We start from the raw sequence: 288,358 nt of genomic DNA, 5'->3' as shown, positions 1-288,358 counted from the left end.
GAATCAGCCTAACTAAAGAGGTCAAGGATCTCTACAAAGAAAACTACGAAACACTATCAATGAAATAAAAAAGAACACGAGGAAATGGAAACATATTCCCTGCTCATGGATAGGAAGAATGAACATTGTCAAAATGGCAATACTCCCCAAAGCACTGTACAGATTCAATGCAATCCCTATAAGGATACCCATGAAAAACTTCAAAAAAATGGAACAAACACCCCTGAAATTCATATGGAACAATAAACAATAAACAATAAAATAGCTAAAGCAATTCTTGGGAAAAGGACAATGGGAGGCATCACCCTCCCCAACCTCAAACTCTACTATAAAGCGGTAACAATTAAAACAGCATGGTACTTGTCCAAAGGCAGATCTGCAGACCATTGGAACAGGGTGGAATATCCCTACACACAACCCCAATTGTACAAACTTATAATCTTTGATAAGGGAGCAATAAATGTGAAGTGGAGCAAAGAAAGCCTCTTCAACAAATGGTGCTGGTATAACTGGACAACCACTTGCAAAAAATGGGTTTAGATCTCGACCTATCACCATGCACAAAATTCAGATCAAAATGGATTAAAGACCTCAACATCAGACCAGAATCCATAAGGTACATTGAAGACAAGGTTGGCAAAACTCTCCACGACATTGAAGCTAACGGTATATTCAAAGATGACATGCCACTGACCAACCAAATGAAAACAGAGATAAACAAATGGGACTATATTAAACTAAGAAACTTCTGCACCACAAAAGATACAGTTACCAAAATACAAAGACAATCTATGGGCCCTACTAGTTTTTATCCAGGAGAAGAATTACTTAGTAGAACCATTACTAAATTCTTGGCTCTGAATAATAAGAATAAATCATATGATTTTTACACTGGCACTGTATTTTGGAATGAATTATTATACTGTAACAAATGACCATAACATTCAATGCTTTCTTTTTTGCTGACTGCTAAGAGATACAAGAAAAGGAACAAATTTTCCCAACCCTGCTATGTTCTAGGGAGAACTTGGCAGTAGTCAAGATTTGGAGCTGGGGTGCGAAAATGTGTGCTTCAAGTCCCGAGTCTAGCTAAGAACTTATTTCTTTTAACAACAATTGCCTTTTCAATATGGTTTTTAATATCAGCCCCTAAAAATTAATGAAACATATACATTTCTAAGAATGATTTTATTTTAAGTAAGTATTTGAAACATGATTTATTTGGAAATTTGAAAGTGACTGGATAGAGGAGGGCTCCACTCTTTTTGTTTGCTTGAGGTCATACCCTATGGTGTTCAGGGCTTACTCCTGGCTCTGCACTCAAAGATCACTCCTGGCTGAGCTTGAGGGGCCATATGGGGTGTTGCGCATTGAACTGGATTAGCTATGTACAAGATAATTGCTGTACCCACTGTACTTATGTTCTGGCTCTCCACTCTTGAGCAGTAGCAAAACATCATACTTAAAATAAGATCTGCAAAAATGAGATTGACAGCTAAAGAGGCTGTGGGAAGGATAATGGGGGAAGCTATAGATTATCTGCTTCTGTAACTTGATCCATCCAATACTTAGGTAGATTGAGAGCAGTCCATTCATTTAGGTGAAGCAATCCTTAGGTGGACTGAGTATAATGGTAAAGGAATCTATATAATTTGGTCTTTTGCTTGGGTCTCCTAGGATTCTGGGATACTCATGGTTTAGCTCCTTGTGGCTTATTTTGGGGTACCTAGTAGACCAAGACAAACAGATCATTTAGAACTAAACCCTCAACTACCCCAAAATCAAATATGTAGCATCTGTTGCTACTCATCTCTTATTGTATCAGATTGGCACCCAATTCAAAGACAGAGAAAATTGGTTCTCACCTTTCCTTGGGAGGGATGTCAAAAAATGTTCCAGCCATTCCTGATCCATCTGTGTTTATCCAGGAAAAGCTGCACCTTCATCGTGTCCACAACTCTGGGATCTAGCTTGGGGCTTCTGTAGTTCCACCATTTGTGAGACTTGTTGTTACTGTGGGCTGGGGCGATAACACAGCAGGTAGGGTGTTTGCCTTGCATGCAGCCCAACCCAGGTTCGATTCCTCCGCCCCTCTTGGAGAGCCCAGCAAGCTACTGAGAGTATCCCGCCTGCACGGCAGAGCCTGGCAAGCTCCCCGTGGTTTATTTGATATGCCAAAAACAGTAACAACAAGAGAGCAATGATAAAGTGGTGAAAATTTAACATGGGAGATTGGAAAATTGGTCAGTGGCCTGAGTTCAGAACAAATGGGCAAAGAGCAAAGAGGTCTAGATTCTGGCCAACTGGATATTTAGAGATTTGTTGAGAATGAAAAATCAACAACAGACATTTGAGGACTAAGAGAAACATCGCAGTGAACTATTACTGATATCAGCACTCTTACTTTATATAGAAGGTTTTGTTTTTATATGAATTACACTTGTTTGCTTGTGTACTATACTCCACAGATAATTGAGTTCATTTGAACTGCTAGCACTCTCAAGAAGGAGGTCCTGATACAAAATAGAATATGATTGAAGAGGAATGTACTTTCTGACAGTAGCTGTAGTGATTAGAAATTATTTTAAACTAACTGAAATAACAAAGGCAAATAAATTTGAAACATCTTTTTAAAATAAGGATATGAATATTTGAAATTTCAATGTATAGCCTGAATGTCACTGTCACTGTAACTGTCACCTCATTGCTCATCGACTTGCTCAAGTGGACACCAGTAATGTCTCCATTGTGAGGCTTGTTGTTACTGTTTTTGGCATATTGAATATGCCACGAGTAGTTTGCCAGGCTCTGCCATGCGGGCAGGATACTCTAGGTAGCTTGCCGGGCTCTCTGAGAGGGATGGAGGAATTGAACTTGGGTCAGCTGCGTGCAAGGTAAATGCCCTACCCGAGGTGCTATCACTCCAGCCCATAGCCTAAATGATCTTATTTAAATTATTTAATTGAAAAATGAGATGAACATATTTAAATAAATTATTAACTAAACATTTGCAAAGATGGCTGAAGAATAATAACAGGATCCAGGGACTATAAAGGGTAGAACACATGTCTTGCACAAGTGAGACTCTGGGTTCCATCTCTGGCACTATGTTATTCCTGCACACCACCAGGTATGATTTTATTGGCCCCAATCGAGTCTAAGTAGCACTGCACTGCAGGACCTGAGCACTGAGTTGTCAAACCCACACAGCTTGGCCAAGCTTGCCCTCACAGCTTAGGGACTCCCCGACACCCCTGAACACAGCTCAGGTGCTTTTCTCCCAAATGAATAAATAAATAAACGTGGTGTATATTTAATTGATTAGAAAACTTCTATTCTGTTGACTAATCTATATATTTCTTTCATTATTAAATTGTCAGAGTATCCTTGAGATTTTCTCAACTAAAGCCTAAGCACCTCTATAGGCCTTCATTAACAAGATGATTGATTTTGGAAATCACCTACCAAATCTGTGAATAGCAATATTTGTACATATTAAGCCAAACATTCAATTTGCACAGAGAAGACAAACTTTGCTATCAGCTCCATTGTAAAACTGGAGTGCCTTCCCTGTCTTACAGTTTAATTGTGATTCTTGGTTGGGCAACCGGAAGTTTGAGAACTTACCCGAGAGAAATGTTCTTTGTGGGAGCATTTTTGTTTCCACAGAAGGCGAGTGCACTATAGTTAGATGTTTTTCACCAAACCTAGCTTAGGATTTATTCAATGCTCCTGTACTTAAGGCAGAAGCTTGGATTTCAGACACGTCGTGACAGTGAGTCTGTTCCTCCAGGTTCCTGCGTGTGTCTGCGCTCAGTGTTCCCAAACCAGGGACACGACACTCAGACAGCAAGAGTGACGCAGATTTTACCAAAGAACCAATTTTCACTTGGAAAGCTCTGTCTAAATTGGCTGAAATGGGAAAACTGTCACACAGTGAAAGAATACCAGGAGTATGTTTAAAATGGACGCAGAAGCTCCAACTTCAGCCACATCTAGAATTCAGTTTATTAGGATGCAGATTGGACTAGAGGAGAATCATTGTAAACAGCAATTCTCAATGGGCGAGAAACTCACAAATCATGCACCCCAAAGAGATGAATTGAGAGGTAATTTAAAGTACCTGCGACTGTGCTGGGTAGTATGGGCATCTCAAAAATAGACTCAGGGAAGTAGATGATGAAAGTCAGTCAGGATGCAAAGGGCTTGAGCAGCATTTATGAAGGCAGCCCGGTGTCAGGATAACAACGTGGCGCTGTGTGATCACCCCTGCTTGGGCGGGGTGAGCTTAGTCAAGTGAAAAATATCATTATATGCAACTACATTAAAAGTTTTGCATGTGTCTGGGGAGTGGAATATGAGCAAATATTAATATGCAAATTGTATATCAATTCTCTGGATGGGACCTGTCACACAAGTAAATTTTGGGGAAGAATTTTAAAAATATTGGCTATGTCTGATCACTGGAGTATATATCCAACTTTGGGGTCTCACTGTACAAACCTGAGATAGCAGAGGTTTTCACAAACCAGTAACTCTAAAAGTAAAGTAAAGAAATCACTGTATCACTGTCATCCAGTTTCTCATCGATTTGCTCGAGCATGCACCAGTAAGATTTGTTGTTACTGTTTTTGGCATATCGAATACACCATGGGGAGCTCTGCCATGCGGGGGGGGGGCACTCTCGGTAGCTTGCCAGGCTCTCGAGAGGGGCAGAGGAATCGAACCCGAGTCGGCCTCGTGCAAGGCAAATGTCCTACCCACTGTGCTATCGCTCCAGCCCTAAAGTAAAGAAAGTCAATAAGAATGTTCAGAAATACTCGTAAAGCATTTAACAAAAGGTCTGAGCTATGATTAATGTGACAAATGTTTAATAAATGTAAATTTCCACCCTGATCTTATTCCCAGCATTGCTGAGATGTGGAAGAATGAATCAACACTACAGAGTGAGATATTTTATGTATGAAATGCTTTAAGAATTATGTTCTATCTAACTTAGTGTCACATATTTAAACACAGCAAGTCCCAACAGAGATTCTAATCTTTGCTAGTCTTTCAGTCTCAGTGAAGATGGTACAAATACACATTTTACAGCAACTGTTTAAAATGTTCCATCTGCTTCTATTCCTTCTGCTCCTAAACTTGAAGTATCTTATTCTTCACCCTGAGAACTTTGCCATCTATGCTATCTAGCTTCTCTCAGCTCAGTTTTTTTTAATTATTTAAAAATTTTGTTTTATTGAATCACCATGAGATAGCCCATTACAAAGCTGTTCATGATTGGATTTCAGCCATACAGTAGTGTTCCAACACCTGTCCTCTACCAGTGTACATTTCCCAGCATCAATGTTCCCAGTTTCCGTGCCAACCCACCAACTGCCCACCCCAGGCCCTCTCTCTCTCTCCCTGTCTGTCTCTCTGTCTCTCTGTCTCTGTCTCTGTTTCTCTGTCTCTCTCTTTCTTACTCTCTCCTTTGGGGCATTGTGGTTTGCTTTGCAGATAGTGAAAGGTTTGTTATGTATATCCCTATGTCTACTTTCAATACTCAAATTTTTATCCAACGTAATCTTTTCCAGCTATTACACTGGACCCTTCTCTTTGAGCTCAGTTTTTAAAATTTTTTTAAAAAATTTATTTTCATAAGTTTGTTCACATTGATTACATTCAATATTTCAAAACCAATCCCACCACCATTACACCTTACCTCCACCATTATTTTGAATTTTCCCACCACCATTCAAGCCTGCCTGCCAGGGGCAGATGCTAGATAATTTATTTTCTATTGCTTATTATGACGATCATGAGAGGGCATGCAAAAGTGGCCATGCACTTCTGGAATTCTAGAATAGTAAATAGTCTGGGGGCCAGAGACATCTCTGTAGGAAGCTAATCCATTTTGAGATTCATTTGGGAGTTGCTGGATCAAGGTTGTGGATGCACTGAGATGGTGCCCGGAGGCAGTTCATGGGCGTGACAGCCAGGACCCCAAATGGGCAGGGAGACAGGAAGTGAAGGCCCATCTCCGCTGCTGCTATGTGGCCTGGAGTCTTAGTCCCTGAAGCCGCATACCTAGGTTTTTCTTCTGGAAGCTCATGGCCACCGGGGTTTCATCTGGAGTAGATGGAGAGGGTACACTCGCTCCATCTGAGGTACCCAGGTGGAATTGGCTTGGTACAGGGTCCGGACAGATCTCCTGTGAGCTGCTGTCTTCTGGGATTCACTGCTGTGTCTCTGGATCAAGGCCATTGATGTGCTGAGATCAGCTCAGTTTTAAGACTTACCTCCTTCATTCAACCCATCTGTGGCCACATGAGCTGTTTCTAATATTTTGAGTTTTCTAAATATGATCAAGTCTCTAGATTTTCTCTCTGCATGACTTTCCCAAGAAAATACACATGGGGAAATTTCATCCTCTCCTTGGCAAAGAGAAGGAAAACTAAATAACCATTGAAAAGGGAATAATCAGGAAAATAACCCTCTTGTTAGAGGATTTTATTCAATCATGTGTAATTTAACAAAATAATATTTTGTATTCTCAAGAATCTCATGTCATGAAAATAAATAGAGTTCTTATTTTCAACCCTTTAGCCTAAATTACCTGTTGCTATGTGACAGATGGCATGTGCTATGGGGGAAAAATAAGAGCAAGAAGAAAACTCACCTAAGAAAAAACACCAATAAACAACAGATCTGTTGTTATGTTTCTTTCTGCCCTTAACATACCATTGCTCTTGCTATGTCTAATCAACTCCTACTGATTTTTTTTTAAAAATATTTTTTTAATTGAATCACTGTGAGATACATAGTTACAAAGCTGTTCACAATCAGGTTTCAGTTATACAATGATCCAACACCCATCCCTCAACCGGTGTCCGTTACCCACCATGAATGACCCTAGTTTCCCCGCCCCCCCACCTACCCCCTAGCCTGCCTTTAGCTCTAGGGCAGGCACTTTCTCTCTCTCTGTTTCTGTCTCTCTCTGTCTTTGTCTCTGTTTCTCTGTCTCTGTCTCTGTCTCTGTCTCTGTCTCTCTCTCTCTCTCTCTCTGTGTTTCTTTCTCCTTCTGGGCACTATGGTCTGCAACATAGACTCTGAGAGGTTGTCATGTTTGTTCCATGACCTACTTTCAGCTGCATTTCCTACCCAGAGTGATCATTTCCAATTATCTTTGTCCTACAGATTTTTTTCAAAGCCAGCTTTCATAGTGTAAATCTGCTGTGAATTCTGTTTTTGGCTTCTTTCTAGTATTTATTTTCCCCTATTCTCCCCCTTGTTGTTCTTGTTATTCTGATGTCTAGGGCCACTCCGTTGACTGTGGTGCTCCCTGAAGGTCACATACTTGTGGGGCGAGAGATATCAATGGCGGTGCTGCCTGGATGGCGCTAGATGCTGTGCAGATCAAACTCAGGCTAATGCCTGCAAGGAAGGATGATACCTCAGAACCACATCTTGCATCCTCTGTCAAATCTTTTATGTCTTCCCCAGTAACAATCACCTTAGTATTGCTACCTCACATTATTGCATGGTATTTATGTATGAGTATTCTGTGAATTATTGATATGATTCTGTGAATTAACTCCCCTCAACTCTATTGACTTTTCGTGGCTGAGGACCTTTATCCTTAGAATCCAATATGTTATTCTGTTGTCTAGGGCCACTCCCTTGACTCGGGTGCTCTCTGGAGGTCACATACTTGTGGGGCAAGAGATCTCAATGGCGGTGCCCTGACAGAGAGTCTCCACAGAGTCTCCTGTCCTCGCGCCTGGCTGTCTTCACCTGGGTCCTCAGAGGGGGGCGAGTTGAGTTTCCCTCCCTGCCCCAAGCAGAACTTCGGCAGCTGAAGACCGCTGGAACCCAGCCACAGCCATGCTCAAGGCCACTCTCCACATGCTCCAACGAGCTTCATGCATGAAGGAACCGGCAGAGGAACCCAGGTATGTGAGACCCGGGGCTGAGATCTCCAAGCCTGCTTGGATCAGGACTGGGCCTCTTCCTCCCAGATCCCCCATTTTCCAGTAGCTAGGTGGTCACACCCACAAACGGCCCCCGACGCTGTGTAATCCCAACAACGGCTAAGATCCAGAGACTATAAAACAAAGCTCACGGAATGTGAATGCGGCTGCGAGACCTCTTATTTTCTAGTTCTCTCTCTTGGAGAACCCGGCAAGCTACCGGGAGTATCCTGCTCACATGGCAGAACCTGGCAAGCTCCCTGTGGCATATTCTATATGCCAAAAACAGTAACAATGATGGGTCTCATTACCCTGACCCTGAAAGAGCCTCCAATGAGGCACTGCTTGGAAGAACGAATAGAGAGGCTGCTAAAATCTCAGGGCTAGGATGAATGGAGATGTTACTGGTGCCCGCTAGAGCAATTTGATAAACAATGGGATAACAGTGATACAGTAATACAGTGATACATTTGCCCTCTGCACTTTCATCCATTTATTAAGAAGGTAGATGGATCAGCTTATTCCAATAAAAGTTATTGCTTAAGTCACTAAGTAAAGGCTTGGTCCTCACTGATTTTGATATGTGGAACTTTGGCGGCATAGTGTGACAGAAGAATTATCCCTGGTGTGGCTATTTAACTCTATGGTTCAAATGGCCAGACCTTCATTGTTTTAGGAAGGGATATCCAGTATCTATAGCTTTAAATGAATGGCTTCTACCCAGGAGAAAAGATGAGCTCAGAGGTGATGAGGAGCTGATCAAGAATGTGGATTCAGGGACTGGAGGTGTGGGTCAGAAGGTAGAACTCTTGCCTTGCACTCAGCTGACCTAGTGGGGTTTGTTCCCCAGCACCAAATATTGTCCCCTGAGCACCACCTGGAGTGATCTCTAAGCAGACAATGAGGAGTAAGTCCTGAGCATAGCCAGGTGTGACCCCCAAAATTAAAAAAGGAAAAACAAACCGTGGATTCAATAAGAGACAATGACAATAAATGTGAAGTGTGGTTATTGGAAAAGCCAACAGTTTCTGGGTCCTTTACTCTTAACCTACATCAGTCATGGTGGACACATAACTATAGGGCAGGTCCACCGGACAACTGCAGGACTTAACCACCACCTGTTGAGTGGTGGCAGAATGTGGCTTCCTAATGTGGCTAACAGGTTTCTCAGAAGAAGAGGAGCAAAATGTTCCTTGAACCATTAAGCCCCAGCTAAATGTGAATGTGCAGTTGAGGCAAGATACTCCTTCCCTCCTTTCTTCTTGCAACTTAAGTTCTGTGTAATGAGACCGCCAGCTTCTCCTGCATCATTCTTTTCTTTACTCTAGAGGTGTCCTCCCTACGGCATTTTCCTTTCAATAAAGCATTACTAACTTACAGGAGGATGGAGTCCGGCCTGGCTCCTGGCAGCGGAGCCTAACCACAACTCATTTCAGAAGGCTTTCCAAGGTTCTGTTTTGCCCCAGGGAAGATCTGTTGTGATGAAAATAGGCTGAGCTATTTGCCCTGGAAGGCCCTGGAGAGCTGTACTGAAGAGGAGGGACAGGACCAAGAAGCTCTCTTTTGGCAAACCTGACAGAAGGGAAAGGCAACCGACTCAAGGACACATGGGGATTTAGGAAACTGTGAGAAATGCACAATATTCTGCTTACTGCTGATAAAAATACTGATTTTTTTGTAGTGTTCATAGCATGGATAGGACAATGTCTTACTGGAAAAGACATAAATTTTCTGCAAACTTAAGAAATACTTCACTCGTCTACCACACCCTTTGTTCACTTACAGCCACACCCTTATTCAGTTAGATGAGGCTGCAAATTGGCATGCAGGACTGAGGGGTCCAAAGTACCAACCTCAGAGACACTCTGACTATAACTAACCAGTGACTCTAAAGTGTGTTCTCTCACCTAAAATTATAATAATAGGTCGTTAAGTTTGATGTTCTCCAGGTGGCAGGGGAAAAATTGCAGTTGCAGTAGCATAGCAACTGCAGATGCTACAGTTATCATCATCATCATCATCATCATCATCATCATCATCATCATCATCATCATCATCATCATTTCTGTTCCTAGCAAGAGAATCAAAAGCTAGAAGAACTTGAACAGTAAAATTTAGTGAAAGCTAAAATTGTTGGAAGAAAATTAAACACATTATAGTTTTTCTCCCATTTCATCCTCCTCCAGAAGCAGAGGGGCAGAAATTTCTGGTCAGACCTTTTAATTAATAATGGTTACACTACAGTTCATTAAATGATTTCCCTTTCTTTCTCTTGAACTAGAAAGTAGGATGAAATGGTTTTGGACATACCACCCCTTTAAAGAACCAGACCTTTATTGTCTACTACAAACCTTTGGAATCCACAGCTTTGTAAAAGAGATTAGTTTTTTTTAAAACATTATTAAATGAAAGTTTCCTGCCCGCATAGGAGAGCCTCACACACTCCCCATGTCATATTCATATGCCAAAACCAGTAATAATCTTTGGTCTCATTCCCCTGACTCTGAAAGAGCCTCCAATGCTCCACCATTGGAAAGGACAAATAAAGAGAGGCTTCTAAAATCCCAGGGCTAGGACGAACGGAGACATTACTGAGACTGCTCAAGAAATTCAACGATCAACGGGATGATGATGATGATGATGATGATGATGATGATGATGATGATGAAACATTATTATCAGCCTTTACAGAGACTTCTAGCTTTGCTTTAAGTCATATGGGTTTTCTCTCCATAACACACACACACACACACACACACACACACACATACACACACACACGTGTGTGTGTGTGCACGGAAGAAAAGCAGACTTTAGAAGGTTAAAGGTATTACCATTAGAGGGAGATATATGAAATTTTTGCTTAACTTTCTTTTTTTTATTTTATTGAATCACTGTGAGATAGTTGCACGCTTTCATGTTTGGGTTACAATGATCAAACACCCATTCCTCCACCAGTGCACATTCCCCACCCTAAAGTAGAGAGAGAGTATGGGGAATATAGGCTTAACTTTTATATATCCCCTAGGATCTTTCATTAGCTCGTGATACGGATGATGTGTATGATTGAAATTGGATAGGAGTTGTGCTGATGTTGAAGGTCCAGGTCTGGAGTAGAATGGGAGCACCATGTGGAGGAAGTTATTCTGTTCTGAGAGGTTCAGAATTTAAAAAAATCTTTGATAAAATAGTTTGTAAGAAGAAAGTTAAGTGATGAGAAAAAGTTAATGCTGCAAGTGGGGTAATGTTTGAAGTGCACGTGGGGAGAATTCAAAGGGCTCGAAGAATAGGTGCCTGGGTTCAACCCCAACAGGAGTCCTCAGGGAGTGATACCTAAGTACAGAGCTGAGAGTCGTTCTAAGCATCACCAGGTATAGTACAAACAACAATACCGCCCCACCCCACCCCCACTATTTAAAATGTATGAAATATCTAGAGAGAGAAATTGAAAGAAATACAATCTGGATAGAATGTGTAGAATCAGGAAAAGCAGAGTGAGCGAGCAGGTTGGAGGGGTAAAAAGACCTTGAAGGACTCAGAATGCTTTTGAAAGATTTTGATCTTTGTCTGTAGAAATCGAAAATGACTAACGAGAAATGATAACTAGATTTACAGGTTGAAAGCACCAACCCACCTTAGTACCCGATGCAGTCCTTAGTCGCTAGTTGAAGAACAGCATTGACACAATGCCAGGGAAACCATCTTCTAACCAAAATGGGTTATAATATAGGATTATAGTGAAGAGAACAGAGAACTACCAATTAGTATCTTAACCAACTATTAGAATTTAGCGTTTTGGGCAGGAGAGATAGTTCAAAGGGCTATAGCACCTGCTTTACATGCAGGAGAACCAGGTTTAATCCCACAGTACCACATGTTCCCTGAGAACTGCCAAGAATGATTCATGTCAGAAGTGACCCAAAACCTCCTTCTTCATGAAAATTTAGCATCTCTAAATAATAAGGATATAAAACAAAACCCATTCAAGATGTGGAATATATTTTTGACCTTAACAAAAAGTAAATGTTTTTAAAAATGGAGGTATAATAACTTGGCACACCAAAAACATTAACATTATTATAAATATGTATCAATCTCAATGTTAATATTAATATCAATAAAAATTTAAGAACACATTTTTTTTCAAATAATGGCATAATTCCAAAGTAAGGCAGTGACGACATATAACAATGGAGTGTAATCAGTTAACACACATAAGATCCTGATTGAGGATAGTGAGAGTGACACATACATTGCTGTTATATCTCAGGGATTATATATTGCAGGTTGATATGTAATTATTGTTTTCTTAGATATGGTATAGTGGGTGTGTAAGACATTTTCCATATTCTTAAATATGTGTATGGAAGTCTTAGATATGATATGTCGTGTTATAAAAAATTTTCAATAGCATAAGCAGTAATATGAACAATTTTATGTTCTTAGAGGTACATACTGAAAGAATAAAATAAAATATTATAATGTTTGACTGATTGTGGAATATAAGTGGAGAGAATAGGAGTGTTCATTATACAATTTCTTTGAATATTTACTAAGAGAAAAATAGACTTCTTTCCACTCTAAAAAAACTTTCTGTTTTCTCTCCCCACACATCTCTCTAAATTTCTATCAATAGAAACTATTTTGCTTTTTAAAAAACAGAGAAAAATACAGGCAAGAGAGAGAAAAGTAACAAAAGTGAATGTGGTATAGTCAGGAAGTCATCGCAGTAATTCAGGTAAGACCTGGAGCATAAGTAAGGAGCTTATTTGTCAAATTAGATTACTATGAGGTAATAGATTAAATTAAACAGAATGACTTCCCAGAGATGATTATTTCAAATAGTCCCTGACACCAAGTAGACAATTGTAACGCATGAAAGAATGAATGCATCAGAGGGCATTTAAAAAAGGAAGGACTAAGGATACTTTAATTTTACAACAGGGTTCATAATCTGACCACTAATTAAAATAAAAATAAAAGAATAAATAAAGTTTGGAAAGAAAATTTTATGAGCATGTTGAATTTAAGACTTCTTACAGATTATTAAAATGGATATATCATATGGATTCAGGAACGAATTATTTCAGAAACAGTGTCAAGTAAAGCAATTGAAAGAGAAAAAACTTAGGGTGAGGGCAGAGAGAGATACTACAGTGGATAGGACACTTGCCTTGCACCTGACCAATCTGGGTTCGATCCTTGGCATCCCATATGGCCCCCTGAGCCCTGCCAGGAATAATCCCTGAAATGTAGAGTCATGAGTAAGCCCTGAACATCACCTGGTGAGGTTCAAAAACAAAGAAGGAGGGTATTTTTTTATTGGACAGTGAATGTAGATAGACAGCTAAAAAAAAAGAGGAGATCGCAGAGAGCAGATAGCAGAGAGCCCATAGACATTCTAACACAATGTATGGGTAGAGATTGGCCCAGCTAACCCAAATACAGGTATCAGTGCTCAGAAAAGTTGGGGAAAAGCAGAAGGGGCAGCAAATAAGTCAAGGAGAAAGTATTTTGACAGGTAAATAGTAGCCAAGAGTGTCAAATGCTATGAAAAATCAAGCAAGACTGGATTGAAATGTAAATATGAATGCCTAGACATCTTCAGTTGTTGGCCTGGAAAAACAATTTTAGAAGTGTAGAAAGGATAGACAGTATACAATATTGGGTTTTGAAATTGAGTGAGAAGTGATATGATAACAAAGAGTTCCACACACTCTAGGGGGAAGTTGGAATGTGAGAGGAGAGAGAAACCGGCTTCAAGGAATTTATTGAGAAAGAAATTTTCTTCTTAGGTGGGACACAGTTGAGGATATATAAATGCAAAAGGGAAAGAAAAGTCATGGTACAAAATTGTACTTTACAGAAGAGAAAAGGAATAGTTGATGGTATACGATTTGGGAAAAGACTGGAGTTAACAGAGTCCAAAGCAGAGAAATGGAAGGTAGGTTTCATTATCTAATCTTTTAGGCTTCAAGTTTTCACTGGAGAAGTGAGTTTTGACCTGAAAGCTTTCCAAGGTGTGTTCTAACTTTAACCAATGTGTTTTGGGGATGGCTGGAAGAAGGGCAAGGATTTGAGAGACTGAGACTACTATGTCTGAAATGTTTAATTTGAAGTGAATATGTATTTCCAGGCAGAATTGCCGGTTCTTGACTAGAGTTCCTGGATCCACCAAAATAAGAATAAAAGTCTGCGTTATAGAACCGGAGAACTTTTGAGTATAGTTTGTGTATTGCTTTTGAATTCTGGCTAATGAGTTTACTACTCCATCATCTTTCTTATTGATGCTTTAGATTGCACTAATTTTATTCTGCTTGCCAAGGAATTAGGCTTTCTTTTGAGGGGTGGGAGGAGATAGATCACACTTAGCAGTACTCAGGGCTTATTCCTAGTTCTGTCCTTAGAGATCACTCCTGGAAGTGCTGGGGGACCATATGTGTTGCTGGGTATCAAATCCAGGTTGGTGCCATGCAAGATAAGGGCCCTACATGCTGTACTATTTCTCCAGCTCCGTGAAATTTTTGAATTACTTTTCAGGCTGGAGGGAAAAAGTACAAGAATAACAATAATATATATTACTTACTCCAAAATATAAATTCCTCAGGAGTTATTTAGTAAATAATAGTCTGACTACTTTTTGTTTATTTATAGATTTATTAGAGAAATATTTTTCACTCCTGAAAAATAATACTAATTTTCCTTGAGATTTTGTTTTGCTTTTGGTTTCATACCTTTCTTTTTTTCCCCTTCTCTCTTCACCTCTTTCTTTAAAGTCAAGTTTATCTACAAATTATTCCTAACATCAATTGACAGCACACCATTTTAATATGTTGCTTGGATACAGATGTTTGGAAATATAGGAGCACAATTTATGCCTGATTCTGTTACTAGGGAAACCTGGGCTATCTTGGAATTTTCCTTTGGGAATCAGGACCACAAACTGGAAAGAAATCTATTATCTATTAAGAAGTTAAGGCAAAAAATTACAGTAGTGTTTGATTGCATTTCTATACTAGCAAGTTAGTATTTCTTTTTCTATAATGTTTTAATTTTCTGGCTGTGGGATAAATATTACCACTAAAATCTCTTAGTAACTTTGATCACAGTACATGGTACAGGAGGTCATTAGGTATTTAAGTACAAACAATTTTATTGAACAGGCTATTAAAAATTATTGCTTTAAAAGGAACATCACTTACAGAATTTTATTTCTATTTTTTTTTGGTTAATTTTGGGGCCATTCCTGGCAATGTTCAGAGGTTGCTCCTGGTTCTGTGCTTAGGAATTGTTCTGGCAGTGCTTGGGGGACTATATGGATATTAGGGATTGAACCTGGGGTTGGCCTCATGCAAGGCACATGCATTACCTACTGTACTATCATTCTGGCCCTAGATGATCATGGAAATTACAGAAGAAATTCTTCATATACGGCAATTGCATTGGAAAATCATCTCTAGGAAAAATACATGAGTTGATTTGCAAGATTTATTTTGTTTTCCATTTGCAAGCCCTTTCTGAGATTTCCTTCCATCTAAAACCTGACAGGCTTTCTTAATATTATGGAGGGCAAGAGTGTAAGTTTATCTATAGCAAGAAAAATGATCTTCCCAGGATAGCCAGCAGCGCTTAGAACATATATGTAATTATGTGCTAAAACACAGACACTCAAGAAAGTAAGAATGTGCTCCTTCAGACGTGTCTTTAACAAAGTTCTGCGTTCTTGTTATAGCTCTAGTCATCTTCTGAAAACTGCAACAGCCCGGCAGGAGGAAGTACTTTGTCTCTGAACACAGAGACCAAACAGGGCTAAAAAGGGAAACGGAACATATGGTAATAAACTCTCTGAAGCTTTGATGTCGGTTTGTAATCAGCAACCAGGGTGAGAGAGGCAAAAAGAACCATGAACTCACCCCCAAGGGCCTCATTAACAAGACCAACCTGGCTGCTATGGAGGAAAACAGGATCACAAACTTGAAGGAGCTTGCAGTCTTTCAGGGCAAACCCTCCACTTACCTTGGGCTGGTAGGAAAGGAATCTTCACCAAGATGGAAGAAAGCCATTGCCCCAGTTACCCCTTTAGTGTGTCTATTTATTTGGAAACAGTATTGATAAGCTTTGGAATATTGACTTAGGGAAATTATTTCACAGAGAACACAGGCTGCAATGGATCTGAAGACTTACTCTCAGCCTACTCCTAGATCTGCCCACAAAGTTGGTGGGCAGTCATTCTTTGCTCCAGTTTTTCCATGGGTGGAATTGTAGTTTAAGTGTTGGAAACAGGGAGGGGTGTAATTTCTCTGGTCTGAACATTCTCTAAGGTTCTTCTAAACACCTTTATAATTTTCCTTAGGAAAATAATTTTCCTAAGATCACACACAGCAGGGCAGTTACTTCTGTGAGAATGAGAATACCAAAGGGACATTTTATAGACACTTTTTAGACTGTGTCTGCATTTCTGTTTCAAACTCAAATGGCATCCATAGGTACAAGTAGTTCTGCAGTGGGGTGTGCGTTTCTGTTTACTGTGGCCATTTCACCAACTCCTGTGTTCCTTTTCCTCATTAATTCTTATTAATGATAGCATTGTAGCACTGTCGTCCCATTGCTCATCAATTTGCTCGAGCGGGCACCAGTAACATCTCCATTGTGAGACTTGTTATTGTTTTTGGCATATTGAGTACCCCACAGATAGCTTGCCAGGCTCTGCCATGCAGGCAGGATACTCTCGATAGCTTGCCAGGCTCTCTGAGAGGGACGGAGGAATCAAATCCTGGTAGGCCATGTGCAAGGCAAACGCCCTACCCGCTGTGCTATGGCTCTAGTCCTTATTAATGATAAATTTAAAAAATTCTTAACACTATATGCAAAAGATACTCTATCAAAATAAGATATAAAAAGGCTCTAATGTAGATAATTTTCCTGTTCTGGAATATTTTCGTCATTGGAACAGATTTGCTTTAATCACAATATCCTTCAGTTACCAACTCACAATGACAATTATGTGCTTGTATCCAGATATATTGTTTGTTTTTTTTGTGGGCACCCTGGTTCCCAAGCAATGATCAGATGACCTCAGACCTCCTGATAATTTGCCATGCATGCTAGTGGCTCAATGTGAGAGCTTGAGGATATGGTGCTTCTCAGATCCTGGTACCAAGGATTACCTGGGGAACCCTGGCAGTACTCAAGGCCAAGTTTTTGAGCGTTGCCATTCATAACTACTATTAACCTTTGTCAACACAAGTGTACTTTTTGGTTTGATTTCTTTGAAAATAATCACTTGTCATCCCATTGTTCATCGATTTGTTCGAGCGGGTGCCAGTAATGTCTCCATTTGTCCCTGTCATGTGCTAGTGTAGCCCAATGGCGTCTGCTCGCTCCAGGAACACGAAGAGCCTCAAACCATTCATTCAGGGTCTTGAAGAAGTCTGACTATCTCGTAGGTGAGTGGCCACGCTGTCTTTTGAAGTCCCGTGGAATCCAGTTCGTAATAGCTCTAGTCCAGCGGTCGTCTCTAAATCACATTACGTATCTGGCCCATCTGATTTTCAGCACCTTGGCAAATGAGACGGTGTCCCTGATTCTTGATCGTCGACGGAGGTCAGAACTCCAGATTCCTTCTCTCACTTGAGTGAAGCATGATACTCCAAGCATAGCTCTTTTGATTCCTCTTTGGGAGACCCAAATAGTGTTCTCATCTTGTTTTTGTAGGTCCCAGGTATCTGAGGCATATGTTAGTGCAGGAAGAACAGTGGAGTAGAAAAGATGTGTCCAGAGCCAGAGGTTCTTCATCCTCTTAAACACTTCTTCGACGCTCTTGAAGGTGTTCCATGCCGCTCTCTTCTTCCTGTGCAGCTCAGGTACCAGGTCATTTGTCATGTTGATTTCTTGACCTAGGTATACATAACTACTGTATTCGGAGATGTTAGTTCTGTTGAGGGAAAATGGAACATCAGGAACTAGTCCATTTGTCATGAACATTGTCTTTGTGAGATTCAGCTGCAGTCTGACCTTTCCACACTGATGGTTGAAGTCAGCCAGCATTCGTGCTGCTTGGCTGATATTTGGTGTTATTAGAACGATGTCATCAGCGTAGTGGAGGTGGTGTAGTTGTTGACCATTTATCTTCACTCCCATTCCTTCCCATTCCAGTCGTCGCATGACATTCTCGAGGGTGACACTGAAGAGTTTCGGTGAAATGGGGTCGCCCTACCGAACCCCTCTCTTTACGTCAATGATCACTTCTTTGTTGAATGGTGAGATCCTGGTGGTGAATCTGTAAACAGCTCACAGAGGATCCTGATGTACTGAGTTTGAACACCCTGTTTGGCTAGGGCTTCAATGACTGCTTCAGTCTCAACAGAATCAAAGGCCTTCTTTAAATCAATGAATGTTAGACAGAGCAGCATCTTGAACTCTTGCAAAACCTCAATGAGCTTGGTCACTGTGTGGATATTGTCGATCATGGAACCCGTCTTGCTCTCATGGTTGTCCTTCATCTAGTGTTCTGCCAAACCTATTCAGGATGACTTGAGTGAATAACTTGTACATGACGGACAACAGGCAGATCAGGTGATAGTTGCCCATGTTGTGGATGTCTCCCTTCTTGCACAATAGGACGATCCTGCTGGTTTTCCACTGGGATCCAACCTTGCATTCAGACAGGTAGCATGTGAAGAGCCGAGCCAGTATATTGATGAGTACTGATGGCAGATTCTTCAGGTGTTCGGGTCTGACCTTGTCTGGACCAGGTGCGATGCGGTTCTTTTTTTTTATTTTATTGAATCACTGTGAGATAGTTACAAGATCTATAAGGTGATGCTCAAGTGTGTCTTACACTGTGATACTGGCATGAAGAACTTCCTGGCACCTCTGGACAAGCACAAATGTATTCTGAAGGATGGGTATGGTCACAATGAATGGCTTTCCTGTGGCCTTAGTAAGGGACTAGAGGTTAATGGTGAGAAACAGAATTAGTGTTTAAAATACGTCCTGAGATAAGTACCAGGAGGTTTGCTCCACAGCTTGGAAGCCGGCCTCACATGCTGGGGGATAAGACAGCTCAGATAGAGAAAGGACCACCAAGTAAAGGGTGTTTAGAGGGTCCGCTCAGGATGGGATATGCGTGCCGAAAGTAGACTGTAGACTGAACATGATGGCCACTCAATACTTGAATTGCAGAGCACAAAACCCCAAAGGAAAGAGAGAGTAAAAGGAAATGTGCCTGTCACAGAGGCAGGGATGGGTGGGTGGGGGAGAGCAGGGGAGAATGGGGAGGGTGGGAGGGATAATGGGAACATTGGTGGTGGAGAATGGGCACTGGTGGAGGGATGGGCATTAGATCCACTATATGACTGAAATGTAAGCACAAAAATTTGTAAGTCTGTAACTGTACCCCACAGTGATTCATTAAAAAAAATAATAGTACCTCCTGATCCCAGAGAACTTCCCCATGGCTTCACAGCCAATCTCATGTACTAGGGGAAAAGGTAACTTGGATGGAGAGAGGAGCACTAAATAAATGATGACTGAAGGAATCGCTCAGAATAGTAGATGCATGTTGAAAGTAGACTATGGACCAAGCCTGATAGCTGCTTGTTACCTGTATTGCAAACCATAACCCCCCAAAGGACAGAGAGAGTAACAGGGATTGTGCCTGCCTCGGAGGTAGGTGGTGGGAAGGGATGGGGGTATGGAAAGGGATACTGAGAACATTGAGGGTGGAGAATGGGCACTAGTGGAGTGGTGGGTACTTGAACATTGATTGAAATGCAATCATGAAAGTCTGTAAGTCTGTAAATGTATCTCATGATGATTCATTAAAATGAACGTAGAATGATGCAAATAAAATAAAATAAAATAAAAAAATAAAATAAAATACCTTCTGACCCCAAGCTTAGATCCCAAGGCCGTGATGACTTTCCCTGGTGGTGTTGGGGATCAACTTTAAGACCATGAAGGTAGGGGGGAGCCCACAAAGCTTTTCTCTGAGGTAAGAGCTTGAATTTTAGTTCTACCTCAGAGACTTACACACATGTGCTACTAGCCCTATATCCTGGCAAAATAAAGCAGGTGATTATTACTGCTCTCTATGGGGGTCTGGAGAACATAAGTTGATAGGTACATCTCCTCAGATCAGGAGATTTGCTCCTAAGGTACTGGAGATGTTGAAGAAAATGTCTACACTCTATCTCAAAATGAGGAGAGTTTCTGCATGTGGTCTATAGTGGGGATTTTGCAGATCCTTTTCTTCCTTTTCCTTGGAAGGAATTAGGCGAGCCTTCTGCCATCAGCTATTAAGGAGTTATACTTCCTCTGTTTTCCGTGAATATTTCAATCAGTCTCCCATCTTCCATCTTAATCACTTCTGTTATCTATGTCATCTTATTCCAATGAAATAGCAGTTTCTTTTATGTAGACATGTAAATTTGGTCTCTTATGCACTGGAAATTCTTGTAATGCATAATTCTAAAAATTGCCAAATCATATAATAAAGACCTATTTTTTTTAGAAATGAGTTAAATAATCTCTGAATTTAGATAATGAGAAGACACTATAATTACTCTATTTTCTCTGAGATAATTCCTCTGGGATATTTCCCCCCATAAACCATTTAGCCTTTTGTACAGAGATTATAACTCACACTAAAATCTTGACTAATTTTGAGGTAGCACCTGCAAAGATGAGCCATGGAGGAAAAATAAGGGTCTCACATGTACAGATTCAAGAATCAGTTTTTTGTGGATCTTTCTTCTTGGGTCTCTTTGGTATCCAACTGCTGGAGGATGCGACTCCCATCAGCAGAACAGAGTTATCTCTACTTATGTGAAGTGGGGAGGGGATGGGTGAAAGCCTGGAGAAAGGAACCTGCCCCTACCCTCTTGATGAACCTAGATCACTAGGATCTCTATCTTGGCCGGGAAATCTTGGACTGATGAGAGTCTGCTCTGAGCTTCCTGTAGGGCACGTACCTCACATCTCATCTGCCTCACAGAGGCCATTGTCAAAACACAGCTCGGCTCTACTCTTCTGCCCATCGCAGGAGATGACGCCACCGCCTGATTTCTGTGGATCCATGCTGGAGCAAGGAATTGCTTTTGGCAGGAAAGGAAAATCAGTCCTAAATACTACCCAGACTCTTTTTAGGTCTATGGCCTTTCCATCACAAGAAAGAATGTCAGGAGACAAGTAGTGAAGTAAAACAAGATTATTCCGGAAATAAAAGGAGGGAAGGAAAGAAATAGATAAAGGCAGGTTGCTCAAGAGAGAACATGTGCTTCGTTGGAGTGCAACAATGGGCAAATGACCTATTTCAAGTAGGATTTTCTCCAGAATGGCAAAATGCTCCCTAAAGTAAGAAAGGCAACACACACAGAGGCAGGCCAAAGATGCAAGGCTAAGAAAGCATGGACCTCAAGAGGAGATGTGGGCAAGTATGTCTCTTTCTCTGCCAAGTTAGTTTATATCGTTTCAGTTTTCCCAAACTCTACCCCTTCCCCTCAGCCCCCCCCCCAGACTGTTGTTAGTATGGTTACCAAGGGGAAAGACTTTTAGCAGTTGATGACCTTCTTCTGATACTATTTTTTGTGGGGGAGGGACACACCTGGCTATGCTCAGGGTTACTTCTGGTTCTGGACTCAGAAATTAATCCAGGCAGTGCTGGGGGACCATGCAGGATGCTGGGGATTGTACCTGTTCAGCCTTGTGCAAGATGAGTGTAATCCACGATGCTATCTCTCCAGCCTGCTTCTTTTGATGTTCTTCCTGTGGCTTTTGCTCTTGTGGTGGAGTCTCTCTTCCCCCAGGTTCCAGCCAACTCTTCTCTGGGAATCTATTTCTGCCTGAATCTATCTTCCACCTGACCAAGAATTCTGCATCTCAGTTCTTTTCAGGCTCCTGAGATGGGTCTTTTGTCTCAAAGAACTTTGTGCCTATGGGCTTGTTTAGGTTTCATAGAGCATTTTCTTCAATATGCATTGCCACCTCTGTCCCCATTTTCCCCCATTAACACAACGGCCAAGATAGAGAGACTATAAAACAAAGCTCCTGGAAGAGAGCAGTGCAGAATCTCGCATGGCAGAGCCTGGCAAGCTACCCTGGCATATTCAATATGCCAAAAACAGTAACAATGATGGGTTTTATTCCCCTGACCCTGAACACAATAGGGACAAATTAGATGTTACTGGTACTTGTAAAAAACTAAGCACGCCGATGGGCTTGTGCACTCGCGGGCTTTCCAAGTGGCTCTGTCTCACCACCCGTGGTCAGTGCTCTGGAACCGCTGTGTGTGGCTGTTGGTCAAGGACAGGCGACGGAAGGAAGGCCAAACTGGTTGCTTGATCAGTTTATTTCATTTTCTTTCTCTGCTTCTCTCCTGGCTCTGGATGTCTCCCTGGATCTCCCCCCAACCCACTCTTACAGCCTAGTTAAATCCCCCCAGCATGAGGGGGTTGGGGCGTATACATAGGTGTGGTCACAATCAATAGGGATAAGGTTCCTTTCTCTCAGTGGATGCTTCTCCTAGGACTGATTCTCTTTCAGCAGGAGGATCCACCCAAGGGCAGAGTCCCATGAGTGTGTTTCTCCTCTCCTCATCCAGTAAACATATAAGCATTCATAATATTAATCATTTTGTATGGACACAATAAGAAATGCATTAAAGCTTATAGAATTGCTCTCCTGGGGCCATCTTGATCTCAAACTACAGTGCTCAGGTCAGATTAGTCTTTCCTATCCCTAGCAGGGTCCTAGTCTCGTCGTTACTTTTTGGATCATGACAGCATTTGTCCGTGATCAAGCTCTTAACTTATAGTTAAGAATTAGGCACTTTGGCCAGGCCCATCTTCATGCCAGGGTAGCACATAACTCACTGCTTGCCCTGGGTCTATCCTGTCCCTCATTGGAACCCTGCTTTTGGGGTGCTACGAACTGAGGGCAAATGAGGCTTAAGTGGAGAAAGCAGATGCCTGGGAATGAATAATATTCGAAGCCAATTAAGTCCTCAGTTACAAAAGCATAATATTGTCTTCTTGTGTCTATACAAAAAGGACATTGCTTTAAAGTAAATTATTCAAAAGGCATAAGGAGAGGAGAAAGGCAATATTAACTTATAATATAAGTTCAGTGTCCTAGGAAGGTCTGACCTTACAAATTAACAGAGTCAGATTAGGGGGAAAAGCTGATTAACTATTTTGGGGAAGAGAGCATAGAGAAGTGGTTACAGATAAACAAAGAAATGGGAGTGACTCGGGAGCACCTTGATGGGTGTGACTGAGATTAATCTAAGCTCCTTATGGCAAGGGGGGGAAAGGACAAAGCAATGTCATCCTACACGGACCCGCTCGAGCAAATAATGAGCAACCTGATGACAGTGACACAGTGAATACGATAGTTTTATTTATTTTAAACTTAGTTTGTTGAGTGATTTTCTCAACAAACTATGCCACTTTTCTCAACATTTATGCCACTGATTTTGACATTCTGCATATCTGTTATTGGTAACTACATTAATTTAGCTTTTCTAATGAAAAAAACCTGTCATTCTTTAATCATCTCTTTATTTTCTACCAGTAAACCTTGTTAAGTTTATCTTCAAAACAATATAGAAATTGACCGGTATCACTACTGTCATTTGGATTCCTGCTTTCACCTACTTCTCAATATTTTATTTTCAACAATTACCAGGTGTTTATTCTTAAACTATAAAGGAGATCATATTACTTACTGTTAAAACATTCATTCAAACTTCTTGTATCACCTGGAGTAAAAACCAGTCTTTATAATCTGACTCTCCTGGTATTTTTCCAAAACTCATTTTGCACTATCTGTTCATCCTTAATTCCTTTTGTTTCAACTGAGTTTGCCCCCTTGCTATTCTTGGAACATGTCTGGTACCTTCCACAGAACCTTTACATTAGCTGTTGTCAACTATTACTAGCCCATTACTTCATCTTCACATCTTTGTACAACTAGCTTTGTTTAATATTTCTTGAGGCCACCCTATGTGAAACTGTTTTCAATCACTACTCCCCACCTATAAATCATACTGACTCTCTCTACTTAAATTTTTTCATAGCTCTGTTAAGGGTTGAATCATGTCCCCAAAATGAATGTTAAAAGTCTAAACCATGGAAGTTGTGGGTTTGATTTTCCTTGGAATCAATGTCTAATTCTAAATCAGACACTAATTTCGAATTTTTGTCACTGTCATCCTGTTGCTCATCGATTTGTTTGAGTGGGCACCAGTAACGTCTCTCATTGTGAGACTTGTTACTGTTTTTTTTTTTTATTTGGCATATCCAATATGCCAGGCTCTGCTGTGCAGGCACGATACTCTCGGTAGCTTGCTGGGCTCTTCGAGAGGGGCGGAGGAATTGAACACCGAACGCCCTACCACTGTGCTGTTGCTCCAGCCCAGTTTAGAATTTAGTTAATTTAATTCTAGTTCTAGCTGCCTCTCCAGCACTGTAAATTCTGGCTCTCTGTTCCACACTGTCTGATCTCTGCCTTGTTCTACCCAGTATGACACCTGCCTAATGATTGGATGGCCCTAGTGCTTCATAGGTGAACCTACAAAGGAATTTCTTGAAAATGATCACTGAAATGTGGAAAATAAAAGCGCATTCCATTATTCCAGCTCCTTTCTAAGGAGAGAAGAGTAAATTTATATTATTTAGAACTTGCTTTCTATAAGAGTTGTGGTAATATCTTGTGGAAAGTTATCCATTTAGAGTCCTTTCAGTTGTTTGAGTGGTAAAATGCCTGAGACAAGTACGTGCATAATAGTTGCAGAAAATACTAATAGGTGGAACACAGAAGGACACGCACCAAGGAATTCTTCACAGGGAATTACCTTGTTAAATATTTACTTGTCTTTATTTTTATATTGTTAATTTTAATAGCTCCCTTCCTCCATCCCCATAGCTGTCAGAGTATCTCAATAACACTATGCCCCCAAGGAAATGCATTATCATTGTAACATAACAACATATGCATTATTGAATTCTGAAGTTAAATATGATAGAAAACCAAAGCCTAATGTACAAAGCACTTTCTAGAAGCACTTTGGGACATTTAGAGTAGCACTTGAAAAAAAAAAGTTCTCCAGGATTCGGGAGGTGCCTTTACTTTGTCCTTGCTATGTAAATATAAATAGAAAATGCTGGGAAAAGAACAAAATTAAGAACCGAAAGGGAAAATAAAGAGTTACGGAAGACAACTGAAGCATCAGGGCACATAACTAGCACATGAAAGGCGCTGAGTTTAATGCTTGGTACCAAATGATCCCTCAATACTAACAGATAAAGCCTAGTGAACCCTACAACTGATGGCTGTGGTTCAGATGACCCGCAAGCACCAATAATCTGAGCATCACTGCCTGAGTGTGCTGGGCTGAGCTCTTCTAGGAGGAAGTGATCCTATTTATAAAAAAAAAAAAAAACTAAGAAAGCAAATGAAAACTATATAGTGCACTATTTGAAGGAGTAGATGATGGATTTAGAATGAACTGGATTTGAGTTCTGTTTCTAAAACTCAATAACTGTAGGAGGAAACTGACTAATAATACTTTTTTTCAACAATAATACGTCTCAAAATGTTGTTGTGGGTTGTAAATGAAATACGCCTGGGAAATACTTAGCTTAGTTCTCTGAAAATGGTGCCTATTATTCCTATGTCTTCGAGTGCAATTGCTATTTGTGTAGGTGAGATTTAAGATAGTTTAAAGATGGGAAGGGGGTGGAGGGGGAGAGAGAGAGAGAGAGAGAGAGAGAGAGAGAGAGAGAGAGAGAGAGGGAGGGAGAGAGAGAGACTGGATAACTGCTCAGTGCTGTAGAGCTTTTCAAAATCTCTTTTCAGGCAATGGTGTGAAAGTGCTTGTTGTCAGTAACTATTTTATAAAAAGGAATTATTCACAATCTTTGTTAACCACTGTTTCACTTCCTATCATTGTCCTTTTCATCTTACTTGCCTATAAATATATAATCTAATGATCCTTTTACTTTAAGAGTTCCATTGATAATGGGATTTTCAAAATGTTTTCCAGATATGCATTTGGCATATTTACTAATTTATCTAGAGCTTATCATTGATACACAGAGAGTTTGGGTTATTGGAAATTCCCCATTTATTTTAAAGTGGAGTCAGAGAGATAGCCTCAGAAATCTCAAAGCAGTATACAGAGAAGGAGAAAGGTTATTCCAGGAATTATCCTCATTGTTATTGTCTTATTACTGTTGTTTCTCTGTAAATTCTTTTAAAACTCCTTTTTTTTTAATAATGTAGGAGTACTGCTATTTATTCAGCCAGTGATAAAGCTGATTGAATTGGACATGAACTCCACACTACTTTTTTAAATTATATTCTGAATGTTAACTTTATTTTATTATTATTTCCCCTCCTTTTTTTTGATTCACCGTGAGATATGGCTACAAAGCTTTCATGTTTGAGCTTCGGTCATATAATCATCAAACACCCATTCCTTCAACAGTACACATTTTCCACGACCAAAATCCCCAGTTTCCCACCCGCAGACCCCGCTCCCCGTTTCAACCTTTCCCCTGCTTGTGTGAAGGTGGTGAATATACCACAGGCGGATAATTTCCCCCATATTCTATCTCTACTTTGCTTACATTCGATATTTCAACACCAGTCTCACCACCACTCAAGCCTACTGAAAAGGCAATGCTAGACGATTTGTTTTATATTGCTTGTTATGGATAGAATATAATATCCAGGAAATTCTATGTCATTCTCTTCTGGGAGCTTTAGTTTATAGTCTCTGGGTCTTGGCCATTGATCAGATTATATGGCGCCAGGAGCAGTTTGTGGGTGTGACTGCCAATTTTCTGGAAAACTGGGGACCTGGGAAGAGGAGGCCCAGTCCTGATCCAAGTGGGCGTGGAGATCTCAGATCACGGGTTCCTGCATATCTGGGTTTTCCTGCCAGGCCGCTCTCTGGTGAGGTCCATCCCATTTTGGGTGAGACTTGTGTCCTTTTGGGTGAGACTTATCCGAGCATATGGAAAGTGGCCTTGGACATGTGGTGGTTGGGTTCTGGATATTTTTGGCTGCTGGGGTTCTGCTTGGGTCAGGGAGGGAAACTCAACCAGTCCACCCCCCCCCCACACACACCCTCAGAGGTGCCCTGGTGAAGACAGTCTGGAACCAGGTCAGGGCATTCTGTGGCATTCTCTTCTGGGAGCTTTAGTTTATAATCTCTGGATTTTGGCCGTTGATGAGATTATATGGCACCAGGGGCAGTTTGTGGTGTGACTGCCAAGCTACTGGAAAATTGGGGACCTGGGGGAGGAGGCCAAGTCCTGATCCAAGCGAGCCTGGGGTTCTCAGTCATGAGTTCCCACCTACCTCTGCGCTACAGGTCCTAACTACATCTTTTGATCTCTTTCGAGATTTATGGGTCTCTGAAATAGCACTGTAACATTGTTGTCCTGTTGTTCGTTGATTTGCTCCAGCAGGCACCAGTAATGTCTCCATTGTGAGACTTATTGTTACTGTTTTTGGCATATTGAATATACCACAGGCAGATTGCCAGGCTCTGCCTTGTGGGTGGGATACTCTCGGTAGCTTGCTGGGCTCTCCAAGAGGGACAGTCTCTGAAATAAGGCCAATAAATGAGCTTATGAAGCTGAGCCGGAGGTGGTTTGTAGGTGTGTCTCCCACATACCTAACTTTTGGCTCCTTAATTCTCTGTAAATTTGGCCCCAAGTTTTTGGGGTCTGGCCAAAGGCACAGAAACAATTTGGGGTTATCTGAAGGCATCATCAAGCTGCTGATGCATTTACCCCACAGGTACAGGTTTACCTGCTGGTGGCACCATACGCCCTTCTTTTGAAACTCTTACCATATGCATAAATTGACCAGAATAAGAAACATGATAATTAGGTCCCCTTAAAACTTTGCCTACTTATTTTAAAGATCTTATTATTTATTTAAAGCCTGATATCTTGAATGTTTCCTTAGCATTACCTTCACCATTCTCTTTCATGCCATTTTACATAGTTAACTAGCTGGATGTGCAATTTTCCCTTTAAGTAGGTGAGACTGACTGTTAGATAACTGTGAATTTAAAACTACCTGACTAAAGGTAATCCAACTTGTAAATGAATTGGAAACTTCACTGGATATGACCAGTGGCTGGGGATCTGAGCAGAGTTTGACTCTCCGCAAATGAGGCATGTTGGAGTTAAAACACTTCTTTGTGTCATTACAGTGAGTAATGAAAGTGTGGTTCTTCAAGTTATATACAAAAAATGAGAAAGAGAGTGTGTTACCTTTTTTTTTACTTGCATAGTGGACAAAGGAAAAACAAAAACATATTCTGCAACTGCTGAAAAAATGTCCCTCTTCAGATAGTACAGTGGGTAGGGCTCTTGCCTTGCATGCCACCCACCTGGGTTCTATCCTCACCAACCCCACACACTCCCCTGGAGCAATTTCAGAGTGCAGAGCCAGGAGTTTCCCCTGAGAATCACCAGTATGGCCCCCAAACAAAAACAAAAATGTGGTGACTTTCAGAAATATTTTTATCTTTTTGAGAAGGAGTGTGAGATCCGTCCTGTGCTTTCGTGGGAGTCTACAGTCTGTGGATGTGCAGCATACTGCTCTCTTTGCTTACGTCTTTCTATTCAAATGCTCTCTCCTTTGTCTTTCTTTGCTGCACATAGAACAGCCTTCTTAGGGCCTTATATTTTTTTCATCACTGTATTTGTTGTCCGTGTTCTCTATTCGAATGTGAATTTTATGAGAGCAGGAGCCTGAAATGGTTATGGCTCCGTTCCTAGTCCAACTGTTAAGTGAAAGTTGAATGATTTTTGAAGGAGATGATGGGGAAATAAAGATATGTGTAAAATAATAAAATGGGCACAAATAGCTTGTCTAGGGGTTTTAGAGATAAGTTTCAAAGAATGCTCATGAAAATCTGACTCATTGTAAGAGTCCCAGTTTTGTCATTGTAGTAATGAGAGGCACAAAAATGACAAACCAGAAGAAATCCCCAATACCTGAATTTCTGTCAATAGTTTGACCTCACTACCAGCATGGCCTGTCTCCTATTCTCTGCATCCTTTCCATACACACTAGAAGGAGAGACAAGGACTGAGACAGTTGCTCATCAGAGAGGAAGGAAGGACAGGCACAATGGTAATGGGCCTGCCAGGCATCAAGGCTGTCTTGCTGGTGACAGGGGAAAATAATTTGAATTTCTTTCTTACTTTTTTGTTACTCCTGCCTCCCTTTCTTATTCCTAAACTACACTGGAACTTCCTCTTTTGCTTCCTTTCACAGTCAGTACTTTTCTTACCATCCTGCCTGGAAAAGCAGGTGATGAGCTTTCCTCTGGTAGAAGGCAGAATGAATATAAGGGTTAGGGCTAAGAAACTGGCCACTAAATTACTGTCCTTGTAGTTACTAACTGAGCTTCTCATAATCTGCGGTAAGGGGTTGGGTAAAAATCACTTTTTATTTTCTAGCTTGACTTTTTTTTGCAGGGGAATATTAAGGATGGAGAAAAATTAGAATAAATTTTTATAAAAAGAATACTTGCTAGTGTGTTTTTCTTGTTAAGCTGATTTCAGGTAGTTGATATTTTCCCCCTGAAGCACATTGAGATGTCACTTCACAACAGTCAGATTGGCACACATGAAAAAGAACAAAAACAGTTAGTGTTGATGTGGTGATGGGGAAAAAGGAACACTTACTTACTGCGGATGTCAACCGGTTCAACCTCTTTGGAAAACAATATGGACAGTTCTCAACAAAACCTAATTGAGCTTTCACACAACTCAGTTGTTTTCATACAACTCAGCAAGGCATACATATTTTAGATTCTATTTGTAACTATTGACATTATAGTATAATTTTTTTTTGTTTTATAGCAGTTTGGGGGGTTACAATGATGAAGTCATTTTAAAATAGTAAATGCTTGTATATTAATAGTGAACTTTAAATCTAATGTGATAATTCATAAATACAGTTTATGAGTAAGATGTGGTGCTATTTCTACATTATATTCAAAAGTTGAGCTTATATTCATGAGAGAAAATAGAATGTAATTTTCTCCTTATCATTTCCTTACCATAGTGTAGTATCAAGGTTATACTGAGCTCTCAAAGTGAATTGATTGTTTGTTTATTTCCTGAAAGAATCTGTAAACATAGCATTATTTTCTCCTTGAAGTTTTAAGAAATTAACCTGTAAAACCATTTAGACCTAAAGATTTTTAAATTTTTTTTCTCTCTCTCCCTCCTTCCTTCTTTCCTTCCTTCCTTCCTTCCTTCCTTCCTTCCTTCCTTCCTTCCTTCCTTCCTTCCTTCCTTCCTTCCTTCCTTCCTTCCTTCCTTCCTTCCTTCCTCCCTTCCTTCCTCCCTGCCTCCCTCCCTCCCTTCCTCCCTTCCTTCTCTTCCTCCCTTCCTTTCTTGTAGGAAGAATTTTACTTATGGTTCATTTTACTGAGAGTTGAAAAAAAGCACCACTTAAAAGAATGTAATTGAACGTGATAGAATGAAAAACAAATGAACGAACAAATTATAAGCCACCAGTTGGAAAAACAGGAGTCCTATATTCTAATACCTTCCTCAGAGATGGATAGCCCTATGCTCTGACACCCTGTGGAGAAACAACAGCCATGGATATTGAGATATGTGCAGGATTTCATTTTACTAAAGGTCAGTTCATCCATCAGCAGCAGGGTTCACAGCTAACAGCCCTCCAGTGCCTGGGGAGGCTCACCTGAAACAGGCATTAATGCTCCAAAGAGAACAGAGAACTAAGCAATCTCAGGTACGCCTCTGAGCTCTCATGAGTCCAGAAGTGTTTAGCAATCATAGGGAGCTTTTGACTTTATTTTCTCACTAGCAGACCTGGGAAGATGCCTCTGGCTTGAGTGGCATGGTACTCTGCCTTTTGTCCATTAGCCACACACACACAAAAATACCCCAACCCCAACCATATGTAGACCTTTTTTTTTTTCTGACTATGCTTTTATGGAAATATGAGCTTTACGTACTAACACTAGGTATTTTAGTATGTTGGTCCTAACCATATCATTGTAATTCGTTCTGATGAAATAACTTATTCAATAATTGATGGAACCTTTTACACCTAGTGTTTGCATTTTATATCACACTCTCAAACTTTCTTGTATAAAATGTATGAAAATATTAAAGTTTACAAGTAAATTGTTGATCTCTATAACCCCCAAATTTGCTTAGTGGGGATGTTGAACCAAAATGTCCAGTTGAACTGAGGAAATCACGAAACACTTTCAGTTTTCGGTGTCACAGGTTATTTTGGCTCAATAATATCCATGTTTAGTAGTCATTTATTCATTTTAAGGCAGACTTTAATGCTTAGATCACATATTGATCAGTTGAAATCTCACAGATTGCACTTAAGTGCAAACATGATTTTTTTAGGGGTGAAGTATTGCAAAGATCTGTAAAGTATTTAATTGCCAATTGTTTGCCCAGCACACATACATACTTAAGTGACACATGAAACATTACTATTTTGACATGCTCTATTGCATATACTGTCTCATTTGATCCTCATGAATTTCCATTAAACAGATACCATATTTGTTAGAGGTCAATCCAAGGTTACTCATTAAAGTATATATTGCAGCTAGAATGCATATATTATAGTCATTACAATTCAGTTTCTGTGATTTCACCTGTTTTTGATCTTAAGTGAAATCTGTTGCAATTGAACTCTCAAATTTAAAAAGCTGAAATAGCAAGAGTCTTTTCCTTTTTTTTAAATTAACACAAAATCTTGCAATTCTAGACAGTTATACTGGAAGTGTTTGTCATACCATTCTATGAGGTGATCATAACAAGAAATGTGGGCCACACAAAGGTCCTGTTATATTTTCCAAAATTAAAAGACACTTGTGACAAAAGTAGGGTACCTCTTAACAATTAAATAGCCAAAGATTCAGATTTTTCTTTAGATTTAAAAAAAAAGTCAGACAAACTTTTATTAGGTAATTAGAAAAAAAAACAAAACATAAATCTCATCTTAAACACCTAAGAAATGACCATTATTTTGGAAAATGTAGAGTACACAACACATTCTGAAATTTATTAAAAATTATTTGTAAATTTTAATATTGAGCATCTGAAGTGATTAAAAGATAATTCATAACTTATATTTTTCCTTACATATTTGTATTGTTTACCTCCATTGTTTTATTATTTATATGTATAGTCAGAAAAATTATCCTTTATATCCAGTTTTTCACAATTTGACTAACATACAGGTGTGTAATTACCAGCAAAATCCAAGATAGAAAAGAGTCCTATTATTCACTCACTATAAATCATATCTAAGCTATTTTCTAAATTTTTATAATTGCATAAAATGAATTGACAAATCACCATACCCAAACACATAAAAGTTAAGATATTAACTGTTTTAACTATATTTACTATTTAACTATATTAACTATACTATTAAGTATAGTATGCCAACTATCTATATATTTGGACATTAATTGTTTTAAGTCTGCAGATTTGGAAATAAGGTGAAGGGGAAGAGATAACTAACTTCCTCCCTCCCTCCTTTCCTTCCTCCTTCCCTTCCTCCTTCCCTTTCTCCCTCCCTCCCTCCCTCCTTCCCTCCCTCCCTCCTCCCTCCCTCCCTCCCTCCCTCCTTCACTCCTTCCCTCCCTCCCTCCCTCCCTCCCTCCCTCCCTCCCCCCTCCCTCCCTCCCTCCCTCCCTCCCTCCCTCCCTCCCTCCCTCCCTCCCTCCCTTCCTTCCTTCCTTCCTTCCTTCCTTCCTTCCTTCCTTCCTTCCTTCCTTCCTTCCTTCCTTCCTTCCTTCCTTCCTCCCTTCCTTCCTTCCTTCCCTCTCCTTCCTCCCTTCTCTGCTTTCTCACCTGACTTTTCTCAAGACTTTCTCTTCCCTCTGTGCTCAGGGATCACTCTTGCTGGGCTTCAGGGTAGCATATGCAGGACCTATGGTTAAACCCGGCCTGACCACATGTAAACTAAGCACCTTAATCCCTGTACTATCTCCTGACCCCAGGAGATAAATAATTTCCCCAAATGGCCGAGTTGAGATTGAAACCACCCAAATACATGGTTTCACCAGATTCTACAACTGTACCACTGCACAGCTGCTCTTAACAGAGCACATATTCTGTGAGGAGCATATATTTCTTTTAAGAATTTGAGATAAAAAGCTAAGTAATGTGTTATCTTGGGACAAATGGACCAAAGACGCTAGAAGGGAAGTGGAAACACTTGGAGGGAAAATTCGGCTGTGTAGTTAAATAAATTTTGTTTCTTTTTCATAGCAAAGCAAACTTCTTGGTCAGTATTTTAAAACTGAAACTCATGTGATAATTTTCTTTCATGTTTGATGCTGTCCTAATTTTAGGTTGATATTTGTTGGAGAGCAAAATTTACAAAACTGTGCTGTATTTGTAGAAATGCTTTATTTTATAATTCTATGTTCTGAATGGCAACTTGATCATAAAGTAAGAGTTGTCTAGCTTTATCAGTGGATAAGTTATCTTGGACAAAAGTTATACAGAAGAAAGTATGATTGATCAAAAAAAAAAAACCACCAAAAGCGTGCCTCTTATAGAATCATCTAACTGTGCATATAGGGAGCACCATTAAGCTGTTACATGCTGGGAACATTAGTCTTGATGGAATATTAGTCAATAATAAAAATCCTCTTTTAAAGGATTGCTTATGCAGAATCAAATTTTATTTCCCGAAGTTGCAGAAACGCAGTGGGAATGCAAAGAAAAGCAGAGTGTACAGTTCTTTATAAAGTGCTATAAGTACCAGAGGCACAGTCTCTTGTGCATTCAATCCAGTAAATTTTATAGAAAATTACATTTAATACCATGTATTTATTTTCTTCTCATAATCATGGATCACTTAAATACTTTCGTTAGTTTCAATATAAGGTTATATTAAAAAAGGAAAGAAAATTTATCATTATCCATTTGTTATAAAAAAAAAGAAAACAGGAAGATTTATAATAAAGTAAAACTCAAAGGATCCCAATCTTATTCCACTTGCAATTATAGAATACATTTAAGTCATGAGGTTACACAGCCTTGGCAGATGAGCTGAGCTAATTTATAGGTATTTAATTAACTCCACGGGGTAGAGTCCCCTGTTGTTGCTTTGTGATTGTAATATTTATATTGATAATTATAAAACTAATTTAAAATATTAAAGGAAACCTAAGTGAATTCAGGAAAAGCGCATTCTCTCTCAGACTCCAAGTGTTTTCTATCAGATTGTGAAAACTGACCCAATGTTCATCAAAGAGTATTACTTGGAGCTGCTGTGGTATAAGAAGAAAAGAAGGAGGAAAGAGGAATTTTTTTTTTCCTTGGGGGGTGGGAGAATCTGAAGAGTGTTTTATTATCTTTTTGCAGTCTTCATTAAAAGTAATGTAGGACTCAAAGCAGGAAATGCTGTTTCCTTTAAAAGATACAGGTTATTGGAGATGGAAAGAGAGTACAATAGGTAGGGTACTTGCATGTGACTGATCCTGACTTGATTGCTAACATCTCTGATGGTCCTCAAACCCTGCCAGGCCAGACCCCTGGCAAATAAGTCTATCTCTCAGTTACTATTTATTATTTTTTTAAACTTCTGTTGCATTCTTTTTTCTTCGTACATAGGAGCAATGATACCTTTTTAAGAAAATTTTTTTTTTCTTTTTGGGTCACACCCAGCAGTGCACAGGGGTTACTCTGGATTCTGCACTCAGGAATTACTCTTGGTGGTGATTGGGAGACCACATGGGATGCTGGGAATTGAACCCAGGTCGGCCGCATGCAAGGCAAACGCGTTACCGGCTGTGCTATCACTCCAGCCGCCTTTGTAAGAAAATTTTAAAGTTAAAACCCTGCTTTAGAGTCTGGAGTATTGCTCAGCAGTAGAGGTAGAGCACTTGCTTTACATGTCTGAGGTCGTGGGTTTTGTCCTCAGCATCACACACAGTGCATTTGGAAGGAACGGTGGACTAGAGTGACATAAGGAGAGTAGTGGAAGGTCTTAGGCACTGTCATAGTGGTAAAAGTGCAGTAACTTTGTATATCAGAATGATCATGTTTCTTAAACCATAAAAAAGTTAAAAATTGGTACAAAGTAAGCAAACAGAGTCACCTTTTACTACATGTCTGTTTCTTACTTTCTCTTTAAAAACTGGATAATTTATTTTATTTTATTTTATTTTATTTTTTATTTATTTTTTTTAAAATTTTTTATTGAGTCACCATGTGGAAAGTTACAAAGTTTCAGGTTTAAATCTCAGTTATACAATGCTCGAATACCCATCCCTTCACCAGTGCTCATATTCCACCACCAAGAATCCCAGTATAGCTCCACCCCGCCCCCTCACACCCCTAACCCCCCCACGCCCCTAGCCCCCCCCCGCCTGTGTAACTAATAAATTTCACTTTACTTTCACTTTGATTGCATACAATATTTCAACAAAACTCACTATTATTGTTTGGAGAGTCTCTCCCCTAAAGTCAGACCTGCTGAAAAGGAAGCATTAGATAATTTGTTTTCCATTGCTGAGGATGAAGAGGTATGAGGTCGAGTGACCACACTTAGCGGCCTCTCAGTTTTGGGTTTCTGTAATTTAGTATTTTAGTAACTAAGTCCAGAGAGATATCTGCCAGAAGTTGCATTGTTGCCAACTTGTACTTCTCAGAAAAACTGGATAATTTTGTAATTTTCTTAAGAATCAGTTCATGCAATCTACTAAACTCAGAAGTTACGGGTAAAGTTAGGAACAATGTCATTGAGTTGAGTGGATAGATCTTTTTTGAAAACAAACACAAAGAACAAAGTTTTTCCCTGTTAATTTAACAAAGCATTAAATAAAACTTTGTTAGAGGAAGTAAAGGAAATGTATGAAATTAGTTGACAATGCTTCTCATGCACTTAATGAACAGAGCACTGCATCTGTATATTTTCTCCTAAGCTCCTTCCTGCTTGTCTTTGGAGAAAAAAGTGACTGGTCTGTGTTTTCAATTTGGGTTAACAGTCTGATTGATTATAAAAATATTGGAGAAATCATTAGTAAATATGTTTAAAAACAAAACAAAACCTTGTTTGCAACCCAGAAATGTATCTTTAGCTACTACAGTAATCAAATCACAAGACAATTACAGAGATACTTTCAGTAATTAATAGTACTTTAACTAAAATTAAATTTCTTAGTCTAGGATTAAATTGAATCTCAGCAAAAATTTTCAGTCTCATCTTTTTCTTCCTTCTGTGAAAATTGATAGAAAGCAACAAACTTAGGATGCTACTGAGGAAGGAAATCAGTTTTGTTTACTGGAAAATTCTGAAGCAACTACTTCATTTTTTTCTTATCTATGTGCAATATAATACATTTTCAATGTATTGATGGAGGTGAAAACCTATCAGGCAGATTTATCAGGTCAATCAGGTCAAGTGTTTCAAACAAGATCATATTTTTTTCCTATACTTTGTTCTTTTTTCCCATTAAGTGCAAGCTTTATTTTTTGACATCTGAAAATCAAGGTAAAGTTATTTTGTTTTTGTAAAAAAAAAGAAAGTTAATATGACAGTTAATATAAGCATTCAACAAATTATCTCATTTAGTATAAACTTGGAACATGTAGTAGATTTAGCTCATATTATAAAGCTAGTCAAAAAGCATTGCTATCCCAAGTAAGTTGATATCTACCTTAAGTTCCACTTGAGCTATTGTTTTAGCTTTTTAAAATGAATCAATTGTGTCCCCTCTAATATAAGTGAGAAATATTTTTGCTTATGCATTTCTTTTTTTAAATATTTCTATTTAATTAAAAAAATTAACTGTCTAAGATGAAACTCAGGTAATTCACACATGCAAGCTAAATATTATACCTTTGAGTTATATCCCTGACCTATTATTATAAGTTTCTTAAAAAGTAACATTGGTAACATAATACCATGTTCCAGTTGACAGTTGGTAATTTCATAAAGCATGTTTTCATATCTAGGAATCTAAGAAGCTTTTTTTTTCATTTCAAGGTCTGAGCACAGTGGACAAAGAGGTGGTGGTGGTAGTGATGGTGGTGGTGATGGTGGTGGTGATGGTGATGTGGTGGTAGAAGTGGTGATAGTGGTGGTGGTGATGGTGGTGATGGTGGTTATGGTGGTGATGGTGCTGGTGGTAGAAGTGGTGATAGTGGTGGTGGTGATGGTGGTGATGGTGGTTATGGTGGTGATGGTGCTGGTGGTGGTGCTGGTGATGATGGTGGTGGTAGTGGTGATAGTGGTGGTTGGTGGTGATGGTGGTGTTGTAGTGGTGGTGGTGATGGTGGTGGTGATGGTGATGTGGTGATAGAAGTGGTGATAGTGGTGGTGGTGATGGTGCTTATGGTGGTGCTGGTGCTGGTGGTGGTGCTGGTGATGATGGTGGTGGTAGTGGTGATAGTGGTGGTTGGTGGTGATGGTGGTATTGTTGTTGTTGTGGTGGTGGTGGTGATGGTGGTGATGGTGGTGGTGATTGTGATGTGGTGATAGAAGTGGTGATAGTGGTGGTGGTGATGGTGGTGATGGTGCTGGTGGTGGTGTTGGTGATGATGGTGGTGGTAGTGGTGATAGTGGTGGTGGTGATAGTGGTTGTGGTGGTGGTGGTGATTGTGGTGGTGGTGGTGGTGATGGTGGTAGTGGTAGTGATGGTGGTTGTGGGGGTGATAGTGGTAGTGGTGATGGAGGTGGTGGTGATGGTGGTGATGGTAGTATGCAGCTATTGAGGGCAACTCTGCTGGGCTGGCACTGGTGCTACATAAATTACTTTTCTTGTTTCTCCAAGAGTCTATTCTCATCTTTTCCCTTTGTCAGGTTATTTTGTGACAGCAAAAGAGCTTTTGATGCAGGAACAAAGATGATGTGGGATGAGAGTCTGAAATTCTCTTCTCCTTGAAATCAGAACTTGGTACTAGGTACTAAGGAAATCAGTGGCTGATGAAACCTGTGCTCTGAGGCCACAGATACAGGAAGTGAACATATTTCATAATCACTTTATATTATATGCAAAGAAATTTTTTGTATATTCACTCATTTCATCCTTACAACCACATAGTCATTTTTATTCAACTGCTTGTGATCTATTTTATAGAGACCGAAGAAAAGAAGATAAGAAAAGTTAAACATATTGCCACATTTGTAGATCTCAAATTTCTGGTTTGATTCTGGCTCTAGGGCTTGAATGCTTCAGCATCACCCTAATATAAGGGTGGGGGTGCATTCTAAACTCTAAGAAATTGGAGCTTGTTGTTTATAAGTGTAGTGTTAACCTGTTTTTTTTAAAGAAATCTGAATTGAGTAGTCTTGCAGAACTATTTTAGTGGAGATGAATTCTTTAGCTTCTATTTGTCTGAAAGGCTTTTATCAATCCTTCAAATATGAGTGAAAACTTAGCTGCATAGAATAGTCTTGATTAAAGGTTTTTTCCCCCCACTTTTTAACTTTGAATATCATATGTCCTGCTTCAGGTTTGTTAACTTTTTTTTTTTAAGAGTTCATGCCTTTTATTAACCCATACAGGTAAATTATTTGTCTTCTGGTTTGTTGAAACAGTATGTCAGACAACATTTGCCACAATAATGTCTGTCAAAGTGGCTGGCCATAAAAACTCCAGCACCACATTCATCTGAAGGGCATTCCCGGCGAAGGCGGCTGATTTTGCCATTCTCATCCACCTTGTAGTATTTCAGGACAGCCAGTTTAACCTCCTTTCTCTTATGCTTATTCTTCTTGGGAGAGGTGTAAGACTTCTTCTTCCTTTTCTTTGCACCACCCCGAAGCCTCAAAACGAGATGAAGAGTGAACTCCTTTTGGATGTTGTAGTCAGACAAAGTACGTCCATCTTCAAGTTGTTTACCAGCAAAGATCAATCTCTGTTGATCAGGTGGAATTCCTTCCTTATCCTGGATCTTGGCCTTGACATTTTCTATCGTATCCGAGGGTTTGACCTCGAGAGTGATAGTCTTCCCCGTAAGGGTTTTCACGAAAATCTGCATCTTGGAGGTGGGCCCACCGCAGATGGCGGATCGGAAAGCAACTTTTTTTGGTCAGAAAATATGATAGTCTTTTGGGAGTTTCCTTAAAAATAATTTTTAGTTTTTTGTTTCTTGACATTAGAATTTTGTCTTTATCTTGATTTTTTGCCATTATTTAAATTATAGTCTGTTGGTTCAGATCTTTTGGACTTACTTCCTTTGAACTATTTTGGGCTTTGCACTCAGGAATTACTTCTGACGGTGCTGTGTGTGTGTAGAGGAACCATATGGGATGCTGGGAATCGAACCTGGGTCAACTGCATCAAGGCAAATGCCTTACCCACTGTATTATCGCTCCAGCCCCTTCATTGGAACTTTTGAACTTCCTAGATCTGTGTTTCTGATCCCTTCTTTATACTGGGGAAGTTCTTTCCTTATGATGCAAATTTTATTCCTCTTGGTGCTCTCCCATAAATCACTTGTATTATCCTCACCTTAAAAATTATTTCTTTACATATGCTAGTTTTTTTAATGCTTTTTTCTACATTCTCAAATTCACTGACTTAATCTTTGGATTCTGCTATTTTATACTACTGTCGTGTTCTCTTAGTGCCATGTTCTCATAAAATCTTCATTGTGTGCATTTTTCTCTTGTCCAAATTCCGACTTTTTATGAAGAATTCAGTCATATTATTTGAAAGACTCATCTTTTTAACTATGTAATAAAGCCTATTACATAGTGGAGGCATTATGAAGACACATAGGGAAAGTACAATCATATGATAGAATAATGATAAAGTCATAAACCAAGGAATAGAAAAGATTATTTGAAAACACAAGAAGCAAAATGAGACAAGGAGTTAAAACGCTCTCAAACTCAAAGGTCAGCTGCCACTGGGCACTAATAACTTTCTACTCTAGTGGAACTGTGGAATTAGATTTCAACATGTCATTTCTGGGGCCACAATTCAACCTAAGCAGGAATCCAATGAGTAAACTTACTAAAAAAAAAGTTTTCTTTTGGGGCAATATGTTTGTTTATTTGGGGGTATATGTTAATATGAGTGATACAAGGAAATACATATTTAATTAACAGCTTTAGACAAAGGTTTTTACTAAACATTTATTAGAAATGAATGACATTGGGCACTATTTGGTAAAAAGATTATAGCAAAACCACAAATGCTAATGCTATTGTAGCCATGTTACCTAAACTTTGATAAAAAAAAAATTAAAGGCAAAAACCAGCATTGAAAGAGTTTTGATAATTCTACAGCATCTTGAGGAGTTGATGTTATCATTATTTTGGCTTTACACTGTAGTTCTGTGAAGAAGAATGATAAACACCTATTTCTTTTTGTTCTTTCAATTAGATATGTTCTTTTGGGAAGTATATGCTCAATTTATCCCTTTCATCTTAGAGGTTGTCTTAAATTCTCCACCTTCAAGATGTTGCAATTCAATACCATGTTACATTATTAGTTTCCTATTGATGCTGTATAAATTACCACAAACTCAATGCTTTGAAAATAAGAGATTGGAAGTCTGAAATGTGTGTTAAAGGACTAAAATTAAGCTGTTAACAGAGCTTCCTGTTTTCAGAGGCTCTAGAAGACACCAAGTTTCTTGTCTTTTCTGGTATTCAGAGGTCACCTGCTTTTGTTGTTTTTTGATGACCTCTGTACTTTCAAAGTCAGCATTATAACATCATCAAATCAATCTGTTTCTCTCCTTTTCTTTTTCATTTTCTCCTCTGCATCTACCTCCCCAACCTCTCTTAATATTTAATAGTAGTTGTTTAGCAGGCTGTCTCAGTGAGGATCTTAACAAAATATCACCTGTATACAAGTGCTTGTGCTTTTCTGCCTCTCATAATGATTTTGTTAATCCTATTGTGCCTACCCAGGTAATTCAGGATAATCTTGTCATCTTAATATTGTTAACATATTTCTTCTGCAAAGTCCCTTTTTCTTGATAGGTAATGTGTAAGTAGTTTTTAGGGATTATGATTACATTTGCTGGTGCCAATAGCCTTTCTACTACATATGTTAGTTGCTAAGATTCTTTTCCCCTTTTCTGTATCTCCAATTTGAGATCATGGAACTTTGCAAACTGTATTTCTGCTTTAGTCGCTGTTTCTTTGTTAGATTGTGCCAACAGGGGGTATTAAAGGATATTGAAATGCAGTAATGATCGAAAGGGGATTTAATTCTTTTTCTGGTTTGATGCATTTATTGGCATTACCCAAACAATGATCCTTATGCATCAGAGGATGCTGCAAACCTCAGTTTTTTCTACATTCTCAAAACAGTCATGCTTTAGAGTCAGTCTCATTACCCTCAGTTGTAAAAGGGGTACATAGGTACTATACAATTGTGGAATGAACCTCTCAGGAATTCCAAGCCTCCCTTTATCAAAACCAGTGTTTCAAGTCTCTGGGTTATGATAATCTCAAATTATTGTCTTTGTTTTTCCAACCTAAAATGTAGATAGAAGTTTCTAATAGTTATTACTACATCGTTTGTGTTTGCATTTTTCAATTCTCTAGAGTCTGTTCAGTAACTTAATTATATTAAAACCTACTGGTTGAAATCCCTAATATGCATTAGTTTTCCTGATACTTTTGCGCAGTCATCTACAAGTAGGTATAGACTAAGCAGTGAGGATAGCATACATGAAATGGATGGCATTGACTGTGAGGGAAGAGAAATTACCCTAGGCCTCTCTGGTGCCAGTTCTTTTGCAGAAAACATTAAAAATTATTCTAATTTCCAAGATTACAAGATAATTTTCTTCTTAGTGTAGAAAAATTAAATCCCAAAATATATTTACACTGGTTTTGAGCTTTTATTGAAACAGAGAAAAATCATTTAAAAGCATATAAAACAAAATTATTAAAGAGTCTAAATACATCTTAAGGTTGAAATTATGCAGAAAATTTTAGTTTGAAAAACTGAATCCAGCATTTACCTAATTTTTAATAGTAACAGTTTATCAGTGCATCTAAGTGAAGAACTTGTGAAAATGACATGTGACCAGGTGTGTATGTATATTTGCGTGCAAATAAACTGCTAAATAACTTTCCATTTGTCTTGCTAGGCAAATGCTATATGCCACACACAATTTATGACTTCATTCACTACATATTTGAACATCCTTTAGATTAAATTCTTGTGAGATAAATGCACTCAACATAAAATAATAATGTTTCAATTATGTCAATGTCATCTTAATCATGTCTGAATCTACTTTTTATGCTATGACATTAATTAGCAGCCCAGAGCCCTTTCTTAAGTTTCACATCCAGCCTTTGAGAGATTATCCATCAGAAAGGAATGATGTTTGTCTAGGAGAATACTTATCTTAATGGACTGAATATAATTATTTTTGAAATGTTCAGATCTTCACTCTTCCATTTTCCTCTATCTTCTGCTAAGCTTTAATGGACCATATAGCTCTTTAAGCGTATTGACACACCATACTGATAGGAAGTGATATGATATAATTCTACCAGAAGTAAAAACAATCAGGTATGTATATATTAGAACACAAACAAGTCCACATTCATACATAACCCACAGAAGTTTCTGGGAAAGTTGGGCACATAGAGCAAGTCATCCAGAAGATTCCCATTGATTTAAAATTGGGTTGCAAGACATAGGGAAAATAGTTTACAAAAGGAAAATTTGTAGTATGTGTGTGTATTAAGCTTGTGTGAGCATGTTTGGGAACACATGGATGAGTAGAGAGTAGAAGGTGAATAATATTGTATTCTAGTCTAAGATAAAGTCTTAAGGTTGAAACTACTAATATAAGGGGCTGGAGCAATAGCAGAGGCGGTAGGGCATTTGTCTTGCAAGCGGCTGACCCGGGTTAATTCCTAGCATCCCATATGGTCCCCCAAGCACCACCAGGAATAATTCTTCTTTTTTTAATTTTTATTTTATCACCATGTGGAAAGTTACAAAGTTTCTAGGTTTATGTCTCAGTTATATAATATTCAAACACCATCCCTTCACCAGTGCCCATATTCCAACACCAAAATCCTCAGTATACCCCCTGCCACCACCCCCCACCCCCAACTATATAACTGATGAATTTCACTTTATTTTCTCTTTACCTTGATTACGTTCCATATTGCAAAACAAAACTCACTATTGTTGTTGGAGTTTCCCTCCAAGAAAGACAGCCCTACTAAGGAAGCATTTGATAATTGATTTTCCATTAAAAGATTGTATGTTTTCAGTTTTTAGAAAAGGCCGCACGGTTCGGATGTGTCCCAGTTCCACAAGCCGGAGCCGTGTTAGTTGCTGCTCAGTGTCGCCAGGGCTCCATCTGGAGAAGGTGTGCTGGCTGTACCTTCTCTGTCCGGATCCCCAGTGTTGCTGGCCCGGTTTCAGGTCCGGAGCATTTCTCCAGCCGCCTTGCTCACCAGAATGCCTGGCCTCTTCTCTGTTGAATCCCACCAGGAATAATTCTTGAGGGCATGACCCAGACGTAATCCCTGAGTATTGCCGAATGTGACCCAAAAAGCAGAAAAATAAAGTCTAATATAAAGGAGCCGGAGCGATAGCACAGTGGTTGGGCGTTCGCCTTTCACGAGGCTGACCCGAGTTTGATTCCTCCACTCCTCTCAGAGAGCCCGGCAAGCTACCGAGAGTATCAAGCCAACGCGGCAGAGCCTGGCAAGCTACCGTGCGTATTGGATATGCCAAAAACAGTAACAGTAAGTCTCTCAGTGAGAGATGTTACTGGTGCCCGCTCGAACAAATTGATGAAATAATATAAAACTTAAATATGTCTGGAGCCAGAGGATCACTGAGGGAGAAATCGAATAGAATACTAGAGTCATTTATAAATTAATTTTGAGTTTCTAAACCAGATTTGTGACTCGAAACCATGTCCAGAGATCCGATTGGCAAACTGTGTATTATGCTCAGTCTCCTGTAGACTTTGTCCAGCAATATCACAGGATAGTGGGTATGGGACAGGTAAAGCTGCTGCATAAAGACAGTAGAGGATTAATTATAGAATATATGATTTTTAAAACCATTAGAGATCATAAGTGGCTTCTATTGTCTCTCTATATATTCAGGTACACCAACTCAACATTTCAGTTTCTTCTTTAGTGTTATTTTTCCTTTTAACTTTGTTGCTCATGTAACTTAACTTCACATGATTAGTAACCATGAATGTGATTTGCTGTATGTTCCCAACTCTTTTACTAAACTCTACTAACTACCAGGATGTTATTTTTTTTTAATGAATATATACTTGTTTTGACTTTTTGGCAGAATTTTGTAACATTCTTAATGCAGCAACAAAAGTAGAATATAAAATATGGCTAAAAGTGAGCTCAATGGCAAGTACATTTGATCTGAATATGTAATTAATTATTAGAACCTTTACATTTCTCTGATGGCTTAATTGAAAAGTCTAGCCTAGAGAGAAGCCTTGGGTACTGATGAGTTAATGTTTTTCAATTTCTATGTGAGGATATAAAAGAATAATGAATAAATAAATTATGTTGCCTGTTCTAGTGCCTAAAATATGTACAAAATACTCAGTGATGTTTCTACTACTAGTAGTATGTCTGTTTTCTTCCCTGGCAATAATTGTTGGGTTCATATATTATGGACTACAAGGTAATATATGACTAATTTGTTTTCTGTTAATTACTGTTATATCAGAGTGCATCTTCTGACACTAAAATATTTAAAATAATTTATGAAATGTTAAATTTATATCTTTTTTTTTTAAATCTGCATCCTTAGCAGATGAACAAAGATTTACCACGTGGATCTGACTTTTGTTAATATGATATTAAGTGTCTAAATATCACAGGAAATAAAAACAAATATAGGTCTTATTGATATATACAAAACATCTGAATAAGTGAATGATTCACTTTTTTTACATCACATATTTAGAGAATGACTTTAGTTATAGCTACACATTAGGAAGTGAAATAAAGAGAAACTGGCTAATTAGTGTTGTCAAATAAACAAAATTCTAGAGATTCCAATTCAGTATCTTGAGCCAAATAAATTAATCAATTTTCTACAACAATTGTATTAACTGAAATATGGCTATAAGTGAGCCCAATGGTAAATACATTTGATTGAATATATAAAAATTTTTAAACTATGCTCTATTATTTATGAGCAGGGAATCAGCATTTGGGAATCGTCTGCTTAAATAAAAACTGAATCCAAGGCCTGTGAGATAAGTACAGGGTTTAAAGTACTTGCCCTGCATCTTGCAACAGATGTTCGAATCCCGGGCACCCCATATGGTCCCCCCTAGCATCACCAGGAGTCACTTCTATGCATAGACCAGTTGAGGCCAAACACTTTCTTGTCCCCCCAAAAGATTAAATGGACACAAAATGCAACTGATTTTCAACAAAAGCTTTCTAAGCTTCTACTTTTGAAGCATGTGTCTATAAAATTTGACAGATTTGATTTTGCTTAGGAATAAAACGTTTACATCACAAGATGTAAACATTTTATTTGGAGGTGGGGGGAAGGGATGGTGAGCACAGCAAGCAGTGCTAAAGAGTCACTTCCTTGTAGGCTTGGGGGGCCATGTGGGATGCTGGGGATTAAACAAAAGTTGGCAATGTGCAAGGCAAGCACCCCCTACCTACTGTACTATCACTTGGGCTCTGTGGTATTTTCTTTTCCTTTAATTCGTGCACTATAAGTCATAAGGCCCTCCAATAATGCTGCTGCTAAAAAAAAAGTCTCCTTTTCCATGTAGGACAATAGGTATAATCAAATGACAATGGGACTACTATGTTTTACTTTCAGAGGGTGTCTATCACAGATAAGAGAGCATAGTTTAAAATTTTCTTTTATTTAAATTTTTTTTTTAATTTTTGATCCACACCCAGTGATGCTCAGTGGTTCCTCCTGACTCTGCTTAGAAACTACTCCAGGCACTGTTCTTGGGGACCATATGGGATGCCAGGGATCTGAACCAGGTTTGGTCACATGCAGGGCAAATGCCCTATCTGCTATACTGTCTTTCCAGCTCCCATTGAGCAGAGTTTTAAAGTTACAGACTTTATAGACTTTGGGACCTGCCTGTGTCTGAAGATTAGTTCCTTTTTTTTTCTTTTTAAATTTTGCTAACTTCTTTTTAAATCTTCACTTCAGTTTCCACAAGCTTCTCAGATGTTTGTGTCATACGAACTTAAAGTGTTTAATGACTTAGCTTTTACTTTATGATCATCATCATTATTACTAAACTTAATTAGCCAATGATTATGGGATATATGATCCCATGCTGTTATCTTTTAAAATATCTAACTGCACTATTCTTTTTTTTTTTTTTTTTGCTTTTTGGGCCATACACAGGGGTTACTCCTGGCTCTGCACTCAGGAATTACTCCTGGCAGTGCTCAGGGGACCATATGGGATGCTGGGATTTGAACCCGGGTCGGCCGTGTGCAAGGCAAACTCCCTACCCACTGTGCTATCGCTCCAGCCCCAAACTGCACTATTCTTGACTTTAAAATACAACCAAGGATGTCTCTAGACTGTGAACTAAGCCATAGCCCCACACCGGCCGAGGAGGGGAAATATCCTTCTTTCTCGGTTTTTTCCCTTTTCAGGGAGAAGCGGCATGGCGTCCGCCATATTATGAGGACTATTAAGCAGGTATGAACTTGGTGGCGCGAGAAGGAGGGAAAAAAAGCATTATGAACTTGAAACAGGGGGATGCTTGGGCAGTCTCTGGCTGGGGGCAATATGGGTGCGAGTTCCGCCAAGATTCAATCTGGGTGGCCACACTTTTGTGTGGCCGCTTTGCTGCTGATCGACCACAATCCAGAGACCAGCTAGACTACTTTTGGTCCCAGCAACTGCTTACAGCCATGTCTGTGAACTAAGCCATTGTCCCATTCTGCCCCAGGAAGGGAAAGGATGCAATTTCTAACATAAATCTCCCTGGACTTAATTACTAAAATACTAAAATACAGAAATCTAAATCCTAAAGATATAGACTTCATCTCTCTTCACTTAGCGATGGAAAACTAATTATCAAATGCTTCCTTGTCAATAGGGCATTTTTAGGGGGGGAAACTCCAACAACAATAGTGAATTTTGTGTTGAAATATGGAATGTAATCAAGGTAAAGAGAAAATGAAGTGAAATTTATCAGCTATGCAGGTGGGAGGTATACTGGGGTTTTTGGTGGTGGAATATGGGCACTGGTGAAGGGACAAGTGTTCGAGCATTGTATAACTGAGACAAGCCTGAGAACTTTGTAACTTTCCACATGGTGATTCAATAAAATAAATAATTTTAGAAAATTTAAAAATAAATAAAATAAAATACAACCAGGGACACATTATAAGACATTTCCTACCCATTTTCCATAATTACCACACCATATTTGATAGAGTTCAATCAGTAGGCAACAAATCATAGAGAGTAATATATATATTACATTGCGCTTATATATATTAATATATATATAATATATATATTATCGCATATTGAGGGTTGCATTTCCCTCCCCGCCCCCCCCGAGCAGAGCCTTGACAGTTGAGGACCTCCAGAACCTAGCAACAGCCATGCTCAGGGCCACTCTCCACATGTTTGGATGAGCCTCACACATAGGGGAGCCGGTGGAGGAACCCATGTGTTTGGAACCCAGGACCAAGATCTCTAAGGCTGCTCGGATTGAAAAAGGGCCTCTTCCACCCAGATCCCCCATTTTACAGTAGGTGGACTGCCCCCAGTGCCATGTAATCCCATCAATAGCTAACACCCAGAGACTATAAAACCAAGCTCCCAGAAGCATGTCACCACAATGCAGCGGCAAGACATCTAATAGCCTAGTTTTCCCTCTTGGAGAACCTGACAAGCTACCGAGAGTCTATTGCCCACTTGGGAGAGCCTGACAAGCTCCCCATGGCGTATTCATATTCAAAATACAGTAACAGACATATACATATCTCTGGGAGAGCCCAGCAAGCTACCGAGAGTATCCTGCCTGCACAGCAGAGCCTGGCAAGCTACCCGTGGCGTATTCAAAATATGCCCAAAACAGTAATGATATGTCTCATTCCCCTGACCCTGAAAGAGCCTCCAATCGTTGGGAAGGACAGGCTGCTAAACTCTCAGTGCTAAGTGTAATAGAGATGTTACTAGTGCCCGCTCAAGTAAATTGACGAACAACAGGATGACAGTGATACAGTGATGCCAGTGGTACTACATACCTCTTGGAGAGCGTGACAAGCTACTGAGAATATCCAGCCTGCACAGGCAGAGCCTGGCAAGCTACCCGTGGCGTATTCAATATGCCCAAAACAGTAAGGATGGGTCTCATTCCCCTGACCCTGAAAGAGCCTACAGTTGGGAAAGACAAGTAAGGAGAAGCTGCAAAAATCTCAAGGCTGGGAGGAATAGAGACGTTACTGGTGCCCACTTGAGTAAGTCAACGAACAATGGGATGACAGTGATGCAGTGACAGTGATATAAAACTTAAAACTTAAAAACTGAAGTTTTCTAAGTTCAATTTTTATTGTTATTAGACAAATGGTATAAAACATTTCCTTAGCTTTTTCATTTTATAATACTCATTTCAGCCTCCATTATGTTTATCACCTAGTCTTTGGTTTCTTTTCTTGCCTTCTCTTACTTTTAGTTTGTTTTTTTTTTCTTTTGCTCTTTGGGTCACACCTGGCGATGTGCAGGGGTTACTCCTGGCTCTGCACTAAGGAATTACTTCTGACTGTGCTCATGGGATGCTGGGAATAGAACCTGGGTCGGCTGCGCGAAAGGAAAACGCCCTACCCGCTGTGCTATTGTTCCAGTTCCTGTTAAGTTTTTTTATGTTCATTACTTATAGTCTAAATTATATAGAAGTGTCTATAGGCTAATCTTGAAGTGGTTAATACTAGGTGTTTTAAAATTTTTTAAAATATTTTTATTTTTATGAAGTAGTTTACAATATTTGATTATATCTAATGTTCAAACACCAATTCCACCACTATAACACCTTCCCATCAGCATATTTGTGATGTTCCCAACCCCTGCCCCAAAGCAGAACTAAAATAATTCATTTTGTGTAAATACTAGTTAAAGGAACCTAAAATAATCCTTTGCTGGTCTGAAGTTATGGCATCATGTTACAAATTAACTTACCTGCCAGTATTTACTTCACATGGAATCTGTCTACATAATTTCTAAATTACTTATAATATACTTTAATTGCTCCTATAGCTATTTTTGGCAAACACTCTACCATTAAATCACATATTTAAATTCTCTGTATGTGGAAATGTGCTCACTTGACATTGCATTATTATTTCAGCAGTGATTTTTTTTAATGGTTTCCTTTAAAATATTTTCTTGACTGAGTAAAGGTCTCCCAATTTCTTTCTGAAGAGATTGGAAATATCTTCACTGACTGTTATGAACTGCAGCCAATTCAAACACATTCTGCTCAAACACTGATTTTTCTAGGCCTTGTCTTTCTTAGGTGTAAGCTAAGAGCCACATCATAGCTTGCTCTGTGCTTGCATATTAAGAGAGTGGCATAATAACCATAGTAGACACAATCTCTTTCAGTTTCACTCACTGAAGTGAATAATAAGCACAATAATTAGTATTACTAGAGAAAACACACCAATAATTGTCAAATACAAATAATTCAAGTTTTATAATTAAACAAAGTATTTGATATTTCTGGGATATGCTCTTCTAACTTAAATAACTTTGATAGAAAATAATTTTTCTGCTTTTATCCAATGCATAATAGACATTCTGTTACTTAATGGCCTGCTGATGGCCACATCACTTAGGCATAATTTTTTAAGTACGGCATTTTGAATTTCCATGCAAAGTCAAGATTAGTCTTGTGGTCCATTGTGTGTGCATACCAGAATAATTTTCTTTGAGAATAGTGTTATTTTTCAGTGTCCTGACAACAGGGATTTCCCAACAAATCCTTAATGTGGAGGTTGCATGTATGCTTATTTTGTATTTTAGGAAAGTTCTCAGATTTCCTCATCTTACAAAGTTGTGTGTGTTTGGGTTTTTCTTGGATTATATTTTCTCATCTATTGTTGTCTTTTTTATGTTTCATAAATTAGAATAACTCAGTCAGGGAAATCGGTATCAAGGCATTTTCTTTCTTAAAAAAACTTTTTTAAATTGAATCACTGTCAGAGAGACCCCTACAAAGCTGTTCATGATTGGATTTCAGTCTTACAGTGTTCCAACACCCATCCCTCCACCAGTGTGCATTTTCAAGTACCACTATCTCCCACCCCCAACCCCTGCCTGCCTCTATGGCAGGAACTTTTCTTCTCTCCTTTTCTCTCTCTCTCTCTCTCTCTCTCTCTCTCTCTCTCTCTCTCTGTCTATCTATCTATCTATCTATCTATCTATCTATCTATCTATCTATCTCTCCTTTTGGACATTGTGGTTTGCAATATTGATACTAAAAGGTTATTAAGAATATCCTTTTACCTACTTTTAACACTCAGTTCTTGTCCAGCGTGATCATTCCCAGCTATTATTGTCATACAGGTCACTTCTCTATCTTATCTTCCTTCAGCTCCCCCATCCCATACTTGTGGTTGGTCATAACCATTGACCAGTCCTCATAACCCTTGTTTTCCCTGGCCATGAATATTAGTCTCTACTTTATATATTTTCATATACCACATATGAATGCAATTATTCTATACCTGTCCCTCTCCTTCTGACTCATTTCATTCAGCTTGATACTCTCCATGTCCATCCACTTATAAATAAATTTCATGACTTCATTTTTCCTAACAGCTGGATAGTATTCCATTGTGTATAAGTGCCATAGTTTTTTTTATCCATTTGTCTGTTCTTGGGCACTCAGGTTGTTTCCAGATTCTGGCTATGGTAAACAGTGCTGCAATGAACATAGGAGTGCAGATGGTGTTTCTGCTGTGTATTTTTTATTAAGGCATTTTCAGTTTCCTTTTGTAACTCTTGTCAGTTGCCATGTGATTTATTTTTGATCTTAGCATTTAGCTCTTTTAGGTTCACAATTGTCTATAGCATGTCACTGTATCACTTATTGTTATCCTGTTGTTCATCGACTTGCTCTAGTGGGCACCAGTAACATCTCCATTTGTCCCTGTCGCATGCTAGTGTAGTCCACGTGCTAGTGGCTTATTGGGGGCTCTTTCAGGATCAGGGGAATGAGAACCATCGTTGTTACCGTTTTCAGCATATTGAGTACACCATGGGTAGCTTGCCAGGCTATGCCATGTGGTAGCTTGCCGGACTCTTTGAGAGGGATGGAGGCTTTTGGGCTGTCCTCTAATCACCTTTATAGGTGTTCTCAGTCTACCAAATATAAGCTTTTTGTTGACTGGCATGTTGTAACGATCTGCACACTGACAAACACGCACCTGCCCATTTCTGGGCAACGCCAGGGAGATCTGCAGTCTCAGGTTGATCTCCTTAAGGTTGGTGGAGTGCTCCTGGAGGTTGTTGAGCAACTGGCAGAGCAGGACACAATCGCGGAAGGTCTGTGCCAGGTTGATCATCTGCACCGAGTACCAGGTCACCCAGTTGTTGACTGGCAGCACCCCGAAGTAGATGAGCCACTGCGTGCACTGCCGCAATGGCTCTATGTCTGATGGTGCTGTGACTCAGCCTGGCCGGGGCAGACGGCGACGCTAAGGCCACCACCACAGTTTCTTTGTGCCCCGCCAACACCATTCTGCCCAAATCTTACAGAACAGCCAGCGATGTCCATCAGGAATCATGCGTAGAGTTCCAGCAGTGATCATGCGTAAAGTTTCATGCCTGGCGTGCTGAGCCGAGTATTGTCTTAGGCGAGATGGTGAGCCGGGTTCAGGAGAGAGCGAGGGGTTCGGGTGGCGTCGGTGCCATCTTGTCTCCAATATACAGCTGAGCTGGAGGTGGTTTGTTGGTGTGTCTCCCACATACCTAACTTTTGACTGTTTAATTTCTTGGTAAACTTGGCCCCAAGTTGTTGGGGTCTGGCCAAAGGCACAGCTGCCAATTTTGAGGTGTCTGGAAGTCTGAAAGCATCATCAGGCTGCTGATACACTCACCCCACAGGTACAGGCTGACCTGCTGGCGGCACCATACCCCACTCTGTAGTGTGTATAAAGGCAAATTTATTCTCAAGGTCTATAGATCTGGTTTAAATTAGCCATTTATCATTCCCAAAATATATTAGCTATACATTTCAATGGTTTAGAAGTATTTAATTCCTCTATAACTCTAAAAATGGCTTTATTAATCTTTTGAGACAACTGGAAATATTTTCTTAGTTTGTCAAATAATATTTTCAAGTTTTACACAGTACTTAAGTAAAATTCTATTATCACCTATATGGAAAGTAAAAAAAAAAGCCTTACATAAATGTTACATATACAGTCCTCTGCTCTACCAACTGAGCTATCAAAGGAAGCAGATAAATGTTACATATAATAAAATAATTTAATATTCATGTGTTCTACTTGGTATATAAGGCAACAAAATACAGGTTTCTGGTTTGATGCTATTATTAGAAATACTAGTTTTATTCTGATTTTTAAAAGCACATTAATATTTTGATAATGCCCAGACTCATTTTAATTATTCTAAAGTAGAAAATATTTGGTTACAATGAATAAGTTCAAGTATTATGAAACACATAGATTCAGAATATTTAGCTCATCTTAAGTGTATGCCTATAATAATTTTACACTTAGAAATTGTGATTGCTATGAATTTAAGTTTATAGTTTTAGTCTTAATTTTACTTCTTCAAAGTTTCCCTGAAATATAAATTATATGTAGAGAAACACAAAATTCTCAAATTGCATATATTTCCCTGTGTATGATAAGTTAAATTTGAGAAGTTAAAGAATCAGTTTTGTTTGTATCTAAATTGGTTATCAGTGGATAGAGCAAATATTAGTGAATTTGTTTAATCACTGGTGCTTTGCAAAATAGAAAATAAGAGTACTGTGGAAAAAGATAAATGAGGAGGCAGAGATGTTTAGTACTTCTGTCATGAAGGCAATATCTACACAAAAACTAAAGCAAATGTAGCGTCCTTTTAGAGTTCTAGCAGAAAACATGACTGAATCCATGTATTTATGCTTAAGTTAAAGAATCCCACTGTGGAATTTTGAGTAGCTATGGCAGCAGAGGTACAGGATTGGTAAGGATGGAAGAGAATGTGGAACTCAAAGGACCAGGAACAGACTTTATCTGCAAAGTTCCAAAATACTGGGAAACAGCATGGTGGTATGCTGAGCACCCAGGTTCTTCAGGCAACCAACTGTGTTTTCATATCCACTGAAGTGGAAACAAGTGACTGAAAATTGGAAGCTTGGGGTGGAGCCAGTGTTTTCAAACAACGACACTACTGATGTTGTGAATGAAAGAAAAAAAATTGGTAAAGACCATGAGTAATAGTGGGGAAAGTATGAAAAAAAGAATATAAAATTCTGAACTTAAATGTATGAACTAAACGGTACAGTAGCTAAACTAAAAGACTCAATGTTGGAATTAGTAACAGAACAGAAGGACCAAAATAGCGAAGTTGGCCCATTGCCTCAAGATGACAATGACTACCCCCTCCCCCCGTAACCCCTATCAAAGGCATAAAGTAATTGGATAACTTAAGAAATAAATTCAACTTTCAGTTGCATACAAGAGATACACTTGAACTTTAATGACAAACATAGACTCAGAGTTAAAAGCTGGAAAATAATCATAGGCAAATAGCCAAACTCAGTGAGGGATGACTATGCTGTATTAGACAAAATTTAAACTAAAGAAGGTGATTTTTTAAAAAAAATTATCAGATCATTAAAGAAGAAATTACAGCCTATTTGTATTTTAAAAAGTAAAAAGCTTTATTTGGTAAAATCTATCATCAGAATAATATAAGAAGAATATTTATAGTTTTTTGGATATAACAATTATGAATGTTTGCTATAAGAAATAAGCTAAAAAAGAATAAATATTATGAAATAATTATATATTTCACCCTTAGCAACATCATTCTATACCCTCCTGAGTATTGCTCATTGTCATTAAGTTTTTGTAAGTTTCATGGGTGAGAATGATAACCTGTTTTCTATAATTTCAAAAGTCTATTTTAATAAACCCAATTATATTTTCACTACCAAAAAGAAAGAGAAGGTGATTTAATCCTTTTTAAAAAAATGTATTTATCAATTTATTTAAAAATTTTTTATTAGATAATCACCGTGATGTACAGTTACAAACTTATGAACTTTTGCGTTTGCATCTCACTCATACAGTTATTGTTTACCCATCCCTCCACCAGTGCCCATAAACTCTTATTAACTATATGTAACAAGTGAAGGGACACCAGAGTTCTTAAGGAACTACTAATAGATTTGAGGAGAGATTTTAACACCAACACAACAGTAGTTAGTGTTGGACTGATCAACCATATGGAAACACAGCAAGGAAACAACAGCTTTAATTGTGTAGTTGGAAGCCAGGATAAATAGATGTGGACAGGGCTAGCCACCCCCAAATCAAGTGTACATTGTTCTTCAGTGCACATGGGATATTCTCCAGAATAAGCCACATGCTGGGACACAAAACATGTGTTTACCTAGTCGTGAGAATACAAATCTATATAATGAAGGTAGAAATCAACCTTAAAAATAAAGAATAAAGGGTTGGAATAATAGTACAGTGGGTAGAGCACTTGTCTTACACACAGTCAGCTTTGGTCCCTAGAGGACTGCTAGGAATGATGCCTGAGCACAGAGCCAGGAGTAAGACCTGAAACTGCCAGGTATGAACTAAAAACCACAAACAAACAAACATGCACACAAAAATCGCCAAAACAATAAACGGAATACTTGGATACTAAACAATATACTATTGAATGATGAATGAGGCAAAAAGAAAATCAAAGAAGAAATTAAAAATTCCTGGAAATTAATGAGAATGAAGACTTTAGCTACCAGACTTAGTGAGATAAAGAAAAAGCAGATCTAAGAGAGAAGTTTATAGCTATCCATAGTTACATCAGAAGATGAAGTTCAATTCAAACTCATGTTAAAAATTAAGAATTACAAATGAAATCCAAAGGAAGAAGGAAGTAGACAACAAAAATTACAGTGAAAAAAACTGATACATAGGTCAAGAAAGCAATGCAAAAGATCAATGCAACCATTAGCTCTGTTTCTCAAAGGAAGAAAAATGAGATTGACAATCCTTTAGCTGACCAATGTATCACAAATTGAATGGAAAGGGTTACAACAGATACTACAGAAATGCAAATAATCATAAGAAATTATTATGTATATTGTGTCATTAAGCTGAAAAAACTAGAGAGAATGAAATTTTAGAATCATGCAACCTCCTATAAATCAAGAGGAAGTAGAAAATATTTACAGACTAATTACCAGTAAGAAAATTGAAACAGTAGGAAAGAATCTCTACCCAAACACAAGGCCAACTCCAGACAGCTTCATTAGTAAATTCAACCAAATCTTCAAGGTACTATTGCCTTTTCTTCACTCCAAGTACTTGCAGAAAATCTAAGAACTAAGAATTCTTCCAAATAATTTCTGAGGTCAATATTACTCTAATACCGAGATGAGAGAGACATCACTAAAAATGAATATTTCCAATCAATATTCTGATGACCATAGATGCAATGATTCTCAGCAAAACCTTAGTGAATCAAATTCAACAATGTGTCCAGAGGATCATATACTACAATCAGATGGCATTTATTCCAAGAATATAATTCCAGTTTTAGATACACAAATCAATTAATATGACACATTATGTCAACAAAAGACAAGATAAAAATGATATAACTGGCAGAGAAATTTTTTGACAAGATTCAAACTCATTTAAAATAAAAACTGTTAACAAAACAGGAATATAGATAACTTACATTGACAGTAAAGGTCATTTCCAGCAAACCAGAAGCTAACATGATACTCAATAGTGAAAAACTAAAGGCCTCTTTTCTAAGATCAGACACAAGATAGCTATTTCATGGCCACAGCAATTAAACAAGAGAAATTAATCAAGTGGGAAAAGAAATTAAATATTAAAACTGTAGACAAGTTAATGTACATAGAAAATCCTAAAGGTCCTACTAAAAATGTTTTAGAAATAATAAGCTAATATAGAAAGTTTCTGGTCACAAAATCAACACAAAAGAATGTCTTGCAAGCAAGCAATGAAACAGAAGAAAGACAACAAATATTTTTACAATTGGGACCCAAAACATCAAGTACTTCACTTTATATCAACCATTAAAGTTAAAATTTCATGCATCAAAAACTAAAGACACTGTTTATTAAAATAAACATTAAAAGATACAAAGAAATGGAAAAATATTTAAAGTTCAGGACTTGGAAGAATGAATACTGTTAAAATCCATACTCTCAAAAGCATTATACAGATTCAGTGCATTTTCTTTCCAAATTCCAATGACATCCTTCAATGACATAGAACAAAGAGTACTAAAATATATGTGTAACCACAAAACTCCCTAGATAGCCCAAACAATTCTGAGAAAAAAGATTGAAAGCATTTTAGTCCCTGACTTTAAATTACAGTACGAAGCTAGAGTAATCAGAACTGTGATATAGAATAAAAACCAGTCTCTTAGAGTAATGGGATGGAATTGAGAGTACAGAAGTAAATATTGAGATCTGAAGGTAATTAATTTTTGGCACGAGAACTAAGTGGATTAAGTGGGGAAAGAAGGTCTTTACATAGAGTATTGAGAAAACCTATTAGTCACATGCAAAATTAAAAGAAGAAGTAAGTCCCTATGTCATCCCATACATAAAAGTTATTTTTATATGGATTTATAGCCTTGATACTAGACTAAATCCATAAGGTACATTGAATGAAGAAAGCATGGACAGAATTAGTCATGAATGACCTCAAGATGTCTTCAGTGATTTGCTCCCATTGGCAAAGCAAACTACACCAAATCTTAAAAACAAAAATGAGACTGCTTCAAACTAAAAAAGATTCTGCAGGCAATAATACAGTAGATAGTGTACTTGCCTGGCAAGTAACCAGCTTGGATTTGATTCTGGCACCTCATATTGTCCCTGGAGCCCTACTAGGAGTGATTCCTGAGCACAGAATCATGAATAAGCCTTGAGCCCAGCAGGAATGGGCCTCAAAACACAAAACCAAAAATTTAAAACATCTACAGTGTAAAAGAAATTTGGACTAAAATACAAAGATATCCCACTAAATGAGAAAAAAATATTTGCACAGCATGAATCTCTCAAAGGGTAATATCAAAGATATATAAAGAACCTACAAAATTTGATCAAAAAGGTCAAGCAATCCCTTCAAAAAAATAGGAAGGGAGACTGTGTATTCACAAAATAAATAAGTGAGCTGTGGCGATGGTGTCTCCTTCACCTGCCATGGGCGTTTGGTGGCCAAGAGCTTCTTCTCCCACCCCGGCCTGCCCCTCATTACCATCTCCTCCTGTCCCCATGCTACTCTCTCTACACTTTGTCTGGAAGCCTTGGTCTAGCCCCAAGCATTGGGGGTGGCAACTCCACCTAGGTCAGGTAGCACAGTGAAAGCCCTTCCTTCCAGGGAAGTATTTCTAAGATAGGACAAAGACCTCCTGTGTAAAAAACTAAAGAATGCCGAGGGGCGAGTGCACTCGAGGGCTCTCCGGGTGGCTCTGTCTCACCACCCGCGTTCGGTGCTCTGGAACCAGTGTGTGGACTGGATCCGGAAGGCCGGTGGTCAAGGACAGGCGAAGGAAGAACGAGGACCAAGCTGGTTGCTGATTAGTTACCGTTTATTCAATCTTCCATCTTTCTCATCTCCCGCACTCCCAGCTCCGGCCTCTCTCTGGATCTACTGCTCAACTGCTGCCTCTCTCTGGCTTCTCTCTCTCCTCCTCCTTGTCTCTCCCGGTGGATCTGGCCCCGTGGATCTGCCCCGTGGATCTGGCCCCCAGAAAGAAGCTACAAAACCAAAACCGAAGCCCTCTTTGGGCTGAAAGCACTCGGATTTACATCCCAAAGACTAGGCTGGGCTGCAGCAAGAAATCTACATATCAATTACAAACTAGACAGCACCTGAAATTTACATCCCAAAGACTAGGCTGGGCCAGAGCCTGGAATCTACAATGTCAAGTCAAGCCTTAGATCTGTGGGTCAAAGATCAGTTAGGTTTCTGTGACAAAAGGTTTCTGTGACAAAACTCCAGAAGGCAGCTGGAAAAGGGGAAATATTCCAACACTCCTGCAGCCAGGAGATCAGCTTAAAGGTGAAATACCACCTAGGGGGTGTGTTTTGTCTTTTATTAGTGCAACAGCCATTTAAATATTCATCTTAATTCTACTTCTTAATAATATTAGTCCGGGCTGGAGTGACAGCACAGGATAGCACAGGGGGTAGGGCGTTCTCCTTGCATGCGGCCGACCTGGGTTCGATTCCTCTGCCCCTCTTGGAGAGCCTGGCAAGCTACCGAGAGTATCTCACCCGCATGGCAGAGCCTGGCAAGTTATCCGTGGTGTATTTAATATGCGAAAAACAGCAACAACAAATCTCACATAGAGATGTTACTGGTGCCCACTCGAGCAAATCGATGAGCAATGGGATAACAGTCACAGTGACAGTGACAATAATATTAGTCATTTTGTATAGACACAGAAAGAGATACATTAAGCTTGTAGGGTGGCTTTCCTGGGGACAACTCACTATAGATCCCAGACTACAGTGCTCAGGCCAGATTAGTCTTTTCTAACTCTAGCAGGGTCCAAATCTACTTGTTACTCTTTGTTTTTTTTTTTAATTTATTTTATTGAATCACCAAGTGGAAAGTTACAAAGTTCTCAGGCTTATATCTCCGTTATACAATGCTCAAACACCCATCCCTTCACCAGTGCCCATATTCCACCACCAATAAAAACAAAAACAAAACAAAAACAAAAGCAAAAACAAAACAAAAAAAAGTATACATCCACCCCTCACCCCCCAACCCCCCCCCCCGCCCCCGTGCGTGAGTGATAATTTCACTTCCTTTTCTCTTTACCTTGATTACATTCCAGATTTCAACACAGATTTCACTTGTTACTCTTTGGACTATGACAGAATTTGTCCATGACCGTGCTCTTAACTTATATTTAAGTATTATGGCGCTTGGCCTGGCCCATTTCAATGCTAGGGAATCTCACAGCTTGCCCTGGGTCCATCCAGCCCCTCATAAGGACCCTGCTTTGGGATGGTAGGAACTAAGGGCAACTGAAGCTAAGTCGAGAAAATAGATGCCCAGGAGTTTTTGGAGTCAATGAACTCCCAAGTTACAAAAGCATAGCATTAACAGTCTTCCTGTGTCTATACATACAGGATATTGTTCTGAAGTAAACTATACAAATAACGTAAGGGGAGGAGAAAAGCAATATTTCTCTAATAAGTACAAATCCAGAGATTTCTGAAGAATTTGACTTTACAAGTCACAGGTACTGCTTAGGGGATAAATGTGACTGATTGGGGAAGCAGAGCACAGAGGAATGGAAGGGCCTTGGGAGCACTGTGAATGGTATAACCCCAATAAACCTAAGCTCCCCGAATCCAGGGAGAAATGACAAACCAGTGTTATCCTATAGGAGATGAACTGATACTTTCTTGAAGAAGATGATATGCTGATGGGTAACAAACATAGAAAAAAGTGTTTATCATCATTGATTATCAAGGACATGCAAACCAAAGTGACTATGACTTGTGACCTCAGGTCAGTTAAAATTGTCTATATCAAATGCCCAGTTACAAGAGCCGGCAAGAGCAGGATAGGAAAAGGGTAGAGAAGTCAGGACATGATTGGTAAGAACCCAGGATCAGTGGTGGAGGGCTGCTCATGAGCTGATATTAATTTGGTTTGGATAAGAAATATGTGAATTTTTTTGTTAGCTATTTTGTTTCTTTTGCTAGTGTGTAAAAAATATTGTTATCTTTTTCATTACAAAAATGTTTTTATTTATTTTTATTTTTTATTTTTATTATCATTTTTTTTGCTTTTTGGGTCACACCCGGCGATGCTCAGGGGTTACTCCTGGCTCTGCACTCAGGAATCACCCCTGGCAGTGCTCAGAGAACCATATGGGATGCTGGGAATCGAACCCGGGTCGGCCGCGTGCAAGGCAAATGCCCTACCCGCTGTACTATTGCTCCAGCCCCAAAGATGTTTTTAAAGACATCAAATTAGAAGGGGAAAAATTATTTAAAAGCTTGATATTTCTTTGACCAGGATATCAATATAGTCATGCATTTACAACAACTAACTGCATGCCTAGAGCTAATTATGAATCTGTTTGTGGTCAGTTCTAGGATTGTGAACAACTTCTGTAGTTTATTGCTTAGATATAAAATTCCTTAAATTTAGGCTCTTACTGAGAACACCACAGGATTTTCACATTTTACAAGATCTTTATTTATTTATTCCAAAAATTTTGAAAATAACATAATTTACAGATAACTTTCTTAATGGAATAATTTTTAAAAATCAAAGAATTACCCTTTATTTTGATCCCCTGCTCTCAGCCTCACCTTTGTTGTGTCTTTGACAAGAGTATTATGAAAAAATACTATGTTGTTATGAAAAATCAAGGTTCAATATTTGACGTGGGCTTAATTTTTCACACAAAGTAGGTAGGATAAAATTTTCTTTAGTTCATAGTTATATTTGAGTCACTGAACTCAAAATAATGAAAAAGCTTTAATAATTATATTGTTCACACATGACTATGAAAAGAAAAATCCAGACAGAGATTAGGGGTTGCATAAATTAACAGAGGTGAACAAAGATGAAGTACTAAAGGAAGGCTTACTATTGACTGTCCTCCAATCTTGGAGTAAACCTTTATTAAGAAATAGGATTGTAGTAACAATAATAAGAATAAGTACTCATGTCTCCTAATTATTTTTTATTTTATAATACTGAATGTTTTTCAGAGTTCTCTGAAAAAAAAAAAAACAGATTCTTCAGCTTTTCATATTGTGGCCAGGTTTATTATACAGCCCTCAATAACTTATCTGCAATTTTGGAACTAGGGTTAGAGTGAGAGCTCATTAACTGACTTTTCTTCTCAGAATCTATATCTCTAAGTGGCTGGTGGTGTCCCACAGTATTACCTGGGGGCTTGTCAAAGAGCCATAAAAATAGATAATTCCCCTTTGGGGTTTGCAAGACTTCAGTGGAAAGAAATGCAAATTTGGTGATTTACCCTGAAGCAGAGATTATCTTTACTCCAATACCTGATGAACTATTTGAGAATGACAGGCAGATACAAAAGGTTTTGTAGAGCATACTTGAGTAAGAATACTCATGAGCTTACACACGCTGGCATATAATTTGTTTTATTTCTCTGCTCATGCTATGAAGTATAAGTAAAAATTTTATTGATGGCCTGTATATATCAAATTTAACAATGACACCTATTATTGACAAGTTGTACTACATGAGGACTCATGAAACACTAGATAAATTAGATTAAGATGTGTCCTTCTATTTAATGGAAAAAAGAAATTTGCTCCGGAACATCTAGGTATTCTCCTAGTATTATGAGATAGGCCCCATGTTCACCTGTTGGGCATATAAATATTCACAGAACACCAACACTGAGCAAGTCACTCTGATGTCACTGAAAATTTAAAAAAAAAACTTGATCCCTGTAATTATTCCTGAAAATGGAAAGAACATTGACTGTCCACAACACCAAGGATTTACTCTCAGCTTAATAAATAGCTCCTATTCCTTTACTAATTATAGTTCTAGCTTTGATAAATTTTATCAAGATTTTCACACCTTTTCTGCTCCTCTGTAATGACCACTATCTATTTCACAGATTATAAGTTATTTTTGTTGTGTTTTGTCAATTCACTTGCTTTCAACCCTAACGTTGAGTAGTACCTGACTAGATAATGAAATTTGGCGATGCAAATTGTATTGTTTCCAAGTGTCATCATTAATTTTGCTAAGATAGTAACAGGGGTGGAGAGAATTAAGAGAAACATTATATAAAGGAAAAACAATTCTGAACCAGTTTTTCATATGGACAATGGGGAAGAATTATGGGCATTTTGGTGGTGATGATGCATAATAACATTGTGCATCAATTTATAAATTTATACATTGTTGTAACTATATTACCTATCTGACTGGCACATGGCACATCATGCTCAAATTACAGGTATTAGAGGAAGAAGATGAAAATTTCACCCTTCATCTGGTCATGTAGATTTATCCTGGAACTAGAAATATTTTTTAATGGAGTGTGTATGTGTGTGTCGAAGCGCATGTGTCAGTTTTCACTATTTTCCTGCAGCCTGCCCTCTTCTCAGAAATGTTTGGCAAATATTTCCATTGATTATTGTATAACTTACTCAAAGAATAGATGGTGCAGATATGCTTCTTATATAAGTTCCCACAGTGTTCCTTCACCTAGTTGTTTCTGTGTTGCCTGCTCCCAGGTTCTTGCCATCTTTAACGTCTACTGGCCGAATGCCCAAACATATGTCAAAGAAGGAAGCTTTGTCTACATAGAATGAAAGAAATACACAATGTCTACTTGATGCTTAGGGTATATTATGATTGTTAAGGCCTGAAAAGCGATATTCTAGTCTATTTATTTTACTCATTATTTTTCAGGACTGGAGCAATAGCACAGTGGGTAGGGCATTTGCCTTGCATGTGGCCGACCCGGGTTCCATTCGTCTGTTCCCTCTCGGAGAGCTCGGCAAGCTGCAGAGAGTATCCCACCCGCATGGCAGATCCTGGCAAGCTACCCGTGGCATATTTGATATGCCAAAAACAGTAACAAGTCTCACAATGGAGACTTACTGGTGCCCGCTCGAGCAAATGGATGAACAAGGGGATGACAGTGCTATAGTGATAATAAAGTTTTAAAAATAAATTGAAAGTGTATCTTTAAAACTATTATAAATATCTTGCTCTTTAATGGAGTGCCAGTAATTTTTCATGTGAAAGAAGGGTTTTTGACATTGAGGTGAGAAATCCAACCGTGTCATTCAACCATTAAGAAATCATTTTCTGGGGGCTGGAGTGATAGCACAGCGGGTAGGGAGTTTGCCTTGCACACGGCCGACCCGGGTTCAAATCCCAGCATCCCATATGGTCCCCTGAGCACCGCCAGGAGTAATTCCTGAGTGCAGAGCCAGGAGTAACCCCTGTGCATCGCCGGGTGTGACCCAAAAAGCAAAAAAAAAAAAAACAAAACAAAAAAAAAAGAAATCATTTTCCTTTTCCTACCTGGAATATAAACTCAGTGAGCATAGACACTTCTTCCTCTATCTTCTCTCTAGAACAGAAAGCACAACACACAATAAGTATTTATGAAAAAAGTCAGTAAGTGAATAGTACAATAAGCATATTTTGTATTTAGACATATTGAGATGTAATATAAGATAGCAAATAACATTATCCCAGTTCATATAATGCTATAAGTTTAGCTTTGGAATTAGAACTATATTATGTTACAGCTATAAACAAACTACAATGGTGTGCAGAAAAGTAGAGATGGATTGCAATGAAAGTTGCAAAGATGAGTTAGGTAGAACATGAAGAATCTCAACACATGAAAGCATGGATTTATTCATGTGAAGTTAGCAGCATGAATAAAGTTTCATAATTCAAAGGCAAAATAATGAACTGAGCTATCACTTACTGAGCAACCATTCTATTCCATAAATACTAGACTATTTAACTCATGTAAGTCCTGTCGCAAGAGGAAATTATTCCCCACACAAAAATGAATGAAACCAAGAAACACACAGTTATTAACTGGGCAAACCTGGATTTAAATCCAAGTCTAAAGATCTTGGTGGTCTAAGATTTCAAACATTGGATAGTATTTTCAAGTTCTAACTTATTTGCACTTGCATCTAAAATGTAGGTATTGGGAAGAAAAGAAAACAGGATATTAAAAACTGTAAGGTTAGAATAGTGGAGAGAAGTATTTTTCCTATCCTGAATTGTGGTATAAAAATAATTTTGTGGGGCCAGAGAGACAGTAAAGGCAGGTGAAGGGCTTACCTTATAAGTGACCAATCCAGGTCCGATCCCTGGCACCCCACAATTTCCACCAAGCTCACCAAGACTGATCTTTTAGTGCAGAGCCAGGATTAAGCTCTGAATACCACTGGTGGCCTGTAAACAAAAAATTTAAAATAAAAAAAATTGTACCTAAAATATACTAATGCTTTAAAAATGCAATATCTAAGCAGGAAGTGGTAGTAGAAAGCATTTATTATTATTTTCAAATATTATGTGTATATTTTTTCTATAAATGCATATTTACAATTATTATTTTTTTCTCTTTATTTTTTGATCACACCTAGTGGTATTCAGGGTTTACTCCTGGCTTTGTACTCAGATTTCACTCTTTACAGGGCTTGGTGGACCATATGTGGTGTTGGGAACGGAATATGGGTTGGCCACATGCAAGCAAGAGCTTTAACCACTGCTTTATCACTCCAGACTCTGAATCGCTTTAATCATTCAGTTATTTAAAAGTATTATTCAGAAGAAATGCACTATATTTTATGACCTGTGAGAATCCTTGAATTTTAGATAATACTTCAAAATCATTGCAATATAAATATCTCCAAAAATTAAGAAATATTTTGAACTAGTAAAAGAAAATATAGAGCTACCTGAAAAATTTCAGGTGTGGAGCTGGATCAATAGCACAGCGGGTAGGGCATTTGCCTTGCACAAGCAGACCTGGGTTCGCTTCCTCTGTCCCACCCATCTCAGAGAGCCTGGCAAGCTATCGAGAGTATCTCGCCTACACAGCAGAGCCTGGCAAGCTACCTGTGGCGTATTCGATATGCCAAAAACAGTAACAAGTCTCTCAATGAAGACGTTACTGGTGCCCACTCGAGCAAATCGATGAGCAATGGGATGACAGTGACAGTGATACAGTGATAGAGCTACCTGGAGGTTCCTGGGGGACATTCCCATCTCTGCTCAGGACTCACTCCTGGCTGCACTGTAGGGGATCAGACCATAAGGAGTAGCTGCATTCAAAGCAATTTTCATTCAAAGAAAGAAAATCCTGACATTTCTTTCCAGCTTGAGTCATGCATTTAAAAAACTCGAGGAGAGTTCAGAGAAAGAAAATGTTTCAAATGAGTAATAATGTTTATAAACTAAGCATAGTATGATTTAGATGGACAACTGATAATGACAACTGAAAATTGTGTAAATAAGTTTTGATAGTTGAATGAAATAACTGCAATGATTCATTTTCCTCTTTTCATTTATGTTTAAGATTTTTTTTTAAAGTTTGCTAGTATGAATACCTTAACTGAGTTAATAGCATTTGCACCTCTGTATGGAGATTAAAATGTTGACCCAGGTACTGGGGAGATACTTCAGGGGTTTGGGGTGTATTTCTGGTCTACTGTCAGGTGTAATACTGGAACCCCAGAGCACTGTTGGGTGTGGCCTGATTTCCCCGGAGCACCACTGGGGTGGCCCTGGTGGTCCCCAGCACTGTAAGACCTGAGAAGTACCACAAACTCAAACCCTAGCATTGCACTGTCTTGTTTGGTTAGCTGAGTATGGTGAAGGAGGATCCTATTACTGCTTATAATATAAAATAAGAGAAAATTAAACAAAAAAATAAAGGTTAATTCATGTTTCAATGGAATTAGAACACGAAAGCATATATTTTATTCTTCTTGCTACTTCCAAAGGATATATGCCAGAACAATAGGGTCAAGGAAGCTTAGAAGTTAGTAATAATTTATGGATTAGTTGGCCAGAAAGCAATGATTAGTTTCATGTGTCTACTTGGCTAAGCTGTAATACCCACAAGGTTGGTCAAACATGAGTCTTTGTGCTGTTGTGAAGGAATTGTGAATATGGCTATCATATACAATTTTTTGGCTTTGAAGGAAGTAAAATACTTTCTACAATGTGGGCTAGTCTTGTTTAACCAGTTGAAGATTTAAAAGTAAATAATGGTTTCTTTGAGAATTCCATTTCAACACTGCAACACAGACCATTTTACCATAATTCCCAGGCTATCTTTCAGATTGATCAGATCTCACAATCACTTAGCCATTCCTTAAAATTAATCTTTCATAGTTTTCAGTTGTAAAAGTATATATCCATATATATTTATATCTACATTTGTCTAATTTGTCTATATCCATACTTGTATCACTTGTATCACTTGTTGTCCCGTTGACCTTCAATTTGCTCGAGCAGGCGCCAGTAACGTCTCCATTTGTCCTTGTCACGAGCTAGTGTAGCCCAATGTTACCTGCTCGTTCCAGGAATAGGAAGAGCCTCAAATCGTTCATTCAGAGATTTGACAAAGAAATCTGACCATCTAGTTGGTGGGTGGCCACGAGGTCTTCTGACGTCCTGTGGAATCCAGTCGGTAACAGCTCTTGTCCAATGGTCGTCTCTGACCGGCCCATCTGATTTTTGACGCTTTGGCAAATGAGACAGCATCCCTTATTTTTGACCGTCGACAGAGGTCAGAACTCTGGACTCCCTCTCTCACTTGAGTGAGACATGATATTCCCAGCATAGCTCTTTCGATTCCATACAATATCATTTATAACTATATCTGGTTCTGTTTTTCTAGAAAACCATAATTAACACAGTAGAAAAATTAAAGTCCAGGAATATAATGGCTTTTATATTTTTACTGATATTTAAGTAGTGAAGCAGAGATGGCAATAAAAAGATGAGGAAATGAATCATAAAATTCCCTAAAATATTGCTTATAAGGTCAGGAAAGAAATTCAGAACTATTAACTTTCTATTTGACTTTTCTAGTGCATTACGTGCAAAAAAAGTCAAAGTTTTATGTGAAACTAATGCATTAAAATTTCTGAAATCAGAGCACATAAAAGGGGGATAAATTTTTTATTTGATCTAAGGGATGCCATATACGGTTCTTTATAGAAGCAACTTTCCTCAACTCTTAAGATTGTTTTATTTAAAACAGCTTCTTTGGGGCCAGAGTGATAATACAGTGAGTAATGTGGTTGCCTTGCATGAGGCCAACCCGGGTTTAACCCCCAGCATTCCATATGATCCCAAAGCATTGCCAGGAGTAATTCCTAAATTTAGAACCAGAAGTAACTCCTGAGCATCGTTGTGTGACTGCCATACATAAGTATTTTTTTAATAAACAGCTGCTTTGTAAAAGAGAATGAACTACACACATAATCTATAATAAACTCAAGTCTATCTTATATAATGCTTTATTGATGGAGCTCTTTCATATACACTCCTTTCTAAAAGTTTTGCACCTAGTATGAGTTGTTATCACATTTTACAGTGGAGACAACTTGAACACTAGAGATCTTGCCAAAAGTACTCTGAATTGGAGCAACGAACTTTCAGATTTGCACTCTCTTTTCTTTTCATGCTGTCCAGTGATACCAGCAGACATCATTTAACTGGGCTGGATTCTTTTGACCAAGAAGTCTCTACTAGTGAATTTAATTCTTACTCTAATCAAAGATCTTTTGGTTACAGCTTACAGAGTTAGCAAGAGCATCGAGGTTTGTCTTGGAGGAAAACAATCTCCAGAATATTTTTTTCTCATACTTAAGGCTGTGAACTAATCTGTAGGGGGGGATGGAAAATTGATCACAAGAGTACATTGTTGTTTCTATTCTCTCCACATCCCCACAGTGCTCCCTATTTCTAATGAATACCACTTGGGATGTTCATCCTTGGACAATAGACAGAATTAGAGTTTTTTTAAAATTTTTAATGCTATATGACTAATGAAATAAAATGAACATTATTGCTTTATTCTGAGCTTTCCCACCTTAGTTTTCATTTCCTCAACCCAATAGCATTTGCTTTGGGGAAAGGCATTCTACACCATTACATCCAAGAGCAGAGTTGTCCAAAGCCAATTGGATTGGTGCTTTGGACCTCCATCCAGCAAGGATCTGTCACAGAGAATGAGACAAACAGACACAAAGGGACATCACCTGAGCAGCCATAAGAGGGTGTACAGACTGGTTGTTTATTTAACACAATATTGCTCCTCCACCTTGACTCTCAATGTGAACTATTGTTTTAAGCTGACAGGGACATTAAAGGCAGTAAGCACAAGTAAAGTCAATGGGTACATTAAGAACATTCTAGAATATTTCACACAGCCAATGAACTGGCACCCCTAAAATATAGAGTAAGGTCTGGACACTTTCCTAGTCTCTTTTTACCTTTGTTGCCCTCTATATCTGAATGACCCTAAGCTGTTATTTAATCTTTCCTGAGTACTTTTTTGTCTGTGGGTAACCTTTTCTACTCTTTCCTGGGTGCATTAGTTTACATTCTAAGACCTGTTTTTTTTTTTTTTTTTTTTGCACAGGGGACTATCTTGACCTTGGTGTTGGGGCTTGGAATTTGTTAGGAGAAGGATTTCCCACCCAGAGTTTACCTTTATTATGTCTGCAGCTTTTGAGTTGCAAAGATCCAATTCATTTTCAGTCTATTTCTTATACATTCATAGTGAAATTACCCCTAGACTCACCATATTTGTAAGACTTGACTTCTCCCAGCTTGTCTGAGATTCCATGGACCAAGACAGGTTTTTCTTTCTTTCTTTCTTTCTTTCTTTCTTTCTTTCTTTCTTTCTTTCTTTCTTTCTTTCTTTCTTTCTTTCTTTCTTTCTTTCTTTCTTTCTTTCTTTCTTTCTTTCTTTCTTTTTTTTTTTTTTTTGAGACTCAAGGAGTGATTTCTCTCTCTCGAGGCACATCTCTCAAGTCTGCCAAGGAATAAAAATTCAGACAACCAGATAGATCATTTTGATTGGTGCCAAATAAATTTCACCGAGAGCTACGGGCAATAATTACAGCATGTCACTGAGAAATGTGGTGATTTTCTTCTAGCCTCAGACTTCAGGCTTTCCTGAATGCTACCAAAGGGGAGGGGGGGGGGAGAGGAGACAGGCAGCTCTCTCCATAGAAATAGCATAGATGGCTCATAAGCAGGGACGTGACAGGGATAGAGTGCTGCGTTATCCTGAAATGTCTAGACCAGGACACCGGAATTTGGTGGTAACCACTTAGAACCTGCTGCCTTGGTCTGACCTCACAGTGAACTTGTGAACTCCGCCAAACCTTAGGCAAGAGTGGAGAGTAAAGACCCACCATTTTGCTCCAAGTAGGGATGTGGGCTCCTGCTACGGAATAAATAACCTGCTATTGCTTACCAAAAAAAAAGAAGAAAAAAAAAAAAGACTAGCTTTTTGGTTCGGAGTGGAAAGTCCAGAAAGTCTATATGAAAGTCTGCTCCCAGGAGCAGATGGCATGCCCAAATCGATTAGGATTTTGGATCCAAGCATCAGACGCTTTTACACGCAGATAGGGGGAAGTCACATCCAAGGGTCGGGCAGGACCGCTGGGCGAACCAAGTTTAAAGGCAGGAGACATCAGGAAGCTGCAGAAAAGGGTTGGAGAAGCCAGAGACGCAGAAAGGGATGTGAGGGAGGAGGGAGCGGGCGCGGGAGGGGGCAGAGCCGAGAGCTGCGCGCGGACGCGGGGAACAAAAGCTCGGGCAGAGTCTGGCAGCGGCGCTCGGGGAGCACGGGGTGTTTTGAATAATTATTAAAATTAGCATGTGTCTGCGCCATCCTGTGGGTGTGGCGCAGCGCGGCGTGTAAACTCGGGGCGGCGGGAGCGAACGTTGGATTAGCGGCAGCAGCCTGCCAGCTTGCCCGAGGAGAGGGGGACCAGCGCGCGGCACGCCGAGCGGCACGATGGCCTCGTCTCAGGGGAAGAACGAGCTGAAACTAGCCGACTGGATGGCCACGCTGCCCGAGAGCATCCACAGCATCCCCCTGACCAATTTGGCCATCCCAGGTAGGCGCGCAGAGGGCAGCCGACGGGGCGCCCGGCGCCCGCGGCACCCGCCCCGCCCTGCTGTCCCCGCCGCCGCCGACTGGGAACTTGTCGCGCCGCGAAACTCGCCTCCAGGGCTGGGGCTCGGGCCCTGGGGTGGGTGGGTGGGTGGGTGGGGGGAGGGTGGGGGTCCCTCCGGTCTCCTGCATTTGCCATGCTCATCACCACCACCCCAACCTCGGGGACCGTGGCGCGGGGTGTCAAGGTGACTGCTCCCCATCATGTGCGCGAAGAGGGTTGGGGCGGGGAGCAGGTGCGACTCCTGCAGGCGCCCCCGGCCCCCCTCGAAAGGTCCCTACGGCAGAGCCGAAGGATGGGGGCGCTGGCCGGGGTCTCTGAGAAGGAGCGTGCGTCCTAAGGGCTTGACGCGGGCTCCATCGCTGTCACGGAATCCAGCCGATCCTGTCGATTTCCTAGTTTGCACCTACCCGAGTCATTAATATTCGTCTCCAGTCTCCTTTAAAGGGACAAAGCGCTGCCCCAAGAGGGCTGAAAGTTAGGGACCAGTGGCCGCGCGATCGCTGTCCTTGATTGAGCGCCCCAGGCGGGCGAGGAGCGGAGGGCGCCGTTGCCCAAGTCTGCGTGGACCAGGAGGGCCCGGCCCGGGTGGGCAAGCTCTGTGGCGTCTGGTGCACGGGGCTGGTTGCAGCGTGGAGCTCCCCGCGCAGGACGGCACAGACCCTTTCGGGTCTGCATTTGTTGCTCCAGACAGAAGCCAGGCAGGCAAAGCTGCGAGGGCCCCAGAGGCGGAGGGTGGGCTTAACGGGCAGATCCGATGGGAAGAGTGATCGCCCCTGGTCTTGACTGCACTGAAGGCAGGAAACCTAGCAAAGCAGGGACGTGACTGAAGTGGCCCAGGGGAAAGGGCAAATTTCTGGAGTGAGCGCGTGCTGCAGCCCTTCTGCAGGAGGAAGGGTCCTTTCAAAGCAATTTGCCAGGGTGACAGCAGATGACAGATCTATACTTCCTTGCCCCTTCGACCTGATGGTTGGGCTGAGGTGCAAATCCCTGTCACCCTTTCAGGGCCAGACTACAGGACAAGTGACCAACAGGTCTGGAACTGAGTCCTTAGTGGTATCTTTCTTTGGTCTCCACCAGTCCAGGAACCTTTCTCAGTCACTGGGCAGGAAACCCTGTGTGTGTGGGGGGGGGGGGGGGGAGATGGTCAAGGACACTATTAAAGAATAGGGGGGAAATCCCAGGAGCAGCTCTGATACTGACCAATAATTTAGATTCACTGTTCATTTGTCAAGCAAGTGTTGGTGACTAACAGTTACTGTCTAGGATTTGCCTCCTTCCAAGGGAAAGAGAGAACCAACTTCTCCACCCGTCTGCTTGCTACCTAGGGGAACCTGCCCGTTGCTTTCTCCAAGGAGACAGATGAAAGAGAACTTTGTTGGCCAAACATCACTTTCACTTCCCCAGACATCCCTCCCCTCTTCTTTTCCTTTGTTTTTGTTTTTTACAATACCTGGTCCCACCTGGATATTTCCACACATATGATAAGATCAAGTCTGTCTTCTTATAGGTGACTCTAGAGACAGAGGGAGGAGAAAGACTGGTCACTAGACTAGTTCTGACAGACAGAGTGATGCCATGTGTGAATCTCATGTTTCTGCAGTGCACCACTCTTCAAATCCCCAGGAATGTACTTCAGAAACTTTCCCCAAACCCTGTGAGGTGGGCCATGCTGGCACTATTAATAGTTCTATTTCATAGGTGGAAAAATTGACCCTCAGCAGAGCAAGTGACCTGCTAAATGTTCAATGATTTGATGGTTAAATTAGTCTTTAGGGGATATCTAAGAATTTTGGGATTTGTATCTGAATGTTTCAACAGCAACAAGTACTAATTGAGGGGAAAGGGAGTAGGTATTAATAGGAACAGGGCAAGTTCCCTTCTCATCCTGTGGGAGAAAGTGAAACCTCAGTTCAGAGACTTTGATATTCTGATGGTTTTAGAGTAGAGACATGAAATGTTGCTATTGGGGGTTGTAGTGATAGTATAGCAGTTAGGGTACTTGTCATGCGTCGGCCAACCTAGGTGTTATCCCTTATGGTTCCTCAAGCTTGCCAGGAGTGTTTTCTAAATGCAGAACCAGAAACAACCCCTGAGCACCTCTGGGTGTGGCCCTCAAGCAAACAAAATTGGTATTGGACACAGTGGAATTTCCACTGCTTCCCAATAGAATTTTTAGTTTCCCCAACTCTTCTTACTAGTATAATCAAACTGGATACCCTGCGGAGTCTCCCACTCTCACCCTCAGTGCTTTATTAAAATATCACTATATCAGCACACCTGAATTCTCCATCATTCTGTAAAGTTAATTTGGTAGGTACAATGGGGGAGGTGGAGGGGGAGGGAGAAAAGGGGAGATGAGACACCTCTGGACTTGGAGAATGAGAGCCAAGTCCCCGTGCTTCTCATCTTCAGAGACTGATGCCTGTTGATGCTCTGAATGTGAGCCTCTGTGGGGATTTCTGGCTTATAAATATATGCATGTGTATATTTAAACATAAATATACTCCACCATAAATATATTTAAATATAAATATACCCATGCATCTGAAATGAGCGCAGTACCTTCATGCATCACTTGACTGAGAATTTCTGAAGGGAAAAAGATATTCAAACTTCTATAGAGAAGTCTAATTGAACACTATTAAACACTAATGGAATAATTGCCTTAAAATCATGCTAATAGCTTCCTGGCTGCTACATGTTTACTTGACCAGTTGCTTTAGCTTGAATTAAGTAATTATCTCCATCATTTGAAACCACTCCTGATGGTTTTAAAGTGTTTCTGTGGAAGGGAACTGCTGCTGGGTTATCCAGAATACTTCCAATTTTCTTAGGTAAACTGAGAGGAGAATGGAAAGCTAGCTAATTATGAGGCCACCAACCTGGAGCGATGACCCAGGTTACCCAGGGGTAGGGCAAAGGATAATCTGCAGGTGTATTATATTCCCACCAGGAGTGCAGTTGTCATTTCTAAGCATTTATCAAGCATCTGCTTCTTGGTTGCTTTCAAAAATAAGTCTGAGTGGCTATTTAGCATTTTAATGACCCTGGATTTGGTATTGATTGGCCTAAAAACCTATAGCCAATAACTGGTATTAGTGGTTTTCTCTCAATTTATATCTCAGAGGAATAGTAGTGTCAGATATAATGACAGTCATGCAGATTTCAAATAGCATTATCACTCTTGCCTCTTACTGATGATCCCAAACTCAGTCTTCATTCAGACGTGTTTATCAAAATAACCTTGCATTTTTGTATCAGGAATCATGCCTTCTCTCACCAGAAGCAGGTAAAGGAGGAATTACAAGAATAGAGGCAGGAAGATGAAATATGAGCTCAGGTGAAGTGGATCTGAAAATCTTGTGGGTCTGATGCATTTCTGGCATCTTGGAAGCAGAATTCTAACTGTAGTTACTCTAGAACCATAGCGAAGAGATCTATCACAATAGTATAAGCAAATCATTGCTTGGTCTGGGTAAGATGCCAGTGATCTGAGTCTGTCACTGGTAGTCATTCATTTCAAAATCTTGAAGATCAGGAAGGGACTTTTATTGCACAGAAAAGATCAGCATGCATTTACTGATATGTGATAAAAATTTTCACACTGTGCAACAAATTAATCATGTGATAATGAAAAGTCAGTCAAACTATGTAGTCTAGGGCCCTCCGAATACATGATTTATTGAACAGGCATTGTTGATTCTGCTTTATGTAAGGAATATTGAAGGGCCCTCGAGATAACTATAACTTATTAATTTTGTTCATTTCTTCCAGAAAACATGAATACCTTTGAAAAAAGAGTCTTAGGGAAATTAGATGCTTATACAGCTTATTGATGTGTGTTTTTATGTCTGATTTTATTAGTTTTTACATTTCTTTTCCTAAAGTGATATTCCCTTGTTATTGTCAGTGGTCTTCCTTTTTACTTATGATTTACTACTTCTATTTTGATTGGGATAAGACAATCTACAGAAAAAATCTGGAAATGGTTATAATTTTATAGAAAATAATTTTGAAAACATTTTTCATATTTTTGTCAAGACAATTATATAAAATTTACTTTTTAAGATGTATATATAAAATACACCCTTCATGATGAATATTTCTTGTGCTGTTTCCAAATTCCAATTTTTCTAAATTTTGCTAAAAATAAAAACTTTTGGATAGTATCTGAAACATAATTTAATCTACTATGGATCTTTTAAAGAGCTATATTCTTATAGAATTAATAAATTATATCTGCTTAGTTTTAATTTTTTTAAATTGAGTCACCATGATACTTTGGCTGTTCATTTATTTATTTTTGGGGACACCCAGCAGTTTTCAGAGATAATTCCTGGCTCAGGGATCCCTCCTGACAAGGCTCAGGAGACAATATAGGATGCCAGGGATGAAACCTTGGTTGGCACATGTAAGACAAATGTCGGTAAGACATTTGTCTTACATTACCCACTGTACCAGTTCTCTGGTCCCTACTCTGGTTGTTTCTTGATGAGTTGAACCTAATTATCAAGTTCTATTAATCAATATAAAGGGATCCGTATGCTTTGTTTGAGGTGGGGGAATGCCACCAAAAGTGCTTAGGGAGCATGGAGACCACTATAGGCTATATACTTGACCAACTAGGTGAGATAGTTTAGTGTTAGGATTCAGACATACTGGTCAGTGGTTCTGGGGACCTCTGCAGCTATACCCAGCAATCCTTGGGCATCAGGGGGTGACATATTCTTTGTGCCTAAGGGTATGTACCATTGACATTTGAGCTATTTCCCTAGTCCACTGAAAACTTTCTTACATATGCACATAACTTCCACACACCCTGTCAGTAATCTTATGAGACTTAAACGGTTCCATTTGAACAGGTCTGACTTGGGGGGAAAACTCCAAATAATAATAGTAAGTTTTTGTTGAAATATTGAAGGTTTTTAATGTAGCAGCCACCTCTGGACTGTGAACTAAGCAAAAGCCCCACGCTGGCCGACGCGGCGTGGCGTACACCATACTATGAGGCGCAGGAAGGGGGATGAGGGGGAAAAAGAAAAAAAAAGAGGGAAAGGGAAAAAGGAAAAAAAAAAGAAAGAGAGAGAGAGTTATGTACTTGTAGCAGTGGGGCTACATATCTCTTCATTTCCAGCAATGAAAAACTAATTATCAAATGTAGTAGGCCTGTCTCTCTTGGTTGGAAACTCCAACAACTATAGTGAGTTTTGTATTGAATTATGGAATGTAATCAAGGTAAAGAAAAACTGAAGTGAAATTCATTAGTTATACAGTAGGGGGTAGGGGGTGGGGGCGGGGGGTATACTGGGGTTTCTGGTGGTGGAATATGGGCACTGGTGAAGGGATGGGTGTTTGAATATTGTATAACTGACATATAAACCTGAGAACTTTGTAACTTTCCACATGGTAATTTAATAAAAATTAAAAAAATAATAAAATAAAAGAATACCTGCCAAAAAAAATAAAAATAAAAGTTGGGCTAGGGACTAACTTTAGACTCTGGGAGTGATTTCAGTGTCCATGGGAGTTTGGAAGAAAGCCCTATCCCTGGACCTATTTAATCACAATCTGCCTTCTAGCAATATTCCCAGGTGATTTATATAAACACTGAACGTCTTAGAAACACCACCTTAGAGAATCTTCAAGAGAATCATTTTCTGTAAATGTCAGAGTCAAGTTTAGGCATATGATTTTGAGTTTGAGAGACAACTCAAAGGGCTGAAGTCATGCTCAGCATGTGGGAGGTCTGGGTTTGATCTCTGACACCATCTGGTTGTCCAAGAATTGAGTGGAGTGACCTCCAAGCACCAACTTGAGCATCACTAAATATGGCCCAAAACAAACAACAAAATACATCTGTGACTAAGCTCTTTCTTCTATTTGACCACACAATCTGGTTATGAGAGTTCAAATTTGCATTCATTCTTAGAGCCAGAACCTTTCTTTGACTCTACATTAATGGCACAGGTTGATAATAATTCTGATAACTGAGAATATTTTCATTATGTATCTTGAACAGTAAACATCATTTAATTGCTACTTAACCTTTCAAATAAGGTCACAATGATAAGCAAAATCTCTCACCTTATTTCATTAAAGCCCAACTGTTCATTAATACTAGCCATCAATAGCACTTAAAATTAGCTGGTCTGGTGATTCTTGTGGTCATTAATGACTGCTTGGAAAATATCTCTGAATTAGTTCTTTATTTGCTTGGTTTCATTCTTTGTTATGTTATATAGGCCACATTATTTTCATTCTATTTATGCATTTCATATTCTTCGACTTATTTACATTAGATATTTTAATTAAGTTATTTTACAGAGATTGTTGGATTATTAGATAGTTTCATTCAGAAAGACCAGAAGTAAATGATAATTGATTTTTGATGAAAAATAATTATTAATTTTGTTTGAATTTGCAAACCATGCCTCATTTAGTTGAAGCATGGTTTACCTAAAACAGGAATAAACTCACTTGATTTAATTTGAGTCATTTGGCATAGAGAATGTTCAAAAATAATTAAAATGAAATACCAAAACTAAAACCCAAATGTTTAAATTATTAAAATGGTTGCCATAATGCTTATGGATTAAGGCTTATGTTTTTCATTTGTAAATTTATATCTTTACTAAGAGTTAGTTTTTTCTCATTTAATTTTCATCTCATCCAATCAGAATAGAATGAATATTCTAAAAAGGAAGAATAAGATTTTTCAGTGCCTTATGTTAACAATAACACTAAGAAATATTTGTGAGGGAAAACTAACCAATGGAGAATCAGAGATCTAAGGTACCTTTCCCTTGACCCTTCGAATCCAGAAGTAAAATTAGAGTCATGTTAACTATATACATTTAAACTCCTCCACTGTGCTTCCTTATGTATTTGTAAATAGCTTTAGAAACTTCTGGAAAAATTCTTTCTCACCTAATTTTGGAGGCTGTCATTTTTCTTCTTTCTTGTTTTAAGAGTGTTTTGAGGAGGTGTTGCTTTTGCTTATCGGTAAAGGAACTCTGTTTTCATATTGTCATACCCAAAGAGTGTACAAAAGCCCAGCAGTAAAGCTATTAGTGTGGATTATGACAACTGGAATCAGACTCCAAGAACTGAATCTTCATGGCTAAGCTGCTATTGCCAACATCTACACTGCTGATCCTGTCAGCTGGCACCTGTGAAGTCATGGCAACCAATACAGCCAGAATCTTTTCATCTTTGTTTCATTGTTTGTATTTGGGCCCCACCCACTGGTGCTCAAGGAAAATACCTGGCTCTGTATTTAGGAATCGTTCCTGGCAGGCAGGGGACCATGCAGGATGCCAGGGATCAAATCTTGGTAGGCTTTGTGCAAGACAAGCATCTGGCGCCATTTCTCCATTATTTTTTCCCCCTGAGGGTGTGTGTTGGCTGGGAAACCCAGGTCAACTGCTTAGAACGCAGTGGGTAGGACGTTTGCCTTGAATGCGGCCAACCTGGGTTTGATACCTCTTGGAGAGCCCGGAAAGCTACTGAAACTATCCTACCCACCCAGCAGAGCCTGGCAACCTATCCTTGGCATATTTGATATGCCCAAAACAGCAACAACAAGTCTTACAATGGAGATGTTACTGGTGCCTGCTTGAGCAAATTGATGAACAATGGGATGGCAGTGCTACAGTGCTGCAGTGCTTTCCCCCCTGAGATAGGGTGTGCAAAAATTTTTTTTAACTTTTTACTTTTTATATTCGATGTCCTTTGCTGCTTCCCACTTGTCCTAAGACTCAGGTATGAGTTTGTGAAAGCTGAGCAGAGGACATTATCAGTGTTAATGTACTCTGGGAATGTGTGGGTGTGTAAGTGTATGCATTGGCTTTGTCTTCAGGTAACTTTTCGTCCAAGAAACTTCTTGATTTCTCATGTAAGGAGAGCCCTGGTGAATGCCACCTCATTAACCATTCCTCTTGACAGAGGCAAAATGGTACCATAGTTGGGTTCCATATTATTTCCAGTGAGCAGCCTAAGACAGTATAAAAAGTGTAAAATAATCTGATATCAAAGTAACTCATTACAGATCTATTAAACATTTGTCAAGTAATTGATCCTTTCAGTCTCCCAGAGGAGATTAATTCTCACACGTGTGTACACAGGTATGCTCAGATTTTAATTACATTTGGTTAAAAAAAAATCCGCTCTGTCCATCTGGAAATTTTGCCTCTTTCCACCAATCACATTGCCTCTTACCCACAAGCATTAGTTTTAGAAACTAGTGAACATGCCACATTGATGGGCACTCAAGGAACATCTAGCCACAATCACGGTACTTAATAGCTTTATGGAGTTTATGTATTATTTTATCTCTCCTGCTCTGTGGTGGGTTAGGGTTTGTCTAAGAAGGTTGGGAACTAGCAGAATACTAATCAGTGACTTTTATGTCCCTGCTCCACCTCCCTTGCCCCTGTCCCCAACACTCACAGACTGGTATAGGTACAAAGAAATTTCCCAAGAGTCCTGGAAAAAGTTATTGCTTCTTATAACATATTGTGGCTGCATTAACCTTTTTCTCACACTGCCAGGAAATTTTTGTGAACTGGCTCTTGAGAAACCACTGATATGAATCACATATTCTAGTAGGTAGGGAAAAGTGAGAGAAAATATATCACGGTTCAGTGGGAATTCTGGCACTAGAAGCTTTTTAGAGCAACATATGCTTTTATTATGCTCTATTAAGAGAGGAAGATAGGTCAGAAAGAGGGGCAGGAGGAGATGGTTAAACATTGTTGAGAAGCAGCCAGAATTAGTCACCTCCGGAGATCAGGTACTGAAACAGATGGCCCATTGATTTGTTAGATGTGCTCTTGTTATGTTCCTATATTTCATTACAGATCCTGGTAGCAAACAGCTCTTGCAGTGAATTTCATCTTAAAGGCCAGCTAGCATGATATTTCACATAGAAGAATTCTTACTGTAAATTAAATTTTATGAAGCACGCATGTTTACTTTTAGTCAATCATAAATAATTGTTGTATGTCCAAATTTATTTGAAAAAGAATTTTATTTCATGAAGCAATTGGAGTATGCGCAATTGCAATCTTGCTTGTCTGCTAAGCTTTCTGAAGGCCCCAGCTGGCTTGCCGGGTGGTGAAGAGGAAGATGCAATTGAAGAATTACTGATGGACAAATGGGAATTAATCTCCATGTATATATCAGGCATCCATTTCTATGTAAGAGGAGATGGAAGATGAAGGATGTCTCAGTACAAAGTTAGCTCTGCACACTCCTGCCATGATCAGCCTTAGGCCATTCTCAGGGGAAAAGGAGGTCAAGGGGATGTAAAGAATCTGCCTTGAATGTTGTAGCAAGAAGAGAAGTGTAGAAGAGGGTCTCTCACCTGTTCCTGTCTTTGTTTCTTTTCAGATGACCTCAAATTCATAGGATTCAGCACTGGTCTCACTCTTGTCTTTCTCTTTCCTGTTCTGTTTACCTCAAGAAGCTCCAAAGTTAAACTCCACTTTCCACCTCTTCTAATTCCAATAAACTTTAGTGGCTAAACATTGCTGGAGCAAAACGACAAAGTCAAGATGCCTGGATTCACTTAAATTCCCGACCATGAATCTTATATTAGCATTCAATAGCTCCTCGACATTTTTTTGCTTAATGTCCCTAGTGAATTTATATAACTATTTCTTGAAATAATAGTCTCATGTCTCATTGATTCTGACTTTAGCACCTTCTCTCCACATTTTAAAACAGTGTCATACAGCGAGTGTCTAGAACGTCTTCGTTTTGAATGACTGAAACTTTATACTTATTAAATAACAATTTCTTCAGTTCCCCCTTCTACAAACTTCTGGCAAACATCATTCTACTTTCTGATTGACATTTTACTACCTTAAATACATTATGTAAGTGCAGTCATGCATTATTTCTCATTTTAAAGTAGGTTTATTTTACTTATTTTATAATGTCCTCAGAGTTTACTTGTTGAGAAGCCTATGCATTGTTTTCTATAGCATGCACAGCATTTTACGTCTCCACCAACATGAACCAGTGTTCAAATTTCTCCATAGGTTTATCAACACTTATATTCTGAGTTTGATTTCTTTTTTGATTATGACTGTCACCGCACAGTGATATCACTGTGAAATTGATGAGAATATTCCTGATGGTTAGTAATATTAACCATCTTCTCACTCCCTGTTGGCTAACTGTATGTCTCTCCAAGACTTATCTGTTCAAGTCTTTTGGCCACTTTTGAATTTTGTATCCTATGTTGGCTATATTTTATATTTTGGAAACTAATGGCTAATAAATATGTCATCCTGTTTCATAGATTGCCTTTTACTCTTTAAACTGATTGCTTCGTTTGCCTTGCATGCAGCTGACTTGGGTTCGATCCCCAGCACCACTTATGGTTCCCCAGCCCCACCAGGAGAGATCCCTGAGTGCAGAGTTCCAAACAAAAAACTGATTATTCCTTTGTTATGCAGACTTTTCAGTTTAATATAGTCCTGCTTATTTACTTTTTCTTTGTTGTCTAAGGTTTTGGTCTCATATCTGAGAAAATATTACTAAGACCGATGTCCAGAGGTTTTATTCCTATGTCTTTGTTATGAAGTTTACAGTTACAAATTTTACCTTAAAATCTGTTCTGTAAGAAAAGGGTCCCATCCTATTTTTTATTGTATTGGTCTTTGGGTTACACACCCAGTGGTGTTCAGCACTACTCCTGACTCTGTGCTCAGAGATCACTTTGGTGTTGCTTGAGGGGAAGGACATATGCAGTGACAGGGATCCATCACATGCGTGACAAGCTCCTTATCTTCTGTACTATCTTTCCGGTTCACCAATTTTATCCTTATGGATGTAGATATTCAGTTTTCCCAACATATTTGTTGAAGAGACTCTCATCATAGATTCTTAGTCCTCTTGTTGAAGATTATTTGATTATACACCTATGGACTTACTTCTAGGATTTTTCATTTTGTTCCATTGGTTCTAATATCTGTTTTCACAGTACTATTCTGCTTTTATTACCATAACTTTGAAATGTATTTAAGACATGAAGTTTCAATTTTGTAACTTCATATTTCTCAAAACTTTTGCTTTTCAAATTCACTGTGGTTTCATCTGAATTTTAGAATCGTCTTTTTATTTCTGTAAAAATGTGCATTTGAGAATTTCTATGCATTTTAGGATAGTAAGGGTAGTTTGAACATTTTAATAATATTAACTATGAAATAGGATGCACTTTTTGTCATTCCTTTTTTCAGCAAATGTTTTGTAGTTTTGTGAGCACATGTCTTTCACATTTGTGTTTTATTCCTGAGAATTTTATTATTTGTTTGATACTGCTATGTTTATGATTGTTTTCTTACTTTTATTTTCAGATTACTTATTTTTAGTGTCTATAAAGGGACTGATTTTTCACTGAGTTTTATATCTCGCAGCATTACTAAACATATTTATCTTTAAAGAGTTTTTTTTTGTTTGTGTGCATGTATATATGTGTATTTGTATGATCATTAGGATTTTGTACATAGAAGATTTTGTCTTCAGAAATAGTATTACTTCCCCTCACCCCTTTCTTGGATATCTTTTATTTCTTTATCTTGTTTAATTGCCCTGGCTAGATTTATGGTATTGTAATAAATAAAAATGGTAGCAGTTTTGTTTAAAACAATAGCAGGAACTATTGTTTTGTTCCTGATCCTAGGAGGAAAGAAATTATCTTTGCACATTATTTTAGTTGTGGATATTACATATATGGCTTTTTGTGATAAAGTAGTTTCTTCTATTCATAGTTTGTTATATGTCAACCATGTCAAATTTGTGCCTGTTAAAGCGATCAAGGGATTTTTTCCCCCTTTACTATGTTAATATGATGTAATATATTAATATTTGTATGGGGAACCATCACTGCATTTTTTGGTTCACTTGGTGATGGTCCTTATACAGTGTTAATTGAATTAGGTTTGGCTAGTGTTTTTGTTGAGGGGAGTTTAATCTATTCCCATGGGTTTTTGTCCTGCATCTATTTTTTTGTATAGCAACTTTTTCTGGTTTTAGGACCAGAGAAATGATAGCCTCACATACACACAAAAAAAGAGTTTATAACTGTTTTCTTTTCTTTAATTCTTCAGAGAATTTTAGAAATATTGGCATTAATTCTTTAAATATTTGGTGAATTCAGTAGTAAAGCCATCTGCTCCTGGTTTTTTTTAATGTTCAGAGTTTTTAATGACGGATTTAGTTTTCTTTATAGTTGTAGGTCTACCCATATTTTCTATTTCTTTGTGATTCAGTTTTGGTAAGTTGTATATTTCTAGAAATTTACTCATTTGTTCTGAATTATTAAGATTGTTTTTGCATATTATTGTTCATAGTAGCCTTTTAAAATCCTTTTTTATTTTTATGGTCTTGTAAATCCTTTTTATTTTTGTGCACTTATTGAGGGTAGGATCTTATTAGAATTTCTTCCTGTGCCCAGATTATGTCAGTGTGCACATAATAGATTTTGGTTTTGTTTTTATTTGGGGGGCCACAACTGCCTGACTGTGCTCAGGGCTTACTCCCGGCTTCATGCTTAGGGATCACTATGGGATAGTGATATGGGGATAGCTATGTTCAAGGGACCATTTATGGTGCTGGGGATTAAATCTGAGTCTGTCACTTATAAGGCAAGCACCTTACCTGTTGTTCTATCTTGCCAGCACTGCAATAAATATTTATTAACAAATTAAGATATTTATAAACAAATTATAAAACCACTTAGAAAGTCTATGATCTTGTAAAAGACTTTTCTGTTCTGCAGACTTAATAAAAGAGCAACACAACGTATTCAAGTTAGTTCATTATGAAAATTCTTTAACATTACTAACCCAAGTAGTTTAATTCCAGCAATATGTTGATCTAATGAACTTTAATAAAGACTGTATATTTTGTTCGGGGGATACACCCCGTGGTCCTCAGAATTACTTTTGGCTCTGCACTCAAGGATCACTCCTGGCAGGCTCAAGGGACCACATGAAGTACTAAGGATCACACCCAGGTCAGCTGCATGCAAGGTAATTGTCCTGCCCACTATCCATCGCTCTGGCTCCAGAGGGATGAGTATATTTTGAACGAGGCATATGGCAATTGAACAAAGTAAAACAGAAATTTCTTTATTTATGAACTTCATGCTTGACTATAATTCAGACTTTAAAGAAATATCATATTGAACAGTGTCTTCACAAAAACATATGCTTTTTGGGGAGGAGGGGGTAGTGGCGGTGGGGGGTTCATATCAGGCAGCACTCAGGGCTTACTCAGGGCTCTGTGCTCAGGCATCACTCTTGCACTTTTCTTGTCTCTCTCACTCTTGTCTTTGTCTCTGTCTCTGTCCCTCTGTCTCTCTGTCTCTGTCTGTCTATCTGTCTGTCTGTCTGTCTGTCTGTCTCTCTCCTTTCGGACATTATATAGCAAAATCAACAACATTATTCCAAAAAGGAAGACCTATCTAAAAAGTAAATACAATAAATTTTAATAAATTTTAATTTTTTAAAGTTTAATTTAATTTTAGTTTTCGGGCCATATCTGTTGGTGTTCTGGAGTCACTCTTGGTGGTGCTTGAGGAACCCTAAGTAGTGCTGATCAAACTGGGGTTGACTGCTTGCAAGGCAAGTGCCTTAATACAATTATTATCTCTCTACCTACAAATATATGATGGATTTTTAAATGTCATTCATAACCAATATGATACTTCAAAGGGCTGGAGTGCCCACAGCTCAATCCTTGTCACCATGGTCTCTTGAATATTACTGATAGTGACTAAAAAAAAACACAAGCAAAAAATGTAAGAGATGGCATTTAGTCATATAAAAGTGTCAGTGCAGATACAATCAAAAAAGGACTGAAACAAAACCAGTGAAGACAGGACCAGATCTTTACACTCTGCTTGTAGCTAGAATTAATATAGGAAGGACTAGTGGACATGACTTGGGACAGATAGTGTGACCTTAGCAGATGGTATCTAGCACTACTTCATTCGGGCAGAAGAGATGAGTTTTCAAATGTAGGTTCTGGGGCCAGAGAGTACAATGGACAGGGTGCTTGCCTTGTGTGTGGCCATCCTGGGCTTGCTCTCCTCTGGCAAACCACACAGACATCCGAGTCCCACCAGGACTGATCCCTGAGAACAGAGCCAAAAATAAGTCCTGAAAACCCTTGGTGTGGTTCAAAAAACTAGGGGAGAAAAGTACATTCTAGTTTCAAATGCCTGCATTTGGAGCCTGGCTTTTTCATTTATTAACCCTGTGATTTAGGGAAAATTATTTAATATTTCTGTGTTTTAGTTTCCTTAGTAAAAATGTATGAATTACACTAATAATTTCATAGGCTTTTATGACCACTTGGTAGACTATTATAAGTACTTCGTAGGAAGTGTGTCTTATTGGTTGTTGTAAGGACTAAATTAGAGTATACATAAAGTTTCTAGCAGTATCTGGTATCCTATGCATGATGCTACTTATTTATAATAGCAGTATCCTATGTATGATTCTACTCATTTATATTTCATTTCTTATTCTCAAGTAGGGAGAGTAATATGCAGAAGAAAATTAATAAAATAAGAACAAAACAATTTTTCATATGTGTTTCTGCCAAACTGATATATGTCCACAGGCTCTAAGGACTAAAGCTTATAAAATATTACAGCACCAGTCATTTCTAGATATTGTGAAAACTGAGTATAATGATATGTTAAGTACCACAGTTTGCCAGAGGAAAAATTGACTTCAACAAGTTTATAGAGTAATACATGCATGGTTTATAAGGAGTTAAAGAAGGAAGCTGAGCTGGAGCGATAGCACAGCAGGTAGGGTGTTTGCCTTGCACGCGGTTGACCCAGGTTTGATCCCTCTGCCCCTCTCGGAGATACTGTCGGCAAGCTACTGACAGTATCTCGGCCACATGGCAGAGCCTGGCAAGCTTCCCGTGGCATATTCTATATGCCAAAAACAGGAACAACAAGTCTCACAATGGAGATGTTACTGGTGTTTGCTTGAGCAAATCGATGAGCAAGGTAAGACAGTGATACAGTGAAAGAAGGAATCTATCTATGGTCATTTATATCTTGGGTAAGGGGTAACTGTATATTGTAAAAAGTAAACTTTCTGGGAGAGGTAAGATCCCATTTTACTACTGGGTCTGCAATCAAACCTTTGCCAAATCATTTAACTCCTTTGGGTCTCTGGAATTGCTTATCAGCTGATGTAGTGGACACCCTTTGTTCAACTCATGGCTCTTATTTTCCAGCTGACTCATGGAACCATTAAAAACCTTGAAGTTATAATTTTCTCAGCTCCAAAATAGAGATAATGACAGTACTAACCTCATACCCTTTGCTATGAAGCTTCAATAGGATAATATGTGTAATAAATCTGTCACCGACTGAGTGGTTAATGAAGATAGCCCTTTTATCACTCAATCGTATCTAATTGACCTCATTTACTTTGCCAACAGGGTCCCTGAGAGGGTTCACTTGGTTCTGTGCTTCTCTAAGTTCCTTTTTCACTTGTTTCCCTTGTGTTAAAGCTTCTTGACTTTTCTCACCTTTTCTGGTTTAGCTTAGACTCGAAGAACCAGATCAGCCATAAAAAAGGAAATGTGAAGAGGTTTATCTCAACACCTACTGAGATTAGCCTTCAGCTTCATGGATGTGGTAGTGTAGAGAAAGAGGAACTTGTCTGTGCTATGTTACTTAGTTTCGTGGAACACCAATTTTTTAAATGAAAAATGAGGTAAGAATAAGATCCCTTATCATATGATTGTTGTTCAAATTAAATGAGATAATTGGTGTGAAACTTAGTAAGGCGCTGATTCTTCCTAAGATCGCAATAAATAAATAACCCGTTAGTTTAAAAAGATAGTGAATTTTTGACAAATCGAATAACATAAATCTTCCCTTACTGAATCAGTGTTTCTAACTAACCTGTTTTCCATACCTAGTATGACTTTGGTATTTTTCAACTATGCTCTTAAAACATAAAAATTTAGAGTCATAAGGAGAGTACAGTGATCTAAGCACTTTCCTTGCATGCAACCACTCTAAATTCAGTCTCTGGAATCATGTGGGCCCTCTGACCACTGTGGGAGCAACCTCTGAGCATGGAATTAGGAGTAGCTCCTGAGTGCTGCCAGGTGTGGCTTAGTCATTCCTTCCACACCCCATCTGCCACATCCTCAAGTAAAATTTTGCTTCCTGTTTAATTGCCTGGAAAGATTTAGAAATGTCCTCTAGTAAGCAGGATATGAACTGAAAATTGAATACAGCAGGAACAAGGCGGATTTTAATTTAGGCCCTGAGTATTACATCCAAGGCTATTAGATTAAGTGGCATATGTTGGCATATTAGTATATGGAAATTACTTTTCTCGTTTGCAAATATATTTATTGAGACTGACCTCCTGCAGTAGAAGATTTGCAGGCTCCTGGCTGTGATCATTCCTTCACCTATTCATAGATTGGGGTCCCAGTGCTTTTCCTGAAGTCAAGATGCCAGAACAACCTGAAGTGTCAAAGTCTGTTTTGTGGCTTGTTTTGTGGTGGTGCTCAGGCCTTACTCCTGGCTCTGCACTCAGGGATAACTCCTGGCAGGCTCAGGGGTCTAGAGGGGATGTTGGGAATCAAATCTGGGTTGACTACATGCAAGACAAACTCCCTACATGTTATACTATCAAATTTTGAGTTATATTCTTGAAGGAGGCAACAATATCCCAAATTAAAAAATTTTAAAGATATTTTTCTTTCATAAGAACAGCTTACTTAAGAATTTTCATTTTATTAATGGAAAATTCATCTATGAGCAATTTAAACAATTTAGTGGGGTGCATTATAATATTTGTCAACATTATTTGCTCATAAATATTGATTAAAAGAAAGATTTCATAGAAGAGTAAAAGTTCTAGACTCAAGGCTTAGAAATGCAAAAGTGTCTCAAATAAATATGTCTGACTGATCAAGAAGACTGATTATAGTTTCTATTGCTCAATGAAGATATACACAAGATGTTTTAGAATATGTGTGTGTTCGAATTTTAGATCACACACTTTATTCATTTCAAAAAATTTTTTTTCATTTTTTGGCAACACCTGGCAGTGCTCAGGGTTTATTTCTCTCTCTGCACTGAAGGGGCACTCCTGATGGGACTTTGGGAACCACATGGGGTGCCAGTACTTGAATCAGGGTCAGCCACATGCAAGGCAAGCACCCTATCTACTGTACTATCTCTTCAGCCCCTAGTATCAACATTTTACCTTATCAAATAAACTTGATTGAACATTATAACCATATGTACAGAAAAAAACATGCTATCCCTTGAATATGTATGTTGTAGTGGGAGTTACATAAGTTTGGTCATTAATAGCAATCTGGGCCTTGAGGGGTACATTAACCATCTCTTTATTGCTGTTTTCTCATTCATTAGATTGTGATATAAACAATTTATTTCTCAAAATGAAAGGGATTATATGATACTGTATTTGGAACACTTATAAAATATTTTAGAAGTAGTAAAATTTGATTTTGTTATTTTGTCTATATCTATGCTGCTGGTAAGATTTTGGATAGAGAGGGCAAAAATGGCAGTTGGGAACCAGAGACATAGTGGGTCAAATCATTTGTCTTGTATGTAGCTGACTGGTCCAATAGTTATTTCAAAGTAAAGCTTATTCATTCCTTTGAGCACTGCCTAAGACTCCTGAGCATAAAGCAGGGAGTGATCCTTGAGAACATGTGTGAGTATGGCTTCCAAATAACCCTCTTAAATCAATTTAAAGAATCCACAATGCATGCCTCATTCAAATGGGAAAATAGAATTACATTCATTCTGCTTTCAAAATAAGTGAGATAATTGAGCAACATTTTTCAGTTCGTGAGCACTATTATACATTAATATTTTATTAACTTATTAAAATTCTGCTATGTATGTGTGACTTGAGGCTTGCATTTTAACCTTTGATCAGTGACTCTCAGGGCATTCGCATTGTTAGGGAACCTTTGTCACCATCTCTTAGCCTTGTATCCTGTTAAACAACTGTATCTGTACAATACTTTAAAAATGTTAACTTCCACTTGTAAAACACCTTAATATTACAAGGTAGAGTATGCATTTTCTTTGCACGTCAGTCTTTTGTGAACAATAGGTGATTCATTGCTCAGTTTCTGGATAATTTGCTACTTTTCAATCCTCCAGTTAATTGGCTATCTGTAGCTGAAACTCAGAGAATAGAGGAATTTGGCCCCAGTCCTATTCAATCCCATTGATAATTCACCTGGCTTTTATCCCATTGACAAATCCCAGGTGACTGGGATTACTTTTCTTTGAGTGCATTAACATTTTGTACACATTGTACTTTCCTTTTTCTCTTTTTAGCCCCTGAATCTTTTGAGATTTGAGTTTGTTTGTTTTTCCTGATAGGATATTATTAGCTTGACTTAAATTGAAATTGTTTATGCTTGAAAAAAGGGAAAAGGGTGGTGGGAGGGATCATGGGATCATTGGTGGTAGAGAATGGGCACGGGCAGAAGGATGGGTACTCAATCATTGTATGACTGAAACGCAAACATCAAAATTTATAAGTTTGTAACTGTACCTCACAGTGATTCACTAATAAAAAAAGGAAAAAAATATATGTATATTGATCTCTCTCTCTCTCTCCTCTCTTATATACATATTAGTCTTGCCCAATGGATAAATCTTGAGAATACTATGCTTAGTAAAATTAAAGTCAGTCAGTCAAGCAGAAAAACTTAATTTTTATACCTGAGTTCAAAATGCAAAACAAACTCTCCGGAGACAGTTGGGGTACCAGGTCATTGTTTGATGTGAATAGGCTTTCAATTTGCAACATAAAAAGTCTAGAAATCCATTGCATAGTAATACACATTGCACTGTTAAATGGTACACTCATAGGTAGGACAGGAGTTTCATACTGTTTTCACAACAAATCATATTCTATGTTTTTTTCATGTGAGCACCTGGAGTTTGATCCCCACTTTTATTTTGTACTGTTTATAAACCTTTGAAGATCTTATAAGAAAAGGCATTTTTCCAAGTTTCAAGACAAATAAAATTCTGTTCTCTTTTTGTTTTATTCATGCTTTTACTGATTGAAGATGTCCAAATTTCATGAACTTTTCAGGTTTTTGTCTTCCTAAGATGAAATCAGACCAATGTATTTACTTCTGAAGGCCAAGTATGAAGGGTTAATAAAATAATATGTGGAACGGTCCCAATTCCAATGATGAAAACATTTTGTGGTTGTAAATTTGTTAGGATTCACATTTGCCATAGTTACATCCTAAGAATTTCTCTTCTTGGATTAAAGTCATGGTGCCATATCATACTAGGGCAAGACCAGAATTTAGTAGTTCAAAAGTTACATACTAAATGCTACATATGGAGGTTAACAGGACTATAAATGGAGGTTAACAAAATGTATTAGACGATTTCATTTTAGTACTAGAAGAATACTGTAAAAATATCACAGAGAAAAAAGATCACTTAAAAAATTATATAAATTCGAAAAAACCCATTGATTTTCATAGAATGTCTGAACTTGAGGTTGTAGCACTAGAGAAGCTCACCTGTTGTTTTTTTTACTAAAATTTGGGCAAAATGCTGCCATAAGCATTCTTAGGTCATTTGTTTGGAGCCCTGAATAGAGAAGCAGTGAAAATTTTGGTCTGTATTTTATTTATTTATTTTATTTATATTTTAAAAATCCCAAATCATCATGAGATACACTTTTGCAAAGCTGTTCAAGATTAGTTTTCAGTCATACAATCTTCCAACACCCATTCTTCCTTTTAGAGGATCCCAATTATCCCAGGAGGGAACAACTTCAGAACTTTTACTTGCTCCATTCCTGGTTGTGCTTTCTCACCGTGATATTCATGGCAGAAGGAGGAGGTAGGAGGTCACCGAAGAACTGCATATTCTAGAAGATGCTGTCCTTTTTTTCTTCAGCCTGTCCCACGTAAAAACTCATCTTCTTTTACAGTCTCCATCATGGCCTGAGGACAGTTGCTTACCGTTCTATTACACTCTCTATTTACTTGCATTCTTAGTTTTAGGTCCTGACAAGGAGACTATTGGAGGAAAGTATTCTTCTTTTGTATGACTTGTTGAGAAATTGTCAGTTTGATTGGAGAGTATTTGCTGACTTGTAGGGTCACTGTGCACTTTTGAAAGCTGAAGAAGTGGTTTCAGAGGCAATGGAGAAAATGGCATATTCTCTCTGTGTGATTCCAAAAGAATAACCTGACTCATTATCAGTGGGTTAGAAAACTGTCATGCAGGCAGAAATGCAGTTCTGAAAACCACAACTAAAAGTACTATTGCACACTCTTCATAGGAAAAGATATAGTAATATCAGATATAATACCTCCCATTGAGTGCTGCCTCGAGAACACATATACTTTAACAATAATCCTCACTAATAGCCCCGTGCGGTCAATATTAACCCCACTGAATGCTGTGTGCACAGAGAGGTTGAATACACTCGCACTCAGTGTTAGTAGGTGGTGAAGACAGGGTTGTCAAACTTCCAAGTCTAAAACTTAAAACATATTTGGGGCTGAGGAGAGAGATCAGTGGGCTAGAATGCATACTTTTCATGCAGGAGACCTGGGTCAACCCCAGCAATGCATGGTCCCCAAGCACTTTAGGGAATGGTCCCTGAGCACTGGGATGGGAGTAGCAACTGAGCACTAGGGGTATGATTTAAAAGCCAAAACAAAGCTTAAGACAAATTAGATATATTTTCTTTTAAACAAACCCTTTCAATCAATAATATTTCCATTTGACAGGTATGCAGGGAGATTAAATATTTAGGTCAACAAAGGTATTAGGTGGTGGATGCAAAATTGTGATTCCAACTCTAAGATATTTTTCCTTTTAAATTACATCTTGTCACTAGAATAAAATTCCCCTTATACTGTAACTAGAAGTCTTTTTAATTTTTCCATAAATCTCTTCACTGAAAATTATCAATTTTTTTGTGTTGTGATTTGAGTAGGCAAGTGCATATTTAAGTCTTTTTAAGAAATAGTGAGCATTCATAAATTATTCTTTAACTCAAATTGTACCTAGGTATTTTCTAAAATCTTACAAGCACCTAAATGTCCTAATAGTATTAAATTCAATTAGAGTGAATTTACTTTATGATCTAACCTCCCACACTCCCATTGTATTATTTTTGCATATTTCCATTTGTTACAAAATGTTACCATATTATTTTCTGTCAAATGAGAATAAAGTAAATGTCATAAATGGGAAGAATGATCAGTGAAGCTACATCAACCTCACAAGTGCCTAAGTAGAACTTTAAATCCCAATGTTGTAGTCAAAAATACATTGCTGTGTGCTGAAGCCTCTCAACGGTGATGCATTGGTCCTTGACCTTAGGACATGGCATTTTGATTTTGATTGTTTTTTTTATTCGTCAAAATTTTAGAACATTTCTCAGAATATTGCTTTCAGGAGATATTTTTCCTCATCTAATGTTTGAGAAAAAAATCATTTTCATTCCTGTTTAGTCTTTTTTACTAGAATTTGAACAGAATATGAAAAGCTTCAGTTTCTATCTCTGTAAAATAGTTTGATGTGATATTTGCTGACATGAAAGTGCAATTTCCCAAACTTTAAGTAAGTGTTTGAATAGAAAATTAAATTAAAGAAATACATTTTATTAGACATTTTCTTCATTTTAAAAGATTACAAATGGAATCAATGATTATTTTTGTTATATTCTAGGTAATGTGTTACTCTGTCAAATATTGCTTAACATTTGTACAGAACTTATAAATGTACTTAACTATAAAATTATTATTAGAATGACAGTATATACATACCTCTCGCAGAGCCCAGCAAGCTACCAAGAGTATCCCACCTACACGGGCAGAGCCTGGCAAGCTACCCGTGGTGTATTCGATATGCCCAAAACAGTAACGATAGGTTTCATTCCCCTGACCCTGAAAGAACCTCAAATTATTGGCAAAGACAACTAAGGAGAAGCTGCTAAAATCTCAGGGCTGGAAAGAATAGAGATGTTACTGGTGCCCACTCAAGTAAATCATCCTAGCTCTGAGATTTTAGCAGCCTCTCTCTTTTTGTAAAAAAAAATTTATTAGTGAATCACCGTGAGACAAAGTTACAGACTTACAGGTTTTCATGCTTACATTTCAGTCATACAATGATCGAGTACCCATCCCTCCACCAGTGCCCATTTTCCACCACCAATGGTTACCTTGGTGATCCCTTCTCTATCAGAGCTGCTTCTTCACCAAGCATGTGAGGTCAGCTTCCAAGCTGTGGAGTACTCCTCTTGGTACTTATCTCTACTATTCTTGGGTGTTAGTCTCCTATTCTGTTACTTTATATTCCACAAATGAGTGCAATCTTTCTATGTCTGTCCCTCTCTTTCTGACTCATTTCACTTAACATGATACTTTCCATGTTGATCCACCTATATGCAAATTTCATGACTTCATCTTTTCTAACAGCTTTAGCAGCCTCTCTTTACTCGTCCTTCCCAATAGTGCCACATTAGAGGCTCTTCAGGGTCAGGGGAATGCGACCCATCATCGGTACTGTATTTGACATATGAATATGCCACGGGGAGCTTGCCAGGCTTTCCTGTGTGGGCAGTAAACTCTCGGTGGCTTGCCAGTTTCTCCAAGAGAAAGAACGAGGCTATCAGATGTCAAGCTTCTGGGAGCTTGGTTTTATAGTTTCTGGATGTTGGCCATTGATGGGATTACATGGCACCCGGGGCAGTTTCTGGGTGTGACTGCCTAGCTACTGGAAAATGGGTAATCTGGGTGGAAGCAGCCCAGTCCCGATCCAAGCAGCCTTGGAGATATTGGCCCGGATCCTGCACACCTGGGTTCCTCTGCTGGTTCCTTCATGTGTGAGGCTCCTTCGAACATGTGGAGAGTGGCCTTGAGCATGGCTGTAGCTGGGTTCTAGAGGTCTACAACTGCCAGGGCTTTGCTCAGGGCAGTCATACACGCACACATATATACATATATGTATTATGTATATTATATGTATATATGTGTGTACATATATATATTACTCTCTATGATTTGTTGCCTACTGTCTGAACTCCATCAAATATGGTGTGGTAATTATGGAAAATAATTAGGAAGTGTCTTATAATGTGTCAGTCCGGAAAGCAGCCTGGAGCGTGGCAGCGGTTGGATAGTGGAGGTTGGCTGCTGGGGCTGGGTCCCTTGAGGCAGGGAGCGTTCTCACCCACCCCCCTTTGGAGTGCCTTGAGTGAAAATAGCCTGGTGTGGAGTCCGGTGGCATGGCTATGGGGGCCTCATTTTATACTCCTGTCTAAGAGGAGTAACCATTGAGATCTGGAGGGTGGCCGCTGAGATCATCTGGGACAGGCAGGGTGTGGCTTATGGGTGTGAGCACTGGGTCACAGAGATTGGGGGATAGCAGACAGAGGATCTGTGCTTCCAGGTCCCACTGAGTCCAGAGTCCAAGGTCACACAGTTCCTCACTATCTGGGTTCTCTGGGTTCCATGGGACTTCATTTATGCGTGAGGCTCTGCCGGGGCATCTGGAAAGTGGCCTGGAGCGTGGCAGCGGTTGAGTAGTGGAGGTCGGCTGTCCAGACTGGGTCCCTTGGGGTGGGGAGGGCTCTCGCCCTCCCCCCCCCCATAGTGTAAACAGCCTGGTGCAGAGTTCAAAGATATTTGAGATATTTGGAAGAAATTGCTGGCATGTGCCCAGCTACATGTGTATGCACTCACTGGATCATCACTTTCATTTTAAGTTCTTATGTTTGGTTATGGTAAATACATATAAAACATAAAATCGTTAAACCTGAAAACTTTGTAACTTTCCACATGGTGACTCAATAAAAAATTAAAAAAAAAACATAAAATCGGTCACTTTAGCCACTTTAAAGTACCAAGTTATATAGAATCATGCACAGTCATATTGTGCAATCATCACACTATTCATTTTCCAAACTATTTCATCTTCCTTAAGTAAAATTCTTCCCCCTTTTAAACACGAATGGCATAGTTTCCCCACTCTCAATCCCTGGAAACCATCATTCATCCAGGTCTATAAATCAAACTACCCTTAGTCATCATTTATTTGTTCTTATTTAAGTCGAATGTCACTTAATATGACTTTAAAAAGTTATTTAGTGTCTGGACAGATAGTACAGTGGGTAGGATGCTTGCCATGCATCCTGACTGGCCCAAGTTTGATCCCCGTCTGTTCCCCTGAGCCTACTGGAAGCGATCTCTGAGCAAAGATCCCAGGTATAAGCTCTGGGTTCTGTTGGGTCTGGCCCCCCAAAACAACTCAAAATATTTATTTAACATTGGCCACAGCTGTGATGCCTAGAGGATGCCTCTCGCAGTACTTGGGGGACTGTGTTATGCTGGGGATGTAACCTGGGTTTCCACATACAAGGCATTCACTAGACCCTTAACATAATAGTTATTTGGGAAGTGAAGTTTGGGTTTTTAGAATGCAGTCAACTGTGTTGGCAGCTTACTCCTGGCACTGTGCTCAGGAATCACTCCGGTAGTGTTTAGGGAACTATTGTGATTCTGAGTATTAAACGTGGGTCAGCCATATTCAAGGCAAACACCTTAACTTCTGAACTATATCTCTGACTCAATATGTAATTAATTTATTTATTTGGAATTTGGGGCCACCACACCAGTGGTGTTCAGGGCTGACTCCTGGCTCTGTGCTTAGGGATCATCCTGATGGTGCTCAGGGAGCCATGTGGGGTGCAAACCTGGGATCAAACCTGGGTTGACTGCACGACAGAGCAAGAGCCTGCTTTCTGTATTAAATCTCCAGCCCCCTCAATAATGTTTTAAGGTTCATCCAACGTTGTAGCATGTGTCAGTTTCTATTCCAATTAAGGTTGAATGATACTGCCACATATATATTGCCACGTTCGTTTACAGACACTTGCATTGCTCCCATCTTTTGACTGTTGTGAATAATTCTATTGGCTTGCTTGTAAATATAACTGTTCAAGTCCATGCTTTCGCCTTCATTTTAGGTATATTCCCAGAAATGATATTTCTAGATGATATGGCCTTCCTTCCTTCCTTCCTTCCTTCCTTCCTTCCTTCCTTCCTTCCTTCCTTCCTTCCTTCCTTCCTTCCTTCCTTCCTTCCTTCCTTCCTTCCTTCCTTCCTTCCTCCCTCCCTCCCTCCCTCCCTCCTTTCTTCCTCCCTCCCTCCCTCCTTCCTTCCTTCCTTCCTTCCTCCCTCCCTCCCTCCCTCTCTTCCTCCCTCCCTCCCTTCCTTCCTTCCTTCCTTCCTTCCTTCCTTCCTTCCTTCCTTCCTTCCTTCCTTCCTTCCTTCCTTCCTTCCTTTCTTCCTTCCTCCCTCTCTTCCTTCCTTCCTTCCTTCCGTCCTTCCTTCCTTCCTTCCTTCCTCCCTCCCTCCCTTCCTTCCTTCCTTCCTTCCTTCCTTCCTTCCTTCCTTCCTTCCTTCCTTCCTTCCTTCCTTCCTTCCTTCCTTCCTTCCTCCCTCTCTTCCTTCCTTCCTTCCTTCCTTCCTTCCTTCCTTCCTTCTTTCCTTCCTTCCTTCCTTCTTTCTTCCTTCCCTATTGTCCTTCCCTCCCTCCTTCCTTCCTTCCTTCCTTCCTTCCTTCCTTCCTTCCTTCCTTCCTTCCTTCCTTCCTTCCTTCCTTCCTTCCTTCCTTCCTCCCTCTCTTCCTCCCTCCCTTCCTCCCTCCCTCCCTCCCTCCCTCTCTTCCTCCCTCCCTCCCTTCCTCCCTCCCTCCCTCCCTTCCTCCCTCCCTCCTTCCTTCCTTCCTTCCTTCCTTCCTTCCTTCCTTCCTTCCTTCCTTCCTTCCTTCCTTCCTTCCTTCCTTCCTTCCTCCCTCTCTTCCTCCCTCCCTTCCTCCCTCCCTCCCTCCCTCCCTCTCTTCCTCCCTCCCTTCCTTCCTCCCTCCCTTCCTTCCTCCCTTCCTCCCTCCCTCCCTCTCTTCCTTCCTTCCTTCCTTCCTCCCTCCCTCCCTTCCTTCCTTCTTTCCTTCCTTCATTCCTTCCTTCCTTCCTTCCTTCCTTCCTTCCTTCCTTCCTCCCTCCCTCCCTCTCTTCCTTCCTTCCTTCCTTCCTTCCCTATTGTCCCTCCTTCCTTCCTTCCTTCCTTCCTTCCTTCCTTCCTTCCTTCCTTCCTTCCTTCCTTCCTTCCTTCCTTCCTTCCTTCCTTCCTTCCTTCTTTCCTTCCTTCCTTCCCTATTGTCCTTCCTTCCTTCCTTCCTTTCTTCCTTTCTTCCTTCCTTCCTTCCTTCCTTCCTTCCTTCCTGTTATTTCTTTCCATTTTAAAACTATTTTGATTTATCTCTCTTCTCTTGTTGCCATTTCTTTGTACCATTCATGCTACTGCCTTCAGAAACACTACCTAGTTATACCTCTGTATCCTTTTCTATTTTCTCTTAGTTTAAGAAGGATTTAGATAAATGAGTTGTAGCTAAATGAATCGAAATTGTACTTAAAATAGCAATAAGTAGATTCAGGATTGGTTAATGAAGTAAAGTATATCCTCTTTAGTAAATAAATTTTATCACATCTATTTTTATTACTGAAAATAATTTTTATCTGATGTACTTTCAATATATATAACTGAAAGTGCTATTGATGTCTTAGATAATATCATTAAGAGTGGTGGATTCTGAAAAGATATATAACTCTTTGAATTAAGTTTCTTTAATATTATGATCTGTGTTATCATATTCTGGAAATGGACAAAATATTTGATTATGTCAGAATAGACTTTTTGGAAATTAATCATTATGGATGCTTATTACAAATCTGAACTCTTTCCTAAGCACAGTTTTAGGTTAGTATGTGAAAAAATTGAGCAAGTCTAGATCTTAACTATAAATTAAGATGCACATTTTTGTGTACTTGCCCAAAACAAATTGTTAGTAATACAGTTGGCTTTAATTATAACCAAATATGTAACTCAAGATAAGTACACTGATAAATCAACAGACCATATGGAAAATAAATGCAATAATAAGTTTGTTGTGATTATTAAATATTAGTTACCATCTGTGATATATGAAAATATTTCTGATATAATTTTTCCATATTCTGTCTTTCTCCTTAGATTTTTGGGACTATATCATTATCACAATTTTCAGCATTTTCGTGATGTCTTTCCCTAACTCCTTGCCTTTTTTTTTTCTTTTTGGGTCACACTGGCAATGCACAGAGGTTATTCCTGGCTCTGCATTCAGGAGTTACACCTGGCGGTGCTCAGGGGACCATATGGGATGCTGGGAGTTGAACCTGGGTTGGCCTCGGGCAAGGCAAATGCCCTACCTGCTGTGCTATTGCTCCAGCCCACTCCTTGCCTTTTTTAGGTGAACTAAACTACCGAGTCAATACTAGGTCTCATACACTGCAGTTCTCACCAGAACATTTATTCCAGTTCATTTGCATCACTTTCACTTATACTCTGGGTCCTTATTTTTGTCCCAAATAGGTTTAAATTATGACCTATTTGGCTTAAGCTCCTATTGCTACTTGTTTCTCATATTTGATGACACAGAGAAAAGCAGACCTCTATAAAATAAATCAAAAGAGTTAGCTACATTCGAAACATCACAAACACCAAAACCAAAGTGGAAAAGATTTCCTTATCTTGAAATTGAGAAGATACTTTATTAAGGATTAGTAATAGGAAATTAATTTATCCTCAGTCTCTCCTTTACCTGATCCCTCTATTTCCTGTCATCTCTTTAATTCATTCAATGACTACATTGTAGGACTTATTAAACACATCATATACACAAAATTATTTCTACACTCATGCAAATGCAAAAGTTAATCAGTAGCTCACAGTTTCCTAGGGCAAGTCCAGATACTGGAAAATAATACTAATGCAGTGTGATCAGAAAGGTGGAGCGATTTCTCTGTGATATGTAAGCAGAGGGGAAAGTGAAAAGGGAAGGTTTATCATGCAGGTAATGCTATAAATGAGTCTCAAATACTTAATTTTCTTGGCAGAAAAAAATGGCTGGGGGAAATTACAGTCAGACGGGCAAAAATCAGCTTCAATGTATCATGTAAATGGCACATTTAAGGGATAGTTCGATGCTTTTCACAAGGCATCATGTGTAGAGAAGAGAGAATGATGAATCAAAGCTTGGTGAAGACGAGAGATCTTCTAGGGGATCTGAGAAAAAAACATCCCTGTGTTTAGTATAAAAGTCTGGTATGTTAAATACCACCTGTAAGAACTGCAAAATAAATTCCATGTGAGAATAGCAAGAGGAATCCCATATCACTGCATTCCTTGGTCTTTGGAACTGGGACCAATTAGACTTACTGTATAGGGTACTCAGTGCAAAATTCAAGCCTGTCTCTGGCCAGAAATTACTATTTTGATTACTTGGATAGAAATATCTCTTCCAATGACTCGGTTACTTAACATTAGCTTCACTTTCCCAAGCATTAATTTCACAATGTAAAAAGAGGTTTGGATTTGTTTCTCAAACCAATTTGTGATCTTATTCCCTTTTTTTTAACTGTAAGATCCAGATAAGTGTCTTTATACTGAATCCAACTTTAGATCTGCTAAACTTAGGGACTCTCATCATCGTTACCTGGAAGAGACAAAACAATAGCACATCATCTGGTAGGGCAGAATGTTTGCCAATGAAGAGTGAGATGCTGAAGATAGTCACTCTTGTATTCTTAATGAAAAGGACTGCAGAAGTAGACACCATAGACATTAGAAGTAAGGTAGAAATTTTCTACCCTCCAATACTCTCTCTGTGCATAAGTTTCTATAGAACTTGATAATTGTCTTACTGTATAATCCTCCAAAAGGCTTAGGTTATGTCTTAACTTTCCTACTATTCAGTTGGAAATAGAATATTGTTTTTATATTGATTTACTTTTATTGATTGCTACTGAAGTCCCTGTAAGTTACCTGTTAGACGTGTTTCATCTCTAGTCTGTCTCCTGTATGATGGATAATTATCACTCAGTCTGTTTAAATCACAGATTTTTTTGAAACAAATTTATTAAAAACAGAAAAGAAAAAGTTCTCTCTTGCCAATTTTCATTAAACTTTCTGAAAGTCAGAATGGAACCTGTATGATTTTTTGATCAGAATATTTTTTTTGTTTGTTTGATTTTTGGATTTTATTTATTTTTTAAAATTTATTTATTTTTTAATTAGTGAATCACTGTGAGGGTACAGCTACAGATTTACCCATCTTCGTGCTTCTGTTTCCCTGATATAATGTTCGAGAACCCATCCCTCCACCAGTGCCCATTCTCCACCACCAATAAACCCAGTATCCCTCCCACCCCCCAATCCCATCTCCCCCACTCCACCCTGCCTCTGTGGCAGGGTATTCCCTTTTGTTCTCTCTCTCCAATTGGGTGTTATGATTTGTAATAGGGGTACTGAGTGGCCTTTGTTTTCAGTCTCTAGTCTACTTTCAGCACACATCTCCCTTCCCAGTCTCTAGTCTACTTTCAGCACGCATCTCCCTTCCCGTGCGTGCTCTTCAACGGCATTTTACTTGGTGTTCCATTCTCTATCTGAGCTGCCTTTTCCCCAGCATGTAAGACCAGCTTCAAAGCCATGGAGCCAATCTCCTGGTACTTATTTCTTCTATTCTTGGGTATTAGTCTCCTACTCTGTTATTTTATATTCCACAGATGTGTGCAATCTTTCTATGTCTGTCTCTCTCTTTCTGACTCATTTCACTTAGCATGATATTTTCCATGTTGATCCACTTATATGCAAATTTCATGACTTCATTTTTTTCTAACAGCTGCATAGTATTCCATTGTGTAAATGTACCAAAGTTTCTTTTACCAGTCATCTGTTCTAGGGCACTTGGATTTTTTCCATATTCTGGCTATTCTAAACAGTGCTGCGATGAACATATAAGTGCAGATGTCATTTCGACTATACTGTTTTGCTTCTCCAGGATATATTCCAAGCAGTGGTATTGCTGGGTCAAATGGGAGCTCAATTTTTAATTTTTGAGAATCATTTATATTGTGTTCCAAAAGGGCTGAACCAGATGGCATTCCCACCAGCAGTTTAGAAGGGTCCCTTTCTCCCCACATTCTCTCCAACAGCAGTTGCTTTTGTTCTTTTGGATATGTGCCAGTCTCTGTGGTGTGAGGTGGTATCTCATGGTTGTTTTGATCTGCATCTCTCTGATGATTAGTGATGTAGAGCACTTTTCATGTGCATTTTGGCCATTCATATCTCTTCCTTGGGAAAGTTCCTGTTCATTTCTTTGCCCCATTTTCTGATGGGGTTGGATGTTTTAAGGGGAAAATTTATAGCTCTGCAAGCATTTCTTAGGAAGGAAGAAAGGGCCTACATAGGTAACTTGACTTCACATCTCAAGGCCTTAGAAAAGGACCAGAAAAAGGAACCCAAAACAGACCGGAGGAAAGAAATAATAAAAATTAGAGCAGAAATTAACGACATGGAAACCCAGAAAACAATCCCAAAGGTCAATGAAACCAAGAGCTGGTTCTTTGAGAAAATAAACAAGATTGATCAGAATATTGACCCCAAATTTTCACTCCTCTATTACTCTACTTGGCTTAGCCTCATTAAGAAATATATATGACTTTCTTACTCCTTTACTTTGAATTTAGTGGATTCTTGGACTTTGAACTTTGTATTTCTGAGAACAGGAGTTACAGTATGACAGTTCTGAACCTAAGCCTTAAAGTGGGTCCTTCTTGCATTTGTGCCAATATTGTGAAAGGAGCTTTTCTAGGTAGCCTTCCATCTCAAGAAGAGGTTCTGAGATTGTTAAATAGAACCAGGTGAGCAATCTCTGGGCTGAAATGGGACTGCTAACACATTTTAATTTGTGGTCTAAAAGTAAATGTTTATCAACACTAAGATTTTGAAGGTTTTAGTTATGCATCATTATAATGGAACTACATCATTGATTTGACAATTAGCCTTCATGGTTATAATATTTTATATATGGAAGACTTGAGAAATAGTGATTACATTATCTGATAACTAAGAAATATTTTCTTGTATCAATTTTTGCATGACGCATGTAATAACCCCCAAATTAAGGATATTACCAAATCGTGGGGCTGGAGCTATAGCACAGTAGGTAGGGCATTTGCCTTGCACGTGGCTGACCCAGGTTGATTCTTCCTTCCCTCTTGGAGAGCCCAGCAAGCTACCAGGAATACCCCGCCCACATGGCAGAGCCTGGCAAGGTACCCGTGGCATATTCAATATGCCAAAAGCACTAACAACAAGTCTCACAATAGAGGCATTACTGGTTCCCGCTCAAGCAAATTGATGAGCAATGGGGTGACAGTGACAGTGACAGTGACAGTGACCAAATAGTGACTAAGGAATTTTATTGCCATATATTTTTTAAAATATATTTACCCTTGCAACTCTGTATCCCCTCATCTTTAACAGCGCTATCTATCTGCACTAACCTGTAGAGATCATCCTTGCTGGCTACTTTCTGAAATTTCTTGAGTTACTTTGTAATTTTTCTCAGCTCTTTGTATTGGGGTCATTCTGACCTAGATCATTCTGTGGAAGAAAAGAGAAACTGCTAAAGAGATGAAGCCTTTTAATGAAACTCTTTTCATTGAAGTCTATAAATTAGGTCAGTTACAATCTGATAAAAACAGGGGATTGACTGTAGTGGGTAATTAGGAAATTGCACTGAGATATAGGGCAGTCTTTTCAAAATGAGTTCTAATGTCTATGTGAGGTTTTTGGAATAAGAGGCTATGCTGAGAAATGCAAAACTTTGGAAGTTACTGTGGTATGATGGGGCTGGCTCTTAGAACTCATGGGAAAAGTATGAGTTCTTTTGTATGAGTATGGCACTTGATCCTTAGTGCCATTTCAGACAAAGGATATGAGAAAATTTCTACCTGATTACATGCAGTGTTCCTTAGAAAAACCAGATGATATCACATGTCTATTGGCAACAAAGCTGAAACTTAGAAGGTAAGACATAGTCAAAATTTCTCTATTACCCAATCACATATTGTTTATTTTCTATAATGCTATCCTGATCATTTGTAGTTTTTAATTGATCATCTACAATGCCCTCTGCATTCTATTGTAGCACTGTAGCACTGTCCTCCCATTCGTTGTTCATAGATTTGCTCCAGCAGGCACCAGTAACATCTCTATTGTGAGGCTTCTTGTTACTATTTTTGGCATACCGAATACGCCACAGGTAGCTTGCTAGGCTCTCTGAAAAGATGGAGGAATCGAACCTGGGTTGGCCATGTGCAAGGCAAACACCCTACCCACTGTGCTATCTATTAAGAGGTAAAAATGTTATTGAGTATTATAAAAATTAGAGCTAATACTAGTAGCATGTATCATTTCTTGAGTTACTTTGAATATATGACTATTACCTATATTTTACTTGCTTCTCATAAGTATTTACATGGTTACTGATAATACTCAAGTTTTAAGATTAGAAAACTGAAATCCATAGTAAGAAAGTGGTTTTTGTCCAAGTTCATAGGACCAGAAATATAAAACATGGGTCTTGGCTTTTAGAAGATTGAGGAAGTTTTTTCAAGATAACAGGGAGAAAGAAGATGTGGGGGAGATGAAAACAGTAAAAAATGGCATTAAGGGTTACTTAGATAGGCCTTAAAAGCCTTTGACAGAAAGCTACGCAGCTTGGTCATGCAATCGGAAAGCAGTCAAGAAATATGTAAACTATTGGTAGTAAACGTGCTCTTATAAGAGATTGCATATGGTGCAGATAAACATTGCAAATTCTAGTGTCAAAATATTTTTGTCTTTTAAAATTTAAATTCATTCTTAGTATTCATGTTACACAAAAACCGAGGTTAGGTTAAATTTGTCACATGACTTGCTGTTTGTTGGACTCTGATCTAATTTCCAACAGAACATCTAAAATCTCATGTATGATGTTGCTTACCAGAAATGTACATTGCAGGGGCTGGAGCAATAGCACAGTGGATAGGGTGTTTGCCTTGCACATGGCCGAGCCGGGTTCGATTCCCAGCATTCCATATAGTCCCCTGAGCACCGCCAGGAGTAATTCCTGAGTGCAGAGCCAGGAGTAACCCCTGTGCGTTGCTGGGTGTGACCTAAAAAGCAAAAAAAAAAATGTACATTGCACACTTAACTCTAAGGGTTTTACTGGGTGATGATCACCCAGCTGTCTTTTGCGTGACATCAACAAATTCCAGATGCCTAGTAGAGCAGCATGTATTTAACATAAGTCATACTGTTTAGTCAAATAGGTTAGGTCCAACAACTACTTTACCAATTATGGGAATGTTTTAGACCCTCCTGAAATCCAGGTTTCTAAAAATATGAAGGTGAATCACACAAGCACTTTCAAAGAATAGCAGTCAAATTAATAATATTAATTCTTTTTCTGCACTCTCTCCAAAGTTCTAAGGGTTAAAAAATCATGTGTTGTGCTTAATTAATGTTTGACATAGAAAGAGACCAGAAAGCTGCATATTTTATGCCTAGCAGATTAACTATGAGTCAGGAGACATAAAGAGAAAGTATTGCACACATGGTACTTTCTTTTGTACTTATATTTGTGTATTATGGAGCATTCACGCAATGCATTAGAAAACACTAGTAATTTTACCTGTCACACCATTCATTTAAACATATGATCTAACCCTACTTTCTTGAGTGTTGCACCTTATTGCTTAAAAGATACTTAGGTCCACACTAAAGAGATAATGGCTTTCTGATGTTCAGAATTATTGTGGAATAATGTGTATGTTTCAAATGGTGGAAGATGCACTTGCTCATGATCTTTTACAGATTTTCAAATTTATATGAAATTAACAAAAAGAAGAGAAATTTTCTATGTTCCCACTGGAAAAGTGGAGGGGATAGCCAAATCATACCTGACAGTGTAAGTTATGTGAACTGAAAAACTATGTGCCTTTCTTTCTACAGAGGAAACCTAAATATGAAATTGTTGTACTACCAGTTTAGTCACTGAACTACTTGCAGTTGACACCAAGGAAGTATGACAAATGTGCCATCAATTTGTATGAGGGAGCAAGTCATTACTTTGTGCTAAAGAAATCCTAGTGATTGTAAATTGAATCACTAATGGCCTAAAATGTCAGAGTTCCTCTTTTATTCTGTTGAGATACCTTTAATTCTCAATTACCCAACGATGCACTCTATTTTATAGTTAATCTGGATGCTAATTTTTAAAACAAGGCAGAATTTTCCCTGCCATGCAGATTTTTTCCTTCATGTGCAGATTTTCCAGATAAGAAAAAAATGTTTTGCAAAGTTAAATATTTAAAAAGCAAATATTAGAATCCCAGAGATAATAGTCTGAGTACATGCTTTCTATGCCAGAGGTCCAGATTTATTATTCCCTGGAACTGCATGTCCTTGATTACCTCTGGGAGAAAATCCCAGAGCACAGAACTGGGAGTAGCCCTTGAGCTCTGCTAGGTATGGCCCCAAGCAAACTAATAAAAATTCATCAGAGACTACCATGTGAACTCTTAAGAGACATATGACTATAGACCAAACATGATGGCCACTTACTACCTGAATTGCATACACCATAACACCCCAAAAGAGAGAGAGTAAAAGGGAATGTGTCTGCCACAGAGGCAAGGGGGTGGATGGAGTGAGGGTGCCAGGAGGGATACTGGGAACATTGATGGTGGAGAATGGGCACTGGTGGAGGGATGGGTACACAATTATTGTATGACTGAAATATAATTATGAAAGTTTATAAGTCTGTAACTGTCTCATGATGATTAATTAAAAAAAGTTAAAAAATCTTTCCTTGCGTTCAATTTTTATTGAATCACCATGAATTACAAAACTACAAAGTTACTCATGATTTAGCTTTAGACATACAATGTTCTAGCACCAGTCCCTTCAACAGTGTCCATTTCTCTCCATTCACTCCGCAATGTCCCCAGTTTCCCATTGTTTTCCCCAGCCATTCTGTATGGCAAGGTATTTTTTCTTTTACCTTTTAAGTTTGGTGGTTTACAATACTGTTACTGATAGGGTATCATGCACTTTGCCATCTTCAGGCACCCAGTCCTCCAGAGTGACCACTTCTCTCTATATTTGTCACAGTGGTCTCTTCCCTAAGCTATCCCATCTCCCCCTCCTACCACCGCTCCCTGCCCTATACAGCTACAAGCTTCATACTAAGGAACAGTTCTACTGATCTTTGTTTCTATTGCCTTTGGACATCAGTTCAACCCACACTGTTTCTTTATATTGTACACATATGTAAAATCATTCTGTGTCTGTCTCTTCTCTCTGACTCATTTTACTCAGCATGATACTCTCCAGATCCATCTATGTATTAAAAAATTGCATAACTTTGTCTATTCTATTTTTTTTTTTGCTTTTTGGGTCACACCTGGCGATGCACAGGGGTTACTCCTGGCTCTGCACTCAGGAATTGCTCCTGGCGGTTGTTCAGGGGACCATATGGGATGCTGGGAATCGAACCCGGGTCGGCTGCATGCAAGGGAAACACCCTACCCGCAGTGCTATTGCTCCAGCCCTACTTTGTCTATTCTTATAGTCAAGTCGTATTCCACTGTGCATAAATACCATGACTTCTTTATCCAGTTACCTGTTCTTGGGCACTTGGGCTGTTTCTAGGTTCTGGCTATTGTGAATAATGACGGAATGAATACAGGAAGGCAGATGTCTTTTCTGCATTGTGCTCTTTGGCTCTTGGAGTATATTCATAGGAGTAGAATTACTGGATGATATGTTATCTCAACTGGACTGGGGCGATAGGACAGCAGGTAAGGCATTTGCCTTGCACATGGCTGACCCAGGTTCATTTCCTTTGTCCTTCTCAGAGAGCCCAGCAAGGTACCAAGAGTATCTCACTCCTTCCCATACCACCAAGTTCATACCTGCTTAATAGTCCTCATAATATGGCGGACGCTACATCGCTTCTCCCCGAAAAGGGAAAAAAAAACCAAGAAAAAAGGATATTTCCCCTCCTCGGCCAGCATGGGACAATGGCTTAGTTAACAGTCTAGAGACATGGCTTCGGGCACTTGCTGGGACCAAAAGTAGTCTAGCTGGCCTCAAAGCAATTTTAGTTTTATAATGAAGATGGAGCCAGATATTTATTAGCATCTGCAACGAACATTTTCTTTTTTTTTTGTCAACTACTGAATTTCCAGGGAATTGAGAACTTGATACTAAGCTAACAATCATAAACTCTCTTAAAATCTAGTGTTTTTCTGACAAAACCATAACATCCTTGATGTCATTCTTCTTAGAAAGCAGAACCTTAAGCCACTGCAGTGTCACCTCTGAAATATAGTCACATGACTGCCTATTCTAGGATCTCCTGTTATCTTATTATTAAAAAGTTTTGGTTTAGATTATTGATTATTTTCTCTCTTAGAGTCTGCTTTAATTATATGAAGACTTTAAAAGAAATCCAGTTGGGTTGAAACTCAATAATGTAGCCATTTCCAATTCTATCATGTACAATTTAATATAATTTGTATGCTTCTTCATTGTCTTAAATCTCTTATAGGACAGGAAATCTTAAGTCAGGAGAAAAATGGTATTGAGTTAGATAATGAAGAGAAAGAATGATTCTCTCAATTCTTAGTCCACATTCTAGTTAACAAACTGTGCAGAAACCAGGCAGGACAGATTCTGTATAGCCACTAATACTAAAATAACTACCAATTCTTGAAATGTGAAAAATAGCAAGAACAACAGAGTTTGAAAACTTTAGAAGCAAATTGTCTCAAAAAAATCCCTTTGTAATCAGAGGGTATCTTATATGTCACATCCCTGCATAAGTACATCTTTCAATTTGAAATATTAACTGTGGACTTATTACTTTAAGCATGTTATATTTTATATGGTAATAGATCTGGATCTTAATTCTTTGTGTATTGTTCTGAGATTGAACCAGGGTTATCTTGGAATTTGAGCTTCAAGGAAAGGGGGAAAGAGAGCTGATATACGTAAAACTCAGCTATAAAAAGAGGGAAAGTAATGTAAAAGGGAAGTAGTGTAGGTGTAATGGAGTCACTTATATTTTTGTTTTGCTAATAAATATATCCATGTACATATGAAAAAACTATATTTAAGCTTGAGAAACAATTGTTGTTATTTAACTTTGCTTAAGAAATAGGGGATTGGACCAGAGCTATAGAACAAAAGTTAGAGTGTTTGCCTTGCACAAGTTCAATCTCAGGCATCCCATATAATTCTGAAGCCTACCAGAAGTGGTCCATGAACACAGAGCCAGGAGTGGACCCTGAGTGCCACTGAGTATGGCTCAAAAACAAAAACAAAACAATGAAAATGGAGAAATTGTCAGAGCTCTTGAGCATTTTAGTGGTAGTGAAGTCAGGTAACTAACTCTGAACCCCGAAGCCATGAAGGTCAACACAATTATAAATGCCTCACCTTAATTCAAATAAAAAATAAATTGAAAAAAGAGATTTAAGTCTAGTAGGCATGTTAGAGCTCAACAAAACCTTGGTTAGTGACATAAGGGGTGATTTTCATTTGCCTTCACAGATGGATTTAATAAAATTCTATTGCTTCTCTTGATGCAGCTAAAGAAGGTTAAAATGCCATTTTACCAATATCCACATGGGTTTGTTATAGGTGTTCTTTCAAAATATCTAATTAAAATCTAATTTTAGGTTATATGTTACTCAGAATATGAACATTTTTTGAAACTTTCTTTGCCATAGCAAATCTGGAAATATATCTCAGTGACATATGTGTATTTGCAAATAAAAAAATATATACTAAGACATCTCAGTATTTCTGTAGTGAAGCATTAGAATCAATCTAAGTACCAATAGGGACATCTTTAAATTGAGATACTGTGAAATACTCTTTCAGCATTAAAAAATACTCAAGAGAAACCTCTTATATGTTCAGTATCTTAATAGTATTGCTTGTCTCCATTGTACAGAAGATAACTTGAAGTATATAGCAGTGAAAAGAGTTTTCTTAATGGCACACAGCCAAAAACTGAAATAGTCAATATTCAACAAAGGATTCTGATTTCTGGATTTGTGCCATGGTTATTTTGATATATTGCCTCTGCTACCTGAAAATACCATCATTTCATATGAAAAGGCATTTATAAGGAATTTTTTAGTATTAGAAAATGATATTTTATACTCCATGACTGATTTATAAATTGCTTATGTATAAAATTCTAAGTTAAAAATGATTTTAATAGAATCTTAGGGGCATTTTACTTTTAGTACTCATACTGCATTTAAAAAACAATATGCCATCTGACTCTATGCTTGACCTATTTTGTAAGTAATGTCATAAACATTTAGTAGTTCTTATTTATTTTCTAGAATTTTGATAGCCTGGAGAGGTTATCAATGGGTTAGTTCATGCTTTCAATGCATAAAGCCCCGGGTTGAGTCCATAGTACTACAATCCCCTAAGCACTGCTGGGAGTAGCCTTCAAGAATAACCCCCAGCACTGCTGACTATCACCAACCATCCTCCTTCCTCCCCATCAAATATTTATTGTAAGTTCAATGAAGAAGATGAGGAGGAGGACAATTAAGTGAAGATGATGATGATGATCATGATGTGTTCTGTGTGTGCTGGAGATGGATTCGAGTAGTTTATCAACTCAGTGTTGGCTCTAACATGACCTGATGGGAAGCATCTCTCTTGTTGAGGTAGATGCTTCCTTAATTTTTTAGTGGAAGAGATTTTTAGAAGCTCTCCAAGTAATCCGGAAAGGAATATTAGCTTTTTCAGGGAATAGATAATGTATAGTGATATCAAAAACCTTAGACTCTGGTTATAGAACTGACATTATTAAGGGATTGGGGAATGTATGGTAAGAGTACCATGGATAGTGGTGGATGAATAGTTGACTCTTTGGAGGACATGTGATATGGTAACATCGACCCCTTAAATGTATATTTGCATATCTGTGAACCAATGTTGTCTCCATTAAAAAAAGAGAAAAAGGAGAAAAAGGAAATCATTTTTTTTTTGCTTTTTGGGTCACACCCAGCGATGCTCAGGGGTTACTCCTGGCTTTGCACTCAGGAATTACTCCTGGCAGTGCTTGGGGGACCATATGGGATGCCAGGGATCGAACCTGGGTCAGCCGCGTGCAAGGCAAAGGCCCTACCCGCTGTGCTATCGCTCCGGCCCCAGGAAATCATTTTTATATTATTTTGTCACAGTTGATCTACAAACAGTGCTGTGGATCTTTCAAATAACTATTACAGTATAGCTTTTGAACATAATGCTCCTTTGACTTGAACTGACTTATGATATACCACTTTTGAATTATATTGAAAAATTTGGGGACATAATTATACTCAAAGGGATCTTAGGGGTTAAAACATACTCTTAATCAAGAGCAAATTGACGATCCAGAGAGATCATACAGGGCTTATGGTATGTGCCTCAAGGTCCCTGAGCACAACTGATATGACCTGGGTAATCTCAGCATTGCAGGATCTGAGTAGCACTATATCCACGGGAGTACAGAATTGAGAATACCGGGCTGAGGGGTGGAGGTGGAGTGGGGTGTGAAGTAAGAGAGAAGAACAATGAAGTGGAACTGGAGGTGGCATTGGGGCATGAGTGGTGTGTCTTGACCATGTTGGTGGTGGTGAGGTGAGGCAACTGTGTACACCGAGACTATAAGTGTCAATGCCATTTCAACACATAACCTAAACTGTAATAAATAATAAAAACAAAATTAGTTTTTGTGTATTAAGGTTTCTAAGCATTGGGGTGACTAAGTCGAAAAGAGAATTGAATTTTCAGTGTTGAATAATTTCTGCCCACTTCAATTTTCTACCATGCATTTGTCCTGGATTATTTCCTCTAGAGAAAAGTTTTTGCTCTTGCATTTTAGTGACAGAATCCTTACCCTGTTTTAATGGAGGGAGGAAGAGAAGTGTGGATTAAGCTGCTCTGATTCACAGACTTGTCAGTGCTTCTCTCCTTTCCATATCGTGGCCTCATCACCTCTTCCGTGACCCTTGGTGCTTATGCATTCTCTTATTTTTCAGGTCCTGTGGAATTATGATCTGCTTAGGCCCATTGGGTTTCAGCTTCCTTTAGCGTTTCATGGCATTCATTAGTCGTTCTTTTATCCATCTTATATCTTCCATATATTTGCTAATATTTCCTTCCTTTTCCACATCTCTATTCTTGCAATTTTTAAGTATATTTTTCCTCCTTCCATTCTTCTTTTTAAAGTTTGGTAAAGGGATAAAGATAAACACACATTTAATATGACTAGTTCTTAAATTAATTTTATGTCATCTATTTTCTAATGATATTTCGGCTAGCAAAAGTTATTGGGCAGATCTGCTGGCCTGGGCCAAACCAAATAGGCCCTATGCTGACTTTTTTCCAAACTAGCTCTTATCCTGTTATTGCTTTTGGACCCATCAATGTGTTTTCCATTATATCCTAATAAAAACTAAGTGATTTAAAACATAGGTGCTGTATTTGTGCCTGAGACCTTTTGTTAGGATGAAAAAAATATGGCAATGAACTTAAGACTAAGAAAAGTAATGAAAAAAAGCATATGTTGTGATGCAAGAAAATATTATTATCAAAAATGTTGTAAAATGTGTCATAAAGACACATCTATGTTTTTTTAGCTTCATTCATTATTTTGTTGTTAGCATGTTTAAATAATTCTTCCACTTTATTTAAAAAAACATAATTTTAATTTAATTTCTATTTAGGGTTGAAGCGATAGCACAACGGGTAGGGTGTTTGCCTTGCATGCAGCCAACCAGTTTCGATTCCTCTGCCCCTCTCAGACAGGCCAGCAAGCTATTGAGAGTATCTCACCGCAGGCAGAGCGTGGCAAGCTACCCATGGCATATTCAATGTGCCAAAAACAGTAACAACAAGTCTCACAATGGAGACGTTGCTGGTACCCGCTTGAGCAAATCGATGAGCAACGGAATGACAGTGATACAGTGATATAGTAAATTTCTATTTATCTTTGATTTTTCTTACCATATTGTTAGATTCAACTGACTTTATAGCAGTTTTAGATGCATTTTCTGTTCATTGTTTAAATTGCTTACAAACTTGAAAATTTTTTTCATGAAATATCTAAAAGTATACAATGTTCTGACCCCTAAGACATTTTTCTTTAAACATTTACATAGTATGCTAAGGTCAAAGATTTATTCAAATTTTAATTCTATTTGGAGGTCACATTTTAAGGGAATAGAAAATGGAAAATGCGAACATCAAAAAATAAAAAGTCATAGTATTTTTAAGTGCTTGTTAATGATACCTAGGGATAAAGATAAAAGAAATAGATTTCCTTTTGTGTCTGCAGAAGGATAAGAGAAGAGAAGGGTTTAAGAGTAATTGGATAGTTTTTTCTTATTCAAGATTTTCCTTTCCATGAAGAAAATTTTGGACTTACGAATTCTTACCCAACTTCATAGCAAAAGGTATGTTTTCAAATTGTTTGAGACAAAAGGTTTTGTTGAGGTTAGTAAGAAGCATTAATATTAGTGCTGAGACTGCAGGCTTTACCCTAGACTATTTCAAAAGTCAAGAGCAGAGCTAAGAACAGACATTCATAACAGCCAGTCCATCTTTCAGACCACAGACATACACCTTGCTCTCTATGTCTGAACATCATTTTAGTATATGTAATTGTTGGGTAGTGCTAAAGAAACTCTGAATTACTCCCTTACTAAATATCGATTTTTTTAAAAGTCCTTTAGTTGAATATTGGATTGAAAGCATAATTACGACAAGAATCTAAGTCTTCTGATTTAAAACAGTAAATTAAGACTCGGGCATGTACTAAATGGTTTCATGTCTTCAAACTCACTTTAAAAACTGGGAAAACACATGAATTAAGGAAACTTAGCTGTTTCTAATGTTGAGCAAAGGAAATCTCTGGAGGCAAGCAGAAATGCTTAAGGAAAAAAGACAAGAAGCCATGAGGATGAATAGTAACTGAAATTTGCAAACAGTAAGAGTTAAATTGAGTTTCCCTAATTGGGCCTGAGTTCTGGGCCTTAACTTCATTGTCAATACTAAGTCTTCTTTACAAATTCATAGTATTTAGTCAATACAAGTGTTTCAGGGTGCGAGATTACCCTAGAAGTCTCACACACTCTCCATGAAGAGCCTTTACTAACCTGCGGGGGCTGCGAGGCCTGAGAGCGAGGGTCTCAGCACAACCATCAGCTCAAACCTCAGTCCAGGCAAAGTTTTAAACATTTCTTATCACATCTGCTCGTCTACATCAATCACCCTTCTCATTAGCTAAAGCAAGCAAGCACATTTACAGTACAGAAGCTAGACGCTTACAGGTTAGGCTTGAATGGTTGAAAGAAGTTTCTACTTGGCAGCTGAAAAGAGCCATGTGTGATAGTTACCTAGTTGGCACTAGGGATTTTCTCTGGGCCTCCTGTCCCTATGTCCTTGGATTGTCTCTCTCCTGGAGTACTGGAGAAAGGTCAATGCACTACATTTAGGAAGCATAGGAATCTATGTCTCCTAAAATATGGATCATTAAGCAGTCTGAAAATATTTTAAATAAGTAAGTTTAAAATTCTTTGAAAGATAAAGTATGAAGAATTGGACCCCTAAATTAAAATACAGCAGACACTTTTAAAAATAATGATGATACAGGAAGCAGATACTGAAAATTGCCATTTGAAGTCTTAGAATTTAGTGAAATCGGTATTGCAATTAAAAGTAAAGACAATTGCAGACATTTAATTCAAAGACTAGAAGCAACTGAGGAGATAATAATGAACTTAAAAAAAAGCACAATGTTAAAAATGGAAAATAGAAAAAAAAAGTTAGGAGACCTACAAAATTGGTAAAACCTGACATACTTGTGCTACAGATTTAGGAAGACAGTGCAGATAATGTTACAGAAAGAATGCTTAGAGAGATAGGATTGAGGATTGTTTAGGATTCCTAAATACCATACGATTTAGTGTTGTTTAGGATTTCTCCAGATCAAAAGACATAAATCTACAGATTTGAAAAACCTTGTGAACACTGAGCTATTAACACTGATAGAGTAGGCTAAAGAAACAACTTTTGAAAGTCAGAAATATCATATCTCAATTTTTAATATTTGCCTTAGTTATAAACAGATTAGAAGGCAATAGAAAGTACTACCAATAGTGATACAAAGTTAAAAGGAATTTGGAACTCATATTTTCTGGAAGTATAATCTTAGAAATTCTTTAATAATTAGATAACTTATCTCAACCAAAACTGTAGGGACAGTTTTGATTGATAAATGAATCTTCATATGTCCTGAAATATAGAATACAGCTTTCCTCTAGATGAGATGATTGAACACCATGTAGATACAAATATATCCCCAGTTTATATCTCAGTCAAGATCTCTCATCTGAATTGCAGATTTCTCAACTTCCAACTTGCTATTTTTACTGCATTGTTTCACTGGCATTGCCAATATCTTCACAACTGTTCATCTGATTATACCCATTTCCTTCTCTGTATTGGAATACAATCTCGGTTTAATTTGCTAACTCTCTTCCACTGGAAACCTGCTCAGGGTAAAAGGATAATTGCATTTTAAAGTGTAATTACATATGATAAAAATCACCCTAGATTTTTAAATCAACTTCTGGCTAGGAGCAACTCTGTCTACCTGTATGGACACCATAGACCTGGCCTTTCTTGAACATGGTGACAGCTCAAGTTGGTCTTGCCTTTTGCAGTGATGTGTCAGCCACTATCTAGGAGAACTCTTGCCAAAGAGCAAACCAGAGTACACATGGGACCTTGGGGTTCTCGGAGAGAAGTCCTGTTATTGTCAGTTCTGCAGGTCTGGTAGAAATTACTAGACTCCAGTTTCTTTGGCAGAGTTGATACTAATTTAAAATAGCCTGTTAATAAAATAATTCCAACTCAGTTTCTAAAGTGTTGTCCCTATAATAAGAATGGGAGTCTGATATTGGTGTGGAACCCAATTAGATTCTGATCACTGTCACTTGTCGCTGTCATCCCGTTGCTCATTGATTTGCTCAAGCCGGCACCAGTAATGTTCTCCATTGCGAGACTTCTTGTCACTGTTTTTGGCATATTGAATACTCCACGGGTAGCTTGCCAGGCTCACCGAGAGGGGTGAAGGAATCAAACCCAGGTCGGCTGTGTGCAAGGCAAACAGCCTACCCGCAACGCTATCATGCCACAGAATTGGTCTGGTGCTTTGAATGGGAGCAGAAGATGCTTCATTCTCCCATACAAGCAGCTTTTTCCTTTTCCCCATTCCGTCCCCTCACTGTATCATTTACTCACTTGAAAGGTGATCCTATGTTTCTAAAGTACAGTAAATACTAAAAGTAAAGCTATCAGTGTGCGTTAACAGTTGCACTTAGTAGAAAATGCTTCAGTAAACCAGTGTCTTAGTAGGAAACACAGTATTGCAGCACACTTAATGGAGAAGTGAAAACTAAATTTCTAAATATTATTTAAATAGATTGCCTTGATTTAGTGAGTAGTTATTACTTCTGAAATCACATTATTTACCCTTTCTTTAAAAATAGATTTTTCAGATGTGGGATAAATTCTTGATATTTTATAGATACCAAAACCAACCAACCAACCAACCAGCCCCTAAACAAATTGTTTCAGCATTTGTTACACTGTGCTTGTCACCTTCTTTAATTCAAATCCTCCTCCCTTTATTCCCTGTGAATTCCATACCAAATTACCCTTTGGGTTTTGTCTGTTAAGTCAACTATGGTTACATAAAATTTTTTTTTCCAATATCTAGGAAAAATATTTTATTTCAGCTAATTTACCAGTAAACCAACACAATACAAATATGTATTATATAATTTGATTATTCATTCAGTCTCTAGATCTAGTCAAGAGAACTTTGGGTCCTTTCAGAATATAATAAACCAATCTTACAGGCAAGATTTATTGTTAGTGGGAATATTCTAAATGCATCTTTTTGATAAAATATAAATATTAATTATACCAAAATTAGGAGCCATAATTTTTCATAATCTCTTAGCTAAAAGATAAGACATTTAAGCAAAAGCAGCAATAGCAAGAAAATAAAGTAGTTATTTCACCATCACGAAATCCCGTTAATAACCGATTTCTCAGGCGGGCTCAGTGACATCTCATTTCATCCTTTCCCTGAGATCTTAGAAGTCTATCTCGACTTGGCCCTCCTAACGATGTTGCACTGGGGGCTCTTCAGGGTCAGGGGAATGAGATCCAGCTTGTTACTGGATTTTGCATATGAATACACCATGGGAAGCTTGCAAGGCTGTCCCATGTAGGCAGGAAACTCTCAGAAGATTGCCAGTTTCTCCCAGAGGGAGAAGTAGGCTAAAGATATCGCTTCTGAGAACATGCTTTTAAGTCTCTCTCTGGATGTTGGCCGTTGATGGGATTATACACACCTGGGTTCCTCTGCCCGTACCTTCATGCATGAGGCCTGTCTGAACGTGTGGAGAGGGGCCTCCAGCATGGCTGTAACTAGGTTCTGGTGGTCTTCGGCCACCAGGACCTCTGCTCAGGGTGGGGAAGGAAGCTGGAGCCCATCCCCTCCAAGGGGCCCTGGGGAAGACAGCCAGGTGTGCGGGAAAGAGACTCTGTAGTTATTTCTAAATAATAAAAATGCAGCCAACCCAGGTCCGATTCCTCCACCCCTCTCAGAAAGCCCGGCAAGCTACCAAGAATATCTTGCCCGCACGGCAGAGCCTGGCAAGTTATTTGTGGCATATTTGATAAGCCAAAAAACAGTAACAAGTCTCACAATGGAAGCATTACTGGTGCCCACTAGAGCAAATCAATGAGCAGCAGGATGACAATGACAGTGACAGTGACCAATAACTTTGCACATTATAAATAAGAAATTTAAATTACTTTCAGAATGTAGATTGCAAGCCACTTGTTAATCATACTATATGAAATCTAATTATCAAATATTTCAAGTTACAATTTATTTTCTAATACATATTTGTAATTCATGAGCAATAAACCTACTATAGTTAGGACTTACTAGGTCAAATTGTTTGAAAACATTTAATTTCCTGGTTACTCAGGTGTAATAGCACTGAAGGAAAAACAAACATGAATTGCTTGCTTTCTCTCAGTATGCCCAGTACTCTATTCTAAATGATGATTAGTGGCAATAAACCCTGGGATTTGCATGGTGTAATTTGACAGTTAAAATTTCATCCCAAAGTTTCTTCAATTTAGAAAACAAAATTAAATCAAATGATCTACATATCTGGGTCCACTAGGATACTATAACAAGGAATATAGTTTCCTAAATTTGTGATTTGTAATGATATATAATTTGTAACTACAAATCACAAATTTATTTCTTATATTTCCCAAGGCTGAGAAGTCCAAGATTAAGATGTGGGCTGACTTATTCAGTGTGCAGTGAAAACCCCCTTCCTTGTTGTTAGATGGACATTTTTCCCAAGAGTTCTCTCATGACAGATAGGGAAGGAATATGTCTGGCGTCTCTTTTTTGTTTGTTTTCTAGGTCACACTCAGTAATGCTCAAGAGTTACTTCTGCCTCTGCACTCAGGAATTACTCCTGGAGATGCTTGGGGGACCTTATGGGATGCTGGAGACCAAACTCCCTCTGGTCGACCAGTTGCAAGGCAAAGCCCTAAGTACTGGACTATTGCTCCTGCTCCAGTCTCTGAGTCTCCTTGCTAAAGGCACCAATCCCATTCATTTTGTTTCCTTCCTCAAATATTAGCTTCTCAAAGTGTCACCTCAAAGACCATCATATTGGGGATTAGCTTTCAGCATTTCAATTTGGAGGTGCCAGATTATTTGGTAACACATATTCTGTTAGAAGATGACTATGTTTATAATTCCTATCCTTAAGCACCCTTATTTTCTCACATTTTAAGTGGCTTAAATCAAGAGTACAAGTTGGTTTATTAAAATTCAGCCAATATTATTGAGGACAAACAGTAGAGTCATTGCTGTAATGGTATAGAACTGGATTTCTAGCAGTGAAATTCCATTTGAAATATTTGCAGTACAAAAGGGAACCTAAAACGCCCATAAAGGAACCTTGTAGAGGAGACTGGGGACCATTCTGTTTTATTTACACACACACACACACATACACACACACACACACTTTTGTTGAAAAATGCAGGTTAGTTAAGTCTCCTCAATAACAGATCTATTTCTCTCTGCAATGTCTTTGATGTTAAGCTATTTGTTACTTGTGACCTTTGATCCTGGACTTTTTTTTGTGTGTGTGAAGTTGTAGCTTCATATTCAGCGTTAGTCCCTTTTATTTATACACATTATATAGTTCCTCTTTTCCTTCTCCCTCACAATACGACACTTTAGTTCAGTGTGGAACACTTTAGCACAAAATAGATGTTCCGTTGATAGATGTCACTTGTTTGATTCTATGCTTGATGGAGGTTAGAAAATGCTGTGCAGGAGAGGAAACTGGTTAAGAATAGTTCAGAAAGGGAAATTGAAAAAAGTGAAGCAACTGGAACTTCAAAGAAGACCGAGGGTGATGAATGGATACTTTGGTAAAGAAGGAACATAATGGTAGTCTGAGAGTTTTAGAAAGGTGATTCTGAAGAAATAAGTGGAATGTGTTAGGAAATAGAGCCTCTTAACCAGTTGAAAGGAATAAAGCCGAATGTGTTAGGAGATAGAGCCTCTTAACCAGTTGGCAGTCTTAAGCTCAGTGCTGTGAAATCTGGCATTGACCTTATTAATTTGATAGTTTATGAATATTAATTTGATGTTGTTTTGCTGAAGGATCTTGAATAATGTGATACCACTCAACATGGCCAATAGTTTTAGTTTATGTATTCTTACTCTTTTTTCGTAATTGAGATTAAGATGAATTTGTAACATTGTGGCATTAGTTCTTTGGTTCTGGTTTTTATTTTGGGGGGTCACACCTGGTGATGCACAGGGGTTACTCCTGGCTTAGGAATTACTCCTGGTGGTGCTCGGGGGACCACATGGGATACTGGGACTCGAACCCGGGTCAGCCGCGTGCAAGGCAAATGCCCTACCCGCTGTATTATTGCTCCAGCCCTAGGTTTGGTATTTTTAAAAAATTATTTCCATTCATAGCACTGAAATATAATTGAAGGACTGTTGAGCAACCCACTTTGCCACATTGATATGTGTGCTTTTTAAATAACATTTCTGAAATCCGAGAGTTTACATTTTTTCTTTTATCTAGTCTCACAACTTGGAAGATTCAAGACATGGAATTCTCCTATTCTGGTCAAACATGCAAGTGGCTGCAAATATTGTTTTCATTTCATTCTTAAGCTGTGTTTGTCTTGTGGCCTGGAACATAAATGAAAAGACTCAAGAATCAAAGAGAATATTTAATCAGTGATTTTGCTATTTATTTAGTCATTTGAAAGAATCATGGGTAGTAAGAAGGAATACTTAGAAAAGAAGAGAAAGAATGAAATAAAACAATCAATAATCTGGAAATATATTACTAAAAGATGCTTTTCATAGGGAAATAAGTTGCAGGAACAGATGCTGAAAATTATGAATCTTTATTTCAAAATGTGCGGTGAAGATGTAAAATATGATACCTGCTGCTCTGTAAATTATTCTACATAGAAATTAATCCTGTTCGCTCTCAAATAAATGCCTTTTAGCCTATGACTTAATAGTTTCCCTTTAGTCCTTTCTTTTTTTTTGCTTCAGTCTGTTTTTCCTGCTTAGTTCCTCTGACATTAAAGCACAAAGAAAAACATTAATGTTTCCAGAGGAATTCAGCTTTACCAAGAAATGACATGGCCCTGAGTCTTGGCTATTTGCTCTTTTAAGAAAAATTTTGTCTTTTTAGGCACCGTGATTTACAATATTGTTAGTGATAGGTTTTCATGCGAACAATGCTCCACCACTACACCTTTTGCCTGAGTGTCCCTTTCCTCAGCTCACCCTCTCCTCTCACCTTGACGTTTTTCCCTTTGCCCATTTGTTGTTCCTTTACTATGTTCGCTTATATCCCAAATATGAGAGAGGTCCTTCTGTGTCTGTCTCCTGACTTCTCTCAGCATAGTATTGTCTAAATCCATTCACAGAGCAGCAAATTGCACGATTTCCTCTTCTCTTAGAACAGAGGAATAGTCCGTCATGTCTATGTACTGGGCTGGAGGGATAGCACAGCAGTTTGGCGTTCACCTTTCACTCAGCCGACCCGAGTTCGATTCCTCCGTCCCTCTTGGAGAGCCCGGCAAGCTATCCAGAGTATCGAGCCCCCTCGCCAGAGCCTGGCAAGCTACCTGTGTGTATTGGATATGCCAAAAACAGTAATGATAAGTCTCTCAATGAGAGATGTTACTGGTGCCCGCTCAAACAAATCGATGAGCAATGGATGACAGTCTATGTACCATAGTTTCTTTTGTCTGGGGCAGCTGGATTGCTTCCAGATTTGAGCTGTGCTGAATAGGGCTGCAAAGAAGGTTTGGGGTTCTTGGGGTTGATGCCCAAGAAGTGGAATTTCTGGGTCAGATGGAAGCTCAATTCTGTTTTTGGAAAAATGGCCATATAGCCATTTTGCTTTAAATCCACTGCTACTAGTTCTTTGCAGCTAACACAGTGTCTGGCATAGACTTGGCATTCAAGTTCACACTTTTAAAATAAAAAATATTTCAGTTTTTATATGTTCCAATTTTTCTTGTCACTAATAAAAGCTTTTATTCTCTATATTAAGTGATTTTTTATAGTTCTCATTGATCCTTATCACATTTCTCCTTCCATTTTACTCTCCAGAATCATATTTTCATTATCTCTGTCTTTGTTTTCAACTTTAGTTCCTAGATTTTCTTTACCACCAGATGTTCTCAGGCTGTTTGCTGTGTACCAGTACTTGAGTATCAGAATCTGTTTTCTAAAACATAATGCTGACCACTTGCTATTTACTATGTTCTCAGTATGAACTATTACCACCATAGGCATGATTTAAGTTGAGGAGAGTGAGGAGAAAATACAATTGTTTATTTATTTTGAGTGTTGGGGATTAAATCTAGGGCTTCACACATGTAAGGCAAATGCTCTAATTCGAGCTAACTCCTTGGCCCTAGAAAAACATTTAATGGATGTTTGCTAAATATTGTTCCAGTGACAACTCATATTGTTCTCTACCTTTTAAAATTAATACTGTGTCTAAGACAGTGTATAATGATGGTGAATTTTCCATAAGTTAAGCTTGTTACTTCTATGGGTCCTTGTTACTTCTATGGGTCCTTTCTACTCATACTTACAGTTTTTCTTAAAATTCATAAAAAGCTCTTTATGGATTTTTTAAAAGAATTATTTGGTTTTGGGGCCACACCTATTAGAACTTACTCCTGGCTCTGCTCTGCTCTCAGGGATCACTTTTTGCCATGCTTGAGGAACCATATATATATATATATACATATATATATATACATATATATATATATATATATATTGCTGGAGCTTGAACCTGGGTCAACTGTGTGCAAGGCAAACAATTTACTCACTTTACTTTCTCTTTGGACCCCAACAGCTCTTCATTTTGTTTATTAATAGTTTTCTTTCTTAAACTACAGAATAACATTGGTAGCAGGGTTTGGAGCTATGGAGAGGAAGAGAGTAAATTGAAACATGATGGTACAGAAAAAAACCTTGTATTACTTCAGAGACATAAACCAATCTCAGGAAGTAAGATGTCTGCTCACTGAACAATGTCTGAGACAAAAAATTTGCTACACAGGAACTGTATAGAGGTTTGAATCTGGAGTCATGTAAACCAGTGAAAAGAAAGCATTTATGTTCCACTAAAGAAATCTATCTAGTATCTACCACATGCTGAATTTTATTCTAGCCTCTCTATAAAATGTAAGTAATGCTTCTATCCCTATACAATGGAATAGGGGGTGTATTAGCTTTCAAGATAAGATAAATATATTAGGAAAGTATAAAAGTGTTTCTAACTTAAATAATCCTAATAAATTTTGTGCTGAGATTTGAATTCAGATCTATGTTCATGACTCATAGCAAAAGCAAAACAAAGGGGATGAATTCCATATGAGTAGTTGAATGAAGGGATATTCTTTTGAAAGAACAAAGGTATCTAGGGAAACTGTTTTTCATGTGGTAGGGAAAAAAAAGAAGAGACAAAGGATAGTTAGAATCTAGCCAAGAGTCTAGGACACTTTTCAAAAACTTTTCTTCCCCCAGAACAATGAAAGATTCAGAAATTGGAATGGAAAGGAGGTTTTGAGACAGGAGCTAGTTCAAGAGTCTCAGAATTATATTCTTTAAGTAAAATTAATTATTATTTTTTATTATTAGCTGAGCTTACCAGCTTTGTTCAAGAATGTTATTGATTATGGTTTAATTAAAGATGCTTCTGCCCACAATGACTCTGAAGTAGACTGAGCAGTGGTGTGCCATGTGGGGAGTAAGTTGATTGTATATCACTGCTTTGTGTGTTGCTATTTCTCTTTCTGCTTTTTGTTTCTCTTCTCTAATCTATGGTGTGTCTCTTGCTCATCATGTACACAGTGTGTGACACTGGTTCACCAGCTCTAGATCAGTGCTTACTTATTTTAGGTACTCTTTATAATCGTGGTTTATAAGATTTAGACCATTTCAAGCATGACTTCTAAATTTGGTTATGTATATTGTTTTTTCTTCAATAATTTCCCTTGTACTATATTTTTTGAAATTCTAGTAATATAGTAATAAAGAGATTCACTGGAAATTGGTCTCATTAAATGATGAGAATTGATTTCATAGGAGATAACACCAGCAAAATTCAAAGACAAGATCACCAAGGAAAGGACAAACTTAGGAGATAAAGTTAAGGCTGCTCAGTTGGAAATGATCACTCTGGGTAAGAACCTTATGTGGAAAGTAGGGAAAGGGACAAACTTGATAACCTCTCAGTAACTGTATTGCAACTCATACTGCCCAAACGGAGGGAGAGAGAGAAAGAAGAAAAGTGCCCCTCATAGAGGCAGACTGGGGGCTGGAGGGGTGTGAGAGAAATTGGGGACATTGGTGGGAAATGTATACTGGTGGCACATGGGTATTGGAACATTGTATTACTGACACCCAATCAAGAACAGCTTTGCAACTGTGTAACTCATGGTGAAAAGAAAAAGTTGAGGAAAGCATTCCTTAAGGGAGGGAAGCAAGACTCGGCTGATGGTGTGGCAATCAAAATATAGCTATTTTTCAACATCATCACAAAAGTGTCCTTATCTGGGAGTTGGGTAAATATTATAGTCCAAGTGTCAGACAGAACTCAGGAAGCCTCAAAACCAGCAAGAAAATAATATTTTATCTCACTGCTCAGTGAATCAGTTGATTATATTGTTTAAAGAAAATTGCCATCTGAAAGTGCTAAAATGACAAATGTGAAAAAAAAAGAAGCACTCCGTGGAGAGCCGGTTCTCAGGATGTAGTCTCCGTCTGCTCTTTCATTGAGTTCATCTGGTACTTTGCTGATCGCACAGATTAGAGGTTGATGCCCATTGGGAAATAAACAGAGTCAAGCCATACCTGAAAACAGAATCATTCTACTCGCATTCTCAGGGCTGTCTCAAGTATTTTTAGCAAAGAAGTGCTTTTTTCCTTTTTTTTTTTCACATCAGTATTTGGGATCATAGTGCCCTTATCATCACAATGGTGTATGCTCAACTTTTCTGCTAGTTTGTGATCTTGTAGACATTCATGACATTTTGCACTCGTGTGTAATATTAGGCATATGAATGTGTATCAAATTGAATTGTGAAGCCAGTCCTATCATTTCTCTCCTCACGCAGAGGTCTTTAATAACATTTTGCAAAGATCACCACTTGACAAGTATTTCATAAAGTTCTTCTAGAAAGGATTCCTCTGGCTTACTACTACACGTGTATCTCAGTGATCAAATTTATTCTGATATCCATTTCTGCTTCTAACTGTTATTTCTCAGGATACCTTGAGTTTGAAATTGCTCATCTTTTAGTATATTATGAAGTCTCTCTTGTTGTAAAACACCTTGTTCAACAGATGCCAAAAATGCTGTATATTTACCCCAAGGGTAAAAAAGCAATAAGACGCTCAAACTTCAGCTTTGCTAATGTCTCCTATTTATTTCTATATTTTCTGCTTCTGCCCTCTCAACTTTCTTTTTTCCTTTGTACACCATAATTTATTGTAGCACTTAGCATAATAGCTAAGATATGGAATTGGCCTAAGTTTCCGAAGGCAGATAAGTAGTTCAAAAAGATGTGGCATATATACACAGTGGAGTATTACACAGCTTTTTTTTTTGCAACATAAATTAGTATTTTTTAATGAATCACCATGAGGGTGCAGATACAGATTTACATATTCTTGTGCTTGTGTTTCAGTCATACACAGCTTGAGTACTCATCCTTCCACTAGTGCCCGTTCTCCACTCAACTTTCTATCTGACCATCCATCTTCCTCTTTTACCTCTTTTTTATTGCCCTCTTTTTCTATGTTCTCTATCTGCAAAATCCCTTGAATATAGAGAAGAAAATGAGCTGATGCATCTCATTCCCACATTCCTCTTGGTAGAATCAGAAGCAGACTAAGAATTCACAATGCTTATAGTAGAAAATGATACTGACCAAAAAACAAAAAAGTCTAGAGAGACTTAACAAGCAAAGAATTCTTTTTTTTTTCTTTTTGGGTCACACCCGGCGATGCTCAGGGGTTACTCCTGGCTCTGCACTCAGAAATTACTCCTGGCGGTGCTCGGGGGACCATATGGGATGCTGGGAATCGAACCCTTGTTGGCTGCATGCGAGGCAAATGCCTTACCCACTGTGCTATCGCTCCAGCCCCAGCACAGCATTCTTGAGAAGATGAGAATTCAGTGGGAAAAGCAAACTAACCTCTTCCTTTGTTGCACAGAAATCTGAAGTTTAGTGTGTCTTTGCAAAAAGCTTTCAATTGGCTACTATCAGTGCTGTCATTCTTGTGAAATATGTGGAAACTTCCAGCACTTGTCCTGAGAGCCACCTCTTCCAGTCAGAACCCAGAAAATGTCATCTGTAAACTACTGATGAATAGAAGGTTAAATTTTAATTCTCTGTCAGACTTGCTAATTAAAATTCCATATTCTTTTATCTTAAAGACCTTTGGAGAACGGACTATAGACGCTTGTCTGGAGATAACATAACTACCACCTGGCACAATGCTTTTGTGCCTAAGATGCTATAAATGTTCGTTTCCTATAAATTGTGACTTGCAAGAAAACAAGCATGGTGTCTGCTCTTCTTACATCAGCCTTTTTAAAAGCCTTTCCCGAGTTTTGTCCTTTGCTCATCAAACTCCTCACCATCTCGATTGGGGGTGTGGTGGTGGGGGGAATCAAACTAAAAAAAAAGGTCAGCATTGAAGACAGAAGAAAGGATGCAGTTCCTTAGGGCAATCACTTTCTTTTCAGCTTGTATTCAGAATACCATTTCACTGTGTTGACATGTTTATTCAATTTATACTCTACTGTATTATCCTCCAAAGACATTACTGACATTTATAGATTTATAATAAAAATAGGAGCCAGTGTTAATACAATTTCTTTCATGGGATATATTTATGCTGAGATATATACAAGAGACAATACTGGTGTTCAGCCTATATTATGTTGGCACTTTCCATTTTTGTGCTCACCAATGGCTTCAAAATGCAAGCTTTTTAGTAAAAAGCTTATTGAGGAATTAAGTAGATTCTTAGTCAATGACCTCACCCCCCCAAAAAAAGGTAGATAAATATCCAAGTCCTCTCAGTGCCCAGGGAGGCAACAATGAGTAGTATGTAATATTATATCCTGGATATTCCTACTGGGATGGAACCCTAATTCTCATGATAGTATTCTGTACATTAAGTCATGATGCATTGATTTCTTTGCCTTCCATGTCACATGTCATGCTTCACTGTCCTTCTGGACTTCTAGGGTAATATCCTATATAAACTATTTACATTAAAATCTCATATTTAGCATTGTCTTTAGAATAACTCAGAGTAAAGAATAGAGAGAATGCATTTTACTCTTTGAATATGAAAATCTATGGTAGCACTAATAGTAGTAGAAAATATGTATATGCTCTATAAAACGATAAAATTGACCTGATATTGGACTAATATCTAAACTGATATTATTGTCAGAATTATCATATCAGCACAATCTTGTCTAGTCACTTAGTTAAACATATTTTTATGTGTTCAAGTATAAGATATTAATTAAAATATCAATAAATGTAAGATAATTTCCCAAACATAAGGATAGCAGATTGTATATTTTTGAAGAGAACCAGGGAAAATATCAATAAATGTAATAGATAATCAATAAAATACACATAATGCTCAATAATAAATTTTAAAATATAACGTGAAAATATATGCTGCATACATCAGAAATTGAGAGGAATTCCATCTGTCATAATCCTAAATACTTACATATGGAAAATGTCCTGGAGAATTTTGTGAAATATCCCTGTTGGGCAAGAGGAAGTCTTATAGAGAGAGGAAAAGGTGTGCAAATGTGGAATTCTGAATCTATCTGAAATACATTCTTTTAGTGATGTCCTAAGGTTAAAAATTTTAACCTTTAATTTGATATCAATTCATGACTTCAAATTCTCAGGAAAATAAGGATAGAAGGAAGTTGTCTCAAGAAAGAACAAAACCACAACTAACTTTGTGCCTAGCGCCAAAAACCTTGAAACCCTTATTTGTGTAAAGTAAACCTACCCTATGTTTGCTCCTGATCTCTCGAGACTCTTCAAGGGAAAGTGACTTTTTCATCTGTTTCAACTCACTGAGGTCATGGGATTCCTAGCCCGGACCCACTCTGCAGTTAGCAGGAGTGACAGGAGGACGCGGCTCCAGGTGGCATTCAGGACTACCTTGTCTGAAGCATTGGTTTCCTGTAACTTTTGACGTCTGTGTTGGTCCTACAGATTCAGGAAAGCATCACCTGTAAAGTCAGTATTCTAACTCTATGCATTTTTAGAATGGTCAAGGGGCTTTCAGTTATAGCTGCACCAATGTCTGAAGATGGACCTTTCTCTTTCCTCTTTATTTGTCTCCTGCCATTTTTCTGTGTGAATGATTGGTGGTGTTTGCATTGTTATAGCTCATGTCAACCAATCAAAGCCCCCAAAGCATCTGATTCCTCATTTAATTTATTCACAGTACATTGTGCAGTCAGATGAGGATGGCAAGTTAATGGGCTTTGCTTTAATTAGATAACTATCGGCCTCCTAGGCTTGGAGGTTCATGCTAGTTTTATTTGTGAGTGGATACAAGAAGGTACTGCAACTTTATATCAAAGGAGAGAGACAGACAGAAAGACACATACACACACATGGACAGAGAAAGACTGAGAGAGAGAGAGACAGAGAAACAGAAAGAGATAAGAGAGAGACAGAGAAATTGAGAGATTGAGGTTTTCTCCTTACTGTTCCTTTTGGGAGCCATTTCAAGTACTTCACCACTACCACCCCCCCCCCCCAACACACACACACACATATATACACATACTGTCATTCTTGGCGATTGCCAAATATGATGACCCTTGAGGATCACTTATGCGACCTAAATGAAAAGTACATTCAAGCTTCATACACTGTGGAGTTACATTCTAATCCCAAAATGCATGTTCTGACTTTGACTCTCTGCCCACCTCCACACCCTTTCTTATCTTTCCTGTCTTTTTTATCTCTCCTTTCTTATCTCTCCTTTTTTTAAATACACCAAGATTTAGAATAGAGGAAATCCTATGACATAATCATCTTACATCACCCAAAGAAATTGACAAGAGGTTTGGGCACAGCTTCTACAATCTGCTTGCCTTCTTTTACTTTAAAATTATTTTTTGCTACACTCAGGTCAATTACCACTGAGTATTTAACCTTGGCTAATGACCATGTCTTACCAATCTGCCTCTCTGGTAACTTATTACACTTAGCAATGAGAAGAAAAGGGCAACAGCTCTATTAACACAACCAAATGATTCATAATCACATATGAACTGGAAACTGGGTAACAGTTTTACAAGCACTAAAGGTTAATAGAACCATCCCAGTTCATTTTCTATCCAATCTTCATGAGGTTTTTTGACCTCCACCCCCAAACATCTAACCATTGCTTCAGAGCTTTTGACACAGGTGACATGTAGGAGGAAGCTATTTATGAACATTAATAGCCTTTTCAGCTACTATTGAACAATTATTAGAGCAGCCCTACATGTAGCCTCAGCTAAGTTCAGAATAAAGTAATTATATAGTTAATTTAGCATTTATCTGGAAGACTAGCTCACACATTTAAGCGCTCATTCAGTTGAAATTAGCACTTATTCATTCCATGGAGATTTTTGCATAGGGCCCATTTGCCAGTATGAAACACGCATCCATGTGAAGTTCCTTTTCGGAATTGACTAGTTGAGTCAGACCACAGTCTAATCAATTTTAGAATGAACAGCCAGCTGGATAGAAGCCACACTTTCCATTACTGGTAAATTGCTTTGGTATGAAAAGTGATTGATGAATCCATCCCTCAAAGACAAGAGGCTTTAAGACAACTCACAGGTGCTAATAGGACAAAACAGAACAATGTCATTCCCCCTTATTCCCCATACACTACTCTTGATTGCTCTGAATAGAAGATTTTGCTTTTCTCCATCTTCTCCAAATATACTTTATCTTGCCTTTTACACTCTTTGGAGATATTATTTCACTGACGTTCCCCCAATGAAGAGTCTGACCACCAGTCTCATCGAAGAAGTCCAGAAAGTCTTTGATCCTCAAATCGAGCTTAGAATCTATTGAGAATTGGTGGCATCATTATCATACTCTTACTGAAGGAAACCTGAAGAATTTAGCAATTCTTTGCTTGCTGACTAACTTGTAGAAATAAATCCTATCATACATTTGAGGCATATTATTAGGTTTCCCTTGACTCACTGGATAAAGATTGGCATAATAAGGACATCCCAATCAGCATAATTCTTGTGTTGGGAGCATAAATCTGATTTATGTACCCTTCCTTAATGAGAGACCCTGAACACTGAATATAAACAAATTGGTGTTTGAAAATGGTCTGTCACCAGGAATTACTCCTTTCAATGAAATACGTAGGCTTGTTATTAATTTAGTTGGCAAGATCCTCAAAGTCTCAAATCAAAATCAACCTTTCTCCTGGTGCCAGTGTGTATTACTAAAAAGAAACAGGTTTTTTTTCAAGACTATAGGCTTAGATTTCTATCAATGGGGAATTTTTTCTAAACCTGTCTCTATGGAGAACATGTTACATTTTTATGCGTTATTACTATCTAAAACAAAACTTATTGGGTAAATTCTTTCTCTGTCTTTTAAGGGTATGAATCATATATTAGTCCTTTTTGCTATTTTTTAGAAATAATGACAATAATGTTTGATAATTTTATTGGAAAAATTAATACAACACTAATAATTTTTATACAAATAAATTTTCTCTTCAGTCTGCTACAAGCTACCATAAAAAACCCTACCAAGTGCATATAAATAATTACAATATTTTGGGCAGAGATTTGCTTGAGTGATTCACTTGTATCTCTTTGCTTTTATTCACAAGTAGTGAATCGACTTTAGCTTACTGCACCTATTTAAAATGGAATTGGTCTTTTGATTATCTGTTTTTATTAATCTAATTAACTGCATCCAGGAAATGACTGCTTAAAATGTGTCCCTTTTTATTAATTTATGTTTGTTAATCTGCAGCTTGGACTGGTATTGGAGGACTTGAATCATTTGTGTAAGTAATGAGGACGAAATAAAAAGAATTGGGCCTGTATTTCACCAGGAGAAATTCAGTTAAATTGTAGATAATCAGACTGTCTTTGGGAGACAAATTTAATACTGTTGCCCAAGTGGAAGATATTGGCTTATCCTATTTGAGAAGCTCAGAATGAGACCCTCAGATCTCAGCCAAAAATATGATTTCTATATGTTTCTGCTAGTACCTGAAGTGCACCATTAGGATTTTCCTTTGATTCAGATGTTGCTATCCTTAGGCAGAATGGTTACGATATTGGTCATCCTTAGAGAACTTGAGAAGTCTCACATGTACACAAAGAAATGCCAACCTGAGAGAGATCCCCAGAGGTGGACATGGGGAAATAATGTCCCCATGTATTTGAAATACCATACATATAACAGAGTGCTATGTAAGAAATGATGGCTGTTGCCACAAGTGTAATTAAAGTTACCATCTCGAGATGAATAATGAAATATAAGAAGGAAATATCTCCAGCTACAGGTTGATTTGCACTTCAGTGATTTCCCACTTAAAAAGAATACCTGTAATTATTTAACTAGGAAAAGAGATATTCCAATATTCTATTAAAAAATGTATCACTTCACTTGTATTACTTGTCATCCCGTTGATCTTCGATTTGTTCGAGCGGGTGCCAGTAACATCTCCATTTGTCCCTGTCGCGTTCTAGTGCAGCCCAATGATATTTGCTTGCTCCAGGAACAGGAAGAGACTCAAATCATTCATTCAGGGATTTGACGAAGAAATCTGACCATCTAGTTGGTGGGCAGCCTCGCGGTCTTCTGACGTCCTGTGGAATTCAGTCCGTAACAGCTCTAGTCCAGCGGTCATCTCTGAATCGCATTACATGACCGGCCCATCTGATTTTTGATGCCTTGGCAAACTAGACAGCATCCCTGATTCTTGATCGTCGATGGAGTTCAGAACTCCAGATTCTTTCTCTCACTTGAGTGAGATGTGATATGCCTAGCATAGCTCTTTTGATTCCTCTTTGGGATACCCTAATAGCGTTCTCATCCTGTTTGTGTTAAAAATGGCTCAGGAAAAATACTGAGACAGAACAGCACTAAAAAAAGAAAAAAGACAAAGGGTACAGGATAGCTTACATGGATGGATTCTCAGACACATTTGTTATTATTTGTTACAATCAGACTGTCCTAGCATTTCTACCCAAGTCTGATCTATCTGTACTTCACCTAAATTGTGAGAAATGTTTGTCAGAAATAGGAATCATTTGTTTTATCAACACATCCAAACTATCCTCCAAAGGAAGAGTTGGTTCAGATTTCCTCCCTAGGACTATTAGCCTTTGCATACTTGCAAAGGGTCAAACTTTTTTCACCCCATGTTGTTCTGTTTCTAGGAGTAGCGGTAGTAATAATGATAATAATAACAATATATTAAATACTAATCTCTGGTTCCTGTAATGACTGAATAGCTAACTGATTGACTGTGTATATATCTTTATCAAAGGCATAAATTTTATCACATGTATAAATTAATAGGAATATTTTAATGTGTGAGTTTTCCTTGGAACTCCTCTTCATGATAAGGAAAATTTTACCTTTGTTGTCTCCATTTCTGTGACTTTTTAATTTGGAATAAAGGGTTAAGGGAAGAACAAAAATCAACGAGGACAAGTTGATTGAATCACTTTGACAAATATCAAGATGTTGAGAGAAGTGACAAGGAAGATGAGAGTAATTTGATTGTTTATATTTGAGTCTGATTTGGTTGTGATCTAAGATGTTTGTGTGAAGGAAGGGGATTTAGGAGGAGCTAATGACGTGGGCAAAGAAGACTGACATTTCTCTGGGGTGAGGTCAGTGGCGCGCCACACAACTTTTAAAAATTGTTTTATTTTGAGATGTGTAAAGTCTGTTATTTTTAGTGTGATGCTCTAATTAGGTAAATTATAAATATACATTGATGATATATGGCTTTTTTATTAATTTAATTCATACAATATTGACCTGCTTTTTTCCCATTTTCCATTACAGATGAGAAAATTATGACTTAAAGTATGATTATTTTGGCAGCTTGGCAGAAACCTGGTCCTTTATTATCACATATGTCACGATATGTCAATATATAAATGCACTGACATATCATAACTTATTCAAGAACTTCTTTGGCATTGCTCAATAGACTTGAAAGATAGTCAATTAAGTAATACATGCTGGGCCAGAGAGATAGTACAGAGGGTGATACTGTAGAAGAAAATTAGATGCTTGTTGAAATTAAGAAATGCCCAGGGCATATTAAAAATGTTCAACTTCTTGGCATCCAGTATGGTTCCTCTGAGCCCTACCAAAAGTTATCTCTGAGCACAGAGCCTCACGAGTGAGCCCTGAGCACTGCTTAGTGTGGTCTCAAAGCAAACAAAATAATACAGCATGTCTACTATGTACATTAATGTTCCTGTGAGTTAACATCTGTCTGACTTATTTATTCATTATTATATATACATTTAGAAAAGGTATTTACAGCTGTACTAGAACATGAAAGTTTTGCTCTTATGGTAGCATTTATTTCCACATATTGAATAATTAACTTTACATCATGATCGGGCTGGAGCGATAGCACAGCGGGTAGGGCATTTGCCTTGCATGCAGCCGACCCGGGTTCTATTCGTCTGCCCCTCTCGGAGAGCCCAGCAAGCTATCGAGAGTATCCCACCCACACAGCAGAGCCTGGCAAGCTACCTGTGTCGTATTCAATATGCCAAAAACAGTAACAACAAGTCTCAAAATGGAGATGTTATTGGTGCTGCTCAAGCAAATCGATGAGCAAGGGGATGACAGTGACAGTGACATCATGATCATTTCTAATACATTACAAAACTGCTGATTTGTATGAATTTTTTAATGGACACCAATAGTTGAACTTTCTTAGAGACAAATCTAAAAGTCTATATTTTTCTTTTTTGAGCACAGTAAATGATTTTATTTAAATTTTAAGGAGTCCATACCTGGTGATGCTCAGGATGATACTCCTGGCTCTGACCTCAGGGATTACTCTTGGCAGTGCTCAGGACACCATATGTAGAGCTGGAGATTGAACCAGGGTCGGTTGTGTGAAAATCAAGTGCCTTAGGAGTTATTCTAAAAAGAGTAATTTAAGTCCAGGCCACAAGACCCCCACAAAAGTAGGATCTCAGACATTTAAACTTTTTTCTGATTGTTTAGAGGTGGTAAAAGCAGGCATCTGTGTTTTATGTGTTGAGATATTCTGAGGCTTTGTATTTATAGGGTGGATGAAATACATAGTTATTGTGTTATAGGTAGCGAACTTAAAATCCAAGAGGATGGGGGCGTGGAACCATAGTACAGCAGGTAGGGCATTTTCCTTGCAAGCATCCAATATGGTTCCTGGAACATGGCCAGTAATGACTCCTTAGCACAGATTTTGGAATAACCCCTGAGCATCAATGGGTATGGTCCCAAACAGACAAAAATCCAAGAGTATTTGGAATATGTACTCTTTCATCTATCCCATTCATGTACCTATTTAAAAATCAAGTTTCATTATTAACTTGGAAGGGGAAAAAGAAAATTGGGTGGACAACTTGTAGATTTTGCCATGAGAATAATGAAAATATTCTTAGATCAGTTCATCTCAGCTATCTTTTAGTTTTTATGAAAAAATTTTCCACTACTGACTCATGAGAGAAATGAAAATGTCCTCTCTTCAGCTCACTGGTGGTGTAGGACAGCGAGAACACAGCCTCATTTCCTTTATATGGAAATAGTAAATCAGGAAGTATCTTTGAGTACCACTATCAGTTACCAGTACTATTTTTGCTTGCTTAGATTGCTAACGATTGGGCTCTCCTGCATTAAAACCAATTAAAACCTTGAAATATACTTTGCAAAAAAAATGTGCATGAATTGTTATGGGAATAAAAACATTCAAAACCATTGCTTTATTTAGCTCTTCCAAGGAGAAAAACATTTGGCTGATTGCTTCAATTTTTTATGTTCTGATTTTAGCAGATATAAATAACTTGTTAAGTTGCTTTTCTAATCATAGATTCGATATTAAATATTAAGTTGCAAAGGACAGTGTCTTGGATATCTTTCAGTGTTGACATTTATTAGTCTAACCAACTGCAATATTCAAAGTATGTATCAAGCATCCATTCAAATGGATACCTAATGTACTGAACAATTGTGAGTGGTTTGAGTAATACACAGAACAGTCAGGTTGTCAGATGCAGAAGTGTCATCCAGCAGGTAGCACAGAATGACCTCAAAGACCTTGAGGTCACAAAAATCTCTGTGGAATGTAATGCCGAGTGGTATTCCTTGGTTCTCCATCAGAGATAGCCTCCTTTCCCCGCTAAATTCTAAATAACATCTGCTCGATAGCAACATCTCTTTTTAAACTAATTTCTATAAACATCAGTTACTAAAATTTCTCCAGTATGTTGAAACTTCATTTATAGCAGAACCATTGTATTTGCCAAGAAGCATCTATGAACTATTTTGAAGGAGTATTTTTAAAAGTTCTCCCTACTCTAATGTATCTTCATGTCCCAACCTTGACCACCCTTCACTGACATGAGGAAATTAATTTAGAATCAGAGATATCAGATTACTTTCCTGCCAGGATTTCTGAGGCAAGACCAGCTCAGGGTTATTTTCACTCCATCCTTCTGCTTTCATGTCATAGCTGATCAGGGAGCCACATTACTGGCACACAATGAAACTTATCTCTCAGATGATGAAAACAGACACTGATTTGGTTTCAAAAGCATGTTGACTTTTTTTTGCATATGTAATGTGTATAAACAACCTTGTTTATCCTAAGGTTGTTTATAATAGTCAAAACTGAAAAGATTCTATTTATCAACATGGGACCAGCTACGTAAATTATAGTGCAATCAGGCATCAACATCTACTATCTTCATAAAAATGATGATGAAGATGTTTGTATGCTTGCTGAATTAGAAAAATGCCCAGGGCATATCAAAAAGTTTTCAACACAGCTTACCAAATTGTATTCTCTGCACAACATCACTTAACATACATCTGTGCCTTTGCTTATACACGTGGGTGCACATCTGCATGCAAATAAAAATATGCAAAATTCTGTATGCCAAAATGCTAATCTTTGAATGGTGGCATTATGTGTAATTTTGTTTCTTTATGTACTTTCATGCTGCTGGATGTGTTTTATAATGAGTGTGTAATGTCATTAAAATTAAGAGGAAAAAAGGCTATAAAGCTATGTTTTTTTTAGGCCTCTTCCTTTCCCTGTTCACCAATTCCATTATATACTTTTTTCTAGTCTCAACTATACCGACTAATCACAGACTTAAGCTTCAAGAGACTATTTATACCCACCTGACTTGCTTTCACCTGTCCTTGAGAATCATCAGTGTCTATGTTCCCCTGCTTCTTCTGATTATCTCTATCCACCAAAATTCTATCCATCCTTCAAAGATCATTCCAAACTTCACCACTTGACTAACTAGACTCTTGGTACCAGGGAACTCATCCCATCAGTTGTGTTCGCAGTCTGCTTTCGCAAGATTGCAAGACAAGATTGGACCCAGAGCCTCTTCTATGCTCTTTGTACCATTTCAAAAGGCCTGCAGCCAAGGGAGGAGGTGGGAAATAGAACACAGGACCAAGCCTGCTTAGCAAACTTGGTTCCTAATCTGCTTAAGTAGGTCTTATTTTCCTTTCCATTTGTCCCCATTGTTGTTATACACAATTAATATCCATAGCATACTGAAGGAACTATTGGTCTGGCTTTGTCACTGTGGTGATTCCCATTACCCCTTCAAATGCCTGGCATATGAAAGTACTCAGTATATATAGACTGAGTGAATGATCGATCAAGTGACCCATCTACTTTTACACCAAGAAATAAAACTTGGGTGCTTTGTTACATAGCAACTTGGGGATCAGACATCAAGAACAAATAGAGGTAAGCATAGTCACAGAGATGATCCACCAGGGCTCATAGCTTTTGGCAAGTAGCCTCCAGGATCTTTCTTTTGAGGTGGCGTGAGCATCTCCTGCTGTTTCCCCCATGCAGTGGGATAGCATTGAATGACTCTGGCACTGCTGCTGAATGTGTTTGCAGTGCGTGAGTCAGCAGGGCTGAGATGCCTCATCCCATGGCTCTAGTCAGATCTGATCACATCACAGCCACACAAGTGACCTGATCTTTCCCACTCTCCACCTCCAGACTCCGAATGCAAGAAGATTAGAAGAAAAGGGAAAAAATCACCTCGCCTCAAGGGAAGGGAATCATTCTATGTTTTTGTTTTTGTGTAGCAAAGAATTGATTCACGAGGTTTTAATGTATTACTTGATATTTGCAGCAATTTTCTCTCCCAACTGTGAGGGCGCTGATTAGATCAACTGAGATGAGCAAGGCAGCATTCACGTCACTTTAATCATTCGCAGGATGAGCATTTTATTTCCTGATTTCTGCTGTCATCTTTGTGAGTCAGTAATAGAAGAAACACTTTGGCATCAAGAGCTCAGGTCTCATTTCTCTTGTGTCTGAACAAACATGGAAAAATCTATAAAATTGCTCTCAGAGGTTACTGGGAAATCAATCTAGCTGTTTCCATCCTGAGACGGAGGAAAGAAAAGGGTGTTTCAGCAATTATTTCAGAGAATATTTTTTTTCGTAGGGAGGCATTTGGGAGCTACCATCATCTTTGTCTGTTTAGCAGCACTTAGTACAAAATAGGTGGGAATGGAGGCAAAAGGGGAAGAAGAGAATCAGTCAAAAACAATGGCCATATTTCATGTCAAAAATTAAGGATTTACTATATAAAATCATTAATGATGAGCTATATGTTGGGTGTGATCATTTTCTCTTAAGGTGTGGGTTTTGAGACTCCGGAACACAAATATTTCCCCTTGGTTACCTAGCTGGTAAGTTGTAGGATGCGTTTTTCATCCTGGCCTGATGCTAGTTGAGGAAACTCTACAAAGGCTAGGAAGTCAGTCATGTCACCGCGGAGAGTCTCCAGCGTGCAATGGAGAGAACTCTGCCAACAGGCCAATTGAGCAGACTGTGCTCTGCAAGGCTGACTGAACAGAGTTTCAGATGTTCAATATTGCGACCTCACTATCAACACCAACTCTGTTCCAAGACCTCGAAAATAAGGTCAAGTTCCTTGTGACTCCAGAAAATGATCTGGGCTAAAAGAAAATTACAGACAAGACAGAGTGAGATTTAGACAGTAAGAAGCCCCTTTGGTCTTTGCAGAGAAAAGGAAATGATTTATCAGTCACTTCAGCCTTTACAGATCAGTTCAACAAAAGTATCAAGGAAGTCATTGGAACATGCAATTATTTCTGAGGCAAGCAATTTGCTTACATTTTTCTTTTCATCTTCTTGATATATTGCTATATACAATAAACATTTTTAAATCAAAAATTTATTTAATAAACTTTTATATGGATGTGAATGTTTATATGTTTTAGGGGTGAAACTGTTTATATGTTTAGGGTTGAAACTACCACAGATAAAGGGAAATTTACCTTTCCCTTTACTAATGACCCAGGTTTCTTCCCAACCTAATTTCTTAGCACATTTTAAAACTGATTGTTTTAGTAGTTTGGGTCCCATATTTGCAGAATTGATGGCTTTGTGATTTATATACATACATACATGGACTGGAGTCATAGCACAGCGGGTAAGGCGTTTGCATTGCACGCAGCTGACCCGGGTTTGATTCCTCCGTCCCTGTTGGAGAGCCCAGCAAGCTATTGAGAGTATCCCACCTGCACAATAGAGCCTGGCAAGCTACCAGTGGCGTATTTGATATGCCAAAAACAGTAACAACAAGTCTCACAATGGCGACATTACTGGTGCCCACTTGAGCAAATCGATGAACAACGGGACTACAGTGGATCAAACCTTGGTTGGTCATATGTAAGGCTAATTCCCTACCTTTCCTGTTATTGCTCCAGTCCCATATATATCTTTTTGAATTCATGTTTTTATGCTCCTGGAATTCATTCCCCAGGAGTGGGATTCTTGGTCATATGATAATGTTGTTTTTAATTTTTTTTCTTTTTGGCTTTTTGGGTCACACCTGGCGATGCACAGGGGTTACTCCTGGCTCTGCACTCAGGAATTACTCCTGGCGGTGCTCAGGGGACCATATGGGATGCTGGGAATCGAACCCGGGTCGGCCGCGTGCAAGGCAAATGTCCTACCCGCTGTGCTATCACTCTAGTTCCAGTTTTTAATTTTTTAAGGAATCGTTCTGCTTTCCATAGAGACTGGATCTATTTATATTCCTACCAACAATAAATGAGAGTTACTTTCTCTCCAAATAACTGATTACCACTTGCTGTTTCTTTTGTTTCAGAAAGGCAGTTCTTACTGGTGGGAGATGATATCTCATTGTTATTTGATTCTATTTTCTTGATAATCAATGGTGAGGATCATATTTTATCACCTCCCTGTTCACGACCTAAAAATATTTTCTTGCTTCCACTTATTTTCTCAGCAAATACCAACTATGAACTAACTGTGGCAGATTCTGTTTGGGGTTTGAGCATTGCAAACAAGATTCTTTCCCTAAGGAGCAGACAAATAGTACAGTGAGCAGGAAACTTGCCTTGTGTGTGACTGACTGGGTTCAATTCTCAACACCATTTGTGGTCCTTGATCATCACCAGGAGTAATACTGAAGTGCAGAGCCAGGAGTGAGCCCTGAGAACCACCATGTGTGACCCCTAAGCAAACAAAAAACATGATTGCTTCCATTATGGAACTTGGCGTTCTGTGTTGTTTTTCCCTGGTAGAATGTGTTTTCAAAAGAATAGTCTTTTTTTTTAATTTTTGGGTCACACCCGATGATGCACAGGGGTTACTCCTGGCTCTGCACTCAGGAATCACTCCTGGCAGTGCTCAGGGGACAATATGGGATGCTGAGAATCGAACCCGGGTCAGATGCGTGCAAGGCAAATGCCCTACCCGCTGTGCTATTGCTCCAGCCCCTCAAAAAATAGTTTAAAATATTTTCTGGAGCTGTATTTATTAAAAAAGAGAAACACCTAGCATATAGTTTATCACTAAATTTTTTTAAACCCTATAAATAAATAAGATATAAACAGTCACAAGTTGGGTATATAGTCTCCTTTCTTTTCCCTCCATTCTCTATTTTACTTTTTTACTCTTCTAACATTTTATCATCTGAAAAATTTATACTGGCCATCAGAAAATCAGTGAAGAGCTCTCAAAGAAATGAGAGTTTTTAAATTTTGATAAGCAGCTGAAATTCACAATTATAACATTTTAGAAAGTCCTCTATCATTAGTTTAAGTGTGGGATCCTAATTCATGCATTAAAATGGTTTTTATTTATATTTTGATTTCTGGGTCACAACTGGCTGTGCTCCTGGCTCTGTGCTTTCACTCGTGGTCTCAGGGGACCATATGGATGCAGGCAATATAACCCAGGTCAGCTGCGTGCAAGGCAAATGTCTTTTCACTGTAGTGTTTCTTCAGCCCTGTTTTTTTTTTTAATTATATAGGAAGAAAAGGGAAACTACAAAGTTTATTGACCGGGGCCTCCTAGAGTCTTAGTTTGATTCATTGTCAATCTAAATAATTTTACAGGATTAAAGGTCTGGAAAACTGGGTCGTGTATGGGTAGACACTGGGTAGGAGCCGTCCTTAGCTCTCAGACAAAGGATTCTCAAACCTTCACTTGATTTTTTATCTTTTCCAATCTCACCTGATTGACTTCACTTTCTTGGTCATCTTGTTCAGTCCCCAAGTGTCTATCTTAGATGCTTCCATATAGAGCGAGCACCACAGGACTGATACCTAGGACATCCTTTGTAAAGGAGAAACTTGAAATTGTAGATAATCACATTTCTATTCCCATCTTAAATTTCTAATAATAAAGTGCCAACTAGCTTCTGAAATTATCTGTTTTTAACCTTCAAAAAATCGTTATTCCTATTAGATACGAGATAGTTAGATCAATATGAAATTCTTCTGTGGGTTTTCATGTAAAATCCTACACTTTTAGTCTTAAATCATCAAATATAAAAACTGAGTGGATTTTATTCTACTAGTTTCTTTTCAGTAAATACCAAAAGGGTGAAATATATACACAAGCAGTTTGGCAGAACTGTATTAACTATTAACTACTTTCCTCTTGGTCATATACTATTGAAAACTTCTCCATGTAGTTATCTACTTTTTGACAGAAAAATTCAGAATATATTTATATGGAGGGCATTTTCTTTATGAATAAATAGGTATTTTTATGCAACAGCATTATTATTAATATTCAATAATAAACAATAATTTTATGAATATGTTCATGGATAGATCTTGGTGTGGTTTCATGATATGTGATAATTGCCAAATTCATCAAGTTGTACACAAGTATATGCAGCTTTTTGTATGTTAATCATACCTCAACAATGTCTATTAGCAAAAATTTATCTAGTATCATATAAAGTTTACAATTGGAGATAGCATTCAGTCACTTATCAAATCCTAAATATCCTAATAAGCATATTGCAAATTTAAAAGTTAAAGTTTTCCATTTTTTAAATTCAGCAGCATGGGTTTCATACAAAAACATCAAGAATTCTATATAGGCAATATGCTTATTTATTTATTTAATTGAACCACCATGAGATACACAGTTACAAAGCTGTTTATTATAGGGTTCTAACACCAAAGCTGTTTATTATAGGGTGGAGGGCAGTAACCCTCCACCAGTGTACATTCCCCACCACCAATGTCCCTAGTATCCCTTTCACCACCTCCACCGCCAGCCTGCTTCTATGGCAGTCACTTTTCTTCTGTCTCCCTCTCTCTCTTCTTTCTCTCTCTCTATCTCTCTGTCTCTGTTTCTTTGTGTGTCTTTCTCTATCTCTTTCTCTGTCTGTCTCTCTGTCTCTCTGTCTGTCTGTCTGCCTGTCTGTCTCTGTCTGCCTGTCTGTCTCTCTCTCTCTTTCTCTCTCTCTTCCTTTTAGGAATTATGGTTTACAATACAGATAGTGAGAGGTTATCATGTTTGTTCCTTTACCTACTTTCAGCATGCCGTTCTTATCCAGACTGATCATTCCTAACTATCATTGCCATAGTGGTTCCTTCTCTATCCAAAATACCTTCTTCCCTAGACATTTAGGCAGGCTTCCAACAGTGGGCCAATCCTCCTTGCCCTTGTTTCTACTGTTCTTGGGTGTTAGCCTCATTACTATGTTTTTTTTTTTAATATCCCACAAATGATTGCAGGCATTCTATGTCCCTCTCCTTCTTACTTATTTCGCTCAGCATGATACTCTCCAAGTCTATCCATTTATAGGCAAATTTCATGACCTTATTTTTTCTACCAACTGTGTACTATTCCATTGTGTAGATGTACCATGTAGTTTCTTTACCCATACAACTGTTCTCTCTCGGGCATTCAGGTTGTTTCCACATCTGGCTATTGTAAATGGGGCTGCAATGAACATAGAAGTGCAGATGGTGTTTCTGCTGTGTGTTTTTGGACCCCCAGAGTATATTCACAGAAGTGGTATTGCTGGGTTTAATGGGAGCTCAATTTCTAGGTTTTTAGGAACATCCATATTGTTTTAGGAACATCCATATTATTTTCAAAAAAGGCTGAATCAATCAACATTCCTACCAGCAATGAATGAGGATCCCTTTCTCCCTGTATCCATGCCAGCACTAGTTGTTCTTGTTCATTTGTATGTGTGCCAATTTCTGTGGCATGAGATATCTCAATGTTGTTTAGATTTACAGCTCCCTGATGATTAGTGATGTAGAGCATATTTTCATGTGAAAGGCATCTTTAAAGATTAAACACCACTGACCAAACAAAGACAAACAAAATAGGGCTACCTCCAAAGAAGTGGTGACCAAGATACAAAGAAAGTACATAGAGTGGGAAAAATTGTTTACCTAGTGGGTTAATCACTGTTACTGTCACTGTCATCCCATTGCTCATCATTTGCTCGATCGGGCACCAGTAATGTCTCCATTGTGAGACTTTTTATTACTGTTTTTGGCATATCGAATATGCCATGGGGAGCTTGCCAGGCTCTGCCGTGCGGGCAAAATACTCTTGGTAGCTTGCCGGACTCTCCGAGAGGGACAGAAGAATCGAACTCAGGTCGGCCTCATGCAAGGCAAATGCCCTACTGCTGTGCTATCGCTCCAGACCCCAGTGGGTTAATATCTTATATATATAAGACACTAGTAGAATTTTACAAAAGTTACTCTCCAACCCCATCAAGCATTGGGAGAAGTAATGAACAGATACTTCTTCAAAGAAACAAATGCCCAAAAGGCACATAAAAAAATTCTCTACCTCGATGATCTTCAATGAGATGCTTTCCTTTTTTAAAATCTTAGTAGTCTCTCAAATGCAAAGAAGAATGCACATGAATGTCTAACTTGTTCCTTTTGAAGCAAAAAAACCCACAGTACTATCTGTGACCATTATTACATTAAGTAAAATTTTTATTAATAATCTAGAATTTAGTCCTTGGGACTCAAACATTTTCGGTGAGAGATGAAATGCCCATGTGGAAACAGGCTGATGATTTCTAGCCCAGGGAACTGGAAGGATCTTCTCCAGCTCTGATGTTTTGTGCATCTGCTCTGTGACTCTTGCCCATGTTATAATGAGCTCCTCAGTAGAGAATTCTTCCTTACATATTTCCAAGTGAAGATAATTTAGCCAAGTACGAATAAGAGGACAACCATTTGGTCAGCCAAAGCTGGGGAAAATAGCTGTTTCTAAAGCCAGCATGTTAAGTAGCAGGTGGAGATGTTGTGATGGGCCCAAGGGATGGAGTTCTAAGTTCTGCCAAAATTTCCTGCCTTTCCCGATACATTCTCTATTTTCTTTACACTTGGCAATGTATTACATTTTATTAAACATAGATTTAGTAATTTGAACAATAATTTTATAGTAAATATTTCATGCCCCATAACACATTTTAATAATTGTTTATATTTAAATGATTTGAGTCCAAGTAATACTCTGGCTACCTTGAAGGTGTCTTGGAAAGATAGTAGTGAACGTCAATAAGCAAGTAAGTGTTTTGTTTTTTTTTCTTGGGCATTCAGTACACACCAGTTTGAGAATATCCTTGCAAGTGTTCTAAGTAACTGTTATAGAAGTCTTAAGCATATGAAGCCCAACTCTGCTTGTGAATTATTTGTATCTTTTTTTTTCTTTTTGGGTCACAACCGGCAATGCTCAGGAGTTAGTTTTGGCTTTGCACTCAGGAATCACTCCTGGCAGTGCTCAGGGGACCATATGGGATGCTGGGAATCAAACCCAGGTCGGTCACATGCAAGGCAAATGCCCTATCTGCTGTGCTATCACTCCAGCCCCCATTTGTATCTTACTTTGCTTCAGTAAATTCCCCATTTTAAGGGAAAGTGAGATTTTTGCTGCTTCAAGCTGCAAATATTTTAAATAAACTGAACAAGTCCTTTTTATTTTTAACCTTTAAAAAGATAAGGAGAGTGTTTAGCACAATGGGAAGGGCGTTTGCCTTAAATGTGGCCCATCTGGGTTCGATTCCCACCATCCCTTAACACCACCAGTAGTAATTCCTAAGTGCAGAGCCAGTAGTAAACCCTGTGCATCACCAGGTGTGACCCAAAAAGCAAAGTAAATTAATTAATTAATTAATTAATTAAAAGTTAAGAAAATTCTTTTTTTAAGCTAGGGAAATTCTTAATTTCACTATTTTGCTTTATTGTTTAATCTTATAACAGTTCCAAGGAACTACATGCACATTATTTTAGAATGTGCACATTACTTTAGAAAAGTTTTTGTATTTATTCCTTATTCTGGAAAGCACAATATATAAATATATGTATTTATCTGTCACTGTATCACTGTCATCCCGTTGCTCATTGATTTGCTCAAGCGGGCACCAGTAACGTCTCCATTGTAAGACTTGTTATGTTTTTGGCATATTGAATATGCTACAGGGAGCTTGTCAGGCTTTGCTGTGTGGGTGATTTACTCTCAGTAGCTTGCCGGGCTCTCCGAAAGAGTGGAGGAATTGAACCCGGGTCAGCCGCGTGCAAGGCAAACACCCTACCCGCTGTGCTATTGCTCCAGCCCATGTATTTATTATAAATATTTATACGGTATTTATTATATACTAAGAACTGTTAAAAGTGTCTTACAAATATTAACTCACTTAATTCTAAGAAACTTTATGAGCTCTTATTATTTGTATGATATTAGTGAGATAATAAGCTACAGAGAAGTAAAGCAACTTACTTAACATCACACGGCTATACAATGGCAAAGTTAGCATTCAAAATCACGCTTATTCTAGAGTTTTCTCGTTAAAGACAATTGGGGATGCTTGGCAACTTGGCATTACACCCAGTGTTTTGCATTTACTTTCCTCAGATATATGTTTTCAGAGGCATAAAAGTTCGTGTGAAGCTGGATGCATTTCCAGCATTTTGATACCTGTAACACATTGTTACTGTAATTTATTTCTCAAACAATTTTTCTGTATTTTTGGATCGATTTGGGTGTGAATAGATGTTATCATTTTTTTTAAAAAATCACAGATATTAAGTCCTTCGCTTCTCATTTCTTTGACTTTTATCTATCTTCCTTCTTTATTATACTTCCTGTTTTTCAAGTACATTGTTTCACAGAATGCTTCTGCCATATTCACAGCATCAACCATCAATAAATCTAACCATTTCTCCTTTTCTTATCTGAAATAAAAGTACATTTCTGTTCTGATGATTTGGGACCCAAATTTAGTGACATAGAATGACTAGACAAAACTCATTGTGACATAGAGAAAAACTCATTGTCAACCACTGTAACTGCCTCCATAGCTCCTTTAAGATGGCAGAACCAGAACTCTCTAGGCATGTGGCTCAGTCTTGGCTAATTTCAGACTCTACTGCTCTCCTTATACTAGGGGACTTCAATGATGAGCCATGAAACTGTTGTGGTTTTATGGTCCATCATTTTGTTGTTTTTCTTTTTCTCTTTTGTTTTGAGTCTCCAGCAGTGCTCAGGACTCACTCCTGGCTCTATGCTCAAGGAACACTACTGACAGACTTGGGGGACCAAATGGGGTGCCGGGTATAGAACCTGGGTATGTGCATGAAAGGCAAGTGCCCTACCCACTATACTAGCTCTTTGGTAGCTATAACTTGAATCTAAAGCAGGAAATGACAAATACTGGAAGGTCATATTATTATTTAAAAATTATGAATTATTCTGTGTCACAATTTGGAATACCAAATGTCTACAATCATTTGTGAGTGAGTACATTTTTAGTTGGAAACTGAATGGAAGATGTGGGAGTAGGTGTGGCACTGTTTAAGGAGTCTTATATCTAGCATAATTCATTAGCTTGTGAAGAGGACTTGTGAGTGAAGTTACATATTTTCAGTTTCATATTCAGTTTAGTTTTTAGAATATTGTGAGGCACATGTTAAATGTTAGGTAAAGTTGATTGCCCCCATCCAAAAAAAAAAAAAACTGCACTTATGTGATTTTTGTAGTCTAAGGACTTTTCCTACCAGCCTGTCCTTCAACTTCTATACACATCACTAAAAATTTCTTGAAAAATTCTATCCCAGTTACTCTTTTTGCTTTGTTTTGTATTTGGGGGGATCACACCTGTGGTTGCTCAGGAGTCACTCCCAGTTCAGTGCCTATCGAACGGTGAAGTACTGGGGATTGAGCCTGGGGCTTCTTCATGCAAAGTGTGCACTCCAGCCCTTGAGCCATCTCCCTAGCCCCAATTATTTCCAATGGATAGTATAAATAGCAGTCCTCAAATATGGTTTATGGGGATCTTCCTGTTTAAAGTAGTTTATGACAAGGTCTTGGAAGGTTTGTAACTTGTCTTTTAAAAAACAAAAGCTAGTGTTCTCTTATCCTTAATGTATCTCTGTGGTTGAGGAGGGGAAGTTAATGAATACAAACTCATATCCCTTTAAGCATCAACTGAAATCAATGTTCTAGAAATATGTTATGCTATTGAATTAGTTTCTAGAACACTAACCTGTCAGTTTGAGGAGAGTAGCCCCCAAACCTTCTTATACTAGCCAAAGTTATTTTCTCAAAATCTGAAGAGGTGATTACACTTGTTATCTGATTGTTTGATGTACCATCTGAACTGGAAATGTGCATTTCTATTATATATCATTCTGAGATATTAGTAGATTTTTAAAAAAAGTATTCTATTTTATCTTAATCTGCAAAAATCTGCTCAGTCTGATCAGACATTGGCGTGTGCAAATATTAGGCTCCAATGTAGGTGAGTTACCTTGTCCACTCTCTTCAGATACCCAGAGTCACCTTGCCTGACCAAGTATCTTCCGTGAAGACATCCAGTCTTCATCAGCCCATGCTTTAGAGACCTAACTCCAAGATTTGTCATGGCAGTACTCTCCTAATTGTCAGGGAAAGGTCAGTAAGCTCATTGGCAACAATTAGCTGCTAATCAGAGTAGTTAATATTAATGTGTTATTCTGCTCTAGGATTTATCCACTTCCACTGGGATTTCTCCAAGGATTTCTCAGAGGCTTGATTGCCTCCCCCTCCTGTTGATTTTTCAGACACAATCTCTGCCTTCATGCCTGACTGTGTCGAGAAAGGGGGAAGTGGTATTTCATAGTCTTACCAGACAGCACCCTGTTACTTTGTTGGTATTAAACTAAACGGGATCTGCTTTTGGCTCCTAGTTATTGGGTGGTAAGGTAAAACTGATCTTGGAACTCATCAGAGACCTTAGAATTCACCCCTAAAAGACATTCTCCATCACTTTACACACCCAGTTATAGCAGAAAAATTGTGTTTGTAACACAGGCATGAGCAATGGAAGAACCGTCCAGAATAGTGGTCATCCCTAAGAATGACAAGGATATTCTTTTCTGGGACCTCATGCAGTCAAATTTGAGAACCTTAAAACATACAAAACACTTTACTTGATTGTCATAACAGTTCATCAAGGTGCATCTATAATGGAATGGCAAGTATTATTTGCATTGACTGTAGATTTGAGAAGGAAATAAAGAAGTCTGATAGACTGCAGCTATATCCCCTGAAATGCTTACCTTTGTTTCTGTTGTGTCCATACATGTCAAGAGTTTTAAGTTGATTGTACCTAGGTTGTGTCCTTTTTATTTGCTTCTGTTGCATTAATGGATATCCCTGAAACTCTGCTGAAGCAGAAGGTTAGTAGAGATGTCTCTGCCTTGAAGCCCTCAAAAATATTTCTCTCTTCTCCTAATTGAGAATTTAGATCCTCTTCAGAGGAACTTGGGGTCTGAGGCCCAGCTAAAAGAAGGGTTATAATTCTTGAACTTCCTATGTTCTGCAGAAGCTGTTTTCACATGAAAGACACTTCATAGAATTGGGTCTCAATTTCTGAAAACTAGGATCCCTTTTGAACCAGAGAATATCTGTCTTTTGGCTATGGTCCCACGCTTTCGTGTCCGCCTTGCCATATGTTACGTTGTATCAGTGTTTAGCAAAAGCAGCCGCTAAATGGATCTTGTTGTTTGGAACATTCTACTCACTTGGCCCTGGGTACTACACTGGCTTCCCATCTGCTCTGAGAACAGCTCTTGGATCTGATTCTAATTCATAAGTAGGAAATGGCCCGAGACCCATCCCCAGGAGATTCTGTCTCAACTTTTGGTGCCCAAAGCTTCTGTCTTATTGGGAGTTTTCATTCAAAATTAACTTAATCCATTAAACACTTAGGGAAGTGTGTTCTGGTGGATAGTGAATTTAGAAGACTCTATAGCCACCCTTTGTGTCTTAGATGTTTATATTTTAAGATATACAACAGATCAAGCGGAATCCCCCCACTTTCCTTCACCTGACCCTTGGCGTTAGAAGACTAACGAAACTTGTTCAGTCTCTGTGTACTCAAGTTTACAATTGTGTTTGACCAATAAAGATATCTTGCATAGACATGGGGAACTAGTTTTGGGGTATTTATTGCTTTACACTGCCCCTCTAAGCTTGCTGGGGCTTAGATGGGTGAAGTCTTATACTGAACATCCTTGTTCCTCACAAGACACCCTTCATTACATTACACTCTCCTTTTAATTTCTTCTGACACTCTATCGTTTGCTGACTAGGAGTGGTAACAATACTTTAAGTGTTACTAGTCTGTAGAGAGTATGTTAAAATCTGTGATTTCTGTACCCCTTCCATCCACATGGTCCCAATATAAATAAACTCTTCATGAATTATCCTAAATGGATTATGCAATCTGTTTTCTATTGATACTCTTAACAGCTAGACTGTATATTTTGGGCAAGTCACATTATAGAACTAGTTACCTCAAATATATTTTAAATAGATAAAACCCCTTGTAGCACTCAATTTCCTTGGCAATGTAAAAACTTCAAAACAAATCTTTTTTTAGTATAATTTACAGTATAGTAAACTCCAGTACCTCAATAAAAGTGGTTGTACCTCAACAAAAAATAAATGCTTAAGATACATTTTAGAGATTTGATTTTTTTTTAATTACAAGATATATTATTTCTTTCCCACTGGAGGGAACTCTGGATTGGCAAGAGCTGATTGGTCGGTGCAGAGTTTTCAGGAACTTTGTTGCTGTTAATTAACATCTTCAAGAGCACTTCATGGTCTCAGCTTGCACACAGTCGAACCTGATTGAATCCTCAGCATCCCATAAGGTCCTCCAAGGACTTCTAAGAGTAATTTCTGAGTCCAGAGCCAAGCGTAATCCTTAAGTACCACTTTCCTCTCCTGGGCAGACATGGGACCTCGACTTAGTTCACAGTCTAGAGACATTTCTGCAAGAAGCTGCCGGTACCAAAAGTAGTTTAACTGGACTCTGTAATCATGCTCGTGCAGCTGCGGAGAGGCCGCACACATGGGGCACTGGGGTCACATTTCAACAGAGAGCAGGGCCCTTAGAGATCTGATTTTTGAGAGGTGTTATTGAAGAAAAAATCCATATATTGGGGCTGGAGAGATAGCACAGCAGGTAGGGCGTTTGCTTTGCACGTGGCCGTTCCAGGTTTGATTCCCAGCATCCCATATAGTCCCCTGAGCATTGCCAGGAGTAATTCCTGAGTGCAAAGCCAGAAGTAACCCCTATGCATGGCCAGGTGTGACCCAAAAAGAAAAAAAAATCCATATATCTCTGAAACACAGGCTCATACAAGATCCAAGTGATTGAGGTATATGAAAAAGTGTCCTAAGAACTCAGAAATGGACAGGGTCAGTACGAAGAGAATGGTCAACAGAAACCTAAGGACCAGTATGAAGTGAATGGTCAAAGGAAGCATGGGTCTGTCAATATATTCTATCCCAACATAAAAGACCCATTTGTTGATAGATTTTCCACTAAACATGGATGTTGTATCCAAGGCCATAGAAAGTGGGAAGCCTGCCTTGGAGCTATGCCCAAGAGCCCACACAGTATTAATCTTAGATAAGGCCTCCTGGAAGTGATTTACTCTTATGGCTAGTCTCAGCCACAGTCCTCGAAGAAAGTGTAAAATTTCTAGGATTTCTTGAAAAAAAAAACTTTTTCTTTTTCTGAATGCATAAAAAGCAGGGGATATGAAGTTGAGAGACTAGAGTTGTAATTTCATTTATTTATTTGTTTGTGGGCCATACCCAGCAATGCTCAGGGCTAACTCCTGGCTCTGTGTTCAGAGATCACTTCTGGCAGGCTTGGGAGGCAAGTACCTTGATCTCTGTACTATCTCTCCAACACTGTGGAGTCCTAATTCTATTTATTATTAAATAAATGTACCTTAAATGGTTTTTAAACTAAAAATAATTTTATTTGAATTTTGTTTGGTGTGGACTATTTTGTTTAACTTTCATTAAAAATGCAGATATTGGGGCTGAAGTGGTAGCACAGAGGGTAGGGCATTTGCCTTGCACGTGGCTGACCCTAGTTTGATTCCCAGCATCCCATATGGTCCCTTGAGTTCTGCCAGGAGCAATTCCTGAGTGCATGAGCCAGGAGTAACCCCTGTGCATCACCAGATGTGACCCAAAAAGCAAAAAAAAGCACATATTATATAATTCATATATAAATAAAATAATAATCCTCATATACACTCTATAGGATAATAAATAAAGCAGTGCCAATATAACTGAAGCCCACGGTCCGTCTGTCATCAATTGAACATATCTCCTTTCCCACCAAAGATAGTTCTTACTCTTTCCATCCCTGAATCGAGAGACAAGATCAAGATAGACAAGTTGTCTTGTCAGGTTACCTTGCCCAGGGATGTCTCATGTTCAATAGCAAGAGGTCATATATAGCCCCATGAGTCTCTATGACTCATCGTTTTATGTAAATATTGCTTGTTATAAGCATCTAAGACTTTGGGGTTCACTTACCCCATTGTACTCACCAGCTCATTGATTTGGTTTTAGCCATTAAGCATTTTCTTTATTTTTTATTAGATCAAATATGCATTATTGTTATTATCAAATTTTATTTCAGGCACCTGTGATTTACTATACTCTCAATAAAGGGGTTCATGCATAAGTGATCCCATGCCATGCCTGCACCCAGAGTGTCTGCTTTTCTTCAGCATTACTTCAGTGTGCCCCTTCACCCTTGGATACCCCTCCCTCACCTGGGTAAGCCCAGTTCTGTAGATGGGTCAATTCTCATGTTCTGCTGCCACTGACAACTTATTATTCCTTTACTGGAATTCTTTATATTCCATACCAAGAAAGAGTTTTCTGTATCTTTCTCTCTCCTATTAACTAACTTCACTCAGCGTGATACTCTCCACATCCATCCACATAGTGGTGAATTGCATGGTTTTAAATTTAAAAAAATAAAAATATAAGTTTCATTTTATATGTTTCTCTTGGAGTGGGAGACTTAAGAATTAAGTTACTATATTATAAAATGCAGGGCTGGAGCGATAGCACATCAAGTAGGGTGTTTGCTTTGCATGCATCCAACCCGGGTTCGATTCCTCAGCCCCTCTAGGAGAGCCCGGCAAGCTACCGAGAGTATCTTGCCCACACGGCAGAGCCTGGCAAGCTACCTGTGGTGTATTTGATATGCCAAATACAGTAACAAACAAGTCTCACAATGGAGAAGTTACTGGTGCCCGATTGAGCAAATTTATGAGCAACTGGATGACAGTGACAGTGATTTAAAAAATGCAAACATGAAACACTACACTGAGATTCAAAGACTGCTTATAGTAGAAATTTGAATACTCTTCTCCCACCTCATGAGTAGGAGATCATTGTCTAATCTAACTGTAAATGTAGGGGGAAATATCTATAGCCAAAAATGTAACTCAGCTCAGCTAATTCTACTGCAATTCAAGCATACTGACAGAAATAAATCATTGCTAGAGGTCTCTATGTTTTTTCATTTTAAATATCTTGAGGCAGGGACCTATTTTTCAGCTCTTTTTATTTTTAGAACATTCATTTGAGTTTTTACATATTTAATAGTTCTTTCTCTGTCTCCTGTTCCATCGCTAGTGTTCAGTATTTGTCTATGTGATTAGAATTTACTGAATTTATTTTTCTAAATTCAATGTAAAAATATGTGATTCTAATATTTCCTTTTGCTTTGTCTGTCCTAGCATTAAAACAGTCCCTTTATTATGCTCTGCAAAGCTTATGACTTACATACTGTAATTTTGGACTCCTTCATTTGCAGAGTATTTACTTGGCTCATATTATGAATCACGAAATCCCGTTTATCATCAAATTTCTCGAGCGGTCTCAGTAACCTCTCCATTTGTCCTATCCCTGAGATTTTAGAAGCTTCTCTCTACTTGGCCTTCCCAATGATGCCGCATTGGAGGCTCTTTCAGGGTCAGGGGAATGAGATCCAGCTTGTTACTGGCTTTAGCATATGAATACACCATGGAAAGCTTTTGAGGCTCTCCCATGTGGGCAGGAAACTCTCAGTAGCTTGCTAGTTTCTCGCAGAGGGAGAAGTAAGTTATAAGATATTGGGCAGCCACAAAGCGGCCGCGCGCGCTTCTGAGAGCTTGCTTTTAAGTCTCTGGATGTTGGCCATTGATGGGATTGCTCACACCTGGGTTCTTTTGCCGGTACCTTCATGCGTGAGGCTTGTCCGAACGAGTGGAGAGGGGCCTTGAGCATGGCTGTAGCTAGGTTCCGGTGGTCTTCAACTCATATAAAAATAATAAATATAAACAATCTTGTGTAAAAGAGAATTAATTCCACAGTTAAACACTTATTCTAACAACATGCTATGATAAATAATAAGGTTTATTGTGATTGTTCTTGGGGTTTAGGTTTACTTCTCATTTCAACTAGGGATCTTGAAAAATGAATGGTTATCATGACATTATTATTTTTTTCCTGAAGAAACCAAAAATGAGTTAAAACATGTAATACATGTTTGAACACAATCTAACTCTAATCTGAATAGTTACTACCAGAAGATATCAGAAATAATCTGATGTAGTAAAATGTTTTTACCAAAAAAGAAAGTAATTTCCTTAAAATAATTATTTGAGGGTCGGGACGATATCTCAGTGGTTAGGGGTAACTCTAACCTTTGCACTACACAATCTCCCTTCAGTGCTGGATATAGAAACATTTAAGCACCACAGGGCTCTAGCAGCACCACATCCTCAGGTCATAGCATTGCACCATTGACCTGGTTTGCCAAGTATTTCTGAGAATGGCTGTTAAGTCCTCTCCTCACTGTGTGGGAGATCATCCTTTTCCTTCACTTTCCAAAAATGAGGTCTGTTTCTTTTTTCATTCTCCTTCCATTTGATAGAATTTTAAGTGCTCATTAAGTACCTCCTAAATTGGCACTTAAATAATATGTTTAGGGGCTGGAGCCATAGCACAGTGGGTAGGGCATTTGCCTTGCACGCAGCCAACCCAGGTTCGATTCCCAGCATCCCATATCCCCCCGAACACCACCAGGACTAATTCTTGAGCGCAGAGCCAGGAGTAACCCCTGTGCATCACTGGGTGTGACCCAAAAAGAAAAAAAAAATGTGCTTGTTTTTTTTTTCCTTCTTCCTAATCAATTTATTTACAAAGAACCATTTAAAGGTTAAAAGTGCTGTCTTTGCTTAATGAATTACCTCTAGTTTCATCCAGCATTCGTTAGAAATTAATGTACTTTCTTTGAATCTGATTTTGTTACTGTAGCCTTGGGAAACTATGCTTATTGTTGTGTTGGTGCTTCTCTGACAACGTACACTTTAAATTAAGACAAACATTTACATTTGTGTAGATCCAAAATTCCAAGTAAAAACACTACAATTGAAGTGACAGACTAGAAGAACAGCGTGAATCCTGGACAAGGAGACAGTTCCGAGGGGTAGAGCACACTTGCCTGTAAGAAGTCTGGGCACATCATGGCACCCCAAGCACCACCAGTAGCAGTGTTCAGGAAGTAGCTCAGAACTTGTAGGTGCTCATTAAATACCTACTAGATTGCTGCTTAAATAATGAGTGAAATAGTATGCAATGATATGAGTCTCATTGTATACTATTTTACTTCATATCTATCTAGTATCTATCTAAATTACAGTGACCATTGTAAGAAACAATGAATTATAATAGTTACTTTGGATTAAATGTTTTCTGAAATAGTAACATGGACATGACAGGTAATAGGTATGTGTTCTTGGATTCATAGGACCAAATGGTAATGGTAGTGCTTTTCTTACATCTTACAGTAGTGTCTATATTCTAGGTTTTAGAAACCAGTCTGCCTGAGTTCACCTAGTCTACAGACAGAAATTGTTAACCAAGCTCTGCTGTGAGGTTAAAAAACAAAAAGAGGGGTCACTTTCTCTTCACATTCAAATCTCAAATCCCAAAGGTGGAAGAAGGAAAATGGATATTGGAAGGAAGGAAGACCAAAGGAATACATAATCCCCTTGCTTCAAACCCTTCTTTGATAAGAAAAGATCCAGCTGTTGGCACAAAGTGGTGTTTTGTGACTGCATCCCAGAATCAAAGGCTTATATTCAAGAAGATGTTCTTTCTGTAGCCCAAACATGATTAAGGGGTAATGTTGTGTTGTTTCAGATTTTCATTATTCATAAAAGGAAAGCCAGTACTGCCAGACGTGCAAGAACAAAGCTAAATAAGCTTCAGAGACCTCCTGGCTCTCAAAACTAAGAGAATATAATAATGGGATGGCCTATTTGCCATGTTTCATATTTGCTTTCATTTTAGAAGGAAGACACAACTGAATTCTTTTTTCCCTTTCAGAACAGTTAGTTTTAGTGACATGGATTTGGTTTTATCTAATCTTCCCCGTCTTTCCCCAGAGTATTCTTTCTGAGGTTTGAAGTTTACCAGGGTGTCTCCTATAGTTTATAGGGGATTGACCCTAAATCTGGGGTTTGTTTCTATAAGGCTGCTCTAGTGGACAACCCAGAGAAAGAAGTGTGATAAAACAGTCTGATCTAGCTTCTACAAAGGAATGGGAAGATTAGGATGACTCCTTGTTTTAACTGCATCTCCCTCATCATCTACGTTTCTTTATCTTATGTTACTTGTAACCTGAATGTGACAGTCTCATTCTCTTCTCAATGGCTGTTGTCAAAGCTTAGCGTTATGTATCTTTGGTGAGGATCAAACCCCTGGGAGAGGAATAGGAAGTGATGATCACAGAATTAAATTCCTTATACCTAAAACTCCATAGGTGGCTTGAGTTGGGAGAAATTTGTGGGTTCTAGTCTAATCAGGAGGAGAACCAGCACTTTTGGAAAAAACCTATTAGAGCATGTGCTTAAGGAAAAGTCTAGAACCAGTGGGGCTTGACATGGCTGCATTTGTAGCAGGAAAAAAGAATTTATAGACCATGAAATAAAATAAGACAGAGAGTTTTACAGCACATCATCTATATGAAGCACCCCTAACTCTAGCAATATTTTCACTGAGTAGTTCTAAGAATTTATTTTTTAAAATGTCTTATATTTATCATTCAGCCTACTACATAGTAGTAGGCTGACTATAAGCCACCAAGCCACCAGGAAGCTCTTTGTGTTCAGAGCTCATATTGCAGAAATAGCAATCAACAGAGATAAAGTAGATTATCTATAATTTTCTGTAATCCATGTCAGTGCATGTCATTTGCTTGATTTTATAATATTTCTATGTCAATATCCTATCAACCGCACTTATAGATGAGTATCTTGAGGTTTAAAGAGATGAAAAGATATTTCATACAATGTACTTATTGTGTGTCTTTAATGGGCCAATTCATGTGCCTTTTGCTGGAAATATAATAGTGAGCAAGACAGATTGTATTTTTATTCTCCTGAAATTTAAATTCTAACATGGGGAAGAAGAGGTAATAAGCAATTAAGTAAAATGAGACTGGAAGCTAGTGATAAATACTATGAAAAAAATAAAACTTAATCATATGATACTGAATGACAGACTGCAAGGAAGGGTTGAATAATTTAGATAGGAAAAGATTTAGTTAGGATGACATTTAAGTTGAGACTTGAACGAAAAGGTTCCAGCCATGCAAAGTACTAGTGGCAGAGTCTTGTGGGCACTAGACTAGCAAGTGCAGAGGCTATGTTGGAATTAGTTTAGTGTTTTTGACAAGTAGAAGGAAACGTGCATGGCTAGAGCGAGGCATCAAATCACCGTTCATCCTGAGAGGCTTGAGAACCCCAAGTTACACTCTGTGAGAGGCACCTCAGATTCCTCCTTCTTTCAGCCTCTTGGAGAGTCATTGGGAGCAGTAAACGGAGAGAGTTTGCTTTGTGGAACAAATTTTCGTAGTTTCCTCTTAGGTAGATCACATCCCTCCCTTAGGCCCAGGATGTCGTGTGCTTGTCCTTCTTTAGAGCTGAGGCAGAACAGAATGTCAGGAAGAACATGGTTTTCCTCGTGTGTGCTCCCAGATGATTTACCAACAGACAATTCCTTCCTGAGTTCCTTTCAATGTTCTGCTAAAGTAGCCAAAGCCAAGATGTTTTACAAACTGTGTCTTTTTTCCTCATTCGTCCTTGCTGCATTTCTTTCATGGACACTTCTCCAGTCATTTTCTTTATTTATCTTTGGTTCATCTTTCTCTTGACTCATAGCATCTGGTGAAATGGTCATAATGTATCTAGAAATACAGACATTTGAAAGCGAGCAGCTGGGTGACCACAAAGATAAGGGAGAACGTGGCTCCCTTGGGCTCAGGTCTGCTATTGCCTTGTTCGTATGGCCAGAAACTCATGTTTGCCTTATTGATTAAGATGTGCAAGTTAACTTCCAGAGTCCATCTGAGCATTAATAAGTAATAGGCCTCAAAATGATCAAAGTAAATACTTTTTAAATAAACATTTAAATGGATATTCTAATGCATAAAGATATATTAATTCAAATAATACTTTTTTGTGGCACAGCACGGTATTTAAATAATTCACCGCGTGGGCATCATGATATCTTCCAACTGGAAAATTGCACATACTAAATTATGTCCACTGTTGTGTGTGTGTCTCTGTGTGTATGAGACAGAGACAGAGACAGACAGAGATAGGAAATTAATAGGCAGGAAGTGAGGGAGCATCGGAAGTGAAGAGAAAAGACTAACTGGTAATTGATGAGCAAGAAGAGACCCGTATTACCACTATTACCTTAACTAACTTGCTATTCAAAATGTGGTTCTGGAGACCACATTGCTAATACCTGGTAGCTTTGTATAAATTTAGAATATCATGCCCCACCCAGACAGATTTAATCAAATTCTAGCAAGAACTGCAAGTGATCCATATACATTAACATTTTAACAAAGACAGCCTGTATCTGGGATTTGTGATCACCCTCTGCTTGGACTATTAATTATCTCTAGAGCGTTGGAAGTGACTTTGTATGGTTTCCACCTTGAGCAGGTTTTCTCAGGCTTGTTTGTACTGATATCATGGATGATTTTTAAAAATTTGGTAGTGGTCTGGTGCTTTGCAGGATATGTTGCCAATCGCCAGTAGCCAGTAGATGTTGCTTGTAGCCCCCATCTGGTCCAGAAGTGTGAATGATCACCTGCTATCAAAGAGCCTCTGATGCAAAACCCCCGCTGGCCGAGAATCCGTGGTCTAAGACAGCAGGCTGGGCATAATGTTCTTTCTAATTACTTGGCAAATGCTACTGCTCCACTGATTTCCCTCTTAATGTCTTTCTAATTTCAATATAGAGAGTTCCTGGTCCAGAATCGTCCCCAGTTTTGGACACTGCCCCCCATCAGTGCTGAGTTTCCAGGCACAGAAGTGGGCAATGCTGTTATTTTTGGCTTAGTCTCGAAGCACAGCGGACACTGTAGACCCCGGGAGCATAACTCCAGTTGACTCTCAGCTGAGAAGGAGGGTCCAGACAGATGCTGCAAAGGGAATATGATGCATGACTGAACTGGTTTTGACAGTAATTTGAAACTCCGCTGTTTCTCTTTTAATTATTTTCATGGTGGTCCTATGGAATGTGCTTAAAAAGAAACTCACTTGAAAAAGAGGCTTAATATTTTTACCCAAGGTCACAGCTAACCTAGATGCTCTTCTCTGCCCCTGTCTAGAACTCTGCTGCTCTGAAAGGATCCGCTGGCAGCTTATCTATTGGTTTAAGGAAATGACCTAGTAAGTTTTAAAAAGTTGGAGTGGGGCCGGAGCGATAGCACAGCGGGTAGGGCGTTTGCCTTGCACGCGGCCGACCCGGGTTCAATCCCCGGCATCCCATATGGTCCCCCAAGCACTGCCAGGAGTAATTCCTGAGTGCAAAACCAGGAGTAACCCCTGAGCATCGCTGGGTGTGACCCAAAAAGCAAAAAAAAATAATAAAAAAGTTGGAGTGATTATTGAGCTAGTCCTGTCCTGGGAAGTATTGATGTAATCATGCTTTGCAAATTTAGCATCTGGAATCCTGGTTCAAAAGACTTAAGTAAGGAAACCAAACTTCTTGGCTTCAGTGTTTGCTGCTTCTGAGACGTGATGATGGAGAAGTTTTTATGCAATACGAAAGGTAAAGACTTACCCCCAGAAAATCACAACATGACTATTTTAATTATTCTATCACAGGATAAATTTTGATGGTGCCAGGTATAAAATTTGGGAGGTGCCAGGTGTAAAATTTGAAAAATGCATTTCTTATGTACACATATGGAAAACACAAGTGAAGAATTTTCAGTGAGTTCACGAATACCTGATCATGTGTTTGGAGGACCAATGCAAGACTACGTGCTGGGAAGGAGTGATTCTTCTTCTTCAAAGTTTGGTCTTTCTATTAAAAAAACAAAAATATGTGATCAGTTAAATTAATGGGTAAAGACAAATTAACAACATTAATTGTAAGGTTAATTGTGACTGCACTCACGTGTGGAGTATAAAATAACATCACATGAGACTGACACTCAAGGACAGTAGATACAAGGGCCATAAAAACTGCTCCATAGTTGGAAGCCTGCTTCATGAGCGGGAGGTAGGGGGTGGGGGGGATAAGGCAGCTAGAACAGAGAAGGGATCACTAAGAAAATGATGGCTGGAGGAATAGGTCAGGATGGGAGATGTTTGCTGAAAGTAGATAATGGACCAAACATGATAAACTCTCAGTATCTGTATTGCAAACCATAATGCTCAAAAGTAGAGAGAGTATGGGGAATATTGTCTGCCATGGAGGCAGGGGGAGGGTGGGAAAGGGGGGGTATACCGGGGATATTGGTGGTGGGGAATGTGCACTGGTGGAGGGATGCATGTTTGATCATTGTGTGATTGTAACCCAAACATGAAAGCTTGTAACTATCTCACAGTGATTCAATAAAGTAAAATTTTAAAAAAAAATTGTAAGGTTAATTGTAAAGTGAGAATCTATAAATTAAAAATTAAAAAAAAGAGTGGTTTAGGCATTTGCCTTGCACTTGGTCAACTCACACTATGTATTATTCTCCAGTACCATCAGAAAGGATCCTTGAACCATCTGTGTTCCAACTCTCCCCCCAAATAATTAATTTTGTTTTCATAATCTGTCTATTTTTACTATGTGGTTATGGTCAGAGACCAAGAGTGGATTTTATTTATTTTTAGTACTACCAGGGAACTGGCAGTCCAGATTCATCTATAGAGAAAATCTAATATCAGAGTCCTAATATGTTCTAATATTAGAGTCCTATATGACATCAGTCAAGTTTATAGTCTTTCAAAAGCAATCACACAAAAGGCTGCCTTTAGGGATTTAGTAAAAGGAAACAAGGACTAAAGTTGGCAGGTCAGCATTCCCAACACAGTGTTATTGAAGGAATACAAACAGACTAACTTAGAAGATGACCATGTTCTATTTACCAGTCCAGAATTTAGTGGTGTGATTTCAGTCTTCTATAGATCGCAGGTGGTGAGTACAGAAAATATTTCTCCTTGAAGAGATGGATACTATATATGCTACCAAGTAAAAATTTCAATTAATAAAAATGGGGGAGAAATCAAGAGAAAGTTGTCAATGAACACCAAAGTCTTGGGTGGGATCAATAATGTACATTTTCTTTTTTTTTTAATTTTGTCACTGTCGCTGTCACTGTCATCCCGTTGCTCATCGATTTGTTCGAGCAGGCACCAGTGATGTCTCTCATTGAGAGACTTATTGTTACTGTTTTTGGCATATCCAATACACACGGGTAGCTTGCCAGGCTCTGCCATGGGCTCGATACTCTCAGTAGCTTGCCGGGCTCTCTGAGAGGGACGGAGGAATCAAACTCTGGTCGGCCACGTGAAAGGCGAACACCCAGCCGCTGTGATTTATTTATTTTATTGAATCACCATGTGGAAAATTACAATGCTTTCAGGTTTAAGTCTCAGTTATACAATGCTGAAACAACCATCCCTTCACCAGTGCCCATATTCCACCACCAAAAAAAAAAAAAACCACCAAAAACCCAGTATACCTCCCATCCTCACCCCAACTGATAAATTTCACTTTACTTTCTCTTTACTTTGGTTACACTCAGTATTTCAACAAAAACCTCACTATTATTGTTAGGAGTTCCCCACCAGAGTCAGACCTGTGGTGAAGAGATATGAGGTTTTGGATTTCTGTATTTTAGCAACTAAGTCCAGGGAAATTTCTTCCTGATATTGGATCATTGCAAGCTTGTAACTCATCTGTGGTCCTCATAATATGGCGGTCACCTCGCCCTTCACCACCCAGCAAGGAAAAAGGCAAGAGAGAGGAAATACCATTCCCCTCCTGGGCAACCATGGAGCTGTGGCTTAGTTCTTAGTCTGGAGACATTCTGCAAGGAGCTGCCCATCCCAAAAGTAGTTTAGCTGGCCTCTGGAGTCATGCTCGTGCAGCTGCAGGGAGGCTGCACACGTGCGGCCCCCAGGATCACATCTCAGCGGCAATAATGTACATTTTCACCAAAATTAAATCCACTCGGATTTATGAAGACACGGTAATACCTGGCAAGCAAGGTTGAATAATGGCAGCTGGAACATGGGGAACAGAACATGGTGTTTCACTGGTTCCACTAGGAAACTGGTCCACAAGCAATTAGAAGAGAAAAAAGCATATCTTATAGAAAATTTAGAGGTCTCTGCAATGGGACTGAATGTGACTTTTGAGATAGGTAGGAATTTAAGATGAGTCCAAAGATGATATAGAAAGATAATGAGGTGATTAAGTGGCCTTGGAGGGCACATGAGAAAGTATATTTCAAGGAAAATGTACTAAAGTCTGTTTGGGGGACTTCTTGTTTTAAGATTCCCACTGTAGCACTGTAGCACTGTCATCCCATTGTTCATTGATTTGCTCAAGCGGGCACCAGTAATGTCTCCATTGTGAGACTTGTTGTTACTGTTTTTGACATATCGAATACGCCAGGGGTAGCTTGCCAGGCTCTGTCATGCGGACAGGATACTCTCAGTAGCTTGCCGGGCTCTCTGAGAGAGGCGGAGGAATCGAACCCGGATCGGCTGCATACAAGGCAAATGTCATACCCGCTAGGCTATCACTCCAGCCCAAGATTCTCACTAAACAATGAAATTGTTTCCGATCATATGGGTGCATGTCGGGAATATATGTCAGATCAAATGGCATTAGATTTATGATGCATCTGTAGAAGGCATGAGGTTGAAGAATTGGATGATATATCTTTTAAAAAATCAAGAAATAGTGAAGACTTAAATAGAGATTTAAATAAAGCCCTCACTTGGGAGTTGAAAAAGAAGCAAGACTCTGTGAAAGAACTGAACTGGAGAACAGAGAGCAGAAAACCTAGGGAAGAAGCACATATCAAAAACCAACAGGGAGGGGCTGGAGCGATAGCACAGCGGGTAGGGCGTTTGCTTGCATGCGACCGACCCGGGTTCAAATCCCAGCATCCCATATGGTCCCCTGAGCACCGCCAGGAGTAATTCCTGAGTGCATGAGTCAGGAGTAACCTCTGTGCATCGCTGGGTGTGACGACCCCCCCAAAAAAAAAACAACAGGGAAAAATATTTCAAGAAGTATATAGGATTGTCAAATGATTCAGAAAGTTGAGCAAGAATTCCTAATTTGTTTGTTCTACTACATGGCCTTCAGGTTATATAATAGGTTTTAGGAATGAGATCAGATAAGTGACAGAAAAGTTTTCTTTCTTTAGTAGTCTTCAGTGATATTTCACAGGGTTTCATATAACAGCATTAGCTTGGGTACTATGGGTTAAAAACAGAACCAAGACTCCGGAGATACTTTAGGGTGGAAGGCCTAACTTAGTGTGTAGCTGACTGGTACCACATATGCTTCCCCACGTACTGTCAGGAGTGATCCCTGAGCACATTGGAGAGTGGAAATATTTTAAAAATACATGGAACAGGAAATAAGAAGCAAACATGTTGTTCATGCATAAATTGTTAGAAGCAAATTCCGTGTTCTGTGTGTCAAGCAGGAGAGCAGTTCTTATTTTGATGTTGTTCAGAGCAAGAAGAAAAGGAATAATTCAGGTTTGGTTTATAAGATAATATTTTGTCATGCTAAGCTCTATAAATGTTTTTTTCTTTATCAAATGGTTATCAAAAACAGTCAAAATTGTCTTTGGTGCTTATAAGAATAAGTTAAATTGTGAGCATTACATTTAATGTAAACTGACTTACTGGATAGTCATAAAACAGCAACAACAAAATATTCTGCTAGTATTATTCTTTGTTTGTAAAGTGACATTAAAATTCACATAAAAGTGAATCTCATACCCACAAAGGAAACTTTCTTAGTAGAAAAATAGTAGGAAATCTAAAAGGCCAAAAGTAGAGGTAAAATGGAATACCAAGAATCATTTAACTTACCCAAAAGAAGAAAAATAAAATTATTAAGAAAAGATGAGGTAATTCATTAATATATGGCAACAATTTACCTAATTTATCAATGATTAAATGTTAATGGTCTAAACAAATCAAAGGCAAAGATTATTAGACTGGATATAAAAGTATATTTCTAATTTGCTGTCTATAGGAAACATACTTTTCACATAAAGTTAAAAGTAAATAGGTAAATGGAAAAAAATGCCTTGCAACATTAATATGTATATCAAGAGATAGTATCCAGAATAAAAAGAAACATTTTAAATAAAAGAGATTCATAGAGTAAAAATAATTACAAATGTTATGGACTCAATAATAGTGCCTTAATACATATGAAGCAAAACTGATGGAGCATTGAAAAATGAGTAATTTCAGTTATAGTCATAAGCAATTTTATCAGAAATTGATAGAACAAATAGATTTTAAATGTAGAGAGATATAGAACATTTGAACAGTATTATTCATCAAATTGATCTAATTAATGTTTATAGAACACTCCTTCACTCAGTGCCAGTAGAATAAAAATTTATTTAAACTGCACATGAAAATTTTGCCAAATAAAATATCTTAATAAATTAAATGAGTTATTTTATCAGAGAATGTTCCTTGGCAAAAATACAATTAAATAATAAAAACTACTAAGCAACTGTCTAGGAAATCATAAATGTTTAAAAAATAGCACAAATTGCTCAAGGTCTCTAGTTCACAGAAAATTATAAAATAATTTTTTAATTGAATTAAAACAGCAGAACAAATTTTTGGAATATAGCAGTAAGAATGCTTAGAGAAAGAGCTTAATATTAAACACTTGTATCCCTTGTGTCACTTGTCATCTCATTGCTCATCGATTTTCTCAAGCGGGTGCCAGTAACGTCTCCATCCGTCCCTGTCTTTCCCAACACTGCCAAAGTAGGGGCTCTTTCGGGTTCAGGGAAATGAAGCCCATTATAGAATACACCATGGGTAGCTTGCCAGGCTCTGCCATGCGGGCAGGATATCCTCGGTATATTGCTGGGCTCTCGGAGAGAGACAGAGGCTTTTTGTTGAGATGGTGGCCTTGAGCATGGCTGTGACTGGGTTCTGGAGATTTATGTCTGCCGGGGCTTAGGATGGGGAGGGAAACCCAATCCAATGCCCTCCAAGGGGCCCTAGTGAAGAGGGCCTGGCACTGGAGCAGGAGATTCTGTGTCATTCTCTTCTGGGAGCTTTGTTTTATAGTCTCTAGATCTTGGCCATTGATGAGATTACATGGCGCCAGGGGCAGTTTGTGGGTGTGTCTGCCAACATACTGGAAAACGGGGCTTCTGAGTGAAGGAAGACCAGTCCTGGTCCTAGTAGGCTTGGAGATCTCAGCCCTGGGTTCCTTTATCGGTTTCTTCATGGGTGAGGCTCATCTGAGCATGTGGAGAGTGGCCTTGAGCATGGCTGTGGCTGGGTTCTGGAGGTTTTCGGCTGTCGGGGCTCTGCTCGGGCCAAGGAGGAAAACTCAACCTGCCCTCCTCTGAGGTGCCCCCATGAAGACAGGAAAGAGCAGGATATTCTGCCAATATTAAACATTTACAGCTTAAAATTAAATGCTTAAAGAGAATAAAAGCTTAAAAAATGTAGTGGCCTAAATTTTAACCCTTAATAGCCAGTTAAGCAAATTTTAAATTCAAAGAACAAACTAAAATGTAATTAATTCAATTAAGGTAATAATACATTTAAAGAGTAGAAGTTAAAAAAAATAGAAAATAATAGAAAAATTAGTGAAACAAAAACTGGTTCTCTGAAAGTTTAATAGTAGTTAAGTAACCTCTGTTTTTCTCTAAACAAGAAAAAAAGAAATATATAGGGAGTCAGAGAGATAGTACAGGGGCATAGATATTTGCCTTGCAAGTAACTGACCCAGGTTCAGTCTTTGGCACCCTATATGATCACCAGTGTCCTGTCAGGAATTATTTCTCCATCTTCATTTTTCTCAGAATTGCTTTGGCTATTTGGAGATGTTTATGATTCCATACAAATTTTAGTGACATTTGTCCTATTTCCTTGAAGTATCCTGTTGTGATACTGGAAGCATTGCACTTAATCCATAATCCTATGTTAAGATGATGCTAATTTATCTGAACCCAACTTTATAATGCAAAAATATTCCCAGCCCATGAGTGTGAGATTTATTTCCATTTTTTGTGTCTTCTATTATTTTTAAATAATCACACAGGTTTTTATGTACAATTTTTCATGTCCTATGGTAAATTGGATCTTAGGTACTGAGTTATCCTTAATGTAATTGCAAACAGGATTGTTTTCTTAATTTCTTTCTCTTTAGTTAGTTGTTTTACATATAGAAATGCAACCTTTTTTTTTTTTTTTTGCTTTTTGGGTCACACCCAGTGATGCTCAGGGGTTACTCCGGGCTTTACACTCAGGAATTACTCCTGGCAGTGCTTAGGGAACCATATGGGATGCTGGGAATTGAACCCGGGTCGGCCGCGTGCAAGGCAAATGCCCTACTCACTGTGCTATTGCTCCAGCCCCCAAAATGCAACCAATTTTTATATATTGATTTTGTAGCCTGCCACTTTATCGTATTTGGTTATAGCCAATTTTTTGGCCATCTTTTATTTTTTTTATCTATATTGTCATAATATTTACAAATAGTGATAATTTAAACTCTTTTCCAATTTGAATACCTCATATTCTCTTTATTTGCTTTCTCGATGTCACTAGTATTTCCATATATGTTATGTTATGTTTCTGTATACTTCATGTTATGTTTACATATAGATATGTTGACTAATAATGGTGAAAGTGGGCACCTTTGTCAGAAATATAAGGAAATATCTCAACCTAATGAATGGAATATATGATGAGAGAACTAACACCATTCTTAATGGTCTAAGACAAAAGAAAAATTTTTTTCTTTTCAGATAGGATTTTAATAATATGTTAGGAAAACATTGTATATAGGTTAAAGAAAGAAATCGAGTGAATTTTAAAAATGATGAACATTACTGGTCTATGTAATTTTCTGATGATATACCATTGGGTATATATCTTCAGTGTGCATGGGCATTATAGTTGATTGCATAGTTTGAATATTATGAATAATGTTTGCTTTAACACAGGGATACAAATATTTTAAATTCAATGTTTTTATATTCTTCAGATAAATGCCTAGAAGAGGTATTAATGAATTATATGTACAGATTTCCATCCTTATTTTTGTTTTTTTTTTGTTTGTTTTTTGTTTTATTTTATTTTTTTTTACCATCCTTATTTTTGAAGGATTCCCCATACCATTTTCTGTACAGACAATACCAATTTACAACTGCATGAAAGGTACAGGAACCAGGGCTAGCTTTTCTCCACATCCTCATAAATATTCATTGTCATTGTCTTTTTTTCCTTTTGCATAAGCCATTCTCACCTGTGTAAGGTCTATCTCATTTCTTTCCAATTGTCAGTACTTTTAATGTTAATTTTGTATGCATCAAATTATAGTAAAAAGACAACTATCAACAATAGGCAGCCCCTCTTTTTTCATGAATAACACACGGAATTACAGTAAACCAAATTTATGTTTCACTATCATGTGTGGTTCTCCCATCAATTCATTTTGTAATGGATCATTGAGAATATTATTTCAATCCCATAGTCTCATCACCACCCATCAGACCCAGGGTGAGATTTGAGCTTGGAAGAAATTGGAGACGTTGAACCTGCTGCATGGTGCTGAATTCCATTTGTAATTGTAACGGAGCAAATAGACTCTGAATGTTTCTCAGTGTGGAAAATTAACTTTATCTTGGTTAAGCTGACATTTTTTTCCTGATGGTTCAGAAGATGATAGGGAAAAACTTCATTTCTGATATAAGAAAATCTTGTCAAAAAGGTCATGATTTTTCAAATGGTCTGCTTGCTGAATATTCAGTAACTAGAATACTATCCTCAGCTGAGATCCATGTCCCCTCATCTTTATCTTTTTATTACTCTGGCTTTTTGGTTTTGATTTGCTTATATCTCAGTAAGTAATATTGAACTTTTTTAAATGTATGTAGACCATCTCTACATCATCCTTAGGGAGATGTCTATATCTTGTTCACCTTTCATTATTGCTTATTTTTCTTATATTTTTTGAGTTCTATATATATAAATAGTACATTTATGTTATTCTTAACAAATCACGATTAAAGTCATTATTTAAAGCAACACATAGTTTCTGTAGCTCAGGAATTCAGAAGAGGTTTATCTGCATCCTCTGCTTCAGGGTCTCTCAATGACTTCAATCATGATCCCAGTGGAAGCAGCACCTACTTCCATTCTTCTTTTAGTAGTTAAATATGATTTAGTTCTTTATGGACTCTGGTTGGAGGCTTCTCCAAATTCTTTGCTGCATCTCTATTCATCATGGCTGTTTGCTTGGTCAGAACCAGCAAGGGAAAGTGTAGCAAGAAGACAGTCACTGTCTTTTGTAACCTATTCTCAGAAATGGCATTCCATCACTGTGTCACTGGATCACTGTCATCCCGTTGCTCAACAATTTGCTTGAGTGGACTTCAGTAATGTCTCCATTCGACCCTGTTATATGCTAGTGTAGCCCGATGGTGAACTGGGGGTTCTTTCAGGATCAGAGGAATGAGGACCATTATTGTTACTGTTTTTGGCATATTGAGTACGCCACGGATAGCTTGCCAGGCTCTGACATGCAGGCAGGATACTCTCAGTAGCTTGCCGGGCTCTCCGAGAGGGACGGAGGCTTTTGGGGCGGCCTCTAATTGCCTTTACAGGTGTTCCCAGTCTACTGAATGTAAGCTTTTGGTCAACTGGCATGCTGTAACGATCTGCACACTGACAAACACACATAGCATTCTGTCATGATTGTATAACTCAATTCATTACAAGTAATTCACTAGATTGGGTCTGAATTCTAGAGGATTGATGTGAACACTGAAAGGTATGGAGTGTTAGGAGTGATTTTAAAAAATAAGGACCCTTCACCTGAATGAGGAGATGATTTCGCAGACTGAGAAGAAACTAATAACCATGCCAGTTTCCAAGAAAGGAATATGAGCAGTCTCTTCTGTTCAATTCATTTCATCAGAGCCAGAGCAAAGAAATTTTACTGGGCTGGATTCATAACAAGAATAGCTAGCACTTGTCTGGCTAGAGAGGACAAATCAAGCACATCATTGAGAAGTTAACTTCAGAATCAGAAGAAAAAATATTAGATATCAGACCCAAGAAACTCTATGGGGGTTTGTAGTTAAAGAAGGATACAAGGTCAGAATCCCAGGAGTACTGAATCATCATGAAAATCCAGGAAAAACCTAAGGTTGTGGATATAGCCACAAGCATATCAATCATAGCTAGCACTGTCTTGCTGTGGGCAGCACTCCTTGGCTTTAAAGACATAGGGAGAGTTCATATATTTTCTCTCTCAATTATTGAGAGGTGATCAAATGTGGTTGTGTTTTTGTTATAAGTTCAAATAAATTAAAGATCAAGTGAAAACATTGAAATTGTGAGGGACTTTTCTAAATGAAATCAACATTATAAAAATATCTGGAGTTGGAGCAATAGCACAGCGGGTAGGGCGTTTGCCTTGCACGCGGCCGACCCGGGTTTGGTTTCCAGCATCCCATATGGTCCCTTGAGCACTGCCAGGAGTAATTCCTGAGTGCATGAGCCAGGAATAACCCCTGTGCATCGCCAGGCATGACCCAAAAAGAAAAAAAATATTTTTTGGGGGGGCCAATGTTACATATTTTCTCACATATGCATGGATATGCTACATACTTATTGATATTTAAAATGTTCTTTGCAAATAATGGTAGGAATGGTACTTCTGGTAGGAAGGACCAACCGTGGATCATTTTATACCAGATGCTGTGCATATATCACTGAGGTGTGTAACTTAGAATGATGTCGAGGGATACCACTGGTGTCCTCTGATGTTTAACTGTATTATATTTTTAACTTTAACTTATTTTAACCTTAGTAACACATTTTCTGGGGCCAGAAAGATAGTACAATGTCTAGGGAACTTGCTGCACAAGACCAACTTGGGTTTGACCCTCAGCACTACCTAAGTTCCCCTGAGGCACGTCAGGAGTAACCCCCGAGCACAGATCCAGTAGTGTGCCCTGTACACTGCTGGCAGTGACTAATCCCACAGCCTTCTTAGCACTGTTCCCTTAAATATCAATAAATAATTAATCTATAAACTAAAATATCTTTCTACAAGATTTATAAGATTGATTATTTATTACTAGACTTTAACTATAAAAATTATTACACAACCATTTTATAGAATTTTGCAACTAAACTTATGCTGAAAACAAAGCTCTCACTTGAGGAAAAATAAATGTAGCCATTATTAACTTCCTTTTGTACTTGCTTCCAATCATATCTTTGGTCAATTACAAAATATGCCAGTTACTTTCATCCACTTTTTTTTTTTTTTGCTTTTTGGGTCACACTCAGCAATGCACAGGGGTCACTCCTGGCTCTGCACTCAGGAATTACTCCTAGCGGTGCTGGGTGACCATATGGGATGCTGGGAATCGAACTCGGGTCGGCCGCGTGCAAGGCAAACGCCCTACCCGCTGTGCTATCTCTCCAGCCCCCCATCCACTTTTTTTTAAAGTCCTCGCAAATTAACTGCTTTTACTCTTATTTTGTGAGCTTTTTTCATTTATCTATGCTTATTTGAATCCTAGGCTATTTAATTACACTAATCTATTGGCTTCTTTCATTAAAATTATGCTTTATAACTACTGAGTCATAATACAGTTTGTTTAGCTTTTTTATTTATGTTAGCAGCTGACTGGACAGCAATAAATCAATTAACACAATTAAAATACCTATTACAATTTATATTGCCAGACCTCAAATTGCAGTTATGCTTATCCAAAAAAGGGCTGACATTTTCTTCTTATATCATCTACTAGAGATAGGTAGGTCAGTTGCAGATTAAATTAAGCATGGCATTTCTGTATTTGGAGTTATCATTCATTATTTAAAAATATTATAATTTTGAAGAAGCTATCTGTCCTAAATCCTAAAGTTCGTGATTTTCAATATATCATAGCATTTTTTTCAAAATATTTTCACTGATTGTCATGTTGATTGAACTCCATACTCATGTGATTCCTAAAGGTTGTTTGATGTTGGACATATGTACATGTATATATACAGACGTGGGATATAGATAAAGATAAATATTATATGAGTGAAAAATTGTTTCAGAAATCTTAAAAAGTTAAGGCCTAAGGTGTGCATGATAAATGTGTGTGTGTGTCTATTTTCAACTGGAGGGCTGGATGAATCAGACAAGAGTGTTCCTCAAAAGGGCTAGATTGGGAGCTGGGCAACAAGGCCTGAGGAAGTTTAAATATCAGAGTGATGTTATCTGGTATTTCTAATGTGTGAAATACTGGATAATTAATTTTACCTATTCAATAGGTCATGCATACCCAAGAGTAATGAAGAGTCTTTAAAAACTAAAACCTGAAATAATTTTTCTTTACTGAATGTGATAAAAGTTTGAGTGACATGCTGTACTTTCAAGTATATCTTGTGTATGTTCATTACTGCATTTTTGAGGTTTTGCCACTTGTATTTTCCAAAGATAAATAAAGAGGTTTTCCTTTTTCTTTCCAAGAAGTTTTGAATTTGGAAGTCAAGTCAAGGAGTGCTTTCACTGTTAAAAGGAAATATATGTGAAAAAAAATATTATACTAATTAATTTTTAAATGCTGTAAGTTGTGTTAGCTTGTAAGAAAAAAAATTAATATCTATCAATACTGAGCTCAATTAAATTCAATTTTCCAAATGCATATTGAAGAGCTGGTATTCAATAAACCAGTATGGTACTATTGTTTTGCCTTATTTCTTCCCTGTGACCCTTTATACTTCTAAAATATATTTAGGAAATGATTTTTGTACAAATGATCTATTTGTTATTTTCCTATTCTTCAAAATAAGTCTTCCTGATGTGGGTTTAACATCAACCCACATTATGGGAAAGAACAAGTTTTTGGACTTTTGAAAACTGGGGAGTTCCCCACAGTGCTTTATGATGGCCTGTGCTACCTATGTGAAACATCAATCCTAATAAATGCATCAAATTCTTTAAAGAAGAAGAAAAATGATAATTTGAATTCTGAAATATTTAATTCACAATTTGATCTATTGGAGTCCTCAGTAGACTGTAGGAAGTTATAAGAAAGAAGATCCTAAGAAATAAGATGAACTAGGTAAATACTGCTTAGCAGATCCTCTATCTTGTTTGAAGAAGAGGAGAACACTTCAAAATGGAAAGTAGTTGGACAGGGCAAGGGATTGTGATATAATCACATTATGTCTTATTACTTTTCTAGGATCTCATGACTCCTTCAGCTTCTACATTGATGAGGCCTCTCCAGTAGGGCCTGAACAGCCAGAGACTGTCCAGAATTTTGTTTCTGTGTTTGGAACTGTGGCCAAAAAGCTGATGCGGAAGTGGCTAGCTACTCAAACGATGAATTTTACTGGTCAACTAGGAGCTGGCATCCGTTATTTTGATCTTCGAATTTCTACCAAGCCCAGAGACCCCGACAATGAGCTCTACTTTGCTCATGGTTTGTTCAGTGCCAAAGTCAATGAAGGCCTTGAAGAAATCAATGCATTTCTCACTGATCATCGCAAGGAGGTAGTCTTCTTGGACTTCAACCATTTTTATGGGATGCAGAAGTACCACCATGAAAAACTGGTCCAAATGCTGAAAGACATCTATGGAAATAAAATGTGCCCAGCAATTTTTGCCCAGGAAGTTAGTCTACAGTATCTATGGGAGAAGGAGTATCAAGTGTTGGTCTTCTACCATAGTCCAGTGGCTCTAGAAGTGCCCTTCCTCTGGCCTGGGCAGATGATGCCAGCACCCTGGGCCAACACCACAGACCCTGAAAAACTGATTCAGTTTCTTCAGGCATCTATCACTGAAAGAAGGAAGAAGGGCTCGTTTTTTATATCTCAGGTGGTGCTGACCCCTAAAGCTAGCACAGTCGTCAAAGGGGTGGCCAGTGGCCTCAGAGAAACAATCACAGAAAGGTAAGTATCCTTAAGTTATTGGGGGGAATGTTCAGGTGATTTAGTCTGTATTTGTAGAGTAAGTAATGGAGCTAAAGTTCATACCCATGTCTATTAATTTCATTAGGGTTTCCATAACAATGCACCATAAACTGGGTGGTTTAAAACTAAAATGTGTTCTATCTCACATCAGGTACTAGAAGTCTCAAATCAAGGTGTCACCAAAGTTGATTCCTTGTGAGGGAAATCTTTGAAGGGGAATTTCTCTCACGTTCTCCCTTTGCTTCTGGAGATACTTAACAGTCTTAGGTGTTCCTGAGGTTGAAAATATATCATCCCCTCCCAATCTCATCCTCCATGTATATGTGAACTTCACTCCATGTCTCTGTCTTGTCTTCATATAGTATAATTATATTGCATTATGATGCCCCCAATCTGATCTTGATTACATCTTGATTAAAGTGGGTGATATCCTATTTCTAAAAAAGATTCACGTATAAGCATAGGAAAATAGGACTCTAACATATTTTGATAGGATACATGTCAATCAACAGCACCATATATCATGCTTCCTTTTCTTTTTTCCTTTTTATATTACTCCTATTTCGTAGTTTCATCTCACTTAACATATAACAAAGTTCATTTTTCACCCTTTAGGGACTCTTTCTTTCTTTAGAGAGTCTTTAACATGCCTAACTGCATTTATTCCATTTACCAACCCTGGGAAGTGGATATAATCTTAAAGATACTAGTTGAGGTTCAGGTACTGGGGAGGTACTACAATGTTAAGGTGCATGCTTTGCATGTGATTGACCCTGGTTTAATTCTATACACCACTTTGTCCCCTGAGCATTACCCATACACTCCTGGACCTCCCCCAACCACCCCACATCCTCACCCCAAGCATCATGAGGTATGATCTTAGAGGTATCAAGCATTGCCAAAATGGGCTAGATAATTCTCTACACCCAGCATCCAAATAGCACCACTTTCTCAGGCCTTTAGTTTGAACTATGATTGGTCAAAAATTACTGGAAATACCCACCTTGACTTAACATGCTTAGAAACCTCCTTTCCACCCACCTCCCTTGCCAATTGCAGTTCAAAAAAGTCTAATATTTTATCTAAGACCACATGAACAGTGCATGATGAAACTAGGAGGTCTCAAATCATGTTTTTTTTCAAGTGCTATCTATTTTTTTACACTATTCCATGGACAAGAATCAGTCTGCTGAAAGTGAACAAACAAAGCCAGCCACATATGTACAGTGGTGGTCTTACAGAGGCCTCATGTAAGCAATCAACGAAGATCTTTGCAGTACTTTCCTATGAAGATGAAAAAATATAGAATTAAAAATAGTATTTATTCTTTTGAGTTAAATGATTGAGTCATGATAACATTGCATGAAGAAAAAATGAGTGGAAATTTTATTGTTAAACTTAATTGATATTTTAATTATGATGAAGACGCAGCATGATTATGTTGACAGGACTCAGGTTGTTGTACAAGATCAGAAAATGAAGAGAAAGGATTTGGGCTTGAACGTAGTGTGGGAGTCCATTTAACACAGCACATAAAGTGATGAGTGGAAGGAAATAAAGGTTTGTTTTTTTTTTTTAATTTTTTATTGAGTCACCATGTAGAAAGTTACAAAGTTTTCAGGTTTAAATCTCAGTTATACAATGCTCGAATACCCATCCCTTCACCAGTGCTCATATTCCACCACCAAGAATCCCAGTATAGCTCCACCCCACCCCCTCACACCCCTAACCCCCCCACGCCCCTAGCTCCCCCACCCTAAGCCCCCCCCCGCCTGTGTAACTAATAAATTTCACTTTACTTTCACTTTGATTGCATACAATATTTCAACAAAACTCACTATTATTGTTTGGAGAGTCTCTCCCCTAAAGTCAGACCTGCTGAAAAGGAAGCATTAGATAATTTGTTTTCCATTGCTGAGGATGAAGAGGTATGAGGTCGAGTGACCACACTTATCGGCCTCTCAGTTTTGGGTTTCTGTAATTTAGTATTTTAGTAACTAAGTCCAGAGAGATATCTGCCAGAAGTTGCATCGTTGCCAACTTGTACTTCTCAGTTACATTATATTCCACATATGAGTGCAATCTTTCTATGTCTGTCTCTTTCTTTCTGACTCATTTCACTCAATATGATACTTTCCATGTTGATCCATTTATATGCAAATTTCATGACTTCAAGGTTTGACGGGGCAGAAACACACCTGCAAAAAAAAAGTTTTTGACAACTTGCAAAGAACTTTACTTCATGAGTAACGGAAAACAAGAAAATGACATTACGCAGTAGTGTAACTTACTCCAGACTTCTTTTTGGTAGAGAATAGACACAGGGTGGAGGATAGAGGGATGAGAATTCAGAGGTGTTTAGAACTATTTTAGCAAGATAATGCAAGCTGTAGTTAAAAAGTGAGAAAACACATTTCTGCTGTGACATAACATCAGTGTCACACAAAAATTAGCATGAATTGGTGAGTGGCTCTGTGGTGTCAATGGGAGAAAAGAGTTAAAGATAAGGCTTCTTCGTGAGAAGGAGAATGAATATGGAGGTATTTACAGATTCAAGAACAACTGAGTGGAGGCAGTGAGATAGTACAGTGGGTAGAGTGCTTGCCTTGCATTCAGCTAACCCAAATTCAATCCCTAGCACCCCGTTTGTTCCCGCAAGCCTACTAGAGGAGATCTCGGAGTGATTAGGCAGGAGTAAGCTCTGAGCACTGCAACCAAAATAATTAATAATAATAATAATGCACTGAGGCTTAGACAGGAAATAAGGAATAAAATGTCAGGCATTCTAAATGTAAAATGCTGGAGTTGGAGTGATAGTATAGTAGGTAGGTCTTTACTTTGCAAACAAAGACCTGGGTACAATACCCGACATTCCAAGTTGTTCCCGAGCACCACCAGGAGTAATTTCTGAGTGCAAATCCAGGAGTAATCACTAGCATTTCTGGATGAGGCCCCCCAAACCAAAATAATATAATGATATATTTTTTTAATTTAAAGTGCTAGTGAAGCATCTGGTCAAATGTGGCCAATTGATTATTTAAATTAAAGGCCAATTTATTTGGATGATATTGGCATCTTAGGTCAATGAAAGTTAGTCACTAGAGTAGAGGGACTTCTCCAGACAGTCTCTCCAAAAAAACTAGTTTGTCATTCAGATATTGCCTGGGATCTTCCCATTCTTTGAGATATAAATAAGGTACCCAAATATATTTTAAAGTCTTCATTGTACATATCATGCAAATATAAGGGTTTTATGATTTGTGCTCTATAAAGGTTTCTTATTTTTTGTGGGTAATAATTACACAGAACTGCTGGAATTCTTACTCTTGCTACTTGTGGGTTGCATCATTGTATGAATTGATTATCCTGTGTGGCCTGTCCATGCCCCAATCTTTATGACCTGAGATATGAAAATGGCTTCTTGCTCAATTTCTATATAGGTTTTTAGACTTTACCATAAATATGAGGAGGCTGGGGAGGTCTTATAATAAAAATAATTATACTCTAAAATTGAATTATAGGTTTATCTGCGGTACAAATCTTCTGACCTAAGATATCTCCCTTGGATGGCATTTACACCACTTTTCACCCACCCCGGCCTCAAATTCTCAGACAATACACTGCTCCAGTTCCTTTTTCCTGTCATTTCCTTATGTCTTTACCAAACCCCATATTGCCTTAGAGTCTTGACACTTTCCTACAGATTCATCAAACTATTCTCAACAATTTACTCACTCCTATCTCTGTCTACACTTAACTGACTCATTCAAAGTTTTCATTAGTATAAGAAGGCTTTTTATATTCTTAGTACCACAATCCACAAAAGTTTATCATTCTAGAAAATAACAACTTAGCAACTTTCTTACTCAAAAAGGATGGAATATATCATTTAAATTTGGAATTATGTTATTCTAAGTTCATAAAACAGAAATTCTAGATTTTGAGAAGTTCCTGAAACCCCACTGGAGGAAATTCAGAGGCAGGAGAGACCAGGGATCTCTCCAATTCTCCCTTTCTCCCAACACCTTGAATGTAAGGAACTTTATTCATATTCATTTACATATTGGATATGAAAGAGTATTTCCATGGCCTTTCTAATTTTACCCTTTGTTGTTTGATTCTATGCTTAGCAAAACATGTATTCATACTCAGTTAAGAATCACACCCTATGTGTGGTGTGTGTTAGTGTGTATGTGTGTGTGTGTGTGTGTGTGTGTGTGTGTGTGTAAAATAATTCACAGGGTATCAAAAATAGCAGACTTCTCAAGAAATCAAGACTTTCATTTTTGTCTCTTGTGGCATATAATGCAGTTTAGGGCCTTGTGAGTTATGTCAAACTAGCCTTTTGGTTACTTATACTCAAGCATATTATTAATTAAGTAGGATTTGTGGGGAAAAATCGAGTAAGTTAGGACAGTATTGAATAATATATCAAATGTCTATGCAACCCTCCCTGAAAATTCACAGTGCTCATCAGGACATAAGAGCTCTAAGTAATATTTTACTGGTGTATTCTGTTTAAACTTAACTGATATATCACTGGACAAGTTTTCAATATTTTTGATGTGACACTTATGATAGTATATTGTTAATCTATTAAATAGAATAGATGTGCTCAGCCATCTATTCTAATTCAGAATTTTCAATTGCCTCTGTCTTATCTATTTGGAATACTAGAATGTTATATCATTGAAAGAGACAGAAGTTGCAAAGAAATTATTTTAGAATAAAATAGACTTTATAAATGCAATCAATATTTTTCTCTGTAAAGAGAATATTGTAAATGTGTTTTTTACAATTTTGAATATTGTTTGCAAACAATTTGCAAGTATATCCTAACTGATATTTGTGCTATAAGCATTCTTAAATGTGTTTGTCTTAGAATTACTGAGAATTGGTTTACCTCCATTAAACTGATTGCAAAGGCTATATTTGGAGTATAGTGTTAAGGTAAAGCTCTGGGTTTTATTTCATTTTGACATATTTTAGCTTTTTGAATGATATCTTTTGGAGAAGGTCATTTTTAGTCCTTATACTGTGTTTTGAAAGGCATCTACTTTACTCTGTGAGTCCATGAAAGACAACTTACCCCCCACCCCCACTTTATACTACTTTCTTTCTCTTCACAAGCTAATGAAGCCTTGAAGTCTTTTCCTACTATTGTCCTTGCTATTGTATCACTCAGAAAACCCCATGTTGACACCAAAAGGCGTAATGAGATTCCTTTGCCACCAAAGGAGAAATCACTAAGCAATTAAAATACCTTCCTGGGCTTTTTGCAATTTTTAAATGTTACAGTCAAGAATCACACATTTACTGTTTCATAATTTTTATCATGTCTAATATTTGAGTTAACAAAACTGAACACATGCATTTAGAAATTAATGTTTGAAGGTGTGGGTGGTTTTCAGGGAAGCTAAAGTTAATTTCAGTTTGGATTTAGGTACCGTAACTTTCAATCTGGTCATTGGTTCCAAATATTGCAGATGTGTTTTCTAAAATCTAGAAATGCCAAAAGAAACAGATTTTTATGCTTTAAAAGCCTATTTTTAATTTATTTTTCAAACAGCTTTTGCACCTCACTCCCACAGAATTCACACATTCTTAAAAAGGTGTGTAACTTGAGTCAAGTCCTTCCTTAACTTGTGGAAGCATATTAAATTATAGCCAATTTAGTTAAAAACTAAGCCAGACCACCTGTTAGAATTTTTAAAGAACAATACATCTTTGCAAGTAACTTAATACTGAATTAATTTAGACAATAGACCTACAATTTAGATGATATGATAGTCATGACAATTATAATAATAATGTACTCTTTTAAGTGCTCACCATTAGTTACTAAACTAACTGCTTTATGTCCATTGTTTGATTTAGTATCTTTTTAAACCTCTTTGAAAGTTAGTACACCTCCCACCTTACCTCAACGATGAAGAAACTTAACCATGTAAAAGTTAGACAAATTACCTAAATAATACTGGTTAAAAAAATGAATTCAGGATAATGTAAGTTGATCTGTATTTTACAAACAAAACAAATGTACTTAGGGTGTCTACTCTTTTAAATTGTACCTGAGTTGTGCTTTACTGGGTTGGATCAGATTTTGGTCATCTCTGAAGAAAGGACATGACCGTTCGTTAAAAACAATCCTATTTTTGTGATTTTTAAGGAATTTTTAATTCCTAGGCAAGAAAGATCAATAGATGGATTTCTTGAACAGCAGGAGAAGTGGGCACAAAAGAGTGAAGTCTAGAGAAACATGGAAGGACAGACTAGGACAGGCAAAGTGTGTGTGTGGGGGGAAGTTATGAAAGATGTTAAATGTAATCTGAAACTTACTCTAAAATTAATTAGATGCATGTTAGAAAAACATCCAACCAAATACATCAGAACCAGGTCTTCGGGAATGAAAGTGAATGGTGTAGATAGGTCTAAAAGGGAAGGTGCAGAAATAATAGTACACAGTGGGTTGGGCACTTGCCTTGCACAGCACAGCAAACCCAGGTCCCATCTCTGGCATCCCATATGGTCCCCCAAGTACCACCAGGAGTTGTTCCTAAGTGCAGAGCCAGGAATAACCCTTGAGCAACGCTGGGTGTGACCCTCAAAAAAAAAAAAACAAAACAAAAGGATGACAGACCAAGGATAAAGTTATCTGTAAATGTTGGGAAACAAACTAAAATGTCAGCAAGTAGGTGGGAGGAAAGAAAGATAAAAGACATAATGCTATGTCAGTCTATTGGCAGCACTGCCCTTTGGCTAACTGGGGACATACTTCATTGTATTCTTCTTATTTTATTTTTTGTTTGGGGGCCACAACTGGCAGGGCTTACTCTTGGCTGTACACTCAGCAATCACTCCTGGAGAGTTCAGGTGTCCATATAGTGTGTTGGGATCCAACCCTGATCACCCGAGTGCAAGGCAAGCACCCTACCCGTGGTGCTGTCTGGACCCTCATAGTACTATTCAGTGAGTAACAGCCCTTTGAAATGGAAAGTTGGTAGCCTCGTACTTTTTTTTTTCCATGATCTCTGCTATCAATGAATACTGGATAGCATTTTCAGGATTTGGTTGTCAATAAACATCAATATTATCAAACTGGGGGAAAGAGGCTATTGTCAAGTCCCTATGTGTGCACATACTGTGTTAAGTGCTTTCTATTAATATATTCATTTGGGTAGGGCATTTGCCTTGCACGCGGCTGACCCAGGTTTGATTCTTTCATCCCTCTCGGAGAGCCCGGCAAGCTGCCAAGAGTATCCCGCCCGCACAGCAAAGCCTGGCAAGCTACCCGTGCATATTCGATATGCCAAAAACAGTAACAACAAGTCTCACAATGGAGACGTTACTGGTGCCCGCTTGAGCAAATCGATGAGCAATGGGATGACAGTGATACAGTGAAGAGCCTTATAAGGTAAGTATTATTAACTCCATTAGGAGTAGAAAGCCAAGTCAAAAAATATATAGTACCTTGCTTGAAAATCCTGTACTCATTTAGTAAAACAAAATGATTTGGATCTGTTTGATTTCAAATCTGATGCTTACTCCTGAAAAATTATGTAAAACCCACATTTCTTGGCAGTGATGCATGTCACCCATGGAGGCAAAACCAGACATTTAAGAAGGTCAGTATTCTGGACATAATATAGACAAGGTTAAGAGAAATGCAAGTCTGAAGTCTCTTGCCTCAAGAGAGTGAATCCAGGTAGAATGCTGGCAAAGAGTCACCAGGAAGGCACTCAGGTGAAAATAAGAAGAGAATCTGGGATGACTGGGTTCAATTCTCCTGGTCCTGTCCCTGTTGCCAACTGAAGGATTTCCATTACTAACGAAGCTGAGGCTTAGACAAATGCTAAATAGTTGCCCCGAGGAGGCCTCAATGCTCACTGGCAGCTTGAAGGAGATTAAAATTCAGATATCTGGTCTTACAAGCAGAATTCTCTCCATACCTCAGGAAGCGGTGCAGACAGATCAGAGGGAGCAAAGAATGAACAGGCACACAAGAGGGGACCAGAGAAGACCAACTAAAGAGAACAACACACAGCAAAGATAACATAGTATAGTATACAATGTAACATAGTTAGACAGACACAAGGCAATGCTCACAATAAAACATAGTTTCTTAGAATCTTAACTGAAGGCATCAGAGTTCTACCCATGCATTTTATGCAGGACCAACCTTCCCTGGATTCTCTTTCTTTCAACCTCACGAATATGATCACCTATTATTTTATTTATTTATTTATTTATTTTTTAAGAATTTTATTTTATTGAATCACCATGTGGAAAATTACAATGATTTCAGGCTTAAGTCTCAGTTATACAATGCTGAAACAACCATCCCTTCACCAGTGCCCATATCCCACCACCAAAAAAAAAAACCACAGTACACCTCCCATCCCGGCACCCCCCCTCCCCCGCACCTCTTCCCTTGTAACTGATAAATTTCACTTTACTTTCTATTTACTTTGGTTACATTCAATATTTCAACACAAACCTCACTATTATTGTTAGGAGTACCCCACTAGTCAGACATGTTGTGAAGAGATAGGAGGTTTTGGATTTCTGTACTTTAGCAACTAAGTCCAGGGAGATTTCTTCCAGTTATTGGCTCATTGCAAGCTTGTAAACCCCATCTGTGGTCGTCATAATATGGCGGTCACCACGCCCTTCACCCCCGGCAAGGAAGAGGCAAGAGAGAGAAATACCTTTCCCTTCCTGGGCGGGCATGGGGCCGCGGCTTAGTTCTCAGTCTAGAGACATTCTGTGGGGAGCTGCCCATGCCGAAAAATTTAGCTGGCATCGTGCAGCTGCAGAGAGGCGAGGCCGCACACATGTGCGGTCCCCGGGACCACATCTTGGCAGCGGGAGGGGCCGGTGCCACCCACCTTCCCAAGAGCACCCTCGAGTCCTATTGCTGCAGTCGTAAATCCCATCTGTGGTTGTCATAATATGGCGGTCACCACGCCCTTAACCCCCGGCAAGGAAGAGGCAAGAGAGAGAAATACTTTTCCCCTTCTGAGCGGGCATGGGGCCAAGGCTTAGTTCTCAGTCTGGAGACATTCTGTGAGGAGCTGCCCATGCCGAAAAATTTAGCTGGCGTCTGGAGTCATGCTCATGCAGTTGCGGAGAGGCCGCACACACGTGCAGCCCCCGGGATCACATCTTGGTGGCGGACGATCACCTATTATTTTTTAATCCAACAGACATACTCCCAAAGAGTTCTTCAGTCCAGTTTGCTCTATCATTGTCTGGACCCAGTCTATTTGAAGTTAGCCACCACCAACAATAAATTCCAACAGATTAACATGGTTTTAGGAAATCTGAGGAGTGTTAATTCCAAAACTTATCAATTACTCTTCCCCATACACAGACCCAGGCTAGGTAGTTCTTTAAATCTAAGATGTGACTCTTCTGCCATAGTCCAGATTTAAGTTCAAATTTGCTTTTTCAATTACTAGGGTAGAACTGATCATTTCTTTTTATTGTCCTCTTCTTTGACATCTTTCCCATGTCATATAGATTCATTATAGAATTCTAGGATTCTGCCTTTATCATGCTGCCAAGATACAAGCAAAAATTCCTGGGAGGGAGGGATTCTGGTCAGGGAGGCTTAAAGCACATTCCTATGACAGAGACCTTCTGAATTATGAGTGTCTTATGTGTCCCCCTCAAAAAAAAAAAAAACAACAATCATCTTTCCAGCACTGTGACCCAGCTGCCTCCATAGGCCTAATTTTAAGCACTTAAAAAGAAAATTCTGTGGGACCGGGAGTAAAGTGATTAGGGTGCTGTACTGTTCTGGAGCTGTATGATCAGTGCAGCTATGGGGACCCCAGATCATACTCCAGTGTGGCCACACAGATTCTTAGTTCCATTGGTATGGCCCAGGTGACCCTGTCACCACAGGGCCTGAGTAGCCCAGCATCCTTGGGCCCTTGCACTGAACTGCCGACCCCGACTGGTTGACTGAGAATCACTAGGGGAGACCCCACGCCTCCTGAGTGCTACTTGGGAGCCCTCATCCCTCCTCATCCATAAAGAAAATTCTAGAACAAAGGGTGTTTGTTAGAATGGACTTCCCTTTACAATTGATGCTTCGTTTGGGTGACTTGGGAAATAGTCCAAGACCGGAGGGCTTCCCTCTACAATGGATGCCCTCAAGAAACAAGTCAGCTCTACAATTAGGTGTTTCAATTTAGTCTCATCTGTAGAATTAGAGTGAAAATAAACCATATTTAATAAAGAGAAAATAATTACTTAGCCTGGGCAGGTCAATACTTGGTTAATTTGTAAATAGACTTGCTTTTGTGTTTAGTCAGAAGTCTTCCTTTTGATCTCACTTTCTCATGATCTCTAACCTGAGATTATCTGAGGTTGGTACTCTGGAATATAATTTTTGTCCCCAGGAGAATGGTATAGCCTTGTGGGATCAGGTCAGCTTCCAGGTATGGAGGATTGCTTTCCTTTTTCCTCTTCCCTTTTTGATGTAGTGGGAAGAAAAAAAATCACTAGTTTGCATTTGATTCGAAAGCCTCTGGCGTGTGACAGTTTCCATGTGCTGCTTCTTTGTTCTCTCACTGAAACAGTTGAGGCTATATCGATGCAAGGCCCAGACCACTTTGATAGAGGTTCCTATCAAGAGAGTTGAAGATATCATAGCTAAGAATTGGTCCATTGAAAAATTCAAGCTTTTCAAATAGAGTTATATTGATAATCAACTTGACAGTCTCTGTCTGTGGTTTTAAATTTCCATCCATCAGAATGGGGAGAGGTTTTAAAAGATAAAGTATAAGGAATCCCAGCTGGTGGAAGACTGAGGGATAAAAGATTAGAGAAAATTGAAAGAACACAGGTTCATTGTAAAGGATTTGCTCTTTGTTTAGTGTTTGTGAACATTTCAGCTTCTTTCCCAAGGTTTCACAGTTGATTTCAGTAACAGAAAAGCAGAAGACAGGATATGCAACTGTCATGGTTTTGGTTTGTTTGTTTGTCTTCTGGCTGTCTATGATGGGAGGATGAATCTTGATTAGATGAATCTCCCAGAATACTTGGGCATATTTGGCAGACACATCTTTGAGTAGTTACCGATCTGCTGATTACCAAGTATAATACTGTCACTATCACTGTCACTGTCATCCCATTGCTCATCAGTTTGCTTGAGTGGGCACCAGTAACGGCTCCATTGTGAGACTTGTTACTGTTTTTGACATATCGAATACATCACGGGTAGCTTGCCAAGCTCTGCCGTGCAGGAGAGATACTCTCTGTAGCTTGCCAGGCTCTCTGAGAGGGACAAAGGAATCGAAACTGGGTGCAAAGCAAATGCCCTACCACTGTGCTATCGCTCCAGTCCAAGTATAATATAACTTTAAATGTTTATTTAACTGAGGTGATAAATGCAAATCTTTATTAAGTGACACAAGGGCAAACAATTGCTTTAGATAGAAATTTAAAAAAAAAATTTCTAATCTTAGTTTACAAAACTGTTATGTAACTCCAATAACTTATACCTCTCTAGGCAGTGACCTTTAGCTTTTAACTTATCACATTTGGTTTATGAAATGTTTTCTTTCTTAGTTTTCACTAACACTGTCACTGTTATCACTGTCATCCCGTTGTTCGTCGATTTACTCAAGCGGGCACCAATAACGTCTCTATTACACTCAGCCCTGAGATTTTAGCAGCCTCGCCTTACTCGTCTTTCCCAGTGATTGGAGGCTCTTTCAGGGTCAGGGGAATGGGACCTATTGTTACTGTTTTTGGCATATCAAATATGCCACGGGTAGATTTCCAGGTTCTGCTGTGCAGGTGGGATACTCTCAGTAGCTTGCCCGGCTCTCCAAGAGGTATGTATATATCTTTTACTGTATTTGGGATATGAATACACCACGGGGAGCTAGTTTTCACTATACAATAACAATAAAAAATAGAAATAGAGTACTTTTCTGAGTTGTTGGCTTTGAAGTATTTTAAAATACTAAACATGGAGATATTGATATTGCATGGATCAAAAATCTTCTGATTCTTGCTATATATGGCTGGTATTGTAGCTAACTGCTTATTATCTTACTTAAGTATTAAAATACCTAGAAAATAATAGAGATACAAGTTTTGTAATTTGGGGAGGTAGTACTCAATATTGATAGGACTTTTACTTTGAAACATTCTTTCCTCCCACCCTACTCATCACTTACTTTTCTGTGACCCCAACTGTTAAAAGAAAAGACACTTACAAGTTGTTTCTGGAGCTGTGACACCCTGTCTTGAAGCAGCATCATGTGCAGTGAGACAGTAATGTGTTATTTCATTAGTGAATGCTGAAAGCCTGAGCTGCCCTTTGGAAATGTATGTGAGATTAACCAATATCAAACCAAGCAAATTTTCCATGTAGCTGTTACATATTTGAATACAAAACAGAAAAGCTGTTGCCAATATGATCCAACTCAGGGTAAACATTTGACTCAGTTAAAAAAAAATCCATGACACTTTAAACTGTTATATATAAATGTCTATCTTTCCACTTGGGGAGCTTATTTTTAAAGGCTTTAACTCATGTGTTCTGTTTTTCCAAATAAAATACTTGTAATAAGTAGATTGTAATGAATAGATTGTAGGAAACTTGCTTGAGTACACAGTTCAATCTGTTAATAGAAACCATATGTAGATTCAGTGGAGACATGATGCATCTACGGCCTAAAATATAGCTTAACAGTTTGATTTTATTCCAGTTTTTGTTTCACATTGGATGGGTTAATGAATTTGACTCATTGCCATTTACAAACAGAACAAGCTGATGCACTGCTACATGATTTTATATGACAGAAGGAGAATTTCACATTTTCGCATGCACACAACTCATTGCAAATGTGTGCTTACATGTCACACAAGTATTCAAGCAGCTGCCATATAGGATATGGGCAAGACTCTTTTGTCTGAGAAAGACTGAGAGACTCAATGACATGAATTCTGTGCAGTCACCTCCTGATATCTTGGTGACACAGACCGTGTATACCAAGAAAGTTTCAATGAGCTACCATTTTCTGCTTCACCAAGTGCTAGGTAATTGGATTTAGAATGAAAAAAAAAATATATATATATATATATGTGTGTGTGTGTGTGTGTGTGTGTGTATTTGTGTATGTGTGTTGAAATGGAGGAGAAGGAAGTAATGAAACTAAGTAGAAATAATTAGGACATGTGAGAGTCCACAGCTATCATTCTGCTCATGAAGAAAAGATGAATTTCACATGCCAGGTATCCTTATTTCTCCATCAAAATTTGCTCAGTTCCCCAAAGCGGGACTTTTTCAGCTAGTCTTATGATTTTTCCTGAACATACATTTACATTCTTTTAGTTTGCTCTGGGCCTCATATTTTCTTTAGAGCGCTTCTTAAGAGATTTCTTTGGCAGTTGATATTATGAATTTTAATTTTCCCCCCAATATTACATAGACTTTCTTTGTGATTTGGGTCTTTTTGCTACTTACCAATCTTGCTAAAAGTTCAGGCAGAAGTTAGCTATGGGTGAACGTATAAGGGTAGAAAATAATAAAATACCAACTTGACATCTAGACTGCCATTATGTTAAGATTTTAGATAATTTAACTTCTGTGTTTTTAAAACATACCAAGGTAATTTTTCTCAGGCTCTTAGAATAAGATTTTACTCACTTGTTGAATGAACCAGTCAGTTAACCAGAAAGATCATGTGAAGACCATGGGTGGGTTTGGAGTGAGACCAGGAAAGGGTGGTGTTGTCCATGTAAGCTTTTGTTTCATGATCCTTGGTATTTGTTTTTTTTGTTTTCTATTTTTTTTTTGGTCTTTTGTCTTTCTTGGATCACACCTGGCAGTGCTCAAGGGTTACTCCTGGCTCTGAACTCAGGAATTACTCCTGTCAGTGCTCAAGAGACCTCATGGGATGCCGGAGATCAAGCTCATGTAGGGTGCATCCAAGGCAAATGCTCTCCCCGCTGAACTATCACTCCAGCCCCACAATCCTTCTCCTTTTTTTTTTAAACTCAAAAATGATCTGTTTTGTGATTGTACAATTCACCCATGGAAAAGGTTAAAGCCATTTTCCCCCCTAAGGTGGGAAATTATACTGGGTTTTGGCAATATTTCCAGGTGAGGGTGCTCAGATTAGAAAACAAACAAGGGTTTGTGGGGGTTTAAAAAACCCAGCCAGAGACACTCCCCACTTGGCATGCTCATTTATGTTTGTGACAGCTGTTTATTCAAGACAGAGGGCAGCAAAGCACTACTCTGAGGGAGTTATTATTTAAGCATAAAATTAACAAGGTTCCTGAGAAAATTTTTTATAGATGATATATTTTATTTTTTAAAAAGTCAAGTGAAAAATAAAATTTTAGGTTTGAAAGTCTGTCCCATATAGTATATATGCCAAGATATATTTCTTTGCTTTCCAAGGAACATGTCATATAAAATACATTCCCTCACTCACTGAATTAACTTCACCTTTGGGATTTTTGAAAGACAGCTGAGAAGCAACCTTTGGACAAGCGTGCTCAGTGTTTGCACTGTTTTTCCCCTCTCTTCCTTCTCGGTTCTGTGGTGAAAAGGGGCAATTTTATAATGATTTGGCAAAACGAGAGTGCAGGAAGTCCCAGCTGTCCCTGCCCCAGCTGCCTCTGAGATCTAATAATATAGAGTGGGAATCGCACATCTCCCTAAAGAGTGCACACAGTTTAAGTTGCTTTAATTTTCCTGCCAATTGGACTTTTAAGATGCCAAACGCATCTCCAGGCAACCTCTGACAATTTAGGACTCTGGTAAGGCAGCCGAAGGCAAAGAGATATTTTCAAGTAGTATAATATCCTTTTAAAATGTACTTATCACCACACACACACACACACACACACACACACACACACATTTTTATACATCTTTTTGCTTATGGAAACTTGTGGAAACAAAGAGATTAACACTCTGGCACTAAGTAGACCAGGTGTCAGAAATCTCAGTCTAGAAGAACCGTCTTTCTCAGCCCCAGCATATTTGCCACCGAGGAAGAAACAATTTGTTGTTGGGAGCTATTCTGTACTTTGAAATTCAGCAGCATCCCTGGTCTCAACCTGCAAACTTCAGCGTCACCTTCATTCAAGCCATAACGGTCATAAATATCTCCGTGTATTGACAAATAGCTTCCCTGCTTAGCACAAAGTGTGAGTGTGTGTGTGTGTGTGTGTGTGTGTGTGTGTAAAATCCTTCTTTGTTGAAAACATTATACAATGATTTTATAGCAGTCAACTTTCCTAAAGCTTAATTTCTTTACTTGTTCAACATATGATACCCACTGCCCAGGGAACAGGAAAACATAAAATATTTAGTTCTGCAGCTTGTTCTTTGTTTAAATGAATGTGCCAGAACTTCTGCATTTCTAGTGTCTACTAACACCTTCAGATTAGTCACCTGGAAAATTTAGTCATCTATTAAAGTGGCACAGAAGCAATTTTAAGAATAGTTTCAGGGTAGAGAAAATATTTATCCTTTCAAGCTGAATAATTTTCTGTTTGTTTTAAACAACCTAAACTTTGGTAAATAAGGTGATTGAAGCAAAGCTATGCTATGTTGTCTATAGTCAAAATCGAAGTTGAACCATAATAAACTAGGTTTTTCTTATGTGCATTATGAACATAATCTGAAGGAAGTTTCAATAGAGAGGCCATAAAAAGATTTTGAATTATTCTTCTTCTATTGATGGTGTAGAAAAACAGTTATCTCCTTGGTAAAAATTCTCAGTGATAGTCACTTTTAACATAAGTTTTGAGGTATTAAAAGTCTCATCAAAAACCTTTAAAGTCATATCTTATGGGAAAATGATAATACAAGAGAAGATATTCTCTTGAAAACTTTTAAGAGATTTATCACAAAATTTTTAAGTCAAAAATTTATAATTTGATTAGTATATCAATATAATAGATGTTTATGACAGATAAAACAATGAATGTTTACAGATCTTATACTAACTCTGTGCTGCTTTTATTTCTTTTCCTGACTAGTTTCTAGTGAAGGGATAGCACTGTAGCACTGTCCTAGCACTGTCGTAGCACTGTCATCCCCTTGTTCATCAATTTTCTCGAGCGGGCACCAGTAATGTCTCTCCACTGTGAGACTTGTTACTGTTTTTGGCATTATATGTCGTATCGAATACACCACGGGTATCTTGCCAGGCTCTGCCGTGCAGGCGGGATACTCTCGGTAGCTTGCCGGGTTCTCTGAGAGGTACAGAGGAATCGAACCTGGATTGGCTGCGTGCAAGGCAAATCGCTCCAGTCTGATCCCCAATGCCTCAAATAATTTCTGGCTGCACCAAGGCCAGGTCTAGCAAAGCACAACGAAGATGTGTTTTCGGGGTCAGTGATGGTACAGAGAGTAGAGCCTTTGCCTTGCACAAGGCCGACCCAGGTTTGATCCCCAGCATCACAGATAAATGGTCCTGAATTTTTTTCTGGACTATGATAATTATGAGCTCTATGTACATTTGGTTGACTAGAAGTCACTCGGAAAGTGTTAAGTAAAAAAATAGGTACATTTAAAGCTAAAATAATAAAATCAATTATTATTTAAATAAGCACCTTATTGGGAAAAGTATTCACATTCAGAAACACTAAGTTCAAGTTGTATGGCTTTCAGAATATTAGTTTCTGACTTTAGTATTCTCAACTGTAAGATGAAGGGTTTAGAATGAGAAACAATGTAATGAAGATAATGCACATATATAATACATGTTCTCATTTTAGACTTCCAAACAACTAAATTATGCAGAAACTTTTCATTTCACATCTGGGGAAAGTGAGGCTAAGCAAATTAAATTAATTTATTTAACAGCCTGATAGCTGAAATTCAAATAGGTCTGTCTTATTCCTGAATCTGTACCTTTTTTTTTTCATGTCCTATATCCCTTCACCTTTGGTTATCTGCTTAAGTTCTGAAATTATATGATTCTGTTCACAAGTAAACCAGTATTATACAAGAATATCACATATTTACAAATAGTTTTTAACTGAAATAGAAAAATGTTTATATATACTTCCAAATTCAGGGATTTTAAATGACAAGTTAATAAAAGCAACAGATGAGTAACTTTACCAGCATATGAAAATGACTTCCCAAGGAGTGTCTGAGATTCTGATTCAGACCATTTTGAAATTTTGAATGCTTCAGGGGATAGAGGAAAAATCAACCCGATTTCCAGGTTATATCCTTTGGTCAAGGTATTAATTGACATGCTAACAAAATAAGTCAGGTTCTCTGTTTTGTGACTTGTCCAAAGAGTTGTCAAATCCATTTCTTATTTTAAAATTTCACTTATGAGAGCCATCGTGATTTGAGCTTCTGAATATTACATTGTTTGGGAACTAGCTCATGACTGAAGTAGTCAATTAAGTACAATATCCACCTTAATGATGTAATTTTTTACCAAGAATGTTTTTTATATAAATGGTGAGTTGAAGATGAACAATTCTGAGATGAAATTGCCAGTGGTAACAGCAAAGCAGGTTGCTCATTTATCTCACTCATTTCTTAGTTCCTTTGATTTTCCTCTGTATTCGTAGTGACTGAATAGATGATCTTGTCCATTCCACTTGGCATCACATTTATGTTTCCAGAAGAGTTAAGTAGCTTAAAGCATTTATTGTGAACTGTAGAACTGGACTTGTCCTAACTCTGCCACTTGTCACTGAACAATCTGTCAAAACTAGGAGTCTCGGTTTCTGCTCTGAAAAATGGAAGTAAAAATACCCCTGTCCTATAGAGCCACTGTGAAGCATAAATGTGTTAATCACACAAGATGGGTAACTCACCACCTGGTAATAATCAATAAATGCTGGCTTCCATTATTATTATGATGAACACAATTTTATCAGGACACCAATGTCACTCTGCTACTTAAAAAGAATAAACAATCTTCATTGAGAATCTAATTTCTTCAGAAGTAATTTCATTGCTGTGACTAAATTTACTTTAAATAGAATCTTATTTTAATAGAGCTTGTTATAATGATTTATATTTTTCAATAGATGTGGGCACACAATCATTCCAAACTAATTCTTAGATGTTATTTGGCCATTTGCAAAAGATGTTTTGTTTTACTTTAACATTATAACAAATTTCCATTATGTTTATTATTTTATATTTTACTAGAATAATTTTTAGAACAAAGTTTAAATCAGCTTTAGTGATTTGTGCCTCAGAGTCACTAGTGGGAATCTAGTCTACATATGCTCAAACTTCCTCTCTGTAAATTCTTCCTTGGGCTTAAGCCTTAATGATACTTTGCTTCATGTTTGAGAAATTAATCTGTATGCCATGAACTCCTTGAATGCAAATGATAACAGTTTCAATTTTGTTTACCCTAAAATGTCAGGTGTGATCCCTGAGTGCAGAGCTTGCAGTCAATTTTGAGCACAGGTAGGTGTGGCCCCTAAAGAAAAACAAATAACAAGCTCAAAATCAGAATCACATAGCTTAAGAAGTTTGAGATCATTAGAAGTTTGAGATTCAAATTTATGAAGGAACAGTGAAAGAAATTACTTCAAAGTTATTTGCTTTCAAAGTCATGTATACATTTGTTTGGTTGTAGGGCCACCCATCACAGTGCTTGGGGCTCATTCCCGTCTCTGCTCTGGGATCACTCAGGAATATGCAGTCCTGGGACTTCATCCAGGCCTTCTGAATGCAAAGAATGTGCTAAGCCCTTGATATGTCTCTCAAGATCATTTAATAATGATCGCAATTTGAGCAATCAATGATGCCTAAGATCTTAGTCCCAGCCATCTGGAATAACTTGCCCAAAGTCACCTTGGTAATTTTTACCCATAATCAAAATCTTCTGTGACCGGCCCAATTTTATTGCTTCAAATTCAGGGGTGTCTTAGTAGAGATGCTTACTACTAAGCATCTGTAGTGAATTTTCTTAGTCATCAAGTTGATGAGGTTGTTTTTTTTTTTTTAAGAATAAGTGATTTCATAGTACAGATGAATGGCCTAGTTTTACAAAAGATTTATTCATAAAAGTTAAAAATTTAAGCCCCAGGAAATGAAAGAAAAAACTTGCACTAATGGAAAAATAGAGACTGAACTCTAGTGATCAGTAATTCACCTATTATGACCCTTATTTTTCTGGATTCAGACTTTATCCTGACAGACATTTACCCTTATCTTCAGCTCCATGTTTTAAATTTAGAAAAAAAATATTGGGCACCATAATTTACAATATTGCCTATAATAAAGGTTCCTATAACCAATCTCACCACCCCTAACTCCATCCAGATGTCCATTCCCTCTCCAATTTCTGTTTCTTATATACAACCCGAACTTGTGAATGTGGCAACATGGTTGTGGAGAAAGATATCATTTTATGAATTAATGCAGTGTGAAGATAATCAAGTTCTTTAAATGTACACTAGATATATCAGACAAGTTTAAGAAAGAGCCTTAGCAAGTCCTCCAGTTTCCCTAGGTCTCTCTGGGAGAGCCAGGAAAAGAAAATTGGATGGAAAGTAAATGGAAATCAAGAATCTAAGACACGATTCTGTTGAGAGTTAAGGAAAAAATGAAAGTTTTAGGCTGAAGCCAGACCATAGAAGGTAGAGTATATTGTGGTTTTATTACAAAATAAAGTGCCTCGTTGTCTGAAAATATATAAATGAAATTGAAAGTATTCCAGAGTGCATCATCTTTGTTCCTATAAGAAGCAACAGATTCTATGCTCTAGATTCTATGGCTCTTTGCAACTCTGTTATAGAGTACGGTCTCCAAAAACATAAGAATCCTCAACATCAATGTTTCTTAATCTTTGTCTGACCATGGTTTCCTTCTGACCTCATTTTCCTCCTGTGCTTCCTCTGTCTTACAAGACGACCCCTACTCCCATGCTAGGCTCCGCATATATGCAATTTTCACCCCTGGCCTCCTTGGAATTTCAGTCAGAGATGCCAGTGTAGAGTTAATTAATCCCCAATGGGCAAAACACTCTATTTTTTTTCTCCAGAATCTAGGCACATCATAGAATTAAATGTGTATGGTCAAATGAGGCTATAGTAATCAGTTTGATGTTTGTCCTCACATTTTACAATGGAGAAAACTAATGTGGTGACAGCAAAAACCAGAAAAGACTGAAGATATTCTCTAGGTATTAGAAAGGTAGAATCTACAGGAGTTGATTCATTGACTTATTGTAGGGAATGGGGAGGAAAGGAGTTTGAGAATTCAAAATAAAAATAAAAGTTTCTGCTCTGGGTCACTTGATGTCATTCATGGAGATTGAAAACATAAAATATACTCAGCAAAGACTGAGAGAGAATAATTTATAATTTTATTCATATTTGTGGGCTTTGAAATATTCGAAGGCCCTCAAGTCCTGATAACCCTAGGCAGTCCGAAAGTAAGTCTAAAGTTATAGAGAGAAGTCTCTAGCACTGTAGCACTGTAGTCCCGTTTTTCATCGATTTGCTCAAGAGGGCATGAGTAATGTCTCCATTGTAAGACTTGTTATTACTGTTTTTGAGATATTGAACAAGCCACAGGTAGCTTGCCTGACTTTGCTGTATGGGTGGGATACTCTCGGTAGCTTGCCAGGCTCTCCGGGAGGGACGGAGAAATCGAACCCAGGTCGGCCTCATGTAAGGCAAACGTCCTAACTGCTGTGCTATTGCTCCAGTCTAGAGACAAGTCTTTACTGCAAAATATTTTGGAGATTTACTATAGATAAGGTCTTGCACGGGTTCAATTCCTCCATCCCTCTCAGAGAGCCTGGCAAGCTACCGAGAATATTCCGCCCACTCGACAAAGCCTGGCAAGCTACCTGTGGCATATTTGATATGCCAAAAACAGTAACAACAAGTCTCACAATGGAGACATTACTGGTGCCTGCTCGAGCAAATCGATGAACAACGAGACAACAGTGCTATGACAGTGCTACTATAGATGAAAATTAAAGCTGTGGCAATGAACGAGATCTTTACAGGGGGGAAATGAAAATCCATAAAGATCACTGACAATCACCAGCATTTGAAATCTGGGAACTAGGAAAGTTACTGCAGAACCAGAGGGTCCAAACGTTAGAAGAAAATAACTGAAAAGAAAAAGAATCGATTTGACATAAGCCAGAGATTTCAAGAAGAGGAATACTTTTTGTTTATTTTATTTTTTTGCTTTGTTATTATTTTTTATTATTTTTATTTGGGGCCACACCCACCTGTGCCCAGGACTTACTCCTGCCTCTGTACCTAGGGAATCGCTCAAGGCATTCTAAGGTGACCATATGAGGTACCAGGGATCAAACTTGGGTCAGTCATAAGTGCCTTACCCACCATGTACTATCTCTTCAGTCCCAAGAAGGGGTAAAAATTTTAGATACTAAGAATATAAAGATTGCTTTAAAATATAGCTCATTTTAAGACAAGTTCAAATTCTGGTGAAATTGAAGAAAGTTAAACAGGTAAATCAGAACTATTAGTATGTACAGTAGAAAAAAATTAAGTAATTTTGAATTCAGAAAAAAAAACTGCTAATCTCTCTGCCCAAAGTGATGCCTGGGATATAGTAGATGATCAACAAATATTTATTAAATGAACAAAATGACAATCAAATATCTGGACCAGATGGGTAAAACTCTTAGACTACATCTAGGAAAGCCTACTTCCCAAAATGCAGTTATAAATTCATTTTTTCCTTGTGTTTTATTCTTATCTTAAAAATAGAACTTACAATCTTGGTTTTATATAAAGGTTCAGAATGCAATGCTATAGCTAACCAAGAGTTCATTGCATCTGAAAGATTTTGAAAAGTGGCACTAGTAAACTGCGTTAGCTATGAGTGCATTCTCTTTAAATCATATAAGAAACATTTTAATTTTCTAACTCTAAAATTTTCCATTAAGAGGATTTTCTTTCAAATAGTTCCCAATTCTACAAATTATTCTATCACTAGTGATGATACAAAGGGTATTTTTTTTCAAATTAACTTCACTAATTTATTATTTTGCTAAAATTTTACCTGGAAAAAAAAATCCCACAGATCCAAAAGAATGACTTGTTTATAAAAAAAAAATTGTCTGATTTCAAGCTTTCTAAACAAAGCATTTTTCAGCTGTCAAAAACTGTTAGGATGGGGCTGGAGAGATAGCACAGCGGGTAGGGCGTTTGCCTTGCACGCGGCCGACCCGGGTTCAAATCCCAGCATCCCATATGGTCCCCTGAGCATGGCCAGGGGTAATTCCTGAGTGCAGAGCCAGGAGTAACCCCTGTGCATTGCCAGGTGTGACCCAAAAATAGCAAAAAAAAAAAAAAAAAACTGTTAGGATGTATGTATATTTTGTGCATGAATAGCTCAAGGACAGCTGGAGCTTTAAAATTTCACTTTACTGATACATAATTATGAATGGAGAGAGTAGTATCACATAATGGTTAGTATAAGGGATTGCTATCTTCATTCCAAATAAGTCCATTAGGAAGCATAGGCAGCGATTCAAGGATTGGCTTATTACCATTCATTCATACTTTAAGCACTACTTTGCCAGATTTGTTGGATGTTCACAATGCAAAGTCAAACAAAATACAGTTCTTGATCTTGTAAACCTAAATGGTTTCAGAAAAATTTCAAGATAAACATGATTCATGATTTCTGGTCTGAGCATTCTGATTAGAAACTTATCAGATCAATCTGAAGAAAAAAGAATGCTTGAAACGGAGAAAAATGGAGAACTGTCCAAAAATTATAAGAGGTGTAAGTGGTAGGGAAAAATTTTCAGGTTCAAGACATGAATGGGTCTTAAACTTAACATTTATATGTAAGGGGGCAGATGAATTAATCAGAAGTTCAGAAGAGGTGAGATGATAGGATGTGTCTTTTACGTGCTGATTCCTTAAATCAATAAAAGAAACAGTTTTTTTACTTTGCAATTTAAATATGTACATGCATAAGAAGAATAAATTTGTAACTACAGTCCATAATTAGAGCATTATTATATTAGTCAATTCATTGATTAAATTCTCAAAATCAGACTGCTCTTGGTAGCAGGCCATTTCTGGCCTCATTAAGCAACTCAGTGTTGCAGTTGGTAAATTAGGTAAAAATGATCTAGTTCTGAAATGTAGCAATCACCATGAAATTAAATATTTACCATGCCAGGAAAATAGAACTGTTTTGCTCCATTTTGAAATATTCCTTAAAAATTAAACGGCATATGTTTCATAGGCTTCAAAGCAGCAAAATGAAACATAGTGGTTGAGTGATACCGTTAAACTTTAAACTAAAACTTTTTATAGGCTAGACTTCACCGCTTAAGACCATGATTTGTTTGGTTCTTAAATTAGAATAAGCAGTAGCAACAGCATCAGCATTGCTAGTTTATTGAACGGATGGTCTCTTCCATAAGTTGCAGTAAGAACCCTGGAATTTGGAAATTAGAAGGGTCTTAAAGGCTATCTTTATACTAATGTTTTCTTAAATATGTGAAAACCAAGGGCTGCAAATTAAAGAGCAGATTAGCAGAGTTGGTCCTAAAATCCAACTCTTGGAGCCCCTGGTTCATTGATGCCTTACTACTCGATCTTCTTTCATCTCTGAGATTATATTTGAACTCTGATTTACAAGGAACCCACACAGGAAATGAGATGAGACTTTCACTTTAATTTGTATACACTGAAGTTTATTGAGTGTTCAGACCTCCTATCAGGTTCTGGGAGTTCAGTGATGTATAAAAGTACAAGATGTTAGATCCCTACTAGTCTGAAGCTTGTACTTCAATAACAATAGATATTTGTGTGATACTAATAAATTCACGTTGGTTTAAAATGACAATCTGTAGGGAATGGTAAATGGGAAGATTGCATGTGTCCATGAAGACACATATCTAGGCCTATTAGAATATCTATCATGGTCTTTTTAGTATAATTTTTTAATGAATCACCATGAGATAAGAAAGTTGTTCATGATTGGGTTTCAGTCATACAATATTCCAACACCTGTCCCTTCACTAGTGTGATTTCCCACCACCAATGTCCCCAGTTTCTCTCCCGTCAACTCCTCAATGCCCCACCAGCCTGCTTCTGTGGCAGGCACTTTCTCTCTCTCTCTCTCTCTCTCTCTCTCTCTCTCTCTCCTCTCTCTCCTTCTCTCTCTCTCCCTTCCCCTCCCTCTCCCTCTATCTTGCTCATTCGCTAGCTCTCTCTTGCTTCTCTCTTGCTCTCTCTCTCGCTCTCTCTCTCTCTCTCACTCTCTCTTGCTCTCCTTTTCCTTTGGGGCATCATGGTTCACAAGACAGGCACAGAAAGGTTATCATGTATATCCCTTTACCTACTTCCAGCACTCAGTTCTTGTCCAGAGTGATCATTTGCAGCTATCACTCTCATAGGGGACTTCTATATCCTAACTGCCCTCCTCCCTCCACCACTTGTAGCAAGCTTCCAACATGGGATAGTCTTCCTGGTCCTTGTTATTGTGATTTTTTTCCTTGAAAAATCTAAGAAAGTCAAAGATCAGAAGAGGTTTGCCCCAAAATAAGTAGGTGCTCTCCGCAACCCCCGCCCAGTGCTAACAAGGTGGCCTGGGTATCTCAGGTACCACAGCTGCCGACCAGGATCACATCCCTTGCACTGAGCAGCTGGCTCAGCTGGCCAAGAATCACTGATGAGACCTGGATGTCCTGAGAATCCCCTCTACATAGTTGATCTGAGGACTTGGGATTTCTCTGGTAGTTTATGAAAACAATATTGTCACCACTTTAAAGTCTGTGAATTATTACCATGAATATTTTTTATAAAGCATTACTTGGTGAATTTTGTCCACTATAAAAATGAAAATTAATTCCTTGCAGTTTTTCACTCTGAGTAGTGATAAAGGTATAAAGCTGTCAAAACTTGTTATCAGCCCCCAATTCACCACCAAGACAAAACACAAGCTTTAACAGAAACTTAAATTGCAAGTATGATACTTTTATGTGCATAATATATTTATCAGACTTTAAGTATCAATCTTCTGGAGAAAAATAATGTTGTCTATAATTGTTCTTCAGAGTTTTATGGGGAATTTTTCTCCCACTGTCTTCTACAATGAATACTCTGAAAAACCTTACTGTATTTTTCAACAGCATTATACGGGAGTTTTTGTTCCCTTCGTTGCAGTTCCAGGGATAAACCCAGAGCTTTATGTATATACGACCAGTGTTCTACCACTGAGCTACATCCTCGGCCCAGCACCTAATTTTTCTCATTCACTGCATAGGTTTAGATCATCTTTATACTCCTTTAATCATGATTTAAAAGAGATGAAATCTACATCTAATTATTTAGTTTTCCTCTGTCTTGCAGGCTTTCTCATAGACTATGTCTAAGCCCAATGGCACAAAGAAAAGTCACAAAAAAATCTATAGCATCCTCCACATGAAAAAGATAGGATTACAAGAGATAATCCTAACATTATTTCCTCTGCTCTTACAGCTGGGCATGGAAAAAATTCAGGGGAAGAAGAGCAGGAGTGAGAAAGAGCAAGTGAAAATTCTTAAAAGGTGAGGGGGAAGTCGATAGTCATGAGGTTAGTTTGTGATAACTAAGAAACAGATCACACTCCCACCTAGCACTGTTATGAAGTCTGTGACACCTCATTTATTTTCCCAGCTCCAAGAAAATCGAGTGCAAGAAATGATTCTTAAAAGAGAGAGAAGTGGAGGAGAGTCTACACCAGGCTTAGGATGTGCCAAGTTGGCCATTTTTAGCATTCTTACTAGAAAAAGGGCCTTGAGTATTTTAAAGCAAGGACACTCAACCAGAATGTCACAAAACTACACACTGCGCTGTCAAATTTTAATCAATGTATGGAATTAATCTGGGTTTTATTCTTTAAAAAAATATTGACTTCCTTTTGTCTGATCTTCTTTGTGTTCAATACGTGAGGCAAATAGCGGATACTAACCTCAAGGGAGAATGATTTGACTTTTCAGGTGCTTTGGTACATTGAAGTTCTCCTGGGAACTAAATATTTGAGCCAACAGGAGCTTTGTGAACGTCATAGTATTTTATGCCATGAAAGATAGTGGGACATTCTGGTATGGGAGGTGAATAGGATATTCATTAACTTCTACCATTTCTGAAATATCTTTAGCCAGGTAGCTGAATGGTTTTAAAAATACAGGATAGAGTTAGATATGGTTTTATTTGAAAAAAATAGTGCCAAAACTAAGAAAAGCATGAGGCCTATACCTTTCCTGGGATACTCAAAAGTTTTGCAAGATGTTTATGAGTATAATCAGAGTAGTAAACAGAGAAAGCACAGTCTGAAAGATAACAGGAGGTTGAACTCTGTTAAGACAAAGTGATTTGCAGATACTGATATATATGAGCAGTAATGATTACTCACTTCCTCGATGCATTTTTGAATCTTTTGATCTCTTCAAGAATGCAGGATGGAAAAAATCCTAGCACTCTTTTTTTTTTTTTTTTTTTTTTTTGCTTTTTGGGTCACACCCAGCAATGATCAGGGGTTACTCCTGGCTTTGCACTCAGGAACCACTCCTGGCGGTGCTTGGGGGACCATATGGGATGCCGGGGATCGAACCCGGGTCGGCCGCGTGCAAGGAAAATGCCCTACCCGCTGTGCTATCGCTCCGGCCCCAAAATCCTAGCACTTTAAAGTGTTATTTGGATCTCTATAATACAAGAACCAATGTGTTTAAGCCTTGGGCTGTTTACAGGGGGGGAAAGGTGGGCTGGGGGTGGGGGAAGGTGGGTTGCTTTTGACAATGTTCACCTCCTGAGGGAAGTGGAGTGTGTTCTGCTCTAGTTGCTAGTTTAAAAGAATATTCATTTTTTTTTTCAGGGATAATGTCCTTTTATCACTCTGTGAAGAATTTTTAACAAAGGGTTAAAAACGCCACACAATACCACTTCTGGGAATATATCCCGAGGATGCAAAAAAGCACAGTAGAAATGGTGTCTGTACTTATATGTTCATTGCAGCACTGTTCACAATAGCCACAATCTGGAAACAACCCGAGTGCCCTAGAACAGATGACTGGATAAAGAAACTTTGGTACATCTACATAATGGAATACTATGCAGCTAGTAGGAGAGATGAAGACATGAAATTTGCTTATAAATGGATAGATATGGAGAGTATCATGCTAAATTAAATGAGCCAGAAAGAGAGGGACACACATAGAAGGACTGCACTCATTTGTGGAGTATAGAATAACATCACATGAGACTGACACCCAAGGACAGTAGATACAAGGGCCAGGAGGATTGCCCCATAGCTGAAAGCCTGCCTCGTGAACAAAGGGGAGAAGGCAGATGGAATAGAGAAGGGATTAGTAAGAAAATGATGGTTGGAGGAATCAGTCGGAATGGGAGATGTGTGACGAAAGTAGATAATGGACCAAACACGATTTCTCAGTGTCTGTGTTGCAAGCCATAATGCCCAAAAGTAGAGAGAGAGAGTATGGGGAATATTGTCATGGACGCAGGGGGAGGGTGAGAAAGGGGGCATATTCCAGGGATATTGGTGGTGGGGGATGGGTGCTTGATCATTGTGTGATTGTAACCCAAACATGAAAGCTTGTAACTATCTCACAATGATTCAATAAAATTTTAAAAAAAACACCACTTCTCATTAAGAGCACATAACAACTCTCAAACTAGAAGTTATTTCCTTGAGGATAGCCCTCAGGCTCTGCTTGATCAAAATGTTGAACTTCTGAATGCTCTTTTGTGTCTGAAGTCATGTTAAGAATCTTAGCAACGTCTGTTGAGCTCAAGCTTCCTTCCTCCCTCCCTTCCTCCTTTTCTTCTCCTTTCCTCCTTCTCTATCTCCCTCCCTCCATTCTTCCCTTTCTCTTTCCTTCCTTCCTCTCTCCCTCCCTCCCTCCCTCTCTCCCTCCCTCCCTCCCTCCCTCCCTTCCTTCCTCCCTCCCTCCCTTCCTTCCTTCCTTCCTTCCTTCCTTCCTTCCTTCCTTCCTTCCTTCCTTCCTTCCTTCCTTCCTTCCTTCCTTCCTTCCTCCCTCCCTCCCTCCCTCCCTCCCTTCCTTCCTTCCTTCCTTCCTTCCTTCCTTCCTTCCTTCCTTCCTTCCTTCCTTCCTTCCTTCCTTCCTTCCTTCCTTCCTTCCTTCCTTCCTTCCTTCTTTTTCTTCCTTTCTTCTTTCTTCTTTCTTCTTCCTTCCCTCTCCTTCTTCTTTCCTTCTTTCTTCTTTATTCTTACTTCCCTCTCCTTCTTCTTTTCTTCTTTCCTTTCCATACCCAGTGGTATTCAGGGCTTCTTCCTGGCTCTGCACTCAGCTCAGGGATCTATCCTGAGTGGTATGGTGTGCCAGCATCAAACCCAGGTCTACAGTATACAAGCCAAGTACCTTACCTACCGTACAATCTCTTCAGCCCCCCAAAGCATATTTGGAGTTAAAAAGTTAGTGCCTTTAAAACTAAACATGTATTTATACATATATATTCTTTACATAAACAAAATTTAGAAAACAGGATAAAACATGATAATTAAAATTTTACTCTGCATGAATCAGGTTTTCCTAAATGATCTCTAACATAAATTGGAGGTTTGGGGGCTGGAGTGATAGCACAGTCGGTAGGGCGTTTGCCTTGCACACGGCCAACCCGGGTTCGATTCCCAGCATCCCATATGGTCCCCCGAGCATGGCCAGGAGTAACTCCTGAGTGCATGGGCCAGGAGTAACCCCTGTGCACTGCTCCGTGTGACCCAAAAAGAAAAACAAAATGGAGGTTTGAGCTGAAAATTTTCCAATAGGAACTTGGGAACTTTAAGTTTTAGTCTTCAAAGATAATTTCTAATATATAGATAGTAATTCATCAATTGATGAGCCACACCTACCAAAGAAAACTTTAAAGAAAGTTACTGATTTTAAAGTCAATGGAGACTATGCTAAATATAAAATGACAAATATAGGTATGTATGTGCAAAGTAGAAATTTAATGTTCTTCTTATTATTTGAGGAGCATCCCAAGCCCCGGGGGCCAGTCACGGCAGTGTTCAGCCTACTGGACTAGAAGGAACAATGTCGAGATGCTCAGCTTAGGATGCTAGGTGCTGCCATCAGGCACACTCTGCAGTGTATGGGGGCCCGAAAGGCTACACCCGGAGATTGGGGGTGGGGGGTGTGTAGGGGCATAAAGTACCGAATATGTGCTCCAGTCCTTTGAGCTATTTCTCCATCCCCATGTTTTTTATTTTAGATTAAATATTTCTTCACTTGATAATTTAATCATTTAGAGTCCTTATTTTTGCTTTATTACGGAATAAGAAACTAAAGTAAATACAAAGTCTTATTTTTATTTTCACGAGTTGAAGAAATCTGAAACCTTGATTAGTGAGTCATGTTTCTCAGACTGAGTTGCATTTCTATATGGGTGACTTGGCACTTACTCTTTTGGTCAAATATATTAGTAAAATTTTGGACAGACTACTTTTGCCTTCTATCCTATATTCATGGAGGTGATTCTAAATGCCAGCTTAATGCTTGCCCTTTATGAACAATTTATTATTCATGTTTTAGAAGTCCATCTGCAATCCTTCCTTTCAAACATGCCCATTAATTCAGAACATCAATTTGGAAAGATTATTTCTTCAGATAATGATTTATGCGGAATTGAGAATCATAGATGTCGCTTTAATCTTAGATCAACAACAAGACGGTTGAAAGAGTGCAGTACAGTTTTTTTTCTTATATAAAATTGAAATAAATGCCTGAGATGTAAAAAAAAATTGTTTCAAACAAATGAATCATCCAATTAATTTTAAGCAATTAAATAATACAATTCATGAAAATATTTGCCTTGTGTATAGCAAATATATACTGGGGCTTTAGGGGAAGATATTTTAATACAACTGTGACTTGACACTGAAAACCATTCTCATTAAGATTAGAAAAATGTCAGAATTCACTATTAGATGATGTCATTCTTTATTTTCTCCAGGTTAAGATATTGGATTTTCATTGTGTCTAAAAATATTCTCAGTCTAGACGTGTGTTATGGTTTTAAATTATTTCAAACCAATCCTTAGCATGTCAATACAAACTCAGTTTAGTGATTTTTCTTGTTGTACAATGTGAAATCACCTACTGGGGTTAGAATTTTTGACTTTACAATTGAATTGAACATTTATTTTAGCCAGAAAGAAATCTCTGACTTTGCATATAAACAACTTTATTTTCCTTTTGCTTAACAGCAATTCATTTTCAAAATAATCATTAGATACTTGGAGACATTTTTCTCTGGCTTTACATTCATTTAAGTAAAAGATTTGATGTGGGGCAAGGCAGCCTACGATGTGGTGCTCAGTAGGTCCGGGGCATGGCAACTGGGTGGGAGGTTTAATAACGGGGCACATCTAGGCCCTGTAGTACCAAGTAACTTTCAAGATTACACCCTGTGGGGGCCGAAGCAATAGCACAGCGGGTAAGGCATTTGCCTTGCATGTGGCTGACCTGGGTTCGATCACCGGCATCCCATATGGTCCCCCAAGCACTGCCAGCAGTTATTCCTGAGTGCAAAGCCAGGAGTAACCCTTGAGCATCGCTGGGTGTGACCCAAAAAGCAAAAAATAAAGATTACTACCCATGATCCTCAGGGAACTTGTGTTGGTGGGGATTAAACTAGGATTGGCCACGGGGATTAAATTTGGATTGGCCACAGGCAAGGCATAAACCTAAACCCAAATACAATCTCTCTAGCTCCTAAATCAAAGATTTTTGAGGACTGGAGAGGTAGTACAGTGAGTAGGGTGTTTGCCTTGCATGAAGCCCACCCGGGTTTGAACCTCAGCATCCCTTATGGTTACTCAGCATCCCTATGATTGCCAGGAGTGATTCCTGAGCCACAAAGCCTGGAATAACCCCTGAGCATCTTGGGGTGTGTCTCTCTCTCTCTATATATATATATAAATATTTTGAAACCAAATAACTAGATTTCCAGGGGGTACAAGATCTTCAAGTTGCATAATAAAGCATAGTCCCTTCAACTGAAGAGTTAACGCATGCCTTTAATATTATTTGTCCAATTTCTTTACATTATTGAAGGGTATAAAGTGTTCTTCATGTAGTCAGTTCTTAGAAACTTAGCAAATTGGTTAGTACCCACACCAGGAAAGATAGAGCAACCTGGGCTTAGACCTAAGACTCCTCTAGCTTTGTGAAATTGGAGCAACAAGGGGTTTGCAGCATAGTAAGTTAATTATTATTAACCTCTAACAAATTTCTGATGAAAGAAAATTTTAGTCTCTCCCTATTTGAAATCTAGATTTTCGAAGCTACTGATTTTTCTGTTACAACATAATACTTTTAGGACCATGTATCATTTACCATTCATCCAAAAATTATCCTTCTCTACGAATGGCCAAAAGGCACATGAAAAAGTGCTCTACATCACTAATCATCAGAGAGATGCAGATCAAAACAACCATGAGATACCACCTCACACCACAGAGGCTATCACACATCCAAAAGAACAAAAGCAACCGCTGTTGGAGAGGATGTGGGGAGAAAGGGACCCTTCTACACTGCTGGTGGGAATGTCGGCTAGTTCAGCCCTTTTGGAAAACAATATGGACGATTCTCAAAAAACTAGAGATTGAGCTCCCATTTGACCCAGCAATACCACTGCTGGGAATATATCCCAGAAAAGCCAAAAAGTATAGTCTAAATGACATCTGCACTTATATGTTCATCGCAGCACTGTTTACAATAGCCAGAATCTGGAAAAAACCCGAGTGCCCTAGAACAGATGACTGGTTGAAGAAACTCTGGTACATCTATACAATGGAATACTATGCAGCTGTTAGAAAGAATGAGGTCATGACGTTTGCATATAAGTGGATCAGCATGGAAAGTGTTATGCTAAGTGAAATGAGTCAGAAAGAGAGAGACAGACATAGGAAGATTGCACTCATCTGTGGACTATAGAATAATAGACTATAAGACTAACACCCAAGAATAGTAGAAATAAGTACCAGGAGGTTGTCTCCATGGCTTGGAGGTTGGTCTCTCATTCTGGGCAACTCAGAGAAGGGAACACCAAGTAAAATGTGATTGGAGGTCATGTGGGGGAAAGATGATGCGGACCCAACATAGACTAGAGACTGAACGCAATGGCCACTCAACGCCTTTATTGCAAACCACAACACCTAATCAGAAAGAGAGAACAAAAGGGAATACCCTGCCATAGTGGCAGTGTGGGGTGGGGGGAGACAGGACTGGGGAGGGGTGGAGGGATGTTGGGTTTACTGATGGTGGAGAATGGGCACTGGTGAAGGGATGGGTTATCAAACTTTGTAAGGGAGAAACATGAGCACAAAAATGTATAAATCTGTAACTGTACCCTCACGTTGACTCACTAATTAAAAATAAACTATTAAATTTAAAAAAAAACCTGAAATAAGGTAAAAAAGAAAATGTGCTGTTTGTCAAGTAAATGAATAACAGAGGACAAATTAATAGCTATGTGTATGTCTCTATGTAATAACAGTCTATTTGGAAATTAATAAATATGGTAATATTGAAAAAAACAAAACAAAAAAAAATTATCCTTCTCAGAGAATATGAAAATAAATTGAGGCAAGAAATTCAATTTGTTAAAATGACAGTACATTTCAAAATTTTACTTGCTTTATTTTTTATACTTAATTTCTTTTTAAATAATTTGCATTTGTTTTATATTTCACTTGGAGGAGTTATTTCTGTTAGTAATTTTTCCTATAATAATTCCTGATGACTTTTGATATAAATGAACAGAAAGAAACTGAAATGTTGAAGCTGATATCTGAGTATCATGTTAATTTTACAGGCTATTTTCATTTTCTATTTTATATGTTCAATAAATATAGTTGATGGATTTTCATCTTAATCACCAAATAGACTTTTAGTTCAAGCTCTTTGGATCGCTTCTAGGTCATTGTTAAAGATTTTGCTAGTGAGAATCAGTAAGGTCTAACTATTATGCTAGGGCAAACTAGGGTCATTTCCTGAGCACCTGTTTTTTGGATTCTGGTTTGAATCAATGGCCTTAAGGTCTCATTTTCACATAATATTCTGAGTTCACTCCTTAACATCTAAAACACTGTCAAGCACAGTACCTAACATGCAGTAGTGATTTAATAGGGCTGAATGAAACTATGACATCACTAACCAGAAGAATCCCAGAGAAAACTATTCTGCCTAAGTTAATGTTACAAGTCCAATCCACTGGAGGTTATAAGGCCAATCCCCCAGAATCACATTGAATGCTGCTGTTTACAAAAGGTGCTTTCCTGGCTACGAAGATTTATTCATGAATATATAGAAGAGAGCTCAACTCCATAATCAAATCTCATTAATTATAATTCTAGGAACAAAACCTTCTTGGGCCCCAAGGAACATAATGGAATCTCAGTTTAACATATAGGTATATAGCAACTAGATGACTCTGACTTCATCTTTAGAGACAAGGTATTTGATATTTACAACATGGGGAAATTCTAAAAAAAAAAGTGTAAAAAACAAAAGCGTAATAGGAACTCTATCCTACCTTCACTGTTCCCCCCCACCTCTTTTTTTGTATTAAGGTTCTATGATTTACAAAGCTACTCAGAGTTGAATTTTGGCAACTATGTTCCAGCACCAGGCTCACCATCCATGTCACCTTTGCTCCACCCGTGTCCTCAGGTTCCCTCCAGCCCCGTATCTCCACAACCCCACCTGCCTCCTCAACAGGCACACTTTGAAGTTTGGTTGTTGTGGTTTGGGTCTCTTGCTTTCAGTGTTGTTGACTCTGTGGTTTGGATATAGAGCTCTAACACTCCTCTACACAACACGTGTACCCGATCCCTCCTCAAACCACCTCTTATGACAAAGCCTCTAATAGAGTAAGAGGAATGATGCAAAGCACATTGGGTGAACACTGAAAACCGAATGGCAATCTAACACATATGGAAATGATAAGTCCAGCTGGAGGCTAAGAGTATGTTCAATTACATAATTCCAAATGATTTTTGACCTTTGTTGTTTAATTAGGAGAACTTAAATACACATGGCACTTTAAACTCTTCAATGTTAGTCACAGTTCAGATTATATGAACTTCCTAGTCGCACCCAAGTAGAGTGAGGTAGTTCCATACTGACTGACCATTGCACAGAGAATATCAGTGAATAGTAGCTATGATTCAAGTGGGGTCATAGTTTCAAGAATATGTAAGCTGTCCACTATGTGCATTAATATGAGAGTGTGAGAAAGTGATATTGGTGGAGGTGAATTATTTGTTAGCTCTGTTGGCAGGAGAATTAATGTTTAGAGTCAAGGATTCACAATTCTTAAGTGTGGTCACTCGACCTCATACCTCTTCATTCTCAGCAATGGAAAACAAATTATCTAATGCTTCCTTTTCAGCAGGTCTGACTTTAGGGGAAAGACTCTCCAAACAATAATAGTGAGTTTTGTTGAAATATTGTATGCAATCAAAGTGAAAGTAAAGTGAAATTTGTTAGTTACACAGGCGGGGGGGGCTTAGGGTGGGGGGGCTAGGGGCGTGGGGGGGTTGGGGTGTGAGGGGGCGGGGTGGAGCTATACTGGGATTCTTGGTGGTGGAATATGAGCACTGGTGAAGGGATGGGTATTCGAGCATTGTATAACTGAGATTTAAACCTGAAAACTTTGTAACTTTGTAACTTTCCACAATAAAAAATTTAAAAAAAAAAGGATTCACAATTCTGAAGTTAATCTTACTGATTTTTGTTTTCCAGTTATTCTACTTGACATAACAGATTATGTAATAAAATTAAATCATTATGGGCTTAAATTTGTCCATAGTATTGTTTATAAAAATGGCAAGTATTGTGGGCTGAAATATGCAGAATTGAACAGCCAGGAGTGATACCAGAGCACAGATAGGAGAATGCTCGAATACCTGCCAAGTGTGTCCCCCAAACAAAAAAGAAACAAAAAAATCGATAAATAAAGCAAGAATTTCAGTTGCAGCATCCATAACATTTATTTAAGACACCTTACTTCATTAGATGACAAGTTTATTTTTAATATCAAATCCTTTTTGTCCCCTAAAATGGAACTGAAAAACAAGAATAAGAAAGACATGCTATAAAATGCATTCTATTATTAGTAGCTATAAAACTTATGCATCTGAATACATTTTCAAATAGTTTCCACTTAATGACTTCCAGGGGAACATGAGTACCTAATAAAATTAGCAGCAACATTCTTTATTTATTCCTGCTGATTTCAACTTTGATTGAAAAGTATTATTTTCTTCACTTGAAAATAACACTGGTCCTCAGAAATCATTCTCCATTAGTGAGGCTTTAACATCTTGGAAAAGGATTCTTCCTTTACATGCCCCAGGATCTGGACTATTCCTCTGAGGAGCAATTGGTTCATATGGCCATTAGTTCCCTGTCCCTAGAGCTGTCTTCTAGCTCACGATCCACCTTGTTCATGGATTAATTCTCAAGTTGAACTCAGATTGCTTGAAAGTGAAAGTTCCAGTCCATAGTAGTGAATAATACATGTGGGAATTTTATTATTGTTCTTCAGGTCGAGAGCAGAAAAACTGTTCCTAGCATTCAAGTTATTTATAAATTTTGATTAATTAATATATATAATATGGATTATATATATGTATATATAGCTTGAAGCAGAGGTGGTGTACTACACTCACCACCTCCGCTTCACTGAAGACATCATTCTAATAACACCAAACATTAGCCAAGCAGCACAAATGCTGGTGACTTTGACCACAAGTGTGGAAAGGTCGGACTGCAGCTGAATATCACCAAAACAATGTTCATGAAAAGCGAACTAGTCCCTGATGTTCCATTTGTTATCAATGGGACTAACATCTCCGAATGCAGCAGCTATGTGTACCTGGGTCGAGAACTTAACATGAGGAACGACTTGGCACCAAAACTGTGCAGGAGGAAGAAAGCAGTGTGGAACACCTTCAAGAGCATCGAAGAAGTGGTTAAGAGGAAAAAGAATCTCCGGCTCCAGGCACATCTTTTCAACCCCACCATTCTTCCTGCACTAACATATGCCTCAGAGACCTGGGCCCTATGAAAACAGGACGAGAACGCTGTTCGGGTATCCCAAAGAGGAATTGAAAGAGCTATGCTTGGAGTATCACATTTCACTCTAGTGAGAGAAGAAATCCGGAGTTCCAACCTCCATAGACAGTCAAGAATCAGGGACACTGTCTTGTTTGCCAAGGTGTCAAAAATCAGATGGGCCGGACACATAATGCGATTCAGAGATGACCGCTGGACTAGAGCTGTTACGGTCTTTTTGAAGTCCATGAAGTCAAAAGACCGAGTGGCCGCCCACCTATGAGATGGTCAGACTTCTTCATTAAAACCCTGAACAAATGGTTGGAGGCTCTTCCTATTCCTGGAGTGAGCAGATACCAGTGGGCTACACTAGCACTCGACAAGGACAAATGAAGACATTACTGGCACCCGCTCGAGCAAATCGAAGATCAACTGGATGACAAGTGAAGTGATATATATATATAGTTCAAGTATATATGGTACATCTAAGGTGACTTTTTATATTTGATAAGGTTGTTCTGATATTTCAGTATGTTCACTGTCCACTGTCATCCCTTTGCTCATCAATTTTTTGAGCGGGCACCAGTAACATCTCTCATTGTGAGACTTATTATTACTGTTTTTGGCATATCCAATATACCACAGGTAGCTTGCTAGGCTCTGCCGTGCGGGCTCGATACTCTTGGTAGCTTGCCGAGCTCTCCAAGAGGGCCAGAGGAATCAAACACGAGTCGGCTGCATGAAAGGTGAACACCCTATCACTGTGCTATCACTCCAGCCCTTCAGTATGTTATTTAATTAAATTGTTTTTAAATTTTCCTGTAAATTCAGTGATAAGCAATGAACATATTAGTAGAGTGTGGTGCATGGAGATCATTTCATTTCTGGGATGAAAAGGATTCTTTGTTATCTCACAGAAATACTGCTGACGACAGGACCCAGGAGACTGGTATTTATATAAAAACACAACTAAAGCAGTTGTAAAAGAAACTCTATAGAACTTCGGAGGTTAATTAAGATTCCAGGCATTTATGTTTGCGCAAGCTCTCTCTCTCTCTCTGTCTCTATCTCTCTCTCTCTGTTTCTGTCTCTCTCTCTTTCTCTCTCTCTCTCACAAGTTCCTCTGTTTCAATTCCTCAAAAACTTTTCACATCCCTACGTGAAAGCATTTCTGTCTTTTCTCTGGCCAGTGCCTTTCCTTCTATGATATTCTGTTCTAATTCTATAACAATTTCACAATAGTTTGTCATAAGGGGACATTTTACTTTATCGTTATGAGGGGATAACATTTTTTACATATCATAAATTATGGAGAAAGAAGTTTTTGATTAAGAAAAATAGTGGAATGAGTGTTAGGCCTACATTTTCAAATGTTTTCCTAAAATATAGCTCGATACAATTGGTAATAAATCTTCTCTTTCGTATAGCAGAGTCTATATTTTAGTGACTCTTTTAAAGTCAATAGCCAATCAATGTATCACTGTCACTGTCATCTCGTTGCTCATCGATTCGCTCGAGCGGGCACCAGTAAAGTCTCCATTGTGAGATTTGTTGTTACTGATTTTGGCATATCGAATACACCACAGGTAGCTTGCCAGGCTCTGCCGTGCAGGCAGGATACTCTCCAGTAGTTTGCCGGGCTGTTCGAGAGGGGCAGAAAATAATATTTTTAAAATAGAATAAAAATAAAATAAAAGCTTCTAATATCTTTTATTAATCAATTTATCAGGAGAGTCTCTTGCCCGCATGCCTGGCTGTCTTCCCCGGGGCTCCTCGGAGGGGATGGGCTCCAGCTTCCCTTCCCGCCCTGAGCAGAGCTCCCAGCAGCCAAAGACCACCGGAACCTAGCCACAGCCATGCTCAAGACCCCTCTCTGCACGTTTGGACAAGCCTCATGCAGGAAGGTACTGGCAGAAGAACCCAGGTGTGTGTAATCCCATCAAAGGCCAACATCCTGAGACTTAAAAGCAAACTCTTTATAACCTACTTCTCCCTCTGGGAGAAACTAGCAAGCTACTGAGAGTTTCCTGCCCACATGGGACAGCCTTGCAAGCTTCCCATGGTGTATCCATATGCCAAAGCCAGTAACAAGCTGGATCTCATTATTGACCTGACCCTGAAAGAGCCTCCAATGCAGCATCGTTGGGAAGGCCGAGTAGAGAGAGGCCTCTAAAATCTCAGGGATAGGACGAATTAGGACGAATGGAGAAGTTACTGAGACCACTCGAGCAATTTGACGATCAACGGGATTTTGTGATTTGTGATTTATCAATTTATATCTTAATTAAAACTAAAATATGCACCAGCCCTGAGGAAGGGCAACATTGTTGTTATCACCATGACACTTCACCAAATCTGCTTCTGTAATCACCAATTGTAAACTCAGGCAGGTGAATAAGTTCATGATCAACTATTGGCTTAATAAGCCATAAAAGACTTCCTTGGATGTGTCGTATTCCCTGATAGTGTCATTACTACCTCCAGCTGGATCTGAGTCCCTGACAATTAAAATTCCCATCTGCTCCACTTCAGCTCCAACCAATGTTCAACCTCAGGTCATTCCTTTTAAAAAATATTAATTGATTTTTTTCATTGGATCAGAGTGAGATATACTGTTACAAAACTGTTCATGGTTGGGGATCCGTTATACAATGTTCCAACACCCATCCTTCCACCAGTGCACATTTTCCATGACCAATGTCCCCCAGTTTCCCTCCCTTACATCCTGCCCCCAGGCCTGTCTCTATGGCAGGTGCTTTCCTTCTCTCTCTCTCTTTCTCTCTCTCCTCCCTCTCTATCTTTCTCCTTCCCCCACCTCCTTCTTTACTTTAAGGGTATGGAATGCAGATACTGAGAGGTTGTCATGTTTGTTCCTTTATCTATTTTCAGCACACACTTCTTATCCATAGTGGTCATTTCTAACTATCTTTGTCAGAGTTGTCCCTTATCTATCCCAACTGCCTTTTTCCCTAGTACTTGTGACAAGCTTCCAAAAGTGGGTCAATCTTCCTTGTTGCTACTGTCTTTGGATATTATTAGTCTCATATTAAGTTTTTTTTAATCCTACAAATGCATGGAATCATTATATGTCTGTCCCTCTCTTGACTCATTTCATTCAGCAAAATACTCTCCATGTCTACCCCTTTATAAGCGAATTTCATAACTTCATTTTTCCTAAAGGCTGTGTAGTATTCCATTATGTAGAGGTACCATAGGTTTTTTTAACCAGTCATCTATTCTCAGGCACTAGAGTTGTTTCCAGATTCTGGCTATTGTGAACACATCTGTGACAAACATAGAAGCACCTCAGGCCATGTTTCTCATAGTACTGATTGGCGCTTGCTACTGACTGTTTTATATCCTTTTTGAAATCAGAGATATTCCTTGAATTCAAGAAGGAGAAAAATATATAAGGTTGCAGCTACCTCCTCTAGAAAAGCTGGATTCTCTCCACTAGAACTACCAAAGACCTACCCATTTATTTTAAAAGAAGCTGTAAAAAAAGTGAAGGAAAAGTAAACAATGGTATAGCTAGGAAACATTATTAGAGAAATAGAAATAATATTCTTTGTATGCAATAAGGGAACAGTAGTACCCAGGATGATGGTATATATACTCTGTTACACTCTATGCCCAAGTTACAAAATTTCCTTATTTCCTTATGCTACTGTGTGTATCATAGACATCAGACTTCAAATTTCCCTAAATTGATTTATGAGAGAAGTACTTATTTGTCTTGGGAGCATCAATATTTCATGAAGCATTGTTCCATGAAATTCATTTTAGGAAACATTTTTATCAGAAATGTGGTCACTCTTAAAATACCTCAAGATCATTATAAAATCAGATATTCTCTGACTCTTTAATATATGTGGTGAGGAGAAAATGTTCAAGGAAGAGAGAGACCTTATAAGTAAATAAAGTACATATAGGTTACAATATGACCTGGCAATTCTTTGGAATTTTTAATGTAGTCAAAGAATACTAAAATGAAAACTCTTTTTAAACGTCAGATAACATGAATTCCCAAATATAGAACCAACTAATAGCACAATGGAAAAAAAAACACTTTTCTCAGACTAGTTGACTTAAAATTTTGCACTCTTTCGGTAATATTAAAAGACATTGACTTTGAAAGACCTCTGTCAGGAAGAAATTATATAATTAACAGCATAATGAATATCATTCTTTTTCAGAACAGATGACATATTCTTCTACCCTTTGCACCTGTTTTGTCACTGATTAAAGGGGAAAAGGCCAAAGAAATCACCCCTGGTAATTATGCATGATTATAAAGGCCCACGGACATGAACACATTAGCACCTGGGATATTATGATCAAATTAAATTCTGTTTATGTTCATTCTGCCTGTTAACATTTTCTCTAAGGAATATGAAATTTCTGAATTTGGCTCTTTTTTGGAATTGAATGTCTGATTTGGATGCTGTAAACACATTCATCTTTGAAAGAATATGTAGAGGAATTAGAGTTGGACAAAGTATTATAGAGAGAGAATGCTGTGATGATATAATAAATATTCCCCAGCATGTCCTGGGCAATTTGGACTGAAAAATGTCTCCCAGAAAAATGACCATAACACACGTTTTCTTTAGCAGTAGGTTTAGATTTTTCTAAGTCTCTACTGCATTATTCATAGTTTAATGATATCAGCAGGTAATTCTAACATATGGCTGAGGTAAGATTATATTGTCGCTATTTCTACAAAATCTAACTTTAGCAGTGTTTCTGCTTTTCCAGGGGAAATAGATGCACCCACCTGAGTCTGCTCATGGCCATTCATGCACTGAGCATAAATACTGATTTTTGCAGATGATTCTTGCCTTCCTCTTCCCACCCAAAACACCTTCAAATCAGCTTATGACCTACTTTATTTGAATTTGTAAATTTAAAATTTGGGTCTTGTTTATCAATTTCATTAAGGTTGCCAAAGGCCACTATTGATTTACATTAGGGTTGGTAGAGGCTACTGATGCCGGTCGATGAGTCAATCTAAATCAAAGGCTACTAAGTTGGGTTTCTAATACCTTAAATACTGAGATTTGTGAGTGGAAGTTTCATTCCAGAGCTCTTTTGGGAGCATTTCTAGGAGAGAGTCAGTGAAGGAAGTGGGAGTGGGTAGAAAGAGCAATTGGGCTATGATACAATCATAACTAAGGTCTTAGTCAACCCTATAGGAAGTTCTGGAACTGAAATGAACCTTCAGCATTGTCCCAAGCTGAGGCAAATGCCTTTGCATATTTCTCTCTATTATCAGGTACTGGAAACAAGTTGTAGTCCAGAAAGTTTGTCCTTGAGTGAGATGACTTTTTTTCAGAAACTCAACTGAGAGCTGGCAACCAGCAACACTCCTAGAAGTTGTATGAAATGTCCTCAAGAAGAGATCTGAGGAGCCCATTAGAGCTATCACTGTACCTCTGTGTGTAGTGTAACCTCTTCAGCCACTTGGCTTTCTATTACCTACAATCAGGCAACATGTGGGTAACTGGTACCTTTATGTCTACTATGAAGTAGACATTTTAGGCATTACTACTAAAAACTGGAGTATCAAAATACACCTATTGAGTTCATTGTATTTAACATTTATTTACTCAGCTAATGTGTTAAATTGTAAATGCATGTTATTCAACTTAAGCTTCATATTTTCTCACTCACTTATTCATTCATTTGAGGTAGTGTTTTATTATAATGTTATATAAGTTACAGGTATACAACATCAAAAATCAACATCTACTAATGAAGTACACCTCTGGAAATTGTTTTATCTTTTTCCATATAATTGTCCCCTTCCCTTTGTTTCAATTTGCCCATATTCTTTTCACTTTCTTGGGTTAAAACCATTAGTTACTCTTACAGTCAGGTTAGTTTTTTAGTTCATCTATTTGTTTATTTTCCTTACGTACTACATATGAGTGAAATAATACAGTGTTTGTCTTTTTCCATCTGACTTATTTTATTTAGCACAATACCCTCAAGTTCTGCCTATGTTGTTACAAATGCTGGGATGTAATTTTTTTAAAACAGCTGAAAAGTATTTGTGTTTGGAATACACTGCATCTTTATCCATTTGTCGGTCAGTGAGTGTATAGATTATCCCAGTTATTAGTTATTGTAAATAAAAAGGGATGCATATCTATCTTCAAATTAGTATTTTTATATTCCTCAGATTAATTTCCAAGGGTAAAATAACTGGATTATTATGGGATTTCTATCTTAGTTTTTAAAAAGAATCTTTGCACCAGTTACTCATAATTGCTGCACCACTTTATATTTCCATGATACTGTTTAAGGGTCTTTTTTTCAAATACTCTGAAATTCTTGTTATTTTCTTATCTAGATATAAGATGATAGCTTATTATTGTTTTGATTTGCATTTCACAAACTAATGAAAGACCTTTTCATGTACCTATTGGCTATTTGTATATCTTCTTTAGAAAATTGCCTCCAATGGCAAGAAAAACAAAATTGAAAATAACAAGTAGAATTCCATAAAATGAGAAAGCTTCTTCTCAGCAAAAGAAATGCATTAAAATGAAAAGGCAGCCTAATAAATGAAAGATGTTTGCACATAATACATTAGACAAAATATTGATAGCCAACATTCTCAATGAATCTATAAAATTCAACAATAAAAACCAAAACTATTTAAATAGCCAGAGAATAGATTATCCCCTTGTTCCCTTTCAAGAGTAAGGAAACTGAAGTTAGAAGATCTAGAGCTTAAAGTAACACAGCATAAATAAAAATACCAGGTTTTTAATTCAAACATTCTGCTATAAAACTTCACTCCTAACCTCTATACAACCTATCTCTAGCGTACTATTTTATCTTGTTCTTGTAAAAAACAGTGTCAAATTGTACATTATTATCTCCACTTTACATGATGAAAATGAGGGAGGTTAAGTGACCTTCCCAAAGTCAAACATTATTATTAACTCAAGTACACCTCTAATTCACATTTTGCTCTTTCTACTGCCCCTTTATTGATTATAAGCAGTCTATTGTAGCACTGTAGCACTGTTGTCTTATCGTTCATTGATTTGCTCGAGCGGGCACCAGTAACATCTCTTTTGTGAGACTTCTTGTTACTGTTTTTGGCATATAGAATACGCAATGGGTAGCTTTCCAGGCTCTGCTGTGTGGACCGGGATACTCTTGGTAGTTTGCCAGGCTCTCCAAGGAAGAGGAATCAAACCCGGGTCGGCCTTCTGCAAGGCAAACTCCCTATTCACTGTGCTATTGCTCCAGTCCAAGAAGCCTATTAAAACTCAATAGATATGTAACTTATGAATTCTTGAAGGGTAGTTTTTATATAGCTTTGTGAATTTATAAGAGTCTATGGAATATTTCCACTGGAATTGGTGTTTGTGCCAAATACTTGGTGCCTGACGCTTAAAGAGGTTTTGTGTCTGTCTTCCTTCTCTACTATTTCCAAGCAAAATTATTTAGAGCAATTTAACAATATCTAGTTGTAGTAGCTCAGGTAATTCTGAACTTGTTCCCATAATTAAAACGAGGACAATGTCTGCTTCATTACTGCATCTGTCCCAATATCTACCACATGATAAGAACTCAAAAAAGCATGTGTTGACAGTATGAGAAATTAATGAGTATGAAGGAGACCAGGTTTCCATGATCAAGGGCCTGCAATTTCACAACTAAATATCTGTGCCTGTCACAAGAACTATCTCTTTTTAGTAGATGAATATTTATAAACAGTAAGTTCATTTTCCATTGTTAAAATGCAAGGCATATAGAATTCCACAAAATTTTTGAATAGGCAGTAGGGAATAAATTGTAAAACTGAATTGTTGAAACAATTCAGTCAGTTGTAACATGTCATTTCAATTAACTCATGTCACCACAGTTCAGGGGTGATTAGTGGTTTTTAATCTTATTAGCTCAGATAGCCCATAGGTCCAGAACCTCCAGATAGGGAACAATTGAACATCTAGTGTTAAATAGAGATTGAGATATCCTTGAAATGTTGGTTCCCAGTAGAAACAGATCCGTAAAACTTTCTTTTAGCCCAAGTTCTGCAGCAGTCCTCTCTTTGCAAATGAAAATCTTTCTGAAAAGGAGAACAGAAGGTCAGATACTAGCAGATAGAAAACTGCACGCTTTGAATAAAGTAAATTACCTCTGAGCTTTGAGGACCCCAAATCCCAGAACATTTGGGCTGGTTGAGGGACTTATTTGGTATTGGAGAAAAAACTGTGAGTTGAGTACATTTGATCTCACACAAAAGTGTTCACTATTGAGACTCTACCCTGGAAAGAAAACCTATTGTCTCTCTCCTGGCAATCTAAATATTAATATATTGAAGAATCCTTTTGTTTAGAATTTGCAAAGCCTTCTTTTTACCTTGGCTCTCTTAGAAAACTCGTAGACAGAATAGTCCCTACCCAGGAGCTCTGATCTCCAGGAGAACTAATCTGTTCGCTTTGTGTCTCTGGGAAGGATTTCTGAGTTACTCAACACCACTGTGGTAGGGAATGATGATGAATCTGAAGACTCCGACCATTTTATGAACTCTAAACACCATTTTTTCTTATGACTTATATGATCTCTTTTAAATTGAAAATGGATTTTTAATGTTTTAGTTTTTCATTTGCACCCCAAGAAGGACCGCTGCTGCTGCCACCTTCAAGGGAAGAAGAGATCTTGTTTGGCTTGATTTGACTCCATTGCCTTTTTGTAAAACAAATCCATAACAAACAAAATTAACAACCTGCCTGGCATGGGAAGAAAGGTCCTGAGAATGTGGAGTTTGTTCCTTTGAGAACAGAGAACGTGAAGCACTTTGTCTCGATAGGATACATGGAGATTTAGTCCATTCCTGTGTCTGCTATTTCCTCTATGACAGCATGTACCCGAATCTGCAGTTCTCAGAACATTTGAACTCTCTTGACAAGTTGCTATGACCAACCCTGGACTTTGCATATGAATAGCTTCATTATAGGTACCCCATCTTCTATGTGGGTTAGCTGATCTCTGATTATTCAATTAACTAACTTTACAATTAGAGAATATTGGAATTCAGAAGGTCAACATGCTTTATGTAAGATTCTAAAGAATGATACGTTTCTGGAATTGGAAATAAAACCAAAGCCTCTCTGAACACTAATCAGAGATGACCTGGCTTCTTATTTATTTATTTGTATTTCAATAGATCTCTCGTCTATGCCATGTATGTAACAGAAGAGCAAATGATGTGTCTGTGTCAGATCATTATCAACATGCAGGGTCCTATTTATCACACAAGAGTTGATTTATTCAAATCTATTGACCCCTACTGCCCCTCTGGGCAGTTGCAGGCTTTTATCTTCATCAAGCCACAGTGAAGTTTGAACTTGATATGAGCAGAGAATTTAGGAAAGAATTTGGAAAAATGACAAAGGCAATTTCACTCTTCTATTGCCAATAGGGGAGAAGTCTCAGGTCAATCCTGCTTTGTTGTACCTTAGTTATATTCTATTTTACACTTAACTAGTTACAACAAGTTTATTATGAAAGTTCAGAGTGCAATTGATAGGAAACTTTGGAGGACTTTGGCTTTGGGTTCAGGAAAGTTCCAGACACTGTTATGAGCCCAGGGAACCATCAGTTGGAGAACAGGAAGTCCTTGGCTCTCCAAGAGACCAGTCTATTTGGAGAGACAGATGTTGAACAAATGTGTGAGTATAATGTTAATGCTGATAGGTATTTTGGATAAAGTGACATTTAAATTATAACCTGAAAGATCAATGTGTTGGCCAAGTGAAAGAGAAGCAAAGAGAAAACACTCTTGGATAATAATAATCAGACATAAAATTAGAAAAGTGGGCAACAAAGTCAGCTTTTGCAAAGTTGTCTATGGAAATTAGGCTCCGGGTTCAAGGAGAGCAAGACTGGGGATCTGTCTAGAATGCTGTGGAGGGAGATTACAGTGAACATGCAGGATAGACACTTGTTAGGGGCCCTCTAGGTCAGCTGCAGATTTCTGTCTGGCCTGAAAGCACAGGATGATGGTTGAAGCATTCCCCATAGGAGACTGACAAGAATGAGTAGGTCAAGGGTAGGAGACTGAGGTGACGGCTGCTGAACTCAGCACTTCCAACTCCCAAATCTTTACAAATCCAGTTCTCAAAGCCAGTGCACCTGCAGATTCTGTCTCCCCTCTGCTTTCTCAAGAAGGAAGGTTTTCTGATTCCCATATACTTGCCTCTCCTCTATGAAAGCCTGCAATCTCTTTGAAAAGTAATTTCTTCAAGAGTGTTCCACACGTCAGAGAATAGCTTTGAAGCTTCACATTCCAGTGTTAGGTTCTGAACCTACTTCTTTACATACAGTTTAGAATTTATGTTTATAAAGGACACTCAGATGCAGGCTGCAACTCTATACCTGGGAAACAAAGTCATTCTAAGGATTCAACCCCTTCCCCAGTCTTGCCCTATGCAACCAGGACACCCTCCCTCTCTGTATGTGTTTGACTGGAACCATGACTGTAGCACTGTCATCCCATTGTTCATTGATTTGCTACAGCACGCACCAGTAACATCTCCACTGTGAGATTTGTTGTTACTGTTTTGGGCATATCAAATATGCAATGCGAAAAACATTTTGCATAGGGGATACTTTCAAGCAATGTTTGGGAGGCCCTCAGGCCCCTCACAGAAATATTCTATTGACTATACTAGAAAATTCAGTGTTCAACCCGCTCGGGTTGGGAGATGCCTGCTGAAAGCAAACTATAGATTAAACACAACAGCCACCCAGTGCCTCCATTGCAAACCACAGCACCCAAAAGGAGAGAGAGAATAAAAGGAAATACCCTGCCACAAAGGTGGGGTGGGGTGGAGGGATGGGATGGGGGGTGGGAGGGATGCTGGGGTCATCGGTGGTGGAGAATGGGCACTGGTGGAGGAGGGATGGGTACTCGAGCATTGTATGACTGAAACACAAACACGAAAATATGTAAATCTGTAACTGTACCCTCACGGTGATCCATTAATAAAAAACATTTAATGAAAATAAAAAAAAGGAATAAAATGAAAAATAAAATTCAGTGTTCAGATCCAGCAGGACTGAGAGCCTTTTAGCAGTATTGGGGAGCATCCAAAGTTATACCCTGTGGTGTTTCGAGGATCATGTGATGCTGGGGATTGAACACAGGGCCTCACTCATGCAAGCTCTCCAACCTTTTGAGCTATATTCTAGTTTCCTAGAAAGAAATCCAGCAGGATCACTTTTATATCCCAGCCGTTATGACTGACTTGCTCGAAGAATGCCCTGCTGCATTTCTTCTTTGTTTTTTTTTTTTAATTTTTTATTGTGGAAAGTTACAAAGTTACAAAGTTTTCAGGTTTAAATCTCAGTTATACAATGCTCGAATACCCATCCCTTCACCAGTGCTCATATTCCACCACCAAGAATCCCAGTATAGCTCCACCCCGCCCCCTCACATCCCAAACACCCCCACGCCCCTAGCCCCCCCACCCTAAGCCCCCCCCCTGCATTTCTTCTTTGAAGTGAAGTCTTTGGAGCTATGCATTACACAGACTGTCAGTGGATAGTCAAGAGAACACCATTTCCAGAGAGCTCAGTACTCATTTATCCTCATCATTATGCCCATTTTAGAGATGGTAAAACCCAGACTTAGAATTTGATCACTACGGACACTGACTTGAGTAGAAACAGTCTGGTTCAAGATCTGACACTAGTGCTACATTTTAATCTAAGTTTTTATTTTTATTTAAATTGTTTTCCTGGTCTTTCAAGTAAATAGTCTAAGTCCATGCTGTAAAGTCAGTATCTAAATGAAAAGGAGAGAATAAGAGAAGGGGGAGAGTTTTTAAAACAAGACTGCAGTATTTGTACAATCATATCTTTCTATGTCAAAGATGGCCATTCTCTAAATAGATATTGAAATAGTGTTATAAAAATTCAAAAGAATTTAAGTCTCTGAAGAGTGCATAGCTTTACTTAGGAATTTTTTCTTTATTAAATTAGTGAACACTATTCAAATTTTTACTACCTCTTCTTCAGCTTTAAATGTGGAGGTAACATGAATATAGTAAGCCTTTTTAGGATCTCACAGAAACTTGAGAACTTTAAAAGGAAGACAATGATTTCTTTACTTATATGTGAATATGAATTTCAGTGTCATGAAAATTAGAGTAGATTTTGTATGAATTAGTATTAGGCTTTTTCTTTGTTTAAGAATATCAAAGAACTCTTCTAATATCAAAGAACTCTTCTATATGCATTTAAATGCATATAAAATGAAGCGCAGACTCTGCTTTCAAAGGAGATTTTTACCAACCTTGTCCAAGAGCTTCTTGTTCCTATCCTTACCCACTCAGTCTTTGTCTTGTCCCTCTGTCTCCACAAACTCTATTCTACCCTTACCTTAACCTTTCTAATCACGTATGCTCTTTCATATCACATTATTTTTAGTGTGGAGAAATAGAAAGGTTTATTTGAAAATAGAGAGGAAAGGAAAAAGAAACTCTCCAGGTGGGGAGGAACATACCATAGAACTAAATGTACCATGTACTTTAAATATATATGTATATGTATATATCATATATGATTGATGTATGAAAATGTATATGATAATTAAAAGATAGTTTAAAGTGTTTCATGCATATCTGGCATCCTCTAGGCCATGAGTTTGATACCTGGCAGCATACAGCCCTTGAATAGTTCCAGGTATAACCCTGGTGGGTCCTAGAACCACTGGCGTTAGTTCCATTGCATCACCAAGTCGAGCACAAAAACTTCAGGCCTGTACTTTGGAATAGTGTATCACTGGGAGTGGTCCTGGATCCCTGGGCACTGCTAGGAAAGCCCCTCCACCCCCAACCAGTAACAAGAAAAAAAACAATGTATATTTTTAATATATGCATTTTTATAATTTTGTGGATAAGTGTGCACCTGTGGAACTATCAATACCTTTAAGGCCGTTCACATTATCCAGCATTTCCCAAAATTCCTTCCTGTCCCTGTTTATTATGGTGATCATGATAATGATTTGTGTTATGAATACTTGACAGAGGATATACCATCTTAAAATAAACATTAAAAATATTGTTTGACCTCGCTATGGTATTAAAATATCATGGAAAAGGATAAGTAGGAAAAATATTGTAAAGGGCACAAATAAGGAACCAATAATCTAGAAAGTTAAGAAATGCTCCTTTAAATAATTATTGCAACTTCAATATATTTTCAAGTTTTAATCCAATATATTAAATATTTATTTTGCTTAACATAATTCTTTTTTTTTATTTTTGGGTCACATCCGGTGATGCACAGGGGTTACTCCTGGCTCTTCACTCAGGAACTGCTACTGGCGGTGCTCAGGGGACCATATGGGATGCTGGGATACGAACCTGGGTTGGCCGCGTGCAAGGCAAAGGCCCTACCAGTTGCGCTATTGCTCCAGCCCTGCTTAACATAATTCTTGATTGGAGCAATAGCACAGTGGGTTGGGCGTTTGCCTTGCATGCGGGCGACCTGGGTTCGATTTCTCCATCCCTCTTGGAGAGCCCAGCAAGCTACCGAGATTATCTTGTCCACATAGTAGAGCTTGGCAAGCTACATGTGGTATATTCGATATGCCAAAAACAGTAACAACAGTCTCACAATGGAGACATTACTGGTGCCCACACAAGCAAATTGATGAACAATGGGACGGGAGAACAGTGCTAAAGTCTTATACTGCATATTTGAGATTTAACTTAATGTTATTGTTGATTTTGGTTCTGTTATTACATAGACTTTAGAAAGAAAGTGTATCTGAACAGAGAATTTTATCTGGAACTCCAATGAATGGCATTTTAAACATAAATGCAAATGAGGATTGAAAACTATTCCAAAAGAATATTGCATCAATCCTCAAATTGATCTCATTCATGGAGAGCCAGAGAAGAACATGCTTCTGTTCCCCTAACAGCTCTCCTTGGGGGCAATTATTGTTCTAAATTTAGACTCAGAAATTTTAATCTTGGGTTAGTAAAGAACATCAGAGGAGCTTCTTTGTGATAATTATAGTGTTAAGATTGGAATTTGGTTTCTCAGGAACATTTCATGACCTGCCAGAGGGATTTTAGTGAATTACTTAGTTAAGGTTAACACTAATTTAGAATTGACTTTATCTTATTTATCCCCACATCTTCTTGACTCTCAAGGTGAATACATCTATTGAGCAATCATTTTTCCTAAGAGATGCACTGATAATGTTACTCTTTATAAAGAGGGTATGTCAAGGTGATGCTATGTTTGGAGGGTTTATATTATCAATTCTACCAAGTCCAGAAATAATGGAATTTAAACCCAGAGTGTTGCACATGCATTGACTCAGCATTTGTCTTTCAAGTGAACTTGAATACTTATGTCTACACTCTTCGAGATTCTTTCCTCTGTGCTCCCTCAAATAACAGTAGAATTTACTCCCTTGTGCTCCTATTGGATATTACATGTTATTATTGACATTACAGATATTGCTGATATCTGTCTGTCTGCATGCCCTGCTCTAATTCATATGCCATACAACCTCCAAGGAATTGAAGGACTGGCATTTCCTCTGCTTGAAGATACATTGTATTATCCTTATAACCCCCTTGTCCACATTCACCTAGCTAAAATTTCCTTATCTCTCTATATCCACAGATTAGTCTTCTGAAAGATTTTCATTGATTTCACAAGCTAAAATGACACTTTTCCCAATTGTCTCACAGAAATGAATCATCTTATGTCATGAAAGTCATATAAACCAGTCTCCTCAAGATCTTCCAGGCTCTCTCCTTTCTCACTGTAAATCTCTAGTCTTTATAATGCCTACAGCACCCCCACAGGTTCTTCGGGGGTACTATAAATATTTCATTTCCCTCTTTCACATGATTCATCTGACTTCATATGTTACTCACTCCTTTTTCTTAGACAAGCTAGAACTTTGAGACCCTAGTAACAGCTGAAATACAAGTAAACAACTTCCTATCTTCTTCATGCCTTTATACAATTTTCTCTTTACAATAAGACCAACAAAGTTACCCTATTTTAAGCTAGAGTAAGCCACTTCTTTCCACTCCTAGTCTATTTTTCATTTCATTTCATTTTCTGGCACATACTATTTTCTATTAAGTTATATAGTTTACTTACATTACTAACCTGTTCCCTTTCTTTATTAAAGGTAAGTTTTATATGGGTGAGTATACTTATTTGTTTGTTATGAACCCTCACTGTAATGGAACACAAGTAATCTTTAGTAAATGTGTTTAAAAGACTGGAATGATAGCACTGCAGGTAGGCCATTTGCCTTGCACGTGGCTGACCCGGGTTCGATTCCTCCATCCCTCTTGGAGAGCCCAGCAAGCTACTGAGAGTATCCTGCCCACAGGGCAGAGCCTGGCAAGCTACCCGTGGCCTATTCGATGTGCCCAAAACAGTAACAAGTTTCACAATGGATACGTTACTGGTGCCCGCTCGAGCAAATTGATGAACAATGGGATGACAGTGCTACAGTGCTACAGTTTAAAAGAATGAGCTCTGCTCTTGCTGTATCAAAATTTTCCCCCATTGCTCATCAAATCATAAGCATTTTGGGAGCTGGAGAGACAGTACAGTAAATGAGGCACTTACTTTGCATGTGGCAAACCAAGAATTGAGCCCCAGTACTCCATATGGTCCCCCTGAGACCTGTCAGTAGTGATATCTGAGTGCAGAGCCAGTAGTAAGCACTGAATACCACTAGGTGTGGTCTAAAGCTCACCACACACACACACACACACACACACACACACACACACACACACACACACACTAAAATCTTTGAATGCAGGGATTGCCTTCCACTATCATTTCTATTTAAAATATTTCACACATTTTCTGAAAATTATGGGATCATAAATATTTTCTAGTACATATATTCATCTCTAAATTTGTCATCTCAAAGCTTTTGCAATCACACCATGCCAAACTACAACATGAGTTTTCTTAGAGAAGAAGCTTCCCCATAAACTCTTATGACATCGGAGATTTCCGAAGGTGACAAGTTAAATATAGATTGATATAGTGAACATCTCTTCTGCAGAATCAAAGGTTAAGAATTTACCAGTGTTTGGTTATTTTTTCTCCCAGTATCAATATGTGGGACATCTTCTTAGTAAGTGGGGGGGACTCAAAAGAAGTCTGGGAATTGTAAGCTTGAAAAATAATACCTTGCCTCTTGTAACTTCTCTTTTCCTTTTTTCCCTCAGAGCTCTGCCAGCTATGATGCAGTGGGTCCGCACGCAGAAACCAGGAGAAAGTGGCATCAATATTGTCACTGCTGATTTTGTAGAACTCGGTGATTTCATCAGCACTGTCATAAAGCTCAACTACATCTTTGATGAAGAAGCCAACACCTGATAGTGTCATTTGGAGTATCCGTGAATAAGATAGAGAAGACTCATCGTTTAGGCATATTATCTATAAACACTGAGTCTCAGAGGGGATTAGGCTGATAGTGGGTGGGAGAAAGGGGAAATCCATTACTCCCGTGATGATTATGGTATTCTGCATTACTATAAATATTTCATTTCCCATTTAATGAGCAAAATCTACCGCTAGTGTTAGGGATAAAAAGACCAGTGAACTTTTGTTTTTCAAAATTAGTCTTTGTAATGTGATACTCATGAGTGTTTGCTTGATTGCATTTCTGGTTTCAACCTAGGGTCCCTCCATTGTCTGCATCTTCTGAATCTTTCTGCTCCTGCTCTTGCTCGCTCTTCTTAGCAGATGCTGTGTGGGAATCAAAAACAGTTGAATACCCAATATAACGTGTATTACATTATTGTACTGAAATTTATTGTGGGACTTGTCTTAATAATATTCTCTAGTAATTGTCATTTGAACAATCAGTGCTAACTGTTGGTCATTGAGAATATGCATCAAATCCGTTTCCCTGCATCAGTGAGTGCTCTTGGAGGCCGTGATCAGTAACTTTGGTATTATATGAAAATAATCGTGTTTCACAGTATTTATATGTAAGGCAGCTATAAATAAAGATTAAAAACTTTATCTGGAATAACTACTAGTGCCAAGTCCATAGTGAAAATAGGGGAAAGAGAAAAATGCCACTTTAATGAAGGAATAATATTCTCCTAGAATTTTCCATTAAAGAAAAAAATTAAGAGTGCTAAAATCACAAAAGTGAAAAATACTTTTACCAACAGGTCTCCTGAGAATTCTCTTAATTTAGAGAAAAAAGGAAGAAAAAGAAGAAAACAACAAGACATTGTGTGAGCTTCCCTAGCAAACTGGGATTTCCAAATATGTAATTCTACATCCGAAACTTTGAGGAATATGCTTTAAGAAGCTTTGATTTAAGGTTTTTCACTTTTTAAATTGAGGTTGAACAGGAGGAGGAGGAGGAGAAATACAGAAGTGCTTTTGAAACTGTGCCCATGAAATTTCAAATATCCATAAAACATCTTTAGGAGATCTTTAAATATGTATGACCTAGGCAGACTTGTTTAAAATTGACAATGACTCATCAATTCTGACTTCCATCCTACACTGTGGTTGAGAGTAAGGAAGAGGTCAATCTTTTCCATAAGGGTTTGTAGTTCAACATTGAATTATGACTTCTCAATCTATAGGGGAAGAAAAAGATAATGCAACTTTGAGTTCTGCTTCCGTGTTAGAATTTTTGTGAAATCTGATAACTCTAAAATAATCTTAAAAGCAGCACAAGATCTCTTTCCTATGTGCCACACAAGATTAGTGTGAGGCATTTATAAACATCTACAAAATTTGCTCAACTTCTTATCATTATAAAATATTTTATCTTCATGTGTAGAAATAATCTAAAAACCTAAAACTTTTTTGGTGAAAACATAGTGCACAAAAAAGGAGGGCTATAGCAAAATAAAAGCATGTCCTCAACACTTACTTTATTTCAATGTAGGATGTGTGGTTCGTTCTCCTAGACCTAGGTAAGGGAAATGATTTCAAGACCAACTATGTCATGATTATAATCAAAAGTTGATTATAAGAGTACAATTATTATCATAAAGTAGTATTTATTAGCAACTGCAGGGAGGGAATAGAAATTATTTGCATTGATGAGAATGTTAATGAAGTGTGCGGGTGTGCATGATAGACCAAGTAGCATGTATCTTACACACAGCAGGTATGATGTATATTCCAGTTGTGTGTATATGTCTCATTATACACAATTTACCAATATACCCACTCCTGTGCAGGCAGACAAACACAAATACACATAAACAGACAAAACATATATACAACCACAATTATTCTCTTTAAGTGAAAATATGGTAATGCTAAGCTGTTTACTTTTTTAAGACAAAAATTTTTAACAAAGTGTGGAAAAGTATATGACCATTCCAATTAGAGTAACTGATCATATTCAAATATTTTTGTAAAAATATTCTATCATGGAACTTATTTACAGATAGATTTTTTTCATCTTACTTTTTCTTCTCTCGTAGTTGCATTATATTAATATTTCTTACTTGTTTTTTATGTTAAATTGAATATGAATCCATTTTCAACAACTATAGATTATTGAGTTTATGTCCTATAAATTTTCTTTGGGGGAAGATTTTTTTCTCTGATTATTCATTATATATCACTCAGGAGGATACTTATAACCAAGCAAACTTGCAATGAGACAAGGATTCAACTTACAAATATGACAGAAAACATCTTTCAAAATATATTAATGGTAAAACTGCATAAAATATAGAGGTAACTATGTTGGGTTTTTCCCCTTGAATTTAGATGCTTTATTATAATGTTTGCTTAGAATTAGCTTTGTCATATTTGTCTTTTGGGTGCTGGAAGAAACAAACATACTGAAGCATTAGACTAATTGTGCAGTTGCATAACTGGAGAAAGCTTTTAATTTCTGCTAATGATATGCATACAGAAACCTTGTTTGACTAAAGATACTTAGAAGTCAATGTGATGGTTTCCCTGTGGACATGCAATACCTGTGGAATAAGCAGTGAGAGCAAATGGATTCGCCTTAATTTCTAAAGGAGGGAGCAGGTAGAAACGAGCCTTGTCTCCTTTAGTTCAAAGTAGAGGTTACTCAGAAGGATTTCTTGGAAAGAAGAATGGAGAGAAGTACCTTTGACTGTCTTCTGACCATTGACCCTCTGTAGGGCATGCTTGGGAGCAGGCTGTGGGCCTTAAATAAAGAGGTCAGGGTGAAGACTAGTGACTCTCAGCCAGAATTTACCCTTTTATCTATGCTCTTTTGTCTTAGCTGGGCATTGTCTTACCAGAAAGATGGGAGCTCAAGGGCTATAAATAGGCCCCCAGTGAGTAAAACCTACATCTTGATGCACTTTTGTTTGTTTGCTTCTTAAGACTTTATGTCACAAGACCTGAAAGGTAAAAAACAAAAACAAAATCCAAATTTTACAGACTTTCTTGCTGCAGGAAATCAAAGGAGTGGGTGATATATGGAAAAATATGCAAAGAATCTCATTTGGGGGTTTTACTTCCTATCTATAATGTTGAAGGACCATGATGGGGAATAGTCCTGCCATGATTGTTTATGTCTCCCTGATTACTACACAATCACATGAATGCAGAGAATGAGGAGGCATCTTTTTAAAGCCTTAGGATATTCTCTATGATGACCTCAATATTTACTTTCAGCCATACCTAGAAAACTTACTTTTCATGGAGCGTCACCTAACAGTGAATGTATTAGAGCATAAAGTGTTTTGGCATTTATGTGCCTGTGTACACACACACACACACACACACGCACACACACACACAAATGGCATGCACATCTCATACATACTATTCAAATAGAAGTTGCACTCTAATCACTCAACCTGTTCTGTTACCAGATTAAATCTTAAAATCATTATCTTCTACATTAGTAGGTAAGAACACTGAATACATATTTAAGAGAATAATCACCACTAGAAAACCAACAAAAAATGAGACCATCATAAATAAGAAATCCCTAGCAGTAGTAGTAGTAATGTAAATGCATTGTCAATTATACTTCAAGATGGAGAATCTAAGGTGAGCCTAAGTATAAATTACAAAAATGTCATCTTTACTTAAAGTTGTCTTGAGTTCTTTGAGGTTCTGGCTTGCTTTTGCCAGAATTATCTGTTCAGATTTACCCCTGTTAGGATTCCTGACTGGAAAGCTGAAAGTCTCAGGAAATGTATGTTTTGATGAATTTTTCAGTTCTAGTTTTATTGGTTCAGTGACACACTCTTATAACCTGTGGTGGCTTATTCAAAGAGGAGTTCCATAGGTTAAGTGCTTGCATTTTGAATTACTAATAGAAAATAATGCAGTGTCCCTCAGGATATGTTAAACAAGGTTTTTACAAGTATTTTATTTTACAGCACTTTAGTCTTTTTTGACTAGATTTCAGTGACACAATGGTGTAAGTGCTTATATTTGCCATAATTTATTGGTGGCTCCTGTGTTACATACAGTTTTAAATAATGCTCTAAATTGTTTGTTTTCCCAATGACAACCAGAAAATGTTGTGTAAGATTTGTAAAATGTGTCGCCCATTTAGAAGTGTGCAATTTTTATTTCATTTGTGATACTATTTTATAGGCATTATCCTAAATGTACATTTGTATGAGTCAAAATACGTGCTTGTATGTGGTATGTGTGCATAAGTAAATTGTATCTTATTAAAAATCAAACTTATCCTAAAGAAAAAGGGCACATTATGACCAGCCTTAATTCATTGCCATCTTTTGTTATTACAATTTGGAATTAAAATTTAAAGAGAAATTATGTTAGTTTTTATTGTTGTTTAAAATGGCCTTTTGGAATTCATTTAGAGTTTATCTGAGTTCCACAAGCTAATGTTCCATTTTGTGGGGCACCGCTTTGCTTTTCAAGTTTTTAATGTCAATTTATGAACTTTATTAACTAACAGAGAATAAACTGACACTAATTGTATCAGCAACAGAACCAGTGTACTTAGAAAACTGCTCCCAGACATGGAACCCATTTTACTTGTAGTGATGTTTCCTTTAAACTAGAAAAGTTCTGTAAAATTTTTTTCTGTATACTGTTACTCTTTAAAAATCAGATTTTCTGGGGGCTGGAGTGATAGCACAGCGGGTAGGTCATTTGCCTTGCACGCGGCCGACCCGGGTTCAATTCCCAGAATCCCATATGGTCCCCTGAGCACCGCCAGGAGTGATTCCTGAGTGCAGAGCCAGGAGTAACCCCTGTGCATTGCCGGGTGTGACCCAAAAAAGCAAAAAAAAAAAAAAAATAGATTTTCTTTAATATTTACTCAGAAAAAAAACATCTTTTTTAAAGTTCAATTTCTCTTTCTTCCATAGGGGTAACCAGAAAATTCAGTGCTCATGTATGCACTCATTAACACATTAGCACTAGTTATTTCATTCAGGTTAAAACTGGCCACCAAAAGGCCAGAGTGATAGTACAGCGGGTAGAGTATTTGCCTTGCATGCTGCCAACCTGGGTTCCATGCCTGGCACCACATATAGTCCCCCACGCACTTCAGGAGTGATCCCTGAGTGCAGAGCCAGAAGTAAGCCCTTAGCACTGCCAGGTGTGGCCCAACCCCAACTCTTCACGCCCCCCCCCCAAACAATAAGATCACCTATGGAATTATAGACCAGTTGAGAAGAATGGCTCTCTCCTGACTGCCTGAAGAATACAGATGAGACTGAAGTGTAGGTTATAGCCTTGCATGACCTGGAGACTGAGCAGGAGGTGGGCAGCAAGTAGGATATAGCATATGCATCCTGTCAAGAAAGCCAGAACCCGACAGAGAGACTTTCCAAAGAAAGTTACAATAACCAGCACTTTTTTTCTAAGGAAATGAAAAGCCCAAGATACCCCAGAGTAAGAACAATAATATCTGAAGCCAATTTCTAGATCAGTTTGCATGGAAAAAAAAATCATGGTCGAATCTCTGAAATAGAGTATTCAGTTTTGTATTGTATCGACTATTGTATCTAGCAGTGAATCCTTGACATAGTTTGCATGTGAATATAGTCTTAGAAAATTTTTAGTATCTACCTCCTCTTCAGAAATTCCCGTAAATGATAAGACAATAGAAATAAATTCTACCACAAGGCCCCTAGCCACACACATTTGTGTTGATTTGCTTCATTTCTAAAGGATGGAAATTTGCAAAGCTGGTGACATTTTCTTCGTTAAGCACCAGAAATTCACCAGAAGGAAATAGATCTGTGCCTTCTCTTTTTAGGATCTGGTCATTGATACTTTAATAAATGTGATGTGAAGAAAATACAAGCCTACAGTTCCGTTTAGCAAATGTGAATTTTTTGATAAGATTGTGTTCTTAATGTAAAACAGTTTCTTTGTATCCAGTGAAATGCTTAATAAAGTCCTGGTACCAGTTATCTTTTTTATTATTATTATTATTTTAGATTCATCAGTGCTTCATTATAAGTTTCAAAAGTGGATCACTTAAATAGGACATGACTCAGTACTACAGAAAATATAATTCTTTTTAAAAATATGAATCATCATGTTAGGCTATCCTATTTAAAAAGAAAATATTTCCTATCACTAAAGGCTTTGCATGAGACATTCATTATATTAAAATTAGGTACTCAGCAGTCCAATAATCTTAGTCTCTGGTACTCCTACAAAGACGACCTTTATCTATATTATATAAAAGTTAATATAGTGTATTAATATTATAAAAGTTTTAAAAATGTACTTTTACTAAATTTCAGCTATGTCAAATGTATAAAATATTATTTCAGAAATGAAGTTTTTTTCTTACCAAACAAGCCCTATGTGTTGGCATTCAAATAAATAATCCTTAAAACAAAATTTAAGCTTATATTAATATTATAAAAACAATCAGGAAAAAATGTGATCTGAGATACTTGGGGATAAACGTATCAACGAGTCCCACAAAATGTCTGCTTGTTATATTGATTCATAACACTAGAGTATATTTATTTATAAAGTTAAAACTATTTCTACATTTATGAAATAATATAAATGTCAAAGCTTCACATATCACATCTTTAATATACCATCCTTAATATAGCATTACTATAGTTTTGTTATAATCATTATTCTTTTATTCATCAAACATTTTCCAAATACCTGCTATACAGTAGGCTTCATGCTAAGCACTATAAAATATTTCTAAAATCTTCCTTAGAAAAATGAATGAACATCTCTGATAGTTTCTCACTAGAGCAAACAAGTGGTGTCATTTTGTCTTCCAAGCAAACAAAAATTCTCAACTGACTTTTTCAAAATAATATTTCCTGAAAACCCAAAAAGGGGGACAGTTTCTACAAAGAGTATAATTTGAAATCAGTTGGTTATGGCTCAAAATGTGAAGAATGCTTTCTCATCTTTTCCTCCCACAGTCCCTATCACTGTACAAAATACCGCACAAGATAACCTCAGTTGTCACATACTATCTGGAACTCTAAAACAGAAAAGGAGAGTTTTATTCCCTATCATTCATCCTCTAATAGCACTTCAGATGAAACTAATTTTTTTCAGTGAAAGAGACTGACCTGGACCCACACAAGATAAAAGTGGTGATGCTTCCTAGATCAAAGGAGTAAAAAAATCATTTGGAATTAGAAGAATATTTCTTTTGAAGTGGAAACTCACACTATGACATGATGGGAGCTTTCACCATTGGGTCTCAAAGTGATTCAATACGTATTCTTGATAATGAGTTATAATAGCAGCCACATTGGAATTAAGTGGCAAGAAGTGAACCCAAATGTAACCACATGCTTTCAACTATATTCACCCTTTATTCCTGTGGATAGAAATATTCCTGGAACTCTCCGGAACTTTTAGGCAGAGGGGAACCACATTAAACTCTTAAAATTGAGATTTAGTGCCCTCAATGTCAGTAAAACAGGATAGTGAAGATGCAAGCAGTTCTCAAAGCACTCCTTGGCAGAAAGTTTATGCTCTACACACACCTTCTTCCTCATAGGAATGTGTAATCTTGACCTATGGGAGCTTTGCTGAGAAAATATTATGAAAAAAAACGTTTTGTCTCTACACAGCTGCTCAGCTATAATTAAATTGTGCTCTTTTGTTTTGAGGGGGAGACATGTACTCACACACAGGTTACTATTTTGACATGGGAAAAGGCAGAAAAATATTGATTTACAATCAGTAATCCTTTTCTCATTGGACTATCACACTGAATATTTTACTTAAGCCTTGAAGGTAAGAAACACATAGCTATTTATGTCTAATCAGGACATGTTAAGTTATTAACGTGTTTATAAATAAATTATTGCTTGGTATGACCCAATTAAATGGTGCACAAGTGCTGTTATGATTAAGACAGTATTCTCTACTTTTTTTCATTCATTGGTTAGATACTGACATTAAGAAAGACTGGAAGGAAGGGATACCATGTGGCTTTCTCCAAGGGCAGAAAGACTCACTCTGTGAAGTCAATTCATGATAAATCCTTCAAAAGAATATTTAACCAGGAAAACTTGGCTTATAATACATGTAATTAAAAGGGACTGGGAAAGGGTTCAGGTGAGGGTTACATTTCAAGTTTTAACAAAATATTTGGTTAAGTTTTCCCACTCCTCATCTGGTTGTAGGTACAAGTAGAATTGCAGTGAATATGTTAACTAAAATTCTACAGACTCTTCCTTCTGCCCAAGATCTCTGTTCTCACACAGTTTTTGGAGGACTGTCATCCTGCTCAGACTTTCCTGAATTCACAGTCGGTGTTTCCCAGGTGCTTAACAAAAATCTCTATGACTCTGGTACATCTTCCTGCTACCTTTCTCTCTTACTGCCCATCGGGAGCTGTCTTTGTATCTTCTCCACCGAACACAGAGCAGCCGGCTCAGCTGGCACTCCGTATGCCGGATGAGCTGCATCACAGTGTTTAAGTCCTCAAGTACCCAAAGCGTCTGCACCTAAATGAAGGAGGTAAGAAATTGTCTTTGTATTGCACTATAATAGGCATTTGTGCAGCAATTTTTTTTTTGGGGGGGTCACACCCGGCGATGCACAGGGGTCACTCCTGGTTCATGCATTCAGGAATTACTCCTGGTGGTGCTTGGGGGACCATATGGGATGCTGGGATTCGAACCCGGGTTGGCCGCGTGCAAGGCAAACGCCCTACCCGCTGTGCTATTGCTATTGCTCCAGCCCCTGTGCGGCAATTTTTAACTAGCATCAGGTGTGGATAGCTCATTCAACTTTTGGATATGATCCTCCTTTCTCTCTCTGTCTCTAATCTATGGAATAGACTGAAAACTTAATTCTAGTAACAGTTTTATGCTGATCTCAAGTCATTGCTCCTCTCTGAGAACCATGATTTTGTTCCTGTGAAATTGCTCTTCGGACTTCTCTTGAAAAATGATCCTATTTGAGTGCTGGGTTCTTGTAAAAAATGTGTCTCAGATACTCAGCCTCTCTCAGTTCTCTTATTTAGAGTCATTTTAGTTCCCCAGCTTCAGGTGGCCTAAAAGAAGTAGCAGATCTTGCCAGCAGCCATCACCACACAAGAAAGGAAAATTCCAGTATTGAGATGGCAACTGTCAAAATTCACCAAAGGGCCAAGGTTCACCATGAATTATTTGCAGAGTTTAGAATAGAGACTGGATCTTCAAATATTTCTTACTTTAGAGAAACATTTACAAAAAAGGTAAATCTTACCACCCAATGCATTGCAAAATGCCTTTTATAAGAGAAGCTCCAATTACTTTGCATTTGTGTCTCTATCTATGTGTGGAAAATTACCCTGAGGGATCTCTGTGGAAAATACTAAAAATCTCCAGAGCTATACCTATCAAACATTATTATTTATATGATCACCATATCTTATCAAAATGCAGGTAGAGATATGACAAGGCAGAGGGATGGCTGCCAGGTGTTCTTTTGGACACGCACCCTGATGACACAAATGCCATTGGTACAAGGATCCCATTTTGTGTAGTTACATGGGCAGAGTCTGGCAAGCTACCCATGGCGTATTCGATATGCCAAAAATAGCACAATAAGTCTCACAGTGGAGACATTACTGGTGCCCGCTCAAGCCAATTGATGAGCAATGGGATGACAGTGACAGTGATACAGTGATACATGGACTGGAGCGATAGCACAGTGGGTGGGGTGTTTGCCTTGAACACGGTCGACCCAGGTTGAATTCCTCTGTCCCTCTCAGAAAGCCCAGCAAGCTACCAAGAGTATCCCGCCCACACTATATGCTACCTGGGGCATATTTGATATACCAAAAACAGTAACAAGTCTCACAATGGAGATGTTACTGGTGCCCACTCGAGCAAATCGATGAGCAACAGGATGACAGTGATACAGTGATACATTTTGGAAATAAACTTTAAAACAATTTTTTAACAATTTTAAAAAAATCTTTACTTTTCCATGACAATTCCTTTGGGGAATGATAAATGACCATGCTTTTAGTTATAAAATCACTATGTACACAAGAGTCATTTTAGGAAAAATGGCTATCATAATAACAATTCTTTTGATTTTCAAGCCTAGTCAATTAAAATTCACTGATAGCTTCTTCAGATTTGTTTTTCTATCACAATGAGAAATATCACACAGCAAGTGAAACAGGGATTAATCATTTCACCAGACAAAGGAGAATATCGAATTATTACAGAAGTCTGTGTAAGGATAAAGATTAGGTGAAATTCACACAGCACTATTCTGATGGGCTGAAAGCAAATTAAAAACTGTGTAAGGGATCTGGACTGTTAAGTAAATTCAGGGTCTATTTCCTTAGGTCTTACAAAAATAAGACAGCTGAGGACTATTATATGATGACGCTTCCTTATCTGAATCTCTGTTGCTTAGTTGTAAATTGAGGCTACTTCACTGTGCCAAAATTACTTGCATCCTGCATGCAGAAGTGGACTGTTTCTTTCTTATTGATGGGATTTCAAATACCTGTAGTCATGCAGGGAGTGAGTTTTTATAACTCTTGAAATCTTGAGTGTATTCTTGAGGCAAAAAAAAAAATCCTATAAAATTTATTTTTTAATTTTGTTTTTGTTTTTAATTTAATTTTATTTTTATAAAGTTGTTGACAATAGTTCATTACAGATAATATTTAAACACCTATCCCACCACCATCCACCTTCCCACCATCATAAGAGGAAAGTGTGTGAGGATTGATGCATTTTATCCTGGAGCCATTTTAGCCCTTGTATAAAAGATTACAACCATACATGTTAAAACCAAACAAATGTGTGCTAAGTTTTGGCACATCAGTGGGCTAGAGTATAAGAGATCTTCCAGCCGTGCACCCAGGACATTCTGTGTCGCTCTCTTTCAGGAGCTTTTTCCTATAAACTTTACAGAGCTGGTTTAATTCATTCTTATTGTTCTATCATTTATGCCAATCATATATTACTTTTTAAATCCTAGATGAGTTTTATCTTTTTAATTCTTAAGTGATAACTACAACTCAAATTAATTTAAGTCAAAAAAGGAAGGTCTTTTTTTTTTCCAGACTTATCAAAACTTGAAAATGGTACTATGGGGGATAACTGAATTTAATCAATCAAATAATGTCCTCATAACTTGATTCTTTTTCATCTCTGAGTTCTGCTATTTTACTGTGCACTGATTTGAAGTAGAGTTTTTCTACACTGAGTCAAAATCATCAGAGTACTTATTTTTCTCAATTTTTCACCCAAGAAATGCAATTGAGCTCATTGGCTGAACTTGCACCAGAAGTCAATTTCTGATATATTCATATAGTTGGTCAACTAAGTCATCTTTAATTCCTTTTATTGACTTAATACTAGTTGCACAGCTGTCTTTTTAAGAGTACCATTTCACATCTCTTCAAATACCCAAGTATATACACCACAGCCACCACGAAAGTAACCACGATTCCTTCACCATAATCATTTGGGCTCCCTCCTCTCCTTTGGTCTTTTCTCCCTCCCATCCCCTCTGACAGTTACAGCTCTGAGGTCCGAGTTCATGGATTTCTTTCCATTGGTTTTGTCTGCTCCCATGTTCTGCAGAAGTCAATTTGTCGATCAAGCTCTGCACATATGAGAATGAAATAAAAGATGGGGAAATCATGATTTTCAAGGAACCAAAACTGGGAGATGTGAGGAGACTCACTAGCTGGGCACAGATACAGATGTCCATCCTCTCTAAGACTATCCTTTGAGGTTAGGATATTAGGATTTCCTAATATCCCTGAAATCCTGCCACAGAGGGGAGCATGCCTTATGTAATGGTCAGGAATACTTGATTGCTTCACCTCCATTTTTGGACACCACAGGAGGTAAGAAAGAGAAAAGCAGTAGTACATAGATTTTTACCTTTATGATTATGGCTTTTTTCTTTTTTTTTAACATTTATAAACACGAAAAAGTCTCAAAACAAATTGGGATAAATGTCCACACACACTTCTTTAGAAGTCTTCTTCTTAAACTAATATTTTATAATATTAGGTTATTCTTAATGGTAGATACTTGTCATCAGGGAAATTAAATTTTTTAAAGTATTGTTAAGATTTCAAAAGCAATTATGATATCAGAATAAAAGATTCAAAATTTTATATCCATGAAATATATATAGTAAGACAGGTCTTCATTCAATAAACTAAATGAACCCAGACAACAGAAAATTAAAGCAAAGGACATACAAAAAGAGGAGAAAGAGAAATGTAAAAATGTATATTTTATAAAGTTCCAAGTTCTATAATACATTGAGCATGCTAAATGTTCTGCTTCATTGGAATAAGATGCAAACTAGCACTTTTACTGTAGCATAAGTTGACAAGCAATTCATTTGAAAGAACATTTCTAGAAGAAGGTGATAATGTTGTTAAATTAATGGCTCTATAATGGAGAAAATTATAGCTCTGTTGGCACCAAATCATTTCTCCCTAATCGATGTTAATTATGAGATATCCAGAAGTCATTAACTCAGTTCTTGGGGTCTCTGGTTGAATCAAGTCGATCTGATTCCAGAGAGTAAAACATCTCTAAGTCAAGAGAGTGAATGGAGTAAATTGTGAGTCTATTTCAGAGAGAGAGAAAGGAAGAGAGTATTTAGAGAGCACATTAAATGTTCTGCATGTTTGCTCTTCAAATCATTTATTAATAATTGAATTGAAACATTGCTTCTGTCTAATAAAATATGCTACAAGACCATGCTTCTAAAATTTAGTGACCATTTGAGCAGTTTCAGTTTCTTAAGATTCATCAAAAAGAAAAGCCCATTAAAAATAAAATCTAAAAATAAGCTTTTAAGGAGAAAAAATTAAGCTTTTAAGCTAACTCAGAAAATATTAAAAGGTGGATAGCACCCTAAGGAGACCAGAATTTTGTTTAGTGAATTCCCAATACCTAGTGTAATAATTGTGTATTGGTTCCTGAAGCTGCTGTTATATGAATGCAGACTTTAAGCAACCAAAATTTATGCTCTCACAGTTCTGGAGACTGTGAGTCTGAAATCAGGAGTCAGCCCAATTGGTTATTGTACAGGCTCTTATATATTCTCTTCTCTCCTAGGTTCTGATGATAGTAGGAAAGTCTCGGTATTTCTTTTTAGATGGGTGACTCTTTCAATGTCTGCCTTTACCTACACATTTTTTCTGTGTTTTGTTTCTCTATGTTCTCTTCTCTTCTTATTGGGACATTGATCATTGGGTTTGGAGCCACTTTAATCCAGATAATTTTATCTTAAATAATTGGTCAAAAGTTTATTTCCAAATTAGTCACATTTTAAGATTCTGAAAATCAATATACAAAATCAATATACAACTTCTATTATTTGGCACTTACCTCAGAGAAATACTGAAATAGCCCGTGTTTTATTTTAAAATAATATTAGCATATTCATCTTTATTTTGATACATTCATTTTGACTTATTGAGTAAATTGTTTGGTGAATTTAATTTTAATTAAAACACTGTCAATTAAAGTTCAAATTATTAGGATGTAAAAATATATTTAGAATAAATGCTGGTAGCAAAGAGCTTTAAGTTTTAGTCACAAGAACCAAATTCTCAAGTTATTATATAACTTTAAAAGGTATTATTCTAGAATACCATGTTTAAATATAGTCAATTTTCCTATAACTTCACCCCTATTACATCTATTCGTATATTTTCTCCTCAACTAGAATGACTATGTAATAATACAGCTTGTGAAGTGTTGCAAATCTGGTGATGTACTAGACTGGCTTGTATTAAAAGGTGTAGAGAAGGACATCAGGACAGAAAAAGCTTATTGTCTCATAGTTTCATATAAATCATAATATACTCTGGTTTATTCATCAGGATCAAATCTCACAGTACTTTAATCCTGAACTTTTAATATGCACAATTATTACGGGCAATTGAAGCAATAAACTATTGACTGGAATGAAATGTCGAGGATGAAAAAGCTAAATAATAATGGAGCAGCAGAAATAATGAACCACTATCACGTGAGTTTCTTCCAAGGTGAGAATCTTCTTGGGAAGCTAATAATGTGCTGTGATCCCTGAATAGATCAGGCAGAATAGGTCAAGCTCTAGAACTCATGCGTGTTGTACACTTGGATACAGAGGAATTTCTGCTCACGGGTGTCCCCCAGCAGACTTTTCCCCAGGGGAAATAACTGCCTGAGAAGTGCCTCTCGGCAGCATGCAATGCAGGGCTGAGCATTTGAAGGATGCTGTTTCATTAGGGAGTGTGGCAAGAACAAACAAGGATCAAGAAGCCCAATACTTTCTTCTTTCAGTTCTTTTCAATGTTCTCCATTAAAGTTGAACAGAGAGATAGCTTAGCGGGTAGGGTGTTTGCCTTGTACTCGGCTGACCCGGGTTCGATTCCTCTGCCCCTCTCAGAGAGCCCGGCAAGCTACCGAGAGTATCTCGCCCCGCAGGGCAGAGCCTGGCAAGCTACCCATGGCATATTTGATATGCCAAAAACAGTAACAACAAGTCTCACAATGGAGACATTACTGGTGCCCGCTTGAGCAAATCGATGAGCAACGGGATGACAAATTATAGCAATAGGACCCAGTTTAGAATCCAGTTATATTTTCATATGACAGACAATGAAGTAGGGATTTGGAGCTACAAATTGATAACTGATCTATCAAAACATTCATTTTCTTAATTTGAAAATAGAATTTAGTTATTTCTCTACAACTGACTGAGATCTCTCTAGATCTAGATCTCTCTAGCTCTTACCAAGTGCAAAGGAAGCATCATAAGATTGAATTCCTCATAGGTTTACATGGGATGTGTTCGAATCTTTACACTTTATGTAGTGACTTCTAATACTCAACCTATTACAAAGCCTTGTGACTTTAGTATGAATAATACTGAAAAATATCAAGGCATAGATAATTAATTTAAACACAATTAAAGAATTATATAAATAATGTGAGAATTTTAGTGCTATTGTTATAATGCTAATAGTATTTTAATATGATTTTATTGATTTGCCACTATTTACATGCTTTAAGATTTCAGACGTTTAGCTTTGCATGTGTGTAAATCTCATCACACCTACCAGAAAAATCCCGATACCATCACACTACCAAAATGACCACTCATTCCTTCCACCCCTTCCTTCTTTTCCCCTGGTAACCAACATATTTTTAGGAAATTCTAAGAGTTATTTCCATTGTGCTTTGACAGTTCATTTGCATTGGCTATTTATTTTTAACTATTTTTTCACTTCATGCCTTTATTACTTTTGATGACAGCATTATTATTTTTTGATAAATGTTAACACAAGGAACATACAGCTTGTATTAAACATCTTTTTATGAACTAGTAGTATTTTCTTTGTATGATCTTACTAATTGCTAAATATTTACCTTGAAGTTAAGTATTATCATCCCCATTTTATTTATTTAAGGAAACCCAGACTTTGAGTTCATAACTTGTCAGTCATTATAAAGCTAATAAATAATTAAGCTATTGTATTTATGCATTCACGTATATGATTCATTTGGTATCCATAAAGCCCCCTTATAAAGTAGTACTAATAATGAGAAAATATTTTTAAAATAGTTGTACTATTGAGACTATGTGACTCTTCTTCCTTTTACTTTTAAGTCAAAGAACAATTTTAAGTCTTGTACACTTAGATTAGATAAAATACTGTCACTGTCACTGTCATCCCGTTGCTCATCGATTTGCTTGAGCAGGCTCCAGTAATGTCTCCACTATAAGACTTGTTGTTACTCTTTTTAGCATATCGAATACGCCACAGGTAGCGTGCCTGGCTTTGCTGTGCAGGGGAGATACTCTGGGTAGCTTGCCGGGCTCTCCGAGAGGGGCGGAGGAATCAAACCTGGGTCGGCAGCATGCAAAGGCAAACGCCCTACCCACTGTGCTATCACTCCAGCCTTAGATAAAATATATCAAGAATTATTATTTTCTAATAGCATGTCACAACTTATGATGTCTATAATACACACTTATAGAAACAAACTTATAAGCACCTATTTCATTCACCTTTTACTTCACCTTTTTGTTTCCACATTCCATTTTTCTCAGACCCTCTTTGATATCTTTTTTAAACATTTGCTTTATTTTAAATTTTTTTTGTGTGTGTGACACACCATGATTTATAATTATAATGATAGTTTCTTTTTTTAATTTAATCACCATGAGATACAATTACAACGTTTTCATGATTGAGCTTCAGTCATACAATGATCGAACTTTCTGCTGCTACTATTGATCCACAGAAAATTCACTACTAGTATTCAGAGAAAGGAAAAGAAAAGAAGTATCTAGGGGCTGGAGCGATAGCACAGCAGGTAGGGCATTTGCCTTGCACGCAGCGACCCAGGTTCGAATCCCAGCATCCCATATGGTCCCCTGAGCACCGCCAGGAGTAATTCCTGAGTGCATGAGCCAGGAATGACCCCTGTTCATTGCCGGGTGTGACCCAAAAAGCAAAAAAAAAAAAAAAAAAAAAAGAAAAGAAAAGAAGTATCTAGTGATTATTTCCATAGTTTTAACAAAATGGATCAATGACAGAAATTATTTTTTAAAATTTTATTGATTCACCGTGAGATATCGTTACAAGCTTTCGTGTCTGAGTTAGAATCACAATGATCGAATACCCATCCCTCCACCAGTGCACATTCCCCACCACCAATATCCCCAGTATACCCCCACCTTCTCCACCCTCCCCCTGCCTCCATGGCAGACAATATTCCCCATACTCTCCCTCTATTTTGGGGCATTATGGTTTGCAATGCAGATACTGAGAGGTTATCATGTTTGGTCCTTTATCCACTTTCGGTCCACATCTCCCATCCTGACCGATTCCTCCAACCATCATTTTCTTAGTGATCTCTTTTTTATTCCAGCTGTCCTCTCCTCACCGACTCGTGACGCAGGCTTCCAACTATGGAGCAATGTTCCTGACCCTTCTATCTACTGTCCTTGGGTGTCAGCCTCATGTGATGTTATTCTATACTCCACAAATGAGTGCAGTCCTTCAATGTCTGTCCTTCTCTTTCTGACTCATTTCACATAACATGATTCTGTATAAATTTTTTTTCATAAAAAATGTTTTGAATTTTATTTTTCAAAAAAAATTTTGAAAAAAAAACTCTGCCGAAGGAGTTCAGCAGAGTGGGTGATTGCCTTGCACATGGCTGAACCAGATTCAATCCCTGACACCACTTATGGTCCATTAAGTCTGCAAGATGTGTTCCCTGAGCAGAGTCATGAGTAAGCCCTGAGCACAGCCAGGTGTGGCCTAAGAACCAGGAAAAAAAAGAAATGTGTTTTACATGTACATTGTATGCTAGGCTAAAACTATAACAATAAACAAAATTTAAAAGACCATAACTATCCCAGGGTTAAAGTCTAATGTGATAAACAAATAATCAAAATAATAGTTTATTATGTATCTGAAGGTGATATAGAGGAAAAAATAAAGCTGTAAAGGAGAAGTGAGAATTTGTAGAGATTGCAGTTTTAATGTGAAGTTGCGAAGTCTCACTGAGAAAGTGACATTTGAGCAAAGACTACATTTATTCAAAGATAAAGTGAGTCATGCTGGTATCTGGAGAAAGCCAAACAAAGTTAATCAGACATCTCTTAAGGATCCCTGGGATCCTCTTAACCTCCTCTATGCATTGTTCTATTCTGTATAGACTCTTATTTAATTTATTTTCCACTGCCTCAGGGATTCCTGTTGATTCTGCTGCAGAACTCTGGACATCTAACCCATAAGTGTGCATGTTCTAAGTGCAAAGAATCAAAACCTAAATTTCAGCCAATGCAAGAGAACTCTGTAGATAAATTCTTCTCCCTCTATGTCCTCCAGAAACAGTTACTTAAGAACGCAGTGCAATTACATGAACCATAAATTGTACTAAATGAAAGCCAGATCAATATGTCCTTGCATTAGTTTGCCCTCTTGTACTGCATTGCTCTTCATGCCCCTGGAATTGAACTCCTTCAAAATATCACAGAGGCCTCTGTTATATGCCTCTGTTTCCGTAAAGCCCAAACTAAGGCATGCAAGATAAAAAGAACTGCAAGTTTCTGAGGCGTAATTCTGATAGGCATGCTAAAGAATAGCAAGAAGGTTATTATGGTAAGACAAATTTGAATAATGGGAAGAATAGAAATGATTAATAGAATTAAATCAGAGAAGTAATAGAGGATTAATAATGTTAGATATTATTCTCATTAAAGAAGTTAAACTTTGGTTCTGGTTGAGATAGGAAGTTATTGATATGATCTGATTTGTTATTGGTACATCTCTATGAATCCTATGTTAACACAAGACTGAAACAGAACAAGGAAGAGCATTTGAGATATTAGTGAAGGGAGGCAGGCATTGTGCTGGTGGGTGTGGTGTTGGGTTTGATGTATACATGAGAGTATCATTAATGACATTATAAATAACACAGTATTAATAAAGATGGGAGATGGGAGAGTCTTAGGTTTCATTCTAAGAATTCCATCTCACTACCCCACCCCAATTACCAATGGTGAATGGTAACATTGGAAACCAGAATCCAATAACTCAGGAAGGGTCATTCCAAAGTTTGCTTCCTTTCCTACTAGGTATATATCAGAAAAGCATGAATCAGAATTTCTAAGACCCAAGAAATTCTAATTAAGCAAAATTTGACCTCATTCTTGTTCCACTGCTTCATTATATTTTCCCCAGATAGTTATTTTATTTTTCATTATATATGTATATTATTTTCACATTCCATTCATTTTTATGTGAAAATTTATTTTATGAATTATATTATGAATTTGGAATTATACTTTTCCTTCTCCTTTGAAAAATAATAAATTAAATACTTTAATTTTTTAAAGTAAACTTTATACATGTATCATCTATTTAATAACCACAAAAATGGAGTATACTATTTACTTACTGCTAATAAGTTTAAATTTTCCTATTACATAACCCATAATAACTTACAAATAAATATTCTAGTTCTGTAATACCTTGGAAGTTGAAGTGACCCAGAACATTACAAACCATGGAGACCAAAAGTAAGGAACTGGGATATAGAAAATCAGGAGATAGTATGCAAAGACATGTACTCAATATTCATCTAACTTTTACAATCTGCAAAGAATCTTATATGTATGCATTAAACTGTAAGAAGAACGTCTCTCTATTCCTCAAAGTCCTAAAACACCAGTAACAGCATGATTACAATAAATAATTTGAAGTCAAAGACACATTCCAAGTGGCTTAAAACAAGCTAGACAAAAAAAAAAACAACAAAAAAAAACCACCAGGCCAGACAGTATGATTCCAATATCCAAAGCTCAATTCCTCCCGAAATTGCTCTTAACCATCCCTAGTGAACTGATTTGATAGCTCGCCATTGGCAGCTATTTATTGGTGGTTTTCAGTGATTCAGTGATTTGTGGCAACTCATACACCCCCAACAAGAGAAACCCATTTATTCGAGCACTTATGCAAAAGGACAAAAATCTGACTCCCCAGTGATGTGCCAGCCCAAGCAATTAGCTAGAACAAGTTCAAAGCCACAAGACCTTTTCTTGTCTTGAAAAGACCCTGGTAGGACCTGCTGTTTCCTGCACACACAGCTTTCACATGTGAAGAGCTTTAAAATGGTAGTTCAAAAAAAGGCAATTTTGTAAAAGAGAAAACTCTGTAGCCCTGTTCTTCACCTGCTATATCCATTTAGTCTTAGAGATGCTACTTATATACATAAATTCAGAATATCAATAGACAGATGTTTCTCAGAGCGAAGTAGCTTTCATTCATTAATTGAATTGGAACTTTGGTACAAAAGACCAATTTTCCAGGTGCTGTCCTATATATTCCTGATATAGTGGGAAACAAGATAAGAACATACTTGTCTTCCTTGGGAAAATATAAGAACATTAAAACCAAATACTGCACAAGTGGTTACAAAAGAATGTGTGATAGATAGATGAGGTGAGAGTAATGAATTGTAAGCAAATAGACATACAGAGAATTTTGTAACAATATGTGAGGTAATAGCAGTCTCCTAGAAGTCGTGCTCTAATTTATTTCTAAAACAGAGGTAAGTCCTGGCTAGATAGTGAGACAAGGTTTAGAGAGCACAAGAGAGCAATATAGGTGGAAGCATAAAATGCTCAGGATGCTTATGAAGATTGAAGAGAGGACCTGGAGAAAGGACTAGAGAAGTTATTTAAGGTCTTGTGGAGTAAGAGAATTCCAGATCATATTTTAAAGGTAATCTGATACCCCTTGAGGGATTTGAAGCTTGAGAAGGAAGTAATTATACTTGTTTGTTAAAATGCTCCCCAGATGCTGTGGAGAACCACTGGGAAGACCCATATAAAAATTATTTTGAAGAATTCAAGAGAGAGATGATAAAGGATTGGACGAACAAAAATAAAAAGTGGAAATGGAGGTGGAGAAAAATGTAGGGATTTGAAAAAATAAGAGTTAACACTTGACTTAATATGGGGGTTAAGAAGAAGAAAGAGGGTTAATGAGCACCACCAAGAGTAATTCCTGAGTGCAGAGCCAGGAGTAACCTCTGAGCATTGCCAGGTGTGGCTCAAAGCCTCTCTATACAAAAAGAAGAAAGACGGTTCAGGATTATTCCCATGAGAAAATTAAGAAATTGTACTGATAATGAAAATAGGAACAATTACTAAAGAATAAGGCAAACACCTTTATATCCATTCAGCAATAAATTCTCTTGAAGCAAATCTTCTCATTCATGAAGGTGGCATGGCATATTGACATCAAGACATAGGCATTACTCAAGTGGAATCCTGATTACATAATCCTGTGACAAGTATTCACCTTCTAACTCACCTAGAGAAGCTTAATCTTCCATAATCTAAATCATTTCTCTGTGTTTCAATATTATTGGGCTAGTAATATAGTAGACACACAAAAGCAATAATGCTTTATTATTACAATAATATTGTGATAATCTTGCAACATACAAAAGTAATAATAATGTGAAAATTTTGACTACATATTAGCTAATTATCACTTGTCACTTGTCATACCATTGCTCATCGAGTTGCTTGAGCAGGTGCCAGTAACTTCTCTATTGGTCCCTGTCACATGTTAGTGTAGCCCAATGGCGTCTGCTCACTCCAGGTACAGGAAGAGCCTCAAACCATTGGTTCAGGGTCTTGATGAAGAATTCTGAGCATCTCCTAGATGGGCAGCCACGCAGTCTTTTGATGTCCCATGGAATCCAGTCGCTAACAGCTCTAGTCCAGTGGTCATCTCCAAAGCACATTACATGTCCGGCCATCTGATTTTTGACACCTTGGCAAACTAGACAGCATCCCTGATTTTTGACTGTCCGTAGAGGTCAGAACTCTTGATTCCTTCTCTCACTTGAGTGAAACGTGAAACTCCAAGCATAGCTCTTTCAATTCCTCTTTGGGATACCCGAATATTGTTCTCATCCTGTTTGCGTAGGGTCCGGGTCTTTGAGGCGTATGTTAGTGCAGGAAGAATGGTGGGGTTGAAAAGATGTGCCCAGAGCCAGAGGTTCTTCATCCTATTAACCACTTCTTCGATGCTCTTGAAAGTGGTCCACGCTGCTCTCTTCCTCCTGAGCAGCTTCCTCCTGTGCATCTCCCCCTCTATGGTTCACTGCCTCATCGTGGCGTGGGGGTGGCAACAGTGCCAACCTGTGAAGAGCAAACCAACAGGTGTCGCCCAGAGATGCAGGCAGGTGCAGGGCTTGACTCTTTGCATAGACTGTCGATCTAGCCAGTACTTTTTCTACATGAGCAGCACATCCATGCACAAGGTGTGTGGTGTGTTTGTTACAACATGCAGATTGTTACAATATGCCACCTGCACAGCAAAACCTGGCAAGCTACCTGTGGCGTATTCAATAATGCAAAAAAAAAGTAACAAAAGTATTAGCTAAAAATGACCTGGTTTAAATATTTCAAAATTGAGCTGCAATAACATCCACAAAGTCACTTTGCAAGCTGGTCACTGCTTTTTAATGATTTGATTGACGTCACATGGTGTCTAGTGCAACCAGCTATTTTTATATATCTATTGAAAATGCAGCAGCTATGTCTCCTCTGAATTAGATCACAAAGCAGCAGTGGAACGTGTGCTTCAGCTGTAAGGCAGATAGGTGAGCAGACTTCTAGGTTATGTTAGAAAGGATAGAGGCATTTTTCAGTCAGCAGTGAATGCAGTTAGGAATTGTGCGAATCCTGACTTTTTCCCCCCTTTCATTTTTGATAGCATTGTAAAGTGGAAAGAATGAATGCATTTTGCTTTGTTCATCTGCAAATAACTACAAGGAAGCCAAGCACAATACATAGAGCAAACTAACCCTTAGGAGAGCAGTCATATTGTCCATGCAGAAATTGAGAGGAAAGAGCCTTATATATTTGATGCTATTTGCTCTAATTTTCCCCAAATTTCCTTCATGAAAAGGAAAGCAGAGGACAAGATTAGGAGTCCAGGAGATTATCTGAACCCCAAGCCTCTTTAGAGAAACTTTGTATCTTTTAAGGCTGTGGTTATTGAGAATTTCTCCAATTAATGATATTGATGTGTCTGTAGGTAAGAATCTTGGGACTAGAAACCTTTATGAAAAGCACATGGCAGCAGCTTAACTCACATTTGTACCTTCAGCAAGAAATATAAAGTAGCAGCATATGTTCATGTGCTTTCATATTTTGATTAGAGATAAAGAAATGATCAAACACTACATAACATATGTTCCAGAAATAGTCTCTTAATTTTGATTAAAAAGATATTGTATGCAATTTTAAATACACATTTTTCTGTTGCAGCCTTATTAATTTATAAAGTTTGGGAATGAGGTGGAAATAAATAAATATTAATAAATATTCAAATTTTGTGACTCTACATTGTCTTTCGAGATAACAGACATTTCAGAAAGACCCTTTGTTTGCTCGACTGTATAGTATGACTGCATTTTATAAATTCTGAATTTTAAGTTACAGACAATGATCTCAGTTCCCAAATGTCATGCGTCATGATGAATTGGCTTTTTAATTTTTAAAGCAATCACTTTCCCTTGTTTCCAAAATGTCAACTATTTGATGTCCTGATAACAAAGCTGTGCAAAGCTCATTATCATTCATTTTTGCAGAAATAACATTATTTAATGGGCAATTCTTCCAATGTTTATTTCATATGTAAAAGCCTGTGCTCTTTTCCTAATACTCTGATTGCCTAAATGGAGTCAGCTTTAAGTTAATCAATAAGTTTTTTATACAGAAATTTAGTATATTTGAAATTATTTATTTTAAGGCACCTATATTGCTAAAATCAGAGTTAAGAATGTCAATTAAATGCCTAATTAATCCCTTATTATCAATTTTCCTTTTGTTCTAGGCATACAGATATTTATTTGCCCTTTTGGAAAGTGAAGGTAGAGCAGCGAATAAAAAAGAATTGAAAGACTCATGAATTTTTCTTCATTAATATCCTTATTTGACAAAACTTACATAAGAATTGCACCCTATAGTTCATCAAATAATATTAAAGCAATAATAAAAACCATGCTCTTTTGGCTTTTTTGTTGTTATATTTTCACCAAAACTCAAGTGGAAATACTGATGAAGTGCACAAAAATTAAACCAAGGTTGTTTATAGGTTTATTGATCTGTGTATAAATGTACTCATTCATTCACTAAAAAACATATATTTGGAGTTTCTATTAAGTTTTAGCATGTGGCAAGGTGACAAGTACAAGGAAAGCAAAGCACACTTTTGGTTTGAGGAGTTGGAATTTAAGGTTGGAATAAATTATATTATTATTGTAATTAATAACAATAGATTAAAGACAAATTTCTTCCTCTTTTTGTTTTTTGCTTTTTGGGTCATACCCGGCGATGCACAGGTGTTGGTCTTGACTTTGCACTCATAAATTACTCCTGGTGGTGCTCAGGGGACCATGTGGAATGTTGGGAATCAAACCCAGGTAGTCCACATGCAAGGTAAACGCCCTACACGCCGTACTATTGCTCCAGCCCCTTAATTTCTTCTTTATGGACATTACCTTGAAACTAATTTCCTGAGTTTCTGTAAATTATTATTACAGAATGATGAGAAGCTTTCCCTAAATTATTATCTAAATTGTCCTAACAAATATTTCTTTTCCTTAATTTATATCACTATTCAGTTCCAACTTCTCTATTTCAGTGTGTGCTCAATGACATAAGGCACTGTGCCTTCTATATTCAATAATGCAAATAGATATAGAAATATAACAGTTATCCTCATCTAAGTATATGCAAATTGCCACATTTCAGTAAACTATTTCCTGATTTTCTTTTTTATCTTTTAGGAAGTTGAGAAGACATTTTAGCTACTTCTAATGGTTCTAAGCTGTTATTTTTTATGTTATTATTATTACAGAGAAAGCATGCAACTTAAAAGGTGACTTAATTTGTAAGTAAAATCAAACAGGAAGATTCAAAAGTCCTTTTTCCCTGCACTCAGGGACAAGAATAAATACGGTCATAGCAGATATGTATCAAATGTCTCAGAAATGTCGAAAAAACACGTTGGTAATGTGGGTACCATCAGGCCCTAGATAGATTAAAAGGTGTCACTGTAGCTCAAAGGAATACTTCCACTGCATGCCTTTTAAATACTTGAAATGTGTTTTCTTCCTACTTGTGTATATACTCACACAGGTAAATTTGCATTAGAATATCTTAGGCCCACCTTAGCTTCTTCAAGCTTCTCTGTTATATGACTCTCCTCAAGACAAGATGTTCTAAAATCCTGTTATTTCCTATCACCAGCCAAGCCATTGCCATTATGTTCTCCAACCTTCCTCCCCCCTTACCATCTTTCCTACCAATTTGTATGCCTATAATCTTCTTCTTTCCATATTCTCTATCCCCTCTCTCTTCATAAGCACTTAAAATTCTCTGGGAAGCTACGTTTGTTAAAGCAAAACAAACCAACAAATAGAAAAAGAAAACTCATGTATTATGAGAACAAAATGGGGGCTCCAGAGAGATATGTGGAAAAATCAAGTAACAGGTGATCAGCAATATGGTTAAATATGACAAATTTTGATAAGAACCATAATGATTTATATAGAAAATATAAAATTATGTTATTCTCTTAAACCTAGTGTCACCAATCAATATTGTTTCAATAAAAAATATTTTATTTTTTCTTAATTTTTTTAAATTTTATTGAATCACTGTGAGATAGTTACAAGATTTTGTGTTTGGGTTACAATCAAACAATAATCAAACAACCCTCCACCAGTGCACATTCCCCACCACCAATATCCCAGGTATACCTTCCCTTTCCCACCCTCCCCCTGCCTCCATGGCAGACAATATTCCCCATACTCTCTCTCTCTACTTTTGGGCATTATGGCTTGCAACACAGACACTGAGAGTTTATCATGTTTGGTCCATTATCTACTTTCAGCATGCATCTCCCATCCTGACCGATTCCTCCAACCATCATTTCCTTAGTGATTCCTTATCTATTCCAGCTGTCCTCTCCTCACCCACTCATGGGGCAGGCTTCCAAATATGGAGCAATCTTTCTGACCCTTCTATCTACTGTCCTTGGGTGTCAGCCTCATGTGATATTATTCTATACTCCACAAATCAGTGCAGTCCTTCTATGTCTGTCCCTCTCTTTCTGACTCATTTCACATAGCATGATACTCTCCATGTCTATCCATTTATAAGCAAATTTCATGACTTCATCTCTCCTAACAGCTACATAGTATTCCATTGTGTATATGAAGTTTCTTTAACCAGTCATCTCTTCTAGGGCACTTGGGTTGTTTCCAGATTTTGGCTATTGTCAAAAGTGCTGCAATGAACATATAGATACAGATGTCATTTCTACTGTGCTTTTTTGCATCCTCGGCATATATTCCCAGAAGTGGTATTGTGGGGTAATATGAAAGCTCAATTTCTAGTTTTTGAGGGACTGTCTATACTGTTTTTCAGAAAGTCTGGACCAGTCAGCATTCCCACCAACAGTGAAAGAGCGTCCCTTTTTCCCAACATCCACGCCAGCACTGGTTGCTTTTGTTCTTTTGAATGTGTGACAGTCTCTGTGGTGTGGGATGATATCTCATTGTTGTTTTGATTTGCATCTCCCTGATGACAAGCAATGTGGAGCATTTTTTATGTGCCTTTTGGCCATTTGTATTTCCTTTTTGAGGAAACTTCTGTTCATTTCTTCTCCCCATTTTTTGATGGGGTTGGAGGTTTTTTTCTTATATAATTCTACTAGAGACTTGTATGCCCTGGATATTAATCCCTTATCAGATGAGTATTGGGTAAATATTCTTTCCCTTTCTGTGGGCTCTTTCTGTATTTTGGTCACTGTTTCTTTTGAGGTGCAGAAGCTTCTTAGTTTGATATAGTCCCATTTGTTTATATTTACTTCTACTTGCATAGTCAGTGTTGTTTCATCTTTCCTAAAAGATGATTTTAGCTTCCATGTCATGGAGAGTTCTGCCTACATTTTCCTCTATGTACCTTATAGATTCATGCCTCATATTGAGGTCTTTAGTCTGCTTTGATCTGACTTTTGTGCCAGGCATTAGACAGAGGTCAGAGTTCATTTGTTTTGCAGGTAGGTATCCAGTTTTCCCAGCACCACTTGTTGAAGAGACTTTCCTTGTTCCACTTCATATTTCTTGTTCCTTTGTCAAAGATTAAGTGGCCATATACTTGGGGGTCTATAACAGGATATTCAACTCTGTTCCATTTGTCTGCAGGTCTGTTTTTAGCCTAATACTGTGCTGTTTTAATTACTACTGCTTTGTAGTAGAGTTTGAAGTTGGGGAAGGTGACGCCACCCATCTTATTTTTCCCAAGGATTGCTTTAGCTATCCGTAGGGGTTGATTGTTCCATATGGATTTCAGGAGTGTTTTGTCTATTTCTTTGAAAACTGTCATGGGTATCCTAATAGAGACTGCCTTAAATTTGTATAGTGCTTTGGGCGGCATTGCCATTTTGATCATGTTAATTCTCCCTATCCATGAGCAGGGGATGTGTCTCCATTTCCTAGTGTCCTCTTTTATTTCTTGAAGTAGTGTTTTGTAATTTTCCTTGTACAGGTCCTTCACCTCTTTGGTTAAGCTGATTCCAAGGTACTTGATTTTCTGAGGTACTATTGTGAATGGGATTGTTTTATAAATGTCTTTTTCTTCTCATTCATTATTTGTATATAAGAAAGCCATGGACTTTTGGGTGTTGATTTTGTAGTCTGCCACTTTACTATATTGACCTATTGTTTCTAGGAACTTTTCTGTAGAGTTTTCAAGGTTTTCTAATCATCTGCAAATAATGATAACTTGACCTCTTCCTTTCCTATCTGTATGCCCTTGATATCTTTTTCTTGTCTAACTGCTATGGCCAGGATTTCCAGTACTATATTGAATAGGAGTGGCGAAAGCTGGCAACCTTGTCTTGTACCCTATCTTATAGGGAAGACTTAGTTTTTCCCCATTGAGAATGACACTTGCCATGGGCTTGTGGTAGATGGCTTTGACTATATTGAGGAAAGTTCCTTCAAGGCCCATTTTGCTGAGAGTTTTCACCATAAAATGGGTGCTGGATTTTGTCAAATGCTTTCTCTGCATCTATTGATATGATCATCAGTATCAGTATCAGTCATTCCGTTGCTCATTGATTTGTTCGGGTGGGCACCAGTAACATCTCTCATTGAAAGACTTATTGTTACTGTTTTTGGCATATCCAATACGCACGGGTAGCTTGCCAGGCTCTGCCGCGCAGGCTCGATACTCTTGGTAGCTTTCCAGGCTCTCCGAGAGGGGCGGAGGAATCGAACTCGGGTCCGCCGTGTGAAAGCCGCACGCTCAACCACTGTGCTATCGCTCCAGCCCGATATGATCATATGATTTTTATTATTTCTTTTATTGATATGATGAATTATGTTGATTGACTTGCGAATGTTAAACCATCCTTGCATCCCTGGGATGAATCCTACTTGGTCATGGTGTATGATCTTTTTGATGAGTCCTTAGATTCTACTTGCTAATATTTTGTTAAGGATCTTTTTATCTGTGTTCATCAGGGATATCGGTCTGTAATTCTCTTTCTTTGTGGTATCTTTTTCTGCTTTTGGCATCAGGATGATATTTGCTTCATAGAAACTGTTTGGAAGTGTTTTTGATACTTCAATTTCCTGGAAAAGCTTAAAGAGGATTGGGAGTAAGTTCTCTTTAAAGGTTTGGAAGAATTCACTAGTAAATCCATCTGGGCCAGGACTTTTGTGCTTAGGGAGACTTTTTATTACCATTTCAACTTCTCTGATGGTGATAGGTCTGTTCAGGTATTCCAGGTCTTCTTGGTTCAGCCTTGGGAGGCTATAGGAGTTTAGGAATTTATCCATTTCCTCGAGGTTTTCATGTTTCGTGGCATAAAGATTCTCAAAATAATCTCTGAGGATCCTTTGAATTTCTGTAATTTCTATTGTAATGTCCCTCTTTTCATTTCTAATTAAGTTTATTAAGGTTTTCTCTCTCCCTTTTATTGTGAGTCTGGCTAGAGTCTTATCGATCTTCTTTATTTTCTCTAAGAACCAGCTCTTGGTTTTATTGATCTTTCGGATTGTTTTTTTTTTTGGTTTCCATCTCAATAATTTCTGCTCTGAGTTTTATTATTTCCTCCCTCCTGTTCAGATTGGGCTTCTTTTGTTGGTCATTCTCCAAGTTCTTAAGCTGTGAGGTTACATTTCTTATGTGGGCTTGCTCCTCCCTCCTGAGGATTGCTTGTAGAGCTATGAACATTCTTCTTATCACGGCTTTTGCTGTGTCCCATAGGTTTTGGTAACTCGTGTCCTTATTGTCGTCCGTTTCCATGAATCTTTTGATTTCCTCTTTGATTTCCTTTCTAAACCACTCATTGTCCAATAGTAAGCTGTTTAATTTCCAGGTATTTGATTTTGTTTTCTGTTTGTGTGTGTGATTTATTTCTAATTTCAGCACATCATGGTCTGAGAAGGTCGTTGATACAATCTCTTCTTAATTTTATAGAGGTATATTTTGTGGCTCAGCATGTGGTCTATCTTGGAGAGTGTTCCATGCACACTTGAGAAGAATGTGTATTCAACTTTTTGAGGATGGAGTGTCCTGTATATATCTACTAAGTCCCTTTCTTCCATTTCTTCCTTCAGATGAAGTATGTCCTTGCTAAGCTTGAGTCTGGTTCATCTACCAAGAGGTGATAAAGCGGTGTTGAAGTCTCCCACTAGTATTGTGTTGCTATCGATGTCTTTCTTTGAGTCTATGAGTAGCTGTTTTAAATACTTTGCTGGTCCCTCATTAGGTTGCATATATATTTAGTATTGTTAGTTCTTCCTGTTGTACAGATACCTTTTTTTTTTTTTGCTTTTTGGGTCACACCTGGCAATGCACAGGGGTCACTCCTGGCTCTGCACTCAGGAATTACCTCTGAAGGTGCTCAGGGGACCATATGGGATGCTGGGATTTGAACTCGGGTGGGCCGCATGCAAGGCAAACGCCCTACCTGCTGTGCTATCTCTCCAGCCCCCTGTTGTACAGATACCTTTATCAATACAAAATGACCTTCACTGTCTTGTGACCTTCTTCAGTCTGAAATCAATGTGGTCTGATACAAGGATGGCTACCCCAGCTTTTTTATGGGAGTTGTTCGCCTGTAGGATTGTTTTCCAGCCTTTGACTTTGAGCCTGTGTTTGCTCTGACTGTTGAGATGTGTTTTTTGCAGGCAGCAGAATATTGGGTTCAATTTTCTAATACACCCTGCCACTCTGTGTCTTTTTATTGGCGCGTTTAGCCCATTGACATTGAGGAAAATTAATGTTATGGGGTTTTGTCCCATTTTTCTGCTGAAATTTAGTGTATTTGCAGGTCCTGTCTTGTCTTAAAGTAGCCCATTCAGTTGTTCTTGTAACCATGGCTTTGAGTCTATGAAGTTCCTGAGCTGTTGTTTATCTGTGAAACTATGTGTTGTTCCTTCTGTTATGAATGAGAGTCTAGCTGGGTAAAGTATTTTTGGTTATGCATTTATTTCATTGAGTTTTTTCACTATATTCCACCACTGGTTTTGGTCCGTGAGGGTTTCATCAGACAAGTTAACTGTGAGTCTTAAGTATGCTCCTTTATAGACAATTTCTTTCTTCGATCTTGATGATTTCAGGATTTTGTCTCTGTCTAAGTTTTTGGTCATTTTGATCAAGATGTGTCTTGGGCTATTTTAATTTGGATTTCTTCTAGCTGGTACCCTTCAGGCCTCCTGAATATGGTCACATGTTTTCTTCAGCTCTGGGAACATCATAGCAATGATGTCTTTGACAGTTTCTTCTTCATCAGGGTTTTCTTCGAGTCGCTCTGGGACTCCAATAATTCTTATATTACTCCTCTTAGCTTCATCATGATCTCTCTTGCCATCTGTTCCAAGATTGTCAGTCTCTTTTCCATTTTCTGTTCTTGTCTAGAGAGTCTCTGGACTTCATCTTCGAGCTCACTGATTCTGTCCTCAGTAGCTGTTACTCTATTGCTGAGGCCTTCCACTGAGTTTTTTATTTACCTATCAGGTTTTTCAGGTCTGACAGTTCTGTTTGTAATTTTGTTGCATAAAAAAAATATTTTAAATAAACCAAAAAGGTCAGCAGAGGTCCATGTATGAGAACCTGTAGATGATATATTTACAATCATTTCTCCCACACTATTTTTCTGTCTTAACCTTCTCAATTTATAGAAATAAATAGTTCTTGTAAAATAAGTTAAAATGCCAGTGGATATAAGTAGTCATGAAACTTTGTTCCTCTTTCTCTGATTGTCTCCATTATGATTTCTTAGGCAAGGACATGGATCCATGAACCTGTCAGGTGCAAAGATAATATGAAAAAACATATTGTCTTGAGGGTAAGTATGGTTGGCCTTTCTTGGCTGTCCTGTAAAGGAGAATGTTTTCCTTTTGACTGATTAAGGAATTTCAGAGGTCACATAACATTTCATTCTTCCTAGACAGCCCATGAGTACCCAAGAAAGTATTTTTTACACTAAAATAGTAGCTTTTTTCCCATGAAGTTCTTTTTATAGAGACTACCACTATCTTTGTCTGAGTTTAATAGTGTAACTCTTACATCTAAAATGACATGTTAAATGAAATAGTAGTGATATATTTCAGGAAAGAAGTGCTTTCTTAAGTGATTATTTTTGAGTAAGTGCCAGAGATAGTAAGACTAGAATATGAAATAAAATGCATTGTAACAAGTGTAGAAAAAGATAAAAATTGTTCTTAATAGAATTTATGAATATATCACTCAGATCTCATTCTAAGAGAAAATGAATATATGTGTTGCTTTCTGCAAAAGAGTGTGGGGAAAGTATCTTTCAATAGAATCCAGTCTGATGCTAGGAAATTAATAATCTTGTAATCGTACCACTAAACTGGGTCTGGTATATTGGACTTTTAAACTTTTTAATTTTATAGACAAAATTTACAGAGTTTATAGAGTGTGTTGAACTTTTATTTAAATTTTGAGTGGTTTATTTTAGTGTATTTCTCGCATACTGTTTGAGAAAGGGAAGTAAATTAGACTTCATCTGTAGCCTGTTTCTGTTTTTGATTTTTTGTTTCCAGCCACACCTGGCTGTGCTCAGGGTTTGTTCCTGCCTGTGAACTCAGAGACCACACCTGGCCGAGTTCTAGTGAGTGCAGCTAGTGCCAGGGATTGAACCAGGAAGGCGTTGCGTGCATTGTGAGCTCCTTACCTGCTGTACTAGCTTCCCTATCCATCATCTATAAACACTGCCTCAGCGTCTAATATATAATAAAGCCTCAAGAGTTCTGGAGCTATAGTACAGCGAGTAGGGTGTTTGCCTTGCATGTGGTCAACCTGGGTTCAATCCCCAGAATCCCATATGGTTCCCTGAGCACCACTAGGAGTAATTCCTGAGTGCATGAGCCAGGAATAACCCCTGTGCATGGCCAGGTGTGACCCCCCCAAAAAAAACCCTCAAGAAAGGGTAGTTAAATAATTTAAGCAATAAAGAAAAAAATTATCAGGAGGTAAGCAAAACATAGCCTAAAGGAAAAACATTTTGGAAGAGCATGAATAAGCTAGTTTTTTTTAAGTCTTTTAAAAGGGAAAAATCAATTGAGTGTAAAATTAAATTAAGAAGGTTTGCTCTGTTTATTCAGAAAAATATTCCATTTATCTGCTACCAAAAGTGAAAATGGTTTGTTTAGTGGTTAAATGTGGGTAATAAATTCAAAAGAAAATCAAGAATTGATTAAAGTAAGAGAATAGAGAACAGAAAAATTAAAAAGTAGAAGAGAAAGTAAGGAAAGTAAAGGGAGAAAATCAGTGAAGGGAAACATAAACATTGTGTGCTTGGCAGGTGTGTAGTTACAAAAGGGTGACGATGTCCAAGATGTTGGTTAGTTCTTATATTTTTAATGTAGAGATGTGTTGTGAGGCTTAGAGTCAATTCTTCTGTTTGGTCAGCAATTTGATATTTTTTAAATAGCTGCCTCCGTTCCTAAACAGTGAGGTTGTTCATGGTGACTGAGGAAATCTTATTTGCTTGAGTGCTGATCACTGAGTCACGGACAACAACAGCCCAGTGCTCCTAGGAAATCACCCCCGGGATCTGACCTGTGAGTGATACTCCTGCCTCCTCTAACCATTCTCTCTACTGGTAACTTGGAGACACTGAAAAAGTCAGGTCTGCAGGGTTCTGCTGCAGAGAGAGATACTCTAGAGACAAGTCAGGGGTAGTTTTTACCACATCACACAAATAACTGCACACAATGAATGTATTCTTATTCAAATGAAGTTCTGACTGCTGTCTCTTTGATGGGTGGGTCAAGTTGTACTCAGAGTAGATGATTTTGATAAACCTGCTAATGATGAGAATAAACATATTCCTTCAGGCAATCTTTTACTTCAACACATTTTTTTGTTTGTTTGTTTGCTTTTGGGTCACACCCAGCAATGCACAGGGGTCACTCCTGGCTCATGCACTCAGGAATGAGTGCTGGCGGTGCTGGGGGACCATATGGGATGTTGGGAATCGAACTTGGGTTGGCCGCGTGCAAGGCAAATGCCCTACCCGCTGTACTATCACTCCAGACCCTCAACACATTTTCTTAAACAGATTATATGGTAAATATAACTCAGTAGAGCAGCAAAAAGAATTCTTGCCTGGAAGAAATATCCATAAATAACCTTGAAAAAGAATTTTTTTGTCATTTTAGGCACCATGACTAACAATGCTGTTAATGGCAGGATTTTATGCATAAACATTCCAGCAGCACGCCCTCCACCAGAGTGCTGTTCCCTCCATCATTGCCCTGGAATGCCCCCAATACTCTCCAGCACCCAACATATAAAGTTTCCTACTAAAGAGCAGTTGTTCTCACTTTCTGTTGACTTTTGGGTTTTCATTTTTTTAAAAATTTCCTTACTATATTTCTTTAAATACTATGCATGAGAGAGGTCATTTTGTATCAGACTAACTTCACTCAGCAAGATACTCTATGTATCCAGCCATGTAACAGCACTGTAATATTTTTTGTAGCACTGTCGCCCTGTTGTTCATTGATTTACAGGCACCTGTAAAGTCTCCATTGTGAGACTTGTTGTTACTGTTTTTGGCATGGGTAGCTTGCCAGGCTCTGCTATGTGGGCGGGATACTCTTGGTAGCTTGCCGGACTCTCCGAGAGGGATTGAGGAATCGAATCCAGGTTGGCCATGTGCAAGGCAAACACCCTACCCTCTGTGTAACAGGAAATTGAATTATTTTATCTTTTATCACAACTGAGCAGTATTCCATTGTGTTCGTGTGCCATATTTTTTTTACACAGTCATCCGTTCTTGGACACTTGGGTTGTTTCCAGATTTTGGCTATTGTGAATAGAGCTGTGATGAAGATAGAAGTGCAGATGGCTTTTCTGAATAGAGAAATTAGGCCCGTGGGTAGATGCCCAGAATCAGAATTGACGGATCATATGGAAGGTCAATTCTTTTTTTTTTTTTGAGAAGTGTTCACATTATTTTCCAAAAAGGTTGGACCAGTCAATATTTACACCAGCAATAAATGATAAATGCTACCACTCCCCCACCCCTCACACACATACTTCTTCACCGACTCTAGTTATTTTTTCTTCTTTGTGATGTGTGCCAGTCTCACAGATGTGAGATGATATTTCGTTGTTGTTTTGAGTTGCATTTCCCTCAGCATAACTAATGCAGACTGTTTTTTCATATACCTCTTCGACATTTATATGTCTTCTTTGAGGAACATTCTGTTCATCTCTTCTCCCCATTTTTTAATGGGATTTGTCTTTTTCTTGCTAAGCTCTACCATGATTTATATATATTGTATATTAACCCTTTGTCAGTTAAAAAGCAGGCAAATATTTTCTCTTAGTCTGGGTAACTTTTTATCCTAATCCTACTTATTTTTCAGTGCAGAAACTTCTCAGCTTAATGTAGTTCCAATTGCTTATCTTTACTTCCATTTGCTTGGTCAATGGCTTTAAATTTTTGAAGATAATTCTAAATTCAGTGTCACAAAAGTTCTACTTTTGTTTTCCTCAATATAATTTATGAATTAGTAATTCAGAGATATCAAGGAATTTCATTCATTTTTAAGTGTAGTTTGTTCATGGCCTGTGAAATGTTTCTGAGTTCATTTTTTTTTACATGTGACTGACTAGTCCATCGTTATTATTTGAAGAGCCTTTCCTTGCTCAATTTCATACATTTTGCTCCTTTGTAAAATATTTATTGTCTTTATATAAAAGAATCTGTCTATGGCTTCTCAGTTCTATTCAATTAGTCTGAGTACCTACCTGTCCTTATTCTAGTAACATGATCTTTATTACTACAGATTTGTAGTATATTTTGAAATTGGGGAAAGAAAAGCTTCCCATCTTTTGTACCACTGTACCACTGTATCACTGTATCACTGTATCACTGTCAGACTGTTGTTTGTCAATTTACTTGAGTAGGCACCAGTAACGTCTCTATTCCTCTGGCCCTGAGATTTTAGTAGCCTCTCCTTACTCGTCTTTCCCAATGATTGGAGGCTCTTTCACAGCCAGGGGAATGAGACCTATCACTACTGGTTTTGGCATATTAAATATGCCACAGGTAGCTTGCCAGGCTCTACCCGTGTGGGTGGGATACTCTCAGTAGCTTGCCAGGCTCTTCGAGAGGTATATATACAACAATATAAGTAATGATAGGTCTCATTCCCCTGACCCTAAAAGAGCCTCCAATCATTGGAAAAGACGAGTAAGGAGAGACTGCTAAAATCTCAGGGCTGAGAGGAATGGAATAGAGATGTTACTGGTGTCTGCTCGAATAAATCGACGAACAACGGGATGACAGTGATACAGTGATACAGTGATATATATATATATATATGTATACACACACACACACTCACACACACACACACATATATATATATATATATATTACTCTCTATGATTTGTTGCCTACTATCTGAACTCCATAAAACATGGTGTGGTAATTATGGAAGGAAAATGGGTAGGAAGTGTCTTATAATGCCCGGAAAGTGGCCTGGAGCGTGGCGGCAGTTGGGTAGTAGAGGTCAGCTGTCGGGGCTGGGTCCCTTAGGGCAGGAAAGATTCTCACCTGCTCCCTTCTGGGATGACACAAGTGAAAACAGCCTGGCATGGAGTCTGGTGGCATGGTTATGGGGGCCTCATTTTATACTCTGTCTGGGAGGAGCAGCAGTTGAGATCTGGAGTGTGGCCGATGAGGAGATTATCTGGTGCCAGCAGGGTGTGGCTTATGGGTGTGATCCCTGAGTCACCAGAGATTTGGGTGACAGCAGACAGAAGATCTCTGCTTCCGGGTTCCATTGAGTCCAGAGTCCAGGGTCACAAAGTTCCACATTATCTGGGTTCCTTGGGACTTCATTCATGCATGAGGTTCGGCCGGAGCATCCAGAAAGTGGCCTGGAGCGTAGCAGCGATTGGGTAGTGGAGGTCAGCTGCTGAGGCTGGGTCCCTTGGGGCAGGGAGGGCTCTCACCCGCCCCCCTCTGGGGCACCCCAAGTGGAAACAACCTGGAGCAGAGTCTGGTGGCATAGCTATGGGGACCTCATTTTATACTCCCATCTGGGAGAAGCTGCTCCTCTCATCTTTTGTAAATTAATATTTCTTTAGCTATTCAAGGGTGAAGGTGTCATTATTCCATATACTTTCAGCAGCATCTGATCTATGTCCTTTAAAATGCCATGTATATTTTTTATAGGAAATGCATTGATTCTGTTTAATGCTTTGGGCAAGGTTTTCATTTTGACAATATTAATCTTTCCAATCCATGAACTATACATTTTTTTACCATTTCCTTGTGTCCTCATTTATTTCTTTTAATGAATTTAAAACTATGATGATTTATAGTTCTCTTTGTATAAATCTTTCACCTATTTTGTTAATCTGATTTCCAGTCACTTGACATTTTTTAGATATAATTGTGAATGTGATTTTTAAAAATTCTTTTTTTCTATATCACTTTTGAAAAAGCATAGAAAAGCCATGAATTTCTGCATATTGATTTTATAGACTTTAATTTTGCTCTACATATCTATTGTTTCTTGGAGCTTTTTTGTAGAGAATTTATGTAAGTGTAGTATCATGTCATCCACAAATAAAGCTTGATTTCTCTTCAAATCTGGATGTCCTTAATATCTTTTTCTTGCCTAATTGATATTGCAATGAATGTAATACTATATTGAATAATAGCAGTGAAAATGAACAACGTTGCCTTATACCTGATTTTTGAGAAAAAGATCTGAAATAATATTATAAAAGCTCAGATTTATAAATGACTTTATTTCTCTTTGACACATAGGCCCCAGTTTCCAGAACTGTCCCCTTCTATCCACTATGAGGTCAGTCCTTGCCTTTGAGTAGTGGTGTATTATTTATATACCTCTGCATCCCCTATTGTTGAGTTCCTAACACAGAATATGGTGCCTATGGAAAGTTGCAAACAGTAGGGAATAAATACAATAAGTACAGGCTCAAATGAAAATTTTTCTAACCTAAGTCCTTCATGCTAGTTATTTTTCCTGAACAGAAACCCAACTTTATCTATTCTATACTTGAAGACTTAGAACTGCCTCCTCCCCCATTTTCCTCTCTGAACACTCCTATTATTTAATTGTCATTTTTTCCCCTTGATTTATGTGGTTATTTATTTTTGGCTTATTCACTTATTCTTTTGAAGAAGTGGGAAGCTTATTCATTTCTTCACTAATAATAGAAAAGTGATACTAACACAAACAGTACGGTTCTTGAAATATCGAAGCCGACAAAGCAGGATAGAATAAAAGACTATCTCCCCAAAGGTCTATTATTGTACTACTCCTCAGGACCTAAAACTTGAGCCCCACATCTACCTGCCATGCTATTATACACATATTACTTTAAGGCTTGAGTTTTGTTAAACAAGTAGTCTAATGAGCAAAAATATATCCAATTCTTCCTAAGTAGTATACCAATTTTCAAAGAATTTTAACATAACAAAATATAAGAATAGAAAAAGTATATTGTGTAGATAATTTTTCCAGATTCAAAACATATCTCATGATTGCAAATAGAGCATTTTTCACATTCTCTAGAACATACTGAGTTCTCGACTTTAACTGGGATGGTTTTTATATAATAATAGGAATTGTTAGTTATGTTCAGGTAGACCAGTGAACAAATAAGTCTAGATTAAAGAAAAATCATTATATTTAACAAAATTTATAATGTACTTTTGCTGTATCTTAAAATGAGATTGTCTGAAAAAAACATTATCTGGATAATCACCAGATGGTGATTTTTGAAACATCTCATTCAATAACAATTAATTATTAGCACATCTGAAATACTGATCTGGGGAAGTAAGGAAATACAATACCTGAATTTTATACTGGAACTCTTGAATAAGCTAATATTTAAAAAACCCTGTAGATTAGCTGTGTATTGCAAAACGTAAGAGCATAATTAAAGGAACAATTTCAAAGCTTTTTGCAAGTTAGAGCAAGAGAAATTTCTTCTCATAGCAAAACTCACTGGCCACTTAGAAAAGATCAACAATTCTATGCAAAAGTTAACGTTTCTAACAGTTTGTCTGTTCTTTGTCTCACATTTCAGTTTCCACCCCATCCTCAAACACATCCTCAAACACAATCTTACTCCCATACTATCCTCTTAAACATGTTATATTTAACTTTCCATGAATACCACCCAGAACTTAGTGGATAACAAAATAAACAAATATCCTGCCTATTATAGAGGGCTTGTATTTCGGGATTTGAGATGGAGATTAACATATAGAAAATTTATTTTCATGTGTTTCTGAAATCAACAATTGGGAGAGAAACAATCACTATTAATTAGAGAGTGAATTGAAACTATGATGTACCAAATCATAGCTTAGCCAACTGCATGGAAATTTTATATTTACCTGTGAGTTCTTAATAGCTGCTTCAGGTCAGAGTATGGCTCAATGGAAAAAAGGAAGGAAGGAAGGAAGGAAGGAAGGAAGGAAGGAAGGAAGGAAGGAAGGAAGGAAGGAAGGAAGGAAGGAAGGAAGGAAGGAAGGAAGGAAGGAAGGAAGGAAGGAGGGAAAGGAAGGAAGGAAGAAGGGAGGGAGGGAGGGAGCGAAGGAAGGAGGGATGGAGGGACAGAGGGATGGAGGGACGAGTCCAAAGGGATGCTGTTTATGTGTATCCACATAGTTGGCAAAGCCCAGAAGTTGATTTATCAAATAAAATTATGTGTCTTCTACATAATAGCTAAATTATGACAGATTCTGATTTCCCAGTTTACCTTCTAAGATAGTCCTCCAATGGGTATAACTTGAATAGGCCCTCTTGCTCCTTTCAGATCAGTTTTACTTTAAATATTCATTCTTCATTTTTTCAGTTTTTTTCTCTGTATCTCAATTTTCTCATTTGTAAAGACAGGATAGCAAAAAAAAAAAAAGCATTAAATTGTTCTGAGCATTAAATGAGATAATCTCCACAAAATGTTAAGAAAACTGTCTAGCATTTTATAAAGTCTTACATAAATACTTAGGTAAATAACAGGCACAGGTGCATCTGCCAGTCCACTCGTGCATGTATGCCTTATTTTTTACAGAATTACAACCTAACTAGAACAGCCATCATGGGAAAACTAGGGTTAGTAAAACAATCCTTGAAAACTTATGGCACTTTTTAATCAGGGCATTAACAAAAACAAGAATAATCCTGAAGGTACTAATTAAATCTCCACTGGAATTAAATCTCAGTGGGTTTTTGCCAACACCCCCACCCTCGCCTGCCAAGTCTGAATCTTTAATGTGTCAATTCCTAGAATTCAAGCTTCGCCATAAAGATGTAGGGATCTAGCAATGATCTCTTTAATACAGGAGAGTAACAGAGTGATGCCTGTGGGGTCCCTGGGTGACTTAGGTGAAGTGGGGCAGAGAGAGGTACAGCCTTGAGGAAGGGAGCTGCCATTTTGTGTCCCTCCACCTCTGCCACCCAGAACAGCTGGGGAAGTCCAGGACTGAGTGTCAGCTATGGGCGTGGCTACTGAAGGAAGAAAAGTCAGTCCTTTCGGTTCTGACCTTTCCCACGCAGAAAAGAATTTCAGGAGGAGACAAGAAATGAAGTAGAACAGATTTCATTTGGGAGGGTTTTTTTTTGAAGAAGAAGAGAGTAAGAGAGAATAAAGCACTCAAGAGAGACAGCGGACTTCTCCAGGGGAGAGAGTCCTAGTACACAATCCAGTACTAGATACTGAAGCAGGCAGGCAGGTAAGGACAGCCCCCCAGGGCAATGAATGCCCGGAAAGTAGTTAAACCAATAGCCCCAAGGCTGCCCAAACCATCTTGTGGACATAGGAATTAAGGCCTTATAGATTTTACCTGGCCAGCACAAACACAGAGAAGGCTAAGCCCCCTCTCCTCTCCACATGCCCCCCACCCTCTTAGAGAGAAGCTCCAGAAGAAACAAAGTCAAGAGAGATGCCAAAGAAGACCTTCAACTGCTCCCAACTCTTCCCCTTGGCAATTATCCAAGCAATGGATAATTCCTACCTCTTACCTAGGTAGAAAGTCCCGGCATGGGGCAGCTTGGGGAAACCGTATAAAAGCCAACTTAAACAAAGGAAGCGGACGCATGTGCACTGCCCGAGCCCATGTGCTGCCTGTGCCCATGTGTTGCTGCCAAGTGCCAGGTGTTGCCCGAGCATGTGTCACTGCATCTGCCCTCTCGAGATGTGCACTTTCCTAGGTAATGCTGGGACACGTGCTGGGGTTTCCTTTGCACTCTGAGAAGCCCTTGTTCTCTCTTGAATGTGTTCTCTCTCTCTCTCTCTCTCTCTCTCTCTCTCTCTCTCTCTCTCTCTCTCTCTCTCTCTCTCTCTCTCTCTCTCTCTCTCTCTCTCTCTCTCTCTTTCTCTCTCTCTCCGACCCACCACCTTCCTCAAAATATCCAAATCAAACCTATTTTACACTTCACTGTTTATCTTCTCCTGAAATTCTTTTCTGACACAAAGACAAGACCCCCAAAGGCCTGACTAAGTGCTAGGACTGACTTCCCTTCCCCCTAGGAGCCAGGCCCACAGCGGACTTTACCAACCCTACTTTCCCCCCAACTGTTCCCTGGTGGCAGAAATAGAGAGAAAATGGCGGTTTTCCGTCTCTTTTCACTTATAAGTCTCCTGGCACCACCCTCGGGCATCATTAAGAAACTGCCCACCTCAGGAGGGGAGATACTGGCAACACGTGGGCTTTGCACGCTAGGTCAGCTTGAATAGTGTGTCCCCAGGGTGCCCCACGTGTAGTTTTCTACCTATGGAAGAGTCCTATTACTCAGGTAGGTGCCAAGGGGAAGAGTTGGAAGTATTCAATGGTCTTCTTTGATATTCTTTTCCTACCTTTGTTCCTTCTGGAGCTTCTGCGGGGGGGGGGGGGGGTGCCCAGCCTTCTCTTCAATGCTGGCACTCAGTAAAGGTCTATCAGCGCATAGTTCTTGCATCCACAAGATGGGTTTTGACAGCCGTGGTGTTGGCTGGTTTTATTACTTTCCAAGAATTCATTGCCAGGGGGGCAGAAGCAGGGGAGCTTTCCTAGCTACGTGCCTGCCTGCTTCAGGAGCCCGGGCTTTGCTTCCTGAGGGCCGAGCTTCCATCCCCAGAGCTGCTGCTCCTCCAAGCACTGACAGGAGTGACTTTTCAGCACTGTACCAGGCTGTAACCCTGACTACTGTCTTGTGTGACCCCAAAAGTTAAATTAATAAACAATATCAATAAAGGACCATTTCATTCACGACTAAAATGCTACCAGGTGTGTTCTTGTGTTGTTATGACAGAGGAAATGAACTCCCAAGAATCTGCATGTGCAAATTCCTCAGGCCATTTGGCGCAAATAACAGTGCAACAGGTTCAAGGTGTAAAACCAGTTGTATCCTTACACTAAAGGAAAACACTCTTGAATTTACAGTGTTGGTTTTCCTGAAGGTCTTCAAAACTTATTATGGTTTTGTTTTGCTTAGTGAGAAGGGGTGAGGGTGGGGGAAAGCACTTACCTCTTAATCACTCCGTGGTCTGCAGATAGTTAGGAAGGCCTTGTTAACTTTAGGAAAATAATAAAACTGAAGAAGAAATTGCTCACCCCAGAAATAGCACAAAGGCAAGAAGAAAACATTCGCATTAAGATGCGAATCCTGAACTTTTCAAAGATGGAGAAGCTGAGGAATAAGCCAGATGCAGAAACTGAGGCACCTCTCTGAGACACCAGGCCTTTCCTGGTGTTAGCGCCCAGATTAACCTTCATGTATGCAGAGAACTCCGAGTCAAGACAATACTGGAAGAATTATGTATAACTTTCTCCCAAAAGTCATTCTAGGCATTTTTTCCCAATCTGGAGAAGCCCATGAACATGTGATTCCTCTCTCTGCCCTCCCCTCTCCCCCATATCTCTCCCTCTTTCTTTCTCTGCCTCTCAATGGGTACAGCAGGTTAAGCATTTGCCTTGCACTTGCCTTGCACTTGGCTGGCCTGAGTTCTATCCCTGCACGCAATATGATCCTGAGTCCCTGAGCACAGAACCAGGAGTAAGCCCTGAGCACTGCTGGGTGAGGCCCCAAAACAAACAAACAAACAAATTTCTTACCATAAAATCTATTTCGCTTCACTATTTCACTTCTTCCTGAGATTTTTTTTTTTTTGAGGGAAAACAATGACCCCACAACGCCCATGACAAGGGTAAGACTGATTTTCCTTTCCTGCAAAGAGAAATTCCTGCCTACCAGGGTTCCCAGAGAGCTGGGAGGTACGATCCATTTCCGTCATGTGAAGCACAAGTGGACTTGGAGCACAGCTTGGCCGCTGCCTTGTGGAGGTGGCAGGAGATGAGTGGCAGTACTTTGTAGGTGCTCATAACGGACTTGACCAGTCCTGACCCACAGGGCGGGCAGACAGGAAGGTGGAACCACTCTCCTCCAGGCTGTCTCCCTTGCTCCCTGCTTTACCAAGCCGCCTGCAACAACCTCACATGATGAACACGCTGGGGAAAATTTATTTTTGTGTATTTTATTGACACCATCCCCTATTACCAACTAAATATAAACTGATTTACATTTTAAAATATATTGCCACATTATACTAGTCCCTCATTTGGGATCTATAGAAAAAGCAGATATAAAGGGTAAATTAAATAAAACAAAAGCAAACTTTAAGGTCTTTTTTTTTTAATTTGATTTTTAGGGGCCATGCCTGGTGATGCTCAGAACTTACTCCTGGGTCTGTGCTCAGGGATCACTTGTGATCCCCGTGCTGGGGTGACCATATGGTATGCAGGGGATCAAAACCAGGTCAGCCACATGCAAGGCAGGCACTCTACCTTCTGTGCTGTCACTCCAGCCCAACTTTTAGACTACAGGACCAATCCGTGATAAGGACGGAGGTAGTCAATCTAGACAAAAGAGGAGCATTGTGAGGAACCAGAGAGCACTACACTTCTAGCAGTGACTTAATGCAGTATATAGATCTGGTGGTGTCCATCTGGAATCATACAATGCTATTTCTCTCCAGCGTTTTAGTGGGTAATAGAACTGCCAGTGACAGCTCAACCAGCAGGAGTGCAAACTTTGCACCTGTAAAAATCAATTTTGATCCTCATCATTGCATGGCCCTTCATATCCCTGGAAACCCTAGAGTAGCCCCTGGGTGGCCCTGGTAGCCCTTAGCACTGCTGGGCCCGAGCACCACATCAGCTGGCCCTGGCTCTGACAGATCAGCTCTGCACAGCAGGGTGGGTAATCACAAGAGGCCACAGGGCACCTGAGCTCAGCTCAGAAGGAGGCAACCCTTCCCCCACACTCTATTACCAAAAACAGTGTGGGAGGAAAGAAACTCAAAATTAAACTTAATCCAGATTATTTGAGACGGGTGTCATATTAAACATAGTCTCAGAGACCAAACCTCTTTCTAGCTCTAATATTCTTTTCAACAGTGACTTAAACCTAATTATTTGAGCAGTAGCACAGTGGGTAGGGCGTTCGCGGGCCGACCCAGGTTCGATTCCTCTGCCCCTCTTGGAGAGCCTGGCAAGCTACCAAGAGTATCTCGCCTGCTAGGCAGAGCCTGGCAAGCTACCCATGGCATATTTGATATGCCAAAAACAGTAACAACAAGCCTCACAATGAAGACGTTATTGGTGTTCACTTGAGCAAATCGTTGAGCAAAGGGATGACAGTGATACAGTGATACATCTTAAGTTCAGGTACTATGATGTGCAATACTATAAATAATTGAGTTCCATGCATATAATATTCCAACACCCTCCACAAGGATGGCCCTCCCTCAATCTAAGCTCCTCCCCCTCCACGCCATCCCCATCATGGTAAGCTCGGTTCTGTAGATCAGGTTCTGCTGTCTTCATTATTCCCTTGCTATCTCTTTTCTTTCTTTTTAAAAAATTGTTAACATTTATTGCAGAAATTTATTTTTGCAACTTGGGAAACTGGAGGAAAACCTCAAAGCAAATATTACAGTTTAAATCTAAAGGTTACTATGTTCTATAAACAAATAAAGTAAATATTCCAGTATAGCTTTATTGTCAGTAAGTTGCTGTAGCATCGTAGAGTTACTGTTCTAATGTACAGGCTGTCAAACAGGAAGAGCTGGTGTTTCAGTTCAAAGGCTCTCTTGTGTAGGGTGGTCAGTCTCTTTTGTGACTTTCAGGATTTTAACTAATGGATTGTGGCCAACAGCATTGGTGTGGACAGTCCACCTTACAGTACTAACTCAACTTTTATTTATTTTTTTGATTTTATAACTTTATTGTCATTGGTTTAGTTACAATCAATATTCCAAAACCAATCCCACCACCGTTGCACCTTCCTACCACCATTATTTATGATTTTCCCAACCACCCCTTAAGCCCGTCCCCATAGCTAGTCCTCAATAATTTATTTTGTATTGCTTGTTATAAATAATTTGCTGAAAGAATCTTGCAATGTTTCTTTATATCCCACATATGAGGTCAAGCTCCGGCCTTGTTAGAAGTTTGGGATAGTGTGTTCATTGGTGTACCCTGGTGGTAACCAAGGAACAGTCAGATTGACTCTGTTTTGCCACCTCGTAACCAAGGAAGGCAGCACTACTGTTGGAACTGCCTTTCAATATCTGTCAGTAATAAACAAAACTCTGAGCTTTCCCTGCTGGCGTTCTTTTGATGGCCTCCCCCATCTCCCTTTGGTGGGATCATCTCTTGCTTTTCTCTTTTCTTATTTCTCCTTTCAAAGTGGAATGGAAAATAAGTGAAGATTTCTGTTGTGCTAAAAGCAAGAGCTATTTTCCTGAAGGATTTTAGGTCTCTCCTTTGGGGTGAACTAATGGGAATAATAATATGCCATCTACAAATGACATTCTCCAATACTACTTTCTGCTAAACACGTACAGTTGACTTTTCTATAAAAGATTATGGGGAAAGAAACATATTTTGATCTATATGCCATGAACCCCGTTAAAATAAGCATCTTTTCTATAAAATGAAATTAACTACAGCTTTTCTTAATATTGGCATCCTGGATTCACTGTTAACATAGACAAAGGTAAAATTGGTCAGCACTGTTAAATCTATAGATTATTTTATTCTTGGGTAAAAATAGAGATAAAAATGTTTTCATTTATGGAAAATCCTGAACTCAAGATGCAAAACAAGGAATTATCTCTGATATTTATTCGAATCATGAGTCACGAAATCTCTGTTAATCGATTTCTTGAGCAGGCTCAGTAATCTCTCCATTCGTCCTTTCCCTGAGATCGTAGAAGTCTCTCTGGGCTCAGCTCTCTCAAAACTGTCGCACTGGAGGCTCTTTCAGGGTCAGGGGAATGAGATTCAGGTTGTTACTGGATTTAGCATATGAATACACCATGGGAAGCTTCCAAGGCTATCCCATGTGGGCAGGAAACTCTCAGAAGATTGCCAGTTTCTCCCAGAGGGAGAAGTAGACTACAAGATATCGCTTCTGGGAGCTCGCTTTTAAGTCTCTGGACGTTAGCCATTGATGGGATTACACACACCTGGGTTCCTCTGCCGGTACCTTCATGCGTGAGGCCTGTCCAAACATGTGGAGAGGGGCCTCTAGCATGGCTGTAGCTAGGTTCCAGGAGTCTTCGGCTGCCGGGAGCTCTGCTCAGGGTGGGGAGGGAAGCTGGAGCCCATCCCCTCCGAGGGGCCCCAGGGAAGATAGCCAGGCATGCGGGCAAGAGACTCTCTGCCGGTTCCACCTCTCTGACGCTAAAGGATGCTGTCTGGTATCCAAGTGAAATGTTGGATCCCCACATAGTGTTATTAATGTCAGATAATGCAATAAGAATTTATTCTCTACGTGAGCCCCAGACACCTGTGAAAGTCATTGCACTTTCAGAAGCAGAAGAGGAAAGTCTGATATTTATTGTTGCAAATAAATGACTCCAATCATTTGCAAATAAGTGATTATAATAATTTTTGTTGTATATCTAGATCTTAATCTGCCACAAATAAAAGTATGTTGTGACTGTTTGCGTCTACTATTCTGTGTATTTGCAACTGCAGTCACTTTATGATACATAGCTAGAAGCTGAGCTGGCTTGGAGAGTTCAAAACAGCTTAGCCCATGCCAGGTGCCTGAGTGAGGAAGCTATAGATTACATAGAGCCGAGTTCCTTTTCCTCTTCATGTATTTCCTGCATCTCTCAGTGGTGAGGCTAACTTTTAGATATTACAGTTGGGACATCTAAGAGGCCAAAACAAAATTTATTATCTTCCCAAAGATCAGGATCGAGCAAAGCAGTGGCAAACTGAGTGAGATCAAGGAAGAGGAGTAAGAGAATTTATTCTCTCATGGGGGAGTGTCATGTGATCTGGGTGGAGAAGGAACAAAGGTGGCTAACTTGGAGGAAACTCCCTTTAAAGTGTGATCTCATTACTTCTAAAAAGATATAGTAACTAGGGGCCAGAGTGATAGCACAGTGGGTAGGGAGTTTGCCTTGCATGCGGCTGACCCAGGTTCAATCCCCCCGCATCTCATATGGTCCCCCAAGCACCGCCAGGAGTGATTCCTGAGTGCAGAGCCAGGAGTTACCCCTGAGCATCGCTGGGTGTGACCAAAAAAGGAAAAAAAAAAGATATAGTAACTAGATGCAGGTTTCAATCAGTGAATGTCATTGACTATTACGTTTTACTCTCTATCCAGTACATTTTGCTTTGTCATAAAGTCCTTAGAAAGTCTACTTTTCTGAGAGTAGTTATTTCAGAAGCAGAAGCTCCATTCTAGCCGTCTGTTTGACTTCAGGGCAGTTAGCAGGGCTTGTCATAATTTTTATTTATTAAGAAAATTCAATTACTATAAGGGCCAGTGAGATAGTACAGCAGTAGACTGACTGGGGTTCAATCCCAGCATCCCATTAGGTTCCCCTGAGATTTTTGAAGTGATTCCTGAGGGCAGAGCCAGATGTAAGCCTCTGACCATGCCCATGTTGGATGTGGCCCAACACCCCCACTCCCATCAAAAATGAAAATCAATTACTCTAGATTTGTGCTGTTTTAAGCCCTAATGACACAAAGACACGCAACACTGTGCCCTCAAGGAGCTGACAAGAAATGGGAGACATTCACAAATAATTGTGATGTATAGCTTTGTAAGTTAGTTTTGATTGTTCTGGCTTCTTTCAGTCTAAAGTTAGGTGACTCTTTGACTCTAAATTTTAATTAACTTGTAATAATTTACATATAAATCAGTGCCTTTGAAGAATTTATTCTCTTAAGGATTTAAAACATGCATCTGTACAATTTATTTACATTATTAATTTGTAACTGACTGCATTTTAATCTGTTCTTAGAGAATTATAATGCTAAAACAAAGTGATTAGGAATGCATCAACTCTAATCCCTTCTTCTATAAACAAGAAAATTGGGAAACAGAAAGGCTAAGGCTTGCCTTATAGCACACAGCTTGTTATTGGCAAAGAGAGGGCAGGCCAACTTCTTCCAAACTTCAGGGATCTACTTATTTTAGCTTATCATCTCCTTGCCTACTGAGGTGTTAAAAAATAGAGCCCTTGGTTTTAGACAGCATTTTTATTTTTTGTTTTCAAAATTGATGCTTATTAAGACACTGTGATCATGCTAGGGGAAAAAGCAGTTCAGATAAAGAAGGGACCCCCAAGTAAAGTGTGGTTGGAGGACCTGCTCGAGATGGGAGAGGCATGCTGAAGGCAGACTATAGACTGAACACAATGGCCACCCAGGACTTCCATTGCAAACCACAACACCCAAAAGGAGAGAGAGAACAAAAGGGAATGCCCTGCCACAGAGGCGGGGTGGGGTGGGGGGATGGGATGGGAGGATAGGAGGGATGCTAGGGTCATCAGTGGAGGAGAACGGGCACTGATGGAAGGATGGGCACTCAAGCAATGTATAACTGAGACACAAGCTCGAAAATATGTAAATCTTGTATCTGTACCCTCACGGTGATTCATTAATAAAAAACTAGTTTTAAAAAAGGACACTGTGATATACAAAGTTACTCATAATACCATTCTTTCAGACACACAATGTTCCAGCACCAAAAAGAACTCCAGTGTGGCCTCTATATTATAACATTTTGAAAGTATTTAATGTTGGTATATACTTCTTTGGCCATAGAGAAAGACCCCTAATGATGTAAACACTACGACATAAATTTACAAATTTTATTTTCATTTTCTCTGCAATTTCTGATTGATAATTGTTTAGAAAACACAGCATTCATGTAACATGTTGATCCTCAAATATAGAAATTTCTTTATTATTATTGAAAACAAAGTTGTATCCTACTTTTCATACCATTGTGACATTAGAGACTCCATTTCTATGAACACATTTCTTTCTCTGAGCTTTACAGAAGTGTGAATTTTCAGAATTTTGCAACTAAAATAAATTTTAGATTGTCTCAGAGCTGATATTTACATTTTACAGATGTGATATCTTAAACCAGGATGTTAGTAATCTTTTTTTAGGTTTCACAGAGGGTGAACAGTTTAAACCAGAATCTAGTTCGCTGATTCATATGCAATTGAGCTATTCTCCTCCCCAAATGTTTCTATTGTTTGCTACATTCCAGAGATATTTTCTTCTTAAATTGCTCAGTGGGTTTATAGATAACCTCTAAATTATAGGTAAGCACTTCAATTATCTTAAAGATAGGAAAACAAATGATGAGACTTTCAAGATTCCTGCAGTGATGTTTTTAAAATTAATATCAAATTCCAGGAGGTTACAGTTTGCTGCAGGTTGACCTTAGGTTGACCTTGTGACCACTCACTACTTTCTGACTAGCCAAGCCTACTGGTACAATAGCACAGTGGGTAAGGCATTTGCCTTGCATGTGGCTGACCAGGGTTCGATTGTTCTGCCCTTCTCAGAGAGCCCCGCAAGCTACCAAGAGTATCCCACCCTCACAGCAGAGCCTAGCAAACTACCTGTGGCATATTCAAGATGCCAAAAACAGTAACAACAAGTCTCACAATGACGATGTTACTGGCACTCGCTCGAGCAAATCGATGAATAATGGGATGACAGTGCTACAGACAGTGCAATATCAAAATACTTTGCTGTGGAAATTTCTTGACCATTGTTTTATGGTCACAGATGGTCTTCTCAAATGTTTCCAAATTGAGAAATTATTGACATTATATTTTAAAAATAAATATTTGTACACATTTGATCTTCAGCCCAAACTATTGTGGGCATACTTTGGAAACTTTGGAAACAACCATCCTTAACAGCTGCTGTGAATGCATTTGAACTCAGTGGTATCACATCAAGGTTTTAGATCCCAAAGAGACCATAAAGGTCTTGCTTCATCTCTTTTTTTCACTCTACTCTCTAAAACATCTACCCTTTAATATTATATGGTCTTTCTCTGGTTTTCTTTTTCACCAATTATTGTACAAATATTTTCTAAGAAATGATACTCTTCAAATATTACATGCATTTATATAACATAAACCAATGATCTGAGAGAAAAAACCATTTTGCTTTTGTTCAATTTATTGATGTTATATAGTATATTCTGGGTCTACCTATATTTTGACATTAATATAGAAAGTCCTTAGTTTATTTTTAAAAATAGTTTTCCAGTGAAATGGCGTAACCCTTTTGACCTAATTATAAAGCTAGAACTTTCAAAAAAATATCCTGATTCTGATTCCTAGATAGAAATGCCCTTGGATATAATCTGATCTTCAGACTAAGACCCCTAAGACTAATCACTTACTCTTTCCATGGGATCTCAGATATTTTTTCTTGGTTTTAGTGGTAGCCTAAAGTCCTGTCTCCAAGACAGCTTTTAAAAAATTAGAGGGATAAAGCAAATAGCCAGCCTCAAATACAAAGGCAAATAGAGGCCAGACTCATCCCTTTGGCAGGCTGAGAAATTTTCATTTGGTTGTGGCAGAAAGCCTAATGAGAGGAAAGTCATTAATTAAATCAACAAAATGCTGCAGTTTGATCAGAAGGCAATACAGATAGCAGGACATTAGCCCACTCCTGTCCTTTCTAGGAGAAACTTACATGTATTCCTAGGAACAAATTTGTCTTAACCATAATCACTTCCGGAGAAAGAATTTCAGAGTGTATGCTCCTGAATTGCAGAGTTGGTCCTGCATTTTACCCTAGATGCTAAAGTCAACTGTGTCCCTTCAAACTGAAGGACAGACTTAACCATCCCAATCTCTAGATTTTAGAAGATTCATTACCTAGAACAATTTTATGGCTCTATTCTTAGATAACCAGATGATTTCACTGAACAGCTGCCTTTTCCCTGATGCCTTTATGGTTGTCTCAGGGGCATTGGGATCATTCCACTCCCAGTTCCTATCTTGTCTTCACTGCAATATTCAGTCAAGATAGATAGTATGGAAAGTCTTGAGTGCTGTTCTGTCTTTACTCTTTGGTTCCTAGCACAGCTGTGGTACCTCGCTGGATCCTGGCCTAATGGTTTGTGCAGTCAGATAATTATTCACAGGACTTATCTTCATTGAGCACATGCTGGGGAGAAAAATAATAATGGGATACAGGAAACAGTATCTGCCTCAGATTGAAAATTGGCTTTTGACAATTTATCTGGTTCATGTTATGAAAGGCAAATGTATAGTCTGCCTTTCGTTGCTGCGAATGCTTTTCCTGAGCTCTTAAAATTTTTATCTTCCCGGGGGCTGGAGTGATAGCACAGCAGGTAGACCATTTGCCTTGCACGCGGCTGACCTGGGTTCAATTCCCAGCATCCCATATGGTCCCCTGAGCACCACCGGGAGTAATTCTTGAGTGCAGAGCCCGGAGTAACCCCTGTGCATCGCCGGGTGTGACCCAAAAAGCAAAAAATAGAAAAAAATGTTATCTTCCAAATTTTTGAGCTCTTACAAATTTTTCCTGTTTCTCCTGAGTTCTTACCCCATAACAGAAGCATATATCAGAAACTGCACATTTGATATTGCTTTTCAGAACATGCATGGATAATTGAACTATCAATAGTATCAATTAGTTCTTACTAAGACCAACAGCATATGTTTATATCGTGATATTAAGAAAAGGGAACTGCCATTGTATATGTGTGGTGTGACTTTTTAACAGAAAGTCATTTTCCAGTGACTTTTTTATTAAAATGTAAAATGGTTCTCTTCAGAGCTGAGGGTAGCATGAGGTCTCAAGCTTACTCCCTCTCTAGCATGTCTAGTATGATCCTAACACTAATGGTGAAATCCCTGCCACAAGTGTCATCTCTATTACACTGCAATCAAGTAAGTCACCCCTGAATTTTGCAAGAATAAGAACGAATGGGGAAAACTTTAAGAAATGATACTAGGAAAGGTGATATGCCGGCCCATTGATTCCCCTAGTAGATTTGTTTGTGATAAAGAACTTGAATGCAAAATCATAAATAAAGGCATGAATTTATAATCAAGGAGAAAAATGAAATTCATCTGAATTAAGATTTCTATAGTCTGTGAAAATAAGGATATTACATACTCAGGACTACCACATAAGCTCTGTGTATCTGGGAAATGATTAACATTCTCCATCTGGTCCTGGCAGAAAGCCCAATGAGAAGAAAGCCATTAATAATACAAACAAAATAGTTTTACCAAACCAAACCAAGCAAAACATAAAACACAGTATAAGCAACCACCTCCTAGAACTTTCTAGAAGAAGTTTACCTGTTTTAAGGAATGGGTAAGATCTTAACATCCTGAGAGGTCCAAGAAGGGGGTAATCAAAGAAAAAGTAGTAAGGAATAATGGGATGAAAGATAATATAATGCAGAAAGGCACATCTTAAATGAAACTTATTTTTTATTTGAAGGTAAACTTAGAGGAATTCAACTAACATTAAAAGGAGCAAATATTATGCAAATATCCAATTTTTAAGTAATATTTTTTTAACTTTTGTCACTGTTATTTTAATATTCTTCATATAAATGCCCAAAAGCTCCATAATGTTTTCCAAAACAAATAAACCATTTTATATTCCCACCAAGAATGCATAATTTTTTTTTCTTTATATCCAAACCATCTTCAACACTTATTGTTGCTTTTGTTTTTTTTTAAACTTTTTATTAAATCACCATGTGGAAAGTTACAAAGTTCGCAGGTTTATATGTCAGTTATACAATATTCAAATACCCATCCCTTCACCAGTGCCCATATTCCACCACCAGAAACCCCAGTATACCCCCCGCCCCCACCCCCTACCCCCTACTGTGTAACTAATGAATTTCACTTCATTTTTTCTTTACCTTGATTACATTCCATAATTCAACACAAAACTCACTATAGTTGTTAGAGTTTCCAAGCAAGAGAGACAGACCTGCTACATTTGATAATTAGTTTTTCATTGCTGGAAATGAAGAGATATGTAGCCCCACTGCTACAAGTACATAGCTCGCTCTCTCTCTCTCTCTCTCTCTCTCTCTCTCTCTCTCTCTCTCTCTCTCTCTCTTTCCCCTTTTTCCTTTTCCCTTTTTTTTTTTTCCTTTTTCCCCCTCATCCTCCTTCCAGCGCCTCATAGTATGGTGTACGCCACACCGCGTCCGCCAGCATGGGGCTTTTGCTTAGTTCACAGTGCAGAGAGCTGGCTGCTACATTAAAAACCTTCAAAATTTCAACAAAAACTTACTGTTATTATTTGGAGTTTCCCCCCCAAGTCAGACCTGTTCAAAAGGAACAATTTCACATTGCTGACAATTATAAATGTTAAGTCTGCGTCCACGCGGTTTTGGATTTCTGTATAAAGTCCAGGGAAAATTCTGCCAGATGCTGGAACCCCAATTCCTAAAGCTGTCTCTGGTTCCCGCTCGTTGCACATCCACCGGCTCTGCAGAGACATGGGCACCCGGGCCGAAAACCCGGCCGGCCGGAGCAGAGCTCCGGCCCTGGCAGGGGCTGGCCCTGTATCCCGCGGCTGTTTCAAGTTCAAAGCACACATTTTTTTTTTTTTTTTTCCTCGCGCCAAAAGTTCATACCTTCTCAACGGACCCACAAAATGTCGGACACCACGCTGTCTCCCGGAGGGGAGAGAGACCAAGAAGGAAGGTTATTTCCTCCATTAGCCAGCGTGGGGCAAAAGCTTAGTTCACAGTCTCCATACACGGGTGCAAGCATTTGCTGGAACCCCAATTCCTAAAGCTGTCTCTGGTTCCCGCTCGTTCCACATCCACCGGCTCTGCAGAGACATGGGCACCCGGGGCGAAAACCCGGCCGGCCGGAGCGGAGCCCCGGCCCTGGCCTAAGTAATATTTTAAAAGACCAATAACATTGAAATGGAAAATATTGGGGGCTGGAGAGATAGTAGACCAGGTTGAGCACTTGCTACTTACATGCTACTGACCAGGACTTGATCCCTGGCATCCCATATGGTCTCCCAAGCACTGCCAGGAGTGATCCCTGAGTGTAGAGCCACGAGTAACCCCTGACCTTAGCTGTGACTCCCTAAACAAAAACAAAACAAAAACAGAAAATGCCTTACCGTAGACTTACTTGAAGTTTTAATTCATCTTGCGGAAGCAAAGCAATGGGACTATTGATTGAACTATTATTATAAGCATATAGATAATTATTTAGTTTTTAGTTGGGGGAGCACATACTTGATAGTTCTCAGCCGTTACTTCTGGCTCTGCACTCTGGAATTACTCCTGGCAGTGCACAAGGAACCATTTGGAATGCTGGGGATCGAACCCAGGTCAGCTTTATGCAAGGCGAGCACATTACTTGCTGTACGATTGCTCCAGCCCTGATAGTTACTTGTTTGACAGGACACTATAAGAATTATCAGTGCATCCCACTAGAAATATCCTCTACAGAAAAAACCTTAAATTTTTTGACTAATTTTCTGTTGTCTCTTTAATAACATTATGCTTTAATGCAATCCCAATTAAAAGAATTAGAACATATTACAATATGTTTTTTCCTTATCTTGTAAACAAGATAAAAGCAATTTAGCCAAAATAATTTAAAAAGTAAAACTAGTTTGACCTCCGCATTGATGTCAAAGAGTGAACTTTATAGAAAATTTCTCTGGTTTAAGAGACGCTTTACAAACAGTGGATAAAAGTAAATTGCTTTTGCATTCATAGTTTGTTTTGAAGTTCAAACATACTACTTTGTTAATTGGCTCTTTTCATGTTATGATTCTAATTTTCAGCACAACTCCAAGTAACAGCAACATATAAAGTCTAGTCATGACCAAATAGGTCACAAAGCAAAAAATAAAAAGCAAAATTACAAAAGATCTCAATTACCCTAAATGAAAGTGTGCCCTCCAATTTGTAGATAATTACTCAGAATTGAAACATTATAAAAGGATTAAATTGTATCCCCCAATTAGCAGAAGTGTTGGAGATACACACACAATATGTATTCTTAAGAATGTTTTAAAAATTATTCCACAAAATTCAATCTTCCTAATGGTTATAAAAATTGTGTGCCTTATCCAAAAGACACGTGAAAAATGCTCCTCATCACTAATCATCAGGGAGATTCAGATGAAAACAACAATGAGATACCATTTCACACCAGAGAGACTGGCCCCCATCCAAAAGAACAACAGCAACAGGTGTTGGTGTGGATGTGGGGAGAAAGGGGCTCTCCATCACTGCTGGTGGGAATGCCGACTGGTTCAGCCCTTTTGGAAAAGAGTATGGAAAAAATTAGAAATTAAGCTCCCATTTGACCCAATAATACCACTTCTCAAAAAATTAAAAATTGAGCTCCCACTTGACCCAGCAATACCACTTCTGGGAATATACCCTGGAGATGCAAAAAAGTATGGTAGAAATGACATTGTACTTATGTGTTCATTGCAGCACTGTTTACAATAACCAGAATCTGGAAAAAAACCTGAGTGCCCAAGAACAGATAACTGGCTAAAGAAACTTTGGTACATCTACACAATGGAATATTATGCAGCTGTTAGAAAAGATGAAGTCATGAAATTTTCATATAGGTGGATCAACATGGAAAGTATCATGTTAGGTAAAATGAGTCAGAAAGAGAGGGACAGACATAGAAAGGTTGCATTCATCTGTGGAATATAAGGTAACAGAAAGGGAGACTAACACCCAAGAATAGTGGAGATAAGTACCAGGAGGATTACTCCACAGCTTAGAAGCCTGCTTCGCATGCTGGGAGAAAAGGCAGCTCAGATAGAAAAGGGAACACCAAGTAAAGGGTGCTAGGAGGCCCCTCTTGGGATGGGAGATGCGGGCTGAAAGTAGACTATAGACCGAACATGATGGCCACTCAATACCTTTATTGCAAACCACAACACCCAAAAGGAGAGAGAGAGCAAAAGGGAATGCCCTGCCACAGAGGCGGGTTGGGGAAGGGGACGGGATGGGGTGGTGGGAGGGATGCTGGGACCATTGGTGGTGGAGGATTTGCTGTGGAGGTATGGGTACTCAACCATTGTATGACTGATATGCAAGCACGAAAGTTTTTAAGTCTGTAACTGAACCTCAATGTGATTCACTAATAAAAAATTTAAAAAAAATTGTGTGCCTTGAAACTGATGGATAGTGAAATAGGAAACAGCCCTTCCTGTGAAAGGAAGCCCCAGAAAGCCTAATTTGCAATGAGAAAACCAATTAATTTGTATGCTGGGCAGTAAACTCTTCCCTGTTCTCACACCGCCAAGTTTCATTTAAATGACTTTAAGCAGCTTCTACTATGTTGCTCTATGACTTTCAAACTGTAATTCCTGCAATTGTACACCTTTTTATTTTGTGTTTTTACTTTTTTCCTCCATCTTACCCATCTTAGTTCAATTCTGTTTTGATGAAACATACTTTAGGAAATGTGAATTTTGAAAGGAAGGAAGAACAATAAAAGAGGAAGGAAGGAAGGAAGGAAGGAAGGAAGGAAGGAAGGAAGGAAGGAAGGAAGGAAGGAAGGAAGGAAGGAAGGAAGGAAGGAAGGAAGGAGGGAGGGAGGGAGGGAGGGAGGGAGGGAGAGAGGGAGGGAAGGAGGAAAGGAGGGCGGAAGGAAGAGAAGGAGGGAAGAAAGAGGAGAGAAGGAAGAGAAAGGGAGAGAGGAAGGAGGGAAATGAATGAGACGAAAAGAAAGATAAGAAATATAGAAAAGAATTTGCTTACTTATTTATGTGTATCACTGATTTACATGTATACCAGTATAAGAGGACATTTTTTTGTCAGCAGTTTTTCTCACCCCAACAGAATGTGTCATCATCACCCAAACTTTAGCAACATGTTAGTGATATCCTATAGAATGTCTTAATGGCTCCTGCCAAAATAGAACAATCTTCACACTGTTTCCTATATGAATAGTTCTTTGTAAACATGTTCAGCAGTTCTTCATAAGAAAATACAAAATATATTTTTACGGTTTTCTTTGGGACAGAGATTGGAATTTGGGAAGGAAATAACCCGAAGTTGTTGGTGAGAAAGTGTAATGGTGGTGGGATTGGTGTTTGAATATTAAATGTAATCAAATATTGTGAACTAATTTATAAGATAAAAAAATTTAAAAAGAATGTACCATGCTTATTATAGCCTTTCATGTATTTCCATCAATGAGAGATTATGAATTCAACTCTGTGTGCTCCAAACGTTTGTCAAAAACATAGACTTTGTAAACTGTTAAAAGCAGAAAATACTACCACTTTTTATCATATATTAATATAATGGCATTGTTGTTTTAAAAAACATTAAAATTAATAACTATTGACAATGTTGGATTGAAAAATTTAAAAATTAAAAATTTTAAAATTTTCAAATTTTTATTTGAAAATTTTAATCATTAGATAGATTTTAATGGTGCCATACATACAGTACAGGAGGTAGGTATAGCATAGAGCCAACCCTAGTCTGCATTCTGGCAACACAAGTGGTCAATGTAATCCCTGAACACAGAGCTAGGAGGAAGCCCTGAGCACCTCTGGGTGTGATCCAAAGCAAATTAACAAATCCAAAAAGAAAAAAAAATTAATGTTCAGTGCAGTTCCAATAATCTTTGTCTGAATTCATGATTTCTAAAGTTAGAAATGTATTTTATGTTTAACTTCTATTTGTTTATTAAAAGATACTGTCATCCCACTGATCAACAACATATCCTCCCTAGCACAGCGGGTAGGGTGTTTGCCTTGCTTGTGGCCGACCAGGGTTTGATTCCTCCGTCCCTCTCGGAGAGCCTGGAAAGCTACCAAGAGTATCTCACCCACACGGCAGAGCCTGGCAAGCTACCTGTGGCATATTTGATATGCCAAAAACAGTAACAAGAAGTCTCACAATGAAGACGTTACTGGTGCCCGCTCGAGCAAATTGATGAGTAATGGGAGGACAGTGATAGTGACAGTGATTAAAAGATAGCTTGAGGAAATCAGAGTAATAGAGTCAAGTTCTGAATATATTGCCAATTTTAATTTTTAAAAAATAACTTAAATATAGTCCTTTATGTTGTAGTGGCTGTTTTCGTTTTTTAGAGTCACATCTAATTGTCCTAGGAGTTACACCCAACTTGAACTATGTGGTACTGGAGATCAAACTATCCTGCCTCAAAAGTAAGGATTTCAAATTTTACTTTATTTCATTTTGTTTTGGGGGTCACACCCAATAGTGCTCAGGGGTCACTCCTGGCTCTGCATCCTAGAATTACTCCTGGTGGTGTTTGGGGGACCCTATGGGACAGTAGGGATTAAACCTGGGTTGGAGGTGTGCAAGGCAAGCACCTTACCTGCTGTACGTCACGGCGTTCCCAAATCCAGGCACATTAAATCAGATTTAGAGTATATATAAATTTTGTTCTGAGTTATATTTGAATCTTTAAATTTTCTTCATTTGTAGCTTAGCAGTTATTTAATGTTATTCTGAGACTAAATCTTCACAGCAATACATCTCAAGACACATGCTTATATAACAAGCAGTTTCATACTGTCTGTCAGGCTTGTCTGTTGTCCTGAAATATCTGGTGGCATTTCTTCATGTCATGGAAAAATAATAAATTTTTCAACATTTTATTCTCTCTCTTTTATTAACAGATATATAGTCTGTGTTTCTTGAAATAATTGTTTTGTTTTTTAAAAAAACAGACCTCTAAATGAAAGTTTACTCAGTCAGTAATTAAGTATAATGATCTATGTTTTATAATGCCTTGATAGTGTCTCTAGTAATATATGATGGCTAACTAGCAAGGTTAATGTGAGATGAATGGAGATTTTATGTGTATATTTGTGATTTTGTGTTACTATTAAGCCCAATCTAACAAATCTTGTCCAATCTAACTGACTAACATTATCGTTCTGTTTCTCTTTATTTACAGTGTTTTTTCTTAGGACTGGTTTTTATTTGTAGAAGCAAGCTAAGTTTGTTTAACAAAAAACGTTAACAGAATATTCAACAGCAGCTTAGTAAACCCTCAGACAAGAACGTACTGTCCCCTTCAGAGATAGAACAATTTTCCCTAATTTACTTTTTCTGAAGTTTTTACATTTTTTAATAATTCCATTAACCATTTTGTGTAGCAAGCGATATAAAATAATCTGGGACCTGCTAGGGGGAAAGGTTTGAGGGATGGTGGGGCTGACGGGAACAGTGGTGGAGGGAAGGGGACAGTGGAGGGGGGGAGCGTTGGTGTTGGCGAATGCCTATAATAAATGCATCATGAACAACTTTCTAACCAGGGTGTTTAAACAAAGTTAGGGAGGGAAAAGACTGGTACTTTCTGTTTTTTCTTTCTTTTTTTTTTTTTTTTTGCTTTATGGGTCACGGCTTGCAATGCATAGGGGTTACTCCTGGTTCTGCACTCAAGAATCACCCCTGGCGAAGCTCAGAGGACCATATGAGATACTGGGAATCGAACCCGGGTCGGCCACATGCAAGGCAAACACCCTACCCGCTGCTTCAGCCCCAAGACTGGTACTTCAGCCCCAAGACTGGTACTACAGCCCCAAGACTGGTACTTCAGCCCCAAGACTTGCTTCAGCCCCAAGACTGGTACTTTCTGAATAGAGAAACTGTGGAACTTTAATTTTGCTTTACTGAACAATCCCAAATTTATTGAAAAAATGTTGAAAAGTATTGACTTAGTGGCTTTATATAGTGTGTGAATTTCAGTTCTTCAAATATTTGCAGTATGTCCTTTACCTGAAAAAAATTATGTAACTGGGTCACAAAATTCTTTTATTTTGGTTGTGTGTGGGTCTGCAAGGTATGTGTGTGTATTTATGTGTGTTATGTATCAATTTTGGTTTACTATCTGGCAGTCAATACATTCAACTTGAGCTTTTAACAGTTTCTACTGGGACAAAATAGAAAACAAATGTTCGCATAAATTATTTTTTAAAAACAATGTAATCTATAGGAAACTTTGGCTGTACTTTGTGAATAACCACTATCCAGAGTGGATAATAAACAGATGCATTTTAAAAATTGCTTTTTCTTCTTCAGAGGCTTAGGTTTCCAGCAGGGGCTGGAGTGTTCCCTAGAGGACATTTGGGTATGTGTGGAGGAGGTTTTTGATTGTCATTATGATTGGGACAGCCCCAGGCATTTAGTGAGCACAGGACAGAAATGCCAAATAACCCTCAGTGCATATAAGACATTCTGACTTAATGAAAAACTGTCATGTCATAATGCAGCAACACCCGGATTGCAAACTGATGGTGTCCTTATTCTGAATAGGTATGACACATGGGAGATATTAAGAAACTAGAATGGGTAATCTTAATATCATTTATTTATTTATTTATTTTGCCCATGAAACCTCAGTCCAATAAAATAAACTAATTAGAATACAGAAATCTCATCTTCCTAAAATTGTATTTAACACCCACTGTAAGCAACTGGTAATTTAAATGGTTTGCCAAGGGGTTTGCTGATTTTATGTAAGGTGGTGATATGTTGGAAACTACTTAAATCTGATTGTAGGAAAATAGTGCTGTTATTGCTCAAATTTTTTCCTATAACTTTAAGATCTCAGAATTAGAACAATTTGTAGAAATCATAAAAGACTTGACACTGAAAAGAAAGATTTTAAAATAAAGGTATCTTTACTAGGGGCTCAGACATCATTATTTACACTGCTGATGGAATAATAGAGATTCTATAATCTCATGTGCATACCAAAGAATAGAAGGTAAAATTGATTTATTTAATTCAGTTTTGATGGACTCAACACTTAGATTTTGTTTTCTTTCCATTAGGAAGTAGAGTATACTTATATATTTCAAACTTTTTATTCAATAATTTTTCAATGCAATGATTTTCAATGCTTTTTAAGTTGAGTAAACAACCATTAAAAGTTTATTAGAGGGGCTGGAGCAATAGCACAGCGGGTAGGGCGTTTGCCTTGCATGCAGCCGACCTGGGTTCGAATCCCAGCATCCCATATGGTCCCCTGAGCACCGCCAGGGGTGATTCCTGAGTGCAGAGCCAGGAGTAACCCCTGTGCATCGCCAGGTGTGACCCAAAAAGAAAAAAAAAAAAAGTTTATTAGAAAAATATTCCCTTAAGGCAACACTAATTTATTAATTCTCTTTTTAAAGCTTTTAAGATATAATTTCTTATCGGTAATAGTGACCCATAGTTCAGTTCAGTATTTTTATTGTTTGAGCGGGCACCAGTAATGTCTCCATTAAGAGACTTATTGTTACTGTTTTTGGCATATCCAATACACATGGGTAGCTTGCCAGACTCTGCCGTGCATGCTCCATACTCTCTGTAGCTTTCCGGGCTCTTCGAGAGGGGTGGGGGAATCGAACATGGGTTGGCCACGTGAAAGGTGAAAGCCCAACCACTGTGCTATTGCTTATTACTGAATTTAAACCCAGGAACATCTGAATCAATGAATGATATATGTATAGCTATGGTAACTTTCAGTAAACACCCCAAGCTTTAAAAATGTCTGTTTAATATAAACAGATTTAATCCCTTGTAAGTTTTAAAAATCATTTGCAGGACTGGAATGATAGTACAACAGGTAGGGATCTTGCCTTGCACGTGGCTGACCCAAATTCCATCCTTGGCACAACATATGGTTCCCATAGGCCTGCTAAAAGTAATCCCTGAACACAGAGCGAGTAGCAAGCCCTGAATACCAACCCAGTACAGCCCACAAACGAAAAATAAATTTTTTTAATTATTTTGCATTTTTAAATGAGGAAATAATGTTTTGTGCATTTTTCTGTTCTCAACTTTTGGAATTACTTCTGGGAAGTAGAGTGAATAAACTTTGGATTTACTTTGAATTGAATTTATTACATTTAAGTTACTCAAATTGTACTTGTTGTTGTAAAACTTTTCACTTGATTTCTAATAATTCTCACAATAAAATAACTAGGTTCAATGAGATTATCCTCAAAGTATAGCATTAACTTATTGGGCCCCAAAGGTCTATCTAAAATTTGGAAATGGAGAGATGCCTTGAGTTTGAAGTTCCTATGATTGTATGTTATTTAAAATATGTTACCTTCCTATTTTAATTTGAACAAGATTTCCTCATATTTTAGCTAATAATAGCATGCATTAACCCAAACACGGAAATGCCATAATGCAGAAACCTGAACTGATAATGAATAAACAAACAAACAAACAAACAAATAAAGAACACCTGGAATAGGAGACTTCTTCTCCATATAATTTGACTTTAACATTATTATTATTTGCATCTTTAGACAAATAATAGAAATCAATATAAAAATAATTATTTTCCAAAGTTCTTCTATCTTTCTTTTATTACAAAACACTAACAATAACCTTCAACCAAAATTGGATACCCATAAGTACGTTATTACAGAATCATCATAGGCATTAAAGCAATTTAAACTATTTTGTGAGGACCATAACCTGATGGTTTTTCTTATCCTAGACTCTGTAGAGATTGTTGTTGACCCCTCAAATTCTTTTTTACTTCTTTATTTCAAGACTTATTTTCCATAAAGTTAGTGGATGGGACTGCTGACAGCTTACTGGCTGCCGTTCTGATATTTGTTCCACTTACTTGTAAGAATCCATACCTGGTATTCGCCTTGAACTAGACATCCATATAGTCTTTTGAAGCTGCTCACATCCACTTTGAAATGTGCGCTCCTTGTCATACATCTAGTCAAGGCCTCCTCTATTCCTGTTCTCTCAACATTTCTTTTTTATTCTATCTGATCATGTAAACACTTGTGAATTCTACAAATAGCCTTTACATAATTGGGAAAATTAACTACTATATTAATTTCCTTTAACATTGCTATTTTCATGTTTCCCTACCAGAAGGGTTGAGATGCCTTTGTAAACTTTGGACTTCTTTTCAAGATGTGTCATCTAGTCAGTCTAAATTTGAACCAGTGTTCAAATTTCAATTTTTTGTCTCCAAAATTTTTTAGTTAATTTTTGCTGCTGTATCTCAAGATTTCAGCTCTACAATTTGAAGGAGTGCTTCGCTTTCCCCCACTTTAAATTATACTATAGAGCCATAGTAATCATTAAAGCATGGTACTGGAATAAGGCCAACTCTCACACCAATGGAATAGGACTAAGGACCTAGAGATAGATCCTAAAGTATATGAACAGCTAATCTTTGACAAAGGAGAAAAGAGTGTGAAGTGGCGAAAGGGAAGCCTCTTCAACAAGTGATGCGGGAAAACTGGTCAGTCACTTGTATCAAAATGAAGCCAGGCTCCTTTGGCACACTATGCACAAAGTCAATTAGAATCAGAGTTAAAACTGTAAATTATATTGCGGTAAATATAGGCAAAATACATCATGACATTGAATCAAGAGTTATCTTTAATTATCCAATGCCATTGATTAAGCAAATAAAAGTGAAGATAAGCCAGTGGGACTACACCAAAGGAAGAAGTTTTTACATCTCAAAAAAAGGAGAAAAGATAGACAAAGTAAAAATACACCCTGCAGACTGGGAGAAAATACTTGTCCACATGACATTTATCACCCATATGACAAATATCGGCAGAGAGTCCTTGCCCGCATGCCTGGCTGTCTTCCCCGGGGCCCCTCGGAGAGGATGGGCTCCAGTTTCCATCCCCACCCCTAGAAGAGCTCCTGGCGACCAAAGACCACCGGAACCTAGCCACAGCCATGCTCAAGGCCCCTTTCCACATGTTCAGACAAGCCTTACACATGAAGGTACCGGCAGAGGAACCCAGCTGTGTGTAATCCCATCAACAGCCAACATCCAGAGACTTAAAAGCAAGCTCCCAGAAGTGATATCTTATAACCTACTTTCTCTCTGGGAGAAACTAGCAAGCTACTGAGAGCTTCCTGCCCACATGGGACAGCCTCGCAAGCTTCCCATGGTGTATCCATATGCCAAAGCCAGTAACCAGCTGCATCTCATTCCCCTGACCCTGAAAGAGCCTCCAATGCGTCATCGTTGGGAAGGTGGAGTAGAGAGAGGCTTCTAAAATCTCAGGGATAGGACAAATATAGAGGTTACTGAGACCGCTCGAGCAACTCGACAATCAACGGGATTTCATGATTCGTGATTCGTGATGAGAAATATCACTCTCACTGTATCACTGTCATCCCGTTGCTCATCCATTTGCTCGAGCGGGCACCAGAAATGTCTCCATTGTGAAACTTCTTGTTGCTGTTTTTGGTATATCGAATACACTACGGGTAGCTTGCTAGGCTCTGCCGTGCAGGCAAGATACTCTCGGTAGCTTGCCAGGCTCTCCGGGAGGGGTGGAGGAATCAAACCCAAACCCGGGTTGGCTGCATGCAAGGCAAACACCCTACCCACTGTGCTCCAGCCATGGAGCATGCATATATATATATTACTGTATGACTGTCATCCCATTGCTCATCGATATGCTCAAGCGGGCACCAGTAATGTCTTCATTCATCCCTGTCACATTCAAGGTGAGGGGAATGAGGCCCATTATTGTTACTGTTTTTGGCATATCAAATATGACACAGGGAGCTTTGTTTTATAGTCTCTGGATCTTGGCCATTGATGAGATTACATGGCGCAGGGGGTGGGGGGAAGTTTGCGGGTGTGACTGCCAAACTACTGGAAAATGGGGAATCTCGGTGGAGGAGGCCCAGTCCTGATCCACGGAGCAGGCTTGGAGATCTCAGCCATGGGTCCTGCATACCTGGGTTCCTGTGACTGTTCCTTCATGCGTGAGGCTCGTCAGAGCATGTGGAGAGTGGCCTTGAGCATGGCTTTGGCTGGATTCTGGAGGAATTCTACTGCTGGGGCTCTGCCTGGGGCAAGGAGGGAAACTCAGCCCGCCCCTCTCTGAGGTGGCCCCCAGTGAAGACAGTCTGGCATGGGGGTAGAAGATTCTGAAGCACTGTCTTCCGGGAGCTTTGTTTTATAGTCTCTGGATCCTGGCTGTTGATGAGATTACATGGCATGGAGGTGTGGGGGGAGAGCCTGTGGGTGTGACTGCCAAGCTACTGGAAAACTGGGGATCTGGGTGGAGGAGGCCCAGTCCCGATACAAGCAGGCTTGGAAATCTCAGCCATGGGTCCCGCATACTTGGACTAAGTAATTTAGAAGAATTGATATTTCAAATAACTTTAATGTATACTATCCAAAAAGTAAGACTGTTTATATTTAAGATATGGTTAAACAGAAAATACATACTGCTACTGCTTAAATTAATTTTGTAAATTATGAATTTAACCAGCATTTGCATTATAATAATTAAATAGTATGGCTATCTACATTTAAAACTGCCCAGATCTTATATTTAATTAAATCCACACCCCATAAGAATTCTGTTTCTCTTTGTTGATAAAATGTAGGTGCATGGGAAGATGCCAGGCATGTAACTCCATCTCAAGAAGATCAGATGGTCTCTTCTCTAAAAGAAGAGACAATGAGGTGGTGAGGGGCTGTCTGCCTCCATTTGTAATTAAGAAAATTTGAATTAAGGAGAGTGAGACTTGGGGGTTGGAGAGATAGTGAACTGGTAGGGCACTTGCATGTGGCTGACCCAGTTTCAATTTCTGCATCCTATATGGTTCTGGGAACACTGCCAAGAGTGATCCCTGAAGTACCACAAGTTTGCCCCCCCCCCAAAAAAATAAGACTCAGCTAATAAAATAAGTTAGGGTTTTATCAATTTTTCTTGAAGTGTACATGATGTAGGCAGGCAGATAGACAGAGAAGGGCCTCATGGCAGAGAAACTTTCAGGAAAAAAAGTCACCAGAATTTACAATTAAATTCCTGGGAAGTGAAAGTCCTAAGGTCAAAAAAAAAAAAAAAGACCAGAGATAAAACCTTCAGGTCCTGAGGAGGTTGGACCCCTCCCCATGAAGGTATTCCTTGAATACCTTCAGACCCCTCCCTTTTAACGTTAAAAGATTAATGTTAGCGATTCAGTGCAGAGAAGATATCAGAACATTCCAGACCGAGACATCATCTTATGGGGGAAATTGTTTTTTTTTCCCAGAAATATTTGTATATAAAAGCACGCAAGGCTCAACCTCTAACAACACGTTAGTGATCTCATGGAAGGGCTTGATGGCCCTGAGTGAAATATAACAATCTCCACACTTTTTTCCTCTAAGGATAGATTTTCAGTGATATTCCATAACAATACAAAATATATTATTTTGGTTCTGCGTT

The 288,358-nt window shown here is 38.3% G+C and overlaps 2 protein-coding genes across 2 annotated transcripts; one reads left to right on the top strand and one right to left on the bottom strand.

Moving 5' to 3' along the window:
* Positions 1 to 38,480: 38,480 nt before the first annotated feature.
* On the bottom strand, positions 38,481 to 39,034 carry LOC101550667 (ubiquitin-40S ribosomal protein S27a-like). Its single transcript, XM_055136339.1, has one exon. The coding sequence runs from the start codon at positions 38,996 to 38,998 to the stop codon at positions 38,528 to 38,530; it is 471 nt and encodes a 156-aa protein (XP_054992314.1). The 5' UTR covers positions 38,999 to 39,034; the 3' UTR covers positions 38,481 to 38,527.
* Positions 39,035 to 69,517: 30,483 nt separating this feature from the next.
* On the top strand, positions 69,518 to 228,636 carry PLCXD3 (phosphatidylinositol specific phospholipase C X domain containing 3). Its single transcript, XM_004605535.2, has 3 exons — positions 69,518 to 69,859; positions 169,426 to 170,134; positions 222,486 to 228,636. Exons 1-3 carry the CDS (start codon positions 69,757 to 69,759, stop codon positions 222,634 to 222,636), a joined length of 963 nt encoding a protein of 320 aa, XP_004605592.1. The 5' UTR covers positions 69,518 to 69,756; the 3' UTR covers positions 222,637 to 228,636.
* Positions 228,637 to 288,358: the final 59,722 nt, after the last annotated feature.

This window comes from Sorex araneus, chromosome 1 (genome assembly GCF_027595985.1).
Source record: "Sorex araneus isolate mSorAra2 chromosome 1, mSorAra2.pri, whole genome shotgun sequence".
In the NCBI taxonomy this organism is placed as follows: Eukaryota; Metazoa; Chordata; class Mammalia; order Eulipotyphla; family Soricidae; genus Sorex; species Sorex araneus.
Note: the sequence above shows the minus strand (reverse complement) of the source record. Positions and strands in the feature narration are given on the sequence as shown.

What these genes read in the sequence shown, in the direction of transcription:
- LOC101550667 (XM_055136339.1), bottom strand. Translation starts at nt 38,998, where the DNA reads ATGCAGATTTTCGTGAAAACCCTTACGGGGAAGACTATCACTCTCGAG.
- PLCXD3 (XM_004605535.2), top strand. Translation starts at nt 69,757, where the DNA reads ATGGCCTCGTCTCAGGGGAAGAACGAGCTGAAACTAGCCGACTGGATG. An exon ending in GACCAATTTGGCCATCCCAG is followed by an intron (nt 69,860 to 169,425) that starts GTAGGCGCGCAG and finishes TTACTTTTCTAG; the next exon opens with GATCTCATGACTCCTTCAGC. An exon ending in AGAGAAACAATCACAGAAAG is followed by an intron (nt 170,135 to 222,485) that starts GTAAGTATCCTT and finishes TTTTTCCCTCAG; the next exon opens with AGCTCTGCCAGCTATGATGC.